This window comes from Paroedura picta, chromosome 18 (genome assembly GCF_049243985.1).
Source record: "Paroedura picta isolate Pp20150507F chromosome 18, Ppicta_v3.0, whole genome shotgun sequence".
Taxonomy (NCBI): Eukaryota; Metazoa; Chordata; class Lepidosauria; order Squamata; family Gekkonidae; genus Paroedura; species Paroedura picta.
Window position 1 is genome coordinate 11,728,314 of NC_135386.1, and position 235,701 is coordinate 11,964,014.

A 235,701-nucleotide genomic window follows, 5' to 3' on the forward strand; every position below is an offset into this window, starting at 1 on the left:
GCTGGCGCAATGTGTGTGACTGTTCAACTGTAGGTTTGCCAACCTCCCAGTGGAGCCCAGAGACCTCCTCTGGAGAAAATGGCTGTTCTGGAGGGTGGAGTCAATGGCATCCCATCCCTGCTGAACTCCCTCCCACCTCCTAGCCTTGCTAAGACACACACCATCCCACAGATTTCTGCCAGGGCAGCTTGCAGTGGTGGCACCACCAGAGAACTGCCCACAGAAGCTGCAGAGCTGCTGATTTAGCCACTAGGAGATAGCAAAAAATATAGCCTGGATTATAGTTGAATCGCTGCCTTTCCTCCAGGAGCGTCACACCTCCTTTCTGTCGCCTCCTTAGAAAGCAACTTAATCCAAAATTAGAGTTGGAAGGATAGATGAAAATTCTCCAACATCCTTTCACCAGTTTGGCGTCGTGGTTAGGAGTGCGGACTTCTAATCTGGCATGCCGGGTTCAATTCTGCACTCTCCCACATGCAGCCAGCTGGGTGAACTTGGGCTCACCACAGCACTGATAAAACTGTTCTGACCGAGCAGGAATATCAGGGCTCTCTCAGCCTCACCCACCCCACAGGGGGTCTGTTGTGGGGAGAGGAATGGGAAGACTCCTTCTGGTAGAGAAAAGCGGCATATAAGAACCAGCTCTTCTTCTTTTTCCTCACATTCTGGTGTCCAGCTTCCCCTTTCTGCTCCAATCAAATGTTTTAGAATCAATTGTACCCATTTCTTCCCAAATCAGTATTTGGATAGAAGGTATGAGTAGGGGAAAGGTCACCTTGGAATATATTTTGCTGTTTTGGGAAGGATTTGAGGAAGAAATATTTAGGGTCATTTTTATCTTATAAATGTTATCGTTCTTCACAGAGTTTAATATAGATGTTACTTTTAGATACAGATAATAGGATTCCGTTTTTAGTAGCAATTCTTTTGTTGGAAGTAATTGTTATGGACCATGCAGTGTAAAATTTACAAGACCACGACAAAGACAGCTAATCAGCAAGAGGATTTATTTAGGATACATGTTTGCAAGCATGGAGAGAAAGCCAACTGGAGCATTCTCTGAAGTCTGCATCAGTGCAGCTCATTTTTAAGACTTTGAGACGTCATCATGAGGTATCCTGAAGCTCACTCCCTATCTGTCCCTCTAACCCAGGGGTAGCCAAACTGCGGCCCTCCAGATGTCTGTGGACTACAATTCCCAGGAGCCCTCTGCCAGCATTCGCTGGCAGGGGGCTCCTGGGAATTGTAGTCCACGGACATCTGGAGGGCCGCAGTTTGACTACCCCTGCCCAGTCAGGTCACATGGAGGGCTCCCAGTCTAACCTATCACCGACGAATATATCTTATTTCATATACTTATTTTTTATAGAGAGAGATACTACATTCAGGTGCTATAAATCTCCTGTTTTGTAGCAATTATAGCTTCTATATTCCCCTTTTGACAAATTCAAGGTTACCTTCAGAGATAAAGAAATAACTTGATACACGTGGTGTTACAACAGCTTAAAATGCACTCTGTCTGACCTAAGAATGAACCATGGACAGACTGTAGCTATGACTCAATTGTGTTCCACAAAACTATATAATCCATTTCATAATTAAATGTGAAATGGGATAAGAAAGGGTTGTTTCTCCGTGATGCTCCTTGTGACCAGTTAGCCGTTAATGAATCATAGAATCATAGAATCATAGAGTTGGAAGGGGCCATACAGGCCATCTAATCCAACCCCCTGCTCAACGCAGGATCAGCCCAGAGCATCCAAGAAAAGTGTGTATCCAGCCTTTGCTTGAAGATTGCCAGTGAGGGGGAGCTCACCACCTCCTTAGGCAGCCTATTCCACTGCTGAACTACTCTGACTGTGAAAAGTTTTCTCCTGATATCTAGCCTATATCGTTGTACTTGGAGTTTAAACCCATTACTGCATGTCCTCTCCTCTGCAGCCAACAGAAACAGCATCCTGCCCTCCTCCAAGTGACAACCTTTCAAATACTTAAAGAGGGCTATCATGTCCCCTCTCAACCTCCTTTTCTCCAGGCTGAACATTCCCAAGTCCCTCAACCTATCTTCATAGGGCTTGGTCCCTTGGCCCCACTTCATCTTCGTCACTCTCCTCTGTACCCTTTCAATTTTATCCATGTCCTTCTTGAAGTGAGGCCTCCAGAACTGCACACAGTACTCCTGGTGTGGTCTGACCAGTGCCGTATACAATGGGACTATGACATCTTGTGATTTTGATGTGATGCCCCTGTTGATACAGCCCAATATGGCATTTGCCTTTTTTACCGCTGCATCACACTGCCTGCTCATGTTTAGTTTACAATCCACAAGTACCCCAAGGTCTCGTTCACACACAGTGTTATCTAGAAGCGTATCCCCCATCCAGTAGGCATGCTTTTCATTTTTCTGACCCAGATGCAGAACTTTACACTTATCTTTATTAAATTGCATCTTGTTCTCATTTGCCCATTTTTCCATTGTGTTCAGATCTCGTTGAACTCTGTCTCTATCTTCCGGAGTATTTGCCAGTCCTCCCAATTTGGTGTCATCTGCAAACTTGATGAGTAGTCCCTCCACCCCCTCATCTAGATCATTAATAAATATGTTAAAAAGTACCGGGCCGAGCACCGAGCCCTGAGGTACCCCGCTACTCATCTCTAAATGCAATATCATTTAAGTAAGTCCCATGGGATCCAGAACTGATCTTGCATGTGTGATATGTTTCATGGTGTCTCCGGGAAGCTTATCCCAGCTCTGAAATGTGGAGATCTTTCAAAATAACATTTTTGTCTGGATTGCTGGATGGCGCCCAGCCTCCCATTCAGTGACAGCTGAAGTCAAACGTCAAGAGGGGCATCCTGCATGAAGTTATTGTTTTACTGTGACTCTCCTGCTTCCCGGATCGCAGCAGATGAACATAGAAACCATGTCCATCCATCTATGATCCTTAAATTATTTTCGGCAGTAGTCTCTTTTTAATTCCCACTGGATGAAATCTGGGGAAGGGCCAGTTCTTCAAGGGAGGTGAGTCGATGAATGAATATGCAAGTAAATCAAATGCTAGATAGATTAGATACATAGAGCTACAGATGCATAGAGACTAAGGGGCTTTTTGCACGGCTTCAAAATCGCACAATGGTTGCCAATTGGAAACGCTATTGATTTGCCATAACGCACGACGTCGTAGACAATCTGCCACACACCTGAAACCAATCTGCAAAAAGCGCTTCCTTGTAGCGCTTTCAGGGGAATCCCAAAAAGTGGATTCACCCTCCTGAAAGCGCTACACTCTTGCAACCAATCTGCAACACTAGCGAAAAAGACCTGTGCGTTAACATTGTTGCGGTTTCTTCAAAGTCCCTCCTCCTGAGCCTGTCCTCCAAACTTCCGACGAAGCGATCGCCATTTTTTTTTCTCCGAGCGAGCGGGGATAAACGCACCAGCGAGCCTCTTTCTGTTTAGAGGCTTCCCTGGCTTCAGTCCTTCACCTTTAGTCACTAAGCACAAACCACATAAAAGCCCGTTTGCTGAAATAAAGTCCCTTTATTTTTTACACATTAATTCAGCCGAAAATCGGGCCCGTGAGAGGGGGGGGGATTTTTTTTTTATCACTCGAGGCAGCGTGGCAACGATCATACGATCAAACGACAGCTCACATTAGGCAGCTGGATGGGTCTCTCTGTTGCAACGAATCTACACAGATTCGTTACAATGGGTCTGTTTTTTTTTTTTTTTAAACCTTTCTTAAAGGGAAAGGGGCTGTTTGGGAGCATGCTAATGGCTGCCCATTGGCCAGGGGCGAGACGAGCTCGGCAATAGCGCTTCCTTTTCTGCCGAGACCGGAAGCTGTGGGAAACGCTACAAAACGCAACTGGATTCCACTACAAAGGCAGGTATGCATAACGACGAATTCCACTATTTTAAATGGCGATTTTTCATTCAGTGACCAATTTGCAACAAAGATCCCGGTGCGTAAAGCCCCTAAGAGAGGCCAGAGAGGTTGTGCCATAAACTAATGAGGAAGACCCCAAATGGGCAGAGACTGTCCAGCTAAGCAGAGGGGCCAAGAGGCACCACCACAGGTCACTATGCTAAGATTCTCTCTGCCACTTCTGCACCAGACAGATCTGAACCAGATAACATATGGAAACAATAACTAGATTTGATGTTAGCAGCATAGGAGTTCCTTAGTTCTCTTTTTGTACTCTGTATATCCCCCCTTCCAATTCCTCATGTTATTATTTTATTCAGATTATTTTAATCACCCTTTCTCTGAGAGTTCAGGTTGGTGCATGTCTCTTTCCCTTCTTCCATTTGATCCTTCCAATGATGCTTCAAGGAGGTGTAGGCTGCAAGAGAGAGCTCAAGGTCACCTAGCAGACTGTGGTTCAACAAGTGCAGAGATTTCTAGCATTGTATCTGCTGTTGCCAGATAGGGAAGGTGGCACAGCGTGGTCTGATCTCATCAGATCTTGGAAGACTGCAGACAGGCAATGGCAAGCCACCCCTGCTTCTTCTCACTTGCCTTGAGGGCTCCCATTGGGGTCACCATAAGTCAGTTCCAGCTTCACGGCTCCATAACACAATATAGCCAGCAAAGGAATTAATCCTATGAGGCCTGGAAGAAGATGCCTTTGAGAGGAGAGGCTGTCAAAGTTTACTGCTTGTTTGGAAGCTCTCTACCTCCCTGGAGCTTATAGGTTTGTAAATAAATATCACACAAATGCCAGGGATATCCTAGCAGCTAGAACTTCCTCCTGGAAGTATCCAGGAAAGGCAGAAAAAAAGAAATGAAGCCAGACTGATTTTAAAAGAAGCCAGTTTGCAAGGCCTTTCCTGTGTATGTAAAGCACGGTTCTGTGTGCCTTTTCCAGACAACATTTCCTTGTTCTTTACTGGAGACAGACTGGTCGGCAGATAAAGCCACTTGGCGATAGGAGAAAGAAAGGACCACCTGGGTCCTGTCCCGTGCTTATCAGAGATGCGGGTGCTGCTGAGATCAAAGGGAGAGCAGCATGGGAGTGAAGTGTGTGTGTGTTTGTGTGTTTTTGTGTGTGTCTGTGTGTGCGCAAAGGCAGCTAACTTTTTGGTGCTGTCTATTCTAGACCAGGCATCCTTTTAAATATATCATTGTGTTATTTCAAGTCCCCAACTACTCATTTTGGTTTCACTGTTGTTAATTAATATTTTAAATAAACATATAAAAAGGGACGGTTTCCAGGGTCACCACCTGCATTCTGGGGGCAAGAGATGCCCCATCCCCTGTTAGCCTTGCCAGGCAGGGCGCCAACAGCTAGTGGGAGAAAGATTTTATTTAAAAAAAGAAGCGGCTGGTGGTGATGGCGTAATGTCAGTTCTAGGAAAACCAGGAAGCGATGTCATACCTTTCTAGGAATTGTCAGGAACTCTATGGTAAAGCCACACCATTTCTGGTGTTTCCTAGAGTGGCACAACATCACTTTTTGGGTTTCCTGGAAGTGATATCATGCTCTTTTAGTATGGCCTTGCATATCCATACCCAGGGCTGCCAGGTCCAGGTTGGGAAATACCTGTAGTGGAACCTTAGGAGGGCAGAAATTCAGTGGGATATAATGTCAAAGACTCCACCTTCCAAAATGGCTATTTTCCCTGTGTCTTTGGGATCAGCTATAATCTCAGCCACCCCCTATAAGCTGTTGACCCTATCCTTGCCCACTGGTTGTGAGGTTGGATCTGACAACTCTACCCTTTCCTATTCAAGATCAAATGAAAAAATAACATTAGGATAGTGTTTTCCATTAGATAATTACTAACAAATGCAAATTAATTCAGTACTGAAAGTCTCTGCTGAATCCCGAGTATCCATCTACGATGGAAGATACCCGATTGCTCAGCTCCTTTTCAATTAGCTTCTACTGAGGCTGGTAATATCTGCTGCCTTTTCTTTTTTGGTGCACTTGATCCAGTCCCACCCAATGCAGAAGTACAACAGAATTACCGCCCCTTTGCGGAGGTTGTCTGCTGCAACTCTGCCCAAGTTGTTCCTCTAGAGATCAGGCTTCTCAACCAGGGTTTCATGAAATCCTGGGGTTTCTTGAAGGGTTTCCCAAATAGATGGGAGTTAATTTTTTATATTTTTTAAAATTTGTTAAACATTTATTAGGTGATATGACCATATATGGTGGTCAACCTGCCCCCCCCAATGGCCAATGATGGATGGGCCTGGAGGGGTGGAAAGGGGAGGGGCCCCAGGTGGGCGTGTCCACAGTTCTGCTTCCCAACTATATTCTGCATGATCACAGCATTTCTGGGGTTCTCAAAGCCTGAAGAATGCTTCAGGGGTTTCTCAATTGTAAAAAAGTTGAGAAAGTCTGCTCTAGATCTTTTCCATCCAGAAGGCACATCCAAGTCAGTGACTCATGCACAACATGACATCCTCTATAATTAACAATGTACAAAATTTTGTTCTATTTGGAGAGAGGGTGCAAATATCTTGTGTCTGATTATTGGATATAGACTCCCTTGTTGCTGGAGGTAATTGTCTCAGGGCTATTAAAAGATTATGTAAACAGAGATGCCTATACTTAGTATGACTGTTAAAATAACAATTGCAAGGAAGCGAAGGACAATGAACATAGCAGGCCTATTACAGTGCAATACTAAACAGAACAACACTCTCCTAAACCACTGACTTCAAAGGCTTTAGAACTGTGAAACTTTGTTTAGGATTGCACTGTTAGAACAGATAAATTAAATATGGGTCATGAAACTACATGAATATTCATTAATGTGCTTCAAGAATGATCATTAACAGGCTTGTCACTGGAAATCTGACAGTCTGTCTCTGGAAATAACTTGAGAAGCTTACAGCAGTGGTCCCCAACCTTTTTATCACCAGGGACCACTCAACGCCAGAGACCACTCACTGGGGACCACTCAACGCCTTTTACCGAGGCCTGGTGGGGGGGTAGTTTACTCCTCTCCTCTAAACCACTGCCCTAATGCTCTCTGATTGCTATGGTAATGTTTAAACATCCCTTCAAAATAAGATACAGACACGCCACAACAATGAACATAAGGAACATTTTATTTTCATGGAAATTTTAACTCATGACAATGACAAATCAATGGGAACCCTGAGCTTGTTTCTTTGCAATGAGATAGTCCCATCTGGGAGTGATGGGAGACAATGACACCCGAAGTGTGTTGTAAAGGGCCGGGGGGGGATGAACTAAAGGGCCGGGGGGGGGGGGGAGAAGGCGTCCTTCGGAACCCACCTCCAATTAGTCGAAGGACCACATGTGGTCCACGGCCCACAGGTTGGGGATCGCTAGCTTACAGGATCTCAAAGCAGCAGCAGCAGCAGCTGTTTCACAATGAATCCTGGTCTGGTCCTCAAGAGCCCCACCTTGTTCTAACAGGTAAAGTGTTGCCAGGATATGTCTTCCAGGGAGCGCTTTGCTTGGCAGGCCCAGACATACGAGTGCTTTCTTGTTATTTTGAGGGTCTTTGCCTTCCAGTCCAAACATTCAGTCCTGCTTCCAGAGCACTGTGGGATCCAGGCACCATTTCCTCACTAGCTTGAGGATTCGGCCCTGAGGCCAGGGGGTCACGATGCACACAGCTTGCCAGTTCCTTTTCTCCTTCAAACTCTGCCCTGTGGTCCTGTGCTCAGCAATGAGAACCCCCAAGAGGAATTTGGACACATCAGGGAGAATAAAACAGGGTTCCTTGTCCCTTTGTCTTGGACATTCTAGATCAGGGGTAGTCAAACTGCGGCCCTCCAGATGTCCATGGACTACAATTCCCAGGAGCCCCCTGCCAGCGAACGCTGGCAGGGGGCTCCTGGGAATTGTAGTTCATGGACATCTGGAGGGCCGCAGTTTGACTACCCCTGTATCTAGATCAAAGTATTTGACAGCCACCCTTATTTACTTACTTAGATTTCAACTTTTATGCCGCCCTTTCTCAAACATGGTGGATTATAATGTCTTACAAGAGAAGACTGTGGATGAAAGCCCCTCTCTTCATCACCTGTTACCATATCACTTTGTTGACCCTGTAATGGTCCTACCATGTCCTGACTCTTTTTCTTAGTTTGAACATGACTAAACAACCTTTTTTGTTGTGTTTAGTGTTTCTCGCTAGCCTACTCACCTTTAGCTTTTCTAACACTCTCCCTACAAACATTGGTTATTTGTTTATATTCATCCTTGGTTACAAGGCTCTGCTTTTATGTCACTGAAACACATAAAATTCTAAAAACATATAGAAATAGATTTTTAAAATTAATTAAATACAGTTAAAACATTTTAAAATTAATTTATAAATGTTTACTGTTGTGTTCAGGGACAGCTTTGCTTTGTGGGATCTCCACGTATGTTTATCTTGGAGAGAGGTGATAGGATTGCTATCTTCAAGTTCTTGAAGGGCTGTCACATATAGGATAGAGCAGAGTTGTTTTCTTTTGCCTCAGAGGGTTGGCCAGAAACAGTGGGATGAAATTAATTCCAAAGAATTTGCAACTTAACATCTGGAAGAAGTTCCTGAGAGACTGATTCCTCAGTTGAACAGGATTCCTCGGGAGGTGGTGAGTTTATTTATTTAGATTTAGATTTCTTGACTGCCACTCCCAGACCCTATTGGCTCATGGCGGTCTACAATAAAATTCTATAAAACCAGATCAAATAGTACTGGCGGCAAAATCCTATCAAATCCCCCCTACCCCACCCGTCCATGCTTGATGCCCGAGGACATACCCAATGCCCTCAGGAGGGGTACCCCTCTCCTTCTTTGGAAGTTTCTAAGCAGAGGCTAGAGAGCCATCTGATAGAGATGCTGATTCTGTGAACTTAGGCAGATTGTGAGCAGGAAGGGATTGTGTCTGAGCTTGGCTTTTGTGGCCCTTTCTTGCATGCCCAGGGAAATGCTGATCGCCACTTTGGGGTCAGAAGGTGAATTTCCTCCAGACCAAACTGACCAGGGATTCTGGCTTTTTTTTTTTAGAGGGGGGTAACATCTGGGCATAAAATTGGGGTCACTTTGGGTGGGCAGGTAGTTGTAAGTTCCTGCATTCTGCAGGGGGTTGAACTAGTTGACCCTGGAGGTCCCTCTCAACTCTATGATTCTATCATTCTAGTCTAAGATTTTGTATAATTGAGTCACAATTTGGCTCTCATTCTGAAAACACTGGCAAGTTTCATTATGCAGCCCCGTCTACATAGCAAAATTTGGCCTTAATATTTGTCCACTCTCAGAGGAATCCATCTGACTCATGCAGAGATGCAACATGTAATGTCCACAGGAGGTTGTGGTTCCACTGTGTGACTACAATGAGTGAATGAACTATGAACCATGACAGCCTTGGTGCAGAGGGCGGACTGGCTAGGAAGAGGCCAGGCACTGAATCATGGGCACAGTCAATGGGCACTTTGGGTTTAGGGGCAATACTGATTGAACCCCTACTGTTTAATAGGCCACTTGGCCCTAACTTGGTCATTATCTCCTAAACACCTTAAATGTTGGTGTGAGGAAGTCTAAAAAACAGAAGTAACACATTAAATGACAGATTAACTGATGCAGAATTCCACAGTAGGCCCCTGGTTTCAACAGGCTACCAAAGACCATAGAAGTTTCCCAAGGAACTTAGTGGATCATTTAGTACAGTTTGACTCTGTTCCCTAGGTAAAAATGCCCTGTTGAATAATTCAGTTTTCATGGTTTGCAGGAGGCCAAGGAGAGGGGGAGCCTTCCTGGCCTCCTCAACAGACCATTCCATAAGGTGGGGGCCACAACAGAAGAGGCACATACATGGGAAGAGGCTGATTTTGCCTAGATGTAGGTTGTAGCCTCTTGTGGCGCAGAGTGGTAAGGCAGCCGTCTGAAAGCTTTGCCCATGAGGCTGGGAGTTCAATCCCAGCAGCCAGCTCGAGGTTGACTCAGCCTTCCATCCTTCCGAGGTCGGTAAAATGAGTACCCAGCTTGCTGCTGGGGGGTAAACGGTAATGACTGGGGAAGGCACTCCGTATTGAGTCTGCCATGAAAACGCTAGAGGGCGTCACCCCAAGGGTCAGACATGACTCGGTGCTTGCACAGGAGATACCTTTACCTTTACCTTTAGGTTGGCAGATGAGCAAAGTTGTCATGGTCGAACAGAGTGGGGAGATTCAAGTGGGTAGCCATTTTGGTCTGAAGTAGCACAACAAAAATTGAGTCCAATAAAGATTTATTCAAAAGGTATTCAAAATCTTTGTTGGTCTGAAAGGTGCTGTTGGCCTCAATGTTTGCAGAGGGGGGAAATACAATCTCATAGATAAGATAGTCCAAGACCATGAAGGGCTTTGTATATTATAACCAGGGGCAGCCAAACTGTGGCTCTCCAAATATCCATGGACTACAATTCCCATGAACCTGGCAGGCTCATGGGAATTTTTGAAGAGCCACAGTTTGGCCAGCCCTGCTCTGTTGCATCACTAGATGATACATAGAGCTGGGCATCATGTGCATATTGATGACATCCAGCCCCAAAGCTATGAATGATTTCTCCTAAGGGCTTTACATAGAGATTGAAAAGCATGGGGGATAGGATGGTACCCTGTGGATCACCACAGCTTAGATGTCACCAGGTCTCCCACAGCAACTCTTTGAGTCCAGTCTGTGAAGAATGATTTGAACTAGTACAGTGTGTATGCCCTGATACTAGGGTTGAGCACTTTGGTGCGGTTTGGCCACCTCGGCGATCACCGATGGCAAAGGCGGCCATCGCCGGAGCGAGGAGAGGAGGGGTGGCGAGGGCACACCAGTCAGTGGCCGCATGGCGCACCACTGCCCCTCCTCTCCGTGCTTCGGTGCTGGCCTCCTAGGCGCCGCTTTGGGCTTCGGTGATTGCTGAGGTGGCTGAACCCTACCTGATACCTACTTCCCCCTCCAAGCACTCCAACAAGATGGTATGATCTACTTTAGGTCAAAGGGCTCTCTAGGATTTGCCAATCTTCCTGTGGTTTATAAATCTTAAAGCATCACTCCTTGTCGTCATGACATCATGGCCCAGTTTTCACTGGAAATTATGTCAGCAACTGGCATGATGCTGTCCGACCCCCAAGGACCTCCCACAAGATGATCTGCTGTTCCTGCAACTGAATCATGGTGGCCCTTTCATCCCCACTAGCATTCTTCTATTCCTCGAAGCTCAGGAAGACAGTGCAGGGCAAATACGGTTCCCCCCTCGCAAGGACAGCAGGCAGACAAGTGAGTTTTTCAGAACTCTCCAACAGTACATAAGGGGAGAGGGGAATATTTTAGGCCACAGTCTTCAATCCCGTGGAGAATACTTATTTATTTGATTTCTAGTCCACCTTCCTCCTTAGAGTCAAGGCGGATTACAGGATAAAACCCGATAAAACCACAAACTTAAAGCTAAAAACCTCAGATGGCAAACCAATTTTGGGCACCCCAGTTGAAGAGGGATGTTGACAAACTGGAACGTGTCCAGAGGAGGGCAACAAAGCTGGTGAGGGGTTTGGAAACCAAGACGTAGGAGGAAAGGTCGAGGGAGCTTGGTCTGTTAATCCTGGAGAGGAGACGACTGAGAGGAGATCTGATCTTCAAGTATTTAAAAGGCTGCCATATGGAGGATGGAGCAAAATTGTTCTCTCTTGCCTCAGAGGGACGGACCAGAACCAATGGGATGAAATTTATTCAAAAGAAATTCAATCTAAACATCCGGAAGAAATTCCTGACAGTTAGAGTGGTCTCTCAGTGGAACAGGCTTCCTCGGGAGGTGGTGGGTTCTCCATCTTTGGAAATTTTTAAAGAGAGGCTGGAGAGCCATCTGATGGAGAGGCTGATTCTGTGAAGGCAAAGGGTTACAGTAGATGAGCGATAGGGATGTGTCCTGCACAGTGCAGGGGGTTGGACTAGATGACCCATGAGGTCCCCTCCAACTCTATTATTCAATCCAATCCTTCCCACAGTCATCAAGGAGACCCAGCTTCAACCAAAGACCTGGCGGAAGAGCTCCATCTTACAGGCCCTGCAGAACTTTGGTAGCATCATCAGGGCCCTCAGCTCTCCCGGGAAATCATTCCACCAGGTCGGGGCCAAGACCAAGACCAAAAAAGCTTCTCACATCCTGTATTTCAATAAGCACAGAGTGGTGGCAGGCCATGAAGCACCCTTGGCATGCTGGGAACGAGAAAGAAAACCCTTGAAACCTTCATCAAGTGCCTGCCTGAACTTCCAGTTCAGTTGCCCTCCTCTGGATATGTTCCAGTTTGTCAACATCCCTCTTCAATTGGGGTGCCCAAAATTGGTTTGCCATCTGAGGCTTTTGGCTTTATGATTGTGGTTTTATGGGGTTTTATCCTGGCAAATTAGGTTGTAATATATATATTACAATACCATTTTTGCGTTCTGTGCATTCTATGAAACTTTTTGTTCGTCCATATAGACCAAATTTTTAATCAAGAACCCCTCCCTGGTCAATGGGGTCCCACTTTGCCAATGTTAAAATCCGGTCACCTTAAAGTAGCCCCTGGGGCCATGTGGCTAGAGCCGGGGTCCTCCTTTCAAACCCCCATTCAAAGTTTCGGGCCTGTCGCCTTTTCTCAGTCCGGCCAATGGGTAGCCGGTCTGAAGTAGCACAATAAAATCAGAGTCCAGGAGCACCTTTAAGATAAGGTGACCAGATTTTAACATGGGTAAAGCGAGACACCATTGACCCGGGGTGGGGGAGTGGGGGGAGGGTCTTGATTATAAATTTGGTCTATATGGAGCAACAAAAAGTTTCATAGAATGTATAGAACGCATAGAACGCAAAAATAGAATTGTAATATATATATTATATACAACCTAAGTGCAATTTGCCAGGTAGCCCCAGATGTCCCTCCAAAAGTGGGACAATCTGGTCGCCTTGGGCTACTTATGCCAATCAAGGACTACGAAGAGAGGCTGGGGGCAGCGTGTGCGTGCGTGGGTGGGCGCTGGGTGCCCGGGAAGGGTGGGCGTCGCGCCCCCTCCCATCCCCCTCCCCGCGCCAGGCGGGGCGGGGTGGGGCGGGCCGCGCGCTCCTCGGAGGGGCCGGCCTTGGCGCGCGGCAGTTTCCTTTCGCCCCCCCCCCCCCCATCTCATCACCCTCATCTTTCTGGGCGGCCTCCGCGCTCAGTCGGGAGCGAAGCGTGCGCCAGGCGGCTCTCCGCGCTCTTTCCTCCCCCGGACCGCGGCTGGCTCGTAAGTAGAGGCTTCCGGGAGGCAGGGCAGCCGGGGCAGCCTGCAAGGGGGCAGGAGCTTTTCCGCCACAGGTGCGGGGCCATTCGGCCCTCCTGCAAACGCGTCCCCTTTTGCAAAAGGAAGGGGGGATCGCAGAGGCAGAAACTAGTTGCTTTTCACTGTGGGGGCGCAGAGGGGAGGGGAGGTGGATTCCCGACCCTTCCCGAGGACAGGGTGGGAGGAGAGAAGCATGCCGGGGCCACTTTTCCCGCACCCAGGTGAGCCCCGCGCCATGCATGCCAGGCAAGTGAATTCCAGGGCGCACTGGGGGCAGTGCATGGGGTGTTGTCATTTTTTAAGCTAGCTTTTGGGATCCTCATCCCCCCCCCCCCCAGGATAACTGGATTTAAGGATCATGTGAACAAACTCAAGACCAGGGGTAGTCAACCTGTGCTCCTCCAGATGTTCATGCTGGCAGGGGCTCATGGGAATTGTAGTCCATGAACATCTGGAGGACCACAGGTAGACTACTCCTGCTCAAGACGATCAGTCATAAATGACCTTATGCACAAAGAGTGTTAAGGAAAGACATGTCAAGCGTTGTTAGAGCAGGCAGAGAAATTCCATGCAGGTTTGGCTCCGCGTTCCACTGGTGATGGGGAACGGGTTCAGCCATGACCAGTTTGACTTCTACATGGGCCAGTGCCCCAGTTTTCGAAGAAGACTGGAATCTCAGGGACGGGAAGGTGCAAAAACAGCTTAAACCCCAAGGATGACGGGCTGCAGCCAAGGCAGGAGAGGCAGCAGGTCCGGTTCCAATCAAGGGGTTAAGGCAGGACCCCAAATCTGTCTTGTGGCCGGTCCAGCATTCCCTGCTTTTCATCCCAACAGAGAAATGCACAATGAGATCGTCCCGCAATCTGGAATGGCTTTAGTGCTCCAGGGTGTTAAAGTCTTTGTATGGTGCCGATTTCTGTGATCCGACATGCTCCTTTGTCGAGAGACATGTTTTGGGATGACCTGTGCTTTTAAAGCGACACATAAATCTCTCATGGGTCACTGAGATCTGTGTAATACTATCAGCCTGGGCATGCGTGAAGAGCAATCCTGGACAGAGCTAGGCTGCAGCCAAAGGCGTTTGAAATCAGTGGGGCTTAGGCAGGCATAATTTTGCATAAGTTGTTACTGTTAGCCCCACAAAACTCTATGGGACATTCTTAAATAAATGTGCATAGAATTACTGCTGCAGTTTTTGGCAGATGAGTTCCAGGGGCTGTCGCCTGAAATGTTAGCCTAAACCTGCCTCTCACAATCATTGATTGTTTCAAGTAGTCCCATTTGTGTGTGTGTGTGTGTGTGTGGGGGGGGGGGCTTTTTTACATAGAGCTTTCCCATGAATATTGGAGAATCTTTTTCTCTTGTGTTCTTGCGTCTCCTCCAAAGCTTCTCCTACAATGAAAAGCAGAAGTGCAGCTCAAAAATAGACATGGAAACATTCTGTTTTTTTTTTTTTTTTAGCTTTGCTAGCTTTCCCTCCTAGGTCTTCAGTTTTATTTTATTCTTCCTGCTTTTCTGTATCACGACCCCGTCTCTCCAGTCTTCAAAAACAGGATGAGTTTGGCAAGATTGGTTCTCCCCTTGCAGTCTTCAGACCAATGCATTCAGCATAGGTACTCTACGACCTTTTCTAAAACACAACCGACTGTAAGCCTTAAGTATGGAAGCCCTGTTGACACACTGATGAGAGCCAGTTTGGTGGTGTGGTTAGGAGTGCGGACTTCTAATCTGGCATGCTGAGTTCGATTCTGCGCTCCTCCACATGCAGCCAGCTGGGTGACCTTGGGCACTGATAAAGCTGTTCTGACTGAGCAGTAATATCAGGGCTCTCTCAGCCTCACCCACCCCACAGGGTATCTGTTGTGGGGAGAGGAATGAGAAGGCGACTGTAAGCCGCTTTGAGCCTCCTTCGGGTAGGGAAAAGCGGCATATAAGAACCAACTCTTCTTCTTCTCCAAATGTGGTGGGAAAGCAGCTTTGATGGCAGAAATGGCTCCTTGGGAAAATCCCCTACATGTGATTGCTGTAATCAAGACCCATGGATCTGTATTCCCCTTTATAACGAATCTTCAGAAATTAGGCCAACCACACGCCCGCTAGACCCTTGCCCATCGTGACTTCTAATCAACCTTTCTCTCACAATGGAAGGAGTCCCGGAGGGACTAAAGGAGGCAGTGGTATGCCCGCTACTGAAATAAACATCTTTAGACCTGTGAGAGCCCGACAACTATTGATCTGTCTCACACTTAACGTTTCTGGGGAAGGTGGTGGAAAGGGCAGTCGCGGATGAACTACTGGCATTCCTGGAAGAAGCTTCAGTCCTAGACCCATCTCAGTCAGGTTTCCGGCCTGGCCATGAGGTAGAGACAGTGCTAGTTGTGCCGATGGACAACCTCCGTGGCCAGCTGAACTGAGGCAGGTTGGCGTTGCTGATACTACTAGATCTCTCAGCAGCGTTCGACACAGTTGACCATGAGCTTCTAGCTCACTGCCTTGCTGATGCCGGAATACAGGGGACGGCCCTTCAGTGGCTGATCTCCTTCCTCCGGGGTCGCGGACAGAGGGTCGCAATAGGAGAGAGAATATCAAGCCGCCAACAACTCAGTTATGGAGTCCCGCAAGGGGCAGTCCTCTCTCCTGTTTTATTCAACATCTTTATGCGCCCTCTTGCCCAACTGGTACGGAAGTTTGAGCTAGGTTGTCATCAATATGCAGATGACACCCAGCTCTTCCTCCTGATGGATGACTGTCCTGACACCCAGAAGCATTGGCCAGCTGCCTGGAAGCAGTGACGAGATGGCTCAAGCAGAGTTGCCTGAAGCTCAACCCTGCAAAGACTCACTCCGCCAGGAACCTGGGCGTGATCCTGGATGCTTCCCTCTCAGTGGACATTCAGGTCACAAGGGTAGCACAGCTGGCATGTTACCACCTTCGCCAAGCCAAACTACTAGCCACAGCGATCCATGAGACCGTCACCTCTAGACTGGACTTCTGCAACTCGCTCTCTGCAGGCCTGCCTTTACCTTGATCTGGAAACTACAGCTGGTCCAAAACACAGCAGCCAGGATCTTCACCATAACACCATGGAGGTCCCACACCTAGCCCATCCTTCATCAATTGCAATGGATACCCATCAAATTCCAGATCAGGCTAAAGGTTTTCGTAATTACCTTCAAGGCCATATGCGGTCCGGACCCAATATACCTAAGGGACTGCCTTTCTGTCTACACCCCTCAAAAGAGCCCTGTGCTCTGCCACCTCCAACTGGTTAGTGATCCCTGGCCCAAAAGAAGTATGCTTGACCTCAACCAGGGCCAGGGCCTTCTCTGTCCTGGCCCCCACCTGGTGGAATGAGCTCCTGGAGGAGATCAGGGCCCTGATGGAAGTAAAACAGTTCCGCAGGGCCTGCAAAAAGGAGCTCTTCCGCCAGGCATTTGGTTGAAGTCAGCTGGAATCAACAACACCTACTGGGCCTCCCTCCCAGGAATCCATGGATCTGAATCCAAACCATGGACCTGTTTGATTATTACCCTGTTATCTTCTGTTTTTGTTGTTATTGTTACCATGGTTGCATTGTAGTTTATTGACACAGAAACTGAGTCCAATGTATAGTTCTCTACGTTCCATGTGAATTGCCCTGAGCCTCAGGGGAGGGCAGTATACAAATGTAAATAATAATAAAAATTGGTAGTGGATCTCCCATCATCCTATCAAAGAAAGAAAGGAAGGAAGAAAGAAAGAAAATGAAACAATGGGCTAGACCCAGCCAAAAATCAAACACTTTCTGTAGACACAGAGATGTAAGCATGTGATCTCAACACTTATGCACAGAAATCGAGGGGACTTATTTTGGGTTGGGCTGCATCCAATGTGGTGGAAGGCAAAGGCAAATGTGTCTAAAGCTCCAAGGTTCTAGGCCAGTCCTCTTAAAATGATGTAAAAAAATATTTTCTAAGTGACAACAAAAGCCATGGTGGAGTGCAAACTCTCCACCCCTGCCCTCTGTCTCTTGGGAAGCAGAATCCAAGGGTAAGGTACAATTTTCGTCCATCACAGTGTTATTACGAAAGAAAACAGTAATTTCATTCATGGTTTGGCAATTTGAAAGAAGCAGTGACTACTGCACAGGCTCTTCCAGAGGAAGCTTGGGGAACACAGGATTGCTGGAAGGGGAAGCAGATGTCCACATACGTGAAGCTTGTTGGGAACTGAGCAGTGCATTTCAGACAGGGGAGTGAAATTGTGGGGGGGCACACAGTCGGGGTTTCTAGCAGGCAGGGTGGCACAAACTGTAGTCTGTGGAACTACAGCCAGCTTGGTGGATGCAGGTTCATATGTTTCCTGTATATCACATTTTTATCTCACCGGCCCACCAAGAACCTCGGGATGGCATGGCATATGTGGGCCCCACCTCCTCTGATTTATCCTCACAGCTCTAGGATTTAGGCTCAAAGAACGATTAGCCCAAACAGAACAGAAGGGGCATGAAGTTGGAACAGGATATTGTGGAAAGCATGGGGGACAGTTAAGGGCAGACTTGACAAGAGCCACTATGGACAAAAAAATTCCTCTACCTCCCCCCCCCCCCCCCCCCAGAACCTGACCCAACCCATATATCAAAACAAAATGAACAAATCACGTGCCTTGCTGTTACCATAAATCTGTAGCAATAAAAGAATTAGCCTTTTATTTATTTCATTAATTTATACTCCACCTTTCTCCCCAATGGAGACTCAAAGCAGCTTATATCCTTCTCCTCTCCTCCATTTTATCCTCACAACAACCATGCGAGGTAGGCTTGGTTGAGAATACACAATTGGCCCAGGGGCATCCGGCCAGCCTCCATGGCAGAGTGGGGATTTGAGCCTGGATCCTAACTGGACACTTTAACCCAGGGGTAGTCAGACTGCGGCCCTCCAGATGTCCATGGACTACAATTCCCATGAGCCCCTGCCAGCAAATGCAGCAAATGCTGGCTGGAGCTCATGGGAATTGTAGTCCATGGACATCTGGAGGGCCGCAGTTTGACTGCCATAACTCATCAGAGAATAAAGCTAGGAGGCTCAAATTTGGCCACCAGCTTCAGGATGACTGAGGGAGTTCTGCGGCCCAAACTGAAAGGCCAGGGAATACCTGTAAGAAAAACCACTGCGCTGTTTGCAACTGAGGGTGAAGGCTTCTGTGGCAGCCATAACACAGAAAATATTAATACATGTTTGGAAACTGGTCCTTAACCCCAGAATCTGAAGGCTGCTGGGTGATACACTCTCAGCCAGATCTACCTCACAAGGCTGTTGTGAGGATAAAGTAGCAGACTGGAGAACAATGTAGCTTTGGGTCCCCGTGGGGGAGAAAGAATGGGCATGGCATTTGTTATGAGTCTGATTTTAATGATATTTTAAAAATTGCATCGTCAGGTAGCAAAGTAGCCTTTTCAAAGGGCTACTAGATCTTTCCCCAGTATAATAATGATTAACAACCCATTGCTTGAACTGGAGTTGTAACTTCTGTTCCACATGTATCATCACTAAGACAGATTAATTTTCTATTAGCATGCATGTAAAGGCAGCGACTTTTAACTAGTTTTTAGATCATGGGGAAATATAATTCCCTCATTCATAATATTAACAAAGGTTTGCCACTAAGTACATTCTCTCCCAAAGCAAGATTGGGATGAAAAGACTTTTAAGACCAAGAAGTGAACATTAGAGGGGGGAGGGACATAGAAAAATTACAAGGGAGAGAAATTAAGGAAAAGAGAAAAAGGTTGTTTTGTCTGCAACGCTCTAGCTATCACTTTGCAAGATCTGATTGAGCAGGGTGCAAAGAAAGGAGAGAAAGGCCGGGGGGGGGGGGCAAATGGCGGCTCTCCAGATGTCCATGGACTACAGTGCTTCTGGCAGGGGCTCATGGGAATTGTAGTCCATGACCATCTGGAGAGCCACCATTTGGCCATCCCGACACTTCTAGACCAGGAATTCCCAACCAGGGGCCTGGGGATCCCTGGGGGTCCACAGGCATTCCAGAGGGGGTCCATGGCTTTCCCCCTCCTGCCTTAATGGACTCAGCCACAAGCTGCTTCCATTTCTCCCTCTCCCGGTTGTGTGTTCCCTTGTGGTTGCTGTGCCTGGGAGGGGGCAGAACCTACATGTCTCCTCCTACCTAAAGCCACCTCTTTTCTCTCCTCCCCATAGTCCTCCTCAAGACGCAGGTGGCGGTCGCTTCTGGGGGTGTGGCAGGGAGGTATGGCCTTCCAGGGCTCCTCGATGCCTGAAAAATTATTTCAGGGGCTCCTCCACAGTCAAAAGGTTGGAAAAGGTTATTTGTCAAACCTTCCTCTCAAGTGTTAATATGCCTTATGGCAGGTTGGTTCCATCTTGCAGGTTTTCCTAGATGGGCCTGGCAGCCCACTGGCCTCTTTTCCTCTTCAGGGCCCTAGCATGAAATGGGATAATTGGCTTTATGTGGGAACCAGAGAACTGCCTGATGGGAGGGTGAGAGCTAGAGCGATGAGGTAATTTAATGGAGGGTTCTATCGTAGTCCTTGTGTGGCTGGTAGGAGAAAACCTATAAATTTTCTTAGAATTAGAGAGGAAGTTGACTAGCTGGGATTTTCAGAGACCTATATCTGTGCGTTGCTGCAAGTAGGACTGGGCCACCTAATGCAACCTTCAGAGTGTTAGGAAGTTGCTGTTGTTATTTTTTTAATTGCTTGCTTTAGAGACTGGTGCTGTAACTTGTATATATTGATAGATTTCCATGTCGTTCTGGGAACAAGAGCTCGAGTACTCCTTGACACTATTATAGAAAATGACCTTGGTCGACAATGTAACAGTCACTAGCCGGGATTGCTCGTCTTGCCCAATTGCTGAATTATATGATGGGTTTAGCACGATCTGTTAGGCAAGTTGGCTTCCATCTTGGAGGGAGGGAAGTCTGGCCGATATTAGAGCGCCTTTTACTGGGCTCAGACATCCCTGCGCCCCTAGTGGCTGCAGCCAGAACTGCATCAAGGCCCCTCTAGTTGATTGGATTCTCCCACCCCAATTTTGTTCCCCTCTATCAGCAGCCCTGGCTAAGGGCTAGAAATGACTCAGCTGAATTTCCATGCTGGGGAAGGGAATCTGTCTAATTCAGCGTTTCTGTAACCTCTGACTAAATGCCTCCAGAAGCGCACAGGCAGGGCATGGTGGTGTCAGCTACCTCAATGGGCTTATCCCCAGCAGCTGAGGTATACTGCCTCAGATCATGGAGTTTCTACTAGCTGCCCTATATCAATGGAACTGTGGCTTTTCATTTCTGTAGGTGTGCTCATTCTGTATGCTTTCTAGCATATCTACTGGTGCTTCAGAAATGTGAAGGAAACTTCGGGCAGAATAAAGTTGGGCCAATTTAAATGCCCCTCAAATGAAGCACAGAATGCATTAGGAAGCTCTTGAGCAAAAAGCCCACGGAAAGGAAGGAGAGCAGTGCAAATGATTTTGCATGGCTTTGGTTCATTTAAGTGAGGCCCAGTATTTTGCCCAAGAACTTTTCTACTGAATACTGCCCAAAGGGCCAGAAAATGGATAATCTATGGGTCCCTGTGGCCACTGCTTTCACCCTAGTTTTGGGTTTAGGTCAGAAGTGAAGGTCTTTGGACTGGCAGAATTTTAGAGGATAACAGCCACGTAGTTGTGTTTTCTGAGCGAATACGGAAGTCTGAGCAGAAAGGAATGCAAACGATCCTTTCATGGAAGAGAAATGAGAAATCTGTGCTCTGATTTTATCACACTGTTTGCAGACCTTAAACTACGTGGCTGGAGCGTGTTTGATTTGGGCTAGAAAGACCTTTGTTCAAATTCTTTCTTGGGCATAAAGATTGTGGTGCAGCCGGTGGGGTGTCTTGACCCGCTGAATAATTATGTCCAAGGAGGTGTGCTGAACACACAGAAGCTCACATCTTGAATAAAATTTTGTCCAGAAGGAGCCACTGGACTCAAACTTTGTTCTACTGTTTGATAACAGCACCAATTGGCACTTTCATAGTAATGTCCAGATACTCGGTGAAATAACAGCCCTGTAGGGTAGGCCAATACTATCTTGGTAGTGCAGTTTGGAGAGGGAGGCTGTTTCTTGCATTATGGGAGATGCAAAATTTCAACTGGGAGCCTCTGAAATCATAGCTCATTCTCTGAGCCACTATGTAACACTCCGCAGGGTCATTGTGAGGACAAAGTATCTCTCAGGAAAGATCACATTTTAACGAAAGCCTTCTTGAGTTGGTTAGACAGGGGTAGTCAACCTGTGGTCCTCCAGATATTCATGGACTACAATTCCCATGAGCCCCTGCCAAAAACACTGGCAGGGGCTCATGGGAATTGTAGTCCATGGACATCTGGAGGACCACAGGTTGACTACCCCTGGGTTAAGAAATCACTGAAGTTACCTGAAGTTGCCGCGTGGAGTTGCAGTTGCTTTGGGGTTCATGAGAAGCAGGATTTGTTCACTTCTGTATTTGTGTGTTTTTGGGTATCAAAACTGTTTTGTGCTACTCATTTGCACCTTGTGTCTTGGGGCATCCTTGCATGCCGTGAGAAAAGTGCTGGAGTGCAGCGAGAAATCAGTAAAAGCTCCCGTGACACCAGAATAACCACAGAGAAGACGGCTTGGAACGTCCCTGAATCATTTGCCCTTTCCCAGAAGTGAATCATTCGGCCCTTCTTTCTGGCTTGGACATGGATGAAACATTCATTCATTCATTCATTCATTCATTCATTCATTCATTCATTCATTCATTCATTCATTCATTCATTCATTCATTCATTCATTTCCTATGCAGATGGTGCAAAAGACACCCCCCTCCCCAGAGGCTACCTGTTGTGTTCCTGTATGTGTTTCTGCTGTGCTTACCCAGAACACTAATTTTGGCAGTGACAGTTCCTCTGGGAATCAACAAGCTCTTCATGCTTTGAAAAAATTCAGTTGTAAGCATGTATTCAGTTTTAATTTTTTAAAAATGTGTGCCTTTGCTCTTGGAGACCCCTTCTTGTATTCAGCTGGCAGGGGCTCATGGGAATTGTAGTCCATGGACTTCTGGAGGGCCGCAGTTTGACTACCCCTGTTGTATCCTGTGACTTCACTGACTCCATGCTTGATGGATTGTTGCTCCCCCCCCCTCCCCGTGTATTTACAGTCCTCAGTTTTGCCTTGCAGTGGCAGGAAGCAGACCTTGTGAGTATCTGGAATGCAAGGCAAAGCAAGGACCAGATGCCTTTTTGGAGGAGTCAAAAGAAAAGTCCTCTCTGTGTGCCCTCCCTCCTTTCTCAGTGAGGGTTACCAGCAGGGGTTGTAAACCTTGTCTAACGAGAAGGCCAAGAAGTCAAATTCCTGGGCTAATCAGCAAAAGACCAGGTTCCCCCTGTTGGCCAGAGAGGCCTTTGCAGACACTTTGAGGGCTCATTCCAATTTTGTGTTTTTTAACGAGATCAGTCCCAGCATTAGAAAAGGAAGCCAACATGGGGCTTGAAATTGGATCCAGTTAAGTGTGTAATCGCCAAGGACCACAAGCCAGCTACTTCAATCTCTCTTGTTCCTAGGATGGTTTTTAAAAAATCCTTCCCATCCTCCAGCGACCTCCAGGGTTCTCCCCCATTTTAGCCAACTCACAGCCCTGTCAGGCAGAGGTCAGAAAATTGCTGCAAATAAAATGATAGATTATTTGGAACTTTTCAGACTTACAGGATTATGGTAGCCCTTCTGTGGCACCTCAGAATATTCCACAGGTGGACCGTATTTGATTGCACCTTCCCCATTTAGTTTTGCTGTTGTGTTATCATAGAATCATAGGAGTTGGAAGGGGCCACACAGGCCATCCAGTCCCACCCCCTGCTCAATGCAGGATCAGCCTCAAGCATCCAGGAGAAGGATCTGTCCAGCCGCTGCTTGAAGACGGCCAGTGAGGGGGAGCCCCCCACCTCCTTAGGCAGCCCCTTCCACTGCTGAACTAGACTCCTAGAATCCTAGAGAGGGAAGAGGCCACACAGACCATCTAGTCCCACCCCCTGCTCAGTTCATAACTCATGAATATCTGGACTTTGAGTCAAATTGCTATTTCTGCAGCTGCATTGGAGCCTTGCTTCCTACTCTTCAGGGGCTGAAGTACAGAAGGGGAAGGAAACCAGCCAGAGAAGCCGCAGGGCCTTTGGATGACCAAGGAATAAAGGAAGGGGGGGGGGGAATGGCAGAGAAGCTCAATGCATTTTTTGCCTCTGGGTTAACTGTGGAAAGAGTGAGGCATAGACCCTTGCCACAGCAACTGTTTTCAGGAAGGAGGCCTGAAGAACTGAGCCTGATTAAGGTGACAAGAGATGAAGGAAATTTTAAAAAACCCAGTAAATCTCCATGTCCAGATGACACATGCTGTCAAAACCATGCCTGATTTTGCCATTTGTTCTTTTATTGCTTTGCTCTGTTCTCTGTCCATATAACTGATGACCTTTAGAAGCCTAGGTGTGAATTATAGCAGTAGGGGGCTAGTTGGCTGGTGCAGGAATTTCCTGTCCTGACCTGGTGCCTGGTGCCGCTATCTCTACTGCGGCCTTGAAAGATGGTTGTGTCTCTCCAGCTAATTGAAGGATGGCATCCTGGAATCTTTGCACCCAAATGGACCAGGGAGGGGAGCAGGGGGGACTTGGAGGTTGAGGCAGAGCAATGGACAGCGGAAGTAAGTCTTAACAGAACTTCTAGGTAGTAAGCATCATTGTTCTATCCAATAAGGGGATTTTCCTGCAAATGGAGTTTTCTTATTGAACTCATCTAATCCAACCCATAATGGCAGAAAGTGAAGAGGAACTAAAGAGCCTGTTGATGCGGGTGAAGGAGGAGAGTGCAAAAGTTGGCTTGAAACTCAACATCAAGAAAACAAAGATCATGGCATCCGGCCCGCTCAATTCCTGGCAAATAGATGGGGAAGAAATGGAGATAGTGACAGATTTTATTTTCCTGGGCTCCAAGATCACTGCAGATGGGGACTGCAGCAAAGAAATTAAAAGACGCTTGCTCCTGGGGAGGAAAGCTATGGCAAATCTAGACAGCATCCTAAAAAGCAGAGACATCACCCTGCCAACAAAAGTGCGTTTAGTCAAGGCTATGGTCTTCCCAGTTGCAATGTATGGCTGCGAGAGTTGGACCATAAGGAAGGCCGAGCGTCAAAGAATTGAGGCTTTTGAACTCTGGTGCTGGAGAAGACTCTTGCGAGTCCCTTGGACTGCAAGGCGAACAAACCGGTCAGTCCTAGAGGAGATCAACCCTGACTGCTCTTTAGAAGGCCAGATCCTGAAGATGAAACTCAAATACTTTGGCCACCTCATGAAAAGGAAGGACTCCCTGGAGAAGAGCCTAATGCTGGGAGCGATCGAGGGCAAAAGAAGAAGGGGACGACAGAGAATGAGGTGGCTGGATGGAGTCACTGAAGCAGTAGGTGCAAACTTAAATGGACTCCGGGGAATGGTAGAGGACAGGAAGGCCTGGAGGATCATTGTCCATGGGGTCGCGATGGGTCGGACACGACTTCGCACATAACAACAAAAGTCCAACCCACTGCACAATGCAGGAACTCACAACTACCTGCCCACCCACAGTGACCCCAATTTTGTGTCCAAGAGATCCCCCACACACCAAAAATCCCCAGAATCCAGCCTGGAAATTCACCTGCCATCTCACAGTGGCAATTAGCAATTCCTTGTGCATTCTGCTCTTATATCAAAACATTGGAGAGTAGCAAAAGTTATACAAATTTTTTAAAAGGCAGCCAGGGAAACCCAGAAAATTACAAGCTAGTCAGCTTCACATCTGTCCCAGGCAAATTAGTAAAAGCTGTGATCAAGGATAAAATTATTAGGCACTTAGAGGGACAAAGCCTGTTGAAGGAAAATCAGCATGGCTTCTGCAAAGGGAAGAAGAAGAAGAAGAAGAGTTGGTTCTTATATGCCACTTTTCTCTACCTGAAGGAGTCTCAAAGTGGCTTACAGTCGCCTTCCCTTTCCTCTCCCCACAACAGACACCCTGTGAGGTGGGTGAGGCTGAGAGAGCCCTGATATCACTGCTCGGTCAGAACAGTTTTATCAGTGCTGTGGCGAGCCCAAGGTCACCCAGCTGGCTGCATGTGGGAGAGTGCAGAATTGAACCCGGTATGCCAGATTAGAAGTCCACACTCCTAACCACGGCACCAAACTGGATCTCCTGCCTCACCAGCCTTTTAGAGTTTGAGCAAGTGAATGAACATGTAGGCAACATGACCTAGTGAAATTGCATACTTTTGACAAGGTACCTCTTGAGTAAATTTAGCAATCATGGGATAGCAGTTGGTTAAGTGACAGGAAGCAAAGATAGGAATCAGTGGACAGTTTTCGCTTTGGAGGAAAGTAAGGAGTGGGGTCCCACAAGGACCTGTATTAGGACCGGTACTATTTACTTTATTCATAAATGATCCAGACCTAGGGTGAGTAGTGTAGTGGCCAAGTTTGCAGATGATGCCTTCACATATCCACTGGCTTCATGGGCCCCCTCTAGGATGTTAAATATCAGTGGGAGGGGGACACACCATAGATCTTCCAACCCCGGCCTCGACCACATGCCTGGTGGAAGAGTTCAGTCTTGTAGGCTCTATGGAACTATAATATCTTCTAATTTTATAAGTTGCACAGAATAAATATTTATATAATTTTATTATTCATATAGTATAGACAACCAGCCTTTGGGGTCCTAACCATTCTTCAGTTAGGCATTTTGTTGTTGTCCTTTTAAGTTTTTCTCCCCTTTGTTGTTTTCTAGCTGCTGTACGGGACAGGATGCTGGGCTGATGAACCTTGATCTGACTAAGTAGTGCTCTTCTTATGTTCTTAAGACCCAGTTCTGATACACTTTCATATTGAACCTGAAACAGGGCTCGGTCAGGGCATCTGCTGCCAACAGGAAACTTTCCCTGCCTTCCTCTCTCTGTCCTCTGTCAGAGATTCTCCGTCTTCACCCAACAGTGGGCCTATTGCCTCATTTACCTTACATTGGCTCCTCACACATCTGAAGAAGCTTTTCTTGTTATAGTGGGCTTCTCTGGCCAGTCTCAGCTCACTCCCAGCTTTGGCCTCTCTGATGGCTGACCTACAGTGCCCAATAACCTGCAAATGCAAAGTCTGTCCATCCCTCTATTTCTTGAACATTTCCTTTTTCTCCCTTAGCTCCTCCTGAAGCTCTCTGTTCTCTCAAATAGGCTTCTTGGACTCTCTATCATGTTTCTGTCTTGCTGGAGTAGTCATGGCTTGAGTGTGCAATAGCTTTCATTCATTCATTCATTCATTCATTCATTCATTCATTCATTCATTCATTCATTCATTCATTCATTCATTCATTTTCTTAGAAGATTTTTATACTGCCCCCCATTACGGCCCAGGGAGGTTTAAGGAGAGCCCACCCATCACTTGCTCCTTTCTCTTAGAATCATAGAGCTGGAAGGACTTTGAGGGTCATCTAGTCCAATCCCCTGCACAAGTGAGGTCTAACCAGAGCAGAGTAAAGCGGAACCACCACCTTGCATGATCTGGACACTCTACTTCTTTTGATACAGCCCAAAATCCCATTTGCCCTTTTAGCCACCAAGTCACACTGTTGAATCATGCTCAGTACTTGGTCTACTAAGACCCTAGATCCTTTTTGCACTTAGTACTGCCAAGACAAGTCTCCCCCATCCTATAATGGGGGGGGGGACATTTGCCTGCCTCCAATCTTCTGGCACTTCACCTGTTCTCCAAGAACTGTCAAAAATAATGGACAGAAGCTTAGCAATTACATCTGTAAGTACTTTCAGTACCCTTGGATGCAATTTATCTGGCCCAGAAGATTTGGTTTCATTTAAAGAAACTAGGTATTTATTGACTACCCCTACAGTGATCCTAGGCTGCAACTCCCCTCCCTCAACACGTGGAATGATTTTGCCATGTTGAGTAAGATTCCCCTTGCAAGAGAAGACGGAGGAGAAGTAGGAATTGAGCAGTTCAGCCTTCTCGTAATCACCTGTAATAATTTCAATTCTTGTCCCTGCAATGGTCCTACCATGTCCCTATTCTTTTTCTTACTTTGAATATAACTAAAGAATCCTTTTTTTGTTGTTTTTAACATTTCTTGCTAACCTAAGCTCATATTGAGCTTTAGCTTTTCTAACACTCTCCCTACAACAAAAATAGAGTCCAATAGACCAACAAAGATCGATTCAAGCCGTGAGCTTTCAAGTGCATGCGCTCTTCCTCAGAACAACCATCATAGCTGTGGAGATATAAGGGAAAAGCAAATTATGGCAAATTAGTAAACTGTGCCATAATATCCAAATTAAGCCATATGATTCCATATCACTTTTGAAAAACTCCCAACCTTCTTGGACTTCCCTCTCCTTAAATTTTTCTGACCATAGGATTCTACCCAACTTTAAGTTTGTTAAAATTTGCTCTCTTGGTGTCCAACATGTACATGTGACTATGTATAGCTTTTCTCTTCCCCAACATCATAAAGTCCAAAATCACATGGTCACTACCACCAAGAACGCCCGCAACTTTAACCTCATCAGCCACTCCTTCCCTATTGGTGAGAAGTCTAAAACAACAGACTCCCTGGTTGCCCCTTCCACTTTCTGGGAAATGAAGTTTTCAGCAAGACATCAAGAATTTATTGGACTTTTCATTTTTTGCAGAGCTGGTTTTCCAGTCTGGGTAATTGAAATCTCCCATGACCACTCGGTCCCGTCCCTTTGAGAATTTGTAATCTGGTCTAGGAGCATCTCATCCAAATCCTCTGCCTGGCCTGGTGGTCTATAGCAGACCCCCACCATAATACCACGATTAAATCTTACTCCTTTTATTTTTACTCAAAGACAGCTTAACTCTCATGCTCAGACACATGTATTTCTTCACAAGTATTCTTCACATATAGTGCTTCTCCTCCCCTTATTTGTATCCCTTTTAAATAAACTGTACCCCTCAATCCTATTGTTCCAGTTGTGATTGTTATCCCACCATGTTTCTGTAATGCCTATTAGATCATAGTCCCCTTCCTTTATTAGGACTTCTAGTCCTTCCTGCTTGTTTCCCAAACTCTGTGCATTAGTGTAGAGCAGGGGTAGTCAAACTGCGGCCCTCCAGATGTCCATGGACTACAATTCCCAGGAGCCCCTGCCAGCATTCGCTGGCAGGGGCTCCTGGGAATTGTAGTCCATGGACATCTGGAGGGCCGCAGTTTGACTACCCCTGGTGTAGAGACACTGTAATCCATGTGAGTACCCCAGGGTTTTAGTTTTTGATCTTTCCTGGAAGTTAATCGTTCCCTGCATATGCGCAGTGTTCCCATCTACAATTGTTGCCATCCAACTAGGCTTTGAACGTACATCTCGCTCCCCCAGTGGACTTAGTTGAAAGCCCTCCTCACCAGGTCTGCAAGACCTGTTTTCCACTTCCTGCCACATGCTTGCAGATTAGTTTCCCCCTGGGGTTGAAAACAGCTCCTGGATCTGGAAAGGTCAAAGGCCTGCATACTTCCCAGTTTGATCTTGTTCCCCTCTTTTTGGCTGACAGCTGCTCTGTGCTTCCTCTTTCCAGAATCGCCTGCAAGTGATGCTCCTTTTGGTGGGTGTGATCCTGCTGCAAATGGACAGCAGGCTCAGTGGCCTCCCTTACTACAATGGCTTTTACTACGATCACGTCATGAATGACAAAGGAAATGGACATGAGGAAAGTAAGTGTGGGTCAGCAAAAATATACTCCCCAGGCTTGGGGAAGGGTGTGCCAGGTGGAGAGGTTTTGTGCTTCTCCAAAAGTCTTCCTGGTATTTTCTGAGTTGAGAATTTTTGGTTAAAATGGTCTCCCCCCCTCCCCCCCATTGAAGTGGATTATCCAGATTCAGGGGCTGTATATCTCTGACATTAGGAATTGTGCCATGGGTATGAGTGTGGCACACTACCTGGGAGATGCTGTTGACCTGCAGAAGCTGGGGAAACGTTGGTAAATTCAAATGCAATGTCCACTGATTTGTATGGCTTTTGCAACTGTTCTTTATTTATTTTTGGTATTTATGATACAAACGGAAGCAATTCCGGGACAGCTTGTGCAGTGGATTGCAAAATTTGTTGTTGTTTTTTTGCTGCAGAATTTAGAACATCTTCCAAATTTTCCAAGAAAACCCAAATTTACAGTCTCTGTTCACTGCACAAATTTTCCCTCTTGCTTCCCAGTCACTCAATAGTGCTGCCTCGCCCTCTGTAGGTGAAAGTTAGGTACTACGGATGTGCGCAATTATTCTGAGCATTGGGACAGAATCTAACACACCCGACATTGTTTAGGTTTCTTCTCCTGCTGCCCCAGATGTACTCTGAAAGCTCCCAACTGAAATTGACTCTCAGGCATTACAGAGTCCAGATTGGGATTGGGGCTGTGATATATGGGGGGGAGACAGCTAAACTGTTAGGGAGGGGCCTTAGTATAGCATCTGCTTGGCATACAGAAGGTCTGAGATACAATCTGCAGCATCTCCAGTTAAAAAGGACCAGGTAATCAGTGATGTCTGTGCTTAATCACATATAGAGCCAAGGTCTCTCAGTGTTTATTAATGACAAAGTACGGAGGGAACACTTTGAGGCAGTAATGCTCTGTATTCTTGGGGGGCAACAGTGCTCTGGAGGGCTTCTGGAGTTATCGCCCCACTGGTGGATCTCCTGATGACACCTGGATTTGGGCCTCTGTATGACACAGAGTGTTGGAATAGATGGGTCATTGGCTTGATCCAGCATGGCTTCTTTTATCTTCTTGCATGCAGAAGGCTTCAGGTCTGATCTCCTGCATTTCCTGCTGAATGATCTTGGGCAGCATGGCAGTCTGATTCAGCTCCTAAGGTGGCTTCATACATGGTGAGCCTCATCCTGCCTTTCTCTCCTTACCAGTTCATTTCAATGGCATAAAGTTAGTGGTCGAAACGCCCGGTGACCCCGTTTTCACCTATCGCGGTGCCAATGTCACGCTCTCGTGTGAATACCACTATGACCCACAACTGGACCAGCCCCGGAAGATCCGCATCAAGTGGTCCAAGCTGCGAGAGGACAGCACCAAAGACCAGGACGTGCTGGTGGCCGTTGGCTTGAAGCACCGCAGCTTTGGCGACTTCAGCGGACGCACGCACCTGCAGCAGGACAGCCCCGGAGATGTGTCCCTGGTGATCCATGACCTACGCTTGCAGGATCGTGGCAAGTACCGCTGCGAAGTCATTGACGGGCTGGAAGATGAAAGCGGGATTGTGGATCTTGAGCTGCAAGGTGAGGCGGGGGGGGGGCACAGTGAGCGGAGCTTAAGGCTTGCACAGTTCTGCACCAAGAAAAGCTGGGCTCTTCTGCTCTGTGTGCAGGTTTTAGAAATCAGCCTTGTCTACCAGTCAATAAAATGCATGAAGTGGGAGGGCCAAAAATAATCCCGATGAGCCACCCCTTAAAAGCTGGAAAATCTCCTCAGCCCCATCTCTGGATTCTGAGGTGATTGCTAAAATTGCTTATATTCTTCGTGTTCAACTAGGATCCTTGAATCATAGAGTTGGAAGGAACCTCCTGGGTCATTTAGTCCAACCCCCTGCACTATGCAGGACACTCACATCCCAATTGCTCATCCACTGTCACTTGAGCCTTCACAGAATCAGCTTCTCCGAGGAAGCCTGTTCCACTGAGGAACCGCTCTGACTGTCAGGAACTTCTTCCGGATGTTTAGGCGGAATTTCTTTTGAAACTTCGGCTGGCTCAATACATGGGGCAGGATGAACTGTATTACATTTCTTTCCCTAAAGCAGGGGTAGTTAAACTGCGGCCCTCCAGATGTCCATGGACTGCAATTCCCAGAAGCCCCTGCCAGCGAATGCTGGCAGGGGCTTCTGGGAATTGTAGTTCATGGACATCTGGAGGGCCGCAGTTTGACTACCCCTGCCCTAAAGCATACAAGTAGGAAGCTAGCGCATCAAAGAGCAGGCTGGCCAGACTTCAGTTTTGTGAGTTGCTAGTAGTTGTTTTAAATGTGGCATTGGAAGTGGCACAGTGTGTTGTACCAGCTTGACTGCACACCAACTCAGGACTGCCACATTCTGCGGCATCTGACACATCTCCTTGCCCCCTTCAGGAGTAGCAACACATTCTCTTCCCTCCTCTTTTTAAAATGGAAGCTGACATTCCCAGGGATTTTATACCCACGACCAAGTTCTACAGTTGGACAGTGTACAATGCAACCAGTTCTTTCCTTTCTGTTCTAGTAGACCAAGTGGTGCAAAGGATTTCTGACTGTATCATCGCAAGCCCATCTCAGATGCCAGCGAGAAGGGGAGTCATATAAGAAAATGCCTCCTCCTCCTCTTATACTTTTGGGTCAGTCTTGTGTTTTCTTGTAAGGGGAAAAGGAAGAACAAGGGGACCCTGGAGAGCCACTGCTGGTCAGAGAAAAGACAAGACTGACCTTGATAAATGGATGCTTTGACTCAGTTTGAGGGGGCTTCATGAGTGTGTTCAGATACCACCTGCAGCTGTGGTTTAGTTAAACGAGTTCATCAAACAAGGATCTTGAACCAGGGCTTATGGTTATGCATGAATGCAATACACCCTGGCTTGCTTTCTGTCCCCATGCTCTCCAGTTACAATTAATGCAGGGAAAGTGGCATAGGTTCAGCCAAACCAGGGTTTGAGTGATCACCTGCAAACTTATTCCTAGTTTCAAAGCTAGCAATGTTTAGGCCACTGTTTCCTCTTTTGCCTGGACCAAGACTATTCTTCTTGCTGGCCGGCAGGTGTCACCACTAGCCTACACCATCGTCAACGTTCACAGCCATTCCCTCTGTCTGAAACCGATGACTAAGACACAGTCTGTATATTTTTGGCATGTGATTATTCTGAATGGCTCCAGATTATGCGCCTGGAAGCCTTTCCCCACTAAATAGATCAAGATCTCTTTGAGATTCATTCCCTGGCAGCTCTGGCGAAAGGATATTTGGTATCAGGACCTTTCTCCACCTTGGACATGTAGGAATAGACAATACCCAGCAGGGAAGGAGTTGAGGTTTCTGGATTGAACTGCCTACTAAGCTCCTAAATGGTTGCTGGTGAATTTTCTTGATCCCGAGGTCTGCAGTGGTTGAATGAGTCTGCAGCTTCTTCATATGCAGTGCAGTGCATCATATTTGAAGTGGCTGCACATGTTTCCATGAAGTACAGAGACAGAAATACAGATAGGCTGATTCTGTGAAGGCAAAGGGGTGGCAGGTGACAGTCGATGAGTGAGAGGTTTGTGAGTGTCCTGCATAGTGCAGGGGGCTGGACTAGATGACCCAGGAGGTCCCTTCCAACTCTATGATTCTATGAGAGGTAAGAGACTCGGCAGTGTAGATTCCAAATTCTTCAGTGGTTCCAGTGTGAGGTGGCGGAGAGAGTCAGGCTAGAACCGGGAGGCCTGGATTCAAACCATGACGAACCTGCAAAGTTCACCACGTGACTTTGGGCCAAAATGCATCCTGGGTTAAAACATCATGATTGGCTCTTCCACTGTGTGGTTTGGCCCTAACGAGTAACCATACCGTACTCCTTGCCTTGTATTCCCCAAAAAGTAATCCACCCTCTAGTAGGAAAGAAAGACAGGCAAAGCGGAGAGTAAAGGTGAGACATTTCAATGGAGGATATGTGTGTGGGTGTGTAGTTTTAACACCCCTCCTTCCCCAGTGCATGGGCCTCGTTCACGTTTTAGACCAGGGGTAGTCAAACTGCAGCCCTCCAGATGTCCATGGACTACAATGGCCATGAGCCCCTGCCAGCGAACGCTGGCAGGGGCTCATGGGAATTGTAGTCCATGGACATCTGGAGGGCCGCAGTTTGACTACCCCTGTTTTAGACCCACCCAATGTGTTTGGAGATCCTGTTGTGGAACTTTATCTGGAGCTACACAGTCCCCTGAGGCTGCTCAGAGGATCATTCTGACAATAAAATGCAGCCCAGTCATGTCCCCCCCTGGTCTTTGGGGAGCCTCCCGAGCCTGATGAGAGCCAGTCGGTGTTGGATTGAGATGCAGGAGACCCAGATTTGAATCCCTACTCCCATGGAAGCTTATTGGGTGGGACCTTGGGCCCGTCACATTTGCTCAGCCTAACCTACCTCTCAGGGTGGCTGAAGACATAAAAATAGGAGGATTATGTAAGCTGCTTTGACCCCCATTGGGGAGAAAGGTGGGCGACAAAATAAATCAAATCAATTCAATGATTTCTTGCCAGAGAGTAATTACACCAACCACCTGTTTCCCTTGAGCCTTATCGATCTGTAGAATGTGTGAACGAGGTCTTGGGGGCACTTGTGGACTGTAAGCTAAATATGAAATTACAATGCAAAAAAAGAAAGGTTCACAATGAACAATCAACAGAAAGGCCTTAGAAAGGTTCCCTTCCTTTTCTGTAAGCTAAACATGAGCAGGCAGTGTGATGCAGCAGTGAAGAAGGCCAGTGCAGTCTTGGGCTGTATCAACAGAGGCCTCACATCAAAAATCGCAAGATGTCAAGGTCCCACATGGTCCCATTGATGAGACCCCACCTGGAGTCCTGGGTGCAGTTCTGGAGGCCTCACTTCAAGAAGGATATAGATAAAGTTCAGAGGAGAGTGATGAGGATAATCCAGGGCCTGGTGACCAAGCCCAATGAGGAAAGGCTGAGGGACTTGGGATTGTTCAGCTTGGAAAAGAGGAGGTTGAGGGAGGATATGATTGCTGTCTTTAATTATTTGAAAGGTGGTCACTTAGCGGAAGGCAGGGAAAGGTTTCTGTTGGCAGCAGAGGAGAGGACCCGCAGCAATGGATTTAAACTGCATGTAGAATAATGTTGGCTAGATATCAGGAATTTTGTTTGCCAGTCAGAATAGTGCAGCAGTGGAATCAACTGCCTAAGGAGTCTTCAAGCAGCGTCTGGACAGAGACCTATCCCGGATGCTTTAGGCTGCTCTTGCATTGAGCAGGGGGTTGGACTAGGTGACCTGTCTGGCCCCTTCCAGCTCTGTGGTTCTATGATTTGGATGAGAGGAAGCACGCCCTCTGCAAAGCAAACTAGGTGCCTTCTGGGTCCTCCCTTGCTGACTGATCACTCCCTTTCCATCCCACAGGGGTTGTTTTCCCTTACCAGCCTCACCATGGCCGCTACATGCTCAATTTCCATGAGGCCAAGAAGACCTGTGAAGAGCAGGATGCCGTGATTGCATCCTTCGAGCAGCTCTTCAAGTCATGGGAGGAAGGCCTGGACTGGTGTAACGCAGGGTGGCTGGCAGACGGCACAGTCCAGTACCCCATCACTCTGTCCCGGGAGCCTTGCGGTGGAAGGGGGATGGCCCCTGGCATCCGGAGCTACGGAGAGCGTCACAAGAACCTGCATCATTATGATGTTTTCTGTTTCTCCTCTTATCTCAAAGGTGAGTCTCAATGTCCTGATTAGCAGCAAATTTTGACAAGAGATGTCCATATGAGAGGAAGGTGGCCTTTGGCTCCCGCTCTGTACAGCTGACCTGTGTTCTCCAGCTAGCAAAGGGTTGTGGCTCACTGGCAGAGCCTCTGCTTTGCATGTAGAAGGTCCCAGGTACAACCCCTGGCATCCCTAGCTAGCAAACGTTCAGGTAGAATAGCTGGGCTGCCTCCTAAAACTCTGGTCAGAGTCCATAAAACAGAGCCAGATGGATAATGTTTGCTAAAAGAGAGACAGAGAAACTTGGTTTTGGCACCGGTGGTGTGATGATGTTAGCCATTCAGTTGGGTCCAATTTTTGAGGATCCCATGGCCCAGTTGTCGCCACGTTTTTCAATCTTGCACTGTTTCTTTGAATAATGTTCTGGCCAGTGTCCATTTTGACTGTACCTAACCACTGTGTTCTTGGTTGGCCTGGTTTCTTTTTACCACTGACCAATCGTAGCCTAATTGCTCTCTCCATTGAGTTGGAAATGCTGGTTTGTTTGAAGCCCCTCTTGGGATTCTGGCAGCACCCCAGAGATCAGAAGGTTTACTATGCCCCTAATGTATCTGATTCATGTATACCATGGCTTCCCCCCAGTGGGCGGGGCGGTGGCATGGCATAGCCTGATCTCATCAGAACTTGGAAGCGAAGCAGGGTGGTATTTGGATGGGAGACCCCTAAGGAAGACTCTGCATAGGAAGGCAGTGACGAACCAGCCCTGCTGTACACTTGCCTTGGAAGCATCTTGCTGGGATCACCCAAAGTCAGTTGCAGTCAGTGATGGCACATAAATACGTATGTCGCTCCGTATTTAGTTATTGATCTATTGATCACATGGCATTTGTGTAATATAAACACCAAATGAGTGCAGGTTCAGTAAACATTTTAATGAGTGTGCCCATTTCCAACAGAATAAAAAGCAAGTCCTGGTGAATTACCCTTGTTTCGGCAACCTTCATCGGTGTAATGATCTGCATCAAAACAAATTAAGGAAATTAATATTACACCACTTACAAGAGGTCTGTACTAATAATGGAGATGCATTGACCCCAATAATAATGACCCCAAAAGAGGTTTCAGTCCTTACCAATGGATGAAATGAAATACTAGTGGCTGTGTTCTCATGCCACTAGAATCGCCATTTACAAGTTTAAATACAGAGCACAGACAGATTGTTACACTATACAATGGGAAAGTATATCGAAACGAGGGTAATTCACCGGGACTTGTTTGTTATTCTGTTGGAGATTGGCACTCTCCTCTTAGGAGGTTCCCTCATTAAACTGTGTGTTGAGCCTGCATGGATTAATTTGGTGTTGACTTGCTACATTCCATGTATCCCATCTATTGGCTGCATAGCCAGGAGCTCTGAAGATTGTCTGGCTGCCAGGCAGGAGGTGTTCAGAGGTCATTTGTCACTGCCCCCTCTCCCCGTCTTGCCTCATGACCCTGGTATTCCTTGGAGGTCACCTTTCCAAGTGCTAGTCAGGGCCAGCAGTGGTGAGCTTCCAAGGTACAAAGGGCGTGCCTGGGATATTCAGGTTGGGTTGTTTCTCCCCAACTGAGACCCAAATCAGCTTATATCCTTCTCCTCTCCTCCATTTGATCTGCAGACAGCTATATTACGCTGAGAAGGTGTGACTGTCACCCTGGTGGAGCGGGGACTTGAACCTTCAGTTCCTTAGATCTCCAGTCTACTACACCACCCACCCCACATGGAGGGGCATTGCACGTGTCCTTTGCTGCCCAGTAACATGCTCTCTCCTTTGCCCAACAGGGATGGTTTACTACCTCTCTCAGCCACAGGGGTTCACCCTGGAAGAAGCCAAGCAAGCGTGCCAGGATGACAAGGCTGAGATTGCCAAGGTGGGCCAACTCTATGCAGCCTGGCACTTCCATAAGTTGGACCGTTGCGACGCTGGCTGGCTGGCTGACGGAAGCGTGCGGTACCCCATCGTCTTTCCCCGGCCCAAGTGTGGTCCACCAGAACCAGGAGTCCGAAACTTTGGCTTTCCCAAACATGGGGGATTTGGAGCCTACTGTTATAAGATGAACTAAAGGAAGAGCAGAATGGGGAAGAGGCACTTCTGTGAAGGGTGGACTTGAGCCTTTGGTGCCTTCTGGAGTTATTTAAAGGGCCAGTCTCTGGGGGGCATTTTGATGTTGTGCTTGTTTTTTTAAAAAAATTGTGTCTTTTTTGTTTGTTTGTTTGTTGTGCATTTTCGTAATGGGAGAGCATTGTAGCTGTCTTGGAGCTGATCCTGAGATTGACCAGCTCTGTTGACCATGGGATCCTGTGGTAGGGGAGAAACCTGAGCTTTGGTAGGCTGCTTTGTTTTCTTTTAAAAAAGAAATGTAGGTATGGCTAGTAGGTGAACAAGAAGAACTTGCCTCCCATTCACAACTGACTCATTGGCAACCTCCTCTGCTGGGAATCCCAGGCAAGAGACAAGCTGAGGTTGTTTGCCATTGCTTCCTTGGTGTGGCAACCCTGACCTTCTTTGGTGGTCTCCCATCCAGGGACTCACCATCAGCAGCCCTGCTTAGCTTCCAAGTTGGAAGGTTGATGGATATTCAGGCCACTTGTAATGGATGGGTCTTGGCAGATTTCTCCTTCAGGTCTTCTCAACCCAGGAGCTAACTATATGGCTGTGGAAGTGGGTTGAACACCTTGAAGGGACGGGATATACTGCAGCCGATGATTTGTGGTTGCAGCTGATTTGGTTGCAGGAATAAGTGTTGCTTGCCTCTTGGTTGTTTTTTGGTTGTTTCTTGAGAATCTCAGAGTGGAGACAGATGTAACATTTGAAGGCCGATGGAGGCTATTGGTCCACAATGTTGCTGCCCACAGAACTCCACGATCCAGGTCCTCGGACATGCTTCTTTCTGCTAGATTTCAACATGAACTGTGGAAAAGCTGATTCTCCTGGCTGTGTGGATTCTGCATGCCTATGGCCTAGGGCAGGGGTAGTCAACCTGTGGTCCTCCAGATGTTCATGGACTACAATTCCCAAATGCTGGCAGGGGCTCATGGGAATTGTAGTCCATGAACATCTGGAGGACCATAGGTTGACTACCCCTGGCCTAGGGCTTCTAGCATTACCAACTCACCTCTTCTCCCAATCCCTAGAGGAGATGTTTCCTTTTTGTCTGTGTGTAAAGTGAAGGATGAATGCGTGTATACCTCACTCTGAGCATGCCTCTCCTGTTTAGCTGAGCCTGCCCAGTGGGAAGATTTCAGGGAGTGGTTCCTTCACCGATTTGGCATTCAGTGTGCTGCTTGGAAGGTGTGTAATAGTGTGCCTTGTCTACACTCCCCATTGGATAATTGAACATTTTTCACATCTGTAGGTAAATCACAAGTAGGATTTTCATCTCATGGCAGTAGCAAAGGCAATGGGCTTGGGTCTTTCATTCCATGGTGCTCTTTCCTTTCACAGTGTGGAATGAAATTCCAGGATCTTGCCACATTGCTTTGTTGAAGTTATCAGCGGATCTCTTCTTGGTGTAGTATTTAGGAGCGGCAAGCCGGGTTCGATTCTACACTCCCCCACATGCAGCCAGCTGGGGGACCTTGGGCTCGTCACAGCACTGATAAAGGTGTACTGACCGAGCAGTGATATCAGTGCTCTCTCAGCCTCACCCACCTCACAGAGTGTCTGTTGTGGGGAGAGGAAAGGGAAGGCGACTGTAAGATACTTTGAGACTCCTTTGGATAGAGAAAAGCGGCATAGAAGAACCAACTCTTCTTCTTCAGTAATCTCAGGGCTCTGTCAGCCTCACCCACCTCACAGGAACTGTTTACGCACTGGGAAGGTCGCTGCCCCATGCAGGAGCACAAATTGGGGGAGGATGAGGTGCATCAGGCCAAAGGCTCCCCTGTATGGATGCACGAAGGGGTGGGGCCACCTGCCACGACTTAAACTCCAGCCTGCAGCCCAGCATGAAATCTCCAGTGCGTAAACAGTTAGGGTGTCTGTTGTGGGGAGAAGAAAGAGAAGGCTGCTTTGAGACGCCTTTGGGTAGAGAAAAGCGGCATAGAAGAACCAACTCTTCTTCTTCAGGGTTCTCTCAGCCTCATTTCCCTCACAGGGTGCCTGTTTGGGGAGAGGAAAAGGAAGGCAATTATAAGCTGCTTTGAGACTCCTTTGTGTAGAGAAAAGTGGCATATAAGAACCAACTCTTCTTCTTCATGAGCAGGTTCTTGCTGTTCTGTGCTACTTCAGATGGCAGGTCAGGGACTGTACTTTTTAGTGTTGTCCTGCATTGAGAAGAAATGGGCTTCTCTTTTAAGAAATGCCAGCCAGGATTCTCAAATATATGCACAACACTGTGTCCTGCTCATGCTGTCTCTGTTGTACACAGAGTTAGCAGGCCTGTTTGGAAGCAGCCCTGTAAGTTGCTATTCTGCTACTCTTTGGTTTTCAAACTTGTATGTTAATGTGCTCCATTGTGAACTTTGACACCTGGATCTTAGTTTTTGCTGTCAAAGGGTGTGTGTATGTCCTTGGATGTCTTCAAAATAAATCTTGCAAACCATATTGGTCATCTCATTTTTAATCTGTTCCTCAAGTGAAGAACCTGTTGCAACAAATCCTTCAAATCTTTCATGGTGTTTGGAAGTGATTGGTGTTGGGAGTTCTCTTTTTTTTCTGGGAAGCTTTAGGACTGGAAAGAGTCCTGAAATAGTCCTCTGGGCAGCAAGAAGCAGAAGAGAAGAAGTGTTGAAATGCAAGAAATATCAAAGAGGTGATAGAACAGGAAGGAGGTGAGAGAACAGGAAGGAAAGGGCAAAGATTGACAGGACGGAGAGAGAGAGAGAGAGAGAGAGAGAGAGAGAGAGAGAGAGAGAGAGAGAGAGAGATGCCTTGAATGAACTGCATTCATAGGGGTGCCAAAGCAACCAACGGGTTTTGCTTACCTCCGCGCAACATAAGAAGAACTTCCATACTGAATGAAATGCTCTTCCTATATGCATGGAGGTGAAATTCCGCAAAGGCTGCTTGCATCAGTGGGAAATGCCGCCATTGCAAACGGTCCCAGGCTCATGGAAAGTTGAGGCAGGATTTCCAAGTGGTTCTCCTGCTAGGTAACAGAGCAAATTTCAACTTAAGTGTGTGTGACTGTGTGGGCAGGGTATTTCCAAAGTGGTGCTACCTGCAAACCCAAAGGTGATGTCCCCCAGGCTTTTCTGAAGCACCTCCTGCTCCAGTGAGGTGGTAGAAAGCCAGGGCTGGTTCTTTGAGAAAGGAATAAGTGGGTACCAGGGCACCCTTAGGTGCCATGCTGGGGATCACTGAGTTAAGATGATAGTACTTTGCTGCTGTTAGCAGGAATGGTACTAAAGACGTGTCAAGGTAGAGCTGCATCGAACCAGTGAAAAAGGGACTGTGGCTCAGTGAGAAAGTTGCTGGTTCATGCGCAGAATATCTCAGGTTCAGTCCCTGGCATCTTTCCTTAAAAGTTCCCTGGTGCTGGGAAAGATGCTTCTCTACCTCACATCAGTCACAGCAGACAATGTCGAGTTAGATGCGCCAGGGACTCAGGCTGCTTCACAAGCTGTGTGAGAGAGACTGGAGTTCAGTGATTAATTCCACAATTGGTGGTCCTACTAGCGAGTTGGATAGGCAGTACACGGCTGGGGACGGGGAAAGGGATCGCCTTCCTGCCCTATTTACACCCTGTCCCATTTTCCTTGTTTCCTCCTGTGACCCCCTCATACTGAGCAGCAGTGTGGATGTAGGTCATGCTTCCGTGGCAGAGCACCAAAGATGCACAGATATGCACACTAATGCCGTTTCTTGTTTTGTGCACCAACTCACATGCTTTCTCTCTCACACACGGTGTGCAACCAGTACCCCAGCGTGGATAAAATACAACGTTTTATTTTACAAGGTTCACAACAGCAGCAGACATGGCTGTTTTTTTTTTGTTTTCAGTCTTGCATTTAATGCACAAGAGTTACAAATTAAAAAAGGAAAGAAAGAAAAAGACTTCTGTGGCAGGTTTCTCTCTTCGCTTTTTTGCTTCTGACAGAGAAATCAGGCAAGCCCCCCCCTCCCCTGACAGTTTCCCTTGTCCCCCTTAGAACAGAACACGTGCAAAAAGCCAGGCTCCTACCAGCATCCCAGAGACGTTGGCAAGTCCATTTAAATTACTTTAAAATGACTATCTTCCCCCTCTCTTTTTTGTTATAATTATCTAGTTTCAAAAAATATATATAAATAGGTGCAGGGGACACGGGGTGCTCTGCACAGGGTCCCCTTTGAGAGCATGCGCCGTCTCAGGATGGGAGCTCCTCCTCCACGTGTGCCGGGATGAGAAACAGCCAGGAGAGGGAAAGGCAGGTTTCAAACCCCCTCCCCCCCCCCACCACCAGTACACATTTCGCAGGGAAGTGGGGATAAAATGGCTGAAGAGGCAAGTCGCGTAAGTAAAATGAGGCCGAGGGGCAAACTGCAAGGGTCCCTGCGTTTCTCGCTGAAAGAAGAAAGCCTGACCTGTCCCCCAGTGTTGGGGGAGGAAAATAAGGAATAACATCAGGAGGATAATAAGGAATAACAACCCTATGCTTTTGGGAGGTAGGATGTGAAAATGGCTGAAGAGGTAAAGTGAGGCTGACAGACAAAAGGTAAAGGACCTTGACAGTTTGGTGGGGTGGTTAAGAGCACCAACTTCTAACTGGCAAGCCGAGTTTGATTCCCCGCTCCTCCATATGCAGCCATCTTGAGCCAGTCACAGCACTGATAGAGCTGGCACTGGCCCATCCCTTCCTGCCCACCCACTCACCATCTGCCTAAGTTCATAAAATCAGCATTTCTGTCAGGTGACTATTTAGCCTCTGCTTAAAAACTTTCAATTAAGGAGAACTCACCACCTCCTGAGGAAGCCTGTTCCACTGAGAAACCGCTCTGTCAGGAACTTCTTCCAGATGTTTAGCTAAAAATTTAATTTAAACCCATTTGTTCTGGTCTGCCCCTCTGGGGCAACCGATAACAACTGTGCTCCGTCTTCTCTATGACAGCCCTTCAAGTATTTGAAGATGGTGATCATATCACCTCTTAGTCATCTCTCCAGGTAAACAGACCAAGCTCCCTCAACCTTTCCTCATATGACTTGGTCTCCAAATCTCTCACCATCTTCATAGCTCTCTTCTGGACACGCTCCAGTTTCTCTACATCTTTATTTAGTTGTGGTGCCCAAAACTGAACACAGGACTCCAAGTGAGGTCTTACCAGAGTGGAGTAAAGCAGAAACATCACTTTGCATGATCTGGACACTAAACCTTTAATACAGGCCAAAATCCCTTTTGCCATTTTAGCCATTGAGTCACACTGGTGACTCACATTCAGTGTCTGGTCTACTAAGGCCCCCAGATCCTTTTCACATGTACTACTTCCAAGACAAGTCTCACCCAAGACAAGTCTCACCCAGTGATACATATGATTTTCCCTACCTAAATGAAGAACTTTACATTTATTGCTATTGAAATTCATTTTAGTCCAGTTTTCTAGCCTGCCAAGATTATCCCATATTCTGATTCTGTCTTTTGGTGTGTTTGCTACCCCTCCCAGTTTGCTGTCACCTGCAAATTTAAGAAGTACCCCCTCTATTCCTTCATCCAAATAATGTATAAATATGTTGAACAACACAGGGCCCAGGACAGATCCCTGAGGCACTCCACTCATCACTCCTCTCCAAGAAGATGACGAACCATGTACAAACACCCTTTGGGTATGATCTGTCAACCAGTTCTCAATCCTCCTAACAGTAATATGATCCATACCACATTGTACCAACTTGTCAATAGGACATGTTGTGACTGGGCAGTAATATGAGGGCCCTCTCAGCCTCACCTTCCTCACAGGGTGTCTGCTGTGGGGAGAGGAAAGGGAAATCTATTTTAAGCCACTTTGAGACTCCTCAAAGCAGCATATAAGAACCAACTCTTCTTCTTGCATTTCTCACTGAAAGGCTCAGGAGAAAGCCTGACCTGCCCCACAGTAGGGGGAGGATCAGGTATGCAACCCTTTGCTTTTGGGAGGCAGGATATGAAACAGTTGGTGATGTAGCTTTTTTAAATACACAAATAACTTTTGGAATTGGCCACAAACTTAGGTGGTTTTCAAAAAGGATCGGTGATAACTAGTCACAAGAACTAAAAAAACAACAACAACACCCCATGTTAGAAAGCAACATTCTTCTAGTTTCTGTGTGCCAGAAACAGAATTCGTGTTTTGTGTCCTGCTTGTGGTGCTCTCCAGGGCAACTGGGTAGCCACAGCTGGAGGCACCAGGTGACCTGCAGTGCACTCCTAAACACAGGTGCTTTGGTCTAGCTCATTGATTTCAGTGGACTTCGAAGGATAGAACTCTGCTTAGGACTGAAGTGTCGGTAATTTAAGCATAAAGTACATGTCTGTCCTCTTCACACCCATCGGCAAGACGTTACAGACAGGCATCACAGGCATTTTTGTGCAAGGGTTATGTGGCCGCTTGGTCAAAAGGTCTGTCTCTTTGAGGCCTGATCTCATGGGGGTCTTTCTTGTGGACCTTTCCAGGGCTTGCGACAGACCTGAGTCTTCCTGTCCTGACTTCTGCCTCCAGCCATTTTTTTCTCCCATTTCCTACGTGCAACATAAAGACAGAAATGAAGGGGGGCGGGGGAATGATGCCAGAACCGGCCCTCAGCAGCTGGAAATGGACAAGGAAAGGGGCAGAGTTAAAAGCAAGAGACTCTGAGTCCTCCAGCATTAGCCCCACTCCAGTCCTCCTATGATTGCTACTTTTTCCATTTCGCCTGGAGTGTTAATTTGTTAATTTCAGCCTCCACACATAGTTTTATATTTGCATTTATTTAAAGGAATTAATATATCCAAATGAGCAAGAGGTGTGAATCCCCCCCCTTTTCTGGCCAAAATGCCTTGATTTATCTCTGGTTCTGCAACATTTGGAAGCCGCCCCCCCCCGAACCCCAAGATCTACTCTGCACTGGAAAGAAGAAACAGAAATTGCTTACAAAAATAACAAAAGTCTTGTCCACCCTGCAGATTAAATAATTACATTGTCCGTGGCTAACATCATCCTCCCCTAATAATCTTTATTATTTAACTTACCCTCTTGTGCTCCCCCCATTCCCACCCCCAAAGGCACAAAGATCCAGGTGGTTAGCTAAAAAAAAATGCTGGAGTCAAAATCACATTTGCTTGGCTGCTTTGAAAAGGTTTCTCTCTCTCCCTCTCTCTCTTTTTACATATACACAAGGTGGATTTTTTTTACTTTAATATAATTTTTTCCTTATATAACAACAACAAAAAAAGCAATGAGAAGAAATTGGTTCTGTTAATATAACTGTTCCATAAAATCTATCTTATCTCTTGCTCTCCTTTCTTTAATGGGCGGTTCTCTGTGCCATTCCTCGATTGGTCCTTGACCGAGACCGTGGGCTTCTCTTGTGTAGTCTGTGCTTGTAGGTGGAGGCTGCAGGAGCGGAGAGAGAAGAAAAGACATCTTGTTAGCCGTGGATGAAGGTTACAGAGACCCTGCTTGTCCTGAGCTAGCTTGACCAGGCTCCTCTCTCTCTTTCCCCTCCCTGGAAAAACACTGCGGAGGCTGTAGCATGTTATTCCTCTGGCTGGCCGTGCTGAACGTGCCATGGCGCCAGTGGGCTTGCCACGGCACAATCGGGCCTTCTCTCACCTCTGGAGCTCGGGGACCCAATGAATCAGTTTGGCGTTTCTTTCGAGTCTGTTTTGCAGCAACTCCTCTCCTGCCTCTTCCCCCCACCCACCCCTTTCAACAGACACTGAGGGTAAAGAGAGTAGGGCGTCACCTAGCACCCTGCACTAGGACAATTCTCCCACTGACGTACTGCTGACAAGCCAAGGGTTATGGCCCTTGCAGCCAAAGGGGGCATCTTTTCTGGTCATCCTGATCCATGAATTGGAGAGCGTAGAACCAAGAGGCAGTAAGGTGTAGTGCTTATATTATCAGCCTAGCAGCAGGGAGACCTGGGTTCAAATCCCAACTCTGTCAGGAAGCGCACTTGGGCCACTTGCCTGATCTCAGCCTAACTTACTTCACGGGGAGGGAGCGGGACATGTGTGGAAGAGAGGAGACCACCTGGAGCTCCTGAGAGGAAGGGTGGGAGAAAACCGCAATAGATCAATAGAGTAATAAGCCTGAAGATCGGTTGCAGGGCTTCTTGACAGCCCTGGAAGGGTTTCCCGAATGTGTGGGAGTTAATTATTTTTTTGATATTTTAAAAATTTGTTAAACATTTATCGGGTGATATGGCCATGTATGGTCATGTTGACCTACCCCTCCCAAAATGGCCAATGATGGGCCTGGAAGGGGTGAGAAGGGGAGGGGCTTGGGTGGATATGTATACAGCGATGCTTCCCAACCATATACTGCATGATTGTGCCACTTCTGGGGTTTCTTGAAGCCTGAAGAATGTTTCAGGGGGTTCCCAATGGTTAAAAGGTTGAGAAAGGCAGGTCTGGTGGGAATTTGTAAATGGTATGACATTGGAGATAAGCTTTTGTTGAGGCTGGGAGGTAGGTGGGTGCTTGTGTACAACATGAGCCTCAGGGGAGGGCGATACATAAATATAATAAATAAATAAATGTTTAGATGCTGGCAAGTAACAAGAAAGAAGGGTTGCTAACAGGCCTCGAGTTAGATTTGAAACCTAGCAGAGAACTGAGGCAGCCTCGGTTGGGGCAATGGAACAAGTATCTGGTGAGTTCAGGATCTCTCCTCTCTCTCTCTCTCTCTCTCACTCCCTGGCATAGCCTTTCTCAACTTTATTACTGTTGAGAAACCCTTGAAACATTCTTCAGGCTTCCAGAAACCTTCGAAGTGGCGTCATCATGCAGAATATGTCTGAGAAGCACAGCTGTTATTTATTGTTATTTAAATTTGTATACGCCCAGTCGATGTGGCGTGGTGATGAAAATATCTCCATAAAATGAATGACAAAGCTGCAGACCACTTTGCTGTGCTTGAGGCAGAACAAAGAAACAAGGACAGCCGAGCCAGTCCTCTGAGGGCGGTGCATTTCAACGCGTCCTTGACTCACTGGAAGCAGCACAATCAGAATCCTTGGAGGTGATTAATTGACTCCTGCAGGGTTGCCAAGTCCTCCTTAGCCACCAGTGGGGAGGGGGCCTGCCCGGTGGCCAGATCCAGGTTGGGAAGCTCCTGGGGATTTGTGGGTGAAGCCTGGGAAGGAAGGGACCTGTGTGGGGTGCAATGCCACCCCCAAGTCCACCCGCCAAAGCTTCCATTTTCTCCAGGGGAACTGCTCTCTGTACTTGAGATAAGCCAAAATTCCAGGGGATCCTCAGGCCCCACCTGGAGGTGGGCCTGCCCAGAGTCTAACCAGAGAAGGCCCCAGGCTAAGCTACTCAGGGTAAGATAGGCTCTTAAGACAGCCATGATACACAGCCTTTCTCTTCCTTTCTTTGTACCTAGCTTAGGCTAATCTTGCAAAGCAGCAGTCAGGGTGCTACAGCAAGAGAAAAACAGTCTTTCTCTTTTCTTGCTCAACATCCCCCTTTTTTGAAATTTCAGGCCAGCAATAAATTAAGGAGGCTTATGGATACTTTGGTGAACTGCCACATTTGTTTGTTTGTTTATTTACTTATTTATATTTCTATACCGCCCATTTCTTTGCAGCTCTGGGCGGTTTACACAGAACATTATAACTTACATGAAACAGAGACATGTGACTGGCAGCTCTGCATTTGGCTCAGTGGGCTGCAATTAGACCTGAGCAACCCTCTGGCTCCAGCCCTGTAACATCTACTACTCGGGAGCCCTTGCTGACCCCCTGCTACCTACATTCAGCAGATCCTGAAGGTCCAAAGCACTAAAAGAGGACATGATGGACCAATACGTACGATCTATACAGGCTATTCGTGGCTCTTCCCACTGTCCATTGGGTTGACATCGAATTGTAGGCACATGGCGCTGTAGGTAGCCCTGGTTGCACTGGTACCGCACCATAGAGTTGATCTCGTATCGGTCCTTTTTCTTGCCAAAGTGCCTTGCATTCTCTACCACAGGTGGATTACCGCAAGAAACTAGTGGAGAAAGAGAAATTCTTCAAGTTCCTAGCAGCATATGAGCTAGTGATGGTGCTCTTCATAAAATCATAGAAGAGACCTCCAGGGTCATCTAGTCCAATCCCCTGCACAATGTAGGAACTCACAGCTACCTGCCCACCCATAGCAAATAGATTTATTTATTTATATTTTTATACTGCCCTTCCCTATGGCTCTGGGTGGTTTACATAAAACATTTTTGAACATTCACATAAAACACTATCAAAATCAATATAACAGTATAACAATAACAACAACATATCAACTGGAACAATTAGAATGGCACTTTAACAATAACTTGACAATCCCTCAGTAGGTTCAGTCCCTCAGTCTAGGGGGCACCTGTAGGTGTTATGGCTCAGTCGGCCCCACCAAATGCCTGGTGGAAGAGCTCCTTTTTGCAGGCCCTGCGGAAATGTGGAAGAAGAAGAAGAAGAAAAAGAAGAAGAAGAAGAGTTGGTCCTTATATGCCGCTTTTCTCTACCCGAAGGAGGCTCAAAGCGGCTTACAGTCGCCTTCCCTTTCCTCTCCCCACAACAGACACCCTGGGGGTGGGTGAGGCTGAGAGAGCCCTGATATCACTGCCCGGTCAGAACAGTTTTATCAGTGCCATGGCGAACCCAAGGTCACCCAGCTGGCTGCATGTGGGGGAGCGCAGAATCGAACCCGGCATGCCAGATTAGAAGTCCGCACTCCTAACCACTACACCAAACTGGCTCCAAACTTGTTTGAATGAGGCAAACAAACAGGCCAGTCAGCAATGAGGCCACTAACCCTATGGGTACTTTGGTCATCTATGTAAACTCTGTGTCTCCTTTGGGGAAGAAATTCAAGGCCTACCTCGACAACATCAGGATGCTTGAATGCTATAGGTTGGTATCCTTTCTATGTGTTTTCTTGGTGCATGCCTGCATTGTGACATCTCTCATGCCCCATCCCATGTGAGCAGCAGTGAATTAACTGGGCATTATAATCATCCAATTCCAACCAATTGGTGATCCCTGACTCTAGAGAAGTACATCTGGCCTCAACCAGGGTCAGGGCCTTTTCAGTCCTGGCGGAATGAGTTCCCGGAAGACCTGCGGACCCCCCAAGAGCTGGCCCACTTTTAAAGGGCCTGTAAGATAAAGTTCTTCCATCAGGCATTTGATTGGGGCCAACATCATGACGACTTGAATCAAAGCAACAATGGGCTCCCTCTATATGGCTGTACCCCCTGAAACCAGAAACTGAAGGCAGTAATGTCTGGTGGCAAATCAGTTGGTATGTTCAATTTTTAGAATTTTAAAGATTTTATGTTTTATTGTTTAACTATTTATGGATGAAGTTATATACGGTTGTTATGCGATTTAAAAATGTCAGTCACACCAAGACAGTTTGCTGGGAGGGGCGGGGTATAAATCCCAAAATAAGTAAAAAATATAAATACATTTAGAGTGAGGGAAATGCCAGACAGGATGACATCACACCATAAGTTTCTTTTACTAGTCATTACTACCAGTCATACATATCGGAAAGACAAAGCTGATGGCAGAAATACATCCCCCATAACATTAATGGCTTTTAGCCTCGATGATGAAAGAGGTAGTATGCCTCTATCACTAGGGGGCAGAGTACCATGGGGAAACATGGTCCCTTGGTCCTACTTGTAAGGTCTCCACTAACATTTGGTAGGCCACAATGTGAAAGAAGATGCTGTTGGTCTAATCCAGGGGTAGTCAAACTGTGGCCCTCCAGATGTCCATGGACTACAATTCCCATGAGCTTCTGCCAGCACTGGTAGGGGCTCATGGGAACTGTAGTCCATGGACATCTGGAGGGCCACAGTTTGACTACCCCTGGTCTAATCCATCAGGGTGCAAATGGTCTTCTGTTCTCTTTTTAGAGAGGCTTCAGAAGTTACTGCTAACATTTTAAAACTTGCTTCTTTAATATGTAAGAGCAGTGGTCTCCAACCTTTTTATCACTGGGGACCGGTCAATGCTTGATAATTTTACTGAGGCCTGGGGGGGGGTAGTCTTTTGTCAAGGCACATCACTGCTGCCACTGGAGCCCCTGCTCTGCTTGCTTTCCCGCTGGCGCCCCTGATTTCCTGTCGCCCACTGACAGCAGCAGCTGCGCAGTGCCATACCGAGGGGGAGCCCCAGTCATGGCGGCCAGTGTCAGAGTGGCAGGGCAGCCTCCGAGGCAGCAGCCAGGGAGGAGGATGAGGAGGACCGCGGCCCGGTACCGACTGATCTACGGACCGGTACCGTTCACTGGACCAGGGGTTAGGGATAGCTGCGTAAGTAGAGCAGCCATGGATTTGATATCAGGGGAAAAAAATTCCCCAGTCCCAGTAGTTTAGCAGTGGAATTCGCTACCCAAGGAGATCACCACGTTCACCCAGATCACCACGTTCTCGATTGATTCCCATCCTAGACCAACACATTCAACCCCCAGAATTGATAGCACAAGGAGAGCCCTGAAGGGAACGGTCTCCTGGACCAGAATCACCACCTTCCCCTACCATGGAGCCAATGCTGATGCAGGACTGAGAACCTGGGTGGGGCCAGATCTTTCAGGGCAACTGTCTCGCCTTCCCATACCCAGCTCTCAGTCACGCAAGCCAGGTCCGCCTCATTCCTCATGAAATAGTCCCTCAAGATTGAGGTCCTGTTGTTAATCGACCAGGCATTTCAAAGGACCAACAATGGTTCCAAATCTGGGGATAGGATGGAGATTTGAAGGGCAGATCATATATTGACCAGGCCACTGGCCGTAGGAAACCCATGGGTGGGCCTTATTGGATCTACATTCAATAAGATACCTGTGAGCTCAGAGCACTGCAATCTCAAAGGAAGAGATGCCTGTTGTCTCTCTGAATGAACTACTGCCTTGTATACTCAAAATTCACTTGGAAGAGAATAATTCTTCATATTGGATGAAATGGACATACTAATAGATAAGAAGTGGGTCACTTCATTTATACATGCAATACCAGTCACTATGAAGCAGAAATATTTGCCCTCAGAGAAGGCTGCATGTTGAGTCTCTGTTCTGGACTGGCCTCCTTTCAATCACACAGAAACACAAGTGGGTAGAAAACAATTCTTCTTTATATACTAAAAAGAGAACTTTTTGGATGTAGTAGTGAAGTGTATGTCTCCAATATGAACTGACCAAAAAAGAGGGCTTCAGGTTTCAGCAGTTTGGGGACAATAGCATTGGAAGTAGATGCTTCTGAGGAAATCATTGGGAGAGGCAAGTCTCCTGTCTGAAAGCTGTTCTCTGAACTTGTCACTGAATGGCCCTTTGCAAAGTTATCCTGGCCTTTCTTCTTGGCTTCACCCAAGGTGGAGGAGTCCACACTACAGCTTTTGTCTGCTATGCTCCCCTTGAGTGCTTCTGACGCCAATGTTGCTAGGCCGCCTGGTCCCTCCGCCAGGCTCAGTGGCTGCAGAAACAGCGGAACACATTTGCTTTGTTCAGTGTGGGAGCCAGGATGGGAGCTATAAATAATTAAGTATAAATCCTTCTGCCCCATTTTGAGGTTCAACTGCAGACAGTGTTGTCCTTGAAACTTAGCCACCGGTGATGCTGGAACTGGAGGGCAAGCCAGGAGGTCTTAAGCCAAACCATAAGAAAATGGAGGGAGGCCTGTGATGGGTCCTCCCCTCCCCCGCTTTTTTCAAGTTAAAAGCAGACATGCCATGTGGTACTAAATCCTTTCAGTCTGTTTCTCCTATCTCGGTCTCCCCCCTTCTTGAATCTGTTCTTTCTGTATCACACTCATGTTTCTAGCAGGAAGGAGCCATTTAACTCCCAGCAATGTTGGCTCGAGACTGCTTGCTGAATAAAACATAATACATAAAATATATGCAATTAAAAATCAAAATAAAAACTATCATGCCAACTGTGCAGGCAAACCTCAGAGCATGTCGTTTTTTTTTGAGGGGGGGGAGATCTGTATAGAGGGAGCCCAGATGATGTTAGCCAAGCTATCCAGATGTTCATTGGCCCCAACCAAATGCCTGGTGGAAGAGCTCTGTCTTAACAGGCCCTGTAGAACTGACTCAGTTGTGCCAGGGCTCTTAGCTTTTTAAGGAGCTCATTCCAACAGGGTGCATTATGCATAGCAGGAAAGCTCACAAGAAGTCTGCCCAAAAAGATGTTGTTGTTTTTAGTTCTGCACATAGCAAGTTTTTTGCTCTCCCCCTCCCCTAGAGTTGACTGCGATTTTTCAGCGTGGTATCTAAAACTAGCTTTGCAATTATTTTCTTTTACGATAGTGCTTTATTCATGCATAAATGTTAGTGTGTTTTGGCCTCCTCCCGAGCCCCTGTGACAACCCTTTTTCTGCTTGCAGTCCCTCACCCATCAATGGCAGCTGAAGGCACCTGCTGCTGATTCTCTGCCTCCTCAGTCAGCGAATACATGAACGTGCAATTTGGTTGAGTCTCCCTGGCACCTGAGCCAAGTGTATTGCCATGTAAATGAGGAGGATTACTTCTCTGGTATGTATGGTGTTTCCTGCTACAGCCTTCCCTGAGACTACAAAACTGTAGCTTCTATGTAGAATTGTAGCAGAGGGGGCGGAGGGGGCATTGTTTGACAGTTTATCAAGCTGACAAAGCAGAGTGGTCTTCCCTGTGCCACCTTGCATGGGATCTGCAACTATCTGAAATGCCGGTTCCATCTTGCAGGAAAATAAGGAAGCAGAGTTGCTTTACACTATTGGTGGAGGTTCCCATTTTGGGCTGACTAGTGATTTTAAAAAAGTTTACAGGGGAGGGGATGGTTTAGCAGGGGCTTTAACATGGGGACCTGTGGTCTGCTGTGGTCCATCCTGCCCACTCTCTATTAGGAACACTATACCTCAGAGGGGGAAAGGTGGTAGTTTGGACATTCAAAAGCCTGTGTATTCCCATGGGTATTTCTTGTTCTAAAGTCTCCATGTCCATGAACTACAATTTTCATGAGGCCCTGCCAGCAGCATGTGCCAGAGTGGTGACACTGCATCACAATGGAGGAAGTTTCCCGTTTCAAATGCATAATTGATGCAAAACAAAAACAAAACAAAAAAAAACAACGCAGTATCAGAGCACATGTATAAATGGGAATGTTTGACATTTTTTTTTTAAAAGAATGATTTACTGACTGCAGTGAAAACCGGTACATACATAATAGCCCCAGTTCAGGGTCAGGGCTGAAAATAACCTGGCCCTGGTTGAGGCCAGACATACTTCTTTTGGGCCAGGGATCACTAATTTATTTGAGCTGGATGATATCAATGTCCTTTGGGGAGGCATAGTCTGTCCTCCAATTGCCCATCCCTGAAACTCACAGGACAGAGATTTCTCCAGAGACTAAGTAGATGGCCGCTTCTGAGGGTAGGCAATATTGATGTACCTTTCTACATGAGGTATGAGTAGGTCATTGAATCGTTGCTAACCAGCCTTCAAACCCTCACTGGTGCCTTTAATGATGGCATTTCCCTTCTTCCCTGTGGCACTAATATATTTCTCACACCACTCTTGCGTGCTTCACACATAGTTTCAAAAGAATTGCCCAAATACTTCTAACCTCACATTGCCCTCCACAGAAGCAGCCAGGCACTTCCCTACCCTGCTGTGATCCAGCTCCAACTGAGAGGCCCCTCCCCAAAGAACATTTGCATTTCATTTGAATGCTATTTGCATTGGTTTTCTATGCCAGGGAGAGAATTTTGGTTGAAAAGTACAAACATATTGCCAATCCAAGGAAAATGGACCCAACTCTCACCTGTGCCTTTCTTGCAGGTGAATGGGAGGTGATAGTTGCAGGGCACGTCATTCCACTCGCCTTTCTCATGCCAAATCATTACCACACAATCTTCTCCAGTTGCAAAGAAGTTATCGGGCTGGTTGGGTCTCCAGTTCTCATATTGCTGGTATGGAGAAAGGAGGAGATGAAAATTGAGAGGGAGAGAGCAGTGCCTGCCCACAAACTCTTCAAGTGGTTTCATATACTGCTACATCCATGGGTTCAGGGACCAGAACACTGGGGATTCCTTTCAGCTCTTTATTGTGACCCCAGCATGATGGCACAAAAAAGGCAAAAACTGAACCAAAACTCTAGCTGATATACCTGCACAAACAAAGGGAACTTCCCACCAGTGTGTCAGTTTCTATTTAAACTGATTGGATCCTGCAGTCAGGACCTAGCCGCGCATTGGCTGACACAACTGCAGAGTTCTGATCCGGCCTTGGACCTCAAGCTCGGTCCTCGGCAGGTTTACAGACACAACGCATATTTCCTTCTTCAAGCCTAGGGGTGGGAGGGCTTTCAGAATGCATGGAGAAAAATAGCCTGGACCACTTCTAACACAGAAGCAAGCGAGGCATGACATGATGGGGTAGGTCTACAACCAGGAAATCTTTCTTCTTTGAAAAAGGCTTATAACCGTTGGGGGGGGAGTGAATCTGGGCTGTCTTCCATTTTCCTGATGCCAGCCACACCCTCAAAAGCCGTGTTTGTGCTTCAGGGGGAAATAAACAGATTGCAGATGGTCCCTGCACATTTCCTCCCATGAAGCAAATAATATCTCTGTAAGGAAGAGGATGGCTTAAATAGTAAAAATGGCAGACAGGGAAATAGAAGAAGAGTTGGGTTAGAATAGAAGAAGAAGAGTTGGGTTGTTATATCCCACTTTTCATTTTTCTATTTGTTTGTTTGTTTATTTATTTCCTACCACTCCCGAGACCAGCTTGTGGCAGGTTATAAACTGTCCCTGCTAAAAACACCTTAAAACAATACAAGGGACATAAAAGTCATACAATAGAAACCAAAACAAAACAAAACATGGCAGTAGTATTCATTCTCCCTTCCCCCCAAGTAACATCTAATAAAGGGAGTTGGAAGACATGGCCCAGTGCTGCCTAACACCAGGGGGGGCCCAATCAGATCTCACAATCACCTTCCCTTCCTCTCCCCACAACCAATACCCTGTGAGTTAGGTGAGGCTGAGAGAGCTCTGACAGGACTGCTCTGTGAGAACAGAACTATCAGAACTGTGACTAGCCCAAGGTCACCCAGCTGGCTGCATGTGGAGGAGTGGGAAATTAAACCTGGCTCACCTCCATACCTAACACATATCACCTTTTCTAAATTTTGATGGGCTTTTTCAAGGGCTTGGTTCAATGCATTCCCATCAGCACTGCTAAGTGGAAGACTGCATTGTGTGCCTATAGAGCACGGGTAGTCAACCTGTAGTCCTCCAGATGTCAATGGACTTCAATTCCCATGAGCCCCTGCCAGCGTTTTCTGGAAGGGGCTCATGGAAACTGTAGTCCATGAACATCTGGAGGACCACAGGTTGACTACCCCTGCTATAGAGGACTGACTATGCCCTTGCAATTCAGGTGCAACTGATTCGATTACCCACCTTATATCATCAGAAAGGCCAAAGCTGAGAGTGAGCTAAGATTGGCCAGGGAAGCCCATTGTAACAAGAAAAGATTTTTCAGTTATGTGAGGAGCAAACGTAAAGTAAAGGAGGCAATAGGCCCACTGTTGGGTACGGATGGATAAACTCTAACGGAAGATGCAGAGAAAGCAGAAAGGCTTAGTACATCTGTTTTTTCCCACAGGTCAAAGTGTTTAGGCAGGTTAACATGGATAGAGAGGTTGTCGAGAGGCATTTAGCTGCACTGGAGGAGTTCAAATCCCCTGGTCCGGATGAAATGCACCCGAGAATACTCAAAGAACTTTCCGGAGAACTTGCACAGAGCCCTTGTCCATCATCTTCGGAACCTCTTTAAGGACTGGAGATGTCCCAGAGGACTGGAAGAGAGCAAACGTTATTCCGATCTTCAAAAAAGGGAGGAAGGATGACCCGGGAAACTACAGACCAGTGAGTCTCTGTTGTGGGGAAGATAATGGAGCAGATATTAAAGGGAGCGATCTGCAAACATCTGGAGGACAATTTGGTGATCCAAGGAAGTCAGCATGGATTTGTCTCCAACAGGTCCTGCCAGACCAACCTGGTTTCGTTTTGTGACCAAGTAACAGGTTTGCTGGATCGGGGAAATTCGGTTGATGTCATTTCCTTGGATTTTAGTAAAGCTTTTGACAAGGTTCCCTATGATGTTCTGATGGATAAGTTGAAGGACTGCAATTTGGATTTTCAGATAGTTATGTGGATAGGGAATTGGTTAGAGAACCGCACTCAAAGAGTTGTTGTCAGTGGTGTTTCATCAGACTGGAGAGAGGTGAGTAGCGGAGTACCTCAGGGCTCGGTGCTCGGCCTGGTACTTTTTAACATATTTATAAATGATCTAGATGAGGGGGTGGAGGGACTACTCATCAAGTTTGCAGATGACACCAAATTGGGAGGACTGGTAAATACCACAGAAGATAGAGACAGAGTTCAACGATATCTGAACACAATGGAAAAATGGGCAAATGAGAACAAGATGCAATTTAATAAAGATAAGTGTAAAGTTCTGCATCTGGGTCAGAAAAATGAAAAGCATGCCCTACTGGATGGGGGATACGCTTCTCGGTAACACTGTGTGTGAACGAGACCTTGGGGTACTTGTGGATTGTAAACTAAACATGAGCAGGCAGTGTGATGCAGCGGTAAAAAAGGATGTATCAACAGGGGCATCACATCAAAATCACAAGATGTCATAGTCCCATTGTATACGGCACTGGTCAGACCACACCTGGAGTACTGTGTGCAGTTCTGGAGGCCTCACTTCAAGAAGGACGTCAATAAAATTGAAAGGGTACAGAGGAGAGCGACGAAGATGATCTGGGGCCAAGGGCCCAAGCCCTATGAAGATAGGTTGAGGGACTTGGGAATGTTCAGCCTGGAGAAAAGGAGGTTGAGAGGGGACATGATAGCCCTCTTTAAGTATTTGAAAGGTTGTCACTTGGAGGAGGGCAGGATGCTGTTTCTGCTGGCTGCAGAGGAGAGGACACGCAGTAATGGGTTTAAACTTCAAGTACAACGATATAGGCTAGATATCAGGAAAAAGTTTTTCACAGTCAGAGTAGTTCAGCAGTGGAATAGGCTGCCTAAGGAGGTGGTGAGCGCCCCCTCACTGGAAGTCTTCAAGCAAAGGTTGGATACACACTTTTCTTGGGTGCTTTAGGATGCTTAGGGCTAATCCTGCGTTGAGCAGGGGGTTGGACTAGATGGCCTGTATGGCCCCTTCCAACTCTATGATTCTATGATTCTATGATTCTATGATTCTATGCTGTGACTTTTATAGGGTTGCCACAGCCTGATGTGAGCCGCCATGTGATTGGCATAGCCCTTTAAAAAATAAAAATAAATTCTGATCACGGATTTCCCACATCACATATATTTCAGCCCTAAAATGAGAGGGGGTTTGTTGTGTGACTCTGGCTTGGCTATCGCTCTCAACACTGTCTTTTCGGTGGTAGCCTGATGTCACAGAACATAACTTACCAGGGAGTGTCCATCAGACCACCGGAAGTCATGTTCGACAGCCCTGTCACTGAGGCCAATCCATTGGTAGTCCTGCGCATTGTCTGGAAAGCAGAGTGTGCGAGAGAAGAGAAAGATTAAATTTGCAGGTAGTATGTTTTGTCATAGGAAATATTTTCTTTGTGAGAAATCCCCCCCCCAAAAACAATCAGGTTATTTTAAAAAAGATTTATTTCCCCCCTAGAAATTACTCAAACCTAGCACCTGCTCTGATTGGCAGAAACTTTGCAGGCAGAGAAGGGTCTTTCCCAACACCTGGCTTGTGAGCTTCTTTAAATGGACATGCAACAGACTCAATCTGTGACCTCCTGTGGGCAGATGTTGATGACCTGTAGATCCTACACTCACTGTTGCAGCACTCTGAGCTACTTGTTTTGGGTGCAAATGATTTGTATTCAGACTGGCCACCACACTTGGACTCTTTCAACCGGTGCTAGATTGATAGCGAACCCTGCCTGACATCCGAGGTGAACTTGAGTGTATTGGTATGAGAACCCCGGCGTAATACAGAGTCCAGCCATCAGACTCACTGTTCACAAACTCCTGTTCCTCCGGAGTGATGATGCTGCTCAGGTGGGACTGATGTTCACGGCACAGGTTTTCCGCATCCACCCAGGTGTGTCTCTCTTCAAAATACTTGTAGCAGTTGCCTTGGAATTTGGCCCAGCCCACTTCACATTCTGCCAGATCTAGAAATATTACACACAAAAAAAGAGCCTGTAGAAATGCAGAAGCCAAGATCAGGATTAGCAGCTACCCGATATGCAGAGAATGGCAGCTGGAGTGTCTGTGGCATGGTGCGTGGTCCTAGGCTGATACCCCTAGTCTGTATTATTATTATTATTATTATTATTATTATTATTATTATTATTATTATTATTATTATTATTATTATTATTATTACTATTACTATTACTATTACTATTACTATTACTATTACTATTACTATTACTATTACTATTATTATTATTCAATTTATTCATTGTCACTCTCTGACAGGCTCATGGCAGGTATCAATAGTCTTAAAACCCATTAAAACGCCCACTAAAAGACTTTAAATGCTCCCAAAATGGTGGAAAAATATCCCACTCACACCCCCACTAGCTTTGCGACGAAAAATGGAGGAAGAACAATGTACACGTCAAACCCTGGGGGGGGGGAGCTAAGATCTACCTCGCCGACCCCAGCCTCAACCATAGACCTGGCGGAAGAGCTCCGTTTTACAGGCCCTGCGGAACGTTGACAAATCCCGCAGGGCCTGCAGCTCACTTGGGAGTTCATTCCACCAGGTGGGGGCCAGGACAGAAAAGGCCCTGGTCCTGGTCGAGGCTAGGCGCGCTTCCCTAGGGCCGTGAACGACCAATAGATTCGTAGATGAATCACTGCATTAAACGTGTCACGCTTTCCCAAAAGACACCGTGACGGTCAATGTACACAGAATAGTTTAGAGTAATGGGCAGCTGGAATTTGCTTGTCTACTAAGGAGATTAATTATTTTGTAGCTGGGAAATAGGATTTAATAAGGTGTAAGGTTATTTCTTGAACATGTTGGGGAAAAACACCATTAAAATAGAAAACCTGGGCTGAATCTGCACAGAGTTTTTATTCCAATCCCAGGATGATTCAATCCCTGCCATCCACACTGAATGCGATTTCCATTTTGACTGTGGGCGATTAAAATATTTCATCTGCAACAAGCATGATTGACCGTACCTTTTCCCCGTGATATCCTGGAGTAGATATAACCCTTGATATTTGAAAAATTGGCACGAATAAAGGTGCAGCGTTCTGCTTGTCCCGAACTAACTTGCTGATTTGAGCCCCCAACACTGTAGAAAAGTCCTGATTGGCCAGGGCATCAGTTCAAAGGCTTCCTCGTTCCCATGTTGCAAGGCTTCTCTTAAAGGGGAAGCCCTAACTTCTCTTGGCAGTAGCTCCAGAAGATTTGCCTCTTGGATTTATTCCCCCTCTTCTGCTGTCTCTAATCATCTCTCTCTCTGCCCCCCATTCAAGAAAAGAAAGAAAGAACCTCCTGCTGCACTTGGCTCCCCAACCCCTATCTGAGCTTCTAATCACGAGCAGAACACTTTTCTGTTTCAATGGGGGGGGGGGATAGAGGAAGACCCGAGTTCAAATCAATCTGAATTCAGCAGGATCCACAATGGAATAAACAAAGTAAGCACAGAATCAGCCCTAGACAAATAATGTCCTCTGTCTCTATCACTTTAGTTTCCTTAATTCCTATGTAATTAAGCTTCCCTTCTCATTAGCAGAATCATAGAATAATAGAGTTGGAACTCCTGGGTCATCTAGTCCAGTGGTCCCTAACCTTTTTATCACGGGGGACTGTGGTACAGCTCAAAATCCCATTTTCCTTCCTTCCTTCCTTCCTTCCTTCCTTCCTTCCTTCCTTCCTTCCTTCCTTCCTTCCTTCCTTCCTTCCTTCCTTCCTTCCTTCCTTCATACTCTAGCTTCCCATCCCGCAATTTAATTTTCTTTCCCTTCCTTCCTGTTGTGTTGCTTTCCCTTCCTTTATGTTCTCTATCATTGTTCCTTTCTCTCACCTTCCCCTTGTTTCCTTAGAAAAACCTCCAATGGGTAGGTTTGCATTTGGGGGATGGGGTGGGAAGAGCAATACAGAACAGTGGAAGCCCAGTGTTGAGTAGCTGTATAGTAAATAAAGAAATCATAGGACAAATTTAGAGTTCAGGGGTTCCTTTAAAACCAACAAAGTTTTATTTTGCCCACAAAAGCTCACCCCTTGAATAAAACTTTGTTGGTCTTAAAGGTGCCTGATAGGACTCTAAATTTGTTCTGCTGCTTCAGACCAACACAGCAACCCACTTGAATCTATCTTAAAGAAATCAAAGAACAGGCCAAGATCACTATTGTGTAATAATGGAGAAAATGGGGAACACGGGCAATATTTCTGGTATTGTACTAGCGTCCTACCTGGACGCAAAGCACCTAGCCACAGTGATCCATGTGACGGTCACCTCTAGGCTGGACTTCTGCAACTCGCTCTATGCAGGCCTACCCTTATCCTTGATCTGGAAACTACAATTGGTGCAGAATGCTGCGGCCAGGATTTTCACGAAAACATCATGGAGATCCCACATCTGGCCAGCACTCCAACAACTTGGCTGGCTCCCAGTTGGTAATCACCTTCAAGGCCATATGCGGTTTGGGCCCAGTGTATTTGAGAGACCACCTCCCTGCCTATACCTACTTCCGACTGGCTGCGGATCCCTGGCCCCAGAGAAGCGTGTCGGACTTCAACAAGGGCCAGAGCCTTCTTGGTCCTGGCCCCCACCTGGTGGAATGAGCTCCCTGAGGAGATCAGAGCCCTGCCCGAACTTCCACAGTTCCGCAGGGCCTGCAAGAGGGAGCTCTTCCACCAGGCATTCGCTTGAGGCCGACCTACTCAGAACACCTGCTGGTCCCCCCAGATGCCCCCCCATGACTCTCCCAAAGTTAATGTTAATTGTTATTATATTATAAATGTGGTTTGGTAGTCTTTTGATGCTTTACTGAAAGTTGTTTTGATGTTACAGTCTGTATAACATTCCATGTAAGTTATATAATGTTCAATGTAAACCGCCCAGACCTGCAAAGAAAAGGGCGGTATAGAAATATAAACAAGCAAATAAACAAAATTGTCAACTTAGGCTGTCAAGATGTGGGGTCATCTCTCATCTCAATCCATGAAACCTTTGGCTAGTAATTCTTTCTTGGTATAGCCTACCTCACAGGACTGTTGTAAAGAAACTAATCGGCTCACCTCATCCATGCATACCACCTCAGAGGAAGGCTGGGATGTAAAGGTAATGAATGGATACCTTAAATGTTAGAAATAATTACATAAGAGAAATGAGGATGATACTAGTGCTGGAATCGAGGGGAGAGGGCATTGTTTGTGTCTAGAAGATACTACAATGATACTAAGGGAGGCTTCTAAGGTAATTAGCTGGTAAACAAAAAAATCCCTGAGGCAAAAAATATCCCTGAGTTTGTGGGGCATTTTTCATGCATGTGAAAATTAAAAAGGATTCTTGAGTTTTAGTTTACATGTTAATGTGAATTGTTGTGTACAATACATGATATTATTTGTATTGTATGTATGTTGTAAATATACAAAGGAAAGAGAGAGAAAGAGATGGTTTACATTTAATTTCTACTAATATTTTATAGCTTTGCTTCTGTTATATTTTTAATGCATCCATTTGTCAGTGAATAGGCTCTTGCTTTGCCGAAGGATATTTTTATTGCATTTTGGAGAACTACTCAAGGAGTTGGAGCGTCTTGGGGCTTTCGTCAGGACAAAAAGACAGCTTAACATGTACACAAGGGACCACAAGAGTCTTAAAAAACATCAAGAACATGAAAGGCCTATAAAATTATGAATGATGTGGAAAAACTGGATAGAGAGCTCAGTGCCAAGATTTTGAGAGTCACTCAGTGAAAGGGACTGGTCAAAGATGAACAAAAGAAAGCACGTCTTCATACAGTGTACTATTGGAATCCCCAGCCAAAATATATGTTGATGATGGTCAGCCGCTGGTTTAGATCGTTTTCAAAGAAGATCAGAAAACTGCACGGAGGGAATTGGTGTAGCAACATCCATTTGCTATGACAGTGGCATGGAACCTCATCTTCAGAGAGTTCATCTCCTAATACCAGTTGTGGGACAGGGGGGCACAGCAGTGTGTGTGGGTGGGTGGGTGGAGAGATGTGGCCTGCTTGCAAGGTTCTCAAAGACGGGTGGGTAGACTGATGCTGGAAACAGAATGATAGGCTAGATCAGGGGTAGTCAAACTGTGGCCCTCCAGATGTCCATGGAGAGCCTCTTGTGGCGCAGAGTGGTAAGGCAGCAGACATGTAGTCTGAAAACTCTGCCCAGGAGGCTGGGAGTTCAATCCCAGCAGCCGGCTCAAGGCTGACTCAGCCTTCCATCCTTCCGAGGTCGGTAAAATGAGTACCCAGCTTGCTGGGGGGTAAACGGTAGTGACTGAGGAAGGCACTGGCAAACCACCCCGTATTGAGTCTGCCATGAAAACGCTGGAGGGCGTCACCCCAAGGGTCAGGCATGACTTGGTGCTTGCACAGGGGATACCGTTACCTTTAGATGTCCATGGACTACAATTCCCATGAGCCCCTGCCAGCATTCGTTGAGCAGGGGGTTGGACTAGATGGCCTGTATGGCCATTCCAACTATGATTCTGTGATTCTGGTTGTAGTCCATGGACATCTGGAGGGCCACAGTTTGACTACGCCTGGGCTAGATGGATCTGTGGCATGGGGGCTCTTTCTTTGTTCTGACACTCGGTGGGAGTTCCTTGAGCTTGCTCTAAAAAGCAGTTGTGCTTTGGCAGACAATACCACCAGTAGGCCTAGATACACTGGCCTTCCCCTGGTGTGTTGGTATCAAGATGTTTTTTTTCTTCTCATTATCGATGGGAGTTTATTTCAAATCTAAAAGATGCACTTAGAGCAAAAATGTGCCGAGATAAACTAGCTGATTGCCATATCAAAGATAAATGCAGGTTAGTAATCAGAGGGAGCAGCATATTTTCCGGTGCAATGCATTTTACCGGGAGGCAGGGCCAGAGAGGAGCATTTAGGGCAGTTAGGTTGCTTTCCCACTCCCCAGAGAAGGGAGAAGTAGTGCAGCGGTTAGTAGAATTAGCTGAAGCCCGGTCGGTAGGCCGTACCGATGTCACAGAGGTCCCCTCCGTAGCTGGGAAGGCATAAGCATTTGAAAGTGTGGATGCCATCGACGCAGGTAGCTCCATTCAGACAGGGGCTGGAGTGGCACTCATCAAAGTCTGCAAGAAATCAAGGGCTGCCATTAGGGTGGGCAGTAACTCCGTCAAGCAGGAGAACTTGTTTCCTTGCTTGGCTGTGACTTGGAAAGGGATGCCCACTTGCATTTTAACTGCTGCTTTTACTGCTGAAGAAAAATAGGTATGAAAGTGGGAAGAGAAGAAACTGATCTGCAGACAGGCCAGCAGGCCACGGTCAAAGTTCCAGGGTTGCACGTCTGAACTATGAAGAAGAAGAACTGTTTTTTTATATGCCGCTTTTCCCTACCAGAAGGAGTCTCAAAGCAGACACCCTGAGAGGTAGGTGAGGCTGAGAGAGCCCTGATATTACTGCTTGGTCAGAACAGCTCTGTCAGTGCTGTGGAGAGCCCAAGGTCACCCAGCTGGCTGCATGTGGATGAGGAGCGGGGATTTAAACCGGGCTCGCCGGATTAGAAGCCACCCCTCTTAACCACTACACCAAGCTGGTCTTGCAAAGAGACAGAGTGTCACTCCCTGCATTTTGGGAAGGAAGCCCCCAAAGTTTAACTGTTCAAGAGCCTTCTGATATCCATCAGCTGCCCAGAACATAGAGTGATAAAGAAATGAAAAAAGTGACAGATCAAAAATTAAAAAGTGTCAATAGCATTCTTGATCATTTAAGGGGTTAGGATTATGATAGTCAGCAGGCAATGAGATAGTAAGGGGAGGGGGTGTTTTACAAAACTCTGTAGGGAAGGCAGAAAAATCCTCAACTCCCACAATTCCGCAGGGCCTGCAAAAGGGAGCTCCTCCACCAGGCATTTGCCTGAGATCGACCAAACCCAAATAACAACCACGGGGCCCCCTCAGACATCCCCTCCATGGCCTGAACCAGTCTGACCTCTCTGGGGGCGCTTAGCCAAGTTCCTGTTCCTGTTATGTTGCTGTTGATCAAGACCATTGAGATTGTGCTGATTTATAACCACTGTTGGATTGTCTGATGTTACTTTTGACTATGTTATATGATAGGTGGTTCCGTGTATCCCCCATGATGTTATATGTAAACCGCCCTGAGCCGTATGGAAGGACGGGATAAAACTCTAATAAAATAAATAAATATCTCATTCATTCCTGATGGTTAATTACCATGAGGACATGTCACTGTGTTTCATCTCTGGAAAATCCATTTCTTTTTTGAAATTATTAAAGGTAAAGGTAAAGGTATCCCCTGTGCAAGCACTGAGTCATGTCTGACCCTTGGGGTGACGCCCTCTAGCGTTTTCATGGCAGACTCAATACGGGGTGGTTTGCCAGTGCCTTCCCCAGTCATTACCGTTTACCCCCCAGCAAGCTGGGTACTCATTTTACCGACCTCGGAAGGATGGAAGGCTGAGTCAACCTTGAGCCGGCTGCTGGGATTGAACTCCCAGCCTCATGGGCAAAGCTGTCAGACGGCTGCCTTACCACTCTGCGCCACAAGAGGCTCTTTGAAATTATTAGTGTCTCCTTATTTTCTAGTCGGCCATCCTGCTTTGAGTTTTCTTTGCACCTAATGGTGGGAATAGTCTTGAAGACATACTATGTTTTTTTCTACGAAAGCTAAACAAGTCCTGATCTGAAAGTTCTGAGGAAACAAAATGCGTGTTCTTTGGAGAAATGGGTGGGGTAATGTAATCTTAATAAGAGTCAATTAATTAATAATTAATAATTAAAAGATGGATTAACTAATTAACCTTCTTGCTTGACTCATTGATCGGATGGTGGGAAAGTGTCACCAAAGCCCAGCTGATTTATGGCAACCCCACTGGGCTTTTAAGGCAAGAAATAAGTGCCATTGCCTGCCTTTGCATGGACTTCCTTCGTGGTCTCCCACATCCAAGTCCTAACCAAGGCTGACCCTGCTTAGCTTCCAGCCTGGGCATTCGGGTCAGAGCCCCTAAGTTGTTATCCAGGTAAGGACCTTAAACGCAAGTGCATAGCAACTAGAGGCCCCTAATATTCCAACGGACAGAAACAGAGGAGTACTGTAGAAGAAGAATGGCTGTTGTAATATGAGTTTGTTGATGGTCTCCTTTGGTAGTCAGGTAAGTTTATCACCTTTGCATGCCATACAATAAATAATAATAGCCTCCTCAAAGTGCCCCTGTTGCAAAATTGGTTACACATTAGGAGCATTGGGAAAATTTAACAAAGCAAATATAGCGCACTGGAAACAGCAGCACAGAGACCTGTGTGTTTAGCTACTACGAAAAGTTTACTACAATATTAGGGAAAGGGTTACATGGAAAGAAACTAATAACAATAGTCTGCCTAGGTCATCCTATCTGCTCCATCTTGCTTCTTTCTCTCTCTGCTCCTCCTCTTTATCTCTGATTCCAAGAACAAAGTTTTCCCCAAAACTCCCATCCTTGTGTAGGTGCTGAGTAGCACATGCCATTTCCAGTGTATTGATTTTCTAACTCGTTTTACAGAAACCTCACTTTAACTTACTTGCCAAACCCAACACTCCTTCTTAAGAGTTATATGCTGAAGTCATGAAGGTTCATTTTCTTGCACTGGGACTGGAGCATCCCTCTGGCAAGTGGCTTGGTGAGTATATCAGCCACCATCTCCTCCGAAGGGCGATAGCTCTCATTGCTGCATCTGTCTCACAGAATGGTACTAGACAGCGGTATGCTTGCTTCTTGATTTGATGCGTTCACTCTTGAATACAGCTATGCATGCATGATTGTCTTCAAACAAGATTACTGATTTAGACTTTCAGTAGATAGATGATCCACTCAAGTTCATTGCATCCATTGGAAGCAGTTGTTGATTTGGCAACTAGCGTTTGCCTTTGGCTAGTCTGGCTGGTCAGGCTGTTTCCCATGATAGTCAGTTTTGTTTTCACCCCAGTCAGAGTCCATGTATCCAACCAGTCTTGGGTTGTAACAAGCTGAGATCTTTAGTTTCAGGCCAGCTGTTCCTTTGAGGTATCTAGCAAGGATTCTAGTCATAAGGATTTGATGAATTTGTCCTTCTGCATAAGATCTCAACAGCTGCAGAAATGATAGGTCTAGACACTACTCAGAGAAACTTGCCTTTCTATATTGCTGATTGCTTTCAAGTAACATTCCATCTTTAAGGATGAAGTAAGCTGGTTCAAGTGGAGTACTTACATCTGTCTGTTTGTCTGTCTATCCTGCCCCTCTCCGAATGGTCTCGGGGCAGCATATATCAATGAATAAAACCATATAGCATTAAAATTAAAAAACATTAACATTAATCCTAACTCCAGTACTCCTATGGGCCTGGATGTTAAAGAGTCGAATTAATGGCCAGGCACAGAAAGGAGGCTAATGGGGGGTTCATCTGGGGGTCACATTGGGTGGTAATGGTAATCCCCGGCCTCAACCAAATGCCTGGTGGAAGAACATCATCCTAGAAGCCCTCCGGAACATAGGAACCTCCATGAGGGTTAGCACTTCTGATGGCAACTCATCCTACCAGGTTGGAGCCAGGGCTGAAAAGACCCTGGCTCTGGTTGAGGCCAAGCACATAAAGACTCTTTCATGTATAGATCAAAGTCCATAATTTCATGGTTTTGGTTCAAGAGGAAACTTCCATTCTCAGTTCTCTTAATTTATATTCATAGCTCCCAGCTGTTTCACTTCTACCTCTTTGTTCACATTCTCAGCAATTACTTGTGCATCCCCTTTGATTTGGCAACACACTATCAGATCATCCACATATGTCAGAACCTACTGTTACTGTCCATCTTTCAGTCTTGTAAATAGGCAGGACCCTTCCTTTTATTGTTGAAAATTTTTATTTTTTTTTATTTTTCAGGAGTATAGTTAATTTTTCATTCCAACTTTTGGCTGCTTGCTTAAATCCATAAATATTATTTTTAAGTTTTGCACACAAGATTCTCTTTTACTTTCTCTTGAAAACTATCTGGTTGTTCCATAGAATCATAGAATCATAGAGTTGGAAGGGGCCATACAGGCCATCGAGTCCAACCCCCTGCTCAACGCAGGATTAGCCCTAAGCATCCTAAAGCATCCAAGAAAAGTGTGTATCCAACCTTTGCTTGAAGACTTCCAGTGAGGGGGAGCTCACCACCTCCTTAGGCAGCCTATTCCACTGCTGAACGACTCTGACTGAGAAAAACTTTTTCCTGATATCTAGCCTATATCGTTGTACTTGAAGTTTAAACCCATTACTGCGTGTCCTTTCCTCTGCAGCCAGCAGAAACAGCATCCTGCCCTCCTCCAAGTGACAACCTTTCAAATACTTAAAGAGGGCTATCATGTCCCCTCTCAACCTCCTTTTCTCCAGGCTGAACATTCCCAAGTCCCTCAACCTATCTTCATAGGGCTTGGTCCCTTGGCCCCAGATCATCTTCGTCGCTCTCCTCTGTACCCTTTCAATTTTATCGATGTCCTTCTTGAAGTGAGGCCTCCAGAACTGCACACAGTACTCCAGGTGTGGTCTGACCAGTGCCGTATACAATGGGACTATGACATCTTGTGATTTTGATGTGATGCCTCTGTTGATACAGCCCAAAATGGCATTTGCCTTTTTTACCGCTGCATCACACTGCCTGCTCATGTTTAGTTTACAATCCACAAGTACCCCAAGGTCTCGTTCACACACAGTGCTACCTAGAAGCGTATCCCCCATCCAGTAGGCATGCTTTTCATTTTTCTGACCCAGATGCAGAACTTTAAACTTATCTTTATTAAATTGCATCTTGTTCTCATTTGCCCATTTTTCCATTGTGTTCAGATCTCGTAGATCTCTTTAGACAATTCTCCAGGTGTTCAACGTATTCTTCTTGATGCTGCTATCCTTAGAAAAGACCTAATGGAGGTGTACTGACAACTGGTGCAAAAGTTTCAGAAACGTCTGTCCCAGGTTTTTGTGTAAATCCTTTTACCACCAACCGTATTCTGTATTTCTCCACACTTCCATCAGGATTCTGTTTCACTTTGAATACCCATTTGCATCCAACAGCTTTTCTCCCAGGGGGTAATTTAGTAAGTGCCCATGTTTGATTGCTTTGCAAGGTTTCAAAACTCTCCCCCAGCTGTCTTTATCCATCTGTTTCTTTCATGTGCAAGCAATTCAATCATTGATTTCCAGCTTGAGGGTTCACATTTGCACACAAGGAAAACCTGTGGTGGTACCCCTTTATAGCTTCTTTGTGGCTGTGTCACAGTAGTCTCTGTCTTCTTTGTCTTCTCAGGCACAGCTTCTTCTGCCTCCCCTCCTGACTGAGGGGTCTCTTGTTAACTTTCCTGTTGACTGGCAGTCCCAACAAGAAGCCATCTGGGCATATGAGTAAAAGAGATGTCTTCAGCTTTGTGGCTGGTTTGAAGAAGAAGAAGAGTTGGTTCTTATATGCCGCTTTTCCCTACCCGAAGGAGGCTCAAAGCGGTTTAATGTCACCTTCCCATTCCTCTCTCCACAACAGACACCCTGTGAGGTGGGTGAGGCTGAGAGAGCTCTGATATCACTGCTCGGTTACAACAGTTTTATCAGTGCTGTGGCGAGCCCAAGGTCACCCAGCTGGTGCATGTGGGGGAGCGCAGAATCGAACCCGGCATGCTAGATTAGAAATCTGCACTCCTAACCACTACACCAAGTTGGCTCTCCTCAGTTTGCACTGAGGACTCTGTTTAGAAACTTGCTCTCATAAATGTGTTGCATTCTTCAACGAAAAGTGTCAGAATTCATAACTTCCTTTTTGTCCTTGAGCATATCTAACAACGATATTTAGCTCTGGGTCCAACTTTCCCCTTCTTTTCTTTGGTATAAATGGGCATATGCTTTCAAGCTAAATGTCTTCAAATGCTTTAAGCTTGGTTTTCTTCCAAACCACAATTCAGATGGTGTTTTCTAGGTAACATCAGAAGGAATTCCGTTGTGGAGATGAACTGCTGTATTGACTGCCTCTGCCCAGCAGGGGTCAGACAGACCAGTTTGTAAGATTAGGCAATTTGCCATCTCCTGGAGACTTCCATTAAGGTGCTCTGCTGAGCCACTTTGCTAGGTAGAATAAGGCACACTTGTATCAGCTCTATTCCTTTCTCCTCTAGGAATCTCTGGAACTCACTGCCAGAATAGTCTGTCTCATTTTCTGTAAGCAGGACCTCTGAAGCTTTATTGAACTTATTTTTCACATCAGCAACATAATTCTTGAATTTCTCTAATACCTGATCAGATAGACACAGCAGCCATGAAAGCAAAAATGCATTTATTTCCTCCAATTGGATCAAGAAATCTACTAAATCTGAGAAGACTTTCTACAGTAGTCTCTCATTGTGCACACCTTGCTGTTTTTTATAACTAGGAACGAGTCCCCTGAATCTTCAAGCAGATTTAATGAGCAATAAGGTTGTTAGTGTCCTGCATAGTGCAGGGGGTTGGACTAGATGACCCATGAGGTTCCTTGCAACTCTATTATTCTATGATTCGGACACATTTAGTCACTTCAGTCTTCCACTCCTGCAATGGTTTCTACACAGAATGAAGATTTCTGTTGCAGGTTCTTGTGTCATGACAGGATGCAATTAGAATGAGAGCATATATTTTGTCTTACAAAAGAGGTACTGGTTCACTAAAATGCTGCAAGTAGCAGAAACTACCAATCTTGTCTCCCAGTATTTCAGCATTGCACTCAGTATGAAAAAATGCTACATGCATCATCACAGATCAGAAACTGATTTCCCTTTTTCACTATCTTTTCAACAGGCAATAAATTCATAGAGCAAAAAGTTGAAATACTTTAGAAGTATTTCAACAAGGTCTCCTGCTGTGCTTAAGACTCCTAGTTTAACTGTCCCAATTCCTTCTATGGGCAATGGACTTCCACCTTCCTGAATCAAATTATCATTCATTTTCACAAAGCAATTTTTATCATGGCAAAAATGAAAATAAGTTCCAGAATATAAAGCTAGAAATTTTTCACTTTTAATTATTTTGTATTTGTAAGCCATCCTTATTCTGCTCTCTATTACCTTTAAACTTAAAATAAGCATTGCTGCTTATTAAAAGATTCTAGAACCAACATATGTTGAAAAATATAGCAGAGCAAATATAGTGCAATGGAAATAAAGCAGCACAGAGACATGTTTTTTTTTAGCCTCTATGAAAAGTTTACCACAGAATTAGGGAGTTCCATGGGAAGAAAATAACAACAATTATCTGCCTAGTTAATTTTACTAGCTCTATCTGCCCCATTTTGCCTCCCTGGCTTTGCTCCTTCTCTTTATTTCTGAAACTAAGAACAAAGGAAGTCTCCTTCCACAACTCTATCCCTTGTGTTCCTGCTAAGTAGAATGTACCGTCTCCAGTGTATTTATTTGCTAACTAGTTTGCTAAAACTTCAGATCAACTTTTTCGTGACTGAAGGGATGACACTTGCAACACCCAACATGAACAATGTTTTCAAGGGAGCATTTTGTATTCCTGTTGGACCCAGGCTCAGTTCTGCCGACGTAGTAGATTTCATGGGGTGGGGGAGAGTTTTTGGACTGGATCTGGCCCCTGCTTTGCTGACAATCGGCAGAAGACCTGTTTTCCTAACTCAACAAACCAGATGGAAGCCTCCCAAATAACAAGAGGATGATAATGACTGTGGAAAGACAAGACTAGAAGTGCTATAGTTGTTAGAATGGTTTTAATACTGTTTTGGCTTAGAGCATGGGTGAATCAGTGGGACAGAGGGCAGGACAAAAACATCTCTTATTCTTCTTGATATTGTGGTGGATGGGGGAGACAGGAGCTGGGGGGGGCAGGGAGGGGTCAGGAATCCCAGTTATCGGGGGACATCGGAAATATAGGGGTGAGAGAAGAAGAGTTGGTTTTATACCCCACTTTTCACTGACTCAAAGCAGCTGACAATTACCTTCCCTTCCTTTCTCCACAACAGGCACCCTGTGATTAGGTGGGGTTGAGAGAGCTTTGATGGGACTGTTCTATGAGAACAGCACTATCAGGGCTGTGACAAACCCATGGTCACTCAGCTGACTTGCCAGATTAGAAGTCACCCCTCTTAACCACTACACCACACTGAAGGAAAGTAGAGAGAAAGGGCCCAAGATATGGTTATGTTTGAACCCAGACACTGATGTTATATAGAACACTGATGTCAATTAATATTAAGACCTCAGTTCTGCAATTGTATTTTGCAGAGCACAAAGCAGAGCTGGCATGCATGATTGAAATCTGGGTGAAGGAGGTCAAGACTGTCCCTCTGAATGAACAGACATGAGGTCAGTGGTGGGCTTGAAATCCAGGTCTGGAAGGCTTTTGCATACAGGGCACTCTCAGCCCTAATGATCCCAGGACTTGAGTGTCTGAGATAAGGCACAATCAAGAACCTGGCTATCTGGCTGGTGTACTGTCTGCCTAATGCACTGGTAGATAGCCTGCCGGGTCTCCTGAGGGCTTGGCCTTGCAGTACCCAGGGTTTTGTCCCGTGGGACTTCAATATCCATGCAGATGAACCTTCCTCTAGTCAGAACCCGGACCTGGTGTTGTCTGTGGTGACTTTAGGATTCTTGCAGTTTGTTGCTGGCCCCACTACCAAGCGGGTCACACTCAGGATTTGATCTTTGGTGCCGGGATTGAGCTGGATTTGTTAGCAGTGAACTCAGTTCCATAATCAGATCACTCTGCCTGGTGTCCCACCCCCTCCCTGTATAGGCAGAGGGCACATTTATTGCCACCTGTGGAGACTTATGGGTCCAGTTGGTTTCCTGGATGCTTTGGGATACCCAGTAACCCCCAACGATTAATTAAATGACTTATTCAGCAGTTGGCATTACCATGTTGGCAGCCATTGATGAGATCGTCCCCCTGATGCCAACTCTGTTGTGAACAAAGAAATGGCAGTTGAGATGGCTACAGCACATTTGGAGGAAGACCCACAACAAAGTGGTAAGAATATCTTATAGGAGGCCTATGAGATGGCAGTAAAAGCTGCCAAGAGAGATTTCTATGCAACTTCCATTGCACCCACCAGCTCCTACTCAGCACAATTATTAAGGTTAGTTCGCTCTCTTACTGCCCTTGTGGAAGGGTGCTCAAATAATTGTCTATTGTCCACAAGCTGTGGTGCTTTTGTGAGCTACTTTGTGGATAGAATCTTGTTTCTCCACTGTGACCTCTTCTCAGCGGTTGATACAATAAGTGAACTGGAGGCCCCTTGGCTATCCTCAGGTGACAGTTTTGATAACTTCAGGGGACTTTCACAAACAGATGGGGATAGGTTGCTAGTTTGATGAGGCTGACCACTTGCCCCCTTGACCCCTGGCTCCTGAAAGGGGGATTTGAAGGCCTCTCAGATATATAATAAACCTGTCTCTGTCCTCAGGGACTTTCCCAGGGAGGCTGAAGGAGGCAGTGGTTCAACTAATGAGGAATCCATCCCTTGATCCACAGGTCCCTGACAGCTACTGCCCCATCTGGCATCTGGTATTTTTGGGGAAGTTTGTTGAGCAGGCGGCTGAAGGCCAGTTAAAGGTTACATAACCGGTCGTTCTTGGGACTGCAAAGTCAATGAAGATGAGATAGGCAGAAAAATAGTTTTGCTGAAACAAATCATTATCTAATTGACTCATGGCTGAGTATTTTTCAACATCATTCTTTCTCTAAGGAGCGTGGAAAGGCTCAGCCTCTCTTATCTCACAGGCTTGCTGTAAAGGTAAAATGGGGAACAGAGCTGAGTCATGTACACAGTGTAAAGCTCCTTCCAGGACATGTGGGGTAACAATAAACAATAATTAACAAGCATTTTGGGGGACAGCTGAGAGCTTTGGTGTTCTGGGGTTCTAAGTGGGTTTTAAAATGAAAGATGCGGGGATATATATTACAAGGAAGAAGACCAAGGACGTGGTTTTATATTTGGTGATCTGGGACTTTTCCTGTCAGACTGGAAAAAAAATTATTTTGTGGGTTTTTTGTAATGATCATGGCACTTCCTTTGGAGCTATTTTTATTCACATTAAATAGGTTTCTTGGTTTGGGACAGAAAATGGAGAAAGTTTGTCTTGTGGCTTTTTCATGGTTGGAATTCATTTCAATAAAATCTGTGTAGAAATACATCACTGGGGCATTTCCTCCTGATGCAAATATCTTCTAAGATGCTATAAACATCTCTGGGGTTCAGCAAGTCCATTTAGCCCAGCTTCATTACAGTCCGCTTCCAAACCCTTTTGCCTGTTTGTAAAGACATGTTGAAGAGGGGCCAACTTGTTTATTGCTGCTTTAGAGGCAAGAACTAGGAGCAAGGAATTCAAATGATGGGAAACGTGGTTCCACTTAAATATCAGAAAGCATTTTCCGATGGTGAAGGCAACAACTAGATGGACTATGGTGCCTCGGAGGGTGGTGGTCTGTAGTCAGCCCTGTTTGACTTTTTCCTGAAGCACTGGAGGAGAGGAAATTGTTTGGTTTTGGGTCTTATGGAAAACTAGGGGCAAAGCCCGTTGCACCAGGAATGCACGGGACGCTAGGACGCAGGCGTGCATTGTATCCTTCCTGGGTGCTGGCCCTCCTCCCCCTGCTTGGTCGAGATCCAGCAGGGTGCAGTGGTTAAAGAGTAGCAGACTCTAACCTGAAGGGCCACCTCTGATTTCCCCACTCGCCCTATATGTGCAGGCAGCTGGGTCACCAGCCAGTTGGGGCCTGGAGAGCTTCAAGAATAATCTCCATGTGTTGGTTCCTCGGGCGAAAACAGTTGGAATGAGGAAGGAAATGAACACCGAAGAAAGAAAGGAGGAGGAAATAAAGGAGAGAGAAAAGGACAGAAGATAGAAAAAAGGGAGGAGGGGGGGGGAAGGGAGGAAGGAAGGAAGGAAAGAAGAAAGAAAGAGAAGGGACGGGAGAATGAGAAAGGAAGGAAGGAAGGAGGGGGAAAGGAAGGAAGGGAAGGAAGGAAGAGAAAGGGGGAGGGAGGGAGGGAGGGAGGATGGAAGACTCTCCCCTGCCTGCTCACTTGTTAGGATATGTGGAGGAGCACCCCAAGGCCATCATGGGCCATATGGGACCTTTTGGTGGTCTTTTCCAGAACCCTGGACCCAGATGGGCTGCAGAGAGGTCTCTGCAGGCTTCCACGAGTCCTGTTTTGCTGGCAGGGGGCGTTTCTGGGGTTCCCCCCGCCCTGGACCTGGACAGATCACATAGAGGCCTCTGCAGGCACCCATGGGCCCTGTCAGGGGCATTTCCGGGGCCTTCCTGGCCCCCCAAACCAGACAGGCCACACAGAGGCCTCTGCAGCCCCCCCCCTGTGGGCCCCATCAGGCTAGTGGGGGGTATTTTGGTGGCCTTCCTATATATGATATATGGATGATACAGTAATTGTATCTCACTCCCAAGTAGTTCTAAGGAGAACACGTTGAGCCTTTATTAAATACTACCAAGAGAAAAAACTTGCAATAAATTACCAAAAAATCCTTACCTATTCCAAAAGGTGTGAAAGACATAGATGGCAGGTTGAGACACAGGATACTGGTTAAATCCTTTAAAAACTTGAGTGTAGTCTTCTATTTGACAGAGTTGTGGACAATCCAAGCAACATGTATGGCTGAGAAGGCCCATAGAACTAGCTCAGCCATTCTGAGTTTCTTCTTCAGAAAAGGGGCTTCCTATATCCCTGCAGCAATTAAGGCTTTCCAGAGAAAGTGGCTCCTCAATTGTTTCTGCACCAGCAATATCCATTTTTAAAGGGCCAACTTTTCCGCCTGTTTCCATCAAGCTCCTGATCGTGCACATGGGTTCAACAGCTCCCTGTGTCCGAAGGTTGACAACTGGAGCGGCTTAGTATTTCCTTTGCCTGCTGATACAATTTATAGTGTTGCCAGCTCCTGTGCAGCACTGATGAAAATTCACAACAGGGTAGTTTGTGCCAAACAAACTTGAGAGCTGTGTTATCTTAGTTTATAGTCCGGATACATTCTTACTGCATGTTTTATTTAATATAATACTGTATTTTAGGATGTCTTAAATTCTGGTTTTAACAGATGTATCACATCGTCTTATGCTGGTCTATGACGTAATAAAGGTCTGTCTGTCTGCAACTGAAGCACAATCAGGGGCTTGAGAGGGATTCAGCCAGACCCTGGACAGTCAGGGTAGTCCTGCAGCGGCTGTCGCCTGGACCAGTGGTCCCCAACCCCCAGTCCGGGGACCGGGACCGGTACCGGTCCATGGATCAGACAGAACCGGGCCGCGGATCCTTCTCGTCCTCCTCCCTGGCTGATGCCTCGGGCTGCCCTGCCACTCTGCCACCGGCTCACTTTTGGTGCTCTCCGATGGCCGCCATGGCTGGGGCTCCCCCTTGGCATGGCACTGCACAGCTGCTGCTGGCAGCACCCCCCAGTGGGCGGCGGGAAGTCAGGGGCGCCGGCGGGAAAGCAAGTGGAGCAGGGGCTCAGGTGGCGGTGATGTCCCTCGGCAAAAGACTACCCCCCCCGGGCCTCAGCGATGACCGGTCCCCGGTGATAAAAAGGTTGGGGACCACTGGCCTGGACGGTCCCACTGCTTTCACTGTCTCTAAGTATAGAAAGGCACAGAGTGGTGGAATGAAAGGGTGCAAGGAAAAGAAAGATGCAAGCAGGTACCATTCTGCAAAAAAACCCATAACCTTTTTGGAAAAGGGGAAGGGAGCAAAGCATCATGGAAGTCTGCCTCCTTCGGACTTTCAATGAGGAAAACATGGCAAATTTCAGCCTGGGTATGGTGGAACGGGGTGCCAGCTCAGCTGATGCCAAGCCAGTGGGCCCTATTCCAGCCTTCCACCCCCCTTTCCTATATCTCCATTCTTGTCACTGCCCCCACTCACTGTCTTGAACAACCCTTCCTGAGGGACAGCGAGACCCCTTGGCTAGGTTCCTAGTATTTTGGGGTAAAAACACTGAATCTTTGGGTCCTGCCTGGAGAGTTGGCAACCTTCCAGTTTTGCCTTGTTTCCCTCCCCTGGGCCCTTCCAATATGCTAGCACTACCTTGAGCTGGGGAGACTAAGTGGTCCAGAGCATTAGTCACCTTTTAATACCAAAAACTCAAGTTTATTTAAGATTTGTAGATTAACAATTCCACCAGCACACCACACGAGATAAAGTAACTGCACTTTTAAACACACAGGGCATAAAATAAGAGCTTAAAACGCACTCTTCCAGGGCCATCAAGAAACTCCGTTTCACGAAACCCTGGCTGAGAAAGCCTGCCTTTGCTGCTCACAACCCAGCCTCACAGTCTGCCTCCTGCTCTCTTGCTGGCTGCTCCTCTGGCCTCCCCCAATTTCATTTGTGGCCACGCCAGGCCCTGCCCCTCTGCCTAGGGCAACCAGGGCCTTCTCTGGAGAAGGGGTCTTGCAACCTTCCCCCTTGGAGGTTCCAAGAGAGACCCCCTCCAACCTATATCCCCCTGAGCTCCTCCCCCTGGTGGAGCCTGACTTCTCCATCCCCATTGGGACATGGGTTCTCCTCCCTTCCCTGGCCATTGCAGCCTGTCTACCACTTGGTAGCCGTTTGAGAATTCAGACTCAGGGTAGCCATTTCTGAACCCAGACCAGCTTCCAGGATCCATTTCGTCACACTGGGCAACAAGGGAGGAAGGCCTCCATGTGAAAAGCAGTGTTGGAACATCCAATCGAAATCCAAAGCCAGGGATGTCTCCTAATGCAGAAACGTTCTGTCTACACAAAGATCTTCACCTCCTGGAAGCAGTGCAATAATAGTTTCTCCAGTCAATATTTGGAGTGCCTCGATAGATACCAAAGGTGGGAGGCAGGGATGATCTCTCCCGGGGCAGACATGCTGGTTCAAATAACCACTTCCCGGTTAAAATTAAACCTCCAGGGACTTACCCCTCTTATTCTTTAAGTTAACCAAATTGGCTGAGAACTGTCAAAGAAAAACGGCAAACATATGGTTTCTCTCCTTTGGCCTTGTTACAACAAAGGGATACTTAAGCGACGGATTTGGGACCTGGCCCTCCAGCCTAATAGGCCTGGCTACATCCAGCTGCAATATCTCTTCCTAAAAACCCTTGCTGGCCAGCAGACAATGTAAGAGCATTAGAAGTCCCTAAATATCGAAGAATATTTACTCTGGCACACTTCAGTGTTCGGCCCTCAGCCTGTTTGGAAGGCATTGGCAATGGGTGTGTCCCTATAAATATCATACAAGAGTATAAGAAGGACGGGCTAATAATTAAACCAAACAGAGAGAAACAGACCTATCCACTGGCAATATGATAAATATATTCATAAAAGAAAGAAAAATGTCCTATTTTTGTAGTTTTCCTTATTTCTTTATTCTATGGCAGATTTTTAGATGACATTTTTATGATTTTTTTGTAAGGAAGATATGGTGGCTGATTTTCTGGATTGGCCCCCGGAAAAAGAATAAAGAAACAAGGAAAACTACAAAAATAGGACATTTTTCTTTCTTTTATGAATATATTTATTATATTGCCAGTGGATAGGTCTGTTTCTCTCTGAATGGGTGTATCCCTGCCAGTCCCTGTAAGGACAGACTGTAGAGCAGGGATAGTCAAACTGCAGCCCTCCAGATGTCCACAGACTACAATTCCCTCGAGCCCCTGCCAGCGAATGCTGGCAGGGGCTTGTGGGAATTGTAGTGCGTGGACATCTGGAGGGCCGCAGTTTGACTACCCCTGCTGTAGAGCATGTGCTATTGCACAGCTCCTATTCTAATGACATTCACTCACAAGATATTACTCCCGTGTTAGCAAGCTCCTCAGGAAGATCAGAGCAGTTCTGTGGCTCGCTCTTGCTCCAATCTCGCTTCAGAAATAACGTGTAAGATTGTAAACTTGTGTACGACAGCATGCAGCGCATGTAAACAGATGGTTAAGTCCTTAAACAAGGCTGAATTATGACATTGTTAAATTTATTTGCTAATCTTAGGCCCATTCCGCACAAGCTAAATGTAGCAGGAGTGTGGCAAATTGTAAACGCTACTAATTTGCAGTTATGCATGACGTCGCACACAATCTGCCACACTCCTGAAACAGACCTGCGAAAAGCGCTTCATTGTAGCGCTTCCAGGGAAATCCCAAAAAGTGGATTCACCCTCTGGAAAGCGCTACACTCTTGCAAACAATCTGCAACACTAGCGAAAAAGTTCTGTGCATTACCATTGTTGCGGTTTCAGCAAAGTCCGTCCCCCTAGCGGAGTGCAACAAGCCGGCGAGCCTTCATTCACCCAGCGAGGCTTCTCCAGCTGCAGTCCCTCCACAGAGCTGCTTTAAAGCTCCCCTCAAGTCACCAAGCACAACACAGCCCCATTTGCTAATTCCCTTTATTTTCGGCCAAAAATCGCGCCCATGCACAGGGGGAGGGGAATTTTTTTCACTCGGGGGAGCGTGGCAACGATGAAACAGCAGCTCACACGCCAGCTGCCAGCTAGATGGGTCTCTACATTAGGAGGAAGCAAGGAATCAAGGAATCAAGGCATATTCGTTGCAACGTGTGTTTTTCTTTTTTTTAAAAAACCTGTTCTTAAAGGCAAAGGGGCTTTCCCGGAGCATGGTAACTACCGCTCATTGGCTGCTCGTTTGATTGACGGCCAGGGGTGGGACAAAGCACGGAAAAAATCGCTTCCTTTCTAGCGAGTTTTGGCGAGACCGGAAATCTGTGGGAAACGATTGAAACGCAACTGGATTCCACTACAAAGGCAGGTATGTGTTATGCCGAATTCCACTATTTTGAATTCCGTTTTTTCTTTCTGTAAGCAATTTGCAACATTGATCCTTGTGTGGAATGGGCCTTAGTATTGTATGTGGCAAGGTTTTTTTTAAGCTGATTTTATATCAGACTGAAACCTAAACATCTTGCCTGAAGACCTTGACTTCTTGGACTGGACTAGTGTGTTTGACTGATTTCTGGGTGAACTTCGGATGGGAATGACTTTGCATCTTGCAGTTTCCGGTTTCTGGTTACTTGGAAGAAAAATGAAGGTTGCTGCAACTTGTTATCAGTACCTTGCCAGGTATTACACTCTATCTAGATTACGCTCCAGTCCTACAACAGTTCTTAAGGGCAAAATTACACATCTGGAGTTCCATTCATGGAATCTGGTGTCGTGTCATTTGGCCCTAAGGTTGCCTGTGAAATGTTACTTCAAGAATCTGGGTCATGTAACCACAGAGCAACGTTCCATTAAAGCAAGTGAGTTTTAGATGTCATTCTAGAAAACGGCTAAGAGAATGGCAAATAATTTGACTGTCCTATTAACAGAAAATATACAACTAATTAATTTACATAGATAAAAAAGTTATTATAGCCTTTAAATTAAAATATATTATTAAAACCACCTCATTCAAAACCTTACAAAGGGGGAGAGACTAATTTTAATTGATTGAGTTGATGCTTTGTTTTGAGCATTGCTGTTTTGTGAGCAGGGAGACCAGCGTGTCCTCTCCTAGCCTCCAATATATGCCTGGCGGAACAGCTCTGTCATAAGGCCTTCTGGAACTGTTGAAGGTCCCCAGGAGGGCCCTGATCCCACCAGGGAGGGTGTTCCACCAGGCCGGAGCTAGAACCAAACAGGCCATGGCCCTTATCGAGGCCAGTTTTACTTCATTTATGCCAGGGATCCTGAGCAAGTGCTGGTCACATGATCGTAGAGCTCTTTGATGGGCATAGTGGAAGAAGCGATCCTGTAAATACACAGACTGTTTTGGGAAAGCTTTCTCAATCAGGGGTTCATGAAAACATGGGGTTTCCTTATGGTTACCCTGAATAGGTGGGCGTTAATTAAATTTCAAAGATATTTTTAAAGTTTGTTAACATTTATCAGGTGATTTGACCATATAGGGTCATGTCGACCCCCCCATGCCAATGATGGGCCTGGAGGGGTGGGAAGGGGAGGGGCTTCGGGTGGGCATATACCCAACCATATTCTGCACGATCGTGCCACTTCTAGGGCTTCTGGAAGCCTGAAGAATGTTTTAGGGGTTTCTCAATGGTAAAAAGTTGAGAAAGGCTGGTTTAGGGCTTTGAAAGTAAGAATCAAAACCCTGAATTTGATTTGGTTCCCAGCCAGGAGTTGGACGAGCACTGGTGTAAAATGAGCAATCTGCTGAGTTCCAGGAAGGACTCATTTGCTGCATTCGGGACCCATTGGAGTTTCTGGATGAGCTTCAAGAACAGCCACCCAAAGAGTGAGTAACAGAAGTCTAATTTGGAGGTGACCATTGCATGGATCAGGTGGCCAGGTTGGGAGCTGACAGATACAGTGCAAGTTGTCGCACCTGGGCCTCTTCTGCATGATGGATAAGCTGATGAAAACTCACTAAATACATCGTTGTTTTTCTGATCTCTGCACAGAAGAGTGAATTTACTCCGCAAAAATGATTTTGCTCTGCATGGTGAGCTTCCTCTTTGGTGCTTTAAGCATCTTTTAAGCATTGTTTCTGAAAGATGCTTTTCACCGATTCATTTCTCTCCTGCCTGCCTGAGATGACCTATTAGTCATGCAGAGAAGTTCCTTAGTTATGCAGATTAATGACTGCATTAGAGAACAAAGCAGAGTTGGCAAAACTACAGGGGGCAGGGCTATGAATTGTTTCATGCAGAGAGCATTGCAATGTAGTTTTTCAACAGGCTATATTCAATGCAGAACAGCGATTGTAATATAATACAATAAAGTGGTCTAAGCTGGTTATTTTTTAAACAGTTTTATTTGGCTCCGTGCAGAATAACTCCTGGTAAAGATAATACAAAGCCTTTGTGATCTGGGTCTCCAGAGACAGGGAGGCATCTGGAATCACCCCCAGGCTCCTCATGGTAGTAGCAGGTGTTAAACAGATCCCTTAAAGTGCCAGGAGCTGTACCATATTCCCTTCAGCATGCCCTCCCAGCCAGAAGACCTACGTCTTTGCTGAACTGAACTTCAGGTGACTCCTTTTGAGCCAGCCTAGCACAGTCTCTAAATATTTGGTCAAAAAATCTGGGTGAGTTGATGGATGGTCACTCATCAACATAAATAGCTGGGTGCCATCAGCATACTGGTAACAACCCAGTCTGAAATTATGGACCATTTGGCAAGGGTGACATGTAGACGTTAAATAATATTGAGGACAGGTGATCTCAGGACATTAACATAGCTGAAAAGTTAAGGGTCGCTAAGGACTGTTATTGAGATAACAAAGGAAGATGATTCATAAGGGAATTCAGTTGTTTCCTTAAAGGTAAAGGTATCCCCTGTGCAAGCACCGGGTCATGTCTGACCCTTGGGGTGACGCCCTCTAGCGTTTTCATGACAAACTCAATATGGGGTGGTTTGCCAGTGCCTTCCCCAGTCATTACCGTTTACCCCCCAGCAAGCTGGGTACTCATTTTACCGACCTTGGAAGGATGGAAGGCTGAGTTGACCTTGAGCCAGCTGCTGGGATCGAACTCCCAGCCTCATGGGCAGACAGCTTCAGACAGCATATGCTACCTTACCACTCTGCGCCACAAGAGGCTCTTCATTTGTTTCCTTAAAGATTCCTTAATAAATTAGTGATATGTCATCAAATTTGGGGTGTGGGGAGTGGGATCCTGAATAAAGAGGTGCCTTGAAGGACCAAACTACACATCCATATTCCACAAATCCAACTTGGGCCCCTGCAGCTACATGGAATGTCTTTTTAAAAATATAAGAGAGCCCAAACAAGATTGGGCTACTGTCATGGGAGGAGGAAACTCCTAGTTAGAATGACTGTTCCATGCCCTAATTTCTGTCTATCCCAGACATCATAAGCCGCCCTTTCTTAACTTTTTTTTCCATGGAGAGACCCCTGAAACGTTCCTCAGGCTTTGAGAAACCCCAGAAGTGACACGATCTTGCAGAATATGGTTGGGAAGCCATGTACATGCCCACCCAGGGCCCATCCCCCTCCCTCCCAGGCCCATTATAGGCCATTTTGGGAAGGGGGAAGTGGGTCGACATGACCATATCTGGTCAACCCTTCCAAGGCCTTCAAGAAAGCCTGACATAAGCAAACACGTAAAGCTGCCTTATGTCTGATCACGGTTTAATAAGGTTAGTATGGTCAACTCTGAGTAGCAGCAGCACTTTAGGCTCCCAGGCCTAGGGGTCCAAGCTGCTTTGTATCTAATGTAAGTGGAATAATGCTTGTTGAATCTTGATGATTCCCCCTAGCTGTGCATTTTTTGGGGGTAGACCCATTTGGGGGTCTATGGGTAGACCCATAGAAAAGCATTGAAGCTCTAATCCAGTGGTTCTCAACCTTCCTAATGCTGTGACCCTTTAATACAGCTTGCTCCAAAACAAAACAAAACAAACAAACAAACAAAAAAGCCCTGTTCCAGGGAGAAAGGAAAGGGAGGCGGGTGCTGGAGATGGAGAATGGGCTAATTCTGGCCACGTTATCTTGCTGATGGTTGCTGGTTGCTCTCCTCCTGCACATGCAACAAAGTTGGGGGAATCCAGTTTTGTGGATTCCCCAACTAGCGGGGGGTAAGTGTCACACTTTATTTTCAGGGTGTGGAATGGCCCTGAATGCTGGCAGAAAGAATATTTACATTCTATTTGTTGACAATGCATTTCAGCTAGCCACATGCCCACAGAGTGGAATAGTTTTGTAATGACCCTCACTTTTGGAGGATTTGTGACTCTCCATAATGGCAGCAAACTGGGGATTCAATTGGACCATAAGCTTAACATGAGCCAGCAGTGTGATGCAGCAATAAAAAGGCTAATGCAATTTTTGGCTACATTAGAGGCTACATCAAGGTCACATAAGCTAGCGGTCCCCAACCTATCTCAGGTCAGGGACTGCCTCCAGGATGAGGGGAGAGCCGACGGCCCGGGTGCTGTGAAAACGCGCACGCTCAGTTGACGCACATGCACGTTTTCGCCACCAGGTGGTGCTAATGCACATGCACGCACCTGTTGCGTGTGCGTGTTTTCGCCACCAGGGGCGCTACTGTGCATGTGCGGCAGCTGCGCGCATGCGAGTTTGCGTCACCGGCGTGCCGCCGGCTGCGCCTGCCGGTAGCCTTTGCGGTACTGTGGTCTTTGCCGCAGACTGGGGGTTGATGACCCCTGACATAAGCTACTTTGGCTAGATCTCACCATGTTCAGCTTTGTACACCACAGTTTAGGAAATATGTCAGTAAGCCGGAAGGAGTCCAGCACTGGGCAACAAAGATGTTGAGGGGTTTAGTGACCATGTCCTATGAGAAGCAGAAAGAGGATTTCTAAATTGGAGAAGAGGCATTTGTGAAGTGATATGATCACCACTTTCTGATGCCTAAAGGGAAGCCGTATTGAGGATAAAGCGGATATAATGTTGGATTAATGGATATAAACTACGGCAAAGGTAGTTTTGTCTCAGCCTGAGGAAGAATTTCCTAATGGTGAAGTGTGATGAATGCTGGAACAGCATCCTTTATGTGGTGGTTGATTTATTGTAGTTGGAGATTTTTAAGTACGAAGATTTTTAAGTATTATGGTTCCTGTGTGGGCAGGGAAGTTTGACTCGATAACCCATCTTTGTGATTAAAAAATAAATAGAGTTGGGTCTTACCTATAGCACAGTGTTCACCCGTATACCCAGGTGGGCACAAGCAAGTGATGTGCCCATCTTGTTCCTGGCAGGTACCAACCCCACATGGTTTGTCTTCACATGTCTTGAGAATGCCTACAGCCATAAAAGGAAGGCAGATTAATTATCCTGGCAAATAATTAATAGTTTATCAAACCACCAACACTTAATAGTAATTGAATACGTTTTCCCGTCATTCTGCAACCCTAAGCCAGAACTGGGGTTTGTGATGCTGTGACACAATCTATTCAGGGTGCTGTCACCACATGACACCTCTTTCCCTTCAAGGATACCTGAGGGGATATGAATATAGCATGTCAACCACTGTTGGGGGGGAGGGGGAGGAAGAGGTGCTGATACTCATACGTATAGTTGCACTGATTTCTGCCAATCCCCCCCTCAGAACCTCTAAGCCAGGGGTAGTCAAACTGCGGCCCTCCAGATGTCCATGGACTACAATTCCCAGGAGCCCCTGCAAGCATTTGCTGGCAGGGGGCTCCTGGGAATTGTAGTCCATGGACATCTGGAGGGCCGCAGTTTGACTACCCCTGCTCTAAGCCGTGCTTCAAACTGCTGAATACCACCATACATACCAAAAACTAAGGCAAATGAGTCCTGGATATAGGGACTGATTTAAGAAATGGATTTATTAAGATTTAAATAGAACATTCTTCCTTTAAATGAAATGAAAATGTTTAACTTCAGCCAAGAGGGAGGGTATAAGTATTTTAAACCAAAATTAGCTCTGATGGATGCGTCCGGAAACCGGGTTTAGCTACAGTAACTGCATTTCTGCTGCATTTATGGTGAGCATGGACAGGATCTTTGGCTTCTCAGTTAATACGTTTTATGTCAACCGCCCTGAGGCTCTGGGGAGGGTGGTATATAAATATAATAAACAAACAAATAAATAATGAATGAATAAATAAAGGCAGCCTAGTTTCTTTACAGGGTTTCTTTCACAGCCCTCTCTTCAGCTCCTGCCCTCTTTTTGACCAGTTCTTTCTGACTGACACTAATGTATTCCAACTGAGTCTCCTCAGCCTTCCAGTTTTTAAATTTCCACCAGTCAGCTGCCCAGCTTCCCAGTCAGGCCAACCACAGGCCTGCCAAGAAGTGACTATTCTTTTTTCAGCTCTAATCAACTTCTTCCAAACTCACTTCCTCTCCCTTATGTGACCTGTCTCTTTCCTTTTTTGGAAACTGACTGAATTAAACCAAGTTTGAGTCCAATGGCACCTTGGACTCTTTCTTTAATTTCAGAATAAAACTGTGCTGGTCTTAGAGGGACTTAAGCTTTTTTTGTTGCTTCAGATCAACACAGCTGCCCACTAATGGTTGTCTCACTAAGTGTTGTCTCACTTGTCCCAAGTGTAAGGTGACCAGATTGTCCCACTTTTGGAGGAACATCTGGGGGTACCTGGCAAATTGTACTTATGTTGAAATTTAAAAATATATATTACAATACTATTTTTGCGTTCTATGCCTTCTATGAAACTTTTTGTTGCTCCATATAGATCAAATTTTTAATCAAGAACCCCCCCAGTCAATGGTGTCCCGCTTTACCAATGTTAAAAATGGTCACCTTACCCAAGTGGTCACTAGGGCACAAGGCCTACAGTTAAGCTCCCCCACCTCCACCAAGAGACGGCCTATGTCAGACTAAGGTCGATTCAACCTGGGCGTGAAAGGCCGGGAGGGCAGTCATATGGCCGTGGGGCTAATCCCCGCTTCTAGATTATAGTGCTGCCAGGGTGAGCCTCTCCTGGGCCTGGTGCGTGTTAGGCCGCCGCCCCACTTTAAAGGGACATGGATGTTTTCTGTGTTATTTTAGGCGCTTCGGGGGCCAACGAGGTCTAGCCTGGCGGAAGCCCAGGTGGACATGGAAGGCCCAGCTCCTTCCCATCCTACGGAGGCCTAGAAGGGACAGAAAATGCCCCACTCAACTCTGTGGTGCTTTACATTCCCCCGCCAGGAAGGTGAGATTATATTCTCACGTGATCCCACCTTCCTGTAGTCTCCCGCAGCCCTGGAGGTCCCTTCCAAATCTATGATTCTATGATTAGATGCCGCTGCTCTTAACCAACACTCCATGCTGACTCTCACAAATGCTACAGAAGAATCTGAATGAAAATATTAATATTTCATAGAATGTTTTCGGTTCTTCTTGCAATTTTATTAATGTCTCTATCAAAAATATGTTGTTAATCTCCAAATATTTGATGCCTTATTTCCAAAATTGAGTCTGAATAAAGGCTAAGTTTTATACTAGTAGACATAATGAATTTTCCTATTTGTCTTTATATTTCAAAAGACCTATTCTAGAGTAGCTATTAAATATTGTGGAAACATAAGTATAGTCTTTTAATGTAGGGTGCTGAAATCTCCAGATGTCTTCTAGTTTGAAACAGTTTATGAAATTTTCCATCATACCCTTAAGGGAAGAATTTACCATTTATCTTAAGGGAAGAATTTACCTTTCAACATTTACAAGATATATCATCCTTGATATTGTATACAGGATTGAAATCATCCCCTAATATCAAAACTTCTTTCACAAAACTGATGGGTTCTGCAAAAGGCAAATTATTTTATATTTGGTGCATAAATAAAGCCTATTGTACAGTACAGTATGTTTATTCGGTTGATTGACCCATATAAATAATGCATCAATAGAAACTGCCATCAATTATAAAAGTTAATCGATATGTGTCATGAAAAAATGTTCTCTTAGGGAGGTTTAACCGTATTCATTTAGCGGAGAGACTATATTTTCATGGTTTTATGGTTCCCGATCTTTTCCCTCATATCATTTTGTTTTGCCCCAAGTTTTCTTCATACCGTTATGTGATATCTGACATAAGGTCTTAGAGGGAAGATTCCACCGTATCCCATACCATGCGAGACTCTGTCCATGTGGTTCTGGCTGCCCTGACTCTGTCTCACACATTTTGTTCGATTGCCCCTTATATGAGCAGTGTCGGAATGACAGCTTTGTTGCTTTGCTGGGAAACAAGCCTTCTGTAAGTAAATCTATGACCTTGCAATCTCTGCTCTCTGACAAAGACCCAGAGGTAACCATTTTAGTTGCCAGAGTTTTAACTAAGATGCTTTTATAATATGCTGCCTACCTTGTATTTTATCTTTTATAGATTATTTAATCATTTTAAGATCTGTTTGGTTATGTAACCCCATGGCCTATTTTATTATTTTGATGAAATTTTAAACCCTATTTTTATATGTTTTATACATATTTTATGCCAATAAAAGGTTACTGACTGACTGACTGACATTCTATCCTCCCTTCAATTCCACTGTGACAAAACTGTAATAATTAATACATTACTTGATAGCAAGGATCCTGCCCAAACCACCTGCATTGCAGCATTTTTAGGCAAGGATTTTTAGAATTAATTGGTTGTTTTTAACAAAACTGAGTAACTCTGCTTGATTTAAAAAAAAAATTAGTTTGTATCTCCCTACTTGTGTTGTTCATTATGCCAATAAAGGCTTCTGTATCTGTATCTAACCATCTCCATTTCAGGAGAAGAAGAAGAGTTCCTTCTTTATATGCCGCTTTTCTCTACCCTAAGGAGTCTCAAAGTGGCTTATAGTCACCTTCCCTTCCTCTCCCCACAACAGACACCCTGTGAGGGAGTGGAGGCTGAGAGAGCCCTGATATTACTGAAGAAGAAGAGTTGGTTCTTATATGCCGCCTTTCTCTACCCAAAAGAGCCTGAAAGCGGATTACAGTCGCCTTCCCCACAACAGACACCCTGTGAGGTAGCTGAGGGAGCCTTGATATTACTGAAGAAGAAGAGTTGGTTCTTATATGCCGCTTTTCTCTACGCGAAGGAGTCTCAAAGCAGCTTACAGTTGCCTTCCCTTTCCTCTCCCCACAACAGACACTCTGTAAGGGAGGGGAGGATGAGAGAGCCCTGGGATTACTGAAAAAGAAGAGTTGGTTCTTATATGCCACTTTTCTCTACCCGAAGGAGTCTCAAAGTGGCTTAAGGTCGCCTTCCCTTTCCTCTCCCCACAACAGACACCCTGTGAGGTGAGCGAGGCTGAGAAAGTCCTGATGTTCCTGCTCGGTCAGAACAGCTCTATCAGTGCTGCAGTGAGTCCAGGGTCATACATCTGGTTGCATGTGGTGGGAGAGCCAGATTAGAAGTCTGCACTCCGATCTTGGCATGTAGCTCTTAGTTATTTTTCTTTGCATGTCTTGATGGTAATGCCTTTTTTGTTTATTGTTATTACCCCTTTAGACCCTTCGATTTTGTTGCCCTTTGATCTCAGTCCCCATTTGTCTTTTTATTGCCCCTAGTACAGCTGTCCTCAACCCCTGGTCCGGAGATCGGTACCGGTCCATGGCTCAGTCGGTACCAGGCCGCGGCTCCTCCTCGTCCTCCTCCCTGGCTTCTATCTCAAGGGTGGCCCTGCCACTCTGCCACCAGCTCACCTTTGGTGCTCTCCGGTGGCTGCCATGGCTGGGGCTCCCCCTCAGCGTGGCACTGTGCAGCTGCTGCTGGCAGCGCCCCCCAGTGGGCGGCAGGAAGTCAATGGGCACCAGTGGGAAAGCAAGCGGAGCAGGGCTCAGGCGGTGGCAGTGACGTCCCTTGGCAAAAGACCACTCCCCTCCCTGGGCCTCAGTAAAATTGTCAAGCATTGACTAGTCCCTGGTGATAAAAAGGTTGGGAACCACTGCCCTAGTAGACAGCCCTGCATCCTTGACTTGTTATCACTCATCCTAAACTGTTATGCTTCCATATAGCGAGACCATTTAGCAAGTAGAATTTGGAACTAAGTGGGGTGAGGGAAGGGGAACTGATACAGGCCTGCTTTTGCTTGTGTACCTCAGTCTTGGCAAGATGCTGAACTTGTTTGCTTACATTTACCCATTAACTTGATCTTCGTACCAAATCAAGTTTTGTTATTGTGGCAATCTGCAGCAACCTCACAAAAGAAGCTTTCTCTTGAGTTTGCACCTTTCTTAATAGACAAAGCTGGCCCTTATTTTGATAATTAAGACTAGAAACATTTCAAGAACAAAAATTAGCGTGATTTGCCAAGATCAGAAAACTGGGACTACCCTGGGTAAATAAGAACAATTGGAAAATATGGTTCTTAATTTGGGTTTCCAAGGTTCCAGTGGGAAGACTTGTGGTGACTCCTGAGTTTTCTGATGTAAACAGGACTGAAATGTTAGCATTCCAAGTCAGAATTCTTGGAGCAGGGAGAGAGAGAAGAAGAAGAAGAGTTGGTTCTTATATGCCGCTTTTCTCTACCCGAAGGAGGCTTAAACCGGCTTATAGTCGCCTTCCCTTTCCTCTCCGCACAACAGACATCCTATGAAATGGGTGAGGCTGAGAAAGCCCTTAGAAAGCAACCAGGGGCGTCCGTCCACTCACCCATCAGCGGCCATGGTCCGTATTGGGGGCGCAGGAGCAGGCCCGCCGCATCTGCAATGCGGCGAGGCTGCTCTCGGAGCTGGGAGAAGGCCGCTGCCTCCACACCCGGCAAGCTCCCTCGGCCTTCTCCTGGGCCCATTAAACCCATTACTGTGTGTCCTTTCCTCTGCAGCCATCGGAAACAGCATCCTGCCCTCCTCCAAATGACAACCTTTCAAATACTTAAAGAGGGCTATCATGTCCCCTCTCAACCTCCTTTTCTCCAGGCTGAACATTCCCAAGTCCCTCAACCTATCTTCATAGGGCTTGGTCCCTTGGCCCCAGATCATCTTCGTCGCTCTCCTCTGTACCCTTTCAATTTTATCTACGTCCTTCTTGAAGTGAGGCCTCCAGAACTGCACACAGTACTCCAGGTGTGGTCTGACCAGTGCCGTATACAATGGGACTATGACATCTTGTGATTTTGATGTGATGCCCCTGTTGATACAGCCCAAAATGGCATTTGCCTTTTTTACCGCTGCATCACATTGCCTGCTCATGTTTAGCTTACAATCCACTCCAATTTTCCATTGGAGGAGGAGCGGCTGGAAATGATGCTTGTTTTGGTTGTGTCTGTGAGGGGGGGGGGGGGAGTGTCAGAGCAATGCCCCTACTGGAGCAGTCTGGCTTTCCCCCTTCCTAGCAGCCCTTCCGTGAATTGCAGTGGGTTGAGTCCTGCTGCAAACAAGGGACTGCTGATTACACCACATTCCCTTGCAGAGGGGCAACTGATGGCCAGATCAGTGGCCGATACCATCAGGGAGTGATAAATAGTCCTGCCACCAGACAAGCGCTCAGCCAAGTCAAATCCTTCATGCGGTAAAGGTTAGAGAAACTTAGCACAGCCTAAGGGATCTTCCTTGACCATGATTACACATTATTGTATTTAACATACGTTTCCGTATTGCCAGAAAAACCTGGACAACTTGTCCCATTTTTTTTGCGAAGCATAATGATTGAAAAGCATGAATTGAACACATTTTTCTTTATCAAAATCAGTGCAAGTTTTGTTATTTTGTACGTGCCAAGAATGGCTAAAAAACAACAGCCAGCGTGATGCTGTAGTTCGAAAGTTGGACTAGGATCAGAGAGACCCAAGTTTGGATCTTCACTCGATTAGGGAAGTTTCTTGAGTCCCCTTGGGGCCAACCTTGTTTTTTGGTTGTTGTGAGGCTAACTTTTTGAGCACAGTATGCCATCCTCAGTTCCTTGGAGGAGGGGTGGCCTTAAAGTTTAATAATCCATGAATACAGATTAGCTGTATAACATGCAGGAATACTAATATGCAAATGGAAGCTTAAACGCAAACTGTGATTTTTCCGGATTAATGTAGAGGTCCTTTCTACAAAAGAATGTTCCTTTAACAAGGATGGCCTTGAGAGAATCAGGTCTGCACTCATGAGTGCAACTAGAAGCCAAATCAGATGTCACTGCATGTCTTCCACTGAAACGAAAGCTGTATGTAACTCCCCAGTTCTCCTTCATAACTAGAGAACTTACCCGTGTCCTGACATCTCAACATCTTATTGTGTTTTGCTGTTTCCAATAAATGGCAGAATATCACATGGGACACAGTCAAGGAAAAGTCACACACTCCTACACAGGACACAGGTCAGTTCTACAAGAGTGGAAGCTAAACACATGCCAGCCATTTTTGGTGGCAGTTCAGGATAGTGATCATACTTTGGCCTCAAATGGACATTTAAGGTGAACAAGGATCTTACCCAGGGGTAGTCAAACTGCGGCCCTCCAGATGTCCATGGACTACAATTCCCATGAGCCCCTGCCAGTGAATGCTCATGGGAATTACAGTCCATGGACATCTGGAGGGCCACAGTTTGACTACCCCTGATCTTACCTATTGTGCTAGGGCAGAGACTCTGTAACTGTGAACATTCAGGTGTTCTACCTAAAGCTATTAGAAGTTCCTCAAGTCTGTATTTCTTACTGTACCTTCTGCTGTAGGCCTTGTCACCTCTGGTGATACTTCAGGTAGGATGTCTGTAATAGTAGGAGGAGTAAGGGGAACCTCTGGAACAGCCGCTTCTTCTGCTTCAGACAGTCTAGGCGTATAAGTCTCTCTTTCAACTTGGGTTTCTTCTGGAATCTTGGCATGTTCAGTTGGTGAATCTGGGTCGCTCGTGCTGAGCAGGCTGTCTGGTGAAAAGGTTTCCTCTGGACCATCTGAGGCAGGATGAGGAGGTGGCCCTGAACTATCCCCATGAATCTGACTTCTTTCTTCATATTGTCCAGAGGGCAAGCCACTGATAAAAGGCACCCCCGATGTTTCTGGGTGGCTTTGGGGTAATGCAGATGCTTCACTACTTGTTTCAAAAAAGGCTGATGATTCTGGGTACTGTTCAGGCAATGCTGATGCTTCTCCACTAATTTCATGAATTGTAGAAGTTTCTACTTCTTCATGAAATGTTGATGTTTCGCCAGTAATATCATGGTATTCAGGGGTTTTAATGGTACTTTCAGGATATGCAGAAGCCTCTACGCTAGATGTGGAGGCGTCCCCACTTGATTCAGTAAAGTGGGGGTGCATTGCTTCTTTCCCACCGGCCATTTCCTGTGAAACTGTTGGTTCTGTCACAGCCTCCACTAAATCAGAAGTTACTAAAGTGACTTCTGGAATTCCAGAGCTATCACCACTAGTCCCAGCTGTAGCCGAGGGCTCTCCACTTAAGTCTGTGACACCAGCAATTTCTCCACTAAAATATGGAATCCCTGATGATGTCCCACTGATGTCAAGTGCCCCTGATGGCAGCCCACTAACAGTTGTCACATCGTAGAGGTCGCCTGATGTTTCCCCAGAAAGAAACCCACTGATTTCTAATATTCCAGATGTTCCTTCTCCTGCTTCCTGTGCAACAGATGGCTTTGTTGCAACTTCCACTAACGTTGTATCCACAAGAGAGATGGTAGGAAAGCCAGATGGAAGCCCACTATAATCGTAAATTCCAGATGGCAGGCCACTGGTCAGACCACCACCAGAACTTTCTCCACTAATGTCTAGTCCACTTGGAAGTCCACTGACTTCAGGAGTACCTAAAGTCCATCCACTGAAGTCAATTTGACCAGAAGTCTGACCACTTGTGTCCAAAATCCCAGACAGTGTGCCAGATATATCCTCATCTCCAGAAGGCAAGCCACTTAATTCCACAAACCCTTTCCCTTCTTCTTCTTTAGTAGAAGGGGTTGTAACTTCAAACAAATCGGCCCCAATGAAGGTAACCCCAGAAGGTTCACCACTCCCGTCGACACCTGAACCCTGACCACTTAAGTCCACAAAGCCACTTAAATCAGGTATCCCAAATGGAATTCCACTGAGGTCAGATCCTGAGGATAGTCCACTGATATCTGGTTGACCAAATGGCTGTCCATCAGCATCAAATCCCGATGGTAATCCACTTAAATCAGGTATCCCAGACAGTTCTCCACTGATATCGAACCCAGACAGTTCTCCACTGATATCGAGCCCAGACAGTTCTCCACTGATTTCAGGTATTCCACTTAAGTCATCTCCTGAGGGGAACCCGCTGGTTATCCCACTAACGTGCCACTCACTGGAGGGCAAACCTGATAAGTCTCCATCTCTGCTGACCACAATGGTTCCTTTCCCTTCCATTTCCTTTTCTGTCTCTGTGGTTACAACTTCCACCAATGTGGCATTCACAAGAGACACAGTTGGAAATCCAGATGGAAGTCCACTGTAATCAAACTCTCCAGATGGCAAACCACTGAATAAGTCCACACTGGAATCCTCTCCACTAAATCCAGAAGGCAGTCCACTCATTTCTGGAACCCCTTTGCCTTCTTGAAGTCCAGGGATGATTTCTCTATGGTCCAGGATTCCAGAGCCAATCCCTGATAATTCTTCATCTCCGGAGGGTAAGATGCTGACTTCAATAATTCCAGAAGGCAGGCCACTGGTGTCTCCTGATGGTAAACCACTTTCTCCAGAAGGGAGTCCACTGAAATCTGGAGTTCCAGAGGGAAATCCACTTGGTTCCCCACTAGGTTCAAACATCCCACTGAGATCTGGAGCTCCTGATGTCCATCCAACAGATGTCTCCACGATGGGAACTTCTGCACTTGTTTCATCAATGTCAATAGGAGAAACGGCTGATGGACTCACTAAAGTTAAAAAAAGCACAGAACACAGACAGAAAGAGACAGATTAAAAAATCCCGGTCAACAACAGATTCAAATGAGTAGCCGTGTTGGAGCACAATAAAATCAGAGTCCAGAAGCACCTTTAAGACCAACAAAGATTTATTCAAGGCGTGAGCTTTCTTAAAGCTGCTACTGGACTCTGATTTTACTGGTCAACAACAGTTTGTGTCAATTTCTAATCTAAGATATGGAGAAACATATATCATTAAATCATTGGTTTAGCATTATCCACACTTGACTGGCAGTAGCTCTTCCATGATTTTTTAAAAAATCAATGCTTTTCAAAGCAGTGAGAATTTTTTAATTAAAAAAGTCTGAACCTTAGAAGTCAAGTGCTATGTCTGTTTCAGTAATGACCTGAAAAGGGGGGGGGGGGGAATTAGCACACTACTTTCTTTGATGTGCCTGCTTGACATGCGAAAATTAGATGCCACATTAAAATGGGTCTAATATGGATGAGCCCTATCAAAAATTGGAGTAACGATTACGGAATACGATCTGTGCATTCTGGGCTTAATGCCTCCTTGTGCCCCTGTTTCAACGGGTATCAGCAGTGCATGATCTTTAAACCCGTAGAGCTGGATAGAGGGACTGTGGAATTAAATCCCAACTCACCATATAGCAATGAGATGTTTGTTGGAAATACCTCTGTTCCCCACTCAGTCTGATTTTCAGAATCAGTGGCAAACTCCATTTCCACAGTTGTCTCTTCTCCAGAAGGGACTTCCTCCACCCCAGGGACCACTTGGGTTGCAATTAGATCCTCCTCAAAGTCCTCAAAGAAAGAGGGTAGTGCTGAAAAACAATTGGTGGTTGTGAATATCCTTTTTCACCCCCAAGGCTGATGTTCTTCACTAGAAAGGCTTAAAAAACCCTGTGCGAGGATGTGCATCTGGCCCTCCATCCATTGTTCGTGCTCAGCGGAATTTACAATCTTGGGGAATCCACTTGGTCCAGCATCTTCCACTGGGCCCCCGAGCCTCCTTCCCATGAAACTAATGGCTGCAGTGACAATGCATGGGCTCATTATATCTCAGTTACAAATGTATTGTTCTTACTGTTTACCCTTTATTGTAAACCATATATGGTCATGTCAACCTGCCCACCCATCCCCAAATAGCCAATGATGGGCCTGGAGGAGGAGGGAAGGGGAGGGGCTCCAGGTGGGCATGTCCACAGCTCTGCTTCCCAACCACATTCTGCATAATCATGACACTTTTGGGGTTTCTGGAAGCCTGAAGAATGTTTCAGGGGCTTCTCAATGGTAAAAAACCCGAGAAAGGCTGCTCTAGAGTCTCAGGGTTCTGGCCTTTCATCTCACTTACTGCCTGATTCTTTCAGCTAGATATGCTGGGGATTGAACTGAGTTCAGGCAAGTCCACACCGCGTGTGCGTGAGGCCCCGGGTCGCTCTCTCCCCCCACTTCGTGGCAGCGGTCTGCAGCCACGGGAAGGTTGTGGACCACTGTGGTAAGGCACAACGGTTGATGGCCCCCTGGGACTTTAGGCCTATCGGCGGCCTTTGACATCGTGGACCACGAACTGTTGGTCCATTGCCTGGCCGGTACGGGGATACGGGGCACAGCCTTGTGCTGGATACGCTCCTTCCTCCAGAACCGGTCCCAGAGGGTTGCTGTGGGGGAAGAGCTCTCGTAGATTGATGTTTTAATGGGAATTTTAATGGGATTAGTTGTTGTGACCCGCCTCGAGCCTATCTGGAGAGGCGGGAAATAAAACAACAACAACAACAACAACAACAACAACAACAATAATAATAATAATAATAGTCTGTAAAATGCCTCCGAAACACTCTTCTCCACCTGCAGTCCCCAGAAACATCCTGACTCTTTTCAGAAGTCGATGAAGCTGAACAAGAATGTCAAATTCCAGATCAGACTTAATCACCTTCAAGGCCATACGCGGTTAGGGCCCAGTGTACCTGAGGGACCACCTTTCTGCCTATGTCCTTCAAAGAACCTTGCACTCTGTCACCGCCAACTGGTTAGTGATGCCTGGCCCAAAAGAAGCCCACCTGTTCTGGCCCCCACCTGGTGGAATGAGCTTCCGGAGGAGATCAGGGCCCTGATGGAGCTAAAGCAGGGGTAGTCAACCTGTGGTCCTCCAGATGCCCATGGACTACAATTCCCATGAGCCCCTGCCAGCAAATTGTTTTAGGTGTTTTATGTACGAGGGGTTCTATGGGGGTTTTACATGTTGGCTAGAAATATAATAATAATAATAATAATAATAATAATAATAATAATAATAATAATAATAATAACCTCTGAAGCAAAAGGCATGGTGCCTTGATTGTGGGTCTGGGAATCCTGTCTGATTGGGGTACAAGTAAGTGGTTCTCACTCCGGGTTTGTCCCCCCCACAAGCCGGACGTGGGTGCAGGATGGGATACCGGACGCTGCCATCAGCCAGCCAGCCGGCGCGGCAGTTGTCTAGGCCCAGTTTCCAGGCGGCATAGAGTTGTCCGGTGGAAGCCAGGGTGGCATTCTGGCTCTCGCAGTGTTCTTGTGCTTCCAGGAAGGTGAATCGTTCCAGTTGGGTTTCAAAAAAGACCTCACCTGAAGATTTAAAAGAAAAGAAGACTGAGTTCTTGGCTCAGACATTGGTCAGGGATAGATCTGATATGTAACAATTATTGTAAAGAGTTTCTCATAGGGACCCGAAAAAACGTACCATTTAGTTTGTCAATATAGCAGTATACATCATACATCTCCGACGCCGGGCGCATCCCGTACGTCCGCACCCCTGGGACATCATCCTTGTCTCCTTCACATTTGCTTCGTGGGAAGACGATGGGGTATCTGACAATAAAGACAACAAGGGTCACCCTTCGCATCCCAGTGTAATGAACTGGAACTGCAGCACTTTCCGACTCTGCATAGCTATCAAAAGCAAAGCAGCCGCCCCCCACTTTGCACTTGGGCTGTGTCAGGGTTTTCGGCACAAAGAAAAAGAAACTGTGAACAGCAACAAGTCGATGGTGGCGAGTGCATGCCGCAGCCTTCCTGAGGTCATGGTGCGATTCGCTTGTGGGTCCCAATCTACCAGCCAAAGACCAGGGGAAATTGTGAAATGTGGTGTCGAATTATGCCTGACTTACAGAGACCGTGTAGAGCAGGGGTGGGCAAACTGTGGCCCTCCAGATGTCCAGGGACTACACTTCCTGGGAATTCATGGGAATTATAGTCCATGGACATTTGGAGGGCCACAGTTTGCCCACCCCTCGTGTAGAGTTTTCATGGCAAGAGGGAACAGAGGAGGTCAGCCATTGTGTGCTTCTGCCCTGGTCTCCCATCCAAATTTTAAAACAGAGGCTGGATAGCCATCTGACAGAGAGGCTGATTCTGTGAAGGCTCAAGGGGGTGGCAGGTGACAGTGGATGAGCGAGAGGGTTGTGAGTGTCCTGCATAGTGCAGGGGGTTGGACTAGATGACCCAGGAGGTCCCTTCCAACTCTATGATTCTAGGATTCTATGATTCTAGTGATCAGGGTTGATCTTGCTCAGCTTCTGAGGTCTGACAAGACTGAGCTAGCATGGCCAAGCCAGATCCGGGTTGCAGACCAGCAGGGGAGATGAATTATGTTAGAGCTCCTTCCCAGAACACCTTCAGAAGTGATCTCGGGCTTTCTTCAAATCTCTCCTTAAAACCCTTCCCCAGCATGTCAGGAATGATACCCCTTTCCCCTCAAAGCCTCTGATTTTACTAGGAAATGTTAGGGTGGTGTAGTGGTTAGATCCTACTCTGCCATGGAAGCTTGCTGGGTAACCAGAGGCCAGGCATACTGCTTAACCTACCTCACAGGGTCGTTGTGAAGATAAAATGGAGGACAGGAGAACAATAGGTCCCCATTGGGGAGTAGGACAGAGAATAAATGAAGAAAATAATACATAATTGGGGATGTACAAATATTGTACTTTTGTTTCTTTTTATATATATTTGCTGAGGATATTTTGCTTTCCCTGTTTCCTTTGCTGATTTCTCCGTTTTTCATGCCATTTTAGACCATTAATTTGCCAAAAACAGGTGTCAATCTCAATATCACTTCTGACAATTGAATTCTTTAATCCTGATCAGGAAAACAAAATCCCCTATCTCTCCAGTGCCAAGAACTGTGGCCTGTAGGCTGATGGCCTGTGATCAAACCAGGCTGCCTGCTCACTGCTTGGACAGGAGGAATCTTTGGAACTCTCTGTCAGTTCTCATGAGTCCCATGATGGAAGAACAGTGAAATGTTAATGCAACACAAGAATAAATGCATATAAAGCTCCCTTATACCAAATCAGTATTTTAACTATCAGTTGCTCTCCATGGTTTCAGGTAGGGAGAGATCTTTCCTGCCTGAGATCCTTCACTTGGAAGGTTCTTTAATTGTGAAAGAATATAGAGTTCCTTGTCAGAGAGGCGATGCGCGCCTCCCTATTGGCTACTCGGCCCGTCTCCCGAACGCCGTGCTGCCGACTCTCCAGTCCTCCCGAGCCGCCATCCTAACTCACCCCATACTGCTGGACTTGGGGAAAATTACTTTCCCTCCGCCCAGCGACTGCCCTTCCCCACCAACGGACCTCGATCCTACTCCGTCTGCCCGGCCGCCGCCGCCCGTGCCCTTCCCACACCCACCCTGGACGTCCGTCCCTCGCCGAGCCGCTCCACAGCAAATGGCGCACCGAGGCCTCGCCGGCCGGACCCAAAGTAGCCGCACACCCCAGGAGGCCGCCGCGGAGCCACTCCGTCGCCAGCGCCGCGCTGAGGCCTTGCCGGATGCACCGAGCCACATGGCCGCCCGCTGCAGACCTCGCCTCCTTCATGCCGCCGTTGCCCTGCCAACCACATCCAACGAGCCTACCCCACATGAGTACGACCCGGCTAAACAGGGCCAGGCCCGCATAGGCACCATGCCCATGTTCCGCCCATTTTTATAAATGGGCTTTATGTCTAGTAAATTATAAGCAGAACATTAATTAGTATAGGGTGTTGCTGTGATCCTATTCTCATAGATTCATAGAGGTTGAAGGGTCTATACAGGCCATCTAGTCCAACCCCCTGCTCAATGCAAGATCAACCAAAAACATCCAGGAGAAAGATCTGTCCAGACACTGCTTGAAGACTGCCAGTGAGGGGGAGCTCACCACCTCCATAGGCAGCCCAGTCCACTGCTGAACTACTCTGACTGTGAATTTTTTTTCCTGATATCTATCTGGTATCTTTCCACATGTAGTTTAAACCCGTTACTCCGGGTCCTACCTTCTGCTGCCAACAGAAACCTTTCCCTGCCCTCCTCTAAGTGACAAACTTTCACCTACTTAAAGACAGCAATCATGTCCCCTCTCAACCTCCTCTTCATAGAATCATAGAGCTGGAAGGGATGTCCAGAGTCATCTAGTCCAGCCCCCTGCACTTTGCAGAACACTCACAACTACCTGTCCACCCACAGTGTCCCCTATTCCATGTACAGATGATGCCCCTCCCCCCAAGTCCCTCAGCTTTTCCTCATAGGGCTTTATCCCAAGACCCTGGATCATTCTCCTCTCTCTCCTCTGTGCCTCCTCAGTGTTGTCCATGTCCACGTTCTCCTCACAGACACAACCACAACATGCCTCCAGTGTCCGAAAAGGCTTTCTCTCATGTTGATCCAGCCTGACTGGGGTTGTTGAAAGGCCCCAGGTGAGTCACTGTAACGTTACTGTACCTGACTGTCTGGTCCCTCAGCCAGCCAGCATCACACTGGTCATAACCATCCTCAAAGGCCGCCTGCAGTTGTTCGGGAGTGGCAATGACAGCGTTGTTATCCAGGCAAGCTCGTTGGGCTTTGACAAAGGTTAGGGAATATCTATCAGTGGATGGTCGGTAATGAAAGACAGTACCTGTCAAATGAAGCATCGGAAGAGTATTTGAGCATGAAACCACCAACACTTGGAGCGAGCTTTCGCTAGCGCTGGGCTGAATACTCTCTCATTTCATGTGCCAAAGAAATTACATGCCTGCCATCCCATGACTCAGGGGTGGCCAGCCTGTGGCTCTCCAGATGTCCATGGACTACAATTCCCATGAGCCCCTGCCGGGGCTCATGGGAATTGTAGTCCATGGACATCTGGAGAGCCACAAGTTGGCCACCCCTGCCATAACCCCTGCTGGCATTGCCCTTGCTGCCACTTCATCCAGTTGGTTGCAGCAGCCAATGTGCTTTTGCTTACGAAGAAGAAGAAGAAGAGTTGGTTCTTATATGCCGCTTTTCCCTACCCGAAGGAGGCTCAAAGCGGCTTACAGTCGCCTTCCCATTCCTCTCCCCACAACAGACACCCTGTGAGGTGGGTGGGGCTGAGAGAGCCCTGATATCACTGCCCGGTCAGAACAGTTTTATCAGTGCCGTGGCGAGCCCAAGGTCACCCAGCTGGTTGCATGTGGGGGAGTGCAGAATTGAACCCGGCATGCCAGATTAGAAGTCCGCACTCCTAACCACTACACCAAACAAGCATGCGTGGCATCGAGACAGTGCACTCCAGCCCGAAAAAAGGGTTGGGGGGGGGGCTGTGTGAGCAAATGAAGCTGAGGGCTGAGACAGCAAACAGGAAGAATGAAAGTGGCGCTGATAAATGGCACTGATAAATGGCGCCTTTGAAATAACATGAATAACCTGACGAGTGGCAAAAAGCCGGACAAACGTAGCGATTCTCCATAAAACGAACATGAAACTTAGTGCGCTGTGTGGGCTTAGCCCTAGTTTCCACGGCCCATTCGGAAAAGGGCAAGTTGGGGTCATTATTGGGGTGCTGTAACAACTAGGTGTTCTCATGGGAAACAAGTAGTGGAGCTTGGCTGGTTACCTGTGGGCAAGGTGGGCTGCCCAGGGATGCGTCCAATGTCAGGCACGGCTGTCCCTGGCGCAATCTGGTCCTCTATCGTAAACGGAGAAGCAGACGCCAGGCCTGGGGTCGCTGTAGCCCACAGGCTGTCTTCCACCGAGCTCATCTCCGGAGTATCGGTGGGGAAAACAGTGGCCAGCGTTGAGTCGGTGGCATTTTCGAGACCGTCCCAAATCCCCACCTCAGTCCTGTTCTCTGCCTCGTCAATGAAGTCCGTAGCAAAGAGATCCGGAGTCGCCGTGAAGCCTTCGTCCGGCTCCGAAGCAGTGGCTGTGAAATCTATTGGTTCCAAAGTTGCAACGCTGCCCCGGGCTTCTTCCTCGGTGACATTGCGTGGGAAGTACAGCTCCACGTCTGTCTGGGTGACAGTCTGGATGGTGAAGCCGCTGCCCAATTCGCCAATGGTCTCATCGGTGAGGTTCTCATGGATGATTGTTCCCAAGTCCCCTAGGATGAGGAGAAAATGTTATGAAAGTGATATCCGAGAAGCCAGAGGTCGAAGAGTCAACAGCCAGGTGCTTCCCCATCGTGTCCTGACCCAGCTTTGACCAGAGTCTGCCATAAATGAGTCGAGAGGGCAAAAGCATCCTACTGTAATTCTAGGACCAAAGCTTGGTAGAGAGTCCCCTCAGAGCACGTTGATGGGTGCTAAGAACCTTTGCTCATGCAAATATAGCATCTTTCAAGGATCTGAAAAGCTCCCAGTGCCACAATGAAGTGCCATGCAGTAGAGCAGGGGTAGTCAACCTGTGGTCCTCCAGATGTTCATGGACTACAATTCCCAGGAGACCATGAACATCTGGAGGACCACAGGTTGACTACCCCTGAAGTAGAGAACTGCCTCTCCTACAGACAGAGAAGAGTGCCAATGAAAGCAAGGGCCTGGACTGTGTATGACTCCCCCAGCCTTGAACCTGATCTGGTACTCAACTGGCAACCAATGCAGCTGCCTCAGCACAGGCTCAATGCAAGCCCTCCATGGTGTCCATGGTGAGGAACCTAGCTGCTGCATTTTGCACCAGCTGTAATTTCCGGAGCAGGCCTGAATAGCTTTTGGTGATGAGATTGATAGTTGACCGTGGAGTGGAACAAATTTGCAATGTATTTTTTATATGATTTTTTATTATGTATCTATGTGTTTTATGGAATATTGCCACCCAAATATACTGAGATGGTGGTGCTCTCATGCGCAGTGGACTCACCAGTGTAGCAGATGGCATCATAGCGGGAATGAGGGTGAGGATACCCTGTCTGATTATCGTAGAGGTACACGGTGCGCACTCCCACCAGGTTGCCGCCACAGTTGGGACGTGCCTTGGAGATGGGGTAACGAACGCTGCGGTCTGCCAGCCAGCCAGCACTGCAGACGTCCATGCCATCTTTCCAGGCCAGGTACAGTTCTCCTGTCGTTGCCAAACGGGCACCAAGACGGTGACATTTCTCTGCTGCTTCAGGGAAAGTGAATTTTTGCGGGGAGGTGGCATAGAAGACTTTACCTGCAGTCACACAACAATCATGCTGCTGGTTAGATGTAAAGTTGAATTTCTTCCTCCTTTATCAACTTCCCCCTTCCGATCTCTTTTCTTAGGGCTGGACTACGGTGAAACTGGGGCTCTGTAACTGATTGGGAAGAGCCACAGAGCATGGAGAGAGGGGTTGCTTCTTTCCTCCTGCCTGCATGTTGCCCGATCAAAAACGACCCTGAACTTGTCTGCTTTAAGCCTCAATAGGAAAAAAGACACACACCAACGCAGCATCTGCCTTTTGTCGTTACCCTTGATGCAGCTCAACCATTTCCAGTGTCCAGATGGAGAGTCCTCATCCAGATCAGCCTCAGAATGGTGGCTTTTAAAGGCCAAACTGAATATCCGGCGTTCCACAAAACTTTATCATGAAGTCTGGCTCATTTTTAAAATGTTTGGAAGCCGCGTCGATCGATATGCTAAGATACTGGACATCAGTATTTTAAATCAAAGGCTGAGGAAGCGTTTGAACTCTTTGAAAAGGTCCAACTCCTATGCCCTTCACAACTGCTGCTGGAAATGACGGAAGAGAGCAATGCGCCTTATACACATTGTGCTTCCACCTGTCAATCAATGCAGGCAACCAATCCCCTTTCTCCATATTTTAAAGGCCCTGCGATGCCTGCTAATCTTTTTAAAAATGCATACTTCTCTGTTGAAATGCCTGTGCATAGAATCATGGATGCATAGTGCTTTTTAAACGCCACCCTTTATGGGATCGCAAGTCCTTTGAGTCATTTAAAAATTAATATTGTTCCTGTTTATTTTTTTGGGGGGGGGGAAACTTTCAAGAGGCAAGCTTTGTGTTACAACTATGAAAAAAATCTTTTATTTATGGCATCGCCTGCACACTTGTCTGCCTATTCGTTGCTCCAGGAAGTTAGCCATTTTAAAAAAGAAATTCCCATCCCCGGGAACAAGGGAGAGGGGGGCAGGTGCAAGGGCAGGATGAGGCAGGTGCCTTTAGTACATTATAGCCTCCATACCTTCCCTCTGCTGGTTGCCTGCTGGTTGCTCTCCAGTAGCTAGCACTAAATAAGTTGGGGAATCCACTTTATGCGATTCCCTAACTCACGTTTTAAAATGGATTATGTAGCCAGACGGATACTGCCCAGATGCTTGATGTTGGTGACGTCATATGGCGGGACCGGAATATAATGACTATGTAAGGTAAGCATTTCACTACATTTAACAGGTGCGGGAATGCCCTCACTATTACCTTCCATTTCCTCTGCATAACAATACACGTCATACATCTCATCAGTTTCACGAATGCCATATGTTCTCACGCCAGGAAACTCGTCCTTGTCTCCATAACAACCTTCTCGAGGATGGTGCATTGGATACCTGGGAGTACAAAGGCAGGACAGGTTCAGCTGGAAGTAATTATTTCTCCTGCATGGCTCCAGGGTGCAGGCAGCATCTTGAAGAACATGTGGACCTATGAGGGACTGACAGTGCTGAATTCGCATTGGAATTTGGACCATGCCAAGCATACAGACAATCTGTTGCTTAGGCTTGCCAGACCTTAGGACTGCCGGTCCCCTGGCTGGCAGGGGAGGCTTACCAGTAGAGAGAGAAAGACCTCGACCAAGTGGCTGGCATCTCACAGGAAGTCACACCATCATGCTATAGGCCTCTGGGTATTTGAGCAAAACCTTTTGATTAGAAGCTAGTTTTTCCATAGTTTTTGCCCTAATACCAGAATGCTGCCCAGAATTTGCTGGCATGATGGCCTCCTATGAAACATCAGTGATGTGACCTGGAACCCACCTTAACGCCCAGCAGGGAAAATACCTTCTCTCCAGGCCTTTCTGTGTTTAGAAAATGGCACAGGGAAAGGGTTAAACCTCCATCACCAATACCAGAATCCTGATCCATATCAGAAGCCTTCAGATCCAGAATTTAGGGGGGAAATGCTCGAGAGCTCCAATTAAGGCCCCTCAGTTTTCCAGTGAGACAGCTGAACACATGAGCCGGTAGGCGATTAAGCCAATTGCTAATAATAATGAACAAATATTGTAAGTTTATGGAGCTACAGAGTTGTGTTGGGGTGAATTTTGTTTTTGGTGGGCCATTTCTGTTGACTGTTATTTATTAATTACAATCAAAACTTTAAAAACAATGAACAAATATTTCAGATTCAGAGTACCTTTATTGGCATAAGAACAAATATTTATTTATTTGTTTATTTGTTTGTTTGTTTGTTACCCTGCTTCTCGCCCATTGCCTATAGAGATGGTTGTTTTTGAATGGGGAGCATGAGGCCCAATTAAGCCACCTGCTAATAACAAATGCAACTATACTGCTCATAGAAGGTCTCTGGTATGCATATAAGATATCTATAAAAACAATTCATATTCTCATTGCCTATTATATGTGCAGAGCAATTGTCTATGTTGGCACACAAAATATCCATGTTAATAAATGCTGCAGATTTTAATCTGTACCAAGACTTTGGCCCCTGATCTTTTTTGAGTTCTTTGTTCACTGTACAATCTGACTTTCCTCCATGGCCAGTTTCACCCTGTAGTTCTTCCAGCTGTTTACCTGACCGTCTGGTCCGCCAACCAGCCAGCATCGCACTGGTCGAAACCATCCTCATAGGCAGCCTGCAGCTGCTCGGGGGTAGCGATGACAGCGTTGTTCTGGATGCATGCTTGCTTGGCCTTCTCAAAGTCCAGAGTGTATCGGGTGGAGATGGCTCTGTAATGGAAGACGATGCCTGGAAGACACACCCGCGGACTCTATCAGTGGCTGTTCCAAACAAAACCAGCAGATGTTAAATAAAAGCAAGTTGGAGAACAATGGGTTATTCTCTGCAACCAAATTATTGACAGCCCACAGAATTACAAAGGGGGATCTGTTTGTTTGCTTATAGCTTGATTTATATACTGCCTCTCCCGGACTGGCCATCTTGAGGCGGTGAACAACAAAATACACAACATTTGAACAATACAATACACAAAACATCATTAAATCAATTTGCTGCTCTAACAGCACAAAATGCGTAATTTATACCTTGGCAAATAAAATTGTACCATTTGATGTATGGAATACAGTTGCAGAGTTACACCCTTTGAATGAGCTGAAAAGGGTGTAGCTTGGCTGAGGATTGTACTGTAAATGCTTTAGCTTTCCACAAGCAGAGCTGTGAATATATTTAATACTTGTGGGAGAGGGACAGTAAATTGCAACCTGTGGCATTCTGTGCTACAGTTGCGATGTGACTAGCACCATACTTGGAAATTGAGTTAAACTATACAACTATTAAAGGTAAAGGTAAAGGTATCCCCTGTGCAAGCACCGAGTCATGTCTGACCCTTGGGGTGACGCCCTCCAGCGTTTTCATGGCAGACTCAATACGGGGTGGTTTGCCAGTGCCTTCCCCAGTCATTACCGTTTACCCCCCATCAAGCAAGCTGGGTACTCATTTTACCGACCTCGGAAGGATGGAAGGCTGAGTCAACCTTGAGCCGGCTGCTGGGATTGAACTCCCAGCCTCATGGGCAAAGCTTTCAGACGGCTGCCTTACCACTCTGCGCCACAAGAGGCTCTCTTGTTTGCTTGGCCTACAACTATTAAACACTATTAAACACAATATAGCATATTAACTGTTCCCAAAACCATTCATATTTGAAAAATAAACATGCTATCAGGTGGTTAGCTGTGTTTTATAGTAGTAAAACAAAATTTAAATCCAATTGCACTTTTTCACTTCTTTCTGCCTAGCCATATGACCTCCAAGGGTTGAGCTTCAGATGACTCTGCTCAAGACACCTCATCACTGCTTCCAGACATGTGGCTAGGGTTTCTGGGAATGAATCAGGGTGGCCATCCATTAGAAGGAAGAGCTGGCTGTCATCTGTATATTGATGACATCCCAACCTGAGCCTCTACACCAGCTGGGCAAGAGGCTGCATAAAAATATTAAATAAGATTAGAGAGAGGACCGCCCCTTGTGGGACTCAACATGTGTGCTAGTGGCCTCTTGACTGTCTCTCTCCAATTGCTACCCTGTGTCTGTGACTCCGGAGAAAGGAGATCAGCCGTTGGAGGGCTGTCCCCCATATCCCAGCGTCAGTGAGGTGGTGAGCTAGAAGCTCATGGGTGATTGTGTCAAATACTGCTGTGAGGTCTAAGAGCACAAGCAGCGCTGTTTCTACACCATGGTTATGCTGGAAACCTGACTGGGATGGGTCTACAAATGAAGCTTCGACCAGGAATGCTAATATTTGGTCCACCACAGCTCTTTCCACCTTTCCCCCCAGAAATGCTAGACTGCGAGGCAGTTCAGTAATTGGTGGGCTTCTGTGGTTCCAGAGATGGTATTTTCAGCACTGCCTCTTTTAGCCCCTCTGGGAATTCTCCCGTTGAGAGTAAGAGTTTCATTAAACCAAATTTGATTTTTTTAAAGCTTCCCTCCCCCATTTCCTGGTTTTTCCTCCCCCCTCCACCAGGCCATCTCATTTTTAACTAATGGTAGAAGTAATGCAATTCTCATTAGTATAATGGCACTAATTAAAAATAAAAATAGCAACTATGGCAAGCAGTTCAGAAGTTAACAACCAGAATGACAGCTTCCAACCACGAGAAAACACGCATTATTATGTGAGGCACTCTATCCCACAGAGAACAAACATATTAGCTTATAGAGAGGGAAAAGCAAGAGAATGCTAGAAATGTTGCTACGTTCTTCTAACGCAGAAATTATCCTCATTTTGGAGTTTTTGGGGAACTCAGCTGCTGATGCTGCTGAGATTCTATCCACATACCCACAATCCTGCAGTCTAAAAAGAAACCACCAGAGCAGTTCTTTTCTTGGGAATGACCTTGTGAGAAGTAATTGGAACCATCCCACTGCGTAGGCAAAGAAGAGCATAACATTTGCCCTACATCTTTCTTGTTTCAAATTAATTTCTGCTGATGGGACTGTACAGTGAGAAGGGGTGGGGGCTGAGGAGGTAATTGGAGTTTCTCAACAGGAGGGGGGAAATCTGCAAAAATCGCCCTCCTTCTGTTCCGAGAAAATCTTCACATGATCCTTAATGATGCTTGCCAGATCATAGAATCATAGAGCTGGAAGGGACCTCCAGGGTCATCTAGTCCAACCGCCTGCACCATGCAGGAATTCACAAGTACTTGCACAACTACCCACAGTGACCCCAATTTTATGTCTAAGTGGTCCCTCCACAAAAAATCTCCAGAATCCAGCTTGGTCTGGAGGAAATTCACCTATCATCCCACAGCCATGATTAGCAATTTCCTGGGCATGCAAGGAAGGGCCACAAGAGACAAACACTGGCACATTTCTTCCTGCCCATCCACTTAAAATATGCTTAAGTTCATAAAATCAACATTTCTTTAAGAAGACTAGCCTCTGCTTAAAAACTTCCAAAGAAGAACTTACCACCTCCCAGGGAAGCCTGTTCAATTGAGGAACCGCTCTAACCATCAGGAACTTCTTCCTGATGTTTAGCCGAAAATTCTTTTGAATTAATTTCTACCCATTGGCTCTGGTCCAACCCTCTGGGGCAACAGAGAACAACTCTTCTCCAGCTCTTCTATATGACAGCTCCTCAAGTATTTGAAGATGGTTATCTTATCACCTCTTAGACCGTTTATGCACGGGAGGTTTCATGCCGGACTGCAGGCTGGAGTTTTAGTCGTGGCAGGTTGCCCTACTTCTTCCTGTACCCACACGGGGTAGTATTTGGTCCAGTGTGCCTCCTCTGCCCCCAATTTGTGCTCCTGCATGGGAGCTGGGGCAGTGAAGTGCCCAGTGCATAAACGGTCTTAGTGGTCTTCTCCCCAGGCTAAAAAGACCAAGATCCCTCAAACTTTCCTCATATGACTTGGTATCCAAACCCTTCATGATCTTCATAGTCCTTCTCTGGACGCGCTCCAGTTTCTCTACATCTCTCTCCAGTTGGGGTCCAAAACTGAACACAGTACTCCAAGTGAGGTCTAACCAGAGTGGAGTAAAGTGGTAACATCGCCTTGTGTGATCTGGACACTATACTTCCAACTCTATTATTCTATGATTCCAACTTCCGTCCCTCATTACATGAAATAATTTTGTCATGTTAAGCATGATTCCCCTCACAAGAGAAGATTGAGGAGAAGTAGGAATTTCTTCATCACCTCTTACAAGGTCTTTTTCTGGTAGTTGCAGTGGTGCTACCATAACGCTATTGTTTTTCTTCATTTGAATATAACTAAAGAAACCTTTTTTATTGTTCTTAGGATTTCTTGCTAGCCTAAGCATATACTGAGCTTTAGCTTTTCTAACACGGTCCCTACAGGCATTAAATATGGAACGTTTCACGATGTAAAGATGTAAATTATATGGTCAGAGGATGGAAACATAGCCTTACCTTTCACCTTCACCTCTACTGTATCTTGACTGTCCTCAATGCCATGAATCACCTCACACCGATAGGTCCCTGTATCATTAGATCGAAGAGCCTTGATCTCCAGGGTGGCATCAGTCGGTATGGCAGGGTAGTTGGGCAGAGAGACCACCTCCTGGTATGCAGTGTTGATTCTCACATGCCCATCTATGGCCACCAACAAGACAACTTCTTTTCCTTCAGAGTGTCTGCTCCATTTGATTCTCGGGGACAGGGGGGCAGTAGAAGGGGATGTGGTCACATGCTCCAATGTGTCAATGTAGTAACAGGGGATGGTCAGAGTGTGCCCCAGGGGGACACGCAAGGGGGAGTGTAAAGGTATGCTCACACTCAGTGTGGCCCCATGATCTGCAGGTTACAAAACAATGAGAAGGAGAGAAATAGAATTCAGGACCACGGATTATTTCCTGTTTGCAAAAAGCCATAATTCCAGATGATGTGCTAAAGTGCACTAGTGTGCTGTGATAAAATATGCCAGTATAAACAAATGAATTAAACATTTTAAAGCTTCCACAAGCCAACAGTATCCACCCATAGAGGAGGCTGCCTGCTGCATCTCTGTGTGATTCATGGTTCTTCCTCCTTCTGATCAGCCTCACAAAGGGTTGGTCATTTCTGTTGTTTCATTATATTTGATATGACTAAAAGATCTCTCAGACAGAGACAGAATTAGAGCTTTCTAAATCATGTCTTTGCATGATCAGTTATGTTGGCCTTCCTTCTTTCCAGTTAGCACCAAGCTGTACTTCATGAAAAGAGTTTAACATTGAGTAGTTTTAAATAAAAAGGACATCAAGTGGATATCTCTATGAAAGTGGATATCTCTATGAAAGTTATTCTATAGCCCGGGTGCTACCATCAAGAAGGCCCTGCTTTACTGACAACCAATATCTATCTGACAACCAATATCTGCATTTAAGAATGGTGTTGGAAATTACATACCTAAAACTTCCACAGAGATGGCTGCAGTGATGACTCGCAAACTCACAAATACTAGTAGCAAAGTGGTCATAATTTACCTGTAATTAGACAAAGACAGGATTGTAAGTGTCTTCAGGGGATGACAACCTAGTAACAGAACATTACCAGCAATGAGAACCATTGTGGAGGGCAGCAATGCCAGCTCTCTTTTCTTAAAGGTTGGACTCCTATATAGATGTTAATCTAAATTCTAAAATCTAAAACATATAGATGTTAATCTGTTGAAGAACCTGCTCTCTGGGTCTCCCAGTCCAGGGAAACTGCCTTGGCCATTTCCTGACCTTTTGAAGACTACCAGCAATGTTAACTCCATGCATCACTCTTTTCCCTTGAACAGAATACAAAGAATCTGAAACTTCATTATTCCAAATCCTAAAAAAACATCATTTTATTGCAATTCAGATTGATTACTCATTATCTGAAATTACATGATCATTTTACATACATTACATTTCTTTACCAAATGAACCCAAACTTTATTAAAATCCTCATTGTCTGAATTACTTTAATGTTATTAGTTAATTTTTCCAAAATTACAAATTGCCTTATTTTATTTCACCATTGATCTAATGAAATATTTTATATATTTATCCAGTATGTGGCAATTATCATTCTGGCTGTTACAATAAGCAAGTTCACCAATGTTCTTTACTTACACTGAGCATTTCCCTTCAATAATAAAGTAAGGCAAATTAATTGAATGAAAGTTCAAACTTCTCTCTTATAATTTTACTGATTTCTATAAATTTTTACCCAAAGCTTCATTATTACTGGACATTGTCACAACATATGAATAAAGATTCTCACTACCCCCCAAATTCTCCAATAATTTTCGTTTCCAGATTTCCTCATACTGTAATGCTCTTTGACCTGTTTTGACAAATACTCAAAAGGAACATGCCTAAATATCATAATTCAGTCTTCCTAGTTAATTATGGTATTTTTATCTTAAAAAATATTTTCTATGACTAATTCAAAATTTGTTAATGATCTATTCATTTGTTCCTGACTTTTTTTTGGTTTTTGTTTTGCTTAGGAAGGAAAATAATTGATGTTTCAATAACCATATAGAACCAGGAGGAAAGTTACACCCTATTTCTATGAAGAAACTATCATCCCCTTCCAATAATTTCTGGAAGTTTTAAAAATATAGCTGTTTATCTAGAGGTCCATTCAATTTTTTGGCATAAGGCTTAAGAGTTGGGAATTCTAGGTGATGGATTGGTGTAAGGAGGGGGATTCCCAGATATATTCTTCCTCCATTTATTCCAAATTATTATCTGGAGACTCACATCGTATATGGTAAATTCCTTTTCCCAAAGATTATTAAAAAATTATACCTGCTGTGCTCCCATTTCTTCTAATTCCTCTATTTCAATATTCACTCTATTAACTTCTTTAGTCAAGGACAGAAAGGGGATAATATGCCTTAACTGGCAGGCTTTATAATATAAAGCTATATTGGGAGCTCCCCAACTTCCATGTTTAATTGAATGATATTTTCAAGCTCCAGCCATTTAACTTTTTTGTTGTTTGAAAAATAAGATGGTCAATATACCATTGACATTTCCTATATAATTTTGATATTCATTTTCCCTCTGTTTTATCTATATTGTAAATTAATTCTTCAGAATTATTTAGTGTTCTATTCATTTGCTCTTGAAATTCTTTCTGTTGCAGAAAAGTTGAGATTTGATATTTCAGCAACCAATTACTTCCCCCAGGAAAATGTTCTTTAAGCCCTAATACCCTCCATCCTCTGATAATATTGTATGTATAGTATTAAGGAAAATTTTATTTCCGAGGTACTCTTTTACATCTAATTTTTAAATGCTAGAAGTTTCAGGTGATAAAAATTAAGCATTAATGCTGCAGGATATAAGCTCTTTTTTGTATTTTACATTCAAGAATCAAGCTATGTAGAGAAGCCTATGCATTTGAATTTAAGTTTTTGCCAACCATATTTCTAAATAAAACTCAAAGAACTATTTTCTCAATATTATTACTATCAATATTTGACCTATTTATTTTCCTTGAGAGAGATAGGTAAGGAATAATATATATAAGCACCATAATATATCAAGATATTTAGGATTCTCTAACCTCCTTCCTTTAATGAATGGTATCTCAATAATTTTACTGTTCTTGATTTTTTTAGATAAAAAAAATAAATTGATCTATTTGTATTTGTCATTTCCTTAAAATCTTACCTGAAATATACCAAAATAAATAAGAATTTTGGGATAACAATTTTAACACATGTAATTCAAATAAATATCTCACTATTCTGTTTTCCCCATTTCATACCTACTTTTATTTCTTTCCACAATGATATACTGATATATCTTATTCAATTTTAAAGGAATTGTTATACTAATGGAATATTTAATCTATGAGAAACCTCTAATTGTATTTTAGGGATAATATTACAGCATAAATTAGATTTTGAAAAATTTATCTTTTATTCTGAAATTTGATTACATTTTTGAAATTCACCCTTTAGGCCGATTATGCACGGCCACCGAAATGGCGATTTCGGGTCACATGGAAAACGCGGAGGGGGAAGACGCGACGCACACCGGTTATGCACGGGGCGGGGCGCGACGGCGGCAAAACCCTGAGTAACCAATTATGCACGCGGCGATTCAGGCGCCACTTCTGGTTGTGCCCCGGTCACCCGGAAGCTGTGCTTTCTTCCGCGTTTCGCTAACGTGGCTTTTTCGGCAGCATGCACCGAAGCTGCAGCCGGTTGCAGCCGGCATCGTGCGTTATCGGTGATTTTAGTCGCCACCATTCCACCCCGAATGTGCGCTAAAACCCCCGTGCATAATGGGTCATTAAGGTGAATTTTTAAATTTTCTGTTGATAACAGCATATCAGCATAATTGTTAACAACTTTTCTGCCCCATCACATTGAATGCCTCTAACCTTCTGATTACTTCTCAGTTTGTTGGCTATAGGCTCTAAGGGCAAGATGAAAAGCAGTGGAGAAAGAGAGCACCCTTGTTTAGTACCACAGTTACCTTTAGCTTTTCCTGACATACTATTGTTGATTGATATCTTCTTATAAGATGTAAAGGGCCCAAATTACATTATTGAATCTATTTCCAAATCCATAGCATTGCATTAATTTTTATAAGTACAACCCACAGAATCAAACACTTTATAAGCATCTATGGATAATGCCAGTTCTGCTTTTTTCCGAATAATATAACCAACCCATCACTAGCATCCTCCATATAATGTTTGGGGACAAAGTCATATTGATCTATATTAATTAGTATAGAAATGCAATTTTTAAATCTAGAGGCCAGCACTTTAGTTAAAATGTTATAATCCATGTTCATTAGGATGATATGACTTCCTCGATGCAGGATCCTTATTTAGTTTTAAGGTTAGGACTAATTTGGCTTCCAGCCGAGAAGGAGGAAGAGAAGCTCCTTCCATAATTTCATTATAGACAGGAATCAGATAAGGACCTAAAATATTGTTTATAGAAGACTGCTGTATATCCATCTGAGTTGCCTGATCACAAAAAGAACCTGTGCTCTGGGACTCTGAAGATCTTGGAGCACTAAGGATATCAGTTTAAATTAAGGCATTGGCCACACTGAATCAATGCATGGAAAGACTTATGTGTACCAACAGGGGCCTTCCAAAGCTTAACAGAGTTCCCATTTTGCTCTATAGCAGGGGTAGTCAAACTGCGGCCCTCCAGATGTCCATGGACTACAATTCCCAGAAGCCCCTGCCAGCGAATGCTGGCAGGGGCTTCTGGGAATTGTAGTCCATGGACATCTGGAGGGCCGCAGTTTGACTACCCCTGCTCTATAGGAACAGAATGCTATATACGCTCAGCTCAGCTCCACACCTCCTACTCTGTTGGGAGCTGGCAGTTAGACAGTGAGGCAGGGAACTTGTTAAAAGCAGAACACATTATTTTATTCCCATCCGTGAACACCTCTTCTCTGGTACAGTTTGGGATTTGGTTGGACTCAGGGCTCGGAACCACCCTGTCTCTGTGCTCACAGTGAGCAGAGGGGCTTAGCTACTGGGTGCCTTGGCTGAGAACCCACATTTTATTTATTTATTTTTATTTATTAGATTTTTTATACCGCTCTTCCATATGGCTCAGGGCAGTTTACATATAATGTCACAGGTGGATACATGGAACGACCTAACATATAACATAGTCAAAAGTAACATCAACAATAATCCAACAATCCAATAATCCAATCATCCAGTAATCTAAATCAACACAATTTCAGTGGTCTTGATCAACAGCAACATAACAGGAATGATAACTTAGCTAAGGCCCCCAGAGAGGTCAGACTGGTTCAGGACATTGAGGGGATGTCTGAGGGGGACCTGTGGATGTTATTTGGGTTTGGTTGGTCTCAGTCAAATGCCAGGTGGAGGAGCTCCCTTTTGCAGGCCCTGCGAAATTGTGAAAGTTCGGGCAGGTCTCTGATCTCCTCAGGGGGCTCGTTCCACCAGGTGAGGGCCAGGACAGAAAAAGCTATGGCCCTTGTTGAGGACTGACATACTTCTTTGGGGCCAGGGATCACCAACTGGTTGGAGGAGGTGGAGTGTAGACCTCTTTTGTGAGTATAAGCAGAGAGACAGCCTCTCAGGTACACTGGGCCCAGACCCCCTGATTTTGAACACCTCTGCCCTGGTGAAGTTTGGGTATTAGGTGGAATCAGGACTCCAAGTCTCTCTGCTCATGCCCAGCAGAGGGGGTTAGCATAGTTCATGATTATAGCAATTAGCGAGATCCTTAGCCATCCTTGGTATATTGTCCACTCTGTCTGAGGCCCACAAGTCCTCTGTGAATGTCTAATGTTCTCTGCTGAAGCCATCCAAACAAATGTGAAGCCATTACAATCCCTTGCGGCCACAAATGACAGTACTGTCTCAGTACTGCCTCTCGGTCTCCATTGATAATCTTATCCTTTCCTCAAGAAGCCCAGGGCCATTCTTGACCCCCCACCTGCCACCCGATGCATTCTTATAACTTTCTGAGGTAGGTCAGACTGAGGGGAAAAAACACACCTATTATCTCAAAGACATCCATTGAGCTTCCAGGCTGTGTGGAGAGTTGAACCTGATTCTCCCCAGCCATTTTCTTTGGGAGAAGTGAAAGAAACATTTTAAAGAACCAATAGCAAACAAATAAGTGATTTCTGTTGTCTGAAGATTGGTTGTAATTTTGGGAGATCTTTAGTTCCCACCTGGAAGTTAGCAATCTTAATCTTGAACAAGTGTTTGTCTGTATACCTGTGTGTGTGTATGTGTGTGTGTGTGTGTGTTTGGGGGGCACCCAAGGAATCCCAATCAAGCCGGGCTCTGCAATCCCCATCTGCTTCAATAAACTGATCCCTTACAGACATCCCCAGTTACAAGTCCCTTTATAGCTGCGGTCCCCAACCCTTGGTCCGGAGACCAGTATCGGTGCGTGGATCAGTCGGTACCAGTCCGTAGCTTCTCCTCGTCCTCCTCCTCAGGGGCTGCCCTGCCACTCTGCTGCCGGCTCACCTTTGGTGCTTTCCAGTGGCCGCCATGGCTGGGGATCCTCTTTGGCATGGCACTGTGCAACTGCTGCTGACAGCGCTCCCCAGTGGGTGGCGGAAAGTCAGGGGCGCCAGCGAGAAAGCAAGTGGAGCAGGGGCTCAGGTGACGGCAACGTCCCTCGGCAAAAGACTACTTCCCCCCCCCCACAAGCCTCAGTAAAATTGTCAAGCACTGACCGGTCCCTGGTAATCAAAAAGGTTGGGGACCACTGCTTTATAGAACTGAGAGATTTTCTGTTCAGAATTCAGTCTGGATCAGAAAACAGGTGGTTTCTAAAGGTATGGAAATTCTGCATTTCTACCTCTCCTTTAAACAAGGAATATGTTGAACTCAACGTTTGGTAATAAACAATGTTTTCTCAGCTGTAACAGAAATATGGAATTTATTCTATTCTGACCCGTTTCCAAACCATCCTAAGACTGAGCCCTTTGTGTAGCTAGCTACTTGGATGCAGCTCCTTTCCTCCCATTAAGAATATTCCACAACCCTTGAGACAACAAAATCATTTTTAAAATGATACGTTTGCACCAGTGTATTTGCTGGTTCAGATCTCTCCCTGTCCTCCAGATGTTCTGCCCCTCTGATTCTCTCTGATTCTCTTCTGATTCTGAAATTGTTTCAAGGATCTGCCTGTTGACAGTGACTCTGGACCACAGGAACCAGGGCTACTGCCCCAAGTCCTCCAAAGTTCAGAAGCTGTTTGACAGGCCCCTGCAGGTGAGAGGACTACCTCTTCTGCTCCTCAATTTATTTATTTACTTTAAAAATTATTTATATACCACCGCACTCAAATGTCTCACGGCAGTTTACAAAAATTCATAAGAACTATAAAATCCCATAAAAAACCATTAAAATGTAATTAAAACACAATATCGTGATGGCGGATAATAAATATATAACCCACTCTCCTCCCCCCATTCAGCAAAGGTCTATCTCTCTATCTGGGACTATCTGGGATGTACATTCAAAGCCTAGTTCAAGAGTGTAGCCATCTGGCTGATGTACCTCATGGTCATTGTATCTCCAGATGCCCTGTTGGAGGCAATTGTAGCCTGGACGCTACAGGACGCTACATCCATGCTGAACTGCTACCCTCTAGTGTCAGGATTGTAGAATCTCTGTCATAAATTAGCCTGAGTTCCTCCATGTCAGTTATACTGCTTAATTGAACCTGGCGCCTGCTAGCCCCGGCCTTGTAGTTTGTAGCAATAAAATAGAATAGTGATGTTATTCTAACCTTATCTTGTTATGGGCACACAGGGTTGTTGTCAATTCTCTCAAGGATGGGAGTTTGGAATCCTGTTGTTGTTTCACATATGTCTTTTCTCACTAACCCCCCTCCTTGGGAACTGTCAAGTTTTGGGCGGGAGAAATGTATTGATAAGCTGAGGCAAATCTGGCTTCGAGTCAGATTTGACTTTCAGTCCAATGCGTATAGTGCTAATCAATAAAACTATTTTCTTTTGAATAAGTTTTGTTGTGAGTTTCCTGTGCGTCTGACATCAAGTCAAATCTCACAACTCCTTTCACCTGCAAAATGCAGGGCGAGGGACATACTTTTTCTGAGCAGGGAGAGGGCCTGGATTGGGACCTCTCCCAGGGCGACGGCGCGAGTGCCGGCCCGCACAGCTCGGGCATGATGCGGGCAATCTCGGGGACAACCCCGGGGCCCGAGGAATTTTTGGAACGACACGTCACCCAGCGCAGGCGATTGTCAAAATACGACCGCCCTACTGGGGACGAGAGGTGGCCGGAGCACCTGGGACTGCCTAGCTACGCGCTGGAGCCTGTGGGTGAGACACAGGACTTGCAGTACAAGCTGGACAGGGTGACTAACTGGCTGCAGGATCTTTCGGGTCGGTTGGATCCGGAGGAGAAGCGCCGAACGCAACGCCTGCTGAAGGAAGTGCGTGGTGGTGGTGCGCACGATACCAGCCTGCGACGAGTGAGTGGTGGGCTTGCACTGCGGGAGCACGGCATGGCGGACACGCAAGCGGCAGCGGATGCTGAGGCGTTGGCCAGGGCCAGGGCGCAGCTGGAAATCGAGGCGGAGGCAGAGGCTCGAGCGAGAGAGCAACGCGAACAAGAAGGCGAGGGCGAGGAGCGAGAGGACGAAGGCGGCGCGGGCGGCGATGGAGCCGGAGGAGACGGCGCGGACGGAGGCGAGGACGCAGCGGCGGCGGCAGCAGCGGCGGCGGCAGCGGACGTTGCGGGAGCCGAGGCGGCGGCGGCAGCAGCGGCGCGCGAAGCGGCACGAGCGGCAGCGCGAGCAGCGGAGGCAGCCCGGGTGGCGGAACGAGCAAGAGCGGCGGCGGGGAGAGGACGAGGCATCGGCCGCGGTGCAAGACCCCCAGCACCGGCCCCGGCACCGGCGGATTGGGGCCCGGGGCGCCTACCAGCCCACCTCCGGGGTGTGGAGATGCGGAGCACCTATAAATTCAAGGCTAAGTTTTCCGGAGACCCCTCCGATTTTCCTACGTTTCTGGTACACCTCCAGGCCTACATGATGGAAATGGGGTTCACTTTCCAGGATGATGCTGAGAAAGTGCGCTTCGTGGGCCAAGCCCTAGAAGGCAAAGCAGCCAAGTGGTTTGTGGACTTGTACCGCTATCACCCCCAAGCCATTCGTGACTACAACCATTTCATGAGAGCCCTGCGCCAGATGTACGTGGAACCGTTCGAGCGAGAGACCGCGGAGAAGAAACTCAGGGCTCACCGGCAAGGGAAGTTGTCTGTGGTCGAGTACGCCAGGGAGTTTAAAGAGCTGGCTTCCTCGGTGCCGGACTGGACGGAGCCCCAACGTGTGCTGTCGTTTGTGGGGGGCCTCAATCCTACTCTGGCAGACAAATGCCTCCTCCTGGAAGACCCGCTTACAGTCGAAGGTTGGGTCCAATTGGCTGGGGAGATGGAAAATCGATTGGAGCGAGCTTCGATGGTGCAAGTCCTGGCAGGCAAAACCGTGGCGAAAACTTCCACCCCGGCGAAAACCAAGCCCCGAGCCAAGTTGGAGCCGTCTGAGCGCTCCCGGCGCATGGAAAAAGGGCTGTGCTTGGGTTGTGGCCAAGCGGGGCACTTTCTCGCAAACTGCCCCTCAAAAGCAACAGCGACCCCGAGGGCCGTGAGCAGCGCCCCACCGAAAGCCCAGCCTGCCAAGAAAACCACTCCCAAGAAAATTGCCAAGTCTCTCCTGGCGCCGGTGACTGCCGTGCCAGCAGTGGACGACTCGGAGGAGGGAAGCGGGCTGGAGGATGCCGGCTAGGTGGAGGAGTGAAGTTAGTTTTAATGCGGAGGGATGTCAGGATTGTAGAATCTCTGTCATAAATTAGCCTGAGTTCCTCCATGTCAGTTATACTGCTTAATTGAACCTGGCGCCTGCTAGCCCCGGCCTTGTAGTTTGTAGCAATAAAATAGAATAGTGATGTTATTCTAACCTTATCTTGTTATGGGCACACAGGGTTGTTGTCAATTCTCTCAAGGATGGGAGTTTGGAATCCTGTTGTTGTTTCACATATGTCTTTTCTCACTAACCCCCCTCCTTGGGAACTGTCAAGTTTTGGGCGGGAGAAATGTATTGATAAGCTGAGGCAAATCTGGCTTCGAGTCAGATTTGACTTTCAGTCCAATGCGTATAGTGCTAATCAATAAAACTATTTTCTTTTGAATAAGTTTTGTTGTGAGTTTCCTGTGCGTCTGACATCTAGAAATGGGCTGGATCTGGTGTCAGCCATGGCAACATTAGGGCTCTCGCAATTTGTTGATGGCCCCACCCATCAAGCAGGCCATACCCTCGATCTTACTTCCAGTGTGGATTTGAATGTTCCATGGCCAGACCACTATGCCTTGAAGGCCTGGCTAAGGTCACCCCCCTCCTCAGTTGAGCATCAAGCAAATTTCAGTTTGCCCACAGTGACTTGTGAATCTGGTTGGATTCCAGAATGCTCTGCGGCACCCAATGCCGCCTGGCTCCTCTCTAAATGGTCTGGTCAGTGACTGTCACAACAAAATGCTGGCCACCATTGATGAGATACCTCCCTGACATCCTCTCTGCCCCTGTCTCAAGCAAGCCCCTTGGTACACTGAGGAGCTTCATGGCAAGAAAGAGGAACTGAGACAACTAGAGCAAGTTTGGAGGAAAACTCACAACGAAGCCTCAAGAACATCTTATGGAATGCCTATGAAATGGTGGTGAAGTCAGTGAATTGCAACTTTTACTTGACTACCATCACGTCTGGAAACACACGCCTGGCACAATTGTTTAGGACTGTTCAATCTCTCGCTGCCCTGGAAGAAGGGCACCAAAGACAACAGTCAATCAGATATAAGCTGAGAAGCATTTGCAAGTCATTTTGCAGACAAAATCTCGACACTCTGCCATGACCTCCTGCCAACCTTAGATACAGAAAGTAAACTAGATGCCCCTTGGCCATCACTGGAGAGAACACTGAGTAACTTCAGACAACTTGCACTGACTGAAGTAGACAGGATGCTAACAGGAGTGAGAGCAACCACATGTCCACTAGACACCTGCCCATCGTGGCTTCTAAAAACATCTGGTACTAGGCTGCAAAGCCCAAATCTCAGCAATCCAGTTTTTCTTGTTAGTATACAGAGCTAAAATCTGTGATTTGGAGCAGAAAAATCTGAAAAAGAAAATTGGTGTGGAGTACAGGAACAGGATGCAAACAGGATGTGGATTAAAGGGATACTGGCTTCATATCTGTGAGAACTGAAATTAAGCTGTGAATGCAGAAAGCACCCTGGATGCTTTAGATTAAATTACATTAAAAAGTAATCAACTCTCACTATTCAGGAAGCCCTTCCAGCATTGTCAATGAACCCCAGAGTTTCACGATACCCTGGCAGAGAAAGCCTGACTTAGAAGATATGGAAATTAGGTCAAGCATTTTGGACACTTAGGGAAAGTGCTGCTTGGAACAGATTTCCCTTTATGCACATGGGGTGAGGATTTCATAAAGACAGCAGTACAATTTGGGGAGCAGAAATCGGATCATACATAATAGAATTGTACATATGTCAACAGTCAGTATGTACTATACACAGCTATACAGTCCTTTCCCCTTTCTCAAAGAATCTTTTTGAACCATTCTGTTATAGCATAGCCTATTCCCTGACTCCCCCTTCAAGGATCGCTGCCTTGTTGTGGCAAGGGGGCTTGCGTAGTTCAGTGAAGCTATGAGCTATGCCGTGCAGGGCCACCCAAGACAGACAGATCATAGCAGAGAGTTCTGACAAAAGGTGATCCACTGGAGAAGGAAATGGCAAACCACTCCAGTATCTTTGCCATGAAAACTCTATGGACAGTTCCAATAGGCATAACGATATGACGCCGGAAGATGAGCCCCTCAGGTCGGAAGGTGTCCAATATGCTACTGGGGATGAGCAGACGGCTAGTACGAGTAGCGCCAGAATGAATGAAGCGACTGGGCCAAAGCCGAAAGGACGCTCAGTTGTGGAAGTAACTGGTGGCGAAAAGACAGTCCGATGCTGTAAAGATTTTTATTCCTTAGAAACCTGGAACGTCAGATCCATGAATCAAGGCAAGCTGGACGTGGTTAAATAAGAGATGACAAGACTGAACATCGACATTTTAGGAATCAGTGAACTAAAATGGACAGGAATGGGTGAATTTAATTTAATTCAGACGACCATCAGTTATACTACTGTGGACAAGAATCTCGTAGAAGAAATGGAGTAGCCTTCATAATCAATAAGAGAGTAGGAAAAGCAGTCTTGGGATACAATCCCCAAAATGACAGAATGATCTCAGTTTGAATCCAGAGCAAACCATTCAACATCACAGTAATCCAGGTCTATGCCCCAACCACTGCTGCTGAAGAGGATGAAGAAAACAATGGTCATAGCAAACACTCTTTTCCAACAACCCAAAAGATGACTCTACACATGTACATCACCAGACGGTCAACACAGAAATCAGACTGACTATGTGCTCTGCAGCCAAAGATGGAGAAGTTCTATACAGTCAGTAAAAACAAGACCAGGAGCTGATTGTGGTTCAGATCATCAGCTTCTTGTTGCAAAATTTAGGCTTAAATTGAAGAAAGTAGGGAAAAGCACTAGGCCACTCAGGTATGAACTAAATCATATCCCTGATGAATATACAGTAGAGGTGACAAATAGATTTAAGGAATTAGATCTGATAGACAGAGTGCCTGAAGAACTATGGATGGCGGTTCACAACATTGTACAAGAGGTAGCAACTAAAACCATCCCAAAGAAAAAGAAATGCAAGAAATCAAAATGGCTGTCTGAAGAAGCTTTACAAATAGCTAAGGAGAGAAGGGAAATGAAAGGCAATGGAGAAAGAGAAAGATACATCCAATTGAATGCAGAATTCCAGAGAAAAGCTAGAAGAGATAAGAATACCTTCTTAAATGAAATTTGTGCAAACAAATTTGTGCAAATTTGTGCAAACAAATAGAATAAAACAATAGAATTGGGAGGACCAGAGATCTTTTCAAGAAAATTGGAGATATGAAGAGAACGTTTCATGCAAAGATGGGTATGATAAGGGACCAAAATGGTAGGTATCTCACAGAAGCAGGATTTTAAAAAGGTGGCAAAATTATACAGAAGAACTATACAGGAGTGAGCGTAACATCCATGATAACCACAATGGGGTAGTTACTAACCTGGAGCCAGACATCCTGGAATGTGAAGTCAAATGGGCCTTAGGAAGTCTGAGCAACAATAAAGCTAGTGGTGGTGACAGCATTCCAGTCGAACTATTCAAAATCTTAAAAGACGATGCAGTAAAAGTGCTACACTCAATATGCCAGCAAATTTGGAAAACTCAACAATGGCCACAGGATTGGAAAAGGTCAGTTTACATTCCAATCCCAAAGAAGGGCAATGCCAAAGACTGTTCAAACTACCGCACTATTGCACTCATTTCTCATGCTTAGCAAGGTTATGCTCAAAATTTTACAAGCTAGGTTCCAGCAATATGTGGACCGAGAACTTCCAGAAGTACAGGCAGGATTTCGAAGAGGCAGAGGAACTAGAGATCAAATTGCCAACATACGCTGGATCATGGAGAAAGCTAGGGAGTACCAGAAGAACGTCTACTTCTGCTTTATTGACTATACTAAAGCCTTTGATTGTGTGGAGCACAACAAATTGTGGCAAGTTCTTAAAGAGATGTGAATACCAGAGCATCTTATTTGTCTCTTGAGAAACTTATATGCAGGTCAAGAAGCAACAGTGAGAACCGAACATGGAATCACTGATTGGTTCAAAATTGAGAAAGGAGTTCAGCAAGGCTGTATACTGTCACCTTGCCTATTTAACTTGTATGAGGAGCACATCATGAGAAAGGCGGGATTAGAGGAGTCACAAATTGGGATCAAGATTGCAGGGAGATATATCAACAACCTCAGATATGCAGATGATACCACTCTAATGGCAGAAAGTGAAGAGGAACTAAAGAGCCTGTTGATGCGGGTGAAGGAGGAGAGTGCAAAAGTTGGCTTGAAACTCAACATCAAGAAAATAAAGATCATGGCATCCGGCCCTCTCAATTCCTGGCATTGGGGAAGAAATGGAGATAGTGACTGATTTTATTTTCCTGGGCTCCAAGATCACTGCAGATGGGGACTGCAGCAAAGAAATTAAGACGCTTGCTCCTGTGGAGGAAGGCTATGGCAAATCTAGACAGCTTCCTAAAAAGCAGAGATATCACGCTGCCAACAAACGTGCGACTAGTCAAGGCTATGGTCTTCCCAGTTGCAATGTATGGTTGGACCATAAGGAAGGCCGAGCGTCAAAGAATTGAGGCTTTTGAACTCTGGTGCTGGAGAAGACTCTTGCGAGTCCCTTGGACTGCAAGGCGAACAAACCAGTCAGTCCTAGAGGAGATCAGCCCTGCCTACTCCTTAGAAGGCCAGATCCTGAAGATGAAACTCAAATACTTTGGCCACCTCATGAGAAGGAAGGACTCCCTGGAGAAGAGCCTAATGCTGGGAGCGATCGAGGGCAAAAGAAGAAGGGGACGACAGAGAATGAGGTGGCTGGATGGAGTCACAGAAGCAGTAGGTGCAAACTTAAATGGTCTCTGGGGAATGGTAGAGGACAGGAAGGCCTGGAGGATCATTGTCCAGGGGGTCGCGATTGGTCAGACATGACTTCGCACCTAACAACAACAACAATTCCCTGACTAATGTTTTCCTCATTAATCTAGTTTTTTGTAGTTTGCAGAATGCCAGGAGAATGGGAGCTTCCTGACCTTATCAGGCAGTTCATTCCATACTTTTGTTGGCAGTTGTTGGTTTGGCCTATTTGTAGGGGGGCTCCTGCAAATGGCCCGGCTCAGAGGAGCACCTGCACATGTTGCTGTTTAGAGCAGTGGGGGTGGGGGGGGGGCAGCTCTGCACATGGCCCTGTTTAGAGCAGTGGGGGTGGGAGGGCCCAATGCCATGAAGGGTTTTGTACATTATAGCCAATTCCTTGAATTGAGAACAGTCATAGATTGGCAGGCAAATGGAGTGTAGCAGAATAAGCTTGGTACGTATGGGCAGCGGTGGGAACCCCAGCACAGTATAAAGCCCTAGATTACTCCTTTCAAAGTAGCCGTTTTCTCCAAGGGAACTGAGTTCTAATGGCTTGGAGATTAGTGGTTAACTCAGGAGATCTCCAGGCCCAAGCTGGAAGCCAGCAACCCTGCGCACTACATCTCCTCCCATCACTGGCAGACCCAACTTGTCAGAAAGTGGCATCTTTTGAAATTCCTTTCTCAATCAAGCTGATAAAAGATCAAGAGCAACCCCCTTCCCCTGTCCTTTTTGCTATTCCATCATCCTAAACACAGAAGCTTTCTTGGCCTTTGCAATGCACCTGTGAAAAGCCCTGAACTTCTGCCAGAAAAGAGAGCTAACTGGAATGTTCCCCTTAACATGCATATCCACTGCTCATGTGCATTATCTTTTTGCAACAGCCCTGTAAGGCTGGGCAATACCGTGACCCCCAAATTTCACTGAGAGGGGAGCCCGAGGTTAGCAGTGTGACTATTTCCCTAAACTCTTTAAATCTTGTCCCAGCTGCCGGTGCTGAGGCAGCTGCACTGGTTGCCAATTGCTGTCCGGATCCGGTTCAAGGTTTTGGTTTTAACCTTTAAGGCTTTACGCGGGTTGGGACCCACATACCTGAGGGACCGCCTGTCACCCTATGTGCCCCGCAGGGCTCTACGCTCTGTGGGAGACAACCTACTGATAGTTCCCAGCCTCAGAGAAGCACGCCTAGCCTCAACCAGGGCCAGGGCTTTCTCTGTCCTGGCCCCCACCTGGTGGAACGAGCTCCCGGGTGAGCTGCGGGCCCTGTGGGAGTTGTCAGCGTTCCGCAGGGCCTGTAAAACGGAGCTCTTCCGCCAGGTCTATGGTTGAGGCTGGGAGTGACAAGGAAGAACATTGCCCCCCTGGGGGGTTTGAAGGACTCATCATCACCCTCCATCCCCCAATGCCCTTGTTTGGTTCCACCGTGTTGGGTATTTGTATAGTCTTTTAACGGGGGTTTTAATGGGGGATTTTAAGACTATTCTTACCCGCCACGAGCCTGTTGGGAGTGGCGGGAAATAAATTGAATAATAACAATAACAATAACAATAACAATAACAATAACAATAACAATAACAATAACAATAACAATAACAATAACAATAACAATAACAATTTTAGCAGGCAGCAACATACAGGCCACATTGTCTTCATGTTTTTATTACATCCTTCCCCCACAAGGAGTTTAGGGCAACCCTTCTCCTACTTGACCCCCACAACAACCCTGTGAGGGAGATTTGACAGAGAGTGAATGGCTCGCCCAGAGTCAACTTAGGGCTTCGCAGTCAAGGGGTCATATGAGCCTATACCACACTGGCTGTCAGCCTCAGTCTTGCCGGATCGGGATCTGCTTTACAAGACTATTGTAAAGGTTATTACAAGAATGTGTTCACCTTGACCTGAGACCCTGGCTCAGTGGCAGAGCCTCTGCTTGGCATGCGGAAGGTCCCAGGTTCAGTCCCCGGCAGTAGAATCATAGAGTTGGAAGGGGCCATACAGGTCATCTAGTCCAACCCCCTGCTCAATGCAGGATCAGCCCAAAGCATTCTAAAGCATCCAAGAAAAGTGTGTATCCAACCGTTGCTTGAAGATTGCCAGTGAGGGGGAGCTCACCACCTCCTTAGGCAGCCTATTCCACTGCTGAACTAAGAAGAGTTCTTATATGCCGCTTTTCTCTACCCAAAGGAGGCTCAAAGCCTTCCCTTTCCTTCCCTTTCCCCACAACAGACACCCTGTGAGGTGGGTGAGGCTGAGAGAGCCCTGATATTACTGCTTGGTCAGAACAGTTTTTATCAGAGCTGTGGTGGGCCCAAGGTCACCCAACTGACTGCATGTGGGGGAGCGGGGAATCAAACCCGGCATGCCAGATTAGTAGTCCGCACTCCTAACCACTACAACAAACTGGCTGTGTAGGTTGCTGTTGTTATTCCTATAGAGAGCAGTCATGTGAAAAATTAATGGCAGCAGATGGAACTGAGCGGCTACAAGAATTGGCTGGCATCTGGGAGGTCCGTCCTTCACATTTCATCCCAATAACTTCTTCCTTTAAGTAGGGGGTGCTTGAGAATGGCCCGAGAAGCACCACTCTTGTGTCTCTTGAGACCACCCTTTTGGAATCAGTTATCTCCATCACAGGAGGGTGCCAGGTTTACTGAATGTGCCATGTTGTGCTTGGGCAGCCTTTTTGTAATTAACCCACACTTTCCAAGTCAGCCACTTGGTTGTAGCACTCATGGCCTACTGAAAGTTCCCAAAATCCCAGCACATTCAGCAAGGTTCAGGGTGCCTAGCCACCAGGAGCTAGCAGATTACGGGTGACTGAATTCCATTGTGACCTCTCCTGGCTGGCTGGAATTCCTAAAGGTGGGGGGAAACCATTGCAACTCAAAGGAAATCTGATTGATTACCTGGAAGCAGAGGAAGTCAGAAGATCCTAATTTGCATTAGATCCAAGAATGAGTAGTAGATTAGCAGGCTTCCTCTAGAAAGGAGAGAGTTTTCTTTCCTCAAGACAGCTGAAGCCAGTGCAATTTGGACAGGAGAAGCCCTGAAGCATCAGTTCTGCTCCTCTAATAGGCTTGAAAGGGGGAATGTATGCAGATCCCAAGACACAACACAGCATCCCACACAAATGAAGGCCAGTGAGAGCACAGATAAGAGCCAAGACCAAGCAGAGCTGACTGCCGGTGCCTCATTTGCAAATGAACACCTACAAAAAGGTTTCTTGTTTCACCTGCTAAACTTCTGTTGTCATGGGTCAGGCTGATGTTTCTGCATTTCAAAAAAGGACAGCTTTGGTGCTGAAGAAAGCACAGGAAAAGCTGATCCTGAGGTTTCCACAAAGAAGGGCATTTTGGATATTTTATATCAGAGAAAACTTGACAGAGATTGATGAATGGTAGCAAGAAAGTAAGTGGGAAGCGAGACCAAACTCAAAAAGCTGTAGAGAGGGAGGTGGACAGTTCCTTTGAGAAAGAACATACAAACCAAAGTAAATCCGTGTTTCCTATCTAGAATTAGAGGATGCCAGTAATTGCCAGTTTATTCTTTGAGTCAGTCAATCCACTCAATTGTTCTTTTAATGGTGACTGGAATTGCCCTTGAGTTGTACATGCCTCCCCCCCTGCTTAGCTGAAGTGGAAAAGTGTTTGTCAGAAGCCTGCTGCCAAAAGAAGAAGAAACAAAATCCTGACACAAGCAAAGGGAAAAAAGAAAGAAGGGGCCAACAGCATCTTCACACCCAAGTACAGCATCTTCACACCCAAGACCAACAGCATCTTCACACCCAAGTACAGACACGTGATTAGGGAAGCTCAGAAGGGGGGAGCCAAGTGCAGCAGAAGCCTCTTTCTTTTCTTGAGGGGGGGGGGCGGGGGAGAGGATTGGAGACAGCAGAGGAGGGGAACTAAATCTAAGAGGAAAATCTCTGCCGAGAGAAGTTAGGGCTTCTGGAGCCTCTGCTGAGAGAAGTTGGAGCTTTTCCTTTAAGGGAAACCTTATAGCCTGGGAATGAGGAAGCCTTTGAACTTATGCCCTGGCCAATCAGGGGTTTTGGGACAAGCAGAGAGCTGCACCTTTACTCATGCTGATTTTTCAAATATCGAGGGTAATATCCACTCCAGGATATCGCGGGGGAAAGGTAGGGTCACTCCAGATCAATTCTGCTTGTTGCAGTGAAAATTTAATTCGCCCAAAATCAAAATGGAAATCTCATTCAGTATAGATGGCAGGGATTGAATCGACCTGAGATTGGAATTAAAGCTCCATGCAGATTCAGCCCTAGTCTCTCCCAGCAAGCTGGACTCCACCCCCCTCCCTGCCTCTGAGCTCCCAGTCCCCACCTCCTGAATCTCTCAGGCTTGGTCTCAGAGACAGATCTGCAGACTTCGAACCAGTCATGATCTCTCAGCCTAATCTACCTCACAGAATGGAAGGGGAGGCCCTGTACATGCCCTGAGCTCTGTGGAGGAAGGGCAGGATAAGAATGGACAGACACCGGCAGTCAGATAGATCTCCTGTTGGACAGGAGATGACTTTCCCAGTAAGCAAATCCTGTAAGCCCTGCTGCATTTGTGTTGCAGGAAGTCTTGGATACCTGGTGAAAACTTTACCTCTTAAAAAAAACTCCAGTGATCAACAGCATCAACAATCACCACCCCCACCAAGCACTGTGTTTGTACAATGCCCGGAATTAATGCAGTAAAAGCTTTTAGGTGTTTATGCTAGAAAAATGGAGAACAGAAAGGGTAGATGGAGAATATTTCCCTAGGTGGTAGATAGGGGGAAAGAATGTTGTGTAGGAAGAGTTCTCATCGACCTCCATTCGTACTTGATTGTGTCATGCCATTACATGCAAATGTGACCCCAGTCTTGTTCATTACAGTCTGATGCTTCACAAGGCAAGAGATATTCATGTATTTATGGCATGATTTTAATATTCCTTGAGGGTCTCCCATCCACCCCAAAGATTTGCAAATACAAGGTTTATGTTTCGACTGGATTTTCATAGCACAACATGGCCTTTCCCAATTTCTACATAATATATTTCTGGTAAGGGCTTGAAGGAGGAGCATGTCTCATGGCTTAAGTGCCACTCAGCAGCGGCCACCCCCCCCCGAATGCCTCCTCCTCCAACCAGCTTGTCTGCCTGTCCAGTGGTCAGCCAATCGCCTTCCATCCCCCACCCCTGACCACCCCCTCCTTCTTCCACTTCCCTCTGAGGCTTGGAGGCTGCAGATCCCTGCCATGTGAGAGCTGCCCCTGCCGGTGAGTTCCCTAACAGCTGCCTGCAGCCTTTCCAGGCCCTGGGGGGGAGGGAGAGGCTGTCTTTTCTTCCACCCCACCTCTCCAATCTTGTTTCCGTTGTATTCCTGAATGTGACAGGCTTGGCCCCTAGTAATAATAATAATTTCCTGGCCTCTACTTCTGAAAAAAATCTAAATTTTATCCTCATTTTGTAGCTTTTGAAGATTCCTTGTTAAAATTTTGTGTGACATATGAATCTGCCTCTCTTTGGTTCAATCTGTTTCTTACTTTTTGGGGGCTGATCTCCACTGGAAAATAAATTGCCCCTAATTCTCCCTCCCCCATTATCTACTGTGGTTTTATTTGAATGGCGCCAAATTGCTTAACTGCAACTAAGAATGGCAACAGGACAAAGAGAAAGCAGAGATAGTTTACAACCAGCCCAGTTTGTTCTGGGTCACTTCTGGAGAGAACATCTATCAGGTGGCTCAAAGACTTCAAAGGACGTCTCCTGTTGTTGGCTTGTCTGTGATTTACTTGTGAAAGAAGAGAAGGGAAGAAGCAGGGGACCCTCAGGAATTACTCTCTTAGGTTTTCTGCCCAATAGATATCCTGATGTTAAATACATTTAGCCATCAAATTAGATAAAAGGGTGCTTGCTTGCCATGTAACCTGACATAGAGAACAAATAGATTCCTGTGGTAGCATAAACATTTCACGGGCTTAATTTCTTAATTAAGAAATCTGCCAAAACAGCTATAGTTCTGCAGCTTGGACATGTTTCTTCCTTTACTGCTGTGAGGAACATTTGATTTCCCCAATGATAACTGCATTTACTTATGATTCTAATTAATCATAATTATATTTTGCTCTTCCATCTAAACACGAAAGCACAGGTGTATATTTGCTGCATAAAATACTATTAAATGATAAGGATGGATGATTTGGGGAGCCCACTTGACCTTGTGAAGAATCCATGAGCCATCTAAAACATTAATAATGAATCAAGTTATTCAGTGAATATAAAATTGTAACAACGTGGTGATGCCCCAGACACGCACAAAAAATCTCTATTTAATATTTATGAACTAAAACATCAACCACAAATCCAGGAGCTGCATGTTATTCAACTGTGAGAAAGAGCCAAGTCCAGAAACGTTAACTTTTAATTAGTGCTAGAGATGGGCACAAACTGAACCACGAAGCAAGATTTACGAGGAATTTTGCCCTGTTTGTGGTTCAGGAACCAAAGGCTGTGACGGGTCCATGATTACAGGCTTTCACAGAAATGTAAAGCAGTTTGTGGTTTGAGATCATCTTGGTTTCTGTCCAGAGCAGGAAACATGAATTTAAAGAGACTCTTGAGTCTCTTTAAACCAGTGGTCCACCTTTTTTTCACTGGGGACCGGTCAACGCTTGACAATTTTACTGAGTCCCATACCTGTCAGACCTAGAACTTATCACCCATAGAAGGGCCTTCGCCCAAGCAAGATGCTCAACTCTACCCACTGCTGTGCTGGAGGGGCGCTACCAAAAGAAACCCCTTGCTCAGAGACTCTGTCCTTGTGCCAGCGGATGGATAGAGTCAGATGAACATGTGTTTCTGTTCTGCCCCATTTATGACACTATCAGACGCACCTTTATCCAGCCAATTCTGAACACTTACCCGAGATCTTCCACAAAGGAGAAAATCAAGGTACTGCTTCAAGACGCAGATAAGCAAACAACTCTCTGCACAGCTAAATTTTGCACCGCCGCCATGAAATTGCGTACTCGGTATATGGATCAAAAAAATTATTTATGATCCAACCCTATAAGTACAAAGCCATTTTTTTTTTAACTGGTAACTATGATGTCAGACTTTTAACATTTTTATAGCATTGGCAGTTTTCCTGCTTTTTGGATTGTCTTGGTTTTAACTGCATGTATTTGGGTTTTGGTCTGAATGACCGTGAATAAATATTGATTGATTGAGTCCCAGGGGGGTAGTCTTTTGCCGAGGGACCTTGCCGCCTGAGCCCCTGCTCCACTTGCTTTCCCACCAGTGCCCCTGACGTCCCGCCACACACTGGGGGGCGCTGCCAGCAGCAGCTGCGCAGTGCCATGCCGAGGGGGAGCCCCAGCCATGGCGGCTGCTGGAGAGCACCAAAGGTGAGCTGGTGGCAGAGTGGAAGGGCAGCCCCCAAGGCAGCAGCCAGGGAGGAGGACGAGGAGAAGCAGTGGCCTGGTACTGACTGATCTCCGGCCCAAGGGTTGGGGACAGTTGCTTTAAACCACTGCTTTCTGCTCAAGTAGAAAGCTGCAAAAGCAGCTGAGTGATGGAGATGCCCAACCCACGTGGTCCCCAGGCTAGAGCAGCCTCTTTCCCTGCTAGTGCGACCTAGCTGGGTTTCTGAGGTGGGTCTGGAAGTTGGTCTGTCACTGTGGCCCATGGCCATGGCTTTGCTGACACTACACAGATCACTGGGACCAGCTCCTCCACTGATCATCTCAACCAGCTGCTCCTTCTCTGCTGCTGGCCTCCTCCTCCGCAGACCCCCTGGGCAAATTCCTGATTGGGAAGTCTAGGGGCTTCCTCAGGTGATGGGGGAAGAGGGATGAGTGCTGGGGTCTCCTGGATCCCTGGGTGATGGACGGTGCCTGACCCAATACAGTCTACTCTCCATTTTCAGACTTTCTTGTACAAGTTAAAGGAACCATATAAGAAAGCATGAAACAACTACTTGGCTGTGTGAGCTCCACCACTCAGCCGCTTTTGCTGCTTTCAGAACACCCCAATTAAAAGGTCCCTTCAAAGGAGGTCCACAAACCTAGAACTGAATCAATTAATTAAAGAGCGAACTGATTCAGCTTGCTGTTTGGTTTGTGGTTTGTCCATGAACAAACTGATTTTTTGCGGTTTGTGCCTATCCCTGAATAATGGTTTGTAAATCTTAATGGCTGGATTACAATTTTTTTTTATGACCTGTACATATTCTGGAAACATTGCAAGATGGATCCAATTTTGTTTGACCCAGAGAGAATACCATTAGAGTAGATGACATCAGTAAATCTCAAAGATGTCATAGTCCTGCATTGGTCAGACTGCAAGTTGAGGGACTTGGGAATGTTCAGCCTGGAGAAGAGGAGGCTGAGAGGGGACAGGAGGGCTGCCTTTAACTATCTGAAAGGTTGTCACTTAAAGGCTGTCGGGGAAAGATTCCTGCTGGCAGCAGAGGGCAGGACTTGCAGTAATGGCTTTAAACTACATGGAGAAAACAGTTTTCACAGTCTGAGTCAGGGGTAGTCAAACTGTGGCCCTCCAGATGTCCAGAGAATGCTGGCAGGGGATCATGGGAATTGTAGTCCATGGACATCTGGAGGGCCACAGTTTGACTAGTAGTTCAGCAGTGGAATCAGCTGCTTAAGAAGGTGGTGAACTCCTCCTCAATGGTGGTCTTCAAGTAGCAACTGGACAGGTATTTATCCTGGATGCTTTAGGCTGATCCTGTATTGAGCAGGGGGTTGGACTAGATGGCCTGTCTGGACCCCTCCAGCTCTATGATTTTAAATGGGTCACTGAGAAAACATTACAGGAATGTTTTAAAAATTAAAGAATTAATGAATGCATGTTATCTTCATTCACCCGGGTCTAGAAATGATGCCAGAATTCTAAGTATGGGCAGTAAAATGCCTAGGAGCTAATGCTGTGCTGGAGATGCAGATTCAAATGTAGATCAGTAAAGAAGAGGTCTCAAGCTGACAATGGCAGTTCCATTTATTTTACTTAGTCATGTGTCAAAATGAGCTCCTCGGTATAAACCCGTTTTCGTTGTCTTCCTCAGTGGCACTGTGTCAACATCAATTTTTCAAAATCTTCCTTTTCCAATAGTGCTGCTATCAATGTAAATATTCCTGAACAGAATCAATCACTGTTTTATAGTTAGAATTCACTATTTCATGTAACAGATGTAGATAGCTTATCAGCTAATGTAGTAGCTACTCTGGGAGTGCAGGCAATTCCGTGCAGATCTAGGGTCGTATTTCTGTGAAAGCTGATTTGCAGATCAGTTCCAGCTACTTGTAAAGGACTTTTTAAAAATTCATTGTGATCTGGTGCAAGTTCCCGTAAATTAAGAACAAATAAATGTGTCAGGATCAAAATGGCAACAAATCATATCTAAAGAGTGAAAGGTCTGTGACTCAGAAGACAGTTCTCAAAGAAGACACAGACACAGGCGCTATACAGCAGAAAAGTGCACAACTTGCAAACAACTTTCTGAAAAGAACCTCACAGAGTGACAAGTGAGAAGCTGTTTGTGTCCTTCCTCTGCCCACCATGAACAATATCCAAGAGGCGCCTGAGACAGTCGTGCAAACTGTAATAATTGGCACCATTGGGAACATGTCTGTAGAAGGGAGAAAGAAATGGGTCAAGTAAATAATGAAAATGTCGGATTTCCTCAGGCTACCAAATATTGCTTGGTGCTCGCCAGGAAATGAATTAGGAAAACTCATCAACAGAAGGTCAGCCTCATAGACTAATTCCGCACCAGTGGCGCTGCTCTGGGACGCTGCAGGAGTGTTGTGGTGAAGCAGCATGCTCTGTCACTTCCTGTGTCCCAATGGGGAATATTTTACCACGGTGGACCCGGTCTGCCCTGGATTTCTGTGCCCCAACAACACAGCCAGGGCGGAAAGGTTCTGCTGTGCAGGGGTGGGGTGGTGGTTTAAAAGAAAATTGTAGGAAGGTGGATTTGCGTAAAAACACAATCTCATCTCCCTACAAATTAAATCAAAAAGCCCCATTCAGCCCCATGGCACCACAAAGCACCACGGAGCCAACTGGGGCATAGTTTGTCCCCAATGGCATGCCATAGGCAGGGAGGAGTTGGGCCTGGAAGGCTTTTCTTTGTCCATATGGGCCTGCACCTCTGTAGGCCACATTGGCCCCTGGAGCACCTAAGGGAATGCGGAAAATATCTTAACGCGGGGCAATTTACTTGTGTGTCATGCAGGTCCCAAAGAATATATCCCATAAATTATATCATCAAAGTTAATTCATAAATGTCTGTTTGGTTAGGAATATAGTCATAGACCTGGATTCCCTTCAAGAACTAAACAGGCATTGGCTTCATGTTCTTCAGCGAGTTCTGTTGTATGATATTTTGATTCCAGAAACACAGGCCAAGAGAAAGCCAGAAATAGAATCTCTAGCAAAATAGTCAAGGTGGAAAAAAATGTCAAAGCTAGAGATTAAAAAACGGCACTTAGTTTGCTAGATGGTGTCCTTGAGCACCTTCACAGGGTTTTTAAGCCCTTGTATTTATGGGCGACTTCAATTTCCCTGACGTCTACAATTTCCCTGACGGGTCTGCTAAGTATCCACAGTCACACAAATTCTTGACCTGCCTGGTGGACGACTTCCTTTTCCAAATGTTGAAGGAAGGTACGAGGGGCTTGGCCATATTCAACTTCACATTAACCAGTAGGGAAGAGTTGATAGAGGGGGTCAAGGTGGAGAGATGTTAGAGGAAAGTGACCACATCTTCCTACAATTCTTTCTGCTGGGGGGGGGCAGGGAAAGTTGAAACCAGACATATATGTTAGACTTTAGTAAGGTAGAGTTTAATGAATTCAAAGGCATGATGAGAGTCATTTATGGGCAATAATTTTGGGAAAAGACCAGGTAAAAGGGGGGCTCAACTAAAACAAGAGTTCTTACAAGTTCAAGCCATCACTATTCCAATAAGACCGAAACCTGATAAGGTATCTAAGAAACCAAAGTGGATGGATAGAGCATGAAGAGCTAAGGAAGAAAAGGGAAATGTTCTAGGTGTGGGGGGAAGGATGTGCATCTAAAAAAGAGTATCTGAGGGTTGCTAGGTACTGTAGGTCAGCTATCAGAGGCCAAAGCTCAGAGTGAGCTGTTGACCAGATAGGTTTGCTACAACAAGAAAAGCTTTTTCAACTACGTGAGGAGTAAATGCAAGGTAAGAGAGGTGATAGGCAGCCACACTGGTGAATATGGAGAAAGTCTGACAGAGAAAAAACAGAATGGCTTAATGTCTATTTTGCCTCAGTTTTCTCCCTGAAAAAGAGAACAGGCTTAAGTTAGAAATGGTAGAAGGCAAAGTTTCTGGGCTGCTGATTGATATGGACAGAGAAGTTGTTAAGAGGCACCTGATTGCAATGGATGAGTACAAAACCCTCAGGCCAGATGGTGTACGCCTGAGAGTTCTCCAAGAATTTTCTAGATCATTTGCAGAGTCTTTGTCCATCATCTTCAAGACCTCTTGGAAGACAAGAGATGTGCCACAAGATGTGAATATTATCCCAATCATCAAAAAAAAATTCAAGAAAGAGGATATAATGATCTGGATGGTTGGGATGGGAGTGGAAAGAATACTCATTAAATTTGCAGATGACACCAAACTGGGAGGAGCAGCAAACACCTTGGAAGATAGAGATAAAATTCGAGGAGATCTGAACACACTAGAAAAGTGAGTGGATGCAGACTTGGGGAGTATCAACGGAGGCACCACATCCAAATCACAAGATGTCACAGTTATGCTGTTCACCACATTGGTCAGACTACCTGAAGTACGGTGAACAGTTCTGGAGGCTTCACTTCAAAAAGGATGTGGATAGAATGGGGTGGGTGCAGAGTAGAGCAATGAGGATGATGCAGGGCCTGGAGACTAAGCCCTACAGGGACAGGTTGAGAGACTTGGGAATGTTCAGTCTGGACCATTTCTGAACTAGTGCTATCATTTGGTTATGCTTTTTTAAAGGGCCGAAGTTTGCATCCGTTTCTGCACTAAAACCTGCCTTTTCACACGCAGACACGAACTGTCCACTCACCCAGCAACAAAAGGCTACCACTATAAACCCATTTCGTTTTCTTAAGGTGGGTTCTAATTCGAGGCTGCTCAATGGAGAATTCCTGGCATTTGGTTTTTTCCCTTCTGGCCGCCATTTTGATTTGTCTGTGCACACACACCCTTCCACATAACTTCCTTCACCCTCCCTGCCATCCTTCCTGCCTTTCTTTGTCCGTTCCACAACATCTGCCATTAAAAGAAAAATTGCAGTGATCACGTCACAATGCTGTCTTTAAGCATTAAAATCATCTCTTTTTTGTTTTCTAAGGCAGGGGTAGTCAACCTATGGTCCTCCAGATGCAATTCCCATGAGCCCCTGCCAGCAAATGCTGGCAAGCGCTCATGGGAATTGTAGTCCATGAACATTTGGAGGACCACAGGTTGACTACCCCCGTTGTAAGGTATTACAAGTCATAGAATCATAGAGTTGTTAGAAGGGGCCATACAGGCCATCTAGTCCAACCTCCTGCTCAATGCAGGATCAGCCCAAAGTGTCTGGATTAGTTGACTCCTTTCATGTGCGCCCCTCCCCCTCCCCATGCTTTGTGTCCATTCTACTTCCCTTACCTCAGCGCTTTTTAAAAGTTCACAAATTTACCAGTCTGGCTTGGGATGGGCATTACCTGGAAAGAACAGGAATTCACTGGCCCTATTTCAAAGATGTACTTATCACTTGTTGTTTAATGACACTCATCAAAAGAAAACACTTCATTTTAGGATCTGTTTGCTTTCTAAAGATAAAACTTTGGATAAATTACACCTGCTTTTTTTTTTGCTGCAATTTAGTTAAAACACATTTACATAATTACTGGCCTTCTTGCTCCAGAATTACTGTTTGTGCACATTGTGGTAGTGAATTCATAGGTTTGAAATTGTACGTGATCAGACTCGAAATGAAACAGGGTCGTTTATCGATTAACACACAAGCCAGGTGAAGGAGAATTAAGGGAACGGGGAAAGAACTTCGGTTATATGGGTGGAGGCACTGAGTGATTTAGAAAGTAAGTTTAGGGGGAGAAAATTGTGAATTAAGGTGTTAAGGCGGCAAGAAAATGGCAGAGCATTTAACTGGATCCAAGAATTTATGTGAAAACGTAAAATACATGTGCAAAGAAGGGGTGGGGGGGGCATGCTGGGATGTTTCCTGTTTTGGAGCCAAATGTTCAGTTCTAAACAAAATAAGGAAAAATGTGGGAATTTGGGAAAAGAAACCTCAGTGTGGAAGACCTGGAATCAAACATGCACAAATGAAAGGGAATCCTATGGGCAGTTAAAACAGGGTGAGTTGGAAGTGCGGAAATGATCGTGGAGAAGAAGAGGTTGAGAGGGGACGTGATTGCTCTCTTTGACCGTTTACGCACTGGAGGTTTCATGCCGGGCTGCAGGCTGGAGTTTTAGTCATGGCAGGTTGCCCCACCCCTTCCTGCACCCACACGGGGGAGCATTTGGCCCAGTGCGCCTCATTTGCTCCTGATTTGTGCTCCTGCATGGGAGTTGGGGCAGTGAAGTTCCCAGTGCGTAAGCAGTCTTTGAGTATCTGAAAGCCTGTTTGCACTGGAGGAGAGGACTTGCAATAATGGGTTTAAATTACAGGTGGAAATATATCAGCTGGATATGAGGATTTTTTTTTTTTACAGTTGTTCAGCAGTGGGGGCAGCTGCCCAAGGAGGTGATTTCCTCCTCACTGGCAGTCTTCAAGCAGTGGCTGGATGAATCCTTGTCAGGGACACTTTAGGCTAAGGTGACCAGAATTTAGGGACCGTAAGGCGGTGGCAGCATGGCGGCGGCGGCCTCCCTCCCTCTGTCTGGGCTCACCTTGCCTCCCGCGCACCTTGGCCTAGGTGGCCTGTATGACCCCTTCCAATTCAAATGTTGTGATTCTTCACACAGGAGAGGCCAAGTTGACAGCAAGCTTCATAGCTTGCTGTGAAGGATTGATTTGTATGTTTTGGCTGCTGACTTTTCATCACCCAGAAACAATTGACCACAGATTACTCTGGGATTAAAGGTACACACCTTGAGAAATTATTCCCTTATCAAATAGCTTCTCTAGGGGGAAACAGAGTTGTCTGCCTCGAGCCTGATAGATCACATTATATTAAGGATTATCATTTTATTAGGCTATGGAGCTAAACTTTATAACAACATCGATCACTTGAATAGCATTTTATTATCATGCACAGGAAGTATCATTATGCCTCCAGATTAAATTAGCCTGCTCATTGCCCCATTAAAAACCAAAATATAAATTAGCATATCAAGTTTCTCTCTCTCTCGTAAGAACTTGCTTTTGAGAGATGGTTTCTGACTCAGAGAGGGAGTTCAGAGATTGGTGGGCAACAAGCTTCTCTACCATTTCACACGTGATTAGTACAATTTTTGATTTTGGTGTGTATATTTCTAAGCACCAAGCAATATGGTTCACAAATATTCCCTATTGTATGAGTGAACAGACATTGACTAGCAGGAGTGCAGATTTTGGCTCAAAGAAGGACGAGACAAACATTGGTTTTAAACATGGCCACAACCTTTATTAAAATGTCAGGGTTGGCACAGAGTGAGAGGGCACCCTCACCTAGGATGACTGCTACGCAAACCAATTCCTGATGTGCCAGGAGCCTGTATTATTTCCCCGCTGGGAAAGCAGACACCATGCCCACAGGAATTGGCCTAATCTGGGAAGCTGCCTGATTAGGGGGGGGGGGGGGCAAAGGACACAAACTGCACTGGCTGACCCCCAGGCAGCTTGGCCAAAGGGGAACGAGCGCCTACCCCACTGGTGTGGCTTTTGGCTGCTTTGGGCCACTTCCTAGGGAGGTCCTATACTCAGAGGAGTACAGTCACACACCGTCTCCCCTCAAATGCATTCCCTCTCAAGTTGTTCAGAGGTGTTCGGCGAAGAGGCCGGGCCCTCAGCACGTGGCGCCTAAAATTGGCATGCTGAGGACCTGCCCATAAAGGCATGCTTGCTGCTGATGCACAGCATGCCCGCCAAAGCCACTGGGACATGTCATGTCCCTTCTTCTAGCTCGCCTTCCGCCATGCCAATGGTGGCCACAGTAAGTTGCAGCCGCGTATTAATGTATTTAAGGTGCTTGTATACTCTGCCTTTCCCTGGACACAATGAGGACTAAGGAGTTTCTCACTCTCCCAGGTCACTAGCCCGTTAAGGGCTGATGGGAGGAAATCTTTTTCTAAAAAATGGTGCCACACTGGCAGTGTGATGTCACTTCCAATGAATACAGGAAGTGACGTGACATTGTTGGGATGCTCTACGATATGGGCAAAACTCTGTGGTTCTAACAGGGATTTCGCCCAAATCCTACTATGTCACATCAATATGACACTGGTGATGTCACTTCGGGATAATTGCCGGAAGGGACGCTGCTCTGCCAGGGTGTTTGCTAGCCAGGGACTGATAACCCCAGGCAAGACCTAGGGTGGGTAACAATAAACAATGTAAAACAATAATTTGTTAAGATTGTTAAAATACATAGAATCATAGAGTTGGAAGGGACCTCATGGGTCATCTAGTCCAACCCCCTGCATGGAGGACACTCACAACACTATCACTCATCCACTGTAACCTGCCACCCCTTTGCCTTCACAGAATCAGCCTCTCCGTCAGATGGCTATCTAGCCTCTGTTTAAAAATTTCCAAATTTTTAAATGTCCTAAGCAGAGTGAGTCCATGGAAAAGCCTGGCGCACGGTCCTTTCCCATGCCACTGTTGGGTAATGTGAAGCCACATGGGAGGAGCCCTCTCTGTGACTGATTGCTCCACACTAGTATTCCTTTGGCCTCTCATGTTTTTAGCATGAAATGCAGAAGAGTTGGACTGCTTCGCCCACCCCATACTGTAACAGGATGAAGTGGCAGGGAAGCAACTCCATCACATGGGGTAACTCAGCAAATCCCTGCATCATCACCTGCCTACAGCGCCAGTGTGGTGTCGTGGTTAAAAACAGTGGCCTCTAATCTGGAGAGCTGGATGGGATTCTTCACTCCTCCTCCACATGCAGCCAGCTGGGAGACCTTGAACCAGTCACAGTTCTCTCAGAGCTCTCTCAGCCCCATCTACCTCACTGGGTGCCTGTTGTGGGGAGAGGAAGGGAATGTGATTGTTAGCTGTTTTGAGACTCGTGTGGCCTGCTGGATGACCTTGGACCAGTCACAGTTATCTCAGATCTCTCCTAGCCCCATCTACCTCACAGGGCGTGTGTTGTGGTTAGAGCAGGGGTAGTCAAACTGCGAATGCTGGCAGGGGCTTCTGGGAATTGTAGTCCATGGACATCTGGAGGGCCGCAGTTTGACTACCCCTGGTTTAGAGGAAGGAAAAGGGGATTGTAAGCCGCTTTGGGACTCCTTCAGGCAGTGAAAAGTGGGGTATAAAAACCAGCTCTTCTTCGCTATGATCCTTTGCGGGAAAGCCATGATGCTTAAACATCACAAGTCAGTATTGTGTAGTGGTTAATGTCAAGCTTGGACGGATCCAATCCCTGCCCTCGAATAAAGACCGCTGGATGACGTGGGGACACTGTGGGCCTTTTCGCACAGGGATCTTTGTTGCAAATTGTTTGCGGAATGAAAAATCGCCATTTAAAATAGTGGAATTCGTCGTTATGCATACCTGCCTTTGTAGTGGAATCAGTTGCGTTTTTTAGCGTTTCCCACAGGCTTCCGGTCTCGGCAGAAATCGCTAGAAAGGAAGCGCTATTGCCAAGCTCGTCCCGCCCCTGGCCGTCAAGCAGCCAATGGGCAGCCGTTAGCATGCTCCCAAACAGCCCCTTTCCCTTTAAGAAAGGTTTAAAAAAAAAAAAACGACCCATAGCAACGAATCTAGGTAGATTCGTTGCTACGGAGAGACCCATCCAGCTGCCTAATGTGAGCTGTCGTTTGATTGTATGATCGTTTGCACGCTGCCTCGAGTGATAAAAAAAAAATCCCCCCCCCCCTTCTCACGGGCCCGGTTTTCGGCTGAATTTATTTGTAAAAAATAAAGGGACTTTATTTCAGCAAACGGGCTTTTCAGTGGTTTGTGCTTAGTGACTAAAGGTGAAGGACTGAAGCCAGGGAAGCCTCTAAACAGAAAGAGGCTCGCCGGTGCGTTTATCCCCGCTCGCTCGGAGAAAAAAAAATGGCGATCGCTTCGCCGGAAGTTTGGAGGAGAGAGCCAGGGGGAGGGACTTTGAAGAACCAGCAACAATGGTAACGCACAGGTCTTTAGCGCTACTGTTGCAGATTGGTTGCAGGAGTGTATCGCTATCCGGAGGGTGAATCCACTTTTCTGGATTCCCCTGAAAGCGCCACAACGAAGCGCTTTTTGCTGATTGGTTTCAGGATTGTTGCAGATTGTCTACGACGTCGTGGGTTATGGCAAATTAGTAGCGTTTCCAAATAGCAACCATTCTGCTACTTTGAAGCCGTGCGAAATGGCCCTGTATCTCAGCCTCTCCTACCCCACAAGGATGTTGTAGGCAGAAAACTGGGGAAGGGGAAAGCCACAGCTGTCACTCTGTGTTTGAAGGAAGAGCACAATAAAAATTAAATAAATAAGTGAAATCAGGTTCGTTTGCAGTTGAAGACGTGCCAAGTGAGTTGCTATTTGAAGACCATGATGAATCAGTCTTCCCCGAAAACCAGGCCGAGGCAGTCGTGTTAACTACTTTACTATGCAAGAGTGGCAGGAGGGTTTTTTTTTTTAATGTGCTTTATTTTCCAGTCAGCGTTAAAACACGTTCCTAAGTAAAGAGCAAAATGAATCTCCTTCACATTTTGCGACCACATCCCAGATATAACGGAACAGGTTTCAATGGACACACCTCAAGTTAAAAGCCAGGCAGACTCGCTCCTGGGCTTCCTGCCACACAAACATCGTGTCCCTCAGATGCAGGCGGGTTTTCTGCTTCACAAAACAGCTCTCTGTTTGCCTTTCCTGCCCTGGCTTGACTGGATACAAGGTGCCCTGCTCCAAGGAGCTCTCTCTAAGCCCGCTTTGTCACAGAAATTCCACACCTCTTCACATCTCTCAGGCACTTTTCCCACCACAGCCCTTGAATACGACTTTCTCTCTAGCTCAGGCATCTCAAAAGGTGTCAGATCTTGTGAGGGAGGCTTTTTGCACTCCCAACCCCACTTGGCCATGCAGCTTGCCAGCCCAGCCCTTTGAGGCTATTCTGCTGCCTTTTTAGGGCCTAAGGCTAAAGTGGAAGGGAGCTCAGGAGCGCCACATTAATCAAAAATATCTGAGGAATTTCAGGGGGGTCAAAAGAGTTTTGAAGAGGCCCATGGAATGTCCCCAGTGGGTTCCGCTCGCCATTTGAGTTTCCCTAAAAAGCCATTTGAAGTCAACATGGAGGATTCTGCTCAAGATTTGGAAGGCCAGATGAGTTTCAGTGAAACTACCAACATTTCTACATGGGAGTTCTCACATGCTTTGTTTTTTTATTTCTTTCACAGAAATGTTTCTGGATGTTTTCCAGTGGAAAGAAAGTCTTGCCAGCAGAATGGAAAATCTATGATCTAGATCAGGGGTAGGCAAACTCTGGCCTTCCAGATGTCCATGGACTTGTAGTCCATGGACATCTGGAGGGCCACAGTTTGCTCACCCCTGATCTAGAAAGTTAATATTGTCTCTTTCTCTTTTGTATAAGCTCCATTTGGATCTCAAATGCAACATAACACCTTTCCACGGGAGAGAGAAAATTTCTGAAAGCCTGTGAAAGAAAATGTGGTTCCAAAATGACAACTCTTCTTCCAATCAGCTTTGGGCTGATCCTGCGTTGAGCAGGGGGTTGGACTAGATGGCCTGTATGGCCCCTTCCAACTCTATGACTCTATGATTCTATGATTCTAATTCTGGAAGAATGACTGATAATTCAGAATCCAGGTCCCCCCCCAAATCCTTGTGACCATTCTGAAAGGCATCCAATAAAACCTCCAGATATTTAATCTAAATAGAGGATACTGCTGTTTCGCTTGGGACCAGAACTTCAGAGAAAACTGTGGCTCTGGATCAGCAGATCTGGATCAGCAGATCCTGGAATGGTCTTATAGATGGAGTACATATGTTTATGTGCAACAACAGTACACTAGTCCAATCTGTAAAAGCATTGGGTGGGTCCTTCATTACTTAGAAAGCATCTCTTTGAAAGTACCCATCCTGAGAAAACCTCCCCTGACATTTTAACAGTTCTAGATTTTAGAGAACGTTTCTTCTTTATATTTGTTTATTTGTTTTATCAATGGTTGAACTTCGATGCTGGTTTGGAGCATGTAAAATTCTTGTAGAATTCTTTTAAAATCGTTTTGTGTAGAATTCTTCTTTTGCCATTTTGATGGTATTTCAGTGTTCCGTCTGACCCGTTTAAATAGGCATATATGATAAATGTGGCAGAAAGCAAAGAGGAACTAAAGAGCCTTTTGATGCGGGTGAAGGAGGAGAGTGCAAAAGTTGGCTTGAAACTCAACATCAAGAAGACGAAGATCAGAGGGCGGAGCTATGGCACTTAGATAGCTTGAATACTTCGAGCTCCTGTTCCACTGAGGGTCAATCGCTGCTGTGATTGACAGAATCGGGTTCTGGATACGCAAATCCACCTACCATCAACTCAGGAATTCCTTGTGAATCTCTGGGGCCTCTCTGTTCCGCAGGGAAATTAATATTCCCTGGAACGCAAGCTCAGTGTGCACAGGGTCCAGTAAGTGCCGTTCGCCATTTTAAAACTTTCATCTTTCCTTACAACTCTGCAATCTACACAGCTCTTACTCTAATCTTCAAAGCTAATTGGATTCCTCCTTGCAAGACTTTTGACTCATTACAACTCCGGAGTGAAAACAACTGGCAGACATCAGAACAAGCCTACAAACAGTGAGTGGGGGTTTCCCTCGGCACCTTCTCTTCTGGAACAAACTCTTGGCGTGCAAAGCTGCTTTCTTTAACTTAAGCAAGCTAGAGATACAGAAAGATATGTGAGAGAAGGTAAAGAAAGGAGTTAAGGTAGCCAGAATATCCCCTCGCCACTGCTTATAAATCGGAGATTGAAAAAATAGATACAAGAATCTCGCGAGAGCTGCTTGCCAGAACGAGAACTGGCTCGGAAAAGCTTCAACAGGTCATTAAAGCGACGGACGACAGCTGGTGAGACATTACTGTAATACCAAAACAGACTGTTGCTCTTCGTTTGGACACCGTAGGACCTCTACTGGTTATATGCAAAATTGCCTACAAAATGTCCATGCTAAAGAGATTTGCTTATCTACTGGAACTACAGACAGAAGACCTGAAAGCACATATAGATGGCTTGCTTAAAGATATGCTCAAGGAGTTCAAGGGTGGTAAGGAAGAAGTCTCTAACAGGAATGATAAATCAATAACAGTGGCTGATGACAGCTCTAAACAAGGTGAAGATATGCTCAAGGAGCTCAAGGGCGGCAAGGAAGAAGTCTCCAACAGGAATGATGAATCAATAACAGTGGCTGATGATAGCTCTAAACAAGGTGGAAAATTACCAGTAGAAGAGAAATTGGAAATTATGGAGATGGAAAAGGGGATGCTGGAGCTTTGCAGCCTAGATAAGGACTCCCTACCCAAGAAGACATACAGCCACTCCAAAACAACAGTATACAAGAACCAATCAAAAGATATATGGATCTGCTGTGAAAGTAATCGACGGAAAGGAGCTTCTTGGAAAAAAAACTGTACTGATATTGGAGCCCAGGAGGTACAACTGTTTCAAGATTCACCGATGTATACACCGAGGGAAAGACTACAACTCCACTCGAACATGGGTCAGTGGGAACAACAAGATGCGGCAGGCCTCGATATGAGACCCCCCTAAGCCTCCTCCTGCTTTCTTCAGTAGCCATATAGGCAAGCTGAATTTGAATTAACATATCTCTGTAGTGACTCTCAGCTTAAACTTAAAGCATAACTAACAGGAGGCAGCTAACTGAGGAGGTGTAAATGTAACTAACGAAGACCTTATTTTACAAACTAATGAAGACTCTATCTAATCATTTTTTGTATTTAATACTGTACACTTATATAGCTTACAACCTTAACAACCTATACATATATATATATTTCTTTTTCCATACAATTAAGTAGGCTTTTATTCTTTTGTTTTCTTTTCCCTAGTGGAAATGAGGATGGCTCTGAGACCACGTTAAGTACAAATTGTTTATGATTGTTAAAAGTGTTAAAAACTATGCAAACAAATGTTGAAACTTCTCTTTTTAAATGTGGTGGAAAGGTGAAAAACTTTATAAGCTTTGGGTAAAAGTCTATAATATTGTAGCCATGTGGAGTCTTATAATTTAAATGAAGAGAAGAGGCTTTTCAAGAACAATGGGGCTCTTATCTGATCTACCTAAGAAAATAAGTCAAAAGGGGATTGAAACGGGGTATCAAGTGTATCAATCGAAGAACATAATCTTTTTCTTTCTGTATCAATAATGTAGATTATTTGCATTGTATTATCTTTAAATATTACAAAAGGGGATTGAAACGGGGGACTAAATGTATCAAATGAAGAGCATAACCTTTCTTTTTCTGTATTAACAATGTAGATTGCCTGTACTTTATTATCTTTAATCTTGGAAAACAAAAATAAAAATCTTATTAAAAAAAAAAAAAAAAAAAGAAGACGAAGATCATGGCATCCGGCCCTCTCAATTCCTGGCAAATAGATGGGGAAGAAATGGAGGTAGTGACAGATTTTATTTTCCTGGGCTTCAAGATCACTGCAGATGGGGACTGCAGCAAAAAAATTCAAAGACTCCTGGGGAGGAAAGCTATGGCAAATCTAGACAGCATCCTAAAAAGCAGACACATCACCCTGCCAACAAAAGTGCATCTAGTCAAGGCCATGGTCTTCCCAGTTGCAATGTATGGCTGTGAAAGTTGGACCATAAGGAAGGCTGAGCGTCAAAGAATTGAGGCTTTTGAACTCTGGTGCTGGAGAAGACTCTTGCGAGTCCCTTGGACTGCAAGGCAAACAAACTGGTCAGTCCTAGAGGAGATCAGCCCTGACTGCTCCTTAGAAGGCCAGATCCTGAAGATGAAACTCAAATACTTTGGCCACCTCATGAGAAGGAAGAACTCCCTGGAGAAGAGCCTAATGCTGTGAGCTGTTGAGGGCAAAAGAAGAAGGGGACGACAGAGAATAAGGTGTCTGGATGGAGTCACGGAAGCAGTGGGTGTGAACTTAAATGGACTCCGGGGAATGGTAGAGGACAGGAAGGCCTGGAGGATCATTGTCCAGGGGGTCGCGATGGGTCGGACACGACTTTGCAACTAACAACAACGTATGTATGTATGTATGTATGTATGTATGTATTTATTTATTTATTTATTACCTTTATATTACCTTTATATTCAGTTGTTCCCAGCATAGCTGGCTGTACCTTTATATTCCGCTGTTCCCAGCATAGCTGGCTCACGTCAAATGACAACATATGTATAACTAATACAACTATTTTTTAAAAATCCACCCCCTCCCATACCGGCCCCAGCATGCCTCCTACACCCCTTCCTCAAACTGTATGCCTGGGAAAGATCAAATATAGCATTTGATATAGAGGACAGGAAGGCCTGGAGGATCATTGCCCATGGGGTCACGATGGGTCGGACACGACTTCGCACCTAACAACAACAACATATTAAATATCTAATGCTGATTTATTGATGTATAAATTATGTTGAAAATTCACATAGTATATGGGGGAAACTCAGGGAACATTTTTAAAAAATACAAAATTACATGGGGCCTACTTGTTGAAAACTGGGATTTTTAGCTGCAACAGCAGTGATAAGAGGTTGGAATTCATCCTTAATCTATACCAGGCTTTCTGGAAACCCTGAGGTTTTTTGATGGCCTTGTAAAGGTTTCCCAAATAAGTGGGTGTTAATTAATTTTTAATATATTTTCAAAATTTGTTAAACATTAGTTGGGTGAGATGACCATGTCAGCCCACCCAATCCCTCCCAAAATGGCCAATAATGAGTCTAGAGGAGGTGGGAATGGGAGGGGCCCTGGGTGGGTGTGTCCACAGCGATGCTTCCCAAGTATATTCTGTAGCATTGTGGGGTTTCTTGAAACCTGAGGATTGTTTCAGGGGTTTCTCAACAGTAAAAAAGTTGAGAAAGGCTGATCTATGCCATTATTATTGTTGTTGTTGTTGTTGTTGTTATTTAATTTTTAGACCGCCCCTCTCCAAATAGGTCTCAGGGCGGTTTACAACATAAACAGTTAAAACACAATAAAATCCCCATAAAAACCCCAATTTACGTCAAACAACATGTCACATAATATATAAGGGCCCCTTTTCTCAATCAATCAATCAATCAATCAATCATAGAATCATAGAGTAGAAGGGGCCATACAGGCCATCTAGTCCAACCCCCTGCTCAATGCAGAATCAGCCCTAAGCATCCTAAAACATCCAAGAAAAGTGTGTATCCAACCTTTGCTTGAAGACTGCCAGTGAGGGGGAATTCAATCAATATTTATTTACGGTCATTCAGACCAAAATTATAATACAAGCAATTAAAAACTACGACAATTTAAAAAGAGAAAAAACAGTAATAGCACTATAACAATTTTTAAAACATAAAAACTTTAACATGTTACATTCAATATTTTAAACATAGTTTAAGTTGCCATTGATAAATGGCTCTTTGTACTTTTGAAATTGGATCAGAGAGAAATTTTCTGATCTACATACATAGTACACAATTTCATGGCGGCAGTGCAAAATTTAGCGCCCTTTTCTTGTAATACCAGTGGCCTTTTATGCTAGGGAGAAAAAGTGCCTTCTGGTGACAGTGGATCTGTGGCAACAGTGGTGGTTTGCCATTTCCTGCCCTCAGTGACCTTGGTGGTATTGAAGTACTAACCAGGGTTGACCCTCATCTTTTGAGATCGGATAAGATGGGACTAGCCTGAGCCCTTGAGGTCCGGGTGCGCTTTAGTAAAGACTAATAGCAAAGTTTTGATCCAGTGTTTGCGAATGATCAGAGCATGTGCCGTTTGCTGCAGCTTGGATGGAACGTGACCCCCGGCCATGGCGTTTAGGATGCCAGTTTTTGAAATTCAAAGTCCTGGTTGTATGTATGGAGTCAGGAGGTGGAGTCCAGTTCTTAGAGAGTGCAAAGGGGCAGAGCTCAGCATGAAAGCAGCCTGTTCAGCTACGAAGCTCAGATAAACACAATTAGGCTGGGCTTTCCTCCTGTCTGGCGAGCAATTCTGTACCACCTAGAGCAGGGGTAGTCAAACTGCGGCCCTCCAGATGTCCATGGACTACAATTCCCAGGAGCCCCCTGCCAGCAAATGCTGGCAGGGGGCTCCTGGGAATTGTAGTCCATGGACATCTGGAGGGCCGCAGTTTGACTACCCCTGACCTAGAGAGCAGCAGTGCTTGCTGCCTTTGGGGGACGGTTTGAGAAGTCACCCCAACTTACCCACCTGTCTCCCTTTTCTTTCCTAGCCTTACTTAACCTTTAAAAATAGCAGCCTGAACCTAAAGGGAATGGGGTTGTTTATCTTAAGAGCAACACACACACACACACACATTTAATTTTTTTTAGAAAGCTGGACGGTGCATATTCTAAAATAAAATGCCCCGTCTATTCCTGAGCCCAACAAAAAAGCTACTATAGATTCACACTGTAAGGCTATTGAGACAGGAAAGGAGAGGTGGCCGGTTGCCCTCGCTCTGCTTGTGCACACAGATGGACGGAGACGGGAGCACCTCTGCTTGTGCACACAGGCCAAACTGTTTTGCTCCCACACAAGGAGGCACTGAGCAAACTGTAAGGCTTCCGTTGTTGAACGGTGCTCAAGCTAATTTAATATATAACAACTCTCTCTCTTTCTTCCTTTCTCACTCTCCCTTCGTACCCTCCCCCCTCGCTCTTTAAAGGGCCTGAATGTTCCAAGCCGCGCAGCCGAAATCTGGCACTCTCCATGTGGTCCAGACCTTGCTGTGAACATGGCTTTTGTTGCTGCCATCAAGCAGTTGGCTGTGAATGGCACACAGTGGCTTTCTTTTCGGCTCCTGGGAGTCAAGGGGTGGAGAGTTTTGGGGAGGAGGCTTGGGGGAGGGGTCACTCTGCAGTGGCAAGGCAGCATCCTTCAAGAGAAAAGAGGAAAAGGAAGAAAAAAAAACTCAGGCAGGTTAGAGCACCAGGAAGATGCCCCATTATAACCTATGAAAGCTCCTGTTGATTTTTGAAATGAGATGGAGAAGCTTGCCTGGGTCTGAATACAAATGGGTCTCCTCTTAAGAAATCAGGGCAGAGCCGTGCCAAAATTTGCTTTGTTTCTATTACTCCAAGGAAACCCAGACTGTATGGTCCTTGTGGAATAGGCAAACAATCCAAGTGGCGATCAGTGACTTACTTTTTCACTGCAGGACTTTGGGATTATTTGGTATTTGGCCTGAACTGGTAGAAATCTTGTTCTTCTGCTATTGTATCCCCTGTCAGTTTAGACGGTTTAGTTTTCCAGACATTTCTAAAACACGAAGGGTCACCCCCTCTGACCTTGCCACAACCGCCAAATGCCCAGAAGCATGGCAGAGAGGGAAAATGTGCTCTGCCTCTGACCACAGGCCCTCTGGCAATAATTCCTTCACTCCCGACACTTGTGGCCTGCCCACGACAAACAGTTTCCAGGGCTCAAATTCCGTCCAACCTATGGCCACTGTTTCCTTTTTCAAAGGCTTATTTTCAAATGAGAGCTAGATGTTTCATTTTTTAAATGAATAAAAGATGCACCATGCAGACAGGGAACAAGAAAAAGCATGCACATAAAGTCAACTTTATTTAATTGCCGTGTTCAACTGATGCCGAATGCAAGACTGTTGGTTTACCTAAAGGAATGCAAACGATCACCTGTGATCAGATTCTCCACCAGTCATTTTTCAACCGCACACACCTCCTTTCCTCCTCAGCCATCTACCAATGTGTGCTATCAAGCAGCAAACTCCATCACAGATAGAAGAAAACCTGAAAGAGCACCCCAGGTTTTCAGGGCTGGTAGGCCAGTAAGCCAAGCCCTGACTTAGAGAGCAGTAGTTCATCCTGCATCTAAGCAACAAGACCGAGGAGGCCAGAATCAGACCAGAATCAGAACGTGAACAGGACCAAGTGGAAAGCTAGAGGTCTTCTGGATCACATGATGCTTGTCTACCATGCCACCCCTTTGACCAGGCACTGAATGCTGGAGAGAACAGGCCGGCAACCCCCTCCTCCAAAAAGCTACCATAATGTAATGCTCCTGGGCCCCACAGTAAGAATCTCTACCCTGAGAATCCCAGACTCTGAGCAGATGACTGTGCTGCCCTGAGAGGGCCACCAGTTACCATCACCCCCTGCTTCTAAAAGCAGTTCACTGTGACAGTGACGCTTGGGACATTCAGACTTTCGAGAGATTACAGAGACCTTGGCTGGGGTATAAAAAGAAGAAGCTTTAAAAATCCTGTGCAACAAAATGGCCAAAGTTTTCTTGATTGGTTGGTTAGATATTTCCCCCTTTCTGACAGCATGTAACCACCACAAACACCAACTGGTTCCACATGATTCCCTTCTCCCGAGCCGCCAGCCTGACATGGTGACATGGGGAAAACTTGGAAGTGATGCCAGTCCTCTCTAGGAATCCACGGAAGCTCTGGAGGACTGATGTCACTTCCGGATTTTCTCTGGAAGTGATGGCATGATGTTGCTAATGGCAGCCTCCAAGGGTTCCCCGCCATTTCCCACTGGCTGCCTTGGGTGTCTGGGGCAAAACAAATGGGTTTCAGCGTCAGGAAAGGGGAGAGACAATATCTGTGCACTCCTACGCAGATGTAGGGGTTACAACAAGGTGTGGGAGGAGGTACTTTAAAGCAGGGGTAGTCAACCTGTGGTCCTCCAGATGTTCATGGACTACAATTCCAATGAGCCCCTGCCAGCGTTCGCTGGCAGGGGCTCATGGGAATTGTAGTCCATGAACATCTGGAGGACCACAGGTTGACTACCCCTGCTTTAAAGCTTTCCAGACAAGCATCCGTGCAATGTCTTGGACTTCTAGATAACTCTATAACTCCATCCCTCCAGGCATAGCAATACGTCTGCCTACCAAGTTACACGTCACATTCTTTTAAACACCATTTGTATTAGACCACTGTCAGTTTTGAATCTCATGAGGAAAAAAAAAACCCTGGAATTGTGGAGAACCAACATCTTCTGCAGCTGCGTGGAAATGCTCACCAGTTCGTTTGGATTGATCTGTCACAGCTGTAGAACGGGGCTGGGCTCAGTCAGTGGAATTATTTGGGAAGAGTCAATGTTCTTTCCCTGTGTTCTCTGTTAGAAGAAACCTCAGCTTCAACCCAGGGGCACAACAGACACTGGCAGAGTTGGGTACTAGCTGAGGCCTTCAGCCTTGGAGGAGTCACCTCCCAACTGGGTAGATGCTCCTATTTCGCCCATTAGAGAAGCCACTAGAGCAGGGGTAGTCAAACTGCGGCCCTCCAGATGCCCATGGACTACAATTCCCAGGAGCCCTTGCCAGCATTCTCCAGCGAATGCTGGCAAGGGCTCCTGGGAATTGTAGTCCATGGGCATCTGGAGGGCCGCAGTTTGACTACCCCTGCGCTAGAGGGAGGGAAGGATGCCATCCACACAAGAGCCATGCTCCATGGTCTCCTGGAGGCAGCCCTCCCTATCTGCTGAGGGACCTCTGTGATTAGTGCTTGCTCTTTTTAGGACTCTCAGCACTGATGGAGCCATAAGGAGAGAGTGGATGGCCCTCTCCATGCCCACCAGCACAGGTGCAATTGGGGGAAGGAGAGAAAGCAACTTGATGGGGGCTATAATTGGGAGGGGGAGGGAACTTCAGCATGGGCAGCATACGCAATGTCCCATAAAAGCTAGCAATTACCCATGCAGTAACCAATAAAAAAAATGCGATAGCTCTCTGACTTGAGGCTCAGGACGGAGGGGTGGTGGAAAGTGCCGTCAAGTAGAAGCCAAGTTATGACAACCCCAAAGGGTTTTCAAGGCAAGGGTCAATCAGAGGAGGTTTGCCATTACCTGCCTCTGCATAGCAACCTTGGACTTCCTTGTTGGTCTCCCATCCACATACTGAACAGGTTGATCCTGCTTAGCTTCTGCAACCTGACAAGACTGGGCTCTCCTGGGCCATCGAGGTCACAGCCTGAGCAGAGTCCTAGTTAGAGTGTTGGGATGGGATTCAGGAGATCAGGTCTCAAATGCCCATTCGGCCATGACACTTGCTGGGTGACTCATTCTCAGCATAATCTACTTCGCAGGGATATTGTGAGTATACAATAGAAGTGGGGGGAGAACTATGTATGCTGCCCTGAGAACTTTGGACAAGAGGAAATAAAAATGTGTAAAACAGACTATTTCATCAGTGAGGAAAATTATATGGAGAAAAGCAATGTTCATTTGTTTTCTATTTTAGAAAGAAACTTTCCAATAGTCTTTGGGAGAAAGAGGAGGGTTTTGGTACCCGGCTCCAGTACAAATTTTCTGCAGTAATGAAGGAGTCTAAAATGAGGTCTTCTTGAATGCATAATACTTTCTTTCCAAGATGAAATGGCTGCTTGGGAAAAATACACTTGAAAAATGCATTGTCTATATATTCATTCAAAAGGAAGGCAGGTACTTAAAAGATTCTGTACTTCAACAGAAAGTAAAGTCACCATAGATTGGTAAGTGTGCTGTCAAACCCAGGAAGAGCAAGTTTTCAAAGCCGAACAAATGAATTGATTTCTGTTTAGATTATAGTGTTCAAGTTTGAAGCATGAGATTCTTCCTTCTTTAAATGCATTCATTCATTCCTCCATCCATCCATCCAGTCTGCCTCACCCCACCCCCTTCCCCATCCTAACACCCTTTCCACTAAAGAATCCCAATTTCAGACGGGGCTGGTGATGGGCACTTTATGGCAAAAAGTAACATCAAAGTGGTAAGTGTGCACAGCATTTTCTGAATTTGCAACACAGTGGGTTTTTTTAATCTCATGCTCCAAACATGAGCCCTGTAATTTAACTTTTGAGAAGCAGTTTGCAAAGACATTGTTAGTGAATCTATAATTTTGCTATTTGGTATTAGTCCCTTTATGAGTCACTCTTGGCAAAGAAAATCAAAGTTGTGGAAGAAAAGTTAGCAGTCCTGAATTTTTCCCAAAGGATACCTGGTAAGAATAAAAGTTTTGAGATTTATGAAACTTGGTCATTTCCCAGTCAAGGTATTCCTATACCTAGATTTGACTTGCAGATGTTCAGATTCACCTACTTGTTCTAAGCTTTCGGGAGATTTTCAGAAGGGGGGAACACAATCATAGCAGCTTTTCCTGTACAGGGTAGCCTTCTTAATGGCCATTCAAGTTAGTTCAGCTGGCATGATTTAGCCTTATTGATGGCTTGTGAGTCAGTGGTCCCTTCAAATAATGGTGCTGGGGGGGAGGGGGGGTCAAAGGCAACTTCTTCTGGCTACAAATCTATTTCCCAGAGATTTCAGCCGAAGACATTAGTAGCAATGGACATCTCACATATCTACCTGTTCTGCAAGGAAAACTTTTCGGGTGCAAGAACTGCATCCGTGCAGTTACAACCAAGAATTTCTTCCACCATCCTTCCATGCACCAAGGAAAGCCCTGCTGGACCAAAGTGTGCTCCATCTAGTCCAGCGGGTTCTTTCTACCAGTTCCCCCCCTCCACCAAACCCCCCACCAAGCAACATCCTTTCACTATTGAACGCCACCAGTGCTGTACTGGTTGAGGACTACAAACCCTTCTTAACCTGAGCTGGCTTGCTGGGAGGGCAGTCTAGAAATATAACAAATAAATATAATAAACTAATTACAAAGAGGAAAGGAGGAAAGGAGCATTCCATCTTACCTTTAACAATTCAGTGCTTCAAGAATTTAAGTCCCATACACCTGGTAGAGCAGTAAGTGTGTGTGTTTAAGGAGAGTTTGCAGGGTTATTTTTGCAATCACTGTGGGTCTTCTTGACAGCCTCCAGATGGGAGCTCCTGCTTTTGTTTTGTGAGTGATATTTTGCTTTAGTTCCCCCAAGAAGAACTCGGAATTCCTAGAGTTGGTATATCAGGTTCGTTTCCAGCAGTGGCAGCGGAACAGCAGCAGCAGCAGGGTTGATTTTGGAACAAGAGAGAAGGAGAGAGTTTCAACCAGCAACAGTCCACGTTTCACTGCTACTTGCTGGGGGAAAAAAGAGACATTCAGACTCCTCCTGTCCCTCCTCAGATACCTCTTGCTATAGGTGGCAAATTACTAAGGGCATTAGATCCTCCTCTGAAAAACTTTGAGTCAAGGTAGGCAGGAGTCCAGGAAAAATCAGGCATGAGCATGGGGGAAAGGGGAAGGGTGGGAGGCAGAAAGAGAGAGAGAGAGAGAGAGAGAGAGAGAGAGAGAAGCCAAACCTTTTTGAGAAAAAAGAGGTGGGGGGAATGGCCAAAGCTCCTGAATCAGGAAAAATGGGAATGAAGGATTTTAAAAACACAACCCCTTGGATAGAGCCTAGCCAGACCATACACCACAAGTGGTTGAAAGGAAGGAATAATATAGAGAATGAGGTTACAGAGAATACTGGACTTGTGCAAAAGAAAAAAAAAAGACAAGAATAAATTCTAAGGTTTGTGAGCCAGAAGAGTGAGGGAGACAGAGAGAGGGTGCCTGCAATGCAGTCAATAATGCTGCAGGCTGGCTTTGAGCTGATGGGTAAATATTCGGAGCATCTCTGAGAGGATTTCACTCAGAATGTGCAAGGCAGAAAAGAAGTTCAGAGGACTTCAGATGTCGGGTGATTAGGGAATTCCAGGTGTGGATTTTCTTATTTGTGGCAAGACTGAGGCTCAGGGTACAGCATCTGCTTTGCCTGCAGAGAGTCCTGCATTTAATGCCAGACATCTCCATTTTTAAAAGCTCAGGTGGCCTCAGTCCTTCATCCAGTAAACCAAGGTATCAAGCAGGGAAGGGCGTATATGGTACAAAGTGGCAGGTACAGGTTGCATTCCCCCCCCCCATCCCGAGAACTCTGAGAAGAAAGGCTGAAAAAGACTGATTAGATATCCCATGAACTATATGGCCTGAATGGAAATTTGAACATGGGTTTTCTCAGTCCTTCTAAGAGAAAGAACTGAAGTGACAATGACTTCTGAAATGAGTACCTGCTGGCTGCAGTTAGAGACGAAGGACCAGACTATGTGATACTCCTGATATGTTCATAAGACTATTATGCATAAGGCCTATTACGCCCTTGCTTTCATCATGCATGGCCATTGACTTTTCATTGTTGTTCTGAATGGATTACCCTCCATTCATCACTCAGTTTGCTTTCCTGTTTCCCCAGGTTTTCTGGGAGTGCTTTTGTGCCACTTTCCCCCTAGTTCTGCTTCCAAGCTCAGTGTCATTCAAAAGTGTACAGATTCCCTCAGATTTCCACCCCATGCCCTTTTGCCACCCCCTTGCTGGTCATTCCCCTCCCACACTGAGATCACTCCACACACTGTGCACCTTCTGCCATCCTCCGCCTTTCATTGGAGTACAAACTCCTCTTTCCCCTTGTTCTTTGATTTAATTTTTGACAAGTGGCATGAGTCCAGCAATATGAGACTATTGTTAGTCTCAGATCACTGAATTAAAAAAATCAACCAATGGGTTGAAATTAATTGATAAGAAGTATCAGCTAAACATCCGGAAGAAGTTGCTAATACTTAGAGCAGTTCCTCAGTAGAACAGGTTTCTTGGGGAAATGGTGGGTTCTCCTTCTTTGGAAGTTTTTAAATAGATAGTTTTAAGTAAGGCTAGATAGTCATCTGACAGAAATGACAGGACCAATTATCAGGATTTCTGAATGAGACTTTGGTCCTGGACCTAGCCCAGTTGGGTTTCTGGCCTGGCCATGGGGTTGAACCAGTGCTCGTTGCCCTGACAGATGACCTCCATCGCCAGCTGGACTGAGGTGGGTTGGCACTGCTCATATTATTAGACCTCATGGCAGCGTTTGACACAATTGATCATGAGCTGCTAGCTCACCACCTGGCTTGATGCTGGGATATGCGGGATAGCCCTTCAGTGGCCGATCTCCTTCCTTTTGGGTTGTGGACAGAGAATAGCAGTTGGGGAGAACCAATCTCATAGTTGTGAATTCCCATGCCACAGGAAGCAATTTTCTCCCCAATTCTATTCAGTATCTTCATGTGTCCTCTTGTCCAGCTGATATGAAGTTTCGGGTTGGGATGTCATCAATATGCATTTATGTTTATGTTTATGTTTATGTTTATGTTTATGTTTATGTTTATGTTTATGTTTATGTTTATGTTTATGTTTATGTTTATGTTTATGTTTATGTTTATGTTTATGTTTATATTTATATTTATATTTATATTTATATTTATATTTATATTTATATTTATATTTATATTTATATTTATATTTATATTTATATACCGCCCTCCCCCGAAGGCTCAGGGCGGCTTACAGGGAACAGAAAACAGGTACAGATAACATGAAGTAACACATGTGACAACAGCAATAACAATACAGCAACAATAACCCCAACATGATAACAGCAATAATAATATGATAGAACTGCAAAGGAGCCTTGGCTGGCGTTCTTCCACCTGCGTCAAGCTAAGCTACTAGCACTCAAAGTGATCCATGCAATGGTAACACTTAGAATAGATTTCTGCAACTCACTCAATGCAGGCCTATCCTTTTTCCTGCTCCACAAACTCCAGCTGATACAAAATGCAGCAGCCCACATCTGGCCCACTCTCCAACAGCTGTACTGCCTACCAGTTGAATTCCACATCAGGCTTAACGTTGTCTGGGCCCTGTGTATTTGAGGGACTGCCTTTCTACTTACACCCCCCCCCCCCCGGACAGCACTCCACAAACTCCAACAAGCTGGTGATCCCTGGTCCCAAGGAAGCCTGTTTGGCCTCAACCAGAGCCAGGGCTTTCTCTGTCCTGGCCCTCACCTGGTGGAATGAGCTCCCATGGGCATGTGTTATGGGCCACCGTCACCCCGCTGGTTTTGCCAGCAGAAAGGTTTCCCCCTCTCCTTTTTGTGGCTCCATGTGTCCTTCTTAGGGCACCTGGAGCTGGAGAAAAGAGGAGAAAAGCCCTCTCCCCACCCTTTCTGCTGGCAAAAGCAGGATGGGAAGGAAACTGGGAGCTCTTTCTCTCCCTTGCCTTTTAGCCTAGGCATGACCAGCCATGTGAGCGTTTCGATGTGAATGAAGCTCTTAGACTCTGCTCCAGAGTGAGCTGGGCAAGCCAATCCAGGACCAGCCCAAGAAGGTTGGCATCTGTGAGACATCCGGAGTATTGGATTGTTTTTGTATTTGTTCAAACGGTATGTTTGTATTTATTTTCAGTCCCTGACGTGGAAGAAAAATAGGCTTGAAATGTTTCAAGGAATTGGAAACTAGATTGCCTAAACAGCTCCTCTTTCTCTTTGCACCAGTGACATCTTCTTCCATGCATCTGGGAACGGCTGAAGCCTTCTTCTTTGTAGCTGCCATGGCAGCTTGGATCTTCTGGATGGTCACACTGCCTTGGCGAAAGCTTGTATGCCTCAGGACAATGCTGCTATTTAACCAGCAGTGGCTGACTCTGAATGAGCCTCCTTCTGCTTGTGTATACTGGGCACCTCTTACATGGTTGGGTGTAAACAGCTCCAGTCGTTTCCCCCTTCCCACCTCCCTCTTCACCACCGTCCCAATATTGAAGCTTATTCATCACTTGGCAAAAATAGAAGTGGAGGCTTCCAGGAAGAGGGGGCTTTCTTACAGAGTGGAGTTTATTTAGAAGCGGTTTCCTTCCAACACCACCCCTCCAGTCTTTATATCTTCTCTGTACCTTTCCAGTTGCTCCACAGGTCTGTCCAACCAAATGATCACCCAAGCCTAGATCGGTTTCTTTGGCACATTCCCATTCTTCTGCTTGGAAAACCTTTCTGGGTTTTTTCAATGTGTTTTTAATTCTTAGTTCTTAAAAGAAAAAGAATGATCCCAACTTTCTTAAAATAAAATCTTACTTTCTAACTATTTAATTGTTATTTGAGCCGTCCGTCATGGAGCTCTCTCCAGCACACATGGCCATCCACTGAATATCTATGGGCAGGATCAAACTGATCTCATGTTGTTGTCCTTCCTACGAGGGAAAGGATGCGATCTCCCCAGGGCAACTTAGGCCTTTGGCAGGTGCTTCCTCCTCGTGTCTTTTGCAGTGCCTGGTGGCTAGTTAAAAGGAGCTGTTGTGGGTCTTCCTTGGGGGCCTGCCTGAACCTGGACAGCAGTGTTCCTTCTGGAGGGGAAGGGAAGGGGGAACAAATTCCCAATAGTTACCTTATTGCAGGCAGCCTTTGGACAGTGTCACATGTTTTAAAACGAGGTAATGCCCTAAACAGAAAAAGAACTACAACCAAGCTCAAGGAAGAAGTGGAAAAGAAAATGAATATTCATTCACTATTTATTTATAATTTAATTTCTAGACCTCCCCTCCCCGCAAGCAGGCTCAGGGCAGTTTACAACATGAAAACAACATGAAAACATGATAAAATACTGATGGATGACCTCTGGCACCAGCCGGATAGAGGCGGTTCGGTGTCTTTGTGATGCTTGATCTGTCGGCCACATTTGATGTGGTCGACCCTGAGTTCTTAGCCCACCGCCTTGACAGGGCCGGGGTATGGGGGAAAGCCCTTCAGTGGCTGTGTTCCTTTCTCTGGAATCGGACACAGAGGGTTGTGGTGGGGGAAGAGCTGCCACATTCCTTCCATCTCCCCTGCGGAGTTCCGCAGGGGACGATTCTCTCCCCCACTTTGTTTAAAATCTACATGTGCCCTCTGGCCCAGCTGGTCTGTAGCTATGGGTTGGGCTGTCACCAATATGTGGATGACACCCAGCTCTATCTCCTGATGGACAGAGGCCTGGATTCTCCCCCCCCCCCCATCCAAGTTGTTCACTAGATGTTTGGAAGCAGTGGCTGGATGGCTGGAGCAGAGTCATCTGAAATGCAACCCATCCAAGATGGAGGTCATGAGTCTTGGTGGGAAGCGGGCAGACCAGGAAGTATATCTAACCACCTTGGCCAGGTACAACTCAACATTGCACCCTTGGCAAAGAACCTGGGAGTGATTCTGGACTCCTCCGTATCTTTGGAGGCCCAGGTCAGAGAAGTAGCCTGCTTAAATGTGGTGTAAACGTGAAAAAGTCTATAAAAAGTCTATAATCTTTGGGTAAAAGTCCATGATATTGTAGCCAGTCTTATAATCTTAAATGGAGAGAAGAGGGTTTTTAAGATTGAAACGGGGAACCAAAATGTTTTTCCACAGTGTTTCCTAACCCACATACAGAGCTTCTTCTTCTATGCGACGACGGCAGCAAAACTAGAATTGGCCAAGAAATGTAAAACGCAAGAACTACCCTCGACAGAAGACTGGGTGAATAAACTAGCTGATCTTGCCAAGATAGCCAAACTGACACTAATAGTTAATGGAAGAATAGAAGAGGCCTTTCAAGAACAATGGGGCCCTTACCTGAACTATTTACAAAAGGGATTAAAATGGGGAACCAAGTGTATCAAACGAAGAGCATAGCTCTCCTTTTCTGTATTAACAATGTAGATTGCACGTATCTCACTGTCTTCAACTCTGGAAAATAAAATAAAAACTTTCTATAAAAAAAAAAAAAAAAAAAGAGAAGTAGCCTGCTTGTTGTTCTACCATCTTCACCAAGTGTGGCTTCTAGTGCCCTATCTGACGGGCTCGCTTGGCTACTGTGATTCATGCAACAGTCACTTACAGACTGGACTTCTGTAACTTGCAGGCTATCCTTGTCCTTGACCCGGAAATTGCAGCTGGTGCAGAATGCAGTGGTGGCATTGGCCACCAGTACATTTTGGGATCAGGTTCAAGGTTCTGGCACTAACCTTTAAAGACTTAGGTGGTCTGTATGCCTGAGGGACTGCCTTTCCTAGTATGTTCCCTCAAGAGAATTATGCTCTACAAATACCAACTTGCTGGTGATCCCTGGCCCCAGAGAGATCTGGCTGGCCTTGGCCAGAGCCAGGGGCTTTTTGGCTTTGGCTCCTGCATGGTTTTTAGAGCCTCTTGTGGCGCAGAGTGGTAAGGCAGCCGTCTGAAAGCTTTGCCCATGAGGCTGGGAGTTCAATCCCAGCTCAAGGTTGACTCAGCCTTCCATCCTTCCGAGGTTGGTAAAATGAGTACCCAGCTTGCTGGGAGGTAAACGGTAATGACTGGGGAAGGCACTGGCAAACCACCCCGTATTGAGTCTGCCATGAAAACGCTAGAGGGCGTCACCCCAAGGGTCAGACATGACTCGGTGCTTGCATAGGGGATACCTTTACCTTTACCTGCATAGTTTAAAAAGTTTCTGGTAGAGATCTGGGCTTTGACAGAGCTATCAAAGTTCCACAAGGCCTGTAATTGTATTTCTTTTATTTATTTTTCATATTTATATACCACTCTCCCCTGAGGTTCAGGGCAGTTTACATTGAAATGGAGAAGAACAGTATAAATAACATGATAAGTTGAACAATAGCAATACAATCATAACAAAGGAACAATAAAATAATGGGACAAACATGGTGAGAACATCCATTTAATTGTAACATACTGATGGCCCATGGGATGGACATATCAGTGGTGGTTATCATAAGAGTGGGCTCAGGGGCCCATGGGAAGTGATTATTTATTTATTTATTATATTTATATACTGCTCTCCCCTGAGGCTCACGACAGTTTAAATGGAACTGGAGAAAAAAAGTACAAATAATATGATAAATTGAACAACAGTGAAACAGTCATAACAGGAGAACAGTAATATAATGGAGCAAAAATAGACGGTTTACACACTGGAGGTTTCATGCAGGGCTGCAAACTAGAGTCATGGCAGGTTGCCCCACCTCTTCCTGCACCCCCATGGGGGAGTATTTGGCCCAGTGCACCTCATCCACCCCCGATCTGTGCTCCTGCATGGGAGGTGGGACAGTGAAGTTCCCAGTGCGTAAAGAGTCATAGTGAGAACATCCAGTTTTAACTATGACATACTGATGGCTCTGTGGGATGGACATGCCGGTGGTGGTTTTCATGGGAGGGGGGCTCAGGGCCCAAGTGATTGAATTCAGGTCAACCTCAACCAAAAGCCTGGAGGAAGAGCTCTCTTTTGCAGGCCCAGCTGAACTGTTTAAGCTCTGCTAGGGCTCTGATCTCCTCCGGGAGCTCATTCCACTAGGTGGGGGCCAGGATGGAAAAAACTCTGGCCCTGGTTGAGGTCAAGCAAGCTTCCTTGGGTCCAGGGATCACTAGGCAGTTGGTACTAGCAGAGAGCAAGGCTCCTTGAGGGGTGTAGGCAGAAAGGCGATCCCTTAGGTACACTGGGCCCAGATTGCAGATGGCCTTAAAAGCAATTACCAGAACCATAAGCCTGATCCAGAATTCTAATGGAAGCCAGTGCAGTTATTGAATAACGGGCCGAATGTGGGACCTCCATGGTGTTGCTGTGAAGACCGTGGCAGCAGTGTTCAGGACCAGTTGCAGCTTCCAGGTCAAGGTTAAGGGTAGAGTGAGTTATAGAAGTCTAGTCTAGAGGTGACTGGCACATGGATCACTGCGGCTAGGTGTTCTGAGGCCATGTTCAGAATGGGAATGTTCAGCCTGGAGAAAAGGAGGTTGAGAGGGGACATGATAGCCCTCTTTAAGTATTCGAAAGGTTGTCATTTGGAGGAGGGCAGGATGCTGTTTCTGTTGGCTGCACAGGAGAGGACACGCAGTAATGGGTTTAAACTTCAAGTACAACGATATAGGCTAGATATCAGGAAAAAGTTTTTCTCAGTCAGAGTCGTTCAGCAGTGGAATAGGCTGCCTAAGGAGGTGGTGAGCTCCCCCTCACTGGCAGTCTTCAAGCAAAGGTTGGATACACACTTTTCTTGGAGGCTTTAGGATGCTCTGGGCTGATCCTGCGTTGAGCAGGGGGTTGGACTAGATGGCCTGTATGACCCCTTCCAACTCTATGGTTCTATGATTCTATGAAGTAGAGAGCTAGTAGTTTGGCTTGGCGGAGGGGGTAGAATGCTAGCTGTGCTACTTGGGTGACCTGAGTCTCCATAAAGAGGGAGGCCTCTAAACCACCCTCAGGTTCCACTGAGCCACTGATAGCTGCACTTCATCCAGGTTGGGTAGGCATGCTTCCTCACTTGGGCCCTTCCTGCCCAGCCACAGGACCTCCGTATTTGAAGGGTTAAGCTTCAGGTGACTTTGCTTGATCCATCTTGTCACTGTGTCCAGTTAGTTAGCTAATGTTTCTGGGGGAGAGTCAGGACGGCCATCCATCAGGAGAAAGAGACGGTTGTTATCAGCATATTGGTGACAACCCAGCCCGAACCTGTGCACCAGTTAAGCAAGAGGGTGCATAAAGATATTGAATAGGATTGGAGAGAGAACTGCTCCTTGAGGGACTCCGCATGCAAGCTGACTGCATGCAAGCTCTCCTATTGTTAACAGGGAGTAGCCAGATCTTATGTGCTCAAGAGGGGGGAGCCCAGATCTTAACAGCCCTGGCCTCAACCATAGACCTGGCAGAAGAGCTCTATCTTGCAAGCCCTGCAGAACTGCGAGAGCTATATCAGGGCCCTCATCTCTCCACCAAGTGAGAGTGAGGACGGAAAGGCCCTGCCCAGGTTGAGGCCAGGCGAACTTCCCTTGGGCTAGAGATCGCCAATAAGTTTGCACCTGCAGCTTTAAAAGAGATACTTTGATGGACCACATTATTATGTGTGCACTCTGCAAAGGGTAGCAGTTTGGTCCAGTCATCCTGCTGATAGTTAATAAAGCACTGCAAATATTGTTCCAGAATTTGATTGACCCAACAGTCTGCCCATTAGTTTAAGTATCTGTCCAGTTGCTTCTTGAAGACCATTAGTGAGGAGGAGCTCACCACCTTCTTGAGCAGTCAATTTCACTGAACTACTCCGACTGTGAACATTTTTCTCCTGATACCTAGCCAGTACCATTCTACACACAGTTTAAAGCATCACAGCAGGTCCTATCCTGAGAGCCATCTTGGTATAGTGGTTAAGAGTGCAGAATTCCAATCTGGCCAGCCGGGATTGATTCTGCGCTCCCCCACGTGCAGCCAGCTGGGTGACCTTGGGCTAGTCACAGCTCTGATAAAGCTGTTCTGACCGAGCAGTGATATCAGGGCTTTCTCAGCCTCACCCACCTCACAGGGTGTCTGTTGTGGGGAGAGGAAAGGGAAGGTGACTGTAAGCCACTTGGAGACTCCAACGGGTAGAGAAAAGTAGATTATAAGAACCAAGGCAAGTGATGAAGCAGAAGTGGTTTGCCATTGCCTTCCTTTGCAAAATCTTCATTGGAGGTCTCCCTTCCCAGTACTGTCCCTGCTTAGCTTAGATCAGATGCCATCCGGCTATACTATGCCATTCCACATTTGTTCTGTCCTTCAAGAATGTGTAAATGGGTGTGCCTGAGGAAAGTGGTCTCTTAAGTGATGTAGTGGTTAGGAGCAGCGCCTTCTAATTTGGTGAGCTGGGCTTGATTCCCTGCTCCTCCATATGCAGCCAGTTGGGTGACCTTGGGCTCACCACAATACTGATAAAGCTGTTCTGACCGAGCATGAATATTAGGGCTCTCTCAGGGAAGGTGAACATAAGCCGCTTTGAGACTCCTTCGGGTAGAGAAAAGCGGCATATAAGAACCAACTCGTCTTCTTCTTCAGTAATATCAGGGCTCTCTCAACCTCACCTCCCTCACAGGGTGTCTGTTGTGGGGAGAGGAAAAGGGAGGTGACTGTAAGCCACTTTGAGACTCCTTCGGACAGAGAAAAGTGGGCTATAAAAACCAAATCTTCAGAATCAGAATAAGAACACCTTTATTGGCATAAAAACCAACTCTTCTTCTATATTGGGCAGGGTGTGATGACCGAGATCCTGCTGAAATTAGTTATGACTAGGCCCCATGGAATCCAATGGAATAAGTTAGCTGAGTCTAACTTAAACCTTATTATTATTACTTTCCATACGACTTGTGACTAACTTTAGCTGAATCAGGGTGAAGCAATTTGCATTGCAAAACAGGCTGAGCAGATGCCTCCTCAACTGCATTGGAATTTTTTTGGGATGCCTCCATTCCCTTGTCTTTTCTGCCTGCCACCCTATTTAGTTTAAAACATTTCTAAAATTTAATTTCAGAATTGGCATCTGAGGTGGAGTCTGCTGTCACGTTGATTTGATGCCATTCTTTTCAAAGGTTGTATCAAGTGACCACAGACTGCACAAAAAGGAACACGGATGCAATCTCCCAGTTGCAACAGGATTCCTTGGGGGTGTAATTTAACTAGCGCATTCAGATGCAAAAGTTACGAGTACAGAAAAACAATTTATTAGGCATATTTCCATGATTCACCACCCCTGAACTTCTTTTTTCTGGTGTTTAACTACTGCATTAAAGGGAAACCGCTGAGGAGAATAGTAAGATCATGGGCCCAAACACCAAGCAATGTGCGTGCATGTGTGCACACATCATTACTATGGGGAGATGTCAATGAACCAGATGAAAAACAAATGCAGCAAACTGTGCCAGCTCCCATTCTGGAATTAATTTTTTTAAAATTTTCTTGCTGAACTGTAATTCATGAGGAGGTGAACTGGGAGCAGAGGAAGCTGGAAGAACAATCCAAGAATGGCAGCCGGGAAATTCTCTCAGCTCTTCTATGCATCCCAGCTGGCTCAAAAAGGGCAGCTTAAAAAAATAAAATTAAGCAGAAATAGCAGATATTCTCAGTGCTGATCTGCAAACAGGACTAGGGCAAGGAGTATGGTTGAATAACAGAGCATCTGTTTTGCAGGCAGAAGGTCCCAGGTTCAGCCCCTGCGTCCCCAGTTAAAAGTGGAGGTGTGAAAGGGTAGGTGATATGAAGGGAGAGCTGCTGCCAGCTGTGGCAGGCAGGTTACTCTGATTCAGGGGAGCCATTCCAATGGACAGAATTTATAAACATACATTTTGAAAAAATCAACATGAACAGATCATAGTGTGTGGCAGGACCAAAGTGACATTAAGAAGAATTGGTTGTTACATGCCGCTTTTCTCTACTCGAAGGAGTCTCAAATCGGCTTACATTCGCCTTCCCTTTCCTCTCCCCACCACAGACACCCTGTGAGGTGGGTGAGGCTGAGAGAGCCCTGAGATTCCTGCTGGGTCAGCACAGCTTTATCAGTGCTGTGGGGAGCCCAAGGCCACCCAGCTGGCTGCATGTGGGGGAGGAGTGGGGAATCCAGCCCAGCTCGCCAGATTAGAATTCCATGCTTCTAACCACTGCTCCAAGCTGGCTCCTTAACATATCATTAGTTCAGTGTAGTTTCTAGCCATTTGTTCAGCGATTGCAACAGAACGGAAAGCTGTCCAGTCACCTCTTCATCACTTGCCCCTTTTCTGAAGTGATAACTCGAGGTGAGAAAGCATACACAGTGGGAGTATTATCAGGTGTTCTTTGCCACACAACCACAAGCTCCTTTCAGTTTACCCTAAACCAAACAGATACAAAGGGGAAAAACCAAGCAATACTGAAGGGGGGGGGGAGAGAAAATGCTCCTTTCTTGGTCTGACAGTGGGTGGTTTTACTTTCAGGAGGGCTTTCAAAGGGGGAATTCTTGAATTGCTTCTGAAGTACATGGAGTTCCTGGTCCATAGGAGGTCAATTTGGGAAAAGGACACTGGGACATGGGATGGTATGTACTCTGTTAAATCAGGCCATGATAAAGAGGCTTTGTTGACTGGCAGCATCCCGCAAAGCTGGCACTTCCATTCTCCCACAGTTGGGTCCAGGTAGTCTGTGGTGCAAAATCAGGTGAAGGGAAGAGAACCAAAGGATCTTTGAAAATACAGAACAACCTGGACTGGGTTGGAGAGAGGCAAGGAAGGGGGAGAGGCTCTAAAAGAAAGATTTCCCTGGGACACAGCTTAAAAGTTTCAGATTCTGAAGTAATACCAGGTACTACAGGGGCCAGGGAACATTAATTCCAGAGGAGGAGCTATATTAGAAGGGCTGTTTTTTTATAGCCCACTTTTCACTACTCAAAGCGGCTTACACTTTTCCCTTCCTTTCCCCACAACAGGCACCCTGTGAAGTAGGTGGGGCTGAGAAAGCTCTATGACAGGGGTAGTCAAACTGCGGCCCTCCAGATGTCCATGGACTACAATTCCCAGGAGCCCCCTGCCAGCGTTCGCTGGCAGGGGGCTCCTGGGAATTGTGGTCCATGGACATCTGGAGGGCCGCAGTTTGACTACCCCTGCTCTATGAGAACTGCTTTAAGAGAACTGTGACTGTCTCAAACTCACCCAGCTGGCTACCTGTGGAGGAGTGAGGAATCAAACCCAGTTCTCCAGCTTAGAGTCCACCACTCTCCAGCCACTATACCATGGGTCGCCAAACTGTGGCTCTCTGGATGTCCATGGACTACAATTCCCATGGGCCCATGGCAGCACTGGCAGGGTTTCGCCACCCCTGCACTATTCCACGCTGGCTCTCATATCTTATTGGCTATTGTATTAGAGGAATCATTCATCTCTGATTTCCATATCTGGACAGGGTAAACTAGAATGATGATGAAAGCTCAATGTCTGGATCCAGACTACCCAGCAGGAAAAAAGCCCCAGAATCTTGCCTGAATCTTCCAAACCACTGTTCTATCAAGGGTGAGCTCATGTCCTCTTACAGGCACTGACTTCCCAATGGATCTTTTGCTATCTGATCCTTTTAGCTGGAGACACATGTGTTCAAACATCTCTAGTCCTAAAAGGCTGCTCTTGCAAGCCTTGTTGGGAAAGAAGTTTCCATACAGACACTGGCTCCTATGAATCTCTTTACGGGGCTTCTGTGGCCCAGCACCGTTCCAGACCACGATAAAGCAAGGCTGGAATAGGAGGAAGCACCATTCATCCCTCAGCCTCCCATAAAACCTGTTCTCATACTTTCTTTCCCTTTTTCCTCACTCATTTCTTTGCTCAAGAAACCAAGCCCATTACCACGTCTCACTCCCCAATCTTGCTTTAAGGGGATTCTGACCAATGTCTGGAATGTGTTGTTTGGCTTATAGAACATTTGATTTTCCATTTAGATGATGTGGTTGGGGCTACAGCACAAATGGTCAGAGATCATCCATCATGAACTATTTATAAGACTGTCCACTCCTTATCCTCCTTCTCTTTCCTTGTGGCTCTGAACAGGTTCACATCTTCATGTTGACAACGCATGCGTCTGCACACACCACAAAGCGGAGGTGGTAGAATGATGAGTAGGGACAATTTTCTCATCCTGCTGTTCTGATCTCAGAAGCTCTGCTTGTGCAAATTAAATGTGCCATTCCTTATTTTCCTGCTGTATTCAGTTTCTTTGCACTGAACACTCTCTGTAAAAGTGTACACATTTCCAGCATGAATAAATCAGTGTTATATACATACATATATTATTCATGCAGGTGGAAACATATCATAAATTGCATATTAAAAGCTGTACAACATCCAGGCCAATTCTCCAATAAACAAAACTTTGGGGAACAATATAAAGCGGAATGGAACAAAGATTTACTCATCCCAAATGCTGCGGAGATTATCTTGTTGAATCCTTCCCTCCATTAAAAAACCAAACACACTCAAAGGGCAAAGCACTTGCCTAACCCCACCCCTGTCTCTCTGGGAGAGGCACAGGGAAGATTAATGCTGGCTGCCCATCAAAGGGCATTGTGGGTTGAAACTGGTTCTCAATTTCTGCAATGTTTCTGTGAACACCACGAAAAGAAAGGGACGGTTCAAAATTATTGTAACAGAAAACAGAACCTATCCCGGGCTATATTAAACAATTCCACAATAAATACAAATAAACGTTTCTTATCTCTTCTTATATATTTATGTGTATAAGCACAACCAGAACGGCCTCTAGATTAAACCGTTTTCAATTTTGTTTTCCTCAGTGGTTGTCCTTCTAAAATACAAAAGCATACAATTAATACAGGCTTATCAACCATTTTTACAAAACAGAAGAGAACATATTTAACTGAACATAGTCATTATTCTAGTCTACAATAGTACATACCTCCTATAATTTATATAAACATACAGTCATTATTTCTTTAATATATATATAAATCAAAAGCCAGCTTTTTGGCTATTATCGTAAAACTTATAAAAATTATAAAAATTATACTAAAGGGCCAAGTCTTACCTTTAAATTATATTATATATATGTGGCCTTTGGCTCTCAGGTTTGGGGAGGTCTGTTCAAAAGACTCATCCCACTAGGTTGTAGACTGCCTCTGGTAATTATACTGCCTCTGGTAATTATATTATATATATGTTTCTGTGAACTGCAACTGAACTCATAAGGACTGACTGGCTGTTTTAGCAAAGAATTATCATATGGCATCATATGGTTCAATTTGGGTAAAATTAGTTTACTCATTTGCCATAATTTACTTTTACCTTAAATCAATACGCTTATGATCTTTGTTCCATGTAGTCTGAGAAAGAGTGCCTGCACTTGAAAGCTCCCGGCTTGAATAAATCTTTGTTGGTCTTGAAGGTGTTATTGGACTCAATTTTTGTTGTGCTACTTCAGAGCAACACGGCGACCCACTTGAATCAGTGGTTCTCACTTGTGATGGGTTGTCCTGCTTGGGGATGATGATGGATGGAAGACCCCAAGCAGGGAAGCCCACATGGTGGGCCCATGGCATTTCAAGAGAAATCCGGGAAATCCTGCTGAACAGAGACATCGGAGCTACTTGAAAGGGGTAGGGCCGTGGCTAGACCACCTAGGTCAAAGTTCAGTTTCGGAGCAGAAATTCCATTGCTGTGGGAATTGCTTTGCCTTTAGAATTATACAACTCCCCTGAAGAAGCATATAAGAAGCACCTTTTGTTCTTTTGCTGTTTAAACTCCACCAAATTTCTCTGACCCTTCTAGGGTTGTTTGAGGCAGAATTTTGGTGTGAGGAGTGTCCTAAGGACATGTCTGATGTAATGAGAGGGGAGTGGAACTGATTTTTTTTTTCAGTTGCTGCTAAACTAACTGAAAGACTCATCCGATGAAAGCCACTGTAGAAATGTTGTTCCTAGCACTGAACTCTCCAGTTGCTGTGTCAATATTTGTGAACAGGGATGGGCCATGCTAACTGCAGCATTTCTATAAACAAACTGCACCATACAAATGCCCAGAATGCTTAATCAGAGCATCAGGGCATGGGGAAGGATGAAAAGGCCATCTCGTTGACCCTCCCCAAAACATCTTGAAAGCACCCAGCCCCCTGCCTTCCACTGGGCACCCAAAACTGAGTAGTACCTGGAGCTACCTATTTTAAGGTGACCAGAGATGGATAGTCTAACCCAGGGGTAGTCAAACTGCGGCCCTCCAGATGTCCATGGACCACAATTCCCAGAAGCCCCTGCCAGCGAATGCTGCGAATGCTGGCAGGGGCTTCTGGGAATTGTGGTCCATGGACATCTGGAGGGCCACAGTTTGACTACCCCTGGTCTAACCCAAACTTTCTCAACCAAGGTTTTATGAAACCCTGGGGTTTCTTGCTGGCCCTGGACGGCTTTCCTGAATGAGTGAGAATTAATTAATTTTCTATATTTTAATTAAAAAAAACATTTATCAGGTGCTATGACCAAATATGTTCATATTGACAGCCCCCCTCCCAAAATGGAAGGAGTGGGGAGGGGAGAGGCCCCCGGTGGGCAAATGCACAGCTAGGCTTCCCAGCCATATTATGCGTGATCGTGCCACTTCTGGGGTTTCTCAAAGCCTGAAGAATGCTTCAGGGGGTTCTCAACAGTGAAAAAGTTGAGACAGGCTGATCTAGTCCTTCATCTCATCAATGGGGCCGCAAAAATGCCAACAGAGTTTGTAGATGTCAAGCGCACAGGAAACTCACAACAAAACTTATTCAAAAGAAAAATAGTTTTATTGATTAGCACTACACGCAATGGACTGAAAAGTCAAATCTGACTAGAAGCCAGATTTGCCTCAGCTTATCAATACATTTCTCCCGCCCAAAACTTGACAGTTCCCAAGGGGGGGAGGTGAGTGAGAAAAGACATATGTGAAACCAAAACAGGATTCCAAACTCCCATCCTTGAAAGAGGTGACAAACAGCCCTTTCTGCCCATAACAAGATAAGGTTAACATAACATCACTATTCTATTTTATTGCTTACAAACTACAAGGCCGGGACTAGCAGGCGCCGGGCCCCATCTAGTAATATAACTGACATGGAGGAACTCAGGCTAATTTATGACAGAGATTCTACAATCCTGACATCCCTCCGCATTAAAACTAACTTCACTCCCCCACCTAGCCAACATCAACCGGGCGAGGACAATCAGGAAATGCTCGATGGAAAGCCCGGAGAAGGCGGGGTGCCTTCACATTTCCAGCCTCAACCCACTCTTTATCCCCAGAGGGGAAATCCTTCCAATCGACCAAATATTGAAGGCGACCCTTATGCAAGCGAGAGTCTAAGATTTGGTTGACTTCATAGTGGGTGTCCTTATCGATGTAAATTGGAACAGGCATAGATGGAGGAGGGTGCCACTCGTCCGGGGCTGGAGCTCTTCGCAGCAGGCTGGAATGAAAAACCGGATGCACATTCCTATAAGTTTTTGGTAGAGCTAGCTCCACAGTCACAGCATTTATCAATTTCACCACTTTAAATGGTCCCACAAACTTTGGACCAAGTTTCCTGGATTTCTGCTGGCACCTTAAGTTCTTGGTAGACAGGTAGGCTAAATCACCCACTTTCCAATCAGGGGCAGGTACCCTCTTCTTGTCAGCTTGAGCCTTATAGGCATCTTTGGCTTCCTTGAGGCTAGCAACGATTTCTGGCCAGCCCGTACTGATGGAGGCTGCCCATTTGTTTATGTCAGGGACCTCTGCGGAGCTAAGTCCCCAAGTGGGGGCTGACACTAAATCAGTTCCATACACCACCTTGAAGGGCGATACCCCAGTTGAGGAGTGGACCCCATTGTTATAGGCGAATTCAGCAAGAGGCAATAAAGAAACCCAATCATCCTGCTGGTGGTTGATAAAACAGCGTAAATACTGCTCCAGGATTTGGTTTACTCTCTCGGTCTGGCCATTTGACTCCGGGTGGTAGCCCGAGGTGAGGGCTTGCTCCACACCCAATAGTTTAAGAAGCTCCCTCCAAAACTTGGAAACGAACTGGGGGCCCCGATCCGTCAGGACACGTGTCGGGATCCCGTGCAGACGTACCACGTGTTTAATAAAAAGAGAGGCCAGCTTTGGTGCTGAGGGCACGCCCGTGCAGGGGATGAAATGAGCCTGTTTGGAAAAAGCATCCACTACAACCCATATGACAGTGTTCCCTTGGCTGGGGGGAAGGTCTGTAATAAAGTCCATAGTTACATCAGTCCATGGACGTGAGGGGGTGGGCTGCGGCTGCAAAAGTCCCTTCCTCTTGCCCCCAATTGGCTTTGAGGCAATACAAATGGGGCACCCCTGCACATATTTCTCCACATCTTTACGCAAGGATGGCCACCAGTACTGTCTCCTGACCAGGTGCAGAGTTTTCACAAAACCAAAATGTCCAGCGGTTTTGGCATCGTGGCAAAGTTTCAAAACCTTCCCCCGGGCCGCGGCAGGCACAAAGAGTCTTTCGCCTTTGAAAAAGAGCCCCCCCTTCTCAGACAAATCAGGGCGGAGGGAACAAAACTCTGGGTCAGTTGACAAGTCCTTTTGGACCCAGCCCCCTGGGATGGGCGTAACAGTCTTTGTGTGGCTGCGCGTCACAGCGGCCATCCCCAGTTGGGCGGGGGTAAAGACGGTATCTACCAATGGGTCTCGTTTGCTGTTGTACTGAGGCAGGCGCGATAGTGCATCAGCCAAAAAATTCAGTTTGCCAGGAAGATGCTTAAGGGAGAAGTTGAAACGAGCGAAAAACTCCGCCCATCTCATTTGTTTGGCCGAAAGCGAGCGGGGCTGTTTGAGTGCCTGAAGATTTTTATGATCTGTCCAGACTACAAACGGGATTGTGGACCCCTCCAGCCAATGCCGCCACGTGGAAAGGGCCAATTTCACTGCAGCCGCCTCTTTTTCCCAAATTGCCCAATTTCTTTCTGCCGCTGAAAATTTCTTTGATAAATAGGCCAGGGGGTGCAATTTCCCGTCCCCCCCCTCTTGGAGGATCACGGCCCCCATTGCTACGTCCGAGGAATCTACTTGTACTGTAAATTGCTTAGAGGGGTCGGCATGGGCCAACACAGGTTCAGATGTGAATAACAGCTTTAGTTTATCAAACGCCTCCTGACAGGAGGGAGTCCAAGGGAGAGGCGCCCCAGGTCGGCTTGCCGTCTTCCCCCCTTTGGTTTTTAACAAGTCAGTGAGGGGCAGCGCAACCTTGGCAAAGTTGGGGATGAAGGTCCTGTAAAAATTAGCGAATCCTAAGAAACTTTGTAATTGCCTCCTGGTGCGGGGAGGCTCCCATGCCAGCAAATCACGCACTTTGCCAGGGTCCATTTCGATCCCAGCCTGGGAGACCCGGAAACCCAAGAACTCCACTGCCTCGCGGTGGAACTCACATTTTGACAGTTTAGCAAACAACTGGTGCTTCCGCAAGCGGCGGAGCACTTCGCGGACCAGCTTAGTATGACTCTCAACATTCTCTGAATACACAAGAATATCATCAATGTAAACCAACACCCCTTGGTACAATAAATCATGCATAATTTCATTTATCATATTCATGAACACGCCCGGAGCGCCGGCGAGGCCGAACGGCATTACGGTGTATTCAAACTGCCCCAGGGGCGTATTAAAAGCTGTTAAATATTCATGCCCTTTCTTGATCCGAACTCGATAGTAGGCTTCCCTTAAGTCCAGTTTCGAAAAAACGCGCGCCTTCCCCAAGTGGCCCAGCAAGTCTTTTATCAGGGGAAGCGGGTAGGCGTTGCAGGTGGAGACCGCGTTCAACCCGCGGTAGCCGGTGCACAACCTTAGCGAACCGTCCTTCTTTTTTACGAAAAGGACCGGGGCTGCCAAGGAAGATGTGGCTGGTCTGATAAAACCCCTCGCTAGGTTCTTATCCAAAAATTCTCTAAGCTCCGCCATCTCTCGCGGGCTCATGGAATACAGTTTGGCTTTGGGGAGAGGCTCTCCCTTCTTTAATTCGATGGCACAGTCAGTTTTGCGGTGGGGGGGAAGCTGGTTGCACTCCACCTCCGCGAACACATCACCAAAGTCCCGGTATTCAGGAGGGAGCGCGTCCACCCCCATCCCCAAAGCAGCCACCACCCCGGATCTCGGAGGACCCTGCTGCCGCGTGTGCTGCTCGCAAGCGGCGGAGGTAAATTCCACAGTCCCTTCCTTCCACTTCACAAGGGGATCATGTTCCCTCAGCCAATCCAACCCCAACACGCATGGGAAGGCAGAGTGAGGGGCCACCAAAGGTTGGATTTGCTCCCAATGTTTTTTTATGTCCAAGTCCATGGGGCGAGTCTTTGCCGTGGCTTCCCCACCGGGAGCGCATTTCCCATCTAACTGGGTGATTGGCAAGGGTTCTTTCAGTGCCACTTTCCCCACCCCCAAAGTCTCGGCCAGTGCCGGGCTCACTAGGGATTGGGTGCACCCCGAGTCCACAATACATCGGATTCCCACCGTTTTCCCCGACTTGGGGTTAGAAAGGTTGGCCGGTAGGAGTAGCAAGGGGGAATCACTCACCACGCGTTTGCCCCTGTTGGCGGCCTGCTGGCGGGGCGCCTTTACAGCAGACCGTCCTCGTTTCCCGACTGCTCCTCAGCTTGATCCTCGTCCTCCAGCCCGCTTCCCTCCTCCGAGTCGTCCACCGCTGGCACGGCAGCCACTGGAACCAGGAGAGATTTGGTGCTTTTCTTGGTGGTGGTTTTCTTGGCAGGCGTGGCTTTCGATGGGGCGCTGCTCGCGGCTTTCGGGGTTGATGCCGCTTTCGTTGGGCAGTGTGCGAGGAAATGCCCGGCTTGGCCACATCCCAAGCACAGCCCTTTCTCCATGCGCCGAGTGCGCTCCGCCGGTTCCAATTTGGTTCGGGGCTTGGTCTTCACCGGGGTGGAAGTCTTCGCCATGGTTTTCCCGGCCAGGGCTTGCACCATTGAGGCCCGTTCCAAGCGGTTTTCCATTTCTCCAGCCAGCTGGACCCACCCTTCGACAGTGAGTGGGTCTTCCAGGAGGAGGCACTTGTCAGCCAGAGTGGGATTGAGGCCCCCTACAAACGCCAGCACCCGTTGGGGCTCCGTCCAGTCTGGTACCGAGGAAGCCAGCTCCTTAAATTCCCTGGCGTACTCAACCACGGACAACTTTCCTTGCCGGTGAGCCCGGAGTTTCTTCTCCGCAGTCTCCCGTTCAAACGGTTCCACGTACATCTGGCGCAGGGCCCTCATGAAATGGTTGTAGTCGCGGGTGGCTTGGGGGTGGTAACGGTACAAATCCACGAACCATTTGGCAGCTTTGCCTTCCAGGGCTTGCCCCACGAAACGCACCCGTTCGGCGTCGTCTTGGAAAGTGAACCCCATGTCCATCATGTAGGCTTGGAGGTGCACCAGGAACGTGGGGAAATCGGAGGGGTCCCCAGAAAACTTTGCCTTGAACTTATAGGTGTTCCGCCTTTCCACTCCACGGAGGTGGGCAGGTAGGCGCCCTGGGCCCCAGTCCGCCGGTGCTGGGGCCGGGGCCGGGGGTCTTGCACCCCGGCCAATGCCTCTCCCTCTCCCAGCCGCCACTCTCGCTCGCTCCGCTGCCTGCGCCGCTGCTGCTGCTCGCGCGGCCGCTCGCGCTGCTTCACGCGCCGCCGCCGCTGCCGCCGCCTCGGCTCCCGCGACATCCGCCGCTGCCCGTGCCGCCGCCGCCGCTGCTGCGTCCTCGCCTCCGTCCGCGCCGTCTCCACCAGCACCGTCGCCGCCAGCGCCACCTTCTTCCTCTCGTTCCTCGCCTTCGTCTTCTCTCTCCCTCTGCGCCCTTGCGCGTGCTTCCGCCTCGGCTTCGATCTCTAGCTGAGCCCGGGCTCTGGCCAGCGCCTCAGCCGCCTCTGCCGTTGCTTGCGCGGCCGCCATGCCGTGCTCCTGCAGTGCAAACCCACCGCTCTCTCTCCGTGCACTAGTATCGTGTGCACCCCCACCGAGCACGTCCTTTAGCAGGCGTTGTGTTCGGCGTCTCTCCTCCGGATCCAGCCGACCCGAGAGGTCCTGCAGCCAGTTAGTCACCCTGTCCAGCTTGTACTGCAAGTCCTGTGTCTCACCCACAGGCTCCAGCGCGTAGCTAGGCAGTCCCAGGTGCTCCGGCCAACGTTCATCCCCAGTAGGGCGGTCGTATTTTGACAACCGCCTGCGCTGGGTGATGTGACGTTCCAAAAATTCCTCGGGTCCCGGGGTTGCCCCCGAGACAGCCCGCATCATGGCCGAGCTGTGCGGCCCCGCACCAGCGCCTTCGGCCTGGGAGAGGTCCCAATCCAGGCCCTCTCCCTGATCAGAAAAAGTATGTCCCTCGCCCTGCATTTTGCAGGTGAAAGGAGTTGTGAGATTTGACTTGATGTCAAGCGCACAGGAAACTCACAACAAAACTTATTCAAAAGAAAAATAGTTTTATTGATTAGCACTACACGCAATGGACTGAAAAGTCAAATCTGACTAGAAGCCAGATTTGCCTCAGCTTATCAATACATTTCTCCCGCCCAAAACTTGACAGTTCCCAAGGGGGGGAGGTGAGTGAGAAAAGACATATGTGAAACCAAAACAGGATTCCAAACTCCCATCCTTGAAAGAGGTGACAAACAGCCCTTTCTGCCCATAACAAGATAAGGTTAACATAACATCACTATTCTATTTTATTGCTTACAAACTACAAGGCCGGGACTAGCAGGCGCCGGGCCCCATCTAGTAATATAACTGACATGGAGGAACTCAGGCTAATTTATGACAGAGATTCTACAATCCTGACAGTAGATAAGACAGCACTTATATTTCAAATGGGTGTAGCTATGCATCACCACTCTTTGTATTGACCAGTTTGTGAGACTGACATGGGCCCTGATTAATTAGACGACAGAGACATTTTTTGAAAAGTCTAACAGAAAAAAATTTCAAGAATGGTGGATGGAAGGTAACATCTTAGCATTCCCCTTCTCACACACAAAGGCCTGGCATTCATCCAAGGCCTGGCATTCACATTCTGTGAATTACATGTGAATTGCATTCTGTAACTGTTGGCATATTGGCTGACTTATCAGTTTCTTCCCTATGTGGATTCAGGTATTTCCTCCTCCATTTTCCATTGAGGCCCAACCCCTTGCTCAAGATAGAAGTTTGTCAAGCCAGTACTTGGAGGGGAGTTTTCCTGTCTCCCTAGGCAACTGGTTCCACTGGGATGTTGTTTTTACTACCATCAGGTTTCTCCTAACCTAGGGCTATTCAGGCCAGGGGCCTCCTTTATACAACAAAATTAAAATAATTTTAGAATTATAAAATAAATTCATAATTATGAACTTCCTGCCCAAAGCATTAAGATCAGTTGACAAGCTCTTAGGATCCCTGGCCCCAAAGAGGTTAAACTGGTCTCAGCCAGGGCCTTTTGGGACTTGGTCCCAGCCTAGTAGAATGGTGAGATCAGGACTCTCCTGGACCTTCAACAGTTCTGGAGAGCCTGTAACACAAGCTGTTCTGCCAGGGATATGGTTGAAGCCATAAAACATCAACTCACCCAAACATCCCCCCTTTCCCTCTCAGGGCTATTTATGCAGTGCTCCCTGGTCTCTTCCCTGGGAATTCTGCCGCTGTCGGGTTGGACGGTGTATTTGTTTTTGTAGGATGTTTTTATGTATTAGGGGTTTTATGGGGTTTTATATATTGTTACCCACCATGAGCCTTAGGGGAGTGGCGGGCTATAAATTGAAGTAATAATAATAATCTTTAATCCGCTCCTGCGGATTTAATCCTGCGGAGCGGATTAAATAAAAGAGTCAGGGCTGTGGGGGAGGATTTAGGGCGGGACCCGTCCGGGATAAAAACTCTGAGGAGCGAATCAGGAGCCACGAAGCGGCTCCTGATTCGCTCCTCAGAGTGGCAATCCAGGGCCAAGCGGCCAATTGGGAGGCACGCAAAGCGCACCTCCCTATTGGCTACTTGGCCCGTCTCTCGGAGGCCTTGCCGCTAACTCTTCAGTCCTCCCAAGCCGCCATCCTTGCCGGATGGCCGCCTTGGAGGACCCTGGCCCCACGTCGCTGGCCGGAGGGGAAACGAGGCTCCCACCACCCAGTGACTGCCCTCCAACAAACGGAGACCTCGCTGCGACCCCACCACCCCCTCCGCGGATGCTGCCGCCCGCCAACCTTGACAGTCCCCCACCACCCTCCACCCCCGGCTCAGCAACCCTTCCCGACCCGCGGCCGCCCATCTGCCTGTAGCTGCCGCCGCCCGACCCTTTCCACTTGCCGCTTCCCACGCTGGTCCCGGACTCCCAGGCCGCCACCGCGCCGATGAACGCCTGCCTCCCGAGATGAGGCCGCACACAGGAGATGACTCCATGCGCACTTCCCGCGCCGCAGCCGCCGCCCGACCCTTCCCACACCTCCCGACCCTTCCCCCTTGCCGCTGGCTGCTTCCCCCGCTGTCCGCCCCCTTTGCGGTCACCGCCGCTCTGCGAACGCCTGCCTCCGAAAGCGAGGCTGAAGACAGGGCAGGACTTCAGCGCTGCTCCTGGGCCGTCGCCCCAAGCGGAGCACCCAGGCCGCAGCCGCTGCGCCGCTCCACGTGGCCGCCTGCCTCTGAGGCACCCACCATCCTCCGTCGCCGCGCCTACCCCACGCTCCGGAGCAGCTGGCCCACAGAAAAAGTAGGACGTCTCTCTCACTTCCACCCCCACCCCCGCAGAAGCCTTTGCGCTTCGGTGGGTGGGGGGGGGAACCCTGCTAGCGCCCATTTTATTGCAGGATAAAATGGGCTTTTAATCTAGTAGTAATAATAATAATAATAATAATAATAATAATAATAATAATAATGTAAGGGGTTTTTATTTTTTATAGCAGGCAGTTTTAATAATATATTTTATATAATAGCATATGTAAATTAATTATTTGCATATCTTCTGTTGTGACCCACCCTGAGCCAGCTGAGAAGGGTGGGTTATAAAAATAATAATTATTATTGTGATTATTAATAATAAAATAAATAATAATGGCCAGAAAATAGTTAGGTGGGTCTGAAGCAGCAGAACAAAGTTTGGTCTTAAACTTTGGTCTAAATCCAAACTTAATTTCAGTGGTCAGAAAATAAATGCAGACAGTGAAAAATTTCTTTTAATTAATTTTGTATACATAATCATGCCTCTTGTGGTGCAGGGTGGTAAGGCAGCTGATATGCTGTCTGAAGCTCTGACCATGAGGCTGGTAGTTCGATCCCAGAAGCCGGCTCAAGGTCGACTCAGCCTTCCCTCCTTCCGAGGTCGGTAAAATGAGTACCCAGCTTGCTGGGGGGTAAACGGTCATGACTGGGGAAGGCACTGGCAAACCACCCCGTATTGAGTCTGCCATGAAAACGCTAGAGGGCGTCACTCCAAAGGTCAGACATGACTCAGTGCTTGCACAGGGGATCCCTTTACCTTTTTTAATCATGCCAGTAAAAAAATAAAATAAAATTCCAAGATGCCAGCATGGTGTAGTTGTTAAAGTAGAATCATGGAAGGTGCCATATGGGCCATCTAATCCAACCCCCTGCCTAAAAAGCATCCCGGAGAAGGATCTGTCCAGCCAAGCCTTGAAGACTGCCAGTGAGGGGAACTCACCACGTCCTTAGGCAGCCCAGTCCACTGAAGAAGTAATGTGGAATTTTCCCCTTGATATCTAACTGCTATTTAAACTACCACGTAGTTTAAATCCAATATTGCATGTCCTGCCCCTACTGTCAACAGGAACCTTTCATAGATTCATAGAGTTGGAAGGGACCGAGTCTAGATCATCTCGTCCAACTCACCTACCTCACAGGTGCCTGTTGTGGGGAGAGGATGGGATGGCGATTATAAACCGCTTTGAGACGCCTTTGGGTAGTAAAAAGCGGGGTACAAAAACCGGCTGTCCTTCTTCTCAAGCTGCCCCTGAGTGGACCACACCCCGTGCCCCGCCCTTGGGCCTCCACTGAAAATCCTGGCCTCCAGGACATCTCTCCTGATGAAATCTGCTGCTGAGCCTTAGATTTTCGTCTCTTCTTCGTGATTTTCCATCTGAGTCCAGAGGCTTGCGATGCATCTTGGCTCATTTTCTCCTTAACCGAAGCGCTGGGACGTGCCAAGAGAAAGGATTCTAGTATGTTGATTTTGTTTTCCTTCATTTACGGGGGAGAAGTATTTCGCACATAATTATAACAGCCACAGAGAGATTGTACTAAAAGCGCTTTACTGGAAATTTCAAGGGACCGAACAAGGAAAAGCCTGTGTTTAATGTCAGCACATCGGAGAAAGACTCCAGACTGCGAACGGCAGAGGAGGACAATGCAGAGTGTTCAGGCTGCTGGAAAGGAACCCTTCAGAAAGAGATGTTGGTATTCAGGGGCCAGAATAAATTGAGCCAAGAGTGACCACAGAGCCAGGCCTGCTCATCTGCCTGGCCCTGGGCGGGGAGGGGGGGGGCTCTTTAAAAAAAATTGCAAGAGGATTTGTGTGAGAAGAACAGCGTGTTCACATTTTCACCCCATCCGGCCTCTGAGGAGCTCAGGGTTCTCCTTTGCTCTGTTTTATCCTCACAACAACTCTCGGGGATAGATAGATCTTTAGGATGCTTTAGGATGCTTTGGGCTGATCCTGCATTGAGCAGGGGGTTGGACTAGATGGCCTGTATGGCCCCTTCCAACTCTATGATTCTGTGACAGACAGACAGACAGACAGACAGACAGACAGACAGACAGATGGGGGGGGGGGAGAGTCACCTATGGTCTGCATTACAGGAGAATTTAAGCCCGAACCCTGGCTCTCTAGCCGCTGTCTTGTTGGGTGTGGGAAAGCCAGGCCTCAGTGCTGCGAATGCCTCTGCTGCTGTACTGAAGAGGACTTTTCCATCCTTGTGTGTTGGGGTGGGGGTAAGTCCCCATGAGCCTCAGACAGTTAGGTGGCTGTAAGGTTTACATGCCCACTTCTCCCTCCAAGCCGCATAAGTTTGCTTTCGTGTCTGGAGTTTTGAGGTGGAGTTGGCAAAAGACCTCCAGGCTCTCGAAATGCAAAGGTGGAGTTAGGAAGGCGGTCTTGGCACCGCTGAGATTTTCCTTTTGCATGTTGGCCTCCGGTCAGCTTGCAGCTGGTTGGATGCCAACTTTCTCTTTGTAGCTCATTTTCTAACGTATCAGTCTGGACTGAAAATCAGACACAAAATGCTCTTTCCATTGAGATGGATGTGTGAGTGGGCTAAGTCCAGGGGCTGGTGGCCAAGACGTCTTTGTCGCATGAACACCCTTGTGTTCACCTCCAGGTGAAATTCCCAGGTGAAAAGAGGGGCAGGTGTATTTTCATGATAAGGATGGTCATCTGAGCCTCAAGACCCATCTATCAGTCCATCTAGTATGTTTGAATGATGAAGAAGTGCCCAGGGAGAAAATGTACTCATTTGAAGAAGAGCTGGTTCTTATATGCCATTTTTCTCCACCAGAGAGAGTCTCAAAGCAGCTTAAATTCACCATCCCTTTCCTCTCCCCACAACACACACCCTCTGAGGTGGGTGAGGCTGAGAGAGCCCTGATATCACTGCTCGGTCAGAACAATTTTATCAGTGCCATGGCGAGCCCAAGGTCACCCAGCTGGCTGCACATGGGGGAGTGCAGAATTGAACCCGGCTCGCCAGATTAGAAGTCCGCACTCCTAACCACTACACCACTCTTTGAAATGCAGTATTGAAGAAGAGTTTGATGGATACCCTAGAACCACCAAAAAGGGCAAATGAGTGGATTCTAGTTCAAATCCGGCCTGGACTCTCACTATAAGACAAAATGACTAAACTGAGGTTATAATATTGTGGTCACTGGATGAGTAGACAAGAGTCATGGAAAAGACAATCATGCTAGGAAAGGCAGCATGAGGTGGAACATGGACTCAGTAGGAAGCGTCCAGTTTGTATAGGTGTTAGTGGCACTGTACGTCTTTCCTCTTCCTCAGGATTCTCTTCTCTATTTCATTTTCCCTGTCTGGGAATGGGGTTCCTGCCCGGCTGATGCCAAGCCTGTGGGCCCCTGGAGAAAACAGCTGTGTTGGAGGGTGGACTCCAGAAATTTCCCAACCTGGAGTTGTCAAATACAGTCAGTACGGCAGAGTGCCCTAAGGACAATGTGGGCAATGGGGCATAAGTTTAAAGTTGTATGACAAAATCCTTCTTTCTGGGCTGTAGCCTCTCTCCTCCCCCTTTCCTCCTTAAGGGCCCCCAGAGTGACACCTCTTTCCACTGAGGGGCCCTTCCACCCCCAGTCTGGGGGCCCTTCCACCCCCTGCCACCATCGTACTCTGCTAGGGCCCCACAAGTCCTTAAACCACTCCTGCCCCCCCTCCCCATAGGCCCTGGCAAGCCCCAGTCTTATCCAGCGAGCAGAACCTAAACCAAAGCAGGGCTAGATTCAAATGCAGTGCTAGATTCAGACCGTGTTGGTCTGAAGTTGCACAATAAAATCAGAGTCTAGTAGCACCTTTAAGACCAACAAAGATTTATTGAGGGCGTGAGCTTAGGCTCACACCCTCAATAAATCTTTGTTGGTCTTAAAGGTGCTATTGGACTCTGATTTCAAAGCAGTAATGTTTGAGAATCCCTAAGGTTTTCGTACTTGGTGCAAACCTTTCCAGGTAAGGGTGATGCACACCTTCCATCTGAACTTAGACAAGACAGTGTGCTTCGGCCCCCAGAAGTCTGAGAAGATTGCTTCATGTCCTCTGGCCGCCAAGCTGAATGAAAAGCACCCTTGTCCTGACGCTCAAAGAGATTTTGCATCAGCAAGAAAGGGAGTGCTGGACATCTTGTTTCAAGAAGCTGGCGACTACAAGAACCGGGAGGGGAGTGGCACATCCTGAGCCACCCCATGTCACAGAAGAACTGGGAGTCCTGTGGGGCACGACGCAGACTGAGCTCTTGTTTCCCAAACTTAAGGACACAGCTGGAACTGCACAAACAGACCAACAAGGCCTACGGCTAAGATCAAGAGATGGGCAACAACATTTAGGACAAAATTGAATTGAATTGATTTTATTTATAGTCCTTCCTTCTCACTGAGGATCAAGACAGGTTACATAGGGACCATTTCCGCATGAGGGATTAGGCAGGGATCAACACTCATTGGGGTTCGGGACAAATTCCCGCGTCCAGATGGAATTGGGCCCAGGCCTGGCTTGACGCAGGGCCTCAGTTGCCCCTCTTTAATTCACATTCCCTTTTCTGCTGCGGGATGCAAGGGGGCGCATGTCAGGCCTGATCCATGTGGACACGGAAAACCAGGCCTTTCCGGTGAGCTTAATCCGCCCTTGTAACCACCCCCAGGGACCCCTCCTGCTGGCTCCTGCCAAGCTCTCCTGTTTCTGCTGCCACCAACTGCTGTGGAATGGCATGGAACATATTTTATAATTTAAAGGAGTGATTGTGCAATAACATGAAAACTCCTTTAAAACTTTATCACTGCTCGGTCAAAACAGTTTTATCAGTGCCATGGTGAGCCCAAGGTCACCCAGCTGGCTGCATGTGGGGGAGTGCAGAATCGAACCGGCAAGCCTTACTGTGGAAGGGGGCAGCAGATCAAGGGAATGAGGAATGAAGGGGGTGGGACGCAGGGCACAAAGAGCTTAGTGCTAGGACAACTTTCCCATGGGAGGGGGATGAAGGGAGGGGGGAGGGAGGACAGTGACAAAGGAAGGGGCATGCCCAAACACAAAATGGCGGGCATTGTGAAAACCAGCAGGATGTTTTGGCTTCCTGTCCCGCAGCTCTCCTGTGTGTACACAACTCCTGGGAGCAAACGGGAGAGTGGGGCAAGGGCTTCCTGCATGGTACTGGGAAGAATCGGGGCAACTATCCCCAGGCCAGAAACCAGGGGGCAGAGTGGCATAATGTCCTCCGTTTACTAGAGTAAGACAATGCAGTTAGAAGAATGAGACATACAATAAGTCATGCAGTTGGAGTTAAGATTATGGAATGGAGATGGGTTCTCCATCTTTTTTTAGCCATCTGATAGAGAGGCTGATTCCGTGAAGGTTCAAGGGGGTGGCAGGTGACAGTGGATGAGCAATAGGGTTGTCTTGCTTAGTGCAGGGGGTTGGACTAGATGACCCAGGAGGTCCCTTCCAACTCTGTGATTCTATTCCTGCTTTCTCCAGACCCATCATTGACTGTTTTGGGAGGGGTGGGTGGACATGACCATATATGATCATATCACTCAATAAACGTTGAACAAGCAGGGGCTCAGGTGGCGGTGACATCCCTTGGCAAAAGACTACCCCCCTCCCCGGACCTCAGTAAAATTGTCAATTGTTGACCGGTCCCCGGTGAAAAAAGGTTGGGGACCACTGTTTATGACAGCCCTTCAGGTATTTGAAGATGGTCATTATATCACCTCTTAATCGTCTTCTCTCCAGGCTCAACAGACTAAGCTCCCTCAACCTTTCCTCATATGACTTTGTCTCCTAACCCTTCACCATCTTTGTTGCCCTCCTCTAGACATGCTCAAGTTTCTCTACATCTTTCTTCAGCTGTGGTGCCCAAAACTGAACACAGGACTCCAAGTGAGGTCTACCCAGAGTGGAATAAAGTGGTAACATCACCTCACGTGATCTGGAAACTATACTTCTTTTAATACAGCCTAGAATCCTGTTTGCTTTTTTAGCTACCGAGTCATACTGCTGACTCATGTTCAGTGTCTGGTCTACTAAGACCCCCATATCCTTTTCACACGTACTACTGCCAAGACAAGTCTCGCCCATCCTGTAGTGATACATTTGATTTTTCTGACCTAAATGAAGAACTTTATATTTATCACTATTGAAATTCATTTCATTCATTTTAACCCAGTTTTTCTAGCCTATCAAGATCATATTGTAATTTGATTTTGTCTTCTGGTGTGTTTGCTACTCCTCCCAGTTTAGTGTCATTTGGAAATTTAATAAGTACCCCCCCCTATTCCTTCATCCAGATGATTAATAAGTATTTTGAACAACACAGGGGCCCAGGACAAATCCCTGAGGCACTCCATTGACCAATCGTCTCCAAGAAGATGACGAACCACATACAAACCAGTTCTCAATCCACCAAACAGTAATAGGATCCATACCACATTTTACCAATTTGCCAATAAGAATATCATGCAGAAACTTATTGAAAGCCTTACTGAAATCAAGGTAAACTATGTCCATAGCATTCCGATGATATAGCAAGGTAGTCGCTTTCTCAAAAGAAGAGATAAGGTTAGTCTGACAGCTTGAGCTTATGTTAGTCCTTAAGCTCTAGATGCTTAAGGACTGACTCTTTGATGATTTGTTTAAAAATTTTGCCAGCTATAGATGTCAAGCTGGCAGGTCAGTAGTTACCCAGATCCTCTTTCCCCCCCTTGAAGATAGAGACAATATTTGCCTGCCTCCAATCTTCTGGCGCTTGACCTGTTCCCCAAGAATTGTCAGAAATAATGGACAGAGGCTCAGAAATGACATCTGCAAGTTCTTTTAGTACCCTTGGATGCAATTCATCTGGCCCAGAGCATTTGGTTTCATTTAAAGAAACTAGGTGCTTATGGACTAACCCTAGAAGAAGAAGAAGAGTTGGTTCTTATATGCCGCTTTCCCCTACCCGAAGGAGGCTCAAAGCGGCTTACAGTCGCCTTCCCATTCCTCTCCCCACAACAGACACCCTGTGGGGTGGGTGAGGCTGAGAGAGCCCTGATATCACTGCTCGGTCAGAACAGCTTTTATCAGTGCTCTGGAGAGCCCAAGGTCACCCAGCTGGCTGCATGTGGGGGAGTGCAGAATCGAACCCGGCATGCCAGATTAGAAGTCCGCACTCCTAACCACTACACCAAACTGGCTCTCTACACCAAACTGGCTCTCTACAGTGATCCTATGCCACAACTCCCATCCTTCATCATGTGAAATGATTTTGCCACATTGAGCACGATTCCCCTCACAAGAGAAGACTGAGGAGAAGTAGGAAGTGGGCAGCTCAACCCTCTCTTCATCGCCTGTTAGAATGTCACTTTCTTGTGTTCGCTGAGCCCAACTGCTGCCAATCCCGTCAAGTGGGGTGTGGGAAAGACAGACATAATTTAACATATGAAAGCAGTTATATTCCTGCATTTTTATAACGGTGGTAACTAATGGCAGCGAGCACCGCTTGGCTCCTTTCTTGATTGCTTGGGAAGGTCACCCTGAGGGAGAAGGTCTTTGGGCAGGTCCACTTGTGAAAGGCCTCCTTCGGCTACCTGGAGTAGGCCTCACTCCCCCCTGCTGTCAGCCCAGGATTGAGACCTATGTTTTTGTGAACATAAGAAACTAAAAGATGAAGTTGTTGGTTCATTTTCCATCCCACTGTGGCATTGGCACCAACCTCTCCAGCTGGAGCAGCTATTCATAATTAGCCGAAGCTCCATGAAAGGCTCTTTGAGAACGTTGCTTATGAAGAAGAAAGGAGGGGGGACCTGTCAGAGCAGAAGAATATCTAAATATTCACTGGCAGTAAGGGCATTTTCAGCCTGGGATCTGACCCAGAGATCTGAATTTCACCTTAGATAACTTGAGCCCTATTTGAGAGACACCCTGTCCACCCCTCCTGAAGAAAGGTCCTCTGTGTGGTGCAAGATTATCTTGCCTGAGCTGAAATACTTGTGAGAACATAATACAACTTCTACAGGATCAGGCTGTGACCTGGCGGTGTTTCCACCCATGTCTGTAAGTCTATAAAGAGCCCTCAAGTCACAGCTGACTTATGGTGACCCTTTATAGTACGGTTTTTAAGGCAAGAGATGAATAGCAGTGGTTTGCTACTACCTGCCTCCTTCCCAGTTACCTGCTTCATACCAATAGATAAAGGTGAACTGGCCCTCTAAAGTTCCAGTGTTTCCCCAGAAGGCTAGTGGTACCATGACCGTGCAGCCCCTCTGGTCCTGGTGGCATCACAGAGCCAGCTTGGTGTAGTGGTTAGGAGTGTGGACTTCTAATCTGGTGAGCCGGGTTTGATTCCCACCTCACCCACATGCAGCCAGCTGGGTGACCTTGGGCTCGCCACGGCACTGATAAAGCTGATAAAGCTGTTCTGACTGAGCAGTGATATCAGGGCTCTCTCAGCCTCACCCACCTCACAGGGTGTCTGTTGTAGGGAGAGGAAAGGAAAGGCGACGGTAAGCCGCTTTGAGACTCCTTCTGGCAGAGAAAAGTGGCATATAAGAGCCAACTCCTCTTCTTCTGGCATGTTTACCACATGGAGAACTGATCCGGGCATTATGCTGCAGCTGTATTTTTGCCACTGGCCAGTTCTCCTGATTTTTTTCTGACAACCGTACAGGGAATCTTTGGTCAGTTCTCCCTCTTGTTTGCCCCCCAGGATTTGTATATTCATGGGATAGAAGAGGGACAAAGTCAAAATTTCCTGCCATTTGTTTAACTTGTCAATCATTGTCGCATGACAACGCCCCCCCATCACTTAATCACCATGATTGCGTTGTAATGCAAAACCATCACAATACAAACAAGGGGATAAAAAATAGGCTGTTTTATTGCACCCCACCAAACATGCAGACAGCCCCCGATCTCAAACCAAGAAAAAATAGAAAGAAGGAAGGGTGCTGAACAAACTTGTTAGTAGATGTGGGGTATTTTTGCTATTTCATTACTTTGGAATTGTGTTGTAAGATGATTTGACATTTTTAAAAGAAAAATAAGGTTGCAAGGGTAAATGACAGAAGTGATGCTCAGTGGGGAGGGGGCGGAGCAATGCCCAACTGGGTACGGCCGGAGTTTTTCCCTTTTCACATGGCCCAGCTCAGACATACATGCCAATGGATCCTGGGGCAAAAGAGGGAATGCGGGTTTTTCGACATTCCCTTGCTGCAGGGCAACTCAGCACATGGACTGGGCCCAATTCTGTTCAAAAGTGGGAATTAGCCCTCTGCACAAACCAGCATTGATCACAGGCTAATCCATTGTGTGGAAGATGTCGGGGTGCGCTTGACTCAGTCCCTGTCCAGGCCCATGTTAGCATCAACTATAGGAACCCTGAGCAATTCTTCCCTCCAAGGATCTTGGGACTCCCTGTTTTATCTCCACAACCTCCTGAAAAGAAGCTTATTCTACGATATAAAAGATGATTAACCCAAGAGGAGCTTCAGGCAGAGTGGACAATTGAAATGGGGTCTCCCTGTCCTAGCACTCCCCCCCCCCAAATTGAAATGTACTTTTTAAAGGCCTGACTGAGGATGCTGCCCCCTTCCTGTTTGGGTGATGGGCATATTTTAGCCCACCCATGGAGACCTGTGGAATCTGAGAGATTCCTGAATGCCCTGTGTGACCTGATGCCCCCAGGCGTCTCGTTAGCGGCCATGGTGGAGGACTGGCAGTCCCACCTATCAGCTGCTATTGACGAGATTGCTCCTCGGCGCCCTCTCTGTCTTCGCCTCAAACGGGCTCCTTGGTATTCCCAGGAGCTTCGGGAGAGGAGGAAGGAAGTGAGACGGATAGAGCGAGTGTGGCGGAAGACTCGTGATGAGGCGGCAAGGACATTGCATGAAAATGCGGTGAAAGCGGCGAAGCGGAACATGTTCGTTGCAGAAATCGCATCCGTGAGCGCTCAGCCGGCACAATTATTTAGAACAATTAGTTCTCTTACTGCCCTAAATGATGGGCACCAAGATGTGAGGGAATTGGATTTGAGCTGTGAGGCTTTATCGAGTTTTTTCGCAGACAGTCCTGTCTCTTCGCCAGGACCTTCCTGCCACGGTTGATACATGAACCGGAGGCTCCGTGGCCATCACAGGATATGGTATTTGATGGTTTCAGGTGGTTCTCATTATCCAAAGTGGACAAACTGCTGGGTTCAGTGAGGGCAACTACTTGCCTCCTGGATCCCTGCCCATCCTGGCTGCTCAAATCGAGTGACAGACGGATAGGAGGCCCTTTGAGGGGCAATGTGAACCTCTCCCTTACAACGGGAGAGTTCCCGAAGGGCTTAAAGAGGTGGTGGTTCACCCTCTCTTGAAGAAATCATCTCTGGATCTGGGGTACCGCGCCAACTACCAACTGGTCTTGCATCGTGCGTTTCTGGCTAAGGTGGTGGAGTGGGCTGCAGCAGATCAGCTCCTAGCATTTTTGGAGGAAGCTTTGGCCCTCGACCCATGCCAATCTGACTTCTGTCCTGGCCACGGGGTGGAGACTGTTCTCGTCACTCTAGGAGATGATATCCGGCACCAGCTGGATCAGGGCAGTTCGGCCATCATTGTTTTACACTGTTGGCCGCATTTGAAGTGGTCGACCATGAGTTGTTTGCCCACCACCTTGCTGGGTCCGGGATCAGGGGTACAGCCTTAAAATGGTTGGTCTCCTTTCTCCAGAACTGGATGCAGAGGGTTGCAATGGGGGAGCAATGGTCAGCCCCTGTGGCGCTCCCATGTGGGGTTCCACAGAAAGTGACTCTCTCCCCCACATCTATATGTACCCTCTAGCCCAGCTGGTCTGGGGCTTTGGGCTGGGGTATCATCAATATGCGGATGACGCCCAGCTCTATCTTCTGCTGGACGGCCAGCTGGACCCCCTCCCCCCGATACATTTGTCAGCTGTTTGGAAGCAGTGGCTGAATGGCTCAGGCAGAGTTAACTTAAACTCAACCCTTCCAAGATGGAGGTCCTTTGGCTGAGTGGGAAGGGGCAGGCATCTCCCATGCCTGGATGGGGTGCAATTAACACCTGTACCAGCAGCTAGGAATTTGGGTGTGATTCTTGATGTCTCCATTTCAATGGACGCTCAGGTCACAAATGTAGCTCAGTTGGCATTTTTCCATCTTTGCCAAGCCCGGCTACTAGTGCCCTACTTGTCCCCGGACCATCTAGCCACAGTGATCCATGCAACGGTCACCTCCTGGTTAGACTCCTGTAACTCGCTCTACACGGGCCTGCCCTCGTCCCTGACCCAGAAATTACAGCTGATACAAAATGCAGCTGCCGGAATCCTCACCAGAACTTCTTGGAGGGCCTATATCCAGCCTATGCTGCGTCAACTGTACTGGTTACCAGTCTGTTACCAAATCAAGTTCAAGGTTCTGGTTTTAACCTTTAAGGCTATAACCTTTTCGGCTCTGGCCCCTGCCTGGTGAAACAAGCTTCCAAAAGAGCTGAGGGCCCTGACAGAGCTATCAACGTCCCGCAGGGCCTGCAAGATGGAGCTCTTCCACCAGGCCTTTGGTTGAGACCAGGAGGGTCCTGCCCTACATATCTGTGGGTCCTGCCCTACGTTAATTTGCCAAGCTTAGATGCTGGCCAGTACGTCTGACAGCCTGATGTTACATCGCATGCCATGTTGGCAGGATATGGGCGGTGGGATAGATATTGGGAAATATTTTTTTACTTTTGTCCGCCATCTTGTTGCTCTTCGGTGGTTTTAATGTTGTTTTATGTTTAATTGAAGGGAGTATTGATTTTACTGTTTTACTGTACTGGGCTATTGTGCTTTTTTTGTAAGCCACCCTGAGCCAACATGTCGGGAGTGGCGGGGTATATATTCAATAATCAATAAGTAAACAAAATGCTGGGAAGAGTTAATCAGAGATTTCCCAGCATCTTTTAAGTGCCCCTTCTTAAAAAGGTGAAATTGCTTTGAGCAAGCCATGATAACTTTATCTCTAGGCAGAACTCAGCATGCGTGTGCTTTGCCCTCTCTTGGAAATTGCCAGCAGTTTGGGGTTTCACATTCTGTTGCCAAGAAAGTAGCACTTTCCGAAAGTATGATGTCATTTAGCGGTGATTCAAAAGGAAACTATAGTCTTTCACCCAATCATTACAGTCACCAGATGCTCCCTCATTCCATTCAGGATATCTAAGGCCAGAGCTACAGGCATGGTGGCTTCTGAAAATGAGCTTGGAGATCTTGTCTCAAAAGTACCAAGCCAGTATATTGAGTGACTCACACAGTGCGTTCTGCACCATCGCTCCTCTCTGTTAAAGTCCCTTTGCTGGCTGAGATGAGCTGCATGCTGACCGAAACAAAACAAGAAGCCCTGTGGATCCCCGACATCCCATCTGCCCCCACAGACGTCCCTACCTGCCGTGTGTTGAAGGTCAATAGTTCATGATTTCATTGCTCATTCAATAGATTTTGGCTCCATTTCCCCATGAGTGGGCAGGAACTAAGCCTATATAAGGGTCGTGTTCTATTCTACGGTTGTTGGTTGTTCTGAGTGTGGAGTTAATCAACAGTTGCGTTGGAGATATTGGCCACTGCATCTGTACACTACTTGCCTTGGTGCAGCTAGGTGCTGCCCAAGGAGCTGACATCCTCCTGACTGCCTGGACAAACCACAGCCATTGGAAGTTGTGTGCAGGCATGCATTCCATGTGCCACAATCACAACTGATGGTGAAGAGATTGAATGGGTTCAATCATTCATTTTCCTTGGAACACAAATTCATGTGAGTGGCGATTGAGTATGGAAATAAAGCATCAAATTGCTCTGGGGCTCTCAGCAATGATGATCTTGAACCAAACACAGAAAAGAAAAGACATAAGCCTGATTACCAAATGTAGATTAGTTCGATCTATCATATTTCCAATAGCCACTCATGGCTGGGAAAGATGGACGATGAAAAAAAATCGGGGAAGAATCGATTTGTTTGGATTCTGGTGCTGGAGAAGACCTCTGTGGGTTCCATTGATGGCAAAAATCACAAACAAGGAAATACCCCAGTGCACAAAGCGTGATATATCACTGTTAGGCAAAATCACAAAACTCCGGCTCACTGATTTTGGCCATATCATGTGATCCAACTCAGTGGAGAAAGCAGCTATGCTGGGATTGGTCTGTGGAAAAAGGAAACCAGGCTAACAAAAGGCACAGTGGTTGGACATGATCGGGGTGGACATCAGCCAGAACATTGCATGGCTCAGGGAGGCGGTATGGGATTGGAGATTGTGGTGACAGCTGAGCCATGGGATCGCCATGAGTCGGACTCCACTGAATGGCTAACAACAACAACAAAGAATTGTATTAACGGGCAGCAGTATGATTAGAATCAGGGACTTTTATTGCAAAACTTCCAAATATCTATATATTAAAAAAAAACAGCTTATGCCCAAGACTTTGCATCTCTATGAAATTTCTTTTAGTAAACACTAGCAAAATCACTCCCAAACTATAGGAATGAGTATAGGCTATTTTTATCTTTGTATATATTCATTATCTGTGCCTAATCTTTTGGGAAGTCTATATGTAAAAATCATGTAGGATAATGTATAGAAATCATATAATGGAGGGTTTTTTTAGAACTAATAAGTTGACAAGCAGGATGTGGTAGAGAGTAGAGGTTTTTTTAAAAAACGAAAATCCACAGCATCTGCTTTTTTGTCGTATATTGTGTTGCTTTCAATTACACAACTGGGAGTGTCTGCATCAAAATAGAGGGCTGTATCTTAACTCAATTACATCAATATTTTGAGACTCAGTTTTTTTTAAGTGCATAAATTCAACAAAATAGCTTAGCAGACTACTCACATGTGTCACTCAGATCTTCTGCTGATGGGGTTCATGCTTGAGAAACAGGGAGAATCTTAAATCGGCTTAGCCACCTTTACCATGATGCCTCCATATTGTTGGCATTAGAAGAAGAAGAAGAAGAAGAAGAAGAAGAAGAAGAAGAAGAGTTGGCTCTTCTATGCCGCTTTTCTCTATACGAAGGAGTCTCAAAGCGGCTTACAGTCGCCTTCCCTTTCCTCTCCCCACCACAGACACCCTGTGAGGTGGGTGAGGCTGAGAGAGCCCTGATATCACTGCTCGGTCAGAACAGCTTTATCAGCGCTGTGACAAACCTAAGGTCACCCAGCTGGCTGCATGTCAAACCCGGCATGCCAGATTAGAAGTCCTCACTCCTAACCACTACACCAAACTGGCTCTTTGGTGCCCAGGCTACTTGCTTGCTTGCTTACTTACTAATTTACTTACTTTTACTTATTTACAGGGGCCCCTCTCAAAGTGGCTCACGGGTTAAAACCAGTACCAATTTCAAACGTTCAGTAGCAGTCGTCATGGCTCCAGTTATCCTTCTTTGCCTGAAAATTAACATGTTTATGGCTCTTAACTAGGTATGGAGTGGAGGGTAGTGGGGGGAGGGGTCCGGCTGCAGGCCCCAGTTTGATGGTAATGGGGGTCCTTGGCCTCAGCCATTTGCCTGGTGGAAGGCTGTCATCTTGCAAGCCTCCAGAAATCCCTCCAGCCGGCAACTCATTCCACCAGGCTGCAGCCAAATGGCAGAAGTTCCAGCAAATGCCGCTGGTCTGGGAGTTGTTTCAGAGAAAATTGGCCAAACAAGGAGGTGGCTAAGGCAGGGGAATTGGCAGGAGTAGACCCCTTTCCATGACTGAATTTAGAGAGCTGTGGAAAGGTATAGTTCTGGCATGAAGGAAATCCCAGCACAAAAAATGACCCAATGAAACCCCATCAAACCCAAAATTTTTATTCTTTTAAAATCCAATCATGGTAGTGCTGGCCACCCAGTCCTGGCAAACAACTTCAGCTTCTGACTTGATAAACTTTTGCTCTTGAAACTGACCCTTTGCTCATCTCTGACTCCTTCCTGCTGTCCCCCTGATCGGGAGAAACCTCCTCCTCAAAAACCCCTTTGGGCACACCCCCTCCTGCCACAATGAGAAAACGATCTGCACTTCGACTTCCCTTGACTCCCCCGCCCACCCAAGCCAGACATCGGTCCGCTTTGTCCCCTTTCCTCCAGTTCAAATGCAATCATCATCCAGTCTCCGTCTTGGATTTGACTGTCCTGACCTGGTTATCAACCCTAGTCCTGCACCACACTTTCCCTCTCTGGTCTCCTTTGGCCTCTTTTATTGCCCGAATTTGGGAGCAATAAAAGATTACCAGGAGGCTTTGTGACATCAGGAGGCTTTTAAATCACCTTTCTCTTTCCTGGCGGAAGAGATACCAGGGAAGCAGCAATGTGGGCCTCTTTCATGCTGCCTTCCCCTTCCAACAGGATGGAGGTTCCCTGGAGGTGACATTTTGGGCCGTTCCGCATTCGTCCAAAATAGCACAATGATTACTAATTGAAATCGCTACAGTTTTGCCATTATGCACAACGTCGTTGACAATCTGCAACACTCCTGAAACCGATCCGCAAAAAGCGCTTCGTTGTAGCGCTTTCAGGGAAATCCCAAAAAGTGGATTCACCCTCCGGAAAGCGCTACACTCCTGCAACCAATCTGCAACACTAGCGGGAAAGTTCTGTGCGTTACCATTGTTGCGGTTTCTGCAAAGTCCCTCCCCCTGGCTCTCTCCTCTGATCTTCCGGCGAAGCGATCGCCATTTTTTTTTCTCTGAGCGAGCGGAGATCAACGCACCAGCAAGCCTTCGTTTACCCAGCGAGGCTTCCCCGGCTGCAGTCCCTCTGTTTAAAGTCACCAAGCACAAGCAACACAGAGGCCTGTTTGCTGGTTTATTTTCCCTTTATTTTTCACACTGTTTTTCAATCGCGGCCGCTATATGCCGATTTTTCGTTCCGCAAACAATTTGCAACATGGATCCCGGTGCAGAATGGCCTAGTAGGAAGTTGGAACAGATTGCCAAGCATCTGAAGTCAGTGGTGACTCCTCTTCCTGGGCATATGTTCTGCTATGCTGGCCTTCGATGCTGGCCTGTAAGGGATGCAAATAGAGAAAATAGATCATAGAATCCTAGAGTTGGAAGGGTCCGTACAGGTCATTCAGGCCAACCCCCCACTTAATGCAGGATCATCCTAAAGCAGGGGTCCCCAACCTTTTGGCACATGGGGGCCAAAATTATTAACCTACTTATTCAGATCAAAAGTAAACATTCAAAGGTAAATGAAGAAATGTTAATTTTAATGTAATCCATTTTGGAACAATATTTTACTGGGGAATCCTTTTATTTAGCTACATCTGCTTACCTAGTCAGTGTGATTTTTGTCCTTAAAGACACGGTGCTCATCTGCAACTTTTTATTTCTTTGAAACAGAACTTCCTTTTGCAGACATCTTACAGGGTTTTTGGCAGAGCAGCAGTTGCAGAGTTTCAGAGTTTCAATGTTATCCTTGAATGAATAAAAATATGAGTAATATAATTTTAGGGGCCTAACTCCTCTGTTTCCCATCAAATCCACTCCAATCTAGCTGCTATTAGCTGGGGATTTTCAATTTGACCATGGCAAAGAAATGACCCCTGCGCCCCCCTTCCTGCATCCACTACAATTCTCTCAAGAACTAGGCTATATACATTGGCCAGGAACAATGAAAATAAATGGATTGTGAGTCTAGCCTACCAGATGGTAGAATTGCAGTCCTTAGTATATTGAATACTATGAGATTTATTTCTTAAAGTTTAAATATACACCTGCTAATATGTTTTAATTTTAATACATTAAAAATGGGGGCCCTCCAAAAAAGGGCAAGTAGACAGAAAAAGTGAATCAGGGCAGCCTTCCACCTGGAACAGAGAATATGTCATTAAATTGGCTTCAAATTATATGCGGGCTGCACATACACATCACTGCCTGCCAGCCAAGCCTCAGTCATGAGAAGTAAAATGGCAGCCAGAGGGAGGGGAACTTGGCTGGAGGAAGATGTGAGAAGGGAAACGCCATAAGCTTCCCTGCTAAGAGAGTTCTCAAGGGGCCACTCACCGGCTCCTGCAATCACAGAGGTTTAGGAAGACTTCTAGCTGGAGTGAGGAAGGGAAGCAAGCAAGGCGGGAAGTCAGAGCAATCAGCTCTTGTTGTGGAAGGAAGAATGCTTTTGCTTGAAGCAGCAACCTCACCAGTAACTTTGGAAGCCACTTGCTTTGATGGGTAGAGCCTCTAGAAATTTTCAGTATGCAAAACACCGTATCCTTTTTTTTTTTTTGCAAAAATACCAGCAATTTTACTGTCCTTCCCCCATTTTTTTTTTGCGAAAGCAGACTTGATATCTCCTGAACCCCTTCAGACCTTCCTTAAATAAATACATAACTTCAACATGGTAATTCATGGAGAGGGGGGAGTTAAAAAGCTGAGTGGCCTGGGTGCCTGAGCTTTGCTGGCTAGCAAAGCACCGAGAAAGGTCAAAATGCCATTATGGAGGATAATAACAAGAGGGGGCTGGCAGAAGGAACCAGGGAGACCAAAACAACCGATGTTGCTATTGTCATTTTTGCAAGAAAAGCACAGGATGAACAGCAGTAGGTGGTGCCTCTGGAGGCAGGAAGAACAATATGGATTGGGGGAAAATGCCCTAAGGATGATAGCAGCAGACAAGCAGGTTGGAGGGTCGCACAGAAAGAGGTTGGGGGCTGCATGCAGCCTGTAGGCCTCAGGGAGGGAAGAAGAAGAAGAAGAAGAAGAAGAGTTGGTTCTTATATGCCGCTTTTCCCTACCCGAAGGAGGCTCAAAGCGGCTTACAGTCGCCTTCCCATTCCTCTCCCCACAACAGACACCCTGTGGGGTGGGTGAGGCTGAGAGAGCCCTGATATCACTGCTCGGTCAGAACAATTTTATCAGTGCCGTGGCGAGCCCAAGGTCACCCAGCTGGCTGCATGTGGGGGAGTGCAGAATCGAACCCGGCATGCCAGATTAGAAGTCCGCACTCCTAACCACTACACCAAACTGGCTCTCAAAAACCCTGTCCTAAAGCATCCAGAATAAGTATCTGCCCAGCAGCTTAAAGACCGCCCATGAGAGAGGGATCACCACCTCCTTAGGTAGCCAGTTCCACTGCTGAATGACTCTGATTGTGAAATCCCCCCCCCTCCCCGATATCTAGCTGGTACCGTTCTACACGTAGTTTTAAGCCAATACTGTGGGTCTTCTCCTCTGCTGCCAACAGGAACCACTCCCTGCCCTCCTCTGTGACAACCTTGCAAATACTTAAAGGGCAATTCCATACCAGCGATGCCCCTATGGGCCTGCCACCAGTGCATTGCAGCGGAATTGCATGCTCCTCCACTTTCTGTGTGGGGGACACAATTTAGCGGCAGACACATTCTGCCCTCAATTTGTCTGTCCTAATGGATGCAGCTGGGCTGGAACGGTTCCACTGTGTGTGTGTGTGTGTGGGGGGGGGGGTTTGATGCAGGAAGGTGGGATTGTGTGAGAGAGGATTGTGCCAGGGATCCAAGTGGGATAATTTCTGACCCCTCTGGGCCTCCATAGGACTGGCGGGGCCTGGCTCTTCTGCAGTCAAGTGAGCCTCTGCTGGGCTAGGCCTGTTGGCCCCCGGAGCACCCAAGGAAAATATCCGTGTTCCCTTAAAGTGGGCAATGGGGCCTTAACGCCAGCCAGGCCCAGGAGAGGCTTGCCCCAGCGTCATCGTCATGTGGAAGTGGGGATTAGTCCCACTGCCATATGACCGCTTTCCTGGCCTTTTCCACCTGTGCAGAATTGGCCAAAGACAGCAATCCTGTCCCCTCCCAACCTCCTCTTGTCCAGGGTGAACACTCCCAAGTCTCTCAGCTCTTCCTCATAGGGCTTGCTCTCCAGGCCTGGATCCTCCTCATTGCTCTCCTTTCCCCCCTTCTCAATTTTGCCCACATCCTTTTTGATGATACCATAAAGGTAAAGGTAAAGGTATCCCCTGTGCAAGCACCGAGTCATGTCTGACCCTTGGGGTGACGCCCTCTAGCGTTTTCATGGCAGACTCAATACGGGGTGGTTTGCCAGTGCCTTCCCCAGTCATTACCGTTTACCCCCCAGCAAGCAAGCTGGGTACTCATTTTACCGACCTCGGAAGGATGGAAGGCTGAGTCAACCTTGAGCCGGCTGCTGGGATTGAACTCTGCTGGGATTGAACTGGGCAGAGCTTTCAGACTGCATGTCTGCTGCCTTACCACTCTGCGCCACAAGAGGCTCTTATGGAAGATACCATAGTGACCCTTAGTGCCATGTGGAGTTAGCTTTCTCCTTAGTGCATCTGTTCCTCAAGGGATGGACCCTTCCAAGAGCTTTCTCTCTAGCAAAGGAGTTCCCAGGTCCTTCAAACTCTGCCTGGTTCCTCTTGGGTTTCTCAGGGCATTCCCCTCACCCACCCACCCTGCCCGTGCTGCTGAAGAGGGTTGGCACACAGATGTGCTTTCACAGACACTGAGAACAATGTCAGTCAATATTCCATTCCTCCTACAGAGCAGCTTTCCAACTGCATTTTTTCTGGCACGCTTTTCCCATCCTGAATAGCTGCATGTTTTTGAGGAGAAGGCCCACAGGGATGAAACGGGCCCAGAGAGGGCAGCTCAGGGTGATGTCACTGTAAATGCACATCCTCACGGCTTGGCCTCTCGGGAGGCCGACCTTCTTGCTTGGAGGGAGATTCCCGCTGCCTCAGCAGCTCGGCCACTGGGAAGTCAGACGTACAAACCGCGACGTCACTCGCTGGCAACAGAACTGCCGTTCTTGGTTGGCATGCTAAAAATACCGCCCCAGCCTGTCTGCTAAAAGCAGAGGAAACAAAAGGCCAATTTTTTTTGGCCAGTGTTACAGGATTTATGCTTTCCTTCCTAGCAGAAAATGTGAGCAATGAATCACATTGGTTTAAGGCCTGGACACCCTCTGTGTCACAGCAAAGAGCTCTGTATTATCTGAATCAGTCGGTGAGCCTTCTTCCGACGTGGCGCTGGAAGAGCAGGGAGCACAGAAGGAGGCAGGGCTGGACCCAGCGGGCCTGGAGACCCAGCTTGGAATATGCTGCCTTTGGCCTAAAACAGCCGCTTAAAATCAGGGCTGGCCGGCCACAGGGGCAGGCATTGCAGGCCTCAGCCGCAGGGTCCAAAGGCCCCTCGGTCTCCTCCTAAGATTTGAGCCTCTTTTTGGGGGGGGGGGGGATCAGCCTGCTTAAGTCCTGGTCTTTCTGTAGCTCTCCTGTGTTCCCAGCTTCGGGCGATTCAGTTAGCTTTTCAGGTTCTTAGTTTTGCTGTAACTGGCCAAATGTCTCACTACATCGCATAGAACAGGGGTAGTCAAACTGCGGCCCTCCAGATGTCCATGGACTACAATTCCCAGGAGCCCCTGCCAGCGAATGCTAAAAAGGGCCGCAGTTTGACTACCCCTGGCATAGAATCATCTTTAACACAGACTAAATAAAAGAGTAAGGGCTCCGAAGGCGGGCCCTGTCCGGGATGAGGAAGGGTGCCGATAGGCCCCTTCACCTGGACTGACCAGCGGAGGGCCCAATCGGGAGGCGCGAAGCGCCTCCCGATTGGCCCCTCCGCTGGTCAGTCCACCCCCAAGCTGCCAATCGCGGCTGCTGATTGGCTGCTTGCCCGGCCACAAACCAATTGGGAGGCGCAAAGCGCCTCCCAACCCGCCCCACCCCCCCACCAGAGCTTCCCTTCGCTCCGGCAGCCATTACTTTGCTGGCCACCGAGAGCGAAGGTAGGCTCCCTGGCCCCTGCCCTGAAAACGGCTCGCCTTTAAAACGCTGGGCAAGCCCCGGGGAAGGCGCTCCGCGGCTCCAGGAGCAGCGGAGCGCCTTCCCCGGGGTTTGCCCAGCGTCTTAACGTGTCCCCGCTGCCTTTAAAATGCTCCCCAAGCCCTGGGGCCTGGGGAACATTTTGCTACATGGGCGTGAGAGGAAGCAAACCCTCCCCTAGGGCCCGCTGTATTTTTTTGACAGCGGGCTCTACTGCTAGTAGAATCATAGAGTTGGAAGGTACCTCATGGGTCATCTAGTCCAGCCCCCTGCACTATGCAGGACACATGCATGATACGGATGATGGCGCTACGGATGACAGCAGCAGGATCCGGCGTCTTCTGAAGCGTACCACCATGGGCATAGCGAGAAGCCTTTGTTGTGTTGTGTTATGTTGTGCACCGACACGATGGATGACCAGAAGGTCAGGCTGCAACTGCCAGCAGATGACGGACAGTGTCTAGAGTGTTTGTCCTTTGAAAAAAGTTGCTGATTCTGTCCTGACTTTTCAATCCAAACAATTTTCCACTCTGTGCAACTGAACTGGCTGTCCTGACTGCCTGGGGTTGTGGGGAGCCAGCCACTTTGTACCATGTTTTGTGCCACAGAAATCTAGAGTTGGAAGGGGCCAGACAGGCCATCTAGTACAACCCCCTGCCCAATCAGCCTCAAGCATCCAGGAGAAGGATCTGTCCAGATGCTGCTTGAAGATGGCCAGTGGGGGGCAGCTCTCCACCTCCTTAGGCAGCCCATTCCACTGCTGAATTACTCTGACTGTGATTTTTTCCCTGATATCTAGCCGATATTGTTCTACACGTAGTTTAGACCCATTACTGTGGGCCCGCTCCTCTGTCAAGGTTTCGTTCACCCTACAAAAGGCATTGTAGGGCTTTTGGTTTTTAGACTTCTGGTTGGTTCTACAACCCCGAACCCCATTGTTTGCTGAATGTCCTATCCTGTGGAGGGCCTTCACTCACTCTTTGTATTCTTCCTTAAGCACGGACTATACGTGACGTGAATAAATACATACAAAAAGAAAATAATGGGTTCAAATTGCAGGCAGAAAAGTTTTGGCAGGAAATTTGAAAACCCTTTTTACAATAAGAGTAGCTTAGCAGTGAGACCAGCTGCCTTGGAAGGCAGAGAGCTCCCCCATACTGGCCGGCTCCAAGCAACAACTGGATGCCTGAGGTCGATCCTACACTGAGCAGGGGGTGAAACTCACTGGCCCCTTCCAAATCTATGTAAATTTTGGGATTTTTCTTGCTTTCCAACCTTGCAGTCTTTCCAGATAGCCAGGAAAGAGGCTCAGAGAGCAGAATCAGTGTCAGTAAATTTTTAAGGATCTGCTAAATGACAAACCCAGCTCTATGACACAATAATGTATAACATCAATTGACAAATGTCAAGAATTTCCAGCTGCCTGACATCCCATAACCCGGTTTCTTCTTGAACTGCCAATAAATATTTCCATGGACCAAAGCAGGCTAAGAAAAAGTCTCGATACAGTACGGAAATGGATGATTTTCCCATCCTAACCCTTTTTTGGAAAAAAAAATCATGATACCGATATCACCAAAGGTTCACGAAATTTCTAAAAGTTCCCAGTATATAAATTTCAAAATAAAACTCTATAAACAAATAGCACAGGGTTTGGGGGGAGGGAATCCTTTGGTCTGACTACAAAATGTTACTTAACTTTTTACCCTGTCCCTGAAAAGAGAGGTGTTAGATTTATAACACTTTGACATACCAGTTGCACATATATTTCTGGTGCTGTCCATTCATGCTCTCCAGACGTGAAACAAAAGCTCTTTTCTTCTCAGAGGTGGAGGGAAAGGGGGGAGGGAGACTCTGCCCTCCCGGCTAAAGAGAATATTAGCTGGAGGAAGATTAACACCATGTGCTCCTCGCCGTGACCCTGCCTGGAGAAAGCCTGGAGTGATTTAAACTTCTTTAACTTAATAGATAAACGTCACTGACCTCAGAGACATGACCTAATTGCACATTTTGTGGGGGGAAGGCCCAGGAGACGGGTCTGTGGAACCCTGTCTGTCGCCTTATGCGGTGGGACAGATTAACCTGTATTTTTTCAGCCTCTCAAGGAGTCTGTTACCAAAGTCAGGCTCCGCAGTCCTGTTCTCTTGGGGGCTGCAGACCGAAGAAGAGAAGAGAGCTGGATTCAGGGGATCTAGGAGTTTGTTCAAAGGACGGCTTGGAGGCTCCAGCACCTGGCTGGAAGTCTCCTCTTGGTTCTTCGCTGCTCGCCCTCTTCAAACAAACAGACAAGAAACTCTTTTAGGCTCCATTCCGCTGCCATTCAAGGCCTGTTTACTGCCCGCTCTCCTGTACTTCAGAAGCGACTGCTTTGTACACGGCTGCAACTTCAGGGAGTCTGACTCCCATTAGATGTCTGCTACAACTTTTTCACCAGCTGGGAGGGTTGCCAACCTTGGGGGGGGGACCTGGAGAACTCCTAGAATTACAAATGATCTCCCGAGGAGACAGAGCAGCTCCCCTGGAGAAAAATGGCAGCTTCAGAGGGTAAACTCTACGGCAGGGGTGGCCACACTGTGGCAATCCAGAGTAGGGTTGAGCGCTTCAGCGCGGTTTGGCCGCCTTGCGATCACCGACGCCCAAGGCGGCCAGCGGTGTGGAGAGGAGGGATGCTGTCGCCACCACTGCCCCTCTTCTCTGCGTCGCAGCGCTGGCCTCCTATGCACCGCCATGGACTACGGTGATTGATGAGGCAGCTGAACTGCACCGAAGAAGCACTGGACCCGACTCCAGAGTGCCTGGCAGGGGCCCATGGGAATCGTAGTCCACAGTTTGGCCAGCCCTGCTCTATGGCATTATATTAGAGTTGCCACTTTGGCTTGGGAAATTCCTGGGAGGGCAGGATCTAGGGAGAAAGGGGCATCAGCAGGATATTGTGCCATAGATCCCACCACCCATAGCTGCCATTTTCTCCAGGGAAAATAATCTCTGATGTCTGGAGATCTCCCAGGTAATCCCAGGAGATCTCCAGGTCCCAACTAGGGAGTGGCAACCCAACATGGTGCTCCATGAGGGTCCTCCCCTCTCCAAACCCCACCTCCTCAGTCTCTGCCTCCAAATCTCTTGGAATTTCCCAATCTGGAGATGGCAGTCCACACAACCACACGCTGCAAGGTCTTTGTGTCCCCCATGTGCCTGCCTATGCCGGTCAGATGTACTTTGGGAGTGACCTCCTTCCTCCGTTGGTATGTGTGCCGAGGCCAGCAGGACAGTCAAGCACAGTCATTCAGCAGTAGAGAAAATTCTCTCACCACTCTGAGCCTTGGCTTCTTTGTTGCTAGGGTGCCCCCTCCCCTTATGCTCAGCTTGTGGCTCTTGTCCTAGCCTCAGCACCAGTGAAGTCGTAACACTGGCTGCCCCCTCTTCCTGGCACATGCCATATGTGTGCAGTTCAGTGGGTCCTATGCTGCATCGGGGGGTTAATATTGGGTCCACGTTCTTGAAGGGTTGGCTCAACTGGCTCTGTGGCAAGGGGAAGGGGGTGTGCAGAGGGATCGGGGAGGGGCAGCTGTGGGTACTTTGTTTTTGACATCTGAACTGAAGAAACAAAGCCTACTGGATGGGGGATACGCTTCTAGGTAGCACTGTGTGTGAACGAGACCTTGGGGTACTTGTGGATTGTAAACTAAACATGAGCAGGCAGTGTGATGCAGCGGTAAAAAAGGCAAATGCCATTTTGGGCTGTATCAACAGGGGCATCACATCAAAATCACAAGATGTCATAGTCCCATTGTATACGGCACTGGTCAGACCACACCTGGAGTACTGTGTGCAGTTCTGGAGGCCTCACTTCAAGAAGGACGTAGATAAAATTGAAAGGGTACAGAGGAGAGCGACGAAGATGATCTGGGGCCAAGGGACCAAGCCCTATAAAGATAGGTTGAGGGACTTGGGAATGTTCAGCCTGGAGAAAAGGAGGTTGAGAGGGGACATGATAGCCCTCTTTAAGTATTTGAAAGGTTGTCACTTGGAGGAGGGCAGGATGCTGTTTCTGCTGGCTGCAGAGGAGAGGACACACAGTAATGGGTTTAAACTTCAAGTACAACGATATAGGCTAGATATCAGGAAAACGTTTTTCACAGTCAGAGTAGTTCAGCAGTGGAATAGGCTGCCTAGGGAGGTGGTGAGCTCCCCCTCACTGGAAGTCTTCAAGCAAAGGTTGGATGCACACTTTTCTTGGATGCTTTAGGATGCTTAGGGCTGATCCTGCGTTGAGCAGGGGGTTGGACTAGATGGCCTGTATGGCCCCTTCCAACTCTATGATTCTATGATTCTATGATTCAATGGTGAATTAGGGGGCCCATGAAATTCCTTCTTGCACTAATTGAAAATCAACATCAGAGTCCAGTGAGACTCCAGACCAACACGGCTACCCACTTGAATCTAATATCAGACAGCTTCAGTCTTATTCCAATTTGTCATGCCTGACTAAGGATAGTTAACAAACCCGGGGTAATTCCTTTCTCAATAATCAGGATTCTGATGCATGGTTTAAGCCTAGTTTTTTTTTTTTGTTGTTCATATTTCTGCATTTGAATGTCACATCTAACTGAACGGCAAGACATCCATCTTTGATTGCGATGCTTCTGGCCAAGAGAGGAGAAAGGGAATGCAGATAATCTGGTTCAGAGACCCTCCCAAAGGAACTACAGTTTGTTAGGGATCACCCCTGATTTACATTCAGAATATGAGCTTCATGCCCTTGTGTTTTCATGTGAATTTAAGCCCAGAGCAGTAGATCATACAGAGATGCAACAAGCAGCCTCTTCTAAGGCTGGAGCATGGAAGGATACCATGGGCAGGAGACTTGATTTTTTGCTTTCAAATCAGCACACGGTTTGACAATCACTAATACGTCTCCCACATGCTCCTTTGAGGAGAGATACCCTACTGCTAAGTATTGAAAGCAAAGCACAGCCATGAATAAGCCGATGTGCTGAAAGGGAAGGGTCATGGCTCAGTTGCGTAGCAGCTGTCTTGCATGTAGGAAGTCTGAGGTTTAGTCCTGGGCTTGAAAGTGATGTGAAAGATCTCTGCCAGAGAACTGGGAGAACCACTGCCAGTCAGAGCAGATAATACGGGACTGGATGGACCAATGATCTGTCTCAGTAGCAGTTGTGTGCCCTGTGGCTGCCATCCATCATCAAAGACATGGGCCCAGGATGCAGCCACCCTTCCTCACTAGAAGTAACATCCCATGATAAGAAGAGTTGGTCTTTATGCCCCACATTTCAAGGGAGTCTCAAAGGGGCTTCCACTCACCTTCCCTTCCTCTCCCTGTGAGGTAAGTGGCACATAGACCTATTATGCACGGCGGCTGCTATGCCGGGTGGCCGCCATGTTGTTGTGGTGGGGCAGGATGCTCCTGTGTACACATGGGGCTGGGAAGCCTGGGATGCTGCCCTCAGTGGCAGCAGCTGGGCGGGGAGTGGGGATGCCCCTGCCGGCTCCACGGCTTCACAGAGCTTGCAGAGGCGTGCAGTGTCCTTCTAGGGACACCATAGGTCGGGGCCGGGCGCCAGCCCACCCCAGGACCGCGGGCCTTCTGTGGCCATGGCCGTACTGGGGTGTGTGTGCATTATCCGCGCGGGGGTGTGTGTGCATAATCGGGGATTTCCCCCGATGCCTTGCCGCCACCAGCACGGGCATTCTGGCCCATGCATAATGGGTTTAAGAGAGCTCTGACAGAACTGCTGTGAGTAATGTTGTAACAGGAGTGTGACGGATCCAAGGTCACCCACCTGGCTGTCCATGGAGGACTGGGGAATCAAATATGGCTCTCCAGGTTAGAGTCCACTGCTTATAACCCTTAAAACCAAGCTGGCTCTCTCTGATCAATAAGGACCATTTCTTGAGTGTGAGGGGTGGTGGCAGGGTTAGAATAAGTCAAGGAGTGCAGCATCAGGTTGCTTAAAGAATAAAATAATTTTATTTATGAAGAGAAACAACTATGAACAGGAAAAGGAGAGATGAGACCTTACTGTTCTAACTGGTTCTTTTGTTCAACAGCTGTTCGGGAAGCAAGGAGAGCGGAAGTGGGCTCAAAGAAAGAAGTCTCCCTCGGAGCCACTGGAGGAGGTAATTTGAAATCATCTGGAAGTTCCTGTTCCAGCTATGCGACATACACATCTCTACTAGTGCCCCCTGCAGGACACGCTTTATATTCTGCTCAATCATGTACAGTGCAGGTCTTGTATATTTTAAGAAGGCGGTGGACCACAGGTGACACCATGGAAGTGTGAATCCCATCCATCAACAGCTTAGGATGAATTGACTCTTTCTTTTTGTTTCAAAAATCTTTATTTAAGCATCTGGTCAAGCTCACGTATAGCTAAAAAAGGATAGTTCACAAGGAAAAAAATCTTGTACAACCCCTCAACTATGTGGATGCTCTCGGGCCACAAAGCAAAAGCTTTGAAAAATTCTTAAGTGGAGGGTGAAACAGTGTGGCAGGTGTGGAATGGCACAGCCCCTAGCAACCTTCTGAGTATTCTAGCTGTGCCTTCAGAGAGGTTTGTTGTGTCTGACCTGAGGATTCCAGCTGTGCATCCAGACAGTATGTTGTGTCCAACTTCCTGAGGATTCCAGCTGTGCACTCAGATGGTTTGTTGTGTCTGACCTCCTGAGGATTCCAGATGTGCATTCAGTTGGTTTGTTGTGTCTGGCCTCCTAAGGATTCCAGCTGTGCGTTCAGACGGTTTGTTGTGCCTGACCTGAGGATTCCAGCTGTGCATTCAGATGAGTTGTCATGTCTGACCTCCTGAGGATTCCAGCTGTGCATTCAGGGAGTTTGTGTCTACATTCAGACGGTTTGTGTCCGATCTCCTGAGGATTCCAGCTGTGCATTCAGATGGTTTGTGTCTGACCTGAAGATTCTAGCTGTGCATTCAGACGATTTGTGTATGACCTCCTGAGGATTCCAGCTGTGCATTCAGACGGTTCATTGTATCCGACCTCCTGAGGATTCCAGCTGTGCATTCAGACAGTTTGTGTCTGACCTCCTGAGTATTCCAGATGTGCATTCAGGGAGTTTGTGTCTACATTCAGACGGTTTGTGTCCGACCTCCTGAGGATTCCAGCTGTGCATTCAGACGGTTCATTGTATCCGACCTCCTGAGGATTCCAGCTGTGCATTCAGATGGTTTGTGTCTGACCTCCTGAGGATTCCAGCTGTGCATTCAGATGGTTTGTGTCTGACCTCCTGAGGATTCCAGCTGTGCATTCAGACAGTTTGTGTCTGACCTCCTGAGGATTCCAGCTGTGCATTCAGGGAGTTTGTGTCTACATTCAGACGGTTTGTGTCCGACCTCCTGAGGATTCCAGCTGTGCATTCAGATGGTTTGTGTCTGACCTCCTGAGGATTCCAGCTGTGCATTCAAAGGGTTTGTTGATTCCGCTGTTTCCCTGAACAGCAACGTTTTCCTGCTCGTCCTTTCTGCCTCCTACTCCTATCTACAACCACACAAAATCATGATGACACCGTCCCTGAAAGAATTTTTAAAAATGGTCCCCCCTCAAAAAATGTTCTTTTAAACAAAGACATCAGAAGATATCCTCTCCCTGCAGATCTTTCCAAACTGAAATGGGAATCCTCCTCTTCCTTTAAATTAAATCAAAGACAAGTTAAACGTGCTACATGGGAAAACACTAAGATTTTCCCTCCAGAATGCAGCTGTCATTTCATGCACCACTTTCCAAATAAGTGCATGGACCGTCTCCATCGGCCACAGCTCCTCGGGCAGACAGAATGGAAACATGTCAGCAGCTGACAGACAGGAAGTCAAGTGGTAATAAAGGCGCAGGAGGCTCAGTCTTTTAAAATAACCCCTCTTTTTTTTACAGTCCAGCAATCTGGGAAAATGTAAGTGAGTTGCGCTGTCAGTGGGTAATTGTAGCAGCCCCCTGCAGTCACTGTGATGGTTGTTCTGGCAACCAGGAGTGCGTGGGAGCAGAGGCGCTGGAGTTTCCACCCCTGGTCCTGGCCTGCCTTGTGATCAATGTCATCATCCCATAGATCAAAGATCAGAGGAGCCTCGGCGGTCTTGCCCGGCCTAAAGAGGCAGCCCCCTCTAGCGGAGCGCATGGGCTTGTCCCAAACGGCTGGCCACATCGAATGCAAATGACAAACACCGACTGTTTTTGAGGGCCGGTTTTGAATCTGTGGCTGAAAGAGAGAGGCTCAGCCTCTGCTTTCCTCCTCTTGGGTGGCCTCTGGAAATCTGCATGCTCATTTTTCCCCCTTCTGATTTCCTGGGAGCGTATCTAATGATTTATTGGCAAAATGCGGATAATATTGCTTTCCCACTAGCATTTGGAGATACAGTGCTGGACCCTTTCCCTTGTTTATTTTGACCTTTTAATTTCTCCCTCCCTTCTGATACTGGCAGATCAGCAATCAATAAAAACACTTCCAGTTTCTTTCTTACCAGTGTCATTTACAGCAAGCTGTTCAAAGCCTTCCAGAACTGTTTGCTTAACATGTAGCCAGAAAAATCCTTCCCAAAAGGGCTACCTTCAGCATAAGGTGGAAGATCTACAGGCCTGCTGCTACAAAGGGACATGTGGGGTCAAGGTCCCCTTAGAATTAGAGGGCATCCTCTGCATTTTCAACTTAAAAAAAAGCCTCTCTAAGCATTCTTCTTATCCTTATCCATTGTTCCTCTTAATATTTGTGAAACAGCCCTGGGGGTGGAGAGTGTCCTGACTGTTCGAGATGGAATAGGACCCCCTGATTGGCCCTCCCTCTCCAGCTCCCACCCTCCTTCCCTGGACGCTAGCCACTTTGCTCTCAGACGCCTGAGAGAGAGACACAGAGAGCCCTGCCAAACCACAAATGACCCCTGATTACCTGCTATGGCTCCTACTGCAAAGGAGAGAGAGAGACAGACAGAGATCTGTAAAGCAACCGTGCACTTCCTTGGTGGTCTCCCATCTAAGTACTAAAGAGAGCTGATCCTGCTTAACTTCCAAGATCTGAGAAAAAGAAGATAGCCTGAATTATCCACGTCAGATTTCATTGTATTTCAGAAAATGTGGATCAAATAAACCTAGATGAGAGGAAGAGGCTGATGGGAATTCAGTGTGTTCAGAAATGCTGATTTTATGCAAATTGTGAGTGAGTGGGCAGGAAGAGATGTGCCAGTGTTTGTCTCTTGTGGCCCTTCTTTGCATACCCAGGGAATTGCTGATCACCACTGTGGGATGGTAGGTGAATTCCCTCCAGGCCAGGCTGGATTCTGGAGATTTTTGGTGGTAGGGGATCACTTGGGCATGAAATTGAGGTCACTGTGGATGGGCAGGTGGTTGTGCATTCCTGCATTGTGCAGGGGGTTGGACTAGATCACCCTGGAGGTCCCTTCCAACTCTATGATTCTATGATTTGCATTCAAAGTATATTGACTGAGTATAATATTGCATCTTACGAAAAACATACAGGGATTTTCTTTTAAGTCAAAGGCTTAATGCTCCAAATGGTCATTTATGTACTTACTGCCTAGCAGATCTGCATAACACCTGGCTGGCTATGCCACAAGGTCCCCAACAGATACCCTACCCAGTTGGTACTTGTAATATTCATCTGATAGGACTGTGATGAATGAATGCAGCTCATTTCCTTAGAGTGGAGAGAAGCTTTTCCTGCCGTGGATATCCTAAGCCTTCCAGGGAAAGCTTATGGGGTGGAGGCAGCCCCTTAATTATGAATGACCTTTTAAACCCAGACTAGTATATATAAAGAACTGTTTTATGGCTGTGTGGCTCAGTTTGTGTGAGTCAATTTCTTTGGCCATGAATAGGTTTTTTGTGAGGGTCCACTGTGTGCTCATTGACAGGCGTTCTGTGGGCCCTTTTAGTGCATCAGGAAGTGGAAGGGGGAGGCAAGCGGAGTATCAGGTGGCAACCCTATCAATGAATAGGTGTCTTTGGGACTCCTGAAGGGAAAAGGTGTGTGTGTGGGGGGAGGGGGGCGGGTCGGTGAAACTGGTTCAGGGCTATTTAACCAACAAGCACACAAAATGTACACAGTAATGTGGCAGCAGGAAATATAAGGGAAGGGGGGTCTGCATGTTGTCCCCCCCACCCATGTTTTACCTGTTTTTAGAATATTAAGTCCATTACAATGACCAGATTCACTCCTTGATGAGCTACTTTTCTAGTGCCAAGGCAGGGACCTTTTTACACAGAGTGCATCCAAACCATCAGATATGCACAGCATCTGCATTTTTCCTGCCTTGGCCTCAGTGACCAAAGTGGTCTATAAATCAAGTTAATAAAGAAGCTAACCTGTGATTTCTCTGTGGGTGAATAGCTGAAGTTGCAGCCAACTTATGGTGATCCCAGCAAGGGGCTTCCAAGGCAAGTGCGAAGTAGAGGGGGCTTGGTTATTGCCTTCGTCTGTACAGTCCTACCTGGTGGTCTCCCTTCCGAGTAGTGACCCTGAATAGCTTCCAAGGGTCTGACCAAACTGGGCTAGATGATGCTACCTTCACTCCCATATTCTTGCTTAGCTCCTGTTAAAATCCTGCCTGGATATTCTCCCCCTTGGCCTAGCATCGTTACTATCGAAATCCTTTCCTTTCCACCAGCAGGATGAATAAAGAAGGCATTTCCATGGAATTCAACAGGGTGCTTCTGATCTTAGCTCAGAGACTCCGGAGTCAAGCCTTCCCATGTCTGCAGAGCCCTGCTTTGTCCCTTGTATACCCACACCTCGAATTCTGGTTCTTGGTCACGTTAAGGCAGGGGTAGTCAAACTGCGGCCCTCCAGATGTCCATGGACTACAATTCCCAGGAGCCCCCTGCCAGCGAACGCTGGCAGGGGGCTCCTTGGAATTGTAGTCCATGGACATCTGGAGGGCCGCAGTTTGACTACCCCTGCGTTGAGGGGTAGCAACGTGTGGAGGTGATGGAAGAGAGAATTGGCTGACCCTACACGAAGGTTTGTTGGGCTCTTGGTTTCTAGCTGCTGTGCCGTGAATGTATATGAGACTTTACGTTTGAAACATTAATTGGAAAAAAATGTTCCTGCCCCTTTGGCCTCAGGATGATGGTTTATCGAATCCAACATTTTAAGATCCAATGAAAGAGCTGTGTCTTATCCAAGCGGATGGCGGTCCAAGCATTCTGCTGGAAGTCTGCAATGTGAATCCTTTTCCTGCCGTGATTTGGACTCAGAATCACAGCCCTAAGGATATTGTGAGCCATTGCTAACATGCCCTTGAACCCTGTTCAGGAGACTTAGGATTTTGTTTTAACACTTGGGATTTCCCCCAAATTAGCCTCCGTTTGCCCTTTTAAAAGGAAGCCCTTCATGTACACCTATTGAAAGAGAAATCATTTCTGTCCCTTTCCCTTATCCAAGCGGTAATAAGTCAGCCCTCTGTAATGATAGCTCATAAATCTAGCTAGGCTGAACATGTTCTCATATTTTATTTATTTATTTAATGTAAGAAGATTCATAAGGCCGTCCCTCTTGGCCCAGCCATCTCAGGGTGGCATGCAGCCATTAAAACATACAATAAAACACACAATCAGTTAAGCTATCTAAAACAGGATCGACATCCTTCTTCCCAGTCCTCCTCGCATTGCTTGCCATGTTCCTCACCGCATCCAGGGTATTATGAGGGGTATTATGTTTCAGGGGGGCGGGTGGGCGTTCTTAGATGTTTCTGGTGGGCTGCGGGTCCTGTGGAACTCAATGGGTTTGACAGGGACCACGTCTCCGTTGGGAGCTCATTCCACCAGGCGGGGGCCAGAACTGAAAAGGCCCTGACTCTGGTTGAGGCCAGGTGAGCCTCTCTTGGGCCAGGAACCACCAGCTTGTTGGAACAGGCTGAGCCTAGAAATCCCCCAGCATTTTGTAAAAAGATGAAATAATACAATTAGGGGTTTGTCTTAATTTGGAATTAGTCAGTGGTTACAGAGTCAGTATGACTCCTTGAATGTATGCTCTATAGCAGGGGTAGTCAAACTGTGGCCCTCCAGATGTCCATGGACTACAATTCCCATGAGCCCCTGCCAGCGAATGCTGGCAGGGGCTCATGGGAATTGTAGTCCATGGACATCTGGAGGGCCGCAGTTTGACTACCCCTGCTCTATGGTGATAGCACTCCTGCCCACTAGGATGCCACTTAGCAGCACTCTGGAGGTGTGGGAAAGAAAGGCTCAGGTATGGAGTTGGTGGGAAGTGAGCAAAGCGGAAGTGAGGCATATGGAGAGACAGACTTCTTACATGCCGAAAACATTCACAGATGGTGTTTCCATTCAGAATGTCTTCTAAGGTGCAAAATATCGTATAAAGGGTAAATTTTGGCAGGCTGATTCCGGTTCTCATGGCAACGCATGAAGAACCGAGCCAGGATGTCTGAAAGGGAAGACAGAGACTGTCGATGGTGAAGATGTGGCTCAGCTTCCTGTCTCCAGAACTGTGAGTCAGTACAAATTTGCACCTAGTTTGGTATCTTGCCTTCCTAGCCCAGCTTTGAGAATGGGCTTCTGCTGGCTGGGATCAGGAACTTCCTGCAATGCAAGGCTTTGCCACGGTTCCCGAGCAGAAATTCAACACATTTTACTGCTATATTTCAATGCCGGGTAATTCTGTTATTAAATTTCAACTTGCCCTGGCGCTCGTAATTCTCGGATCAAATAGAAATTAATTTAATCCTAATTTGAGATGCATTTCATTATAGTCACACCAATCTACCAGAAAATTAGGAGATTATATTAAGGCCCATAGTATGCACTTCTTGTGGCGCAGAGTGGTAAGGCAGCCGACATGCTGTCTGAAGCTCTGACCAGGAGGCTGGGAGTTCGATCCCAGCAGCCGGCTCAAGGTTGACTCAGCCTTCCATCCTTCCAAGGTCAGTAAAATGAGGAACCAGCTTGCTGGGGGGTAAACAGTAATGACTGGGGAAGGCACTAGCAAACCACCCGGTATTGAGTCTGCCATAAAAACTCTAGAGGGTGTCACCCCAAGGGTCAGGCATGACCTGGTGCTTGCACAGGGGGTATCTTACCTTTTTATTCCAGGTGCTGCAAAAACATAAAGCATCTTATTTTTATCAAACAGTTTCCAATATGTTGGGTGTCCGTTAAATCTTCCAGGACTTCTTCCATACCCAGGAAGAATAACAGTATACATATTAATTCCCTTTTGGGTTTCAGGCAGAACATAATATAGGCAGGTACAGTTATGATGCCCATGAAAAAGCTTCACCTAGGCCAGAGGATGCATAAAGATATTAAAAATAGGAGGGGAGAGCACTGTGCCCTGCAGAACTCCACACGGGAGCAAGCAAGAGTGCGATGATTCATCCCCCACTGCGGCCCTCTGTGTCCCGTTTTGGAGAAAGGAGTGTATCTTGCACAAAGCTGTGCTCCATGTCCCCATTCCGGCAAGGTGGTGGACCAGCAATTCGTGGTTGAACACATCAAATACGGCCGACGGATGTAACAAAATGAGGATGGCTGAACCACCTCGACCCAGCTGGTGACGGGGATCATCCAATAGGGCAACCAGCACCATCTCCACCCCGTGGCCAGGATGGAAGCCGGACTGGTATGGGTTGAGGGCTGAAGTTTCTTCCAAGAACACCAGGAGCTGGGCCTCAGCACCCCGTTCAAGTACCTTGCCCAGAAACACAAGATGCAAAACCGGGTGGTCCTGCAGGTCCAGAGATGGTTTCTTAAGGAGAGGGCAAACCACCACCTCCTTCAGCAGCACAGGGAAAGGGAGAGATTAACAGTGTCCCTGAGCTGGCTTCCTATCCGCTGGGGAGCCAATACGGACAGGGAACAAGGGAGCAAGTAGAACCCTCTCTGACCCCAGCAAGTTGTCCACTTTGGATTAAAAAAGCCACCTGAAGCCACCAAACATCACCTCTGGTTCCCTTTCTGTATTAAATGTAGCAGGAAGGTCACAGTGGAGCAAAAAAAAAGCTCACAAATGCCTCACAGCCTAAATTCAATTTCCTACTAATTTGGCGCCTCTCCTCAAGGGTGGTAAGAGACCGAACCACCCTAAACAATTGGGCTGGCAGATGCAGTTTCCATGGCAAAGACATCTCATTTTGCCACTTTCTCGTTTGCTCTCATAAGCAAGGGATAAGATGCTCTTGTTGCCTCATCACAAGTTCTCCACCATATCCACTCAACAGACACCCTGTGCGGTAGGTGAGGCTGAGAGAGCTTTGACAGGACTGCTCTGTGAGAACAGCACTATCAGGGCTGTGATGAGCCCAAGGTCCCCTAGCTGGCTGCATGTGGAGGAGTGGAGAATCAAACCTGGCTTGCTAGATTAGAAGTCACTGCTCTTAACCAATACACCACAAAGGGACAGGGGCTCTCCCCACAGACTGTCTAGCATACATGTAGCTCCAGATTTAGTAGGGGCCACATGGGGAGGGCCCCTTCCTTCAAGGGTCAGGGCAGCCAGAACACCTTGTTAGATTACCAGCCAGGATAAGTTTGCCTATTGGTCTAAAAGAAATAATTTGGGCAGCTCTCATGCATAAGAGAGATCTAATATGCACCAATCAGCAGGTGGCATCTTCTGTGTCAAGCCCAGACACTGATGGGCCATGACATTTATGGGCCATGAAAGGGGACAAGGGCCAGAGCATTGGCCACTAATCATGGCAGATGTCTCAAGAAAACAGAGGTCCCTAAAAACCTTTTCCTCCAGGAATAAGAATATGGAAAATTGATCCCTGAAGGGAAGCTGGTTGTGCAAGCTATAAATTTGACACCCTTGGCTGCAAGAAGATTGTCTGCTCTTATTGAGGTTATGAGATTGCATTTTCCTTGAACTCTCCTTTCGCTTTGCTGGTTGCTTTGTTTACAGTGTATTCAGGGGAAAGAGGGCATTTAACAACTGGAAGGATTATACAGGCAGTGGCCATTCAAGCTCTCCCCACTCAATTCTGTTAAAGACAACCCTGCCCCTCCCCCATTGCACTGGGCTCCCTATGCTGATAAGGCTATATATTCTCTTGCATTCATTTACAGATTTCAGCCCAGCTGCCTCTATAGATATATGCTTGTGGCTGGATGGCTTATTATAAACAAAATGTGTCTATCTGCACTCATACATTTCAAGCCATCTCAACCAATGACTCCATCTAGCCACCTATTGCCTTGCTCTTGGGCAAAGAAGGCCTTATTGATGCTGACTAAAGATCTCACCTGGATGACTCAGGCTAGCCTGAGCTCACCAGACCTTGGCAGCTAAACAGGGTTGTTGTCAGACTCTGCATGGTCACTTTGAGGTTGCAGTGGAAAAATCCCAGCACATCCCTGGGAGATCTCTTTGTTTAAGCTGGGCTCCTACACAGTTCCCATCTCTTCAGGAAGAGAAAGAGCTGATCAGTATGTGTCCTTTGCTCAAGCAAGGAGAAACGCATTTAGACTCTCTACTCTCTCCATGTTGTCTGCCTGCAGCCTAGCCACAAGAGGCTTGCAATGTGAATCATGGAATCATAGAGCTGGAAGGGACCCCCAGGGTTATGTAGTCCAACCCCCTGCACAAAGCAGGAACTCACAGCTACCTTTGAGAGTTTACACCAAGTCTAATAAAATAAGCCTAACAAGTTAAAACTCTTTACAGCAACTCTAACAAAATCATCACAACTCATAACACTAGATTTGAGTCTAGTAGTAACTTAGAGCAGTGTTTTCTAAGTGGGGTTTGTAACTACTCTGTAAGCGTTTGTATTCTGCTTCAGTAAGGTTCTTTCACCCACCAGTAGCCCTTCTGTCTTCTTGGGATTAAGCTTCAGTTTATTAGCCTGCATCCCCTTCAAAACAGCCTCAAGGCACTACTTGGGGTTTCACAAGCCTCACCGAGATCAGCTGGAAGTGGAAGATGGAGCTAAGTCTCATCCACATATAGGTGATAACCCCAGCCCAGTCTCTCGATGACCTTGCCCTGTGGTTTCTTGTAGATATTAAAGAGCAAAGGGTACAAAACGGAACTCTGCAAGGCCCCATAGTAGCAGACCCCCAGCACCACCTTCTGAAACCAACCTTGCAGATAGGACTCAAACCACTGCATAATGGTGCCTCCTAATCCCAGCCCAGATAAGCAGCCCAGACGGATTCCATGATTGATGGAATGCAAAACCACTGGGAGGTCCTTACTCACTTCTCTCAGTACAAGTCATCTACTAGGGCAGAAGAGGCCAAATGGTGGCTCTCCAGATGTCCATGGACATGAACTGGCTGGCAGGGGCTCCTGGTAATTGTAGTCCCTAGGGTGACCAAGGTGGTTTTAGTCCCATGACCAGGCCTGTCCTAGATTGGAAGAGACCTAAACCGTTTGCCTCCCCCAGGAAACCTTGGAATTGTCCACCCACTACCCATTTAACTATCTCCTGTGCCTGGGTGGACTTGTTCTATTTTAAGCCGCCATCCCTCTATTTTTCTCCCAAACTGGAACTCAGAGCAGCTTAGGTCATTCTCCCCACCCATATTATTCTCATGACAACTACCCTGTGAGGTAGGATAGGCAAATTGATTGGCCCAAGGTCATCCAGTGAGTTTCCGTGGCAGAGTGAGGAGTTCAAAGCTGGGTCTCCCACAGCCTCATCAGACACTCTGATCTGACCCCTGATGCTATTTCCCCAATTGCTAAGAGCAAAGCAGGCTGTAGAATGGGAACCTGCCAGCCTAGGCCTGGGGTTCCCAAATTCCTTCCCCAACAGCTCCAGCTGGAAGGATTGGGTACTAACTGATGGGAAGGACCTTCACCTGAGACCCAGCATGTCCTCTTTATTTTCAGTAACCAAACACATTGTAATGCCCCCATGAATGAAAATGGCCTGCACAACAACCCTCTGAGGCAGTTTAGGCTAAGAGAGGCTGGCTCAAGATCACTCAATAAGGTTCATGGGGATTTGAACCCAGCCTCCCCGGTTATGGCTCTGATTATATTCTGGCTTCACCCAGACTCTATATTCACAGCCAGCTGCCATATTTCTCCAGGCCTGGTCTCTAGCCTCCCCCCCCCCCATTCTCTTCCTGACAAAGGAAAACAGAAGGGGGAAGAAATTCCTCATTGTTTTATGCGGGGGGGGGGCAGATCTCAGCAAGGCAGACTGAAAGGTGAAGCAATTTGAGTTCTCCAGAAGGCGCTCCGTCTGGACGCACAATGGGAACATCTGTGCTTCAGCCCAGCGCCTGGACGTTGCTCTGGCCGCAGTGCAGGTCTGGCGTCAAGTCATGACAGGGGTGGTCTTGATGAGGTCCTCTCCCCACTGGGCCCCGGCTGCTCAGAAACCCGGCTGGGCTGCCACTCACAGTCACTCCGCAATCCGCCAGCTTTGAACCGCGGCTCTAAATCCCTCCCTTCTGCGTGGAGCCAGGCATACTTCAAGCACAGAAGTGACCCACGTGAGGAGGTGGGAAGGAGCAGAACGCCTGGAAACAGGCGACCCTCTGTCACGTCCATGAAAAGAGGTTTCATGAGCCCCCAGCTTGAAACATCCTGTTACCAGGATCCCAGCTGCAGGCAGGTTCAATCCATTCCCTGTTCCTAGCAATGCAAATAATTCTGTGTAAATCGTGGTTGTCATCCGTACAACAATCAATGCAGAGGGGCCTCAGATATACAGAACATGCCCACTCCTCCAAGACAGGCACTCTGCATGCGGTACATGTTTCTGCAATACAGGGGCCTGCTGTTCTGTGGTGTTTTAATCCCCCAGGTTTATTGGAAAGGCATGGGGGTAATATAGACTCCCCAAGTCAATTGAATGGAGAAGAACTACAGCAAGAGGGGAAGAAGCAGGTGCCGGAGTGGGGTGGGGAGTATCTCCCACGAATTTGTCTCAACCCCCTGCTTCTTGTGTATGAGGCTGACACACACAAATACCACTGCAATATGGAAGCAAAAAGAAAAACTCAAAGGTTGGTTTTGCACAAGCACTAAATGAAAACTGGGGATTTTCCAGTCGAAGCAGCAAGGGTAAGAAACCGTAAGTAAAACAGTGCGCCTTTATTCATCATGAGTCCGTAGGTACAGTTCAAAAACAAGAGGTCTTAAAGAACTGGCGGAGAAAGGGAGATTAGATCATTTATAGAGCCAATTTTTCACACTTTAAGGCAGCCCAAGATTGTCCTAAAATGATACTAGGACATTGCCCTGTGTAACTGTGGACTGACCTTTTCTGTGTCCCTGTTGTCCAAAGGGATTGACATTTACAGGTAAACAGACAAAGGTCCCTTCTGCTGGTGGCCTGGAACTTCTGTTTTTAGCATACTGGGTCTTTTCCTGTCTAAAATAGGTGGTGCAAACATAAACCACACAAACTTTTCCATGAAGCCCTAAAAATGGAATGTGATGCTTACCTGCTGGTTACTTTCCTTGTGACAGAATCAACACATCCTTGGACTAGGGGTGTGCAGCTGGGGCTTTGCTACTCAACCACCAATCCAAACCAAGCCTGTTTATAAATATCACAAATGCGCTGATCGGAAAATAATTATTTCTTTTCACGAGCGGCCAGAAACTTTTCCATTCTTTCAGTGATTCCACAATGTTGCTGGATCATTTTGTTTTCAGAGGTGGCAGGCGGGTCAACAAGAGGCAAAAGTGACTAAGCAGGTAAGTACCTTACAAGGTAGGTATCCAGATGGGCAGCACATTGGTCTGAAGCTACAGAACAAAGTTGGACTCCAGGGGAACCTTTTGGACCAACCAAGTTTCATTCTAGGTATAAGCTTTCGGCTGCATGCCCATTTCTTCAGAGTATCTTAGATAAAGATGTCATCGAAATAGGATCGTGTGTGCTGATTGCGATTGCTATATATGGTGCTTCTACCTTCTGGCTCTGAGGTGGTTTTTTTTTTAATTTCTATATATGTATGATGTATATGTATAATTTCATTCTTCCAGGGTGCAACTGCTGTGGTTGTGCTTGCACCTGCTGACAGACAGGCAGGGCAGCTGTGAAGACTGGGCAGGGAAGGGTGGCATAGAAAAATATAATAATAATAATAATAATAATAATAATAATAATAACAATAATAACAACAATAACAACAATAACAACAACAACAACAACAACAACAACAACAACAACAACAACAATAACAATAACAATAACAATAACAATAATAATAATAATAATAATAATAATAATAATAATAATAATAATAATAATAATGTGTTATAGAGGCAGAAGCTATGGCCTCCGCGATGAACAGCTGCAGGCAGTGAGGACCAAGACATGATATGCTGATATGGGGGAGGTCCTTACTGGGGTGGGTCATTATCACGCATAATTCAAGGCTTTCATAGATTCCTGCAGACACCAGTGTGTAGGCAAGAAGGTCCTTTCTACAGCTGATGGCCTTCTGAGAAAGTGCTGGATGTGCCAATGAAATTGGCTGCACATTCTGCAGAGCAAACTGCAAAATCCCATCTGTCTTAATGCAGAATATTATTCCTTCTGTTGAGCACACAAAGTCCTGTTTATTCTGGGGAAATGTGCACATTTTCACTGGGGGCCGTTGGTTCAATCCTTAAACGGTTTGCATGCCGAAGAATGGCCCAAAGCAATTTAGGCACAGAAAAATAAAACGAAGCAGCCCAAGTTTGCCACCTAGTGGTCAATAGTGACACTGCGACTCTTCCACCATAAAGGTATGAAAGTTGAACATGGAAGTAAGCAGACAGACTGAACATTCCCAAGTGCCCCAACTGTTCCTTGTGGGGCTGAACCCCCAGACCTCCTTGCTCTTTTCTGCACCTGTTCTATTCTGTTCACATCCTTTTTGAAGTGAGGCCTCCAGAATTGCACACAGGACTCCAGGGGTGGCCTGACCAATGCAGTAGACAGTGGGACTGTGACATCTGGTGATTTTGATGGGATGGCTGCATTTGCCTTCTTTACTGCCACATCACCCTGTCTGCTCATATTTAGCTTCCAGTCCACAAATACCCCAAGATCTTGTTCATACACCCTGAAAACCCAGCAGTGTAACCCCTCTCCATTATGTGTGCTTCTCATTTTTGTTATCCAGATGTAGCACTCCTTGTTGAATTGCACCTTGTTCACATCTGCTTTCCCAGGGTGTTCAGATCTCCTTGAATTCTATCTCTGTCTTTTGGGGTGTTTGCTACTCCTCCCAATGTGCTGTCATCTGCGTATTTAACCAGATCATTTATAAAAAATGATATTGAAAAGTAACAGGCCCAGAACTGCACCAGACAGCTCTCTCCAATCAGATTAAATGCCATTGACAACTACTCTTTAGGTGCAGTTCTCCAACCTGGACTGGATGATAAACAAAAGCTCTGCAAGCTCTCTGCAAGCTCTCTAAGTTCCTGGAGCACTGTTGGGGGCATACCACCTGGCCTGAGGGGTCTGTACTCATCCAGCGCCAACAGGTGTCTCTAAACAACCTCTCCAACTATGTCAGCCAGCTGTGCCTTGCCTGCTACCATCTCGAAATGAGTCTGCTCTCTTCCTCGGAGAAAAACGGAGGCAAAATAGGCACTGAGCCTTTCTGCTTTTCTTCTATCCTTTATCAGATCTTCAGATCCAGACAGAATTGTCTGTTCAGGTCCAGGTGAGCTTCCAGTTCTTCAGCCGGCGTTGAGTTGTGGAATATGGTGAAGAGGAAGGCATTGAGGCGAAGATTTAGGTTTTGCAGATGGGCAAGGGACTTTCGAGCAGTCAGTCTCCATCCTGGCAACGGTGTTGTGTGGATAAAACGGGAGGGAGCCATTTGTGCCACCCTGTGGAATTCATGACTCTTTGTGGAATTCATGACTCTTTGTGGAATTCATGACTGTTTGTGGAATTCATGACTCCGTGGACAGGTGGGCAGAATTTAGGGGCATTTCTTATGGAACTGACATGGTACAAAGGGAATGTTTCTTATAGATACATTTGCAGGGAAATTTATTATGGTAAGCTGGTATGGCTGATTTCGTGATTAGATGCGTGGTAGAGGATTGGTGACAGTGCTGGGTTAGGGCTGGGGAGGCTCAGGAGAAAACCCCCACTTGCCTGCGGAAGCTCATGGGAAGCCTTTGGGCCAGTCTCCTTTTCTCGCTCTCTCCGCCAGGCCTGCCTCCCAGGAGGCAGAATGAAGGAGGGGAGTATGAGGGAGGGAGGAAGGCCTTAGGGGAGGTGTGCAATGAAATGGAACAAGTAAATAATATAGAATCATAGAGCTGGAAGGCCCAGACAGGCCATCTAGTCCAACCCCCTGTTCAATGCAAGGTCATCCTCAAGCATCCAGGGCCGAATCTGCACTGGGCTTTTTATCCTCTGTCAGCCCGAATAAAACCCCCCAATCTGCACTGTATTTGATTTCCATTTTGATATTGAATACAACGTCCATGATCGAGTCCATGGTGACACTAAGTTTTCTCAGGGATATCAAAGACCAAAACGTATGTGGAAAGATTGGGGGAGCTTGGTCTGTTTAGCCTGGAGAGGAGATGACTGAGAGGAGATGACTGATAACCACCTTCAAGTATTTAAAAGGCTGCCATATAGAGGATGGAGCAGAGTTGTTCTCTCTTGCCCCAGAGGGATGGACCAGAACAAATGGGATGAAATTAATGCAAAAGAAATTCTGTCTAAACATCCGGAAGAAGTTTGACAGTTTGAGCAGTTTCTCAGTGGAACAGGCTTCCTTGGGAGGTGGTGAGTTCTCCATCTTTGGAAATTTTTAAACAGAGGCTGGATACCCATCTGATGGAGAAGCTGATTCTGTGAAGATTCAAGGGGATGGCAGGTTACAGGCATTTTCTTCTTCTTTGGCAATTTGAGTATTTCCCAGAGCGGGGTTCACAACTGTGTCTAGGGTTTGTAGTATCCGTCCTCCTGCTTAATTGGTTTGGGCACAAGAGCAGGGCCAGAAAAGAGGGGTCCGTGCTCCTTAACACCGTGACTAACCTCTTAAAGCATTTCTGTCTTCAAAGGAGAAAGAGCCCTCCTGCCGTGGAATTGGTGGGGCTGCTACTAGGGCTGGGCGCTTCAGCCGCTGAAGCGCCCAACCCTAGCTCCTACCCCATCTCCAGCTGCTGCTCGGGACTGCCCCAGGGCCTTGTCCACCAGCCCAGGAGAGAAGCCATCTTACCTGCTCAAGTCTGCAGATGCTGCTGCCGCTTGAGCTGGAGTAGTCAAACTGCGGCCCTCCAGATGTCCGTGGACTACAATTCCCAGGAGCCCCTGCCAGCATTCGCTGGCAGGGGCTCCTGGGAATTGTAGTCCACGGACATCTGGAGGGCCGCAGTTTGACTACCCCTGCGCTTGAGGGACAGGAGCACCGGTGGGCAAAGTAAGCTGACAGCCCAGTCATAAGTGGCGGGGCAACAGGAAAAGCCGTCAGGTGGTTTTCTAACAAAGACTCACCCTCCCTTCCCTCCTTTCTCTCCTATGCTCTTCGTTTCATAGGCAGCTGACATGGTTATTACAGGATCAGGAGTATATTCTGAGCCCCCCCCCCCCCAATTTTCTAGACCGAGTCATAATGGCTTTTGTTCATTAGCAAAAAGGTGTTGCTAGGAAACGTTTGTGGTATTCATTGGTTATCATCGTCTATTCTAGACCAATCAGAAGTCATCCAGGCTCTGGTATAGGCGTGCACACACACACACACACACACACACACACCACGTAGCAACAAGGAGACTCACCTGGTGTTTGGGCTTTTCACTCTAGGCTCAGTAGGAAACGGATCAACCCTGCCTGGATTTTAATTTTTAACTGACTTGGCAAGACTGAATGAAGGAAAGCGTTTTATATTTCACAGTTTCAGCATCAAGTGCGGAGGGAGACACTGCTTTGAAAAGGCTACACACTTAACCCACAGTAAACAGGGTTGCCAATTCTGGGTTCAGAGATTCCTGGAGATTTGGGGGCAGAGCCTGGGTAGGGTAGGATTGGGAGGGGTAGGACCTCAAGCAGATCCCATCTTTTTGAGCCTGTGGGCATCTTTGGAAGGGTGTAGCCACCAAAATGGCTGCCACAGGAGGCAGAACTGGACATGCCCACAAAGAAAGCCCAAGTGCAGGAACAAGAGGAGGGATGAAAACACGCTGGGGCAAAGAGCTTTGTGGGAGAATAAAATCAACCCTGCCCACTGAACTGATGTCATTTCAATCTCTGCATTGATCCCCAAAGGTCACAGTATGGAACAGTCAGGCTAGGGGACCCCGAAGGCACTTTAAACAAGGCTGAAGAGGTCATGTGCCAGTAGTTTGGGGGAGTGTGCAGATTGCCCCAAAGCGTATCATATTGCCCAATAAATATTTAGCAATTTTTTAAAAATCTAAAAAAAATGTATTAATTTCCACCCATTCAGGAAACCCTTCCAGGGTCATCAAGAAATTTCAAGGTTCCACGAAACCCTGGTTGAGATGGCCTGGGCTAAAGCTCCCTGGCTGATGTTTGTCTAGATATTCATAGAATCATAGAGTTGGAAGGGACCTCATGGGTCATCTAGTCCAACCCCCTGCATCTAGTCCAACCCCCTACACTCACAACCCTATTGCTCATCCACTGTAACCAGCCACCCCCTTGAACCTTCACAGAACCAGCCTCTCCATCAGATGGCTCTCCAGCCTCTGCTTAAAAGTCTCCAAAGATGGAGAACCCACCACCTCCCGAGGAAGCCTGTTTGAAGACTTCCAGTGAGGGGGACCTTCTGAGGCAGACAGTTCCACTGCCTCGTATCGTAAAAGAATTCCGCCGATATCTGGCCAGTACCTTTCCGCCCAAAATGTAAACCCACTCCTGCGAGTCCCGCGTATGAAACTGAAGTCAGTCCACCCTGCAATCGTATGGGGGTTTCCCTCTGGCTGTCTGCTATTTCATTGGACCCTTGGAAACTCCCACTGGGAGGGGGGCACCACAAACAACAGCCCCCCCCCCAGTAGTTCTGGGACTGAGCATGACGCACGCTTGTAAATTTGCTTTGCAGAAACATAAAGTGATAGAGAATCGTGATGTTTTTTTCCCTGCGGCTATGATTGCCTCCCAAAGAAACGGTGGCAGCGCAAACAGCAGCCGGGGGGTGTGGGGGGGTGATCTGAAGTTCAAGAAAGAATCCGCAGACGTGCAAATTCATTCTGGGAAACGTTCCTCCCAACTTGCCGCTCAGAGATTTCGCGTCCAATTCCACTCGAATCGTCACTTGCCACGAGCGGAAAGGTTGTTGCTAGACAGAAGGGAAGAGCCCAGCCGTCTCCCATTGGTGGGCAGGTAAAATATCACACCCGTGACATCATTGTCAGTTATCGGAGCCGAGCAGCTGCAACTAAATTTCTCAATGATAAAAGCTCCTTTCCCCCTTTTTGTGGCCGTTCATTATTAATGAATATCTAGGTGGCCATCCGGTACATGCAAATCCAAAGGGCCATCAACATTTGCATAAAGCCCCATGAATATTCATGCCAAAGGAGCTTCAGATCTGATGCTGCGTAGGAGACAATGCGCGGGCAATGGAGAGGCACCTCCGTCCGGGTTATAAATCCTGTACTTTTGGTGGTTATCACGGCAAACAAACGGCCTGATAGCGAACCAGACTGTTGATCCTTCCAGCTCAGGACTGCCTGTTCCATCGGACGGCATGTCTGTTTGCAGTGGAAATGAGACCTCAGCCGCCGCTGTATGTAAAACGCCAGGCTGTCTCTTACAGGAGGCTTTCGTGTCCCTGTGTCTACGCTGACATGAGAGTTACAGTGCCCCTTTTTCAGATCTCAGACATGTAAAAGCTGTCTCATTTCAAGTCAGATAATTGGCCCATCTTTATGTTTTGTGCCATCAGGACACTTAACTTACAGTGACCCTGTGAATTAATTGACCTCCCAGACAGCCTCTTGTTGACAGTTTTGCTCAGATTTCCTAGACCAGCGGTCCCCAACCCCCGGACCGGGGACCGGTACCTGGATTGCATCTGGATTGCGGCATCTGGAGGAGCCTGGAGGTTGTCGACCCTGATATTTATTGTATTTATTCATGATTTAAGTTCTATCCTGCCCCTCCCATGAAACTGGCTCGTGGCAGCTAACAATGCATAAAACCCACCATAAAACCACTTACATCTAAAGCAGTGGTCCCCAACCCCTGGTCCGGGGATCGGGACCGGTCCGTCGATCAGTCGGTACCAGGCTGCGGCTGCTCCTCGTCCTCCTCCCCGGCTGCTGCCTCGGGGGCTGCCCTGCCACTCTGCCACCAGCTCACCTTTGGTCCTCGCCATGGCTGGGGCTCCCCCTCAGCGTGGCACTGCACAGTGGCCGGTGGGAAGCCAGGGGCGCCGGCGGGAAAGCAAATGGGACTCAGGCGGCGGCAACGTCCCTCAGCAAAAGACTACCCCCACCCCCCGGGCCTCAGTAAAATTGTCAAGCGTTGACCGGTCCCTGGTGATAAAAAGGTTGGGGGCCACTGTCCTAGACTGAAGTCCATGGCTTGAAGTCAGTCCTTCTCATGTTGGGTCTTCTTCTTTTCAGGCTGACTTCTGCCTTCAATATTTTCCTTGCATTACTGCCCCTTTCAGTGACTCTTTTCTTTTCATGGCTGGCCCACCTCTCTCCATCTTATCCACCCAGATGAGCTCTCCAGTAGCACACATTGGCTGGCAAATCCAGAATCAGAGATCTTCTACCCGCAAAGCAGGTATGAGGTACAGCAGAATAGCTAAGCTGTCCCAAGAAAGGCACTGCGCTGTGATACAGCAAATGCTTATTATAAGAACACCCGAAGCTTCCTTGTACCAAAAGGGTACAGCTAGTCCAGCAGCCCATATTTATTTTTCATTTTGGATATTTATCCCTTGCTTTCGCCCCCATTAAGGCCCCAAAGCCTAAATATCATAATAAAAGCAACAACAACAATAAAACAGTTTACAGCATTGTTCTCTCCTCTTCCATTGTGCCTTGAGAACCACTACCCTGTGAAGGGAGAGTGCATGGCTCAACTTCACCCAGGAGGCTTCCATGGCAGAATGGGGATTCGAACCTGGGACTCTCAGGTCCGTGTCCAACATTTAAACCACTGCACCATGCTGCCTCTCCATCTGCAGCTGTGGCCAGTCAGATACTTCTAGAAAGCTCAACAGCCAAGGTTTTGCGGCAGCCCCCCTTGAGGTTCCATTTCACCCTCACAGCAAATATGGTGCAAAAACTAAATTTGGCCAGATTTAGCTAGCAAGAAGAACAACCTAAGCTTGAATCATTGTGGGTAGCAAACAATAAGGCCGATCAAGTGGAACTGGCAAGACACTTTTTGCAAAGCAAAGCTTTGGTGTTAAAGATAAAATTGGTGGTGTTTTTGCTGAGCAATGCATATGCACATCAGTAACTCACTGCCCCACAATAATCCTGATGCAATTTTACATGCAAATGCCCTGACTGCTTTTTTGTAGTGTTTTATGAACATGCACTTGGACAATGCTAATGCAGAGGTGGGAAAAGATTCAGATGATGGACCATGTATGCTCTGAGTTTAGAATAGATTTTCAAAATTTTTCTGCAATAATAAAAAACAGTTGTGACCTAAGCTACCATCTGTCCCCAAACTTTGTGGCAGTGAATGTTTGCAAAATTACATGTGATATAAAGAAGCAGCCAGTCCTGAATATTTCTGATTCAATTCACTGGATGATCTCAATTTGTATCGTGATCGCACTCAGCTACCCACCCCCCTCCCTCCATTAGCTCAAGTCCCAAATTCTTCAACTTTTCATCACAGGTGAGGTGCTCCAACCCCACTATTATTTTAATTGCATTTTCTTGGGCTTACTGGTTTATCTTTTTACTAGGAATTAAGCCCGCTGTGCTGTCAATACAGCTGGCGCTAGCTGCGGGAGCCTGGGGTCGCGGAAGGGTGGGCGGGGTGGTTGTTGAAGTGAGATTCACCAGCAATATTAAGAGACACACAAACACACCCCAGACTTAAAGGTGCCCCCGGATTCAAACCGTGTACGATTGCCTCAGGAAAACACAGCGGCCACCTGAATCACCTGAATCACAGGAGCGCTTCGTGGTTCCTGATTCGCTCCTCCGAGTTTTTATCCCAGACAGAGCCCGCCCTAACTCCTCCCCACCACCCCTTACTGTTTTATTTAGTCTGCGGCGCCCCGCGCCATGGGACATTTAAAGATACTCCACTATAATTCGATAGAATACCATCTTCTCAGACCCCCCCCCCCAAAAAAAAAAAAAAAAAACCTCCAGATATTTCCCAGCCCAGTGTTGGCAGTCCTACAGATTTATAAAGTTCACAGTTTTTTTATATCTGTTTGTCTGTCCGTCCGTCCGTTTACATTTGTATACTGCCCTCCCCTGAGGCTCAGGGCGGTTCACATGGAACGTAGAGAACTATACATTGGACTCAGTTTCTGTGTCAATAAACTACAATGCAACCATGGTAACAATAACAACAAAAACAGAAGATAACAGGGTAATAATCAAACAGGTCCATGGTTTGGATTCAGATCCATGGATTCCTGGGAGGGAGGTTGAGGGGCCCAGTAGGTAGAAGAAGAAGAAGAAGAAGAAGAGTTGGTTCTTATATGCCGCTTTTCCCTACCCGAAGGAGGCTCAAAGCGGCTTACAGTCGCCTTCCCATTCCTCTCCCCACAACAGACACCCTGTGGGGTGGGTGAGGCTAAGAGAGCCCTGATATCACTGCCCGGTCAGAACAGTTTTATCAGTGCCGTGGCGAGCCCAAGGTCACCCAGCTGGCTGCATGTGGGGGAGCACAGAATCGAACCTGGCATGCCAGATTAGAAGTCCGCACTCCTAACCACTACACCAAACTGGCTCTCAGGTGTTGCTGATTCGGGTAGACCTCACCCTTCCAGTCTGGTGGAGGAGCTCCCTTTTGCAGGTCTTGTGGAACTGTTTTAGCTCCGTCAGGGCCCTGATCTCCTCTGGGAGCTCGTTCCACCAGGATGGAGAAAGCTCTGGCCCTGGTTGAGGTCAAGAGGGCTTCTTTGGGGCCAGGGATCACTAGCCAGTTGGCGGTAATTTTAAGTAGAAACTTGTCTGCCTGACAGCCGAATTATTCTTTTTGCTCCGACTCCTGCTGGAATAAATTTGCTAGTGTTTGAGGAGTCACCAGACTCCTCTTTTATTTTGCTGCTGCAGATTAACACGGCTGCCCATCTGGAATTATCATCTGTTGAATGGCCGTCTTTTCTATACAAATTTAATAGCAGTTCTTCTTGCCAGCAAAGTGACACACACACAGTCACACCCCCACACCCCTTTTGGGTTGCTGAAGCCACATTCTCCCAGACAGCTCAATTTGACAGGGACAACTATCAGGCATCTCTAAGCATAGGCCAACGTTTTCAGATGCTAATGGGGACATGCCACTGATGACATGTGGAGAGACAATATCTGCGCTTAGAGGCTTGAAGTGAGCAGGAGGTCTGAGCCACCTGCAAGGGGAACCTGTCTGTCAAATGAGTGGAGCACAACGGCCACACGCCAGAAACGCGACAGCAGTCGAAAAGCCTCCCGAGTGTAAGATCAGGGTGCCCTTGCGACAAGGAGAAGATTGCTATGCACTTTTGTTGGGCATGTCTAAGGAAATGACCACGGGAAGCATCTGCAAATGCATAATGCTGAAAGGGAGATGGTCGGTGCTTTGTGCTAAATGGCAGCCAAAGGACTCAATTTCTGGGGGAGCAAAATATCAACTCTGCAATTCTCCCTGCATGTCAAGTGTCCCCCAAGTTGCAGCTTGCTCATGATGACCCCCAGCCAAGTGGTATCTGGCAAGGGAGAAGCAGAGGTTCATGAGCGACACTGACAGTATTTTGAAACAAGGGTAATTTACCACGACCTATATCCTCTGATTTTTATATGGATCAGGATTGGGATCTACTCTGGTGATTGGAAAAGGGTGTCCCCGTGGTGTCCTTCTCCCTCTAATTTAAAGGGCCCTTCCTCTGTGGGTCATCGAACGAGGCCAGGCTTGTATTTTCTCCCACGATCGGACAGCCTGCCCTATTCTGTCCCATGTCTGAGAAGGATTACTTAGCGGTATGAGACTGAACTACTTGCCCAGTCCTGTGGCTTTTCACGAAGCCCCTTTCCAGAGTAGCCCATCAGCCACGGCTAAAAAGGCATTTTAAAACAAAACATGCCCTGATACAGGCTCACAAAAGCCAGATCTGTTCTTTAACCTCTTTAAGATTCCTTAAGAGTTTCCTTTCACAAAAGCCTTGACTTTTCTGTGTTTTCAACAGGTGCCTTTCTGCAGTCGTAGACTGTCATTATAGGGACATGCTAAGTCAAGGTTTTTAATTTGCAGGGTGAATGTCGTATAGCAGGGATAGTCAAACGCTGGCAGAGGCTCATGGGAATTGTAGTCCATGGACATCTGGAGGACCACAGGTTGACTACCCCTGTCATATAGGATTTCCCCACACTACTTGCTGAGCTCCCCAATTGATAAAGAAACAAGTTGTAAATAAATGGAACATTTTCTTGCCACTCTTCTTTTCTGCTCAGATTCAGAACAAATTGCTTTTCTATTAGCTAAGAGCTATGATATATAACTGAAAGAGTAGATTGTACAGCACGGATCTTTTTCTGAGCACGCAGGAGATATTTCTATTGCTTGGTGACTCCTAGACCTTGACTCCCTGCATTTTTGTATAGAACACTGCTGGAGAAGAAGCATTATGTACATGGCGCACCAACCAACTAAATCCAGTATGTTCAGAAATAGCCATACAAAAAGCAAAACAAAACTATTCTCTCCCATACTATTAAATATTTACAGAAACGGGGATGAAAAGATGTTTTCCATGCCATTCTATTCCTTTCTTATGTGAGGTTTTTGCTCTGCTCCATACTTGTCTTGAATTATGAACTAAGAAGGCAGCATTCTAAAATTAAAGCACAGCCCGGGATCCTATCTGCTGTGGCCAAGCTGCAGTGATCCGGGGCCCGCCAACAGGCTCAGCGAGTGAAAGAGCGTGGTGAAAGCTTCAAAGGTCAGCATGAGGACACATGCCAAGGATCCAGTGGTGGCACAAGTCATCAAGGGACCTAGATGGTGAACACTCACCCAGAACCTGCTGGAGGGCCATGGAAAGGGAGGAGTGCCAGAGGAAACAGGCCAGAGTGCTTCCGGCATCTTCCTGTCTTGTGGCAGTGATGTTGAGGAGGGATAACAGGAAGGAGAAGAGACACAGAGGGAACAATATGCCCAGGTGGCATTACTGTGAGATTTCCGTCAAGCTCTTGAGGCATCGTGGGCAACAGGAACCCCTGTGGGCGAAGCTGGCAGAGCAGGCCTGTGAATCATAGAATAATAGAGTTGGAAGGGACCTCATGGGTCATCTAGTCCAACCCCCTGCACTATGCAGGACACTCACATCCCAGTCGCTCATCTACTGTAACCTGCCACCTGCCACATGATGATAAAGTTTCTTTCCATTTGTAATTGAGAAAGAAGTAACCTCAGCTATCCTGCTTGACTGGAAGCTGGTCACAACTGATGATGGAGGGGTGGCATCTATGTATGTTCTGGGGTGATAATGGATCACCTTCTTTCGCATTGCTTGAAATTTCCTGGAAATCTTTCTGATTAGACGCCATTGATCTCCCCAACACTTGTTTCAAGCACCCTCCAGTTCAGAATATGTATTGTATCGACTGAAGTGCTACCTGTTAATGCATCATGCCAGTAATACGCTTATTAAAACCTGAGTTTGCAAACCTGGAAAAAACAGGCAACCATCGGCTGAGTTCTCCATCGGCTCAGCTAAACGTAAAAGGGACAAAATAATGGCTGTTTTGCTTTTGCGACAGCCCCCTGTGAAAACCAGAGTTGTCGGAAAAAAGCATTATCTGGGAAATAACATCGAAGTTGCATCTGGGGATATGGACACAGAGAGATGCAATAGGATGTAGCCACGGTCTTAAAGACAAGGAGTGGTTCTGAAATTCTCTATTCCTTCCTGGATTTTGAATTTAGCAAACAGGCATGTGCGCTTCGAACTGCTCTGGCCGAAAAATCTCTGAAGTAGGCCTGCTTCGAAGACAGATCAGACAATACGAAGCAAAAATCCCCCTAGGAAGCAGAACCAAAGCGCGGCTGTCCGAAGTGCACTTTGGCCCGACTGTTTAAAGGGAAACGGGCGGGAACTGCCTTAGCTTTCCCGCTCTGTCTTTCCTGCCTTTCCTTCAGGGCAAAGGGGAGGGAGGAGAGAGGCAGACCAATGGCTAGGCTCCCTGGAGGAACCCAGCCAATCATTGCAATACATTTTGCATCTGCAAATGCAGTACACCGATGAGGTCTAGCAGCTTGCTAAGTTTGCTTGCTGCAAAGTAAGGCAAGGTAAGTGGAGAGGGAGGCTGGAGGGGAAGGTTAGCCTATAGGGAGGCAGGTTTGGAGAGGAAAACATTTCTTGGACAATCATAGAAGGTTTTTGCTTTTTGAAAATCTTCTGTGCATGGCCAAAAGCGAGGGGGTCTTCTTATTTGCTTCTGGTGCTTGCTGCTGCCTTGCTGCCGTGCTGCTCTGGTAGAGGAGATTCTTTGAGTCTGGTCCGGGAGAGTGTGCTGGGCTTGGCTGGCCGGATGGCTGCTACTGCTGCGCTGAACTTTGGAGGATCTTCATTGCTGGAGAAGACATCGAACGGTTTGCCTGAGGGAATACTGATCTTTTTTCCACTTGCTTTCTCACTTTTCTTGTTCTTCTTCTCATTTTAATCATACTTGACTTGACTTCACTTCTTAATTTTAAACCAAACTACTCTATGGGTTTCTGTGGGTCGGGTGTGGTGGGGTCTAGGGGTGCTTTGGATTCACTGCTTTTTCTCCTGGTGTTTGTTTCTTCTCTTTCCCTCTGCTCTGGTTTGCTGCAGACTCAGTGCTGTTGTGGCCTGGGGGGGGGGGGGAGCACTGTTTGTCTGGTTCTTCTTCTTGGGGTGCTGTTGCTATTTACACTTTTAAGCTTTAAGGTTGCCCACCTTGGGGGCTGTGGTTCCCTGCGTTCTAATTTTATACACGAGCAGTTTGTCTTTCAGTTCATTTGCACCTTTCCCACATTCTTCTGTGTTTTCCATGAATACATGTGCATTAATTAAACATGCCAAAAGAGATCTCTTGTTGTGATTATACGTATGCTTGTATCACAGTATGAGGTTTTTTTCTCCCCATCAGGAAAACAAACAAACAAACACACACACACACAAATCTTGCATCATTCATGCAATCACATCAAGGCTGTCTCTCTCTTTTTTTTTTTTTTGCAGTGCTTTATAAATTTGCACAACAGTAATATTGTGGGGGGGGGGGGGATGCAGAGGAGTGCATTACACTCCACCAATATCAAATAAGCTAGTGATCCCTGGCCCCAGGTAAGCTCCCTTGACTTTGACCAGGGCTTTCTCAGGCCTGGCCCCCACCTGGTGCAATGAGCTCCCAAACGACACCAGGGCCCTGCCCTAGCGAAAACAATGAAGAAGAAGAAGAAGAAGAAGAAGAAGAAGAAGAAGAAGAAGAAGAAGAAGAGTTGCTTCATATATGCCACTTTTCTCTACCCGAAGGAGGCTCAAAGCGGCTTACAGTCGCCTTCCCTTTCCTCTCCCCACAACAGACACCCTGTGAGGGAGGGGAGGCTGAGAGAGCCCTGATACTCTTGCTCGGTCAAAACAGCTTTATCAGTGCCATGGTGAGCCCAAGGTCACCCAGCTGCCTGCATGTGGGGGAGTGCAGAATCGAACCCAGCTCGCCAGATTAGAAGTCCGCACTCCTAACCACTACACCAAGCTGGCTCTCCGCAGGGCCTGCAGGGCCTGCAGATCGGAGCTCTTCCCCCAGGCTTTCGGTTGAGGCCAGTGAGCCTGCCACCCACCAGAGCCCAGGGGCCTTTCTTCACCAACTGCACTCATAGAAATGAACAGAAGCCTTGGTTCAGTAGAGCCGAATCCCATTCCGGAAGGCTAAACTGGAATGACAAAGCAAGTTGGTCACATTTCAGTGCATTATGAAGATTGTTGTAAGTACTTATCCTTTAAAATGCCGTGCATTTCAAACCAAGCTGTTTGAAATGTCAACTTGCTCTGAGCCGTGAGGGAGGGCGGCAAATAATTAATTAATTAATTAATTGAGTTGAAGGTTGTGCCAGATTCAGTTTTACAAATCTCCTCAAGAGAGCCCAAGCAGAGCAAAATCACAAGATCGGCCATTAGAATGGAGGCATCCTTCTAAAGGCTGATTCAGGGATTATCGTCCAAGGATGACCAAGTGCACGGACTAGATGCTGCCTGCCTTTCACACGACCGCCGGACTGGCAGAAGCAGCTTGTCTTACCCGCTTGGCTGCAGTGCTGAGAAAAGCTGCCTTGGCCCAAAATTCTCACTAATCAGGAGACCCAGCAGGGCCACTTGAGCACAATGGAGTGCCCCACTGATCCAATAAGGCAGTCCATTATCACCTCCCCCCGCCCCCTGCAACCGGACATGCCAAAAATGTCACTTCTTCAATAACAACTGTAATACAGTTTTCCTGCAGCAGGGTTTCTTGGACTTTGGTGAACGGGCACATCTTGTCTTCACACCTATTCAAACTTGAGCTGGAATATATATATATAAAATCATCCTTTTCAAATAATCTTCTCTGGCTTTGTGGGTATTTAATATTCAGTGTTAGCATTTGGCTTTTCAGTAACTGACCATATCAGTCAGTTAGCAATCAGCATTTGATGGCTCTTGACAACATGCAGCAGCTGTCAGAATATTTGAACTGTTTTTGATAGCTGACATGCAGCAACATTTAGCACATTTTGTTCTTCTGTCTATCCTGTTATCCAGTCAGTCAGATTCCTTGAGTTGGTAAAAAGCATCAAGGCTTGAACACTGCAGTGGATTGCACATAGGGCTACCCTTGAGGGTTGTTTGGAAAGGACCCTGGCCCAGAATACGGTGACCTTTGTGCTAACTGGACATGACACAGGATTCTCGAATACTGAATAACTGGTATTGGTTACAAAATCCAGGGAGCTGATTTTGACCTACAACAAGATTTGAAAAAGTGGTTTTAACAGTCTCTAATTTGGGGTGGACACGTCAGACATTAAAATTAAAGAGGTGCTTGTCAAACTTTAAAACAGATGACACCTCGACAGGCTTCAAATAGTCTGAAAATTCCATTTGGAGAACCAACACAAGCTCAGCTGCAGCTCTGTCGGACCACTGCCTCTTGCAGAATCTAGACCATTGCATGTTCCAGTCCTTTCAGTTGCCCCATTTTCTGAATATTTTATTAGCCTCTTCCTTTTGGAAAAATCATAGAATCACAGAGTTGGAAGGGCCCTCCTAGGTAATCTAGTCCAGCCCCCAGCACTATGCAGGACACTCACATTCCTATCGCTCACCCACTGTCACCTGCCACCCCCTTGAACCTTCACCGAATCAGCCTCTCCATCAGATGGCTATCCAGCCTCTGTTTAAACATTTCCAAAGATGGAGAACCCACCACCTCCCGAGGAAGCCTGTTCCACTGAGAAACCAGCTCTAACTGTCAGGAACTTCTTCCGGATGTTCAGATGGAATTTCTTTTGAATTAATTTCATCCCATTTGTTCTGGTCTGTCCCCCTGGGGCAAGAGCGAACAATTCTGCTCCATTCTCCATATGGCACCCTTTTAAATATTTGAATTTAAAATACTTGTATTCACAGGGAAATGCCAATCACCAGTTTGGGATTGGGAGTTAAATTTCTTCCAGGCTAGGATTCTGGGGGGTTTTTTTGGGGGGGGGGGCATCTGGGCATGGAATTGGGGGTTACTGTGGGTGGGCAGATAGTTGTGAATTTTCTGCATTCTTCAGGGGCAGGACTAGATGACACTGGAGATACCTTCCAACTCTATTTTATGATGAAATACTTCAGTTGCAAAATCATAGAATCATAGTTGGAAGGGGCCATACAGGCCATCTAGTCCAACCCCCTGCTCAACGCAGGATCAGCCCTAAGCATCCTAAAGCATCCAAGAAAAGTGTGTATCCAACCTTTGCTTGAAGACTGCCAGTGAGGGGGAGCTCACCACCTCCTTAGGCTGCCTATTCCACTGCTGAACTACTCTGACTGTGAAAATTTTTTTCCTGATATCTAGCCTATATCGTTGTACTTGTAGTTTAAACCCATTACTGCGCATCCTTTCCTCTGCAGCCAATGGGAACAGCATCCTGCCCTCCTCCAAATGACAACCTTTCAAATACTTAAAGAGGGCTTTCATGTCCCCTCTCAACCTCCTTTTCTCCAGGCTGAACATTCCCAAGTGCCTCAACCTATCTTCATAGGGCTTGGTCCCTTGGCCCCAGATCATCCTCATTGCTCTCCTCTGTATCCTTTCAATTTTATTTACGTCCTTCTTGAAGTGAGGCCTCCAGAACTGCACACAGTACTCCAGGTGTGGTCTGACCAGTGCCGTATACAATGGGACTATGACATCTTGTGATTTTGATGTGATGCCCCTGTTGATACAGCCCAAAATGGCATTTGCCTTTTTTACCGCTGCATCACACTGCCTGCTCGTGTTTAGTTTACAATCCACAAGTACCCCAAGGTCTCGTTCACACACAGTGTTACCTAGAAGCGTATCCCCCATCCAGTAGGCATGCTTTTCATTTTTCTGACCCAGATGCAGAACTTTACATTTATCTTTATTAAATTGCATCTTGTTCTCATTTGCCCATTTTTCCATTGTGTTCAGATCTCGTTGAACTCTGTCTCTATCTTCCGGAGTATTTGCCAGTCCTCCCAATTTGGTGTCATCTGCAAACTTGATGAGTAGTCCCTCCACCCCCTCATCTAGATCATTAATAAATATGTTAAAAAGTACCGGGCCGAGCCCCGAGCCCTGAGGTACCCTGCTACTCACCTCTCTCTGATGAAACACCATTGACAACAACTCTTTGAGTGCGGGTCTCTAACCAATTCCCTATCCACTTAACTATCTGAAAATTCAGATTGCAGGCCTTCAATTTATCCATCAGAACATCGTGGGGAACTTTATCAAAAGCTTTACTAAAATCCAAGTAAAGAAAGGTACTAAAAACTGTCCATGGACTAAGCAGCCAATTGACATAGGGAAAGGAAGCAGGAGAATGAGATGGCAAACCCCAAGGTTTGCATCACTGGAGACAGCAGGCGGAAGGTTACAGGAAGTTCCTTAGGACAGTGGTCCCCAACCTTTTTTAGGCTGGGGACCGGCAGGGCATCGGGCCGCGCCCGCAGGGACCGCGCCCGCGCGGGCCACGCCCACGCTTCGGGCCGCGCCCGCGGATCGGGCCGCGCCCGGCCGCGCCCGCCGGCCGCACCCGCGAGCCGCGCCCGGCCGCGCCCGCCGACCGCACCCGCGAGCCGCGCCCGGCCGCGCCCGCAGATCGGGCCGCACCCGCGGGCCGCGCCCGGCCGCGCCCGCCGACCGCACCCGCGAGCCGCGCCCGGCCGCGCCCGCCGACCGCACCCGCGAGCCGCGCCCGGCCGCGCCCGCAGATCGGGCCGCGCCCGCGGATCGGGCCGCGCCGGCGCGGCCTGCACGGGCGCAGCCCGGCCCTCATTCCTTCTCCCCGCCCTCCCGCAGTAAGTAGCTTCCCGGGCCGCAACCTTGCGGCCGGGGAAGTTTTTTACTGCGGGGGGGGGGGGCGGGGAGAGGGAGCCGCGGCCCGGCGCCATGGCCTTTGCGGCCCGGCGCCGGGCCGCGGCCCGCAGGTTGGGGACCACTGCCTTAGGAGGGAAAGCGTCCATCCCCCCACGACTCTGTCTTTATTTAAAGACACGGATATTTGTAGTATGAAGGGGTGCAGAAACCAATTCAAACGTGGTCTAGATTCATGCAATCCCCAGACGAGAGTGTGGATATGTGAATATTATCACCAGCATTTTTTAAATACAGCTGCAACAAGAGTCTCTTCCCTCCCTAACGACCCAATTTGCTTCTGCTCTGGTGTGCGTGGACTTTTGTGTCTCTCAAGGGCAGGGGCCTTCGGAGGTGAGAGTGACGACAGGGTCCCACTACCACGACACGCCTGAGAGCTGATTAATTGCTGTGACTAGATAAGGAGGAAGCAGCCGTAAAAGTCACAGGGCTAAGCTTGGGTCCCAACGCGGGATGGACATCTGGCCAAGCGGATCTTCAAAGGACCTCAGAAGGAAGCCAGCCCAAAGTGGCTCAGCTCTTTTGCTGTTTCTCCACGCCAGGTACAGAAGCCAAGCGGGGGCGGGAGGAGCGAGGCACTTCAAAGTGTGTTTTAGTAACACCTCCTAGCAAAGGGAACAGAAGAACCTGTTGGCCCAACACCTGCAGCCCACCTGTTTTGGGCTGGTGGCTCCACAGGCAGCTTGTCTGTCATCCGCCCCACAAAGGAGTCTCGTCTGCCAGGAAGGGCCCACTCTGCTCCATGCCAGCTGGCGCCGTTATGGTAAGTCAGGTGCGTTTTCTGTTAAGACCAGCCAGTTGGAAACCGCATCAAAAGCAATTCACTGTTTGCAGATGGGGGCAGAGCAGCTTTGCCTGGGCAGGATCCTGCTATCTGGATGTCCCTGAGGGATTGTCCAGCCTGTGGTCTTGTACCTGAGCCAGCTCGGAAGATGCTGAACACAGAGGCCTCAGCCAGCCAAAACCATCCTGAAGAATCTTGGCAAGGAGGCCAAATGTTCCAGCAATCAGCAGCAGCAGGAGTCTGGACACTGGGCAAAAATACCTACAACCTCTAAAGAAAGAAGTCTCGGGACTCCGTCTCAGGAAAAAAAACAATAGAGACCCTGTTTACATGGATGTAGTTTCCCTGACACGTTGTGCCACATATTTCTGGCGTGTCCTAAGTTTGAAGTATATCGTCACCCGTTAGCTAATTATCTGAAGAAATTGAAATTTAGCTGTGTTAATGAGAAACACTGGATTAAAATGATACTAAATGTGAGGGACTCAGCAACTGTTATAAAAGTAGCAAAGTTTTTACTGGCAATTTTAAATGAAAATCTTTTACGATAGATTTTACATCTGGAACTGTTTGAAATTTTCGTTTTATGCTTTGCAATTTTATGCCAATAAAGGTACTCTGAATCGGAATCACTAGTGTGTATGTGTGTGTGTGTGTGTGTGTGGTTTTGGGGGGGAGGGGAAGAACTGATGACAGGTTGCAGGATGCTCTTTGCACAGCCAAGGCCACGCTCAGTGAAAGTGCAATCTTCGTACTGGTTGCGGCAGGCGGGCAGTGAAACGAGCCCTGGACCACACCAGTTCACATGCTGAATACCCAAGGAAGACTCCCCGCCCCCCCCCCCCCCATGCATAAGGAAAACAAGCACAGTGGGGAAATTACTAGGCTATATTGCAAGGAAGGATTCTCCCCCCCCCCCCATTCAACTACGTGTAAAAAACCCAACTAAACAATTCTCCTAAAACCTAACGTCTAGGCACAGTTGCACATAAGCCTTGCTTCCATATGTATGAACCAACTCATGGCTGGCTGACACAATTCTGAATGTGAGCATACAATCAGGCGCAAGCCCTCCCTGGTGCTGTGCATGCAAGCAAACTGCTAAGGGGTGAATCAGTCAACCACTGAAGAGGCCAGTGTAACCCTCATCCCAACTGCTCATCACAAGAACCTCTGCTAGGCATACCTCTCATCTACCAGCATTGCATTTCTTCCTTGGGGAGGGTTAGGGCTTACTTTGCATCAAATAAACTATGTGAACTAACCAGACTGTCAGTGACTCACTTGCTCACTACTTGAGCCTTTGTGCAGTTCTGCAGCAATACATTAAGGTGCACTGGGGCTCATTCCATGCACACAATCGTAATTAAATTAAATGAATTAAGTGGCCTCCAAAATAGAAAAGCAGAAGTCTCCAACCCAAGAGCTGCTCCCAGCCCACCAAGGCACTTCTGCCAGTCTCTGCAACCCTTTGCTGCCCTCTGTGTGGCATCTCACCACTGGACCACTCCTTCTGGGAGGAAAAAGCAGGGGGAGGGGGATTTTGTTTCAGAAGGAAAAGGTCCTTTGCAGGCAGGTCACATGCCCCCCTGGGTGCCTCCCTCTGCTCTAGAGCAGGGGTAGTCAA

General features: G+C 46.9%; 2 protein-coding genes and 2 long non-coding RNA genes across 6 annotated transcripts; 2 read left to right on the plus strand and 2 right to left on the minus strand.

The window, feature by feature from the left end:
- Window positions 1-13,084: 13,084 nt before the first annotated feature.
- HAPLN3 (hyaluronan and proteoglycan link protein 3) lies at window positions 13,085-39,291 on the plus strand. 2 transcript variants are annotated; one of them, XM_077317571.1, is made up of 5 exons: window positions 13,085-13,204; window positions 28,861-28,996; window positions 30,198-30,566; window positions 34,413-34,715; window positions 36,528-39,291. In XM_077317571.1, the coding sequence occupies exons 2-5, from the start codon at window positions 28,876-28,878 to the stop codon at window positions 36,806-36,808; spliced, it is 1,074 nt and encodes a 357-aa protein (XP_077173686.1). In that variant the 5' UTR covers window positions 13,085-13,204; window positions 28,861-28,875; the 3' UTR covers window positions 36,809-39,291. The 2 variants fall into 2 exon arrangements, with proteins under 2 accessions (XP_077173686.1, XP_077173687.1); XM_077317572.1 differs by lacking the exon at window positions 13,085-13,204 and adding an exon at window positions 22,188-22,206.
- A 1,328-nt stretch (window positions 39,292-40,619) lies between these two features.
- On the minus strand, window positions 40,620-152,293 carry ACAN (aggrecan). 2 transcript variants are annotated; one of them, XM_077317666.1, is made up of 19 exons: window positions 151,800-152,293; window positions 108,080-108,156; window positions 107,102-107,485; window positions 103,275-103,449; window positions 101,944-102,071; window positions 100,404-100,697; window positions 99,163-99,648; window positions 98,028-98,202; window positions 95,013-95,140; window positions 94,604-94,897; window positions 92,938-93,117; window positions 90,097-92,283; window positions 82,676-82,789; window positions 62,049-62,162; window positions 56,868-57,026; window positions 56,299-56,381; window positions 52,623-52,767; window positions 46,656-46,838; window positions 40,620-44,229 (listed from the first exon to the last, which is right to left on the minus strand). In XM_077317666.1, exons 2-19 carry the CDS (start codon window positions 108,147-108,149, stop codon window positions 44,141-44,143), a joined length of 5,388 nt encoding a protein of 1,795 aa, XP_077173781.1. In that variant the 5' UTR covers window positions 108,150-108,156; window positions 151,800-152,293; the 3' UTR covers window positions 40,620-44,140. The 2 variants fall into 2 exon arrangements, with proteins under 2 accessions (XP_077173781.1, XP_077173782.1); XM_077317667.1 differs by lacking the exon at window positions 62,049-62,162.
- Window positions 51,200-71,779, plus strand: LOC143827781 (uncharacterized). The gene is made up of 4 exons (XR_013227407.1): window positions 51,200-51,355; window positions 70,301-70,381; window positions 70,927-71,048; window positions 71,553-71,779. It is a non-coding gene; the product is annotated as an uncharacterized LOC143827781 (long non-coding RNA).
- A 15,613-nt stretch (window positions 152,294-167,906) lies between the features above and the next one.
- Window positions 167,907-173,942, minus strand: LOC143827859 (uncharacterized). The gene is made up of 2 exons (XR_013227423.1): window positions 173,737-173,942; window positions 167,907-168,164 (listed from the first exon to the last, which is right to left on the minus strand). It is a non-coding gene; the product is annotated as an uncharacterized LOC143827859 (long non-coding RNA).
- Between the last annotated feature and the right edge of the window lie 61,759 nt (window positions 173,943-235,701).

What these genes read in the sequence shown, in the direction of transcription:
- ACAN (XM_077317666.1), bottom strand. Translation starts at nt 108,149, where the DNA reads ATGACCACTTTGCTACTAGTATTTGTGAGTTTGCGAGTCATCACTGCA. An exon ending in TTATGCAGAGGAAATGGAAG is followed by an intron (nt 100,698 to 101,943) that starts GTAATAGTGAGG and finishes GTGTGACTGCAG; the next exon opens with GTAAAGTCTTCTATGCCACC. An exon ending in CTATATTGACAAACTAAATG is followed by an intron (nt 94,898 to 95,012) that starts GTACGTTTTTTC and finishes TTAAATCTTCAG; the next exon opens with GTGAGGTCTTTTTTGAAACC.
- HAPLN3 (XM_077317571.1), top strand. Translation starts at nt 28,876, where the DNA reads ATGCTCCTTTTGGTGGGTGTGATCCTGCTGCAAATGGACAGCAGGCTC. An exon ending in TGTGGATCTTGAGCTGCAAG is followed by an intron (nt 30,567 to 34,412) that starts GTGAGGCGGGGG and finishes TCCATCCCACAG; the next exon opens with GGGTTGTTTTCCCTTACCAG. An exon ending in TTTCTCCTCTTATCTCAAAG is followed by an intron (nt 34,716 to 36,527) that starts GTGAGTCTCAAT and finishes TTTGCCCAACAG; the next exon opens with GGATGGTTTACTACCTCTCT.